At 43.8% G+C, this 288,358-nt stretch overlaps 2 protein-coding genes across 4 annotated transcripts in view; both read right to left on the reverse strand.

Moving 5' to 3' along the window:
• Positions 1 to 2,556: 2,556 nt before the first annotated feature.
• Positions 2,557 to 185,580, reverse strand: MPPED1 (metallophosphoesterase domain containing 1). Of its 2 annotated transcripts, XM_077469392.1 has the most exons (7): positions 185,411 to 185,576; positions 150,982 to 151,258; positions 109,724 to 109,905; positions 101,744 to 101,969; positions 53,143 to 53,258; positions 29,628 to 29,741; positions 2,557 to 4,128 (listed from the first exon to the last, which is right to left on the reverse strand). In XM_077469392.1, the coding sequence occupies exons 2-7, from the start codon at positions 151,131 to 151,133 to the stop codon at positions 4,010 to 4,012; spliced, it is 909 nt and encodes a 302-aa protein (XP_077325518.1). In that variant the 5' UTR covers positions 151,134 to 151,258; positions 185,411 to 185,576; the 3' UTR covers positions 2,557 to 4,009. The 2 variants fall into 2 exon arrangements, with proteins under 2 accessions (XP_077325518.1, XP_077325519.1); XM_077469393.1 differs by lacking the exon at positions 29,628 to 29,741 and having other exon boundaries at positions 185,411 to 185,580.
• Positions 185,581 to 234,217: 48,637 nt separating this feature from the next.
• The window catches only part of SCUBE1 (signal peptide, CUB domain and EGF like domain containing 1), a 453,110-nt gene continuing 398,969 nt past the window's right edge, over positions 234,218 to 288,358 (reverse strand). For both annotated transcript variants that reach the window (XM_077469395.1, XM_077469394.1), the window contains 13 exons: positions 278,950 to 279,072; positions 275,025 to 275,144; positions 270,826 to 270,918; positions 269,820 to 269,936; positions 267,373 to 267,510; positions 266,205 to 266,408; positions 263,828 to 263,989; positions 259,392 to 259,559; positions 255,166 to 255,327; positions 254,598 to 254,795; positions 252,652 to 252,804; positions 252,254 to 252,333; positions 234,218 to 243,104 (listed from right to left, as the gene is read on the reverse strand). In XM_077469395.1, coding sequence (XP_077325521.1) covers positions 242,952 to 243,104; positions 252,254 to 252,333; positions 252,652 to 252,804; positions 254,598 to 254,795; positions 255,166 to 255,327; positions 259,392 to 259,559; positions 263,828 to 263,989; positions 266,205 to 266,408; positions 267,373 to 267,510; positions 269,820 to 269,936; positions 270,826 to 270,918; positions 275,025 to 275,144; positions 278,950 to 279,072 — 1,871 coding nt within the window. In that variant the 3' untranslated portion in view covers positions 234,218 to 242,951. The remainder of the gene's footprint in view (positions 243,105 to 252,253; positions 252,334 to 252,651; positions 252,805 to 254,597; positions 254,796 to 255,165; positions 255,328 to 259,391; positions 259,560 to 263,827; positions 263,990 to 266,204; positions 266,409 to 267,372; positions 267,511 to 269,819; positions 269,937 to 270,825; positions 270,919 to 275,024; positions 275,145 to 278,949; positions 279,073 to 288,358) is intronic.

Here is a 288,358-nt window from a genome sequence, read left to right on the forward strand (position 1 = left end):
TGAGATAGCTCATCAGAAGATTAAATTGTGGATTGGGGGTTTAGAACATACAATAGAAACAGCTGCCATGCTTGGAAGTAAGTCTTCTTAAATATTTATTGAACAAAAACAGCCAGTACTTTGGGGACTCCCCATTTTTCAGGACATGGACAACATTTTGTGACTGGATGAGGAAGAAATATTCTATATGGCCTGAATGATACATTATGGCTGGATTAGGATTGGGTGTCAGCATGACCTGAAAGAAGTAGGGGCAGTCAACTGTATAACATCATTCCTACTCTCTGAAGAATAGGGAATCTTTTCCTTTAAAACATGTTGGCTGTTATTGTTCAATTAATATTTAACAGCTTCCCGCCTGACCTATAACAAAATGATACCCGAGCGGGAGCTCTACCATCCTGGGTGGACGTCATATGCCATCCTCCCAGGTTGGGGCTGTGCTCCGGCACCATCTGTCACCCACTGTGCCCACCAATCTCTTCAATCTCTTCATGTTCCCAAAAATTGTGACAAAAAATTAGATCCAAAAACTTGCCATGACTCTTACTAAATGCCTTGGACTGTCTCCTTTTCAAAAAGGGGTCAATTGAGGATCTTGTACTGTCCTGGCCTTTTAGGGCCTCAAATTATATAGGCCGTCAGTACATTAGGATTGATCATTTTTTTAATGTATATACCATAGTTTGTGCAACTAATAACATCCAAGTAAAATATATTCCACCAACATGTCAGAAAAAAAATATTCAAAAACAGAAATCACTGAGTTGGAAAAAGGATCACCCCCTTGTGTCATTATTTTGGTGAACCACCTTTTTTCTTTAATTACAGCCTTTAGTCTGTTGGGATATATCTCTACTAGCTTTGCACATCTGGACTTTGCAATATTTGCCCACTCTCCTTTACAGAACTGCTCAAGTTCAGTTAAAGGGTAACTCCACTTGCGTGGGAAAAAAATTGTAAAAAAATAATAATAATATAGTGTATGCAAATGTGACACAAGTCATATTGTAATTGAATGTTATTAAAAAACCTTTCCTTTTCAATCTGCAGCCACTGTAATTTTCTGTAAATGCAGTGCAATATGGCTACCTGGAGTTGTTCTGTACACAGAGTGTGTACTGACCACCCTGGAGAAACATAATTTCCTGCTTGTGTGATTGGCTCACCAATTTTCCCAGAAGTCTGCCTAATATACAAGTCAGATTTCAGGCATCCCCTGGAACAAAAATGTCATTTTTGGTGAGATACTCCCTGTAGGAACATGTCTAAAGGTATGCAGGCCCAGAAGATTTTCTCATTAGTGCTGTGCAAGTGCACAGGTGGTAGATAATTATGAAACCACTCCCATTATACCCACTAAGCATAGAGGCACAGAGGAACATACAGAGATTTCTTCAGAATAACAAAAGATAGGAATCTGCAACAAAGATTGTTATAATCCTTGCAATGTACATAGATCACCCAGAGGGGAATGTGTTTTTCTCAACTGAAGTTACGCTTTAAGCTTTATTGTGACCATTTGTGGACTGCAGTCAAAGTAATTCCACAGACTTTCAATGGGGTTTAAGTCTGGGCTCTGACTATGCTATGCAAGGACATTATTTTCTCCTTCAACCACTGTGTGGTCATTTTTGCTGTGTGCTTTGGGTCAATGTCATGTTGGAAGGTAAACTTCTTCCCATTGACAACGTTGTGGCACAGGGCAGCAAGTGCTCCAGTCCCTGCTGCAGAAAAACACCCCAATAACAGGATATTACCACTGCCATGCTTTACAGTAGGAATGGTGTTATTTGGATGGTGAGCTGTATTGGATTCCTGCCAGACATATCGTTTGGTGATGAGGCAAAATAATTCAATTTTTTTGTATCCATCTCCTGACTTGTGCCTGTCCACAACTTTATCCCAGTGATCTTTTGACAGTGCCTTGCCACCCAGGGACTGAAATGGTCCAGGAAAGCTCTTTACATGCTGAGCTAATCAAAATGACAACAGCTGATCACAAGTAAAAGTCAAATGGCTTTATGTGCTATTGAGAAGGTGATTAGCTATACCTGATTGAGTTTACAAGTCACTTTTAGAAAAGGGTGATCTCTTTCCAACTCAGTGATTCTGCAATTCTGACATGCTGGTGTTTTTATCTTTCACTTAGATGTTATAAGTTGCACCGAGTACAGTAAATACAGTTGGATTAAACAAAAACTGTCTTCATTTCAGGCTGCAAAGCAATAAAATGTAATTATTTTAAAGGGGGTTGAGTCTTTTCTATACCCACTATACATTTTGGCCTACATTTATGAAGAAAGTTTATTATTTTGCAAATTTTTAAAACAGAAACAAAGAGAAACACTTTTTTTTCAAAATATTGAGACTTTTTTGTTCATTTAGCAAAAAAATAAAAAACCCAGTGGTGATTAAATACTAACAAAAGAAAGCTATATTTGTGTGAAAAAATTATAAATCTTTCATAAGGGTACAGTTTTGGCATCTGCTTGCCTTTTTTGAGCAGTTTCCCTTTAGGACCGGCCCTTAAGAAAACTTCCAAAAACACCACAATGTTGTCCTGAAATGATTTATTTATATACAAGAAGATAAAAAGAAAAAAAAAAATCACAGCATAAATCAAAGGAAATCCATTATGAGGAAAACATAGAGGATACTGATCTCCACATTAGAAAATGTTATATAGATGTTATACTGACCCTTGGCTTCATTTCTTTGCGTCACTGACTCAAAACATGCATGCAGATAAGGAGGTCACTTTCCTCTTACCTTCCTGATCTGCATACCTGCTCCAGATCAAGTATACTCCAGGTTAAAATAGAAAGTACTAAAGCTAGAACGTCAGCATAATGGCCAGGCAACCAGCATTTTAGGGAGGTCAGCAATGGTAGCCTCTATAATTCTCTGTTGACATATTAATAACAATGATAGAAAAGAGAAAAGTAAGTTTGGCATTCGGAGTCATACGACAATTCAGCTCCACAACAAACATTAACTGTGCTTTGCAGAAGAGGAGCAACTACATTGCTGCAGTAATGGGCAGCTACCATGCTGCAGGGCAAGAAGTGCATTGCAAAAATCAACTTAACAGAGCAAATGAAAGGTTTACAGGAGTCTTATGATGTTAGCTGTTCCTCAACTACTAGTCTGTATGGAGCTTCCCCTTCCAGTTGCTCAAGTTTGCGTCCATCAGGTTTTACAGCATAAAGTTCATAAAGTCCATTTCCCCCTTATGTAACTTGTTTTACTCCAGTAACTGTGCTTTTTCAAATATCAGCAACATTTTTACTCTTGGTGGAACACAAGATACATTTGGATGTTATTTAAGTTTTTGCCTCATTGCGTCAGAATTAATTACCGGTGAACACCAAGCAACAAAATGTAATAAATATGAAAAGACATTGTCTGAATTGTGCTTATTTAAGTGTTTTTCTTCTTTATACTGAATGCCCATCATCCGCTGCACACCAGTTGAAATTTCAAATAAGGCTGGCAGTTGGCAGTTCTGCATTGGCTACTGAAACCTCTCTGGGTGTTAAGCAGACACAGAGATCAGACCTGTTTTAGGAGGAGGGGTGGTGACATGAAAATAACTGTAGGCTTAGATGGTGGTGGTGCTCCCTTTAGACTATAGCAACTCAAAAGCAAGGTTTATCCTGATAGGATCAAAGTGTGGTTGCAGCAAAAAAAGAAAGGATTTTAAAGCAGTCATTATGATTGCTTCAAAAAGAAAAAAAAAGTTTGCTGTTTGACCAGAGTGGCCATTTAAGGATTGGCTGGTGTAATCTCAATAGTCGGTATTGGCCTCGTCTGGGTGGTTCCCATGGTACAGGCTGGTAATATACTGTAGTTGTGCATAGCCTGCGTGCCAAACTATCCAATAAAACATGTCCACCTACATATTCGATAATCTGTTTACTGGACTCATTAAGGTGCAGGAAGTCAGTGATGGCCACTCTAGTTACATGGGAGCCAGCTGATGATTCATATGTATACGTTGCTGGAATCACGTGTTCCTTGGATTTGGCAAATCAATTACTATAGGAGGATTAACTGGCTGATAATTCACAGTACATACTGAGGAATTGACATATGTAGTGGTCCCATCTGCCATTACTCCATACCCTGCAAGAGATGAAACACAATATGGAGTTTAAAAGGAATATCAAATAATTCTTAATAAATAGTAAATAGTTCTTGGATTTTCATTTCAATTTCCATGGATTTCCATTTATTAAACATTGTGTCGAATATTATGAAATAACCATTAGCTTTATATATGCCAAACTCCATGAACAAAGCTAAATACATGGATGAAATGAGAACTGTTTTACGTGCTAAAGGATTTGTATTCCTGTCCCTAAGATTTAGACAACTCTGCCCCACAGCCCAGCCGCGTAAAGCAGGGGAGGAAACCTGAAAAAATAGGATCATCCTTATTCTTTACCTCTTGGTGTTTTTGGACCAATATCTTAGAATTTGCAGGAAAGCCAGCACAATCTGGTCCATGATTCACACTCTTCTACACTTTTAATTTCAAAATCAGCAAAATCACATCATAGGTGAGCAGAGTCAAAAGTTTGTAATGCCCATTATTAATTCTAGCCACTGACTGGCAAATCTGGAGGATAGGCTGGAGAAGTAATGGCCATTGGCCAATAATTTGATTATTCATAAACTACCCAATCTCTAACCATAGCAGGTTTTCCAAACCTTTCCATGTGATTAGTCAACACCAGGGCTGCAGGGGCATGTACAGCCATGACTGAAAGTTTTGAGAATGACACAAATATTAATTTTCACAAAGTCTGCTGCTTCAGTGTTTTTAGATATTTTTGTCAGATGTTACTATGGTATACTGAAGTATAATTGCACACATTTCATAAGTGTCAAAGGCTTTTATTGACAATTACATGAAGTTTATTATCAATATTTGCTGTGTTGACCCTTCTTTTTCAAGATCTCTGCAATCTGCCCTGGCATGCTGTCAATCAACTTTCAGGGTCACATCCTGACTGATGGCAGCCCATTCTTGCATAATCAATGCTTGGTGTTTGCCAGAATTTGTTTTTTTTTTTTTTTGTTCACCGCCTCTTGAGGATTGACCACACGTTCTCAATGGGATTAAGTTCTGAGGAGTTTCCTGGTCATGGACCCAAAATTTCGATGTTTTATTCCCCTAGCCACTCAGTTATCCCTGTTAGTGTAGCGCCAGTTCTATGGGGCGGACTGGACTAAGAGGCAAATTAGTCTAGCACCCTCATAAAGCGGAGGCACTGCTTCCAGTATGCGGAGGCCGGCATTCTGCAACTGTGGGGGGCACAACTTCTAATTTTGCCTGTCCTATCATCCTGGACCACAAACCTCACTGTGTTATTTGTTTTCTGCTGCACCATTGGCATGGTTATATCTTCTTAGTCCTTTCCAAAATATTTTCAGAAATTTGTGCTTAAAGTAGAACTATAGGCAACACTTTTTTTTTTTCATTTTGGATAGAATAAGGCAGAGTTATAGCCCCTGTCAGTTTTTTTTTTATCATCCCTTTCTCATTGCAGAGATTTTCCTTCATTTCCTGCCCCATAGCCAATCAGGAAGTTAGAGGAAATCTATGCAAATTAAGGGAATCCATTGCCCCCCCTTCCCCCCAGGCCCACAGAACTTGTGTCCCCACTGGAAAATGTCAAGTTGGATCTTAAACAGCAGGGGGTGTGGCCTTGACAGGAAGGGGCGGGTCATATTTAAATTAGGGGGTGCACGAGTTTAGTCAGGCCAGTCAGACTGACACACTGCTCCACCGATCACCACGATGTGTGCCCCCACAGGCGTGCGGCGGCATGTTATCCTGAAGGACAGTCAGGATAACAGAACCACTTCCCGGACGTCAATTTGCTATTGACCAGGCGGGAAGTGGTTAAAGTAGAACTATGGCCTCTTATTTAAATAATGTGTGCTGAAAAGCTTAACTGCTGGCAAATCTTGCTTAGTTCTCCTGCAAGGTCTCAAAAATATCTGTTAATCCTGTCACCACCTAAAGCAGTTTCCTGTGATTGTGTGACAAATATGCTGTACAGCTCCTGATTTCAGAGCATAGTTGTCACTCTCGTCACGCGCCTGCTTCCACTACAGTAGTATGAGAAGACGTTGCAGGAGGCATGGCTATCAGCATTGTTACTGCTCATTCACAAGCCTGTAGCTGGTCAGTCAGCACCAGGCCACACCTAGTTCCTCCCACTGCTTTCTGGATTGACAGAATTGCCTCTGTTGCTGAAACCCTCCCACTGTTATCTGCAGTGTCTGGCCAATAAAGAGCAATGATCTTCAGTGTCTGGGGGGGAGTGTGTAAACATAAATAAAGGAGGATTTTGGCTAACTCAAGAAAGAAAAGATATTAATTTATGAAACTCTTTCATCACATAGTAACTGGGTGTCCATCCAGTTCAACCTGAGTGTTTGTATGTCACTACAACTTTTCATATTACCTTACATTGTGCTTGCTAGAAAACACACCTAAAAGTTTTTTGAATCTATCAAATCGCCTCACTGAGAACACCAACTGTAGAAGTGAGTTTCACACCCTTACCGAGCTGTAAAGACATACCTCCCAACATTTTGAAATGGGAGGGACACCTACTAGCAAACGTATGTAGGCATAGGACACGCCCCCTGTCACACGCACATAAAGGAGAATTAACCAAAAACAAAAAGGTTAATTAAATCCACTAGGGCTTTTTTTTTTTACCACTACTATTCCTTTATATTGGCTTTTAAATTTTACAAATGCAGCAATTTGAAATTTAGATGAAAGATTTTGCACTAGGAAACACTTTATGAAAGATAAAAAGTGCATTTTATATCCGGTTCCCGACCAGCGCACGCCGATGTACGTCGGCAGAATGGCACGGGCGGGCATATTGGCGTACAGGTACGTCCAATCTTCAATGCCGCCCTGCCATCGCGAGCGCGACGCCAGCGTCGCGCTCGCGTGCCGGTCGGGACCCCCGTCAGTCCGATCGCGGGTCCTGCGGACTCGATCGCCGCGGGCATACCCGCGATCGTATTACGGGATGGCTGAATGGAGGAAATGCTGTGTAAACAGCATTTCTCCATTCTGCCTAGCAACTATTGATGCTGATCTCTGCTCCATGTGATTGGAGCAGAGATCAGTGTTCACTAAATGAAAGCCCAACCTCCCCACAGTTAGTAACACACCCCTAGGAACACTTAACCCCTACACTGCCACCCACTGGTTAACCCCTTCACTGCCAGTGTAATTTACACAGGAATCACTGCATTTATACAGCAGTGATTATTTTATAAATGACAATGGTCCCAAAAAATGTCCGATGTGTCCGCCACAATGTCTCAGTCACAATAAAAATCGCTGATCGCCGCCATTACTAGTAAAAAAATAAATAATAAAAACTTATTAATAAAAATGCCATAAAACTATCCCTATTTTGTAAACGCTATAACGTTTGCGCAAACCAATCAATAATCGCTTATTGCGATTTTTTTTACCAAAAATATGTAGAAGAATACGTATCGGCCTAAACTGAGGGAAAAAAACGTTTTTTTTATATATTTTTTGGGGATATTTATTATAACAAAAAGTAAAAAATAATGCGTTTTTTTTTTCAAAATTGTCGCTCTATTTTTGTTTATAGCGCAAAAAATAAAAACCGCAGAGGCGATCAAATACCACCACAAGAAAGCTCTATTTGTGGGAAAAAAAGGACGTCAATTTTGTTTGGGAGCCACGTGGCACGACCGCGCAATTGTCAGTTAAAGCGACACAGTGCCGAATCGCAAAAAGATGTCTGGTCTTTGACCAGCAAAATGGTCCGGTCTGTAAGTGGTTATACAACTATATAGATCAGACCAAAATGAGGGAAAAATGAGGAGGAATGAGGGACACAGTTATGCTTGTTGGGTGCAGGAACGTGCCCTGCTGTGAAATATTTGATCAAAAATTGTAATTACATGCCCCTGTTAAACAGGGGCAGAAAAATTGAGCCTTAGGCAGTAGTGGTCGTGCCCTAAACCAAGAATATTGTTGGTCACCTAGCATCATCAAGATTGAGGAGGAATAGCATAGTCACTCAGCATAGGCAGTCTTCAAGAGATCTCACATCCATAGAAAAATCAATCAGTTACATCAGCATCAGGTGCTTTATAGCTGCTGCTGATCCAAGACTAATTCATTTTTATGAATGTGAGCCTATCAACGGAGTCTGTGAACAGTCACACACTATGATCCGTTACAAACCCTCCAGCAGCACTGAATGTGCGTTCAGAAAGAACGCTGGATGCAGGTCAGGCCAGTAGCTCAATTGCATACTGAGCAAGTTCTGGCCAGTAGTCCATCCTCAAAACCCAGTGGATGGTCTGTTGGAAGGGTGTCTGACTGCTGAGCTCTGGGCGAGAAGGGATGGTGCCTTCGAAATGCATCAGCTGGGTGTGAGCTCCTCTGTGATCTCTGGAGAGTTCCGCTCATCTGTGACTAGATGCTGCTACTTGACGACTATTCATATTGCAAGATTTTATACAACCGCTTGTGAGTAGTTTTCTTTTTACGGTTTTAATAAATACATATCCAAAGGATAAAGCACAAGGCTGGTGCGCTCTTTTTTTCTTCCTTCTTGCTGAGCATATGGATGACTGGGGTCATATTTATTTTTCCAGTTTAGCAACTGGGGTAGGGAAATTTGAATGCTAAAATCAGATGGAGGTGTACTTCTTGGGCACCCCCTCTCTCTAGGCTCACGTTACTCCCTTCCTCAACCTGGGAACCAACATCAGAGCCTTTTTTTCAAATATAAATTTTATTTTCAAAAATAGGGCAAGGCCCACAGAATCCAATAGGAGCCATCAACCACGGAGGTCGTAGCCTCCTTTATAGCATGGCACAGTAAGTAGTAATGTATATTAGAACAGTCAGCGTTCATATTGGAGATTTCGCAAGTGACATTTACTGTCTTCCTGTAACTACATGGCGCTAGTGTGCTAAATACATACACATGTGTACCAAAAATAATGGGCAGCCCATATCCTAATTTTTAAAAAACACTTATAGACAAGTTAAGCCCCATACACACTACCAGATTTTCTGCTGATTTTTGTCTTCAAATTTACCAAAACCATGTAGTGCAAGGGCCTGCCTGATTGCATACACATTGAAACTCCTAAGGTTTGACCTCATATTATATGGTTTTGGTAAATCTGAAGGAAAAAAAATCAGCAGAAAATCTGATAGTGTGTATGGGGCTTTATAGTAAGTAAAGAGTGCTGGTGCAGGGAAGGGGGGGGGGGGGGCGGAGGGGAAGGAAGGAGGGGGAGGAGTGAGGGGGTAGGGTGACGTTTGACTGAAATTGTATTTCTGGCTCAGGCCAGTCCTAATCTCCAGTATTTTATCAAATTTTTCATTTACTCAGGTCTCATAGAGGGCCTTGCCCTCTTCCAAGAATATAAACATGTTCCAAACATCCCAGGTGTTCTTGAAAGTTTCATGTCTGTCTTAGTATAGTATTAGATCCTCCATCTTTTTAATCTCTTCCACCTTCCCCAGCCAAACTGCTGTGGGTGGTGGGTTTTGCTGTTTACAGAGAAAGGGAATGCATGATTTCGCTGCATTCGTCAGGTGACGCAGAATAGACTTTTTATAGACTTTGGGAGATAGAGTTGATATGTGGAGTAGAAAAAATGCTGGGTGCTTCGGCATCTGGAATTTTGTGAATTTTTTGGGAGATGGTGTGAACCGCAGTCCAAAAAGTCATCAGTCTAGGGCAGCCTTTCTCAACCTTTTCAAGACAGAGGAACCCTTCAAATAGTTCTCTGGTCTTAGGGGAACCCCTGCTAAATTTTAAAAATCTACAACTCATGATACATTAGTGTGATGGTCAGTGGGAAGAATGGTCCTTACACTTGTGGTCATTGGGAAGAATTACCTCCTTACAGATAGCTAAAATGATCAATGGTGTCAGTGAGAACTTATTTGAGAGGCAGAAATTGCCCAATGCTGAAGGAACCCCTAGCAACCTTTGGAGGAACCCTGGTTGAGAATCACTGGTCTAGGGCATGTCCACAATATGTGCAGCATCGTTCCCCTGTCCTCATTGCAATGCCAACACTGCTCAGAAGTGTCAGAGAACATCGTATGCAGGTGACTAGGTGTCAAGTACCACCTTGTCAGGATCTTATAGTTGGTCTCTTGCATTTTAGTGTAAAGGGAGAACTTGAGAGAGAAAACGATCATATTCTGTTTTTGAGATGTAGTAAAAATATAGTTGAGATCTTCTGTTTTTCATCTTCCCTTGCTCCAAGTATGCAAGGGCATATGGACACCCAAGGGCGCCGCTGGGTTATATCCCCAGGCGGCTCCCGATTTGAGGTGGAAGGGAGCATGTAATCCCCTCTAGGGTTAAAAGCCATGACAATCGTCGTTTCATCTGCCCTCTATGCAGGCTTGTGTCTTCCCGCCCCCTTAAGGGCGGAGAGCTAGGGTAGCCCTATCTCCATCAGCATTTACCCTAATGAACCTCGTGTCAGCACTGAGGCATTATGGGGTTGGTAGTTCAAATGCCGACTTGAAAGGCTTTGCACATGCTCACTGCTTCCACCTATGGCTGTCCGCATCGAGCCGGTGACGTCAGACGCCGGCTCGATGGATGGGGGATACAAAAGGCAGCGCTGTCACTTCATCTGTAGTGCAGGTTCAGCACAGATACTACCGCCACGCTGACTCTCCCTTTTGGTAAATATACCTTTTTAGTTGAACTTCATACTGTTACAACACCGTTTCTCATCTTTCTATACCCATATCTATTTATCCTTCTTTTTATTTGCTTGTAGGTTCAGCAAGCCTGGCAGTGGCAGCATACCGCTGCACTCTGTAATTTATAAAACACCACAATGAATCAATTGATTCTTTCTTTGTAATCTGTTGCATTTGTATTGCACCAATATCATTATATGGAATTAATTCTTTCATCTTTGACTCTAACTGCAGGTAAAAATAATTTTTATTCCTTTTACTCTCTTTAACAGTATATTAGTTGTATATCCCCAGCAGCCATTTCTTACAACCCTTATACTAATTAGGTGTAATTAAAATCAATTATTTCATTCCTTTGATAATGAGCATCTCATGTTCTACTATGGAGGCATGTTTTTCAGCCCCAATTCCCTCTTATAATTTAGGGATTGATATCATTTACCCTTTATGTTACAAACTAACAATTTTCAATACCTGTGCTGGATTTGTAAACTTGGTACTTATCTCTGGATTTTGTTTTTGATCTTTGTAGCGCTTGTCTACCTCCATCTATGCCCTGCATGGGGCTGGGTTGTTTTTAGCATTTGATCCTGTCACCTAATTCTTGCCACCTATCTCACCATCTATTGGCTTGTGGGTTGTGATGCCGGGAATGATTACACCTGGGTAAGCATTGTACCTCCTTGGACTGAGCGAATTGAGACCAATTTCATATTTAATGTTCTGAAATTTATGTGTATCTAATTGTATGGCATAAATGTATTTTCTGTATTCTTAAACCCCTTTTTTTTGTGTCTATGTTCATGTTAGTTGCATACTCCCCTGAAGAAGCAAAAACGCGAAACATGTCGGGAGGATACATGATCATTCTCAGCAACTAACATTTTCAGGATCCCCTATACTTTGTGTCATGTAAAAAATTTTTGTCTAAAAAGTGTATTTGTTATTATATTTTTGCTATTTTGGTTCTTCCAAAATAATTTTAACATATTTCCAATATTAAAGCTATGAATTCTTTTTTAAGAAATCTCTGTCTCTTTATATAGTGTACCGTAAAAAAATCCCCTGCCCCCCCCTTTTTTCCTATTCTTGGATACAATATTTATAGAATTATTAGGGGATGAGGTACCTTCAACAATAATGTGTCTCTGGGATAGTGTGGACCAACTTATTTCTATAGTTGAGATCTGTTTCTCATTTCGTAATGCAAGGCAGGCATGGTTGTTGTGGGGGAGGGGGGGGGGGTATTCAGAAGGGAATACATTTTGGAGAGGACGTGTGGGAGCGGTTCTGTTGGTCTGCTGTAAACTTGGGATTTCGGGATAGCCTGAAGAAAATTATGTAACTGTGCCACGTTCCCCCCGGCAACCTCCCTTCATTAAAGAGTTAGAATTTCAGTTGTTTGCTTTTTTACATCGATTTACTTTCATTTATAATTGTCTGCATATCCATTAAAGATAATGTTTAGGCTATACAGTCCCTTTACAATGGTTTTGACTTTTGAAAAAAGATATTGCATATAAACATAGTAGTCAGATGAGATTTAGGATAAACACGTGGTATCACATTCAGAAGAAATCTAAAACCTTATAAACCTTAATAGGTTTTATATTTTTTCTAATATAACTCATTTTACATTTTTAAAGTTGCTAAATATACTAAAAGATAAGAATCTGTATTCATATTATGCTTATGCTTCATATTGTGCTTAGCTTGGCCATCTAAAATTTCAATGTGACCTCATATCAGAAGAGGTCCCTGGTGAGCGTTGGGAAAGGAACAGAGTCATGTGCTTATTACAATGCATCACACTATTCAACTTTTTATTTTTTTCATTTTGCAGCTTTTTGAAATGTCACAAACTGACATATCATTCCTGTTTATGCACCGCCATACACAGTGTTGTAGTATGCCAAAAACAGTATAGTAATAAAGAACATCCTACTTGTTTTCACTTCAGTGGTGTGAACTGAACACACGGCACACAAAGCAAATTGCCCTGTCTATCTGCTACACATCACAGCTCAACACAGGGTGGTGTGAATGGGTTTGGTTGGCACTATTGCTTGCATGGGTGCCTTTCTGCATGCTCTTGTGCATAGGACAGCCCATTCATTTTAATGCACTCCCCTACATGTGAAAAACATGGAAAAGAAGTCCCTGGCTCTTTTCTAAAAACATGCTGCATAGAACCGCATTCTGCTGCAGCACCATTCAGTTTAGGATGTGTGTTTGCAGATGCATGGGGGGTAGGGTGACCACATTTCCAGACTTCCATTCAGGGACAACCCCCCCCCCCCCAAAAAAAGATAATTTTTGATACTTTTTTTTTTTTGGCCAATTTTTGAGGCTGGGGCAGTGGCATATTATTAAATCAGTGGGCCTGTGTGCAAGATCATAAGTGGGTGCTAGGATCACTTTTCATAGGGACTACCGCAGGGAGTACAGCAGGTCTATCCCCCCCCTTACATCCTCCTCCAGGGTGCCCCCTTAGTACTACTGTACTAAGTGGCACTCCCAGGGTTGTAAGGGGACTCTCGGGAGGATGCAAGGGGGCACATTAGTGTGCCCCACTTCTTACATTAGTGTGCCCCCTCCTTACATAAAAGCACCCCCACCTTACATTAGTGTGCCCCATTTCTTACATAAGAGCGTCCCCTCCTTACATTAGTGTGCCCCGCTTCTTACATTAGTGTGCCCCTTTCTTACATAAAAGCACCCCCTCCTTACATTAGTGTGCCCCCTTTCTTACATAAGAGCGCCCCCTCCTTACATTAGTGTGCCCCGCTTCTTACATTAGTATGCCCCTTTCTTACATAAAAGTGCCCCTCCTTACATAAGAGCGCCCCCTCCTTACATAAGAGCACTCCCTCCTTACATTAGTGTGCCCCTTTCTTACATAAAAGCACCCCCTCCTTACATAAGAGCGCCCCCTCCTTATATAAGAGCGCCCCCTCCTTATATAAGAGCGCCCCCTCCTTATATAAGAGCGCCCCCTCCTTATATAAGAGCGCCCCCTCCTTACATTAGTATGCCCCCTTCTTACATAAAAGCACCCCCTCCTTACATTAGTGTGCCCCCTTCTTACATAAAAGCACCCCCTCCTTACATTAGTGTGCCCTGTCCTTACATAAGAGCGCCCCCTCCTTACATTAGTTTGCCCCCCCTCCTTCCCCTTTACATTAGTGTGCCCTCTACCTTAAGCAGCATGGCTGTAGCTCACAGTGGGAGATTGGATGAGGAGCAAGTGTGTAACATGGGAAATTCTGTCCTCCTCTGGGAGCTGGGGGTTAGGACCCCACAGTGGAATTAGTATCCAATAACTGGAGGAAGAAGGGGGAGCACAGAGGTGGTCAGAATTTCAGAGCCCTATCTTAGGCAGTGCAGTAGTGATTACAGGGAATGGATCTTTCAGCTGTTCTTGTCTCTGTTGGCTGCTGCTAAAAGATTGGTTCTCTGTAATCACTATTCACTGCTCAGGACCCCAGGAGAGCTCAGCTATGATGGCATTCCTCCATGTGCAGTGTAGAAGCATACAGTGGGCATGGCACAGGCTACAGGAGACAGATTTATAACTGCACAGATAAGAGACTGAGAGATAAGAGTGAGGATCGTTACAGTGCAGAGAATGAGGGAGAACAGTCACTCCTGGCAATGAGGCAGGAAAACCATGGAAGCTCCCAATGCACCCCCCTCACTGCATATTGGAAAACCACCCAGGGCAGGTGCCCCTTCCACCCCCTTTGTACTGCCCCTGCCTGTGTGGCTTACTGCAGCTCCTTGTCGGTACCACCTGCTCTGTCTTTGCGGTGAAGTGCAGGGAGGAGGAGTTCCGGAACGGAGTCTGGATACATTGTGCTCCTCTGGGGTTAGCCTCTGCCACTCCTGCTTCCTGGCACTGTCATCACTGGTAACCAGACCCACCGCCTGCCACCCCATCAGTAGCAGCAGTGGGGCAGACTGACACACAGCAGGTGGGCTGGTTAGGGATTCGGGGAGACACTGTTCTGACTCCCTGCTGCATGCCCCCGGGTGCCGGAGAAGGAAGAGTTGCTGACTGCCAAGATGGGTGGAAAGAGCAGGGCAGCTCTAGGCGCAGGCGTCGCTCCCGACCTTACTGTGCTGACGTCACTGGTTACTAGACGCCAGGCGGGGCCAGCCCTAGCAACTAGTTCCGCAAATGAAGTTAATAGGGTGGCTGCACTGGCTGTGTTCACTACTTCATTCCGGGACACTGTATTGTCCCGGAATGAAGGTGCCCGGGACCAGGGACAGAGATGTCCATTGCGGGACAATCCCGGGCAATCCGGGACACGTGGGCACCCTAATGGGGGGTGCCATTGACAATTAGTGGCACCCCCACTCAAGTGCAGTGAATTTCCCTGTGTGTTGGGAAAGCATTCGATTTTGTGGGCTTTCCCAGCACACGTAGATGTCGTTATAGAATGAATGTTTTATTTAAACCAATAGGTTCCTGGGAATGTCCTGTGTTCTATACAATCAGCAGCACCATAAAACCTGCCACTGTTATTGAACCATCATCTGTTCTCCTGGGTATGAGTATTATTGTTATGGTTACCAAAATGGTTACCAATCCAGAATAGGCTGTCGGTAGAAAAAATAAAAAAATTAATCTTATCTACCAAAATTAACCGCTTCAGCCCCCGAAGATTTTACCCCCTTGCTGACCAGAGCACTTTTTGCGATTCGGCACTGCGTCGCTTTCACTGACAATTGCTCGGTCGAGCGAAGTGGCTCCCAAACAAAATTGACATCTTTTTTCCCCCACAAATAGAGCTTTATTTTAGTGGTATTTGCTCACCCCTGTGGTTTTTATTTTTTGCGCTATAAACAAAATAAGAGCGACAATTTTGAAAAGAACGCATTATTTTTTACATTTTGCTATAATAAATATCCCCCAAAAATATCTAAAAAAAATGTTTTTCCTCAGTTTAGGCTAATACGTATTCTTCTACATATTTTTGGTTAAAAAAAATCACAATAAGTGGTTATTGATTGGTTTGCGCAAAAGTTATAGCGTTTACAAAATAGAGGATAGTTTTATGGCATTTTTGTTAATAATTTTTTTACTAGTAATGGCGGTGATCAGCGATTTTTATCATGACTGTGACATTATGGCGGACACATTGGAAATTTTTGACACATTTTAGGGGCTATAGTCATTTATACAGCCATCAGTGCTATACAAATGCACTGATTCCTGTGTAAATGACACTGGCAGTGAAGCGGTTAACTACTAGGGGGCAGAGTAAGGGTTAAGTGTGTCCTGGGGCATTTCTAACCATGGGGGGGGGCGTGGCTACGTGTGACACTGATCACCGCTCCCGATCACAGGGAGCAGAGATTTGTTTACATTAGCATCTCCCCGTTCTTCCTCCCAGTGAGACGATCGTGGGTATCCCTGCCGCGATCCAGTCTGTGGGATCCGCGACCCGACTCACGGAGGTCCCGGCCAGCGTGTAAGTGAAGGCATAGCAGCAAATTTAAAGGGACGTACAGGTACGCCCATTTGCCCAGCCATGCCATTCTGCCGACGTACATCAGCGTGCGCCAGTCGGGAACCGGCTAAATAAAAAGTGGAATGCTTTTAGATTGTAAGCTCTTCTGAGCACCACCCTCCTAATCCTCTTGTATGTTATTGTATTATAACTCTATTGTCTCCCTTTTATTTTCTAAAGTGCTGCGTAAACTATTGGTGCTATATAAATTCTGTATAATAATAATAAATGTTCTAGTACAGGGGTAGGCAACGTTTTGAGCACAGTGTGCCGAAAAATGTTTTCAAAGAAGTTGAGAGTGACGATTTTATAACAAAAAAATTTCAACTTCAATTTCAAAAACTTCACACTCTCAATCACTAAAAGGATTTTTTATAAAGTAAATGCTGTAAACTACTTTGGTAGTGAGAAATTTACATCCTGCACCCTCACGCCTCAAATCAGCCCCAATTCCTGCAACTCCACACCTCAGGTCACTATCCCCCCTGCTCATCTTCTCCACCACTGTAACCCCCTGCTCATCTGCCCCACCACTGCAACCCCCTGCACACCTGCCCCACCACTGTAACCCCCTGCTCATCTGCCCCACTACTGTAACCCCCTGCTCATCTGCCCCACTACTGTAACCCCCTGCTCATCTGCCTCACCACTGTAACCCCCTGCACATCTGCCCCACCACTGTAACCCCCTGCTCATGTGTTTCACCGATGTACCTCTTTTCTCCTCTGCCCCACCTCTGTAACCCCTGATTTTCTGTCCCACCTCTAAACCCCCTTCTCATCCCTTCCACCACTGTACCTCCTGCACATTTGCCCCATTAATGTACCCCTTTTCTCATCTGCCCCACCACTTTACCTCCCGGCACATCTGCTCCACTGCCATATCCCCATGCTCTTCTGTCTCACTACTGAATCACCTTCTCATCTTTCGTAACACTGAACCCATCTGCCCCACCAATGTAACCCACTTTCTCATCTGCCCCACCAATACACCTCCTTTCACATCTGCCCCACTGCTTTACACCCCCTGCTTTTCTTCCCCAACACTGTACCTCCTGCACATCTGTCTCACCTCTGTACCCCCCTGGTCTTCAGCCCCACCTCTGTACCCGCCTGGTCTTCAGTCCCACCTCTATACCCCCCTGGTCTTCAACCTCACCTCTGTACCCCCCTGGTCTTCAGCCCCACCTCTGTACCCCCCTGGTCTTCAACCCCACCTCTGTACTCCCCTGGTCTTCAGCCCCACCTCTGTACACCACTGGTCTTCAGCCCCACCTCTGTACCCCCCTGGTCTTCAGCCCCACCTCTGTACCCCCCTGGTCTTCAGCCCTACCTCTGTACCCCCCTGGTCTTCTGCCCCACCTCTGTAAAGCATGCTGGGACTTGTAGCCCTATCACAGGCTATAATGCTCCTGCAGAGCATAGTGGGACTTTTAGTTCTATCATAGGTTGAAGACCAATGAAAGTGCAGAGCATGCTGACACTTATAGTTCTATCACAGGCTGCAAGAGAGGTGCAGAGCATACTGGGACATGTAGCTCTATCATAGGCTGCGAGAGAGGTGCAGAGCATGCTGGGACATGTAGTTCTATCATAAGCTGCAAGAGAAGTGCAGAGCATACTGGGACATGTAGTTCTATCATAGGCTGCCAGAGAGGTGCAGAGCATACTGGGACTTGTAGTTCTATCATAGGCTGCAAGATAGGTGCAGAACATACTGGGACATGTAGTTCTATCATAGGCTGGAAGAGAGATGCAGAGCATACTGGGACTTGTAGTTCTATTACAGGCTGCAAGAGAGGTGCAAAGCATGCTGGGACTTGTGGTTCAGTCATAGGCTGCAAGAGAGCTGCAGAGCATGGTGGGACATGTAGTTCTATCATAGGCTGCAAGAGAGGTGCAGAGCATACTGGGACATGTAGTTCTATCATAGGCTGGAAGAGAGATGCAGAGCATACTGGGACTTGTAGTTCTATTACAGGCTGCAAGAGAGGTGCAAAGCATGCTGGGACTTGTGGTTCAGTCATAGGCTGCAAGAGAGGTGCAGAGCATGGTGGGACATGTAGTTCTATCATAGGCTGCAAGAGAGATACAGAGCATACTGGGACTTGTAGTTCTATTACAGGCTGCAAGAGAGGTGCAAAGCATGCTGGGACTTGTGGTTCAGTCATAGGCTGCAAGAGAGGTGCAGAGCATGGTGGGACATGTAGTTCTATCATAGGCTGCAAGAGAGCTGCAGAGCATGGTGGGACATGTAGTTCTATCATAGGCTGCAAGAGAGGTGCAGAGCATACTGGGACTTGTAGTTCTATTACAGGTTGCAAGACAGGTGCAGAGCATGCTGGGACTTGTGGTTCTATAATAGGCTGCAAGAGAGGTGCAATGCATGCTGAGACTTTTAGTTATAGCCCAGCCACCGAGTAACCTATACTACAATGAAAGTGCAGAGCATTCATGCCGGGACCTGTAGTTCTATCACAGGCTGCAATAGAGGAGCAAGGCATGCTGGAGCTCCTAGTCCTATCACAGGCTGCAATGATCCTGCAGAGCATAGTGGGACTTTTAGTTCTATCACATGCTGCAAGAGAGGTGCACAGAATGCTGGGACTTGTTGTTCTAGCCCCGTCACAAAGGAACCTACGCTACAATGAAAGTGCAGATCATTCATGCTGAGACCTTTAGCTCTAGCACAGGCTGCAATAGAGGAGCAAGGCATGCTGAAACTTCTAGGCCTATCAAAGGCTGCAATGGAGGTGCACAACATGCTGGGACCTGTAGTCCTATCACAGGTTACCATGGAGGTGCAGAACATGCTGGGACCTGTAGTTATATCCCAGGCTGCACTGTATGTACAGGCTGTACATCGTTTTAGTTTCCTCCTTCCCAATCCCAGCCACTCTCTCCCCCTCCTCCCTGTCTATTTATAAAGCATAGAAAAGTTTGTACAGACCTGAAGTCAGTGCATGGTCCTGCTCCCCTTCCTCTTGTGCTTATACAGAGCTTAATGAGGGGGGGGGGGGGGCAGCTTTGTTCTGCTGTGTGTGTGAGACAGGCTGCAGGGACGGGAGACATGCATCTGCATCTGAAGCATGTGAGGTGATGTGAAGGCGGGCTGTGTGTGTGAGAACAAGTTAGAAGAGCAGTAGAACACTGCCAATATGCGCCCCCCCCTCGGCCTGCGCCCCTGGCGGGCGCCAGTCTGGCCAACCTCTTGGTATGCCCCTGATCGTGGGCCATCTGTCTCCTGTCACAAACTGGGAGGCGGTGACACAATCAGTGTTCCTCACTGTTATTCCCTGTATGTCTGGATTCAATCTGCTTGTGGATAGGAAGGGTTCTAGGGAGAGGACAAATAGGGGGACAGAGGGCATCCCTGTCTTGTCCCATTTGTTATGGGGAAGGGGTCGGAGAGGACTCTGTTTACTTTTACCCAGGCAGTTGGGTTGGAGTATATGCTGGCTATCAGACTAGTCATTACCTCTTCCAATCCAATACCTCTGAGAACCACGAACATAAATGTCCAGTTTACCCGGTCAAATGCCTTTTCGGCGTCTGTGTTCAGAAAGATACATGGGGTGTTCATGGACCATACAACATGTAGCAGATTCAGAACCTTAGTGGTACTGTCTCTAGCTTCCCTTGACGGAATGAAGCCAACTTGGTCTAAATGTACAAGCTGTTAAAGGTGTTGTGCTAACCGGGTGGCTAGGATCTTAGTGAAAAGCTTAAGATCCACATTCTAAAGTTATATTGGCCTATAACTGCTACATGCCGCTGGGTCTTTCCCTTCCTTGTGAATCACTGTGATATGAGCTCCCAAGCTGTCCCCTACAAATACTTTACCAGTGCCAACTGCATTAAATAACGTGATCATATGTGGACCCAGTAATGGGAGTAGTGTTTTGTAGTATTGCAATGTAAAGCCGGCAGGTCCTGGGGCTTTACCTGGCTTCATTGTCCCTACAACTTGTTGGAGTTCTAATAAGGTTATAGGGGATTCTAACTCTGCTCGGATGTCCGGGGAGAGAGAGGGCAGTTGAGAAGATGCATTATAGTCATCCATATCTGATTGGGATGATGTCGTCAGTGGTATGTTATACAGGTGGGAGTAAAAGCTTTTGAACTCTTTAGTAATGTGTGCGGGTAGGACTCTCTTTTGGCCACTAGTCCTGATGATGTGGGGAAGGCAAACTACTCTGAGCCTGGGTGACAGAGGATGAGGAGGATGAGGACTTTGTTATCCACTCCACCAACTCTTCTGCATGTTCTGGCTCAATAACATGGCCAGCAGCAGGAAAAGGGACAAGCGTGCCCCACAGCCACCTGCAGGGGATGAACCATGTCCACAACTAGCACTGTTGACTGTAGACACAGAGCTTGCTTGCCCTCTTTTAGTGGCCTGTGAGCGTCTGCCTCTCTGTAACTGTCCGCTTGTCACTTTAAACCTTTGTTCAGCACTGACTCACAGGTGGAACCTTTATTGCCTTCCTTTTGTTTCTCTGGGGAATGTTTTAATCATCAGACACTTCTTGCTTCCTCTAGTTTTGGAGAAAGGGGCTCTCATTAAGTCAGCATTCACAGGCAAGTCAGTAGTACCTCGTGGGAAGGCTATTGTTTATGGAAGTTTTCTAAAATGTAAAGTTTGCACCCCTTGGTAAGTGGAGCAAAGTATGCAGTAAAGGTGCATTGTCATTGTCAGTATATATGTTTTTAGGCACAAATTGAGTCCATGCTGTTAGTTGAAAGATATGCTGTAGACAATCCACATGTTTGAACATATAGTCATGTTTCCTTAAATGTTTAATGTTAATATAGATATATGTGTGTAGATAATGGAACACCACTTTGTAACTCTACATTTGTGATTCTGTTGAAACCCTCTTTTAGTGATCTCTGTAAACTAATGTATTGTCATTTTACAGTTTTCATGGTTCTTAAGGTATTTAAGGAGTAAAATGGATTAACCTCTGTGGTGTTCAACATTAATGCACACCTTTGAGGCAAAGGAATAAAGGTACTGCACCTGTCAGAAGCTCTCGTCTCGTGGGGGGGCGCTACAGTAAAAAATTGTCGCTGAGGTGGAGACTCAATGCCACATCTCTGTCATCTATGGCTGTGTTGCTGTTTTCAACAAATTGTAAGGGCTTCCCAACGCCTCTCAAGGACATGTGTGGTTGCCATCTTAGCAACAGAGAATAGGCCAAAAAGTAAACACGTCACATGGACATTTAAATATAGCGGACTGCTTTATATGTAGTCTGGAAATCACCTTTAATTAGTATATGAACCAAATCATTTATATTTTACTAAAGAAAAGATTGTTATTATATTCGTGATACGAGTGCCTAGTGTCAAATTGTAATGCTATCTCCTAAATTCCTAAATGAAATAGCATTCAACAAGGCATACAACTCTTGGAAGGGGCGAGCAAAGAAATTAGGACGACGTTACAGAACTTCTGCCTAGCTGAAGACCTTGATATAAGAATGATGGAGATTAAAGCCAAATAAGCTTTAGTACACCAACAGTATGAGTCAATTTGCCTTAATCATTCCACTACCTCATACGTTATTAAAAGAATGGATGCATGCACCACGTTAACAGCTGAAATCTGCAACCTCACCAGCAAACAGATAGAGAATGTGGAGGAAACCTTTAATGATCAACTTGAGAAGGAAAGAGTGAGGATGGTATTTAATAAAGAAGAGCATGAGTCAGTCTTTGGAAAAACGGAAACAGAAACTGTTCTCTCAGAGTCATTACCAGACTCTAGCTCAAGCTCGAGAGCCACTTCCAGATCTAGCAAACGTGCAGATGCAGAAGCCAACCTTGCAGCCAAAATAGAACAGGTAAAGGTGATGCAGCAGATGCGTGAGCAACAAGATAAGCTTAGCAAAATGGAGGCAGAAACGAAACTTCTGTTAGATGAGGAAAAGACAAGACTGCAACAGCTACAAGCAGAAAATGAAGTCAAGGTAGCTGCAGCAAGAGTGAAAGCTTACAATGCCTATGATATTTTTGAATATGGTGAACAGGAGACAGACTACAAGGTACAAAACCTTTACAAAAAAAAATGAACCACAAACCTCAATTAATCAGAAAGCTGTGCCATTTCAGCCTTCAAATACACTGCTTGAAGTGTCAAGACCACAAGAAGAAGGTAGTCTAATTCCAGGACTCGCAAGTCTGCTCATCTCCAACCATCTCCCTATACCTGAACCAACTGTATTTACAGGTGATCCTTTAAAGTTCTTAGATTGGAAGATATCCTTTATGGCGCTGATTGATCAAAAAACGATTCCTGTGTGAGAAAAAATGCTGCACTTGAAGAGGTATCTTGGTGGTGAAGCTCATAAGGCAGTGGAAGGTTTCTTCTATCGGAATTCAGAAGACGCTTATCTAGATGCCTGGGGAATCCTACAGGACAGATATGGAGGTCCATTTATAGTGCAAAGAGCTTTCAGAGAAAGGCTGACTAAATGGCCAAAGATATCAGCAAACGATCCTGTAGCATTAAGAGAGTTTGCGGATTTCCTTCAAGGTTGTGTGGAGGCCTAGCTATTCTAAATGATTGTGAAGAATGTTGTTAAATGTCTGACTTTTGCAGCAAGGACCATCGATGAAAGGAAGGCCTTAATTTATGAAAACCACCTCTGCATTGGTTGCTTAAGAAAGGGCCATATTTCAAAAGACTACAAAGGAAGACACACATGTAACATATGTAGTCATCGTCATCCAACCTGTTTGCACATACAGAGAAGCACTGAGCCTGTCAAAACACCAAATGATGACTCAGTAGCTATGGGAGATAATGTAAATGACAGCGTTCTCAAAGTTATGTCCCATACATTGACAAGGCATACTCTTGCCACCTCCTGCATTGTTCCAGTTCTGTTGTCAGCTGCGGCGGAGCCTCAGAGAGAAATCCTCACTTACGCCTTACTTGACACGCAGAGTGATTTCTTTTGGGAGACCTAGTATCTAAGCTAAGTGTGAGCACCAAGCCATTACAGCCAGGCCCGGATTGGCCATAGGGCAAACCGGGCAATTGCCCCATGCGGGGCACAAGGCTCTTTGAGCCCGCGCCACTCTTGCAGCCTCTCCACGGCCGCCCAGCTGCCAGTTAAACTCAGCTCATTGGGGGGACATCGGGGGGATGTAAACATAGAGGGGGTGGAGCTAGATGAGAAGCCATCGGCCTCTCCGCGGCTGCCCATATAGGTCAGCCATTGGTACCAGGAGGCATGACTGTGAAGGGGAGGAGCCAGAGCAGACACCTGCTGCTGAGTCCTGACAACTTGAACCTGGATAACAGAAAACTTGAGTGCAGCCCCATACTCTGCGCTCACCCCTTGTAACCTGGATAGGAGGAGCGGTGAGGGCGGTTGCATATAGAACAATCATTTTCTCCATCTTCCTCCTGCAGTATCGGAATGCCTGCAAGAGGTAGAGGAGAAGCAGGAGACTGCAGGAGGAAGATGGAGAGAATGACTGTTCTATATGCAGCCGCCTCCACCGCTCCTCCTATCCTGCTTATTTCTGCTGCCTCCCCCCGGGCTCTCCACACCCCCCGCCGTACTCTTTGCCTCCTCATGCTCTCTGCCACCCCCCCAGTGCTCTGCACCTCCCCCATGCTCTCTGCCACCCCCCCAGTACATTCCACCTCCCCCATGCTCTCTGCCACCACCCCACTCTCCACCTCCCCCCATGCTCTACACCGCCCTCCCTGTGCTCGCCACCCCCCATGCACTCTTCACATCCCCCATGCTCTCCGCCACCCTCCCCCGCCCTCTCCACCTCCCCCATGCTCTCCGCCACCCTCCCTGTGCTCTCCACCTCCCCCATGCTCTCCACCAGCCTCCCTGTGCTCTCCACCTCCCCCCATGCTCTCTGCTGCCCTTCGTGTGCAGTCCATCTCCCCTTATGCTCTCCACCACCCTCCCTGTGCTTTATACCTCCCCCATGCTCTCCACCGCCCTCCCTGTGCTCTTCACCTCCCCCCATGCTCTCTGCTGTCCCCCATGCTCTCTGCTGCCTCTTGTGCTCTTCTCTTCCTCCCTGTGCTCTTGCCCCACCTCATGTTTTCAAGGTTCTTCCCTGTGCTCTCCATCCCCCCATGCTCTTTCCTGGTCCCACCTCACCCCCCCCCCCCCACACCTCTGCTGGGTTCCCCTCTCCTCTCTTTCAGGGATCTCTCAGGGTGGAGAGTGTGGAAGGGGCCGGTTAACATGTCATGGGCTGCTCAATCCAAAATGCCTGGGCCTATTTTTTGTCCCAGTCTGGGCCTGGTTACAGCTAAAGCTCAGCACCATGACAGCCATTGATACAGTTATATCAAGCCAAATTGCTCATGGTCTACAAGTGTGTGGTTTCAACTCTAAAGCTATAGTCCAACTCCATCAAGCCTATACAAGAGACTTCATTCCAGTAGATAATTCTCACATCCCCACCAAAGAGACTGCACACCTCAAGCATTTGGCAAACAAGTTACAGCCACTTCAAGACGGCAAAGTCTGACTGCTGATCGGTTACGATTGCCCATCAGTACTGGCTCCCTTGGAGGTCATTACGGGTTCCGAAAAAATAAGCCCTTTGCACAAAGACTATGCTCAGCTGGAGCATCATGGGATCAGCAAATTCACATCTTGATAGGCAGGGTAGCCAGAGCTTCATACACAGTTGCAGTAAAAGAAATGCCAATGCCCCCGGTAACTGATGTGTTAAAGACTCTAGAAATGGACTTCTCTGAAAGAAATTATGAAGATAAGTATGTGTCTCAAGATGACGTTCGTTTTGTGTAGTTTCTCTCTGAAACCATAATGAAAAGGAAAGATGGACACTATGAGATGCCGTTACCCATCAAAGACAACAGTCAACCAACACTACCAAACAATAAGAGGCTGGCCATTATTTGACTTCAACATCCAAAGAAAAGGTTAAAGGCCAATAAACAGTACTACGAACACTATACTGTATTCATGGAAGAAACGATCAGAAAAGGTAATGCAGAACCAGCCCTTTCATTATCAGAGGAAGAAACAGTGTGGTACATCCCACATCACAGGGTTTATCACCCCAAGAAGCCAGATAAGTTAAGGGTCATCTTTGATTGTTCAGCAAAGTTTCAAGGCAAACTGCACCTTCAGTTTCAGCATTGACAAAGGATCGACCCTCAACACGTCGTGGTATTATGTCAGTCGTAGCCTCTTTTTATGCTCCCTTCATACTGAGTGGCAAGTGCATTCTCCAGGAGCTTTGTTGCAGGGGCATCAGGGATGAAGCACTTCCTGAGAGCTTAAGCCCACGGTGGGAGGACTGGAAGAGTAGTCTGCAAGCTTTAAGGAAAATCAAGATACCCAGATGCTACCATCCTGAGTTCGGTAACGTAGTGAAAGTGGAACCACACCACTTTTCCTTTGGCAGCAATGTAGGATATGGTGCCTGTTCTTATCTTAGGTACAAAAATGACGGAAGTCAAGTTCACTGCAGCTTCATGGTAGCTAAAGCAAGAGTCACGCCGCCAAAGATCGTGAGCATCCCAAGGCTTGAACTCTCAGCTGCAGTCACTGCAGTAAGTTTGAGTGTCATGTTGAAGGCAGAACTTGAAATAGAAATTGATGAAAAATTCTTATGGACAGAGTCCCAGGTAGTTTTGGCCTATATCAATAATGAAGCGAGAAGATTTAATGTGGATACAGCACAAAATCCAGCTGACCATGCATCCAGAGGTCTTCATGTAGCAGATATCCCCCCTCAAGCTGGTTATCCGGCCCTAGTTTCCTATGGAAATCTGAAGTGCTTACATCTCCAAGCTCTTCAGCAGATTGTAGGTGACCCCAAAGTCAAACCCATTACAACTCTTGTCTCACAAGTCAGTGGACAAACTGATATTCTAAATCGTCTGAACAAGTTTTCCAGTTGGTTAATGCTCATCAAGGTGATTGCAAGAATCAAGAGAATACCATTGAAGACCCATCTCTGCAGCAATCTTTTGGAGGAATGAAAGAAGGCTGGGGAGGTAGCGATAGGTTTAGTTCAATAGCACGTTTTTTATCAAGAGCTAAAACTTCTTCAAAGAGGAAATAGTCTTCCAAGTTCAAGCCCTCCTAATTACCTTGACCCCATTCTAGTTCAAAGACTTCTTCATGTTGGTGGAAGGCTATCGAGATCAACCCTTAGTCAAGAAACAAAACACCCAGTCATACTCCCAAGGGAAGGGCACATTACCCAGTTAGTCCTATCCCATTACCATGCAGCCACTCATCACCAGGGCCAAACTATAACAGAACTCAGAGCAAATGGATTTTGGGTGCTTGGTGAAAGTAAATGAGTTGCCAGTTTAGTGATGCACTAGTATACCACCACACAATACAGTAGCTAGTCACAGAGGTACCTACAAGCTACATTGTGTAAAACTCATGTTTAAAGTTTGCACCCCTTGACAAGCGTAGCAAGGTGTGCAGTAAAGGTGCATTGTCATTGTCAGTATATGTGTTTTTAGGCACAAATTGAGTCCATGCTGTTAGTTAAAAGATATGCTGTAGACATGCACATGTTTGAACATATAGTCATGTTTCCTTAAATGTTTAATGTTAATTTAGATATATGTGTGTAGATAATGGGACACCACTTTGTAACTCCACATTTGTGATTCTGTTGTAACGCTCTTTTGGTGATCTCTGTAAACGAATGTATTGTATGTAATTTTACAGTTTTCATAGTGCTTAAGGTGTTTAACCACTAGAGATCCGCGCTATAGCCGAATGATGGCTACAGCGCGGACCTGCTTTGCCGGGACTACGTCTATTGACGTCGTCCCGTGCACGAGCGGCCTGCACGCCCCCTGAGGGGCGCGCGCGGCGCACTCTGGGATCAGCGAGTCTATGAGACTCACCTGATCACGGATCGGAGCAAGGGGTCGATCCTGACCCCTTACCACGTGATCAGCTGTCAGCCAATGACAGCTGATCATGTGACACAACAGAGCCGATAATCGGCTATTTTTCCTCGCGCAGAGAAAAAGCCGATCACCGGCGGCCATGATCGGGACATCAGTCCCAATCACAGCCAGCTTATCAGTGCCCACCTGCCCCCTGCCAGTGCCACCTAAATAATAAAAAAGTGCCCCCCATCAGTGCCCACAGTGCCACCAATCAGTACCCACAGTGCCACCTATCAGTGCCCACAATCTGCCTCAACAACAGTGCTGCATCCCGGTGCCACATATCCGTGCCCATCAGTGTCATCTACCAGTGCCCATCAGTGCCGCCCAGCAGTGCCACCTATCAGTGCCACCTATCAGTGCCCATCAGTCCCATCTATCAGTGGTACCTATCAGTGCCCCTTAGTGCCACCCATCCATGCCACCCATCCATGCCACCCATCAGTGCCATCTTATCTGTACCCATCTTTGCCCATCAGTACTGCCTTATCTGTGCCTATCGGTGCCACCTTATCTGTGCCCATTAGTGCCGCCTTAACTGTGCCTATCAGTGCCCACCAGTGCAGCCTATAAGTGCCCACCAGTTCAGCCTATCAGTGCCCACCAGTGCTGCCTCATCAGTGCATTTCAATGAAGGAAAAAAATGACCTGTTTGCAAAACTTTATAACAAACTATGAAACATGATTTTTTTTTTTTTTTTTTTTGCACCTTTTTTTGTTTGTTTAGGAAAAAATAAAACTCCCAGCTGTAATTAAATACCACCAAAAGAAAGCTCTATTTGTGGGAAAAAAATTATAAAAAATGTTATTTGGGTACAGTTTTGTATGACCGCGCAATTGCCATTCAAAGTGCATCAGCGCTGAAAGCTGAAAATTGGTCTGGGCAGGAGGGGGGTTTAAGTGCCCAGTAAGCAAGTGGTTAATGAGTCAAAGGGATTAACCTCTGTGGTATTCGACCTTAATGCATACCTTTAAGGCAAAAGAATAAAAGTATTGCACCCGTCAGAAGCTCTCCTCTCGTTATTTACTCAAGCCAATGGGGCCACTACACTCTCCTTGGTGGCCTTCCAGACATGATGCATATTTTGTTTGGCAACACAACACTGCACTGTATTGTGTGCTGTGTACACCACCAGAAAAGTAGTAGAAACTGCACTACAGTTGCACTGTTTTGTGTGCTGTGTACACCACCAGAAAAGTAGGAGCAACTGCACTACGGTTGCAGTGTATTAAAGTGGTTGTATACTCATTTTTTTAACTTTTACCTACAGGAAAGCCTATAATAAGGCTTACCTGTAGGTAAAAAAAAAAAATAACAACTCCTAAACCTGTACGGTTTAGGAGATATTCCCCTCGGTATGCGCCGCTGACTGCAGCGGCGCATGCGCACAAGGGGATTCTCGGCTGAAAGTCCGGCAGTGGCCGGACCCGACCGGGATGAAATCTCCCGCGTGCATGCGTGGGAGTGACGATATCGCGGCTCTGGCCACTCACAGCGCCGGAGCCGCGATACCCGGAAGAAACGCAGAGGGAGCATGTCAGCTCCCTCGGCGTGGATCGGGCCAGATGTCGGGGCCTCGTTCTAAGGTAAGTATTTCATAATGAGCTAGTATGCGGTGCATACTAGCTCATTATGCCTTTTGCTTTGCAGGTGGTAAAAAAAATGAAAAAATTTGCGGGTTTATTACCGCTTTAAGTAATGTGTAAGCCACCACAAAAGTAGGAGCAACTGCACTATAGTTGCACTGTTTTGTGTGCTGTGTACACTACCAGAAAAGTAGGAGCAACTGCACTATGGCTATATATATATATATATATATATATATATATATATATATTAAATACACTGCTACTAACTGAACAACCTGCCTGCTCAATCTAAATCAGGCTGTGATGTCACCGTCCACGCCAACAACACTACACATGGCCGCCGTGCAGGCAGTCTTATATAGTGTGGGGAGTGGACTTAGTCCCCCTGAGCCATGATTGGCCAAAGGCACCCTACCATTGGCAAATTATGTCTCTCTTAGCAGAGGACGCTGGGATTGGCCAAAGCAGGAAGGTCAGGTGCATGCTTTGGCCAATCATCATACAGCAATGCACTGCGATCTCACAGAATGCCCCATATTGTTCGATATTCGGCAACTGGGTGAACACCCGATGTTCGAGTCGAACTCATGTTCAACCCGAACATCAAGCTCATCCCTACTCAGCATTGGTAACAAAAACTGGACCGGGTGGTCAAGATATGACTGAACCAGGGTTTTGTAACTTTTGTATACTGAGTGAAATAAGAATGCACATCAAATATGAAAAAAGCAGAAAGAGGTAGAAAACCTTAACTTGCAAACCACCAGGTTATGAAAAGTTAGAAATAAATGTCACAGACTAACCTTCATGAATGTGACCAAACACGTGCAGTCTTGGCTGTACTCTTCTCTGCACTGTGTTTAGCAGCTCCACACAGCCCACCCGTTGTAATTTTTTAGGCACCCAGTCTAAAAATCCTGAAAAGAGAAGAAAGTCCAGAATAATATTTCCAAAAGCACCATACATAGCTGAGATGGAAATATTTCAGGCCACCCTACAGATTACAGATAGAGATATCACTGAACCAAGAAGCACAGGGTCCTTAATGCAAACCTGTAAAGTCCTCAGTTCATCGGAAATTCCTAAGCTTAAAACTGGGCCAGCCTTGTTTCTGTTTTGTCATCTGATCAAATATCCACTTATTTCCCTGAGCAAGTGACATCACTGCTGTCGTTCACAGGCACTTTTAACACACCCTACCGTATTTATTATATCCGGCAAATCAAACAAGTTTGCAAATATGACATTTCACCTATTTTCCCTTTCTCCTGCTGCATCCAGAGAACTGTGCCAGGATCCTCAATTGATCTGCCGTTTTTGGATTTCTTTTTATAGCCTGATAAAGCAGTCTACAGGTATCTTCAAACACAGAAGTAGTTCTATCAAAGACAACATCCTTGGTATTTGTCTAGGTGTACACATTCACAGCCACTAATCTCCTGCAGGGACAGGTGAGGAGACATGACCCTTCTAAGTTGCCTGTCCCTCCCCTCCCCCTTCCCTCTCCCTTCAGGTTTACTTTGTTTAATTGTAGAGCTGCCAGCCAATGCTGTTTTCTATAGATTTCCAGGACCATCATGAAGAACTGTGGACGCCTTTGAATCAACCAACCAGCTGGAAGTAATAGTTACCTTTTATTTAGGTGTACTAAATCTGTAAGAAATATTGCTGCACAGAACATGGGAACAACAAAAGCCAATTAGCACCTCACTTGCTGAAGGTACATGAAAACCCACTTATATGCAATACAAATTAGCTTAGCGTTAATCATTTCTTAATAAGAGATGCTTGCTCGTTAGCTGTTGATAACAGAAAATAGGCCTTCTACAATGTCACATGGATATGTTGTCACTAATGGAGACTCTTTGTGCTGATGAGAAGATGAGAGCCTCACTTGACATGAAAATAAAAAATAATGTACAAGATCAGGCAGCAAAACGTACTTGCCCATAAAAAAGCAATGTTCAACTTTCAGAGAGCTCTACTATACTGCAAACATATAAGGGAAATTGTGACCTGTTGCTAAAAGCCACAGGAGCTACCTTTACCTTAAGTTCAGAGCCTGTCTGTCTGACTATCTTTGACATAGCTCCCTACTGTTCCTCATTAGAAAAGGGGACTGTCCCGGGGCAGCGGAGCGTGGAACCACAGAAGATGGCTGCTTGAATTCACAGCTCCGTGTTGTTGTAATATATATGTATTATATGTTGATATATATATATATATATATATATATATATATATATATATATATATATATGTGTGTGTATGTCCATATATTTTATATATGGTGTTATATAGACACATACCGTACAAGATTGACCAGGCCATATGTCAGTTGACTGAGTGACTTGTCCGAGCCAACTCAATTACACATATCAAAGGGGACTTGTTGACCAAAAGATTGTTAAGGTGGTTTCTGTTAATCTAATTACACACATTGAAGGAAACCTGTTGGTATTAATATGCAAGAATTTAGATTGGGGTATAGGCCTTATTCTATATACCAAAAGGTTAAGGTGGGATCTGTTAATCTAATTACGCATATTGAAGGGAACTTGTTTATGTTTATATGCAAGAATGCAAATTAGGGCAGTTTATGACTACAGCTGTTCACGGCTAGGGGTAATCTTTTGTCACTCTGAAAAGAAGACACAAGGAGATCAAAGCATTTAATTGAAAAGGCCAATCAAGTTGCTCAGCCATTCAATGCTTAGGATATATAACATGGCAGTCAGTCTTGTTGGGGTGTGTGTGAAGGCACCAAGGATTAAGGAATATGGGGATCTGAATATGTTCTAGATCTGTAAGATATACTCTGTTGGATATTTTGTCATCTGTTGCAAGACTTTGTTCTGTATTGGAAGTCAATAAAGTGCATCTCTCTGGAAGAATTGGGTTGCTGCGGAAGAGTACTTATAATAACGAATTAATCATCTACCCGCCACTATACATATAATATATCACTACACGTGTCACCTGAATACACCCCGCGGCATAGCAGGCTCTCTCTCGTGCTCATTCTCATGGCCAGAGACCCCCCCAGACACTTCGCAGCAGAAGTCTTCCCCCGCTGTGAAGCCAGCCAAAATGGTGCTGGAGCCTCCAGCACCTGATGAAACCATGCAGCTCTCCCCTTCTGGCGATCTAGCCATAAAGGATGATAGTCTGCAATTCCCTTCTGATCTGGTAAGCACCCCTGAGCCCTCTACTGAAACCATGCTACAGACTGTCGCAGGGTTCCACATCTTCACCAACTCAACCGCCTTGCTCTTCTCAATCATTGCCAACCCGAGCTTCACCTACCCACGGGCTGTCTCAGTCATCCCTCCGAGGCTCCCAGGCTCTCTGTTCTTTGCAAGCTCAACGATTCCATGACTTCACTCCTGGCTAAGTACAAGCCTTTAAGGCCTTTTTTTCTTTTTCTCTCTCTGCAGTCCGTACACTGACCTTCATTGATAGGTAACCTGATCCAGCCTGACACATGACCATACCATTGCCCCCCCCCCCTTTTTTTTCCCTCTAACCGATCGCTAACTGACTCGCTAACCGACTTTATGCAGCAATTAAACCAGAATACGTTGGGCATAAATTTACAATTTGAGATGCGCAAGGCTAAAATTTATTTTTTAGACTTGAATATACAGATCACAAAAGGACAGGTTTAGGATTATAACCTTTTTTTAAGGAAACGGACCGAAATGGCTATATTGGGCAAGGAAGTTGATGGATGAAATCTGTGCCCAAAAGCCAATTCGCCCGTTTGAGCCGTAATTGTACTTTAAAGGAAGATTTCTTGGTACAAGCCTCTAACCTTAAGGCAGTGTTTCTCAAATCCAGTCCTCAGGCCCCCCCAACAGGTCATGTTTTCAGGTTTTCCATTATTTTTCACAGGTGATTTGATCAGTTTCACTGCCTTAGCAATTACCACAGCCGTTTCATCTGAGGGAAATCCTGAAAACATGACCTGTTGGGGGGGCCTGAGGACTGGATTTGAGAAACACTGCCTTAAGGTAACATTTTTGGAGAAAGGTTATCTGAATGTAGATTTAGACTAAACCATTGAAGAGGTTTCTGTTATGGACAGGACCATGTTGAAAGGAAGGGAAAAATCCGCAATTAACGATAACATCCATAATTTCTCTTTGATCACTACCTATTCATGACAACATTATGAAATAAAAAAAGATTATGAAAAAACATTGGGCTGTATTAAAAAATTATAAAGTTTTGGGCCCTGTTCTACTTGAGCACCCACAGGTGATCTTCAGAGGGGTACCACCTCTGAAGTTGCAGATTGCTCCCAATACTTTAAATGCACCAAATAGAGTATCATTCTTTCAGAAATCAAAAGGTTTTTTCCCTGCCGTAAATGTGCAGTATGTCACATCAATAAAAATAAAGACAGAATAATTAGTCAATTCAAGTCCCATACTACCGCAAGAATTTACAATATTGACACTTTTATAACATGTACATCGAAAAATTTGGTATATTTGTTAATTTGCCCATGCGGTCTACAGTATGTAGGCCACACTATGAGAGCAATGAATGTGCGGATTAACAAATACCTAAAAAACATCAGAAAAGGTTTCCTTAAACATAACAAGGATCCAGCGGGAACAATCATTATTGCGATCGATTGCTTTACACCCCATCGGAGAGGTAGCTTCACTAAGAGAAATTTCACGGTTGGAGACCCGATGGATATATAACTTAAAGTGCTATACCCCTTTTGGGATGAACGTAGAATGGGACGTTAACAGTTTCATAAATAACAGTTGAATATATTTCATTTTTTTTACTAGTTAATACTTATAATGCTTCAACTTTTAGTGACATTATTTGTATTGTACTCCTTTTTCCTCTATTGAGTCCTCCCTTTTATTCTTGCCAATTTGTAGTTTTTGCTATGTTTTTGATGTTTTTATATGTTTTACATTTCATATTTGTAATGGGTTTACCTCTGTGTGTCTGCATCCATAGCCTTCCCACAGGTATTCCTTATTATTTTCTATCAACTATTTTATGGCGTTTTTGATTTTAATAATTAATTATGACATCTGGCAGCTCCTTGCTATTAATATTGCACGGGGTGGTTTTATTATGTGTTTACGGGTCGTCTTCTTTGTCCATGGGCCATATTGCTGGAGCGCAATGCATTCCACTATCGCTGGCTTGGGTATTGAGACTTCCTGTTTACTTATTTTTCCCATGGAGCGCAGATGTGTGATACATACACGCTCCACTGATGTAATTTCCCTTTCCGACGCAATGACGTGGCTTCAGTTATTGTTGGTTAGTAAGGCAATAGAAGTTTCCGGGTTAAGCCGCACATGCACTGTAAGGACAGCGGCTGGCCAAGCACTTCCTGGTGAAGAGAATGACGTGGTAGTTACTATCTCTGCCTCTGACATCAGATGTGTTTTTTTGGTGCACATGCGTACAGCCTGCTGCACCGCTTTACATATTACACAGTTGCTTTCTTTGAGGTTAATTCCCCCTAATCAAATGTAATTGGCTCCTTCATATTAAGGGTGTGTTGGTGTCAGTGAAGCCACGCCTCTGATGATATCCGTTTGTGATGAAACATGTCAGGCAGCTTGACACTAGCATGCTGAATGCTGCAGCCGACCGTTCCTTGGGATGCACGCAGCTTTGAATTTTAACTGTAAGTTACTACAATAAATCTTTTTTAATGTTATTGCAGGCTTCACTATTGGTTACTTATTTCCTTCACTGGGTATTGCTGACCGATTAATTGAATGCCTTACATCTGATGTGAGAACTTGGAGAAGCTTGTAGAGTGTGAATACCACCTGGAGACCTATCATCTGCCTGTGTGGGATTTTATATGGAAACTGGATATGAGAGAAGTGCCTTGGTTATTCTAACACGCATACCATTTCCAGCCATCTGGTAAGCAGATTATTATACCACATGGTGGCGAGTGCTGCTGTTTATACACACTGAAGTTGGTGACAGGTACATCATCTTCTCCACTTTGGACTCACTGTTACTTCAAGCGCCGCATTTTGTGGACTTGTTAATCAAAGATGGTGTCAGGAACTTACCAGCGATGGACAGGCACGGCTGCATGCACACAGGCGTCGGCGCGTGTTTCCAGCGCGTTCGCGTACGCGTTCGCGTGCGTGTTCGTTTACGCGTTAGTGTGCACGTTCGTGTGGGCGTTCGTGTGCGCGCTCGTTTGCGTGGTCGTGAGTGGTGTGCGTGCGCTACTTGCCGCCACTGAACACTTAAAGGTTCTCCAAGTGCACTGGTGCGGCGCTGTTTCGTCTCAGCTCCTGTGTACCTGAATACCTGATCCTGAACCTGATTACCTGCTACCGCTACCGACCCGGCTTCACTTGACTTCTCTGCCTTCTCCAAACCCGACCCGGCCTGCCTGACCTCGCTACCTCTCCTGCCTGTGATTCCGTTGCCGACCTCTGCCAGTTCTACCGACTCCTCTTTTGTCTACTGTTACCACCTGTCTGCTTGCCTACTGACCTGGACCGTCTGACCCTGCTCCAGCCTGCTGCCTGTTCAGTCCTCGGCTTCTGTAGCTGCTACTTGCATTTCTCAGCCTTCTAGCAACCTCAAGTCGCTCAGCCTTCCAGAGGAATCTCTGCTCTGCTATCAGTCCCAGCGGCCCTATCCAGCAGGCACTCCTACCCACTGTGCTCTCGAGACCGCTGTTCCCATTCCAGCGGCTCCTGAACCAGCGTTGTAAGAGAGGTCTCCTCCTACAAGTCGGGCTTCAACACCAGGACCCTAACAGTACGAAACAGCCATGACTGAGCCCGCAGGAGAGACCTCTCCCATGAAGGAGATCTGCACGCATCTGGCGGCCCTTACCCAAGCTGTAAAATCGCTGCAGGATGGTTACGCCAGACTTGAAGGACAGGTCCAGAACCTTACTGATACTGGTCACGCGGCTTCTGCTCCATCCCCCACACCAGTACAGCCTGTCGCTTCACCATCCGTTGTCATGCTTCCACCTGAGCCAAGGGTGCCCATCCCAGAGAGGTTCTCTGGGGATCGAACCAAATTTCGGGCTTTTTGGAACGCCTGTCAGCTCTATTTTGCCCTACAACCACGGACTTTCTCCCTGGAAGCCACTAAAGTAGGATTTGTAATCTCCCTCTTACAAGGAGAACCCCAGACCTGGGCCCATCGTTTACTCGAAGGAGATTCAGTCTCGACCTTCTCTCTGCAATCCTTTTTTGAGGCCATGGCTCAGCTTTATGAGGACCCCCAAAGGACTGCCACAGCTGAATCTGCCCTGTTTGCGCTCCAGCAGGGCCGCAGACCGGCCGAAGACTATGTCACGGACTTTCGACGCTGGAGCGCAGACACGGAATGGAATGATGCGGCTTTGAGGCATCAATTCCGCATGGGGTTATCCGAGGGGCTTAAGGATGAACTTGCTCGAGTCGGCATACCAGAAACCCTGGAGGCCCTGATCTCCTTGGCCATCCAGATTGACCGTCGTCTCCGGGAGCGAAGATCAGAGCGCTCCGCCCAGCAAGCCCGCCCAGTTTGGATGACAGCGAAAGCCCCAATGCCTGCTTCCCGTTATTTACCTCCGCCCAGCTCTATTCCGCCCTGCACGGCTCCTGACACCTCTGAGCCCATGCAATTGGGACTAATGCGCCCTGCTTTACTCCCAGAAGAACGTGCACGTCGCCGGCAGCAGAATCTCTGCCTCTACTGTGGTGGTTCAGGTCACTATGTCTTTAACTGCCCTGTCAAGACAAGTAAGTGTCTATCTTCTGCCTCTACCAGTCTCTCTGCATTGTCTGCCAATTCAACCCACCTTGCTGTTCCTCTTTTACTACAGCTCCAAGGAAGGACGGTGACAGTCAACGCTATCATTGACTCCGGAGCGTGCAGCTGCTTTATTGATTCCTTCTTTGCGGGCCAACAGGGCATCCCGTTACAAGACAAGGCTCATGGACTTTCAGTTTTCCTGGCTGATGGATCTAGCATCAGTTCTGGGAAGGTAACTCAAGAGACTCTTCCCCTGCCTGTCATCATCTCCTCTCAGCATAAGGAATTCTTGACCCTTGATGTAATCTCCTCTCCAATGTTTCCGATCATTCTGGGCATACCCTGGCTCCAAGCCCATAACCCCTACATCAATTGGGTTACTAGAGAAGTCACGTTTCCTTCTCCCTACTGTCTGAAGCACTGCCTAACGGACTCCACCAAGCCTTCTGCCACCCTTTTATGTGTAGACTCTGATCAAGACCTACTTCAGACTGTACCCAAGCACTACCTCGAGTTTATTGATGTCTTTAGTAAGAAAGGAGCAGACACTCTACCTCCTCACCACCCCTATGATTGTCCGATTGAACTACTCCCTGGGGCCGAGATTCCTTTCGGACGCATTTTTCCTCTATCAGAAAAAGAGCAGGGGGCACTTAAGACCTACTTGGACGAGAACCTAGAGAAGGGGTTCATTCGCCCTTCAACTTCCCCAGCAGGAGCCGGAATTTTCTTCGTCACTAAAAAAGATCAGACCCTCCGACCGTGTGTGGACTATAGGAAGTTAAACAAGATTACGGTAAAGAACCGCTACCCCTTACCTTTGATACCCGAACTCTTCCAGAGACTGAGGTCCGCTACCATATTCACTAAGCTTGACCTAAGAGGAGCGTATAACCTAGTTCGCATTCAGGCTGGGCATGAATGGAAGACAGCCTTCCGGACCCGATTCGGGCATTATGAATACTTGGTAATGCCCTTCGGGCTCTGCAACGCCCCGGCCACGTTCCAACACCTAATTAACGACGTATTCAGAGATTTTCTTGATGTGTTCGTGATTGTCTACCTGGACGACATCTTAATATTTTCCAGTTCTCTCGATCAGCATCGGGAACATGTCCGCAAGGTCCTAAACCGTCTTCGTCAACATCGACTTTACGCAAAGGCTGAGAAATGCGAATTTGAGTTACGGAGCATCCGATTCTTGGAACTAGTGATCTCCCCAACGGGCATCAAGATGGATCCCCAGAAAGTGTCTGCTGTGTTAGACTGGCCAGCGCCTCTGGATAAGAAGGGCGTACAACGCTTCATCGGCTTCGCAAACTTTTATAGAAAATTCATAAGAGGCTTTTTAGCTATAATTGCGCCCATCACGCAACTAACCAAACAAAACTCCCGCTTCTGCTGGACTCGGGAGGCCCAGAGTGCCTTTGAAGAACTTAAAAGACTTTTCACGTCTGCCCCAATTCTCAGTCATCCGGACCCGTCTCTACCCTTCATTCTCGAGGTAGACGCTTCTAAAGTGGCTGTAGGAGCAGTCATCTCCCAACGTCGAGGCAACAAGGACCTAATGCACCCCGTGGGGTTCTTCTCTAGGAAACTCTCTTCCGCAGAGAGGAATTATGACGTGGGCGACCGAGAACTGCTTGCTATTAAAGCTGCCTTGGAGGAGTGGAGATATCTATTGGAGGGCGCTGCTCATCTGGTACTAATATATACCGATCATAAGAACTTAGAGTACCTAAGGTCTGCCAAACGACTGAGACCCCGACAAGCCCGCTGGGCCCTGTTCTTCTCACGTTTCTCCTTTCATATAACGTACCGGCCCGGATCGAAGAACGTGAAACCGGATGTGCTGTCACGTATGTATGACAATCCAAAGGACTCTACTGTTCCTGATACCATCCTGTCTGCCGGAAATTTTTTACTCTTACAGTCAGACCTTCTCTCTTTGATCAAAGAAGCATCCTCTGACTCCTCAAAACCCCCCGGGATCACTTTAATGTCCAGGGATGGCTTGTTCTGGAGGGGAAGTCAAATCTTTGTCCCCAAGAATGTTCGAGTTAAAGTGTTGTCCCTTCTTCACGACCACCCGCTGGCAGGCCACTTTGGGGTCCGTAAGACCCTTGAGTTCGTACAACGCATGTTCTGGTGGCCCAATTTGAAGGACTTTTGCGAGAAGTACGTCAGCTCCTATCCTGTTTGTATTCAGAACAAAACGCCAAGAAATCGGGCTTGGGGACTGCTGAAACCCTTACCTGTGCCCGACAGACCCTGGAGAATGATTAGCATGGACTTCATTGTCGAGCTCCCATGTTCTGAGGGGTGCTCGACTATCTTTGTGGTTGTAGACCGGCTGTCCAAAATGGCCCATTTTTTACCCCTAAAAGGGACCCCATCTGCTGTGGAGACTGCACGCGTATTCATTAAGGAGATTGTGAGGTTACATGGAATTCCAGCAAATATAGTTTCCGACAGAGGAGTTCAGTTCACCTCACGTTTCTGGAGGGCCCTGTGTGAGATCCTGAAAATTGAGCTGGCCCTGTCCTCGGCCTATCATCCCCAAACTAACGGGCAGACAGAAAGGACCAACCAGACTCTTGAACAGTACATTAGGTGCTTCACATCGTTCGTACAGAATGACTGGGTGTCCCTGCTGCCCTTAGCAGAATTTGCCTACAACAATGCTTGTCATTCGGCCACCGGTCAGTCCCCTTTTTTCGCCAATTATGGCTTTCATTTAACTTTTCTGCCTGACTTTCTTTCAGAAACCTCAGTTCCAGCGGTCCAGGAGACAGTGGAGTTCCTCAGCCACAATAACCGGGTGTTGCAGGAGGCAGTGGCTAAAGCCCAGGCAGACAGCAAGAGAGCCTTTGACCGGAGAAGAAGAGGGGAACTGACCCTACAACCTGGCGACCAGGTATGGCTTTCTACCAATAACATTAAATTGGCTTGTCCTTCCAGGAAACTTGCACCTAAATTTATGGGACCATTTCCGGTAAAGAGGAAAATCAATGAAGTTTCCTATGAGCTAACCCTGCCCGAGTCGCTTAGGATTCACCCTGTGTTTCATGTGTCACTACTGAAACCTGCCGTCCCTGATCCTTTTCCTGATAGAGGAACTAGACCTCCAGAGCCCATCTTAGTGGGTGGAAACGAGGAGTATGAGGTGGAGGCCATCCTCGATTGCAGAAGAAGACAGGGACATATTCAGTTTTTGATTAAATGGAAGGGGTTTGGACCGGAAAACAATTCCTGGGAACCTGACAGCAATATCCATGCCAGGCGGTTAATTCGTGCATACTTATCTGCCCATCCAGAAAAGAGGGACTTGTTGGGCATCCGGAGGCTGCCCCTTGGGAGGGGGCAATGTCAGGAACTTACCAGCGATGGACAGGCACGGCTGCATGCACACAGGCGTCGGCGCGTGTTTCCAGCGCGTTCGCGTACGCGTTCGCGTGCGCGTTCGTTTACGCGTTAGTGTGCACATTCGTGTGGGCGTTCGTGTGCGCGCTCGTTTGCGTGGTCGTGAGTGGTGTGCATGCGCTACTTGCCGCCACTGAACACTTAAAGGTTCTCCAAGTGCGCTGGTGCGGCGCTGTTTCGTCTCAGCTCCTGTGTACCTGAATACCTGATCCTGAACCTGATTACCTGCTACCGCTACCGACCCGGCTTCGCTTGACTTCTCTGCCTTCTCCAAACCCGACCCGGCCTGCCTGACCTCGCTACCTCTCCTGCCTGTGATTCCATTGCCGACCTCTGCCAGTTCTACCGACTCCTCTTTTGTCTACTGTTACCACCTGTCTGCTTGCCTACTGACCCGGACCATCTGACCCTGCTCCAGCCTGCTGCCTGTTCAGTCCTCGGCTTCTGTAGCTGCTACTTGCATTTCTCAGCCTTCTAGCAACCTCAAGTCGCTCAGCCTTCCAGAGGAATCTCTGCTCTGCTATCAGTCCCAGCGGCCCTATCCAGCAGGCACTCCTACCCACTGTGCTCTCGAGACCGCTGTTCCCATTCCAGCGGCTCCTGAACCAGCGTTGTAAGAGAGGTCTCCTCCTACAAGTTGGGCTTCAACACCAGGACCCTAACAGATGGTATGCAAAGGCCAATAAGCCTGATAACATGTTGGCAAGGCGACTTCGCACCTTTGGTCAAAAACACTCTCCAATCATTTTGTGAACCAGACATAATGTTCTCACCAGTAATCTTATTTGGGTACTGGATAAATTTAAACACCATCTCACTTGCTTGTATGCTGCTTCCGCTCAGGCAACAGATCAGGATATAACCCATTTCTTAGAGGGTCTATCCCTTCAGAAACTTGCTCATAGAACACTTATGGACCACGCTATTTTGGATTAGTTGCAATCTTACAATGCATTGACTTATACCTAGGGGGAAAAAAACAGGTTCGGATGGCTATTCTGCACTTTTTTATAAAAAGTTTGCAACAGTCATTGCCCCTCACTTAACAAACACGTATAACACAGTACGAGATGCCGCTGCCTTTTCTCGCTCCCTCTTAATCGCCAACATTGTCATGATTCCCAAACAAGATAAAGATCCCCATACTTGGGTGAACTATCGCCCTATTTCCCTGATTAATATAGACCTAAAAATCCTCACAATGTTTTTGGCAAATAGACTTAACTCCTTTTTGACTCATCTCATTAAGAAAGACCAGGCAGGCTTTGTCCCAAAACATCAAGCAGGAGATGCCATCCACTGAGTCCTGCAATTGCTCCTCATAGCCAAAGGTCGATCCTTAGAAATGATGCTTTTGTCATTAGACATAACTTAGGTCTTTGACACTCTTTCTTGGCCTTATTTAACTACGGTCCTTCGCCACTATGGTTTTGGCCCCCTTTTTATGAAATGGGTGGCGGCCCTGAATAGTACACCCCAAGCTAAACTTAAATATCATGGGTTTGAGTCTTCAGTCTTTCAGATTTACAGGGGCACTAGACAAGGGTGCCTTCTCTCACCACTCCTGTTTATTCTGGCTATGGAACCCAAAGTGGAGGCAATTTGTAGTAATCCAGATGTGAAAGGTGTGGATGTTGCAGGATTCCCGCACAAATTTTTTTGTTAGCGGATGACACCTTGCTGTCATTGACAAACCTTCGTCTTTCTCTTCTGAACTTGATGAAAACTTTAGACACCTTTGCTCTGCTCTCTGGACTTCACGTTAATCCTGGCAAGTCCAAGGCGCTGTCGGTGTCCCTCGCATCACAGACTTAAGACACTCTACGACAGTCTTTCCTATTCCAGTGGCTTGATTCCCTACCGTACCTGGGGATGCATATAGCCCCAACCTTTGAGGGTCTAAATCAAGCTAACTTTGCCTCTTTGTTCAAAACCCGATATGACTTGCTGCTGTCTTGGAGCCACCTTCCGCTCTCTTGGTTTGGCAGAATCAACGCAGTTAGAATGACATAACTGCCTAAATTGTTGCATGCTTTCCGGGTCCTACCACTTGTCCCTCCCATGCTTGTCCCTCCCCATATACTTCAAATTCATCAACGTAAAATTTTAAGTTTCATCTAGGGTTCTTCCCGACCTAGAGTCAACAAACACATTTTGTTCACTTGTAGGATCAATGGAGGCCTTTCAGTTCCTAATCTTCAAGCTCATTATATTGCAGCCAATCTCGCTCCTATATCACACTTACATGTGACTTACCACTTACCATTATGGGCCACTATTGATATGGTGAACTCACATTTGATTCCCCTTTCTACTCTCCCGTGGTTTCCACCCACTTCCCGTCCAACAGGCATAAGCCCCTCTCTATCCAATACACTCCGCCTTTGGGACTCTATCAAATACTCGGCAGGCTTGATTTAACCTCATTTACTCCATTTACATCTATTACACTGCCCATTATTCCCCCGTGGTATGGAAATCCCAGGCCAGTTCAACTGGTGGGTGGAAAATGGGTTTTCAGATGCACACTCCTTACTAACCCCAACTAGGATCATGTAATTTGATGCGCTCCGCTCATCACATGAAATACCGTTACGAGAACACTTTCACTATTTACAGCTCCGTCATTATATCCAAAAATTTCTTAGGCCTCATCCAACACCTTACCTGCTTACGGCTTTCAAAAACATGTGCAGGGCTCGCCCACACTCCACAGGCATAATCTCTTGCATATATACATCAATTGTCTCCTCTAGGAAACCTCCACTGCACTCCTTCCAGCAACATTGGGAGTGTGAATTGGCAGTGGAATTGACACCGAAAGACTGGCAGATTATGCTTCAAGCTGCTTCAAAGTGCTCTAGAAATGTCACTACTTTAGAAAATGCATATAAAGGTCATATACCGCTGGTATTATACTCAAGCTCGGTTGGCCTGCATAATTCACCAATATCCATTGACTTGTTTCCGTGGATGCACCCAGCCAGGGACAATGGCTCATATATGGTGCTACTGCCCTAGGGCAACTAGACTTTGGATCCGGATTTGCACATTATTGCGTACATTGCTGCACTCCGATGTTAAGAGGAACCCCTGTGAAGCCCTTCTTTTTAAACCTACAAAAACATTATTGCGGACTGAACGCAAACTGGGAACGCATCTTTTTCTTGCAACAGCTCACTATAGTGAGGGCCTGGAAAAATCCTACTCTCAGCTTCAAAGCAGTTAAACATTGCATGAACAATGTTATAATCAATGAGTAATTAACGTCTATTCTGTCTGACTCTCAACCAATTTCTGCGTGTTTGGCAACTCCCTGGATATCCTATGCTCATTCTTCTCGTTTTGACCATACATTTCTGACATTATGACTTTATCAGTTGCATTGTCCTTTGAGACCATTCTTTTCCTCTTCACCCTTTCTTCTTCTTCTTTAACCTTCCTCACTTTCTTCTCTTTTTCTTTTTCTCTCTGTTCCTTTAACACCCTTCTACATGTATCGGGAGATATTCTTCATCCTATATACTCCTGTATAGCTCAGTTAACTGCCATTCCCCTGATTGAATGAGCGGGAGTGCACCGTAGATCATAGGTGTTCCCCGTGGCCTCTGAGGTCTGGCATCCCTCATTCTTCTTTTGGTTTTTGTTACTGCCGATAACTGTTCTCTCTCTTAGAAACACTTGAATATTGCACATATTCCAGGGATTGGTCTACATATCCTAAATCTTCCTCATTGTAACTGTCATTTATCTCAATGTATCCCAGAGCTAACTTCTGAATTATGTATGCTATGCACTCAGGATGATGGTTATGGACCGTTGGCTCTGTAAGTTTTTCTCTTGTTGTACTCTGTTAATAAAAACCTTTGCAAAAGAAAAAGGGACTGTCCCTTTTTTTAGACCAGATCCCTCTGTCCCTTCTGCAGTTTCAGTTGTCCCTCTTTTTTTGGTCTGATGTGTACAAAATGTACCATTTTACGACCAAAAGTGTTATGCTGCAGTAACATTTCCATCCGACCTCTACTACTTCAGTAGTTATTCTTAAAAGTCAATATAAAAATAGTGGTCAAAAGAGCACTTGCATGTTTTAGTCAATCCTTTTTGTATATTAAATCTTGGGACCATGGTAGGGACATGTCCTTTGCCTATATACTGTTTTCTAAAAGGTGTCCCTCTTTAACATTTTAGAAAGTTGGGAGGTATGCATTCATATCAGATAGATAGATAGGTAGATAGATAGGTAGATAGATAGGTAGATAGATAGATAGGTAGGTAGATAGATAGATAGATAGATAGATAGATAGATAGATAGATAGATAGATAGATAGATAGATAGATAGATGTAAGGGAGTGTTGGTACCTTTTTCTGATGGTAGCGCCCTCCCCTTAGATAAATAGTAGGTTACATGAAAGAGTGGGAGGAGTTCAGGCAAGGACTCCATAATTGGCCCCCAAGGCCTATTCTACAGACTAGAGCTGCACATTAATTGTTTAAAAATCACGTCAGTCTCGATTCAACCCCCCCCCCCCCCATCTCAATCCAACATTTCCACCATTCATGTAACAAGTGCAGAGCAGTTCTTCTGCTCACAGCTGTCAAAAATAAAAAAGGAGCCACTGAAAGACATAGAAATAAACTTTTTATCCTTCTGTTCTTTTAGAGATCAGAAGGGTGAACTTCAGTCTGCAAATGAAATCAGTTTAACCACTTAAAGACCAAGCCTTTTTCTGTGAAAAAATACACTTCAATGAATAAAAATAAAAGAAAAAATGAAACAGTAACGTTAGCCCTATAATTTGAAAGATGATTTTACGCCGATAATTGTGTGAGAATAGTGATCTTTATTCTAAGTAAAAAAAATTGTGATTCTTATTGTATCCAGGATTGTGCAGCTCTTCTATAGATATGTATTGCTTACAGTTATTAGTATTTCCCGGCTGGGGAATACATGAAGAGACCCTGGTGCCCCGGATAGAATGGAGTTGGGGGACAGACTTAGATGGCCTGAACTGGTAGTACTGACAACTCCTACCATATTGGTGAGAAGCTGTATTCCCTGACGATGTATATGCCCTGAAGTAGCTTACCTTGAAGTTGCAAAATAAGAGCTTTAAAGAATCTATTGGACACACCTCTTCTTGCTACAGTAGCCTGTGATGTGAATTATCGGGCATGGTACTCTACATGTACTGGTGAATGTATGGTATTTGACTTCCTCTGGTAGTGGTGACTAGTACTAATGTGAAATTAGGGCAGGAGGCCTGTTAGTGGTATCTGGGATGAAACATCATGCCCGTGTTCTTTTGGCCCTGTAGATCAAAAGATAGATAGATAGATATTGATTAGGTAGACAAAGTGTCAGGGAAATTGTGTGCATAATCGTATACAAAGATGTGCAAGAAGATGTGTACTTGCTAATAGGAATTCTTGAGTGACAGCTAGAGGTTCTGTAACATGCACGCATGCGCATAGGAATTTGCGAGTGACAACTAGACATTCCTGACTCACTAACGTATTCCACACACATGCGCATTTCCGTGAACGTGCATGAGTACTTGGCGCCCTCTTGCCTATTTAAACTGGCTCCATAGACCAGACGATTGCTGAGTGGTCATATGCTTCTACCATCTGTGACCTGATCCTGTGCTTGTTCCTTTATATACCCGGCCTGTTTGACTCTGCTTGTTCCTGGTTCTTGATACCTGATTGCTGACCCAGCTTGTGACCAGACTCTGCTTTCTACCTTCTCTGCTCACTTGATACTGACTCTGGCCTGCCCTGACTCCTCTCTGGATCCGATTCTGTACCTCCGCTGCTTGATCGTTACTGACTTCTGTCTGCCTGAACACCTGAGACCCAGGATTCACATGCTTTCCAGCTTGGCTGCCATCTGCTTTCCTGCACCTGCCGCTGTGTACCTGCATGTGATAGTCCACCAGTCTGTCCGCTGTTCCACAAACACATTGTGTGTAAGGATAAGATAACATTTCATGGCGGAAAAACAGTTTATTACAAAGGGTTCACATACATCTTCTTGCCACTGCAGGTTGTTCAAATGTCACATTTTGGTAGAGTAACTCTTCCTCTATAGTAACTCTTTTTTCATTGCAGGTAAAAATTGGATTCAACATGCTGTCATTCAGTTCTTGATGAAAAAGGGAGGCAGGCTGTCTGACATTCACAGAAGGCTACAGCATGTTTATGGAGATGACACCATTGACAGAAAGTCAGTGTCTGAAGTTTGAGTAGTCTGGAAGACTGCAGCATGCCAGCAATAATTCTTGCTTCTGTATTCTGCCAAAATCAGTACCCTACAAGGTTTGTTGTCACACTGCCACCCAGCTCTTGTAGGTTTCTTCTCATTGAGCACAACCATAATTGTTCTCTGCCCGTCATTGCCCTAAAGCTCTGTTCTCATTGGTGTTCTAGCCACGCTTCCAAATTTAGCATCACTTTCAACAACAGCTGCCAAAATCTGAGCAGAGAGCAGCAGAACCCTTCCTAAATGCAACATCCACTTCCCTCTTGCAGAACTGTTTAGGCTTTATATGTCTTGATTGATTATTGTTGAAAGTGGACTTGAACACAGATTTACTATGTTAAAGGGAACGTTTAAAAATATTAAGTTCCTGAGCTGCACCCTGAAAAATGTACATTCTGTCTGGAAATCTTCTTAAAAAATAACAGTGCAATTTCTGGTATCTGAGGGTGCCTAGTCACCCCTGTGCTTGCAGCTCTATAGCTGTACTCTATATCTGCAGTGCAAAATCTAAGGCACTGCTACTTCTAAATGTTAGTCTTAGCAGATTTGGGGTGAGATTTGGTGATGTGATACAAAGAATCACTTGCTATGAAGCTGCTGCCAGAGAATACAGCAGGTTCTTCAAGAGATGTGTTGCTATAAATAGGTTGGTGATTTTTTATAGCATAGATAAATGCGAATGGTTACATTTTAATTCCATGTGTTAGAAGATACGGCTCCCCCCTATTGATATGCAAATGCATCCGCTGGACTAGTTTAGCGTGTGTTTTAGCTCAGCACAGGAAGTCAGGCTACAGGATATGATGTAGCAGGAAATAGGGGGGGGGGGAAGACTTTGAATAGGCAATTCGCTCAAAGAAGAGTTGTTCTTACTTAACCACTTGCCGACCAGCTGCTGCAGTTTTACTGCGGCAGAATGGCACAGATGGGCCCCCCCAGAGCAGATGCAAGTGGCCAGCAGTTGTGATCACTGCCGGGCTCTCACGATCGCTGTTGACACACTGAGAACCGGGATCTTTCCGGTTCTCTGAGGGGAGAAGAGACTCAGGCCGCGTACACACGCGGGGACTTTGTCCGTCAAACAGTTTCAGCAAACAGTCCGCTCAAAATTAGCATGGACGGACATGGCCACACACGACGAATGAACAGTTTGCTGAAACCGTGCGCGATGACGTGAACGGCACGTACGACGGGACGAAAATACGACGTCCTATACACTGCATTATAACTTTCGGCGTGTAAATCCTTTCTGAGCATGCGCGGAACTTAGTTTGACGAACAAGCCTACACACGAGGGGACTGTTCGCTGAAACAAAGTTTCAGCGGACAGTTTTTCGGAATTTCCGAAAAACCTTGTTCAGCGGACTGTTCGCTGAAACTGTCCGCTGAAAGCCCACACACGGGCGGACTGTCCGCCGAAACACTGTTCAGCGGACAAAGTTGGCCGAACAGTCCCCGCGTGTGTACGCGGCCTAAGTGTCTGTTCATACAAAGTAGCGATCTGTAGCGATCTGTCATCTCCCCTAGACAGTCCCCTCCCCTTTAGTTAGAACATACATGAGGGAACAAAATTAACCCCTTAATCGCCCCCTAGTTTTAACCGCTTCCCTGCCAGTGACATTTTTTACAGTAATCAGTGCATTTTTATAGCAATGTCCCAAAAATGTGTCAAAAGTGTCCGATGTGTCCGCCATAATGTCGCAGTCCTGATAAAAATCGCAGATCACTGCCATTACTAGTAAAAAAATAAAATAAAAATGCCATAAAACCATCCCCTATTTTGTAGATGCTATAACTTTTGCGCGGACCAATCGATATATGCTTATTGTGATTTTTTTACCAAAAATATGTCGAAGAATACATATCGGCCTAAACTGAAGAAAAAAATTATTTTTTATATATTTTTGGGGGATAGTTATTATAGCAAAAAGTAAAAAATATAGATTTTTTTCAAAATTGTCGCTCTTTTTTTGTTTATAACAAAAATAAAAACTGCAGAGGTGATCAAATACCACCAAAAGAAAACTCTATTTGTGGGAAAAAAAGAATGTCAATTTTGTTTGGGTACAATGTCGCACGACCACACAATTGTCAGTTAAAGTGACGCAGTGCAGAATCGCAAAAAGTGCTCTGGTCAGGAAGGGGGTAAAATCTTCCGGGGCTGAAGCGGTTAAAAACAAAGATGACACAGTTGTTCTGGAGGCAGAAAAGGACAGAGTTGATCTGAGGACTTCAGGGGAAACAGATGTTTTGTGCTAGACTCAGACTAAGAAGCAAGGAGAAGATCCCATCACCAGGAAACCCAAATTAATTAGTTGATTAGTTTACTTATGCCTATCCAATACATGGTCCATGCTTATTAGTTGAGATAGATAGTTTGGGTATGTGTATATTGTATGTATATTTTGTTATACTTTACATGTAATGAATTGTTTTTCCTGCAGTTGTATGTGCATATTTTCTGTTTAGTAAAAGCATTTATACACTACAGAGTTGTAATAGCTTTAATGGGTTTAACGCAAGACATCGGTGACATCGCTGGCTCCTGTGTCAGGTAAGTGACACATAATGGGCTACTATGCTATGCTTTACCTTTGAAGGGAGACAAAGAGGAAATAAACCCATCAGGGTTTACTTCCTCTTTAAAAGATACAAGCAAACCAATTGGGGGCTCGTCCGGGATTTCTGCTAAATCTCAACTGCAGCATATCTGTTTTCTGTTGCTTCTGCTAGGAAATATTATGCATACACTGTTTAGGAAGAGTAAGGCTGCAAAAGTGTCTTGTGTCCAGGAGGAGGTGTCCCCCCTGTTCTAACTGGGTTAGAGACAATAAGTGGATGTCTGTTGCAAGGAAGCTTGTTAGGTATGCTTCTCCTTTGATTTGCTAATGTTTTTCCCATATCATGCTATAAAAATCAAGAGGTGGAACGTGTTGCTATAGCTATATTTTTATTGTGATTTTTTTTATAGATCAGATATGTGAATGGTAAGACTTTTTAGTTAAATGTGTTGTGTTTGGAAGATAAGGGTCCCTTTATGGATATACAAATGAACCAGTTGGACTGCTCCATGAGCCCAATACAGGAAATTATGCACAGTAAGTGAGGGGAGGGGGGCACAAGCCATGTGCTTGAGGAACAATAGACACAGTTGTCCTGGAGACAGAGGAGAAAATAACTGATCTGAGGACTTTGGAGAAGCAAGAAGCAATCTGGAAGGTCATGGATCCTAGAAGATGACTCCATCATAAAGAAAGTTAAGTAACTGTTTAGTTTATGCCTATAATATACATTGTACATGCTTTTTTGCTAGGAAAGTAGTCAGCTTGTGAAGTTGTAGGAGCTGGGCCCCTCTAACCCTCTTGTTTTGAAATTTACTGTTGGTGTATTGTCTCCCTTTAAATTGTAAAGTGCTGCACAAACTGTTGGCGCTACATACATCCTGTATAATAATTATTTGTTATACTTTTCTTGCTATGAATTGAGTATACTGCAGTTGTATGTGCAGTGTTTTTCTGTTCAATAAAGCACATTAATACACTACAGAGTTTTAATTGCTTCCTTGAGTTTACCGCAAGAACCTTAGAAGACACAAGCAAATCAAGAGAGGAGCCACGCTCAAAGACAGATTATTATTGTGTGTGACTCTGGGTGTGGTTGCCACCATCCTTATTAACTATATCTAGAAAACCACTTTTGCTCTTATTAAGACTTTGAAGGTAACTTCTAACCAAAAAGTAAGATTAAAATGATAACATTTATTTTTGCAGTTGTTTGGAGTTTAAAAGGTTTGAATCACATAGACAGTATTACATCACATATTACATAGTATAAAATATTCTACAAAATTGGGTTACAAAATTAAGGAATGCAGTCTGAGTGGTATCCCCCACAGCTGATGATTAGCTTGCACGTATTGTATTACTGGTTGGCCCACTCAGTTTAGGGACTCCAACATGTTTCGAAATGTTTATACAAATTAACTTCTTCAGGGATGAGATACCATTCTGGAATATAAATGATATATTACTATTCACATATTACAATTTATACATAATATTCCAGTCATGATAGATGCTTTGAAAAAAACTTACATAGTTTGTAAGTTTGCAAAGAGCACAAGTCATTATGTTGCAAGCTGTTAAAGTATATAAAATAATAATAAATACCAATGTCTCCCATTAGATTTGTATGGTGTGATGTTGGTACTAGATTTATGGGGGAACATATACGGCCCACCACCCCTCAAGTTAGAATATTAGGCCCTGTACCATAAGGTCAAATGATCCCACATCTAACTCCTGGGGCTCAAATTAAATGTCCTATAAAGTCAGATATAAGTATCATATTACATATGCCTCTCTCTATTTGGAACATAATTAGAATAAATGATAGTATAAGATAATGATTATAAGTACAGTATATCCCACCATAGAGGAAGAGAGAGAGGGCAAAATAATAATATAGGAGGTAGTAGTAGAGGAACATTGATTAGATGCTCCAATGCTACTTACATAAAAGCATAAAATACTGTGGTTATGGCTTGGTTCCATCTGTTTTAGACATCCATCCTTCCAGGGCTTTATTTAAGCTGGAACTTGGTGGAACTCAGTTCCACCACCTCTAGCTCAGACCCTCTGCTCCCTACTCACCACCATCACTTTTAAACACAGACATCCGGTTTCTGTGTTTACAAGTGACAGCCTGGCTCCCAAAGGCTCCCACATATCTGATATCCTGAGCAGTTTCCACTGAGTGCAGGGTGGGGAAAAGGGAGATGCAGGTGTTCAGGGTGTAGTGTGGATGCCGATACCCCCACTGGATGATCTATCTGCAAGTGAGAAAGACGGGGGAACTACAGTGTGAGGGAAGGTTCTAGAGCCGGCTGGGTGCTTCAGCTTAACACAACAGCAAAAGGTGGGCATTTGGAAGATGGTGGAACTTTTAAAGAGGGAGGAGAATAAGGGGGTGGTGGGGGGATTGAATGCAGAGGTCAGAGCTGAAGAGGGGTGAAAGTGAGATGTGGATGGCGATGTAGAGGTAAGCAGCTATCAAAGAAGGCTGAGCTCTGCACTCTGTGTAGCTCACCCCTGAACTTTGCACTATGTAGGTAGTGTACCACCAAACTCTGCCCTCTGTACGTATTGCACTCTTGGTATTTAATGATCTTTAAGACCTGCCCATTGTGAAATTTGACCACATCCACTATTTGATGGAGGGTGTGTGTGTGTGTGGGGAAGAAGGGGATTTTGTGGGTCCTGGTTGAGTTCCTGCACCTATTTTCAGAGAAAAAAAGGCCTGCATCATTCAGTATGCCAGATAGATTGTGAGATCCTAATATAATGCCGTGTACACACGATTGGAAATTCAGACAGCAAAAGACTGATGAGAGCTTTTGGTCAGAAAATACTATCGTGTGTATGCTCCAAGATTGCGAGCATGTTCTAAATTTTTCTGTTGGAAAAAGTTCCTATCCGAAAATGCGTTAGTGTGTATACAATTTCGACATGCAAAAACTCACGCATGCTCAGATTCAACTACGAGATGGAAGCTATTGGCTACTGGCTACTGAACTTCCCTTTTCTAGTCCAGTCGTACGTGTTGTACGTCACTGCGTACTTGACGGTAGGAATTTGGTGTGACCGTGTGTATGCAAGACAGCTTGAGCGAAATCCCGTCGGGAAAACCATCAGAGCTTTTTCCGACCAAAATTCTGATCATGTGTACATGGCATAAGGGTGGTCATGAGAGTTTATATAGGAGCTACAATTAGGTTAATTAGCTGCAATATCCTGTCCCTCCCCTCCCAATAATCTGGGAGGGAGGGGATCTGGATCCCCATACACCCATTAACTGAATGGGAAGATGGTGTCCATTGCGAGGTCTCCAGTGTCCCTGTTACTGCACATGCGCTGCAGCGCCATGTCCAGCTCTAGTTAACGTAATTTCTGGGTACGGGAATGCATCACTTCTGGAGACCGGGCGATGCTGTCGACATGGTAGTAGGCCCACACTTATGGTCACAGGATTTGTGACCTCTCCAGTGGGCAGGAAAAAATCCTCACAGCTGCTCCAACCAACCAGCAGGATCACCCACTGTAGCCTGGATTGGAGCAACAAACTTATACACATTTTTTTTCAAAGCATCTATGATGGCTAAAATATTATGTATAAATTGTAATATGTGGATAGTAAAATGCCATTTATATTCCAGAATAGTGTCTAACCCTGAAGATGATGATTATTTTAAATATTTTGAAACGCGTTGGAGTCCCTAAGCTGAGGGGGCCAACTAGTAATTCAATAACTGCAAGCTAATCATCAGCTATGGGGGATACCATTCGGACCGCATTCCTTGATGTTGAAACCCAGTTTTGTACAATATTTTATGCTATGTAACATGTTATGTAATATATGTTATTCAAACCATTTAAACTGAAGAAATAAATGTTATCATATTAAATCATACTTTTTGGTTAGAAGTTTTAAGTCCTAATAAGAGCAATAGTGGTTTTCTAGCTACACACAAAGACAGATTGGGTTTCTTCTTTCTCAGTGAATTGCAAAGAAATACAGGTTTCCAAGTTTTAGGGCTTCATGCTCTGCAATGACTGGAGTAAAATGATAATTGGTCGTTTGCATGCATATTGCGGGGTTGAATCACCCTCCACTGTATTTTAAAAAGCCACAATGTTTTGTAGTTACATTTTTTCACTGTTGTCCTCAAGAAATCTAAAAAGCTAGAATGTATGTAACCCAAACATCCATGTATAATTTGAGGCCACGCGCTTGTCTATTAGAGGTATACACAATATTGATGGACATACATTTTTTACTAGGTAAGAATTGCATTACATACCCAGGGGTGGTCCATGTGTTATAAGTATGTCTGTGCCTTCTGGTATGAGGTTCCATTTATCTAGTAAGGACTGCCCCCGAGGAAGGTTAAATCCCCAGCCATAGAACCAAGGTTGCCTGCCAATGAGGAGAAAGCATCATCAATAAAAACACATTACTTTAGCTATATTACAAAAATAATGTGAAACTGTATTAAAACACTATTGTATAATTGAAGGGAGTACACTATATGAGCTTTTATTGTTTTTTTTTACATGACTTTCACATGTTTACTTACTTGCTGTTCCATATTTTAATCACCATATAGAATATACAGATTTGTAGATTCTTTTTCAGTTGGCTATGGTCAGCATCCTTGCTGAATGACTGCTGAGAAAAAACTCAGTAAGCCATATAGTGTATTGTTCTCAGTTACTTTGAGCTGACAGACAAATTTAAACAGAGAGAGAACAGTGAAGTGCAATCACTGTGCAGGAAGATAAGTGAGCATTTATAACGACCTTCATCCCTTCCTCGTTCATAGAGAAATTATTATTTCGAGGAATGTATAGTGTTTTAGTGTTTTAGTTTGCATTTATAATTTTAATATAATTAAAGCATGGCTTGTTTTGTTGTGGTTGCATAAACATCAGAAATATGCCAGCAGGTGGTATGCGCAGGGCCGGATTAACATAGGGGCTATTGGAGCTGCAGCTCCAGGCCCCTTTCTCAAGATAGGCCCATTTGCCCAAAAAAAAAAAAAAAAAAAAAAAAGATTGACTTCGAGGATTGTAGCTCGGCGATCAGGAGTCACAGAGACCCCAAATTTTGGGGGTAGGTAGCTAAATACACACTCCAGCACTGGTTAAAATATGGGGCTTCTATCATTTATGGTTCCAGAGATACGGGGCTCCTTGCATAGTCTGTCAGAAGCTACATGCAGAGCGGCCAGTTTAAATACAAGCTGGAACACTCTGCAGCAGACTGAGAGGATGAACTCACAGTGCTTATAATAATTATTTTTATATTACTTATGATAATTAACCCCTTGCCACCCAGGCCCATTCTGAGACTTCTCTCCTACATGTAAAAATCATCATTGTTTATGCTAGAAAATTACTCAGAACCCCCAAGCATTATATATTGTTTTAACAGACACCCTATGGAATAAAATGGTGGTCTTTGCAACTTTTTATGTTACACAATATTCGCGCAGCAATTTTTCAAACTTTTTTTTGGAAAGAAACTGTCTCATTCATAAAAAAAAACAATAAAGTTACTAAGTTACTATACTAAGCGGTGCTTTTCATTTTTTTTACAGGTTACATGTTTAGGGTTACAGAGGAGGTCTAGTGCTAGAATTATTGCTCTCGTTCTAACGATGGTGGCGTATGTAACCTGTGTGTATCTGGCTCTGATACTAACCAGTGCCTACCCAGGGACTGACTAGTATCTCTCCCCAGCCTGTCCCCACACACCCTCTCACCTGCTGACCTGTGAATGGGGCAATCACTCCCGCAGTGTTATTGTGTTCTGCCAGTGAATACAATGATTAGTGTTGCTAACTATAGCTGGCAGCACTGATTGTTTTGGGGAAAACCTGACAGGCTGGTTGTACTCAAGTCGGTTAATAGGTTGACTTGTGTAAAACCAGCTAGCCCATACATAGATCGACTATGGCTGGTCTCTGCTTAAAGCGGTAGTAAACCCGCACATTGTTTTTTTTTTTTTAAACCTGCAAAGCAAAAGGCATAATGAGCTAGTATGCACCGCATACTAGCTCATTATGAAATACTTACCTTAGAACGAGGCCCCGACATCTGGCCCGATCCACGCCGAGGGAGCTGACATGCTCCCTCTGCGTTTCTTCCGGCTATCGCGGCTCCGGCGCTGTGAGTGGCCGGAGCCGCAATATCGTCACTCCTGCGCATGTGCGCGGGAGATTTCATTCCGGCCACCGGCCACTGCCGGATTTTCAGGCCGAGAATCCCCTTGTGCGCATGCGCCGATGCAGTCAGCGGCACATACCGAGGGGGATATCTCCTAAACCGTACAGGTTTAGGAGATATTTTTTTTACCTACAGGTAAGCCTTATTATAGGCTTTCCTGTAGGTAAAAGTTTAAAAATCGAGTATACAACCACTTTAATTGGTGTAATTTCAATCCATGTAAGGCCCTCTTAACCACTACACAGCCCCTAAACATCCTTCCACAAACCTTTAAATTTTTCCTTCCCAGATACTTCATCCTCCTCTCCTATACATAGTGCCCACTGTCATACTCTCCACACTTCTCTCCTATACATAGTGCCCACTGTTATACCTCCAACACTTCTCTCCTATACATAACGCCCGCTGTCATATCCTACACACTCCTCTCCTATACATAGTGCCCGCTGTCATACACTTCTCTCCTGTACATAGTGCCCACTGTCGTACCCTCCACACTCCTCTCCTATACATAGTGCCCACCGTCATACCCTCCACACTCCTCTCCTGTACATACTACTCACTGTCATACCCTCCACACTCCTCTCCTATACATAGTGCCCACTGTCATACCTCAAACACTTCTCTCCTATACATAGTGCCCACTGTCATACCCTCCACACTCCTCTCCTATACCTATATAAACAAGGAAAGCAGGGGGAGAGGTGACTAGCCTCAACTGGACTTTTAACGGTATCAAACATTAAATCGCATAGCAATCAAAAAAAGTTTTTTTTTTAAAACGAATTTTCTTAAAAATTTATTATACAAAAACATAAAAGATTTTGCTATAACAACACCATGAATACAGATATACATCCATACAATACGTAGAGATCTGGAAGAATAATTTGTGAACTCAGTCAATGTAGTATGATGCTCGACATGTTTCACTCGTAAGCGAGTTTCTTCAGGAGCTTAGAGTATCATTGACAAGAATAGTACAAATATATATTTACACAATAGATCAAATTAATCCCGTATTGTAAAAAATGGAGAGGCTCAGTGGAAGATAAAGGGATGGGCAAACCATCCGGACCATATATGCTTGCAGGGAGGTGCTTCAAAATAGCAGTTTAAATATATGCTGGTAGGATCAAGGTTAAAGAAACTGAACCCCCACATAGGGGTCAGGGGCTGCCATAGCTAGACCACAATTTCCAAAATGGGCAGGGGAGATGTCCGCCTAGCCGTTCTCATATAGGGTGAAATTGACTCAGTGTTATGCTGCGGCTTATCAAATCTAATTACACAGGTGTAACGAACTTGCACATACACAGTCCTCCACAGATCGTGATTTGTGGTTGATCTGTGGAGGACTGTGTATGTGCAAGTTCGTTACACCTGTGTAATTAGATTTGATAAGCCCCAGCTGTTTTAGCAAAATCTGTTATGTTTTTGTATAATACATTTCTAAGAAAATTTGTTTTAAAAAAAAACTTTTTTTGATTGCTATGCGATTTTTTTCATATGTAATGTTTGATACCGTTAAAAGTCCCGTTGAGGCTAGTCACCTCTCCCCCTGCTTTCCTTGTTTATATTGAATACTTGGGATGTGGTATAATTTTGTTTGGTTGGCTTCACTTCATCCTTTAACTCTCCTATACCTAGTGCCCACTGTCATACCTCCAACACTTCTCTCCTATCCATAGTGCCCACTGTTATACCCTCCACATTCCTCTCCTGTACATACTACTCACTGTCATACCCTCCAAACTCCTCTCCTATACATAGTGCCCACTGTCATACCTCCAACACTCGTCTCCTGTACATACCACTCACTGTCATACCCTCCACACTCCTCTCCTATACATAGTGCCCAATGTCATACCCTCTACACTCCTCTGCTGTGCATACTGCCCACTGTCATACCCCTCACACTCCTCTCCTGCACATAGTGCCTTCTGCCATACCCTCCACTCTCCTCTCCTGCACATAGTGCTCACTGTTAGACCCTCCCCATTCCTCTCCCTCACCTGCACATACTTCCCACTTTTATACCATCCATACTCCTCCCCTATGCCTCTTACCCACAAAAACTGTTCTTTAAAATTATACTGAATATCCTCAATGTTACCAGCTCTAGAATGGGCACTTTTGTCAGTTCAACTAAAGGAAATCTCACAGTCCTCATATTTGTTCTTCCCCGTTATTAGTACTTATTTAATTTTGTAATTACTATTGTGATGTATAGAGGAACATAGGGGATGTCAGCTACTCTAAATATAGCACTTGTAAAAAAAAGTGTCCCTGAAATTATTTTTCAAATGTTGACAACTATGCACTTAGGCACTGCCCAAGGGCCACAGGGTAAGTAGGGGTCCCATGAGAGGCTCCTGTGATATTAAAGCAGTAGTAAACTTTTCTAACATTACTACTTTTAGAGGCCCTGGGGTAGGTTATGCCATAATGTACAAGTAACACATTAGGGTACACTTAAATTGTCAGACTGAGCCCTCCAGTGCTGTGCTGTGATCAATCTGGCGGGGCCCGGACACTTCCATCTTCACCCAGTCTTCCTTCTGGGTTCTGTGCCTTCCGTCACTTGCCTTGGCCAGGCTGCGTTGATGTCACTCCCACACATGCTCATGTGTATCCTCTCTCTCATCCCCTCCTTTCTCTCTCATCCTACCTCCCTTATCCCTCACACCTCTTTCATCCCCTTTCTCTCTCTCTGTCTTTATCTCTCTCTCTCTCATCCTCCCTCTCTCTCTTTAATTGAATTTGTTATAACAAAAAATAGTTTGCATTTTTATTTATTTATTGTTCATAAAAGGCCCCACCAAAATCCTCAGCACCAGGCCCATGATGTTCTTAATCTGCCCCTGGGTATGCGCACAGCAAGTAGCAGAGATTTTCAGAAGGTTGATTTACAAGTATGCTGTGAATAGCCTGTAAGAGGGGTAATAATTGTAAGAGAGCCTAAATACCAGATCAACGTATATGCCTACTACTGAATGAGAATCAGAAGAGAATCAGAAATTAAGCAGAAAGCAGTAGTGGGTTTTCTGGGTTTTCTTATGGCACATTAGTGTTGTATGTTTGCATGATCACATGGGTGTTGCAGTCCTGTTTTTCAGCTGTGCCTTCTATAGAGATTTGTTGCATTAAATTAAAATTTTTCCTAAAAAAAAAAAACCTACAATGTGATTAATTGAAAGCAAATATGAAAAACAAATTAACAGCACCAAACAGGCACATGTCATTCTGCGGGTTAAATTAAAAAGTGTACAACATGAATTACAACAGCAGTTAGCAAAAAGCAGCATTTGAAAGTGCGTACAATGCTGCGGTCTTGTATGCATAAGAACCCTCACGAAGCATGCCCTTTGGCTTTTTTATGTTCCTTGCTTTTTTTTTACAGTCACCTTCAGTTATATTATATTGTTCCTGCATTAAATGTTAATGCAAAATAAATAACAGATATCACCCCCAAAAACAACAGACAAAATAGCATTTTGATTCTGGGTATGCCACCTCTTGGCTGGTGTATGTTCTGATGCTGAAGCATGTGCTACTCAGCTTAGCCAATGAATTAACTGCATGCACATTATTTTTATTATTATTATTTCAAAGGTGTGGGCATGCATGTAGTATTCTTTGGTAGTCCACTTTGCTTTGCCGACCAAACGATGGGAACGCCAACGCACATATTTCATTTCCATATCAGGCCCTCAGTGCAAATACTGAAGCCAATGTATTGGCATGACAACCAGGGCTCTAGTATTTTTTTTTTAGGAGACGTCAGCAATGACTTCAAACACACATGAGCATTCATAATCACGCGTGAAAAGCATGTTATGAATATTACAGTTATGAATGTTACAAACATATAAGACTGCACACTCATAATTAGAGATGATTGGAGAGATTTTGGCAAATGTATTTGTCTAAAAAAAAAATTCAATATCCCTAAAGCCGAAATTATCAGTTTCACTCACTGAGATGCTTAGGGGAAATTTGTTTTTCTTTTAAAATAATTTTTTTTTGTTTTTTTTGTTTTTTATAGAGGGTATGTTTTTTTTTTTTTAGTACTGTAGTTATGTTTATTTTATCTGTAATTTTTATTTTTCTGCTTTCTTTGTGGATTTGAACTTTATCTGTATACTGTTTATCTGTATACTGTTACTATACCCCTTTTTATTTTATTTTCATTCTACCTGTTTTCTTTTTTTTTTTTATCTGTGAAGAAAAACTTTAAATAATGAGGTTATTGAGGGACCATTTTTTGTCACAAAAACAACTCCAGAATTCTTCAGAAGAGCTTCTGTAATCCATGAGAGCGAGTTAGCCCCTTATCTTAAAAAGAGACACCAATGCAAGGCAAAATGATAGTGTCTTCCAAAAGGCTGCCCCCTTGCCCTTATACTCACGTTACCAGCACTTACATGGGGCTTCTTCCTCCATTGCTTCCAGGTATGGGGGTCATACCTCCTCCTAACCAGTGACAGTGCTCAGACCAAGCAGCCAGTCACATGAATGAGGTAGTGATGTCACCATTGCTCCTAAATGTTGATACTGGTTATTTCAAGGGCAATTGTGACGGAAGAAGGAACAGCAAAGGAGGGCAGGGAAGATAAGTATACAGTATCTCACAAAAGTGAGTACACCCCTCACATTTTTGTAAATATTTTATTATATATTTTCCTGTGACAACACTGAAGAAATGACACTTTTCTACATTGTAAAGTAGTGAGTGTACAGGGGGTATAACAGTGTAAATTTACTGCCCCCTCAAAATAACTCAACACACAGCCATTAATGTCTAAACAGCTGGCAACAAAAGTGAGTACACCCCTAAGTGAAAGTAAGTGAGTGAGTGAAATATTTGTATAGTGCACAAAGCGAACAGAATCGACTCAAGGTGCTGTGAAGAGCTTAGTTGTCCAACTTCTAGAAGAGGAAGGTCTTGAGTTTTTTCCTAAAGGCCTGGTGGTTTTCTTCCAGGTGGATGTTGGTTGGTAGCGCTTTCCATAGCCGTGGTCCTTGGACAGCGAATCTCCGTTCCCTGTTTGATTTGTACCGAGATTTGGGAACGAGGAGGCGGTTTTTGTTAGATGATCGAAGACTGCGGTTTGGTGTGTAGTGTTTTATTTTCTCAGTTAGGTATTGAGGAGCATCTCTATGCACGCTTTTGTGGGTGAGGCAGAGGGTCTTGAAAGTGATCCGATTCTTTATAGTTAGCCAGTGTAGGTTCCTCAGGGAAGGGGAGATTAATTCCCAGGTTTTTTTTCCTGTTATCAGCCTTGCCGGCCTGTTTTGGATAAGTTGTAATTGCGCAAGTTGATATTGGGGTAATCCTATGTACAGTGAGTTTGCGTAGTCAAGTCGTGAGTTAATGATGGATCCAGCTACCACTGCTTTGTCATTCTTTGGTATAAAAGGAATGAGTCTGCGTAGCAGGCGCAGCAGATGGTGAGAACCACTGACTACTGCTCCTATTTGTGAATCCTTTGACATTTGTGAGTCAAAGATGACCCAGAGACTCTTGGCCTTAGTCTTTGGGAAGATGGTCTGCCCAAAGATGGTGGGTGGTGTCCAGGAGGTCTTGGTTCAGGGATTATGGTTTGCGTGAAGGATAAGAAGCTCTGTTTTTGATTAGTTGGGTTTGAGGGAGTTGGTGGTCATCCAGTCTTCTATTAAATTGAGACAATTTTCTAGTTGTTGTGGATGGTCTCTTTGTCCGGTGATACAGAGGTAAAGTTGTGTCGTCAGCATATGAGTGGAAGCAGAGGTCTGAAAATCTGATGATTTGGAGGAGAGGGTGGATGTATATGTTGAAGAGGACTGGCAACAGGGGCGATCCTTGAGGGACTCCACAAGTGATTGCCTGGGATTCAGATTCAAAGTGTCCACATTGGGCCCAAAGTATCAATATTTTGTGTGGCCACCATTGTTTTCCAGCACTGCCTTAACCCTCTTGAGCATGGAGTTCATCAGAGCTTCACAGGTTGCCACTGGAGTCCTCTTCCACTCCTCCATGACGACATCATGGAGCTGGTGGCTGTTAGAGACCTTGCGATCATCCACCTTCCATTTAAGGTTGCCCCACAGATGCTAAATAGGGTTTAGGTCTGGAGACATACTTGGCCAGTTCATCACCTTTACCCTCAGCTTCTTTAGCAAGGCAGTGGTCATCTTGGATGTGTGTTTGGGGTCGTTATCATGTTGGAATATTGCCCTGCAGCCCAGTCTCTGAAGAGAGGGGATCATGCTCTGCTTCAACATGTCACAGTACATGTTGGCATTCATGGTTCTCTCAATGAACTGTAGCTCCCCAGTGCCAACAGCACTCATGCAGCCCCAGACCATGACACTCCCACCACCATGCTTGGCTGTAGACAAGACACACTTGTCTTTGTACTCCTCACCTAGTTGCCCCCACTTGACACCATCTGAACCAAATAAGTTTATCTTTGTCTCATCAGACCACAGGACAGAAAAAAGTGGAAGAACCTCATGCTAAGGAATAGCTAGATGAGCTAGTTCTAAAAAAGTGTATACAATAAGTTGATCCCCCTCAAAGTGCAATAGTGCTAGCTTTGTCTGATTTGGGGTGTGTAATGATAGAGGGCTTTTTTTTCGTTAAAGAGGTCATGGTGGTCTGGTGAGTAGGAATTTAACTCACATCCACTGGGTGTTTTTCATGAAGTCTGCCATTGGTGATGGTGTAAAGACTGAAGTTGCATCACAAAAGATTTATGGACTTTGTTTTTTATGGAAATTTTTGTTTTTGATGAAGTATCTGAATCACTGTGATTTTAGCACTGGGTTATATATTAATCACCAATTGCTATAGTATTTAGTTAAGCAGTATGCAGTTTATTTGTATATGTACAAGCTTTAGTATAATTTATGAAGTTACACTATTCACAGCGCCCCCTATTGTTACACACCCCAGACCACAGGACATGGTTCCAGTAATTCATGTCCTTAGTCTGCTTGTTTTCAGCAAGCAGACTGTTTGTGGGCTTTCTTGTGCATCATCTTTAGAAGAGGCTTCCTTCTGGGACAACAGCCATGCAGACCAATTTGATGCAGTGTGCAGCATATGGTCTGAGCACTGACAGGCTGACCCCCCCACCCCTTCAACCTCTGCAGCAATGCTGGCAGCACTGATACGTCTTTTTCCCAAAGACAACCTCTGGATATGCCGGTGGGCACGTGCACTCAACTTCCTTGGTCGACCATTGTGAGGTCTGTTCTGAGTGGAACCTGTCCTGTTAAACCACTGTATGGTCTTGGCCACCATGCTGCAGCTCAGTTTCAGGGTCTTGGCAATCTTCTTATAGCCTTGGCCATCTTTATGTAGAGCAACAATTCTTTTATTCAGATCCTCAGAGAGTTCTTTGCCATGAAGTGCCATGTCGAAACTTATAGTGACCAGTATGAGAGAATAAGAGCGAAAGCTCCAAATTTAACACACCTGCTCAAAATTCACACCTGAGACCTTGTAACATTAAAGAGTCACATGGGAAAATGGCTAATTGGGCCCAATTTAAACATTTTCACATAGGGGTGTACTCACTTTTGTTGCCAGCGGTTTAGACATTAATGGCTGTATGTTGAGTTATTTAAGGGGACAGCAAATGTACACTGTTATACAAGCTGTACACTCACTACTTTGCATTGTAACAAAGTGTCATTTCTTCAGTGCCGTCACATGAAAAGATATAATAAAACATTTACAAAAATGTGAGGGGTGTACTCACTTTTGTGAGATAATGTAAGTGGATTGGATGGGGCCCTTTTGCAATGATCCTGTCACTTTGCACTGGATGTGCAAGGTTACATTGTCCATTTAATTTTACCTTCCCCGTTGATTGAAATGCATTACTTTATAACATGGTAAGATTTGGCCAAAGTCTACGAAATGCTGCCAATATTTCAGGTAAATGAACACTCTGTTTTACTCATCCAAACTCATAAGTTTAAAATAGTTGAAATTCTGAGTTTAGGTTATTTTTGGAACTGTTTTTATTATCTCCCTACTCCATTAATCAGTTCTGAGTAGTTGGTGAGCAAGTGCTCAACTTTTTGTGCCTTCAGTAAATTTTATTGGAAGTGTTTCAGCAACCAGCAGCATTTTCCAATAATAGCCAAATAGCATTAGGTCAGAAAATTGACCAAAAGCCTTATATATATCCATATACTTGTTTCATTATGCACAGTAGGGTTTTTTAGTGATTAATTAGCTTTTCACTCTGTGTTTGTGTAGAAGTAAGCTTGTTTTCTCTGTTGAAGATTTAAGATTTGGGTTAATGATGAAAAGGAAATATTTGCTGCACAAAGGCTGATCGCTCAAAATCCTATGCTCTATGAAATTTGCTTCTTTCTTCTGAGGTAACCGTTCAAATACATTTCATACGCAGAATGATGGTTGCCGTGGAAACCATCGAAAATTTCTGTTCCCAGAAACAGATGTCTCATTTAGTGGAAAATTAGAATGTAAAAAAGCAAACCCAAAGGAAAATTAATTCAAACTTTACCTATAGTGTGATGTCTCCTATACAGCAGCGAAGGAGCTGCACAAATGAGCTGCAGACTGAGAGTCAAACCTTTGTGCATTATCTGTTTTCTGGTCACCTTCAAATGCATTGCACATTAACCCCAATAAGAGCTTGAAAAAGCTTTTATTATCTGGGACTGCCTGTAGCAACAGATTATTCATCTTGATTTATCTCTTTTTTTCTGTTCACCATGACTTTGAAATAAACCTTTGTAATCTTGTAGTTTTTTTATTCCGGAAAACTGCTTAACCAACAGGATCTATATTTGGGATTGGTTGAGTTAGACGGATTTGTGTCTTTTTTCACCCAGACTAACTATGTAAGTATGAATTTTATTTTTTGCAAATTTACTTTTATTCAAAGGGCAAAGAAACATGGAGCAAAACAAGTAAATATTACAGTGAACAGATAACACTAGGCATAAACCATTGCATCAATTGGTGCGAAATACATCCTGCCCCTGAGGCCCATGAACTAATAGGGTTAAGAAAGAGGGACACCCAAAGCCTAACATTGTCCATGTAATTCTCTCTCTTCAGCTCCACCACAAGGAGCTTCTCCCATTTCGGTGTCACCTCTTCTGTTCCGCAGAGGGCAGAGTCCGTAGTCAAAAACATGCCAAAAACATGCCAAAAACATCAACCTGCCCCATAAATCTCACCCTAATTTTCCGATTTTAAAGAAAGAAAAGTTATCGAGGGAGTGGAGGACACTCCAACGTTCTCTCCAGGCCCCAATCCTTAAAAGAGAAAGGAAAAATAAAAATAAAGAATAAGACAAGAGTATGCAGAAGAGAAAGACAGAAAAAGATGGGGAGGGAAGGGTAGGAGAATGGGAAAGGAAGGGGGGGGGGGGGGGTGGTAGCAGAGAATCAAATCCGGGACACATCCTCCTCCAAAAGGGCCCTGCCTTCCCTTGAGAATATAAACATGTTCCAACCCGTCCATGTTTTAGTGAATCGCTCGTTCTGGCCCCTGTTTGTAAGGATTAAGTCTTCCATTTTTTTGATGTCCTCGACTTTTTTAAGCCACATTCCAATTGTCGGTGGTTGCGTGTGTTTCCATTTTAGAGGAATGCACACTTTGGCAGCATCTAAAAGATGACGGGTCAAGGAGGTCTTATACCGCTTTCGGGAAACATTCGTGGCATGGAGCAGAAAAAAGGCAGGATCATCTGGAACAGGAGTGTCAGTAAATTTCGATATCGTTCCCCGAACCATCTTCCAGAACCGCTCCAACAGACGCCAGCTCCAAAAGGTGTGGAGAATCGTCCCCTCTTCCCTCTGACACCTCCAGCATCTATCTGACGATGTCGGGAAGATCCGACGCAATTTCACCGGAGTGTTGTACCATCTAGTTACAATTTTGAAATTAGTCTCCTGTGTTCTTGTGCAAATGGAAGATTTATGCGTAAAATAGAGGATATTTTGCTTCTGACGGGTCGAGAATCTGCACCGCGCGTCTCTCTCCCAAGCCCCGAGGCAGTTCAAATTATAATCGTCCGGTGATCAATAAATGATATGTGGCAGACAAGGCATGGGGCATAGTGCCCTCCTCCGAGCAGTAGGCTTCGTAGGGGGTTACATTTTGGGTGAAGTTACCAGGGGGAGGTAAAGACTGCAAAAAATGGAGCAGTTGTGACGCTCTTAAGAAATCCAATTTGTACTGTCCCTGCGGGTCTACAAGGGCGGCAGCAGTGGGCCATTTACCCCCCGTAAGGAAATGAGACGCCTGGAAAATCCCTGACTGTTTAAGTGAACGATATGGTGGGTCTGTAAGACCGGGAGAAAACTCTGGGGTTCCCAGTATCGGACGGAGCGGGGAGGCTCGCGACACTAGCCTGGCGCTCAGGAAGAGAGACACGCGCGCGAGGTAACTCCTATAATAGGATGCTCACACTGCCTGGTAAGCTGTCGTGGCACCACGGGGCTCTGTGCAGCGCTACTACGCTTTCAGCTTGTTCCAACTGGATCCACTGTTTCGTGTTGTGGTGTCTATTCCAATCTATCAGTCTCGTCAGATGGGTGGCCTGATAATATTTACGGAGATCTGGGATCGCTAATCCTCCCTGTTGTTTTGGTCGGGTCAACTGGTTGTAGTTAATTCTAGGTCTTTTGTGAGCCCAAATAAAGTCTGATAATAAGGCCCTAGTCTGTAGAAAATAGTGAGAAGGGATATGGATCGGTAAAGCCTGTAAAAGATAAAGAAATGTAGGAAGGATGCACATCTTAACGATGTTGCATCTGCCCAGCCAAGAATGCAAACCCTTGTTCCATTTGATGAGCAGGTTACGTATCGTTGATAGCAGTGGGGGGAAATTTAGTGCGTAGACTTGTGACACCTTTGGTGGGATATACGTTCCCAGGTATTTCAGGGCTGTCTGGGTCCATTTAAATTTAAAGTTCAGACGGAGCGTGGAGACCAGGCGCGGGGTGAGACCGATGCCCATTGCCTCCGATTTATGGAAATTGATTTTCATATTGGAGACGACGCCATATTCCCTGAATTCCTGCAGTAGGTGGGGAAGGGAGGTCGCTGGGTTGGTCAATGTAAATAACATGTCATCTGCGTATGCAGCAATTTTATACTGCGTGTCTCCCACTGAAAATCCTGTAATGTTTGGATTGGCTCTCACCTTGCGCAAGAAGGGTTCCAGCGACAGGGCAAAAAGGAGAGGAGATAACAGGCACCCCTGGCGAGTTCTGTTGGTTATCTCAAAGGGTTCGGACAGAACCCCATTGACCCGGACCTGGGCCGAAGGATTGGAGTATATAGAGCCAATCCAAGTTATTAGCCTATCTCCAAAGCCCACATGTCGCAAAACAGAAGTCATAAAACTCCAGTCCACCCTGTCGAAGTGCCCAGGAAAACACAGGGGGCCTTGGTTTTATTGGCAATGTGTATAAGGTTAAGAACTTTAACCGTGTTATCCCGTGCCTCCCTGGTGGGTACAAAACCAACCTGGTCCAGATGAATCATGGATGGGAGAAGGCCCTGGATCCTGGAAGCCAGCAGTGAATATCTTAAGGTCTGCGTTAAGTAGCGAAATCGGCCTGTAGCTACCACATTGCGAGGGGTCCTTCCCCTCCTTCGGGAGTACTGTGATGTGGGCCAGCAGGGATTCCCTGGGAAAAGTCTGAGTAGATCCCAACGAATTAAAAAATTTAAGCATAAAATTCCCCAGCGATGGCAGCAGCGTTTTATAATATTGGGCCGTGAAGCCATCCGGTCCCGGTGCTTTCCCAACCTTCGCCGCCCCCACCGCCGCCTGCAATTCCTGCATGGTAATAGGTTCTTCTAGGGACATACACACCTCCTCTGACAGCTTGGGCATAGCAGCTTCAGACAAATAATTCTCAATGTGGGCATGTGAGAGGGTGGGAGTTTGTAGATTATACAGAGATCCATAGAATTTCTGAAATTCCCCTGCAATCTCCCGGGAAGGGTAACTTTCTGGTTATGCGGAGTCATGACCTGAGGGACATAACTCGCAATCGCCTGTTCTCGCAACATTTGGGCCAAAATCTTGCTGCACTTATTGCCAGATTCGTATGAGATCCGTCTACATTTCTGCAGGGACGCTTTGGCTCTGAATTGCATCAAGTCAGTAATCTTAACCCTGAGAAGTTTGAGGTCTGTTTCGCCGGCCGGCGTCTGAGCGTGTTTATGTCTGGCTTCCGCCCGGTGGAGGTCCCGCAATAGGGCCGTCAACTGTGCGTTGCGTCTCCTCTTAATGCGGGCCCCATGCTTTATCAACACCCCCCCGTATAACCGCCTTATGTGCCTCCCACACTATTCCAGGGCTGATGTCGGGAGTATCATTGAGAGCAAAAAAATGCTCCAGGTCCCTGACCACCTCTTGAAGTACCTCCGCATCTTGAAGCAGGCTCTCATTTAACTTCCATGTCCTTGCTTTGGCTGTGTGGCCATCAGTCAGGGAATAGGAGATCAAAATGGGGGCATGGTCAGACCACGTAATTGGTTCAATGGAGGAGCCCCTAAGGGCATGTAATTGGTCGTGGGGTATAAAAAAGTAATCAATCCTGGAATAATGGCTATGGGGCGCCGAGTAAAATGTATAATCTCTTTCTGACGGGTGAAGTAGCTTCCACGCATCTATCAACTGTGCTCTGTGTATGGAACGCGCAATACGATGCCTGACATTAGGGGTGATTGAGGAGTGTCCCGAGGATGTGTCCTCCATGGGGATCAACGGGATGTTGAAATCCCCTCCCAAGACCAACTGACCTGAGACAAACATCTGTAGAGTAGTCAGTGTCCTGGAGATGAAGTGATCCTGGCCGGAATTTGGTGCGCATATATTTGCAATCGTAATTTCTACTCCCCCAATGGTGCCCTTGAGGAATAGGAATCTGCCCTCTGGGTCCATTTTTACTTCTAAGCATTTCCAGGGAACGTGGCGAGCTATTAAAATAGAGACCCCCCTGGACTTAGCGGTCCCGTTAGTGGAGTGGTATACGGTTGGGTATAAATTGTTCCTCAAAAGGGGAAGGTTCCCTCCCTTAAAATGGGTCTCTTGGACCAAGGCCAGGTCCACCTTAAGCTGGCGTAAGTCTTGCAAAAGCATACGCCTTTTTTCCGGGACATTCAACCCACGTACATTGAGGGAGAGAATAGTCAGTGCCTCCATGGTCCCCGGGGAAAAACAGCGGGGGGGGGGGGGTTGTTGGGAGTGGGGCGGGCAAAAGGGTAAAAGTAGAAACAGGGAAGAGTAAGAAGAAAAGGAAGCGGAGGGAGAGATTAAGAAAAGAGGGAGGAGAGAAACTGCAATTTGCTTATTCTCAGAGGGAGAACAGCGCAATACTAAATTTGCAGCACAATGGTGCTAATGCGCTCACCAGTTTAATACCGGTAACCGAGTGCGGACCTACGTGGGGAAGGGGAAAGGAACGACGAGTGGGACGGCTACCAGCCCCCCCCCCCACCCAGACTATAACAGATTATAACAAAGGGATATTAAAGACAGCTATAACATAAATAGTGTATCATATGCAACAAATACAAAGTCGTAACATACAAGCAACCTTAATGTACATCTCAACAGGGTTCGTAAACAATGGACCAGATATTCCAGAAGAGCCGACCTTACCTTGGCCCCTGTGGGGCCCTCCTGTACCATAAAAATGGGTCGGGTAACCCACCCCCCAACCCCCTCCTGGAAACCAAATCCGTCCATCCCGTGGCGGAGGCCATCTCCCCCTCCAACTGAGAAAAGTCCCGGCCCCAGTCCCATCAGATTTGCTGAAAGATTATCATGTGTACATGCAAATGCGCCCGAGCTATGCAGACGGGAGCGATTCATCCATGTAATGTAGGCAAGTGTGACTGGGCAACCCTCCCGCAATCCCCACTTCCTGCAGCAGCAACACGGGCGGGAGTACCCCATAAGCTCCAACATACTGGCGGGGGGCTGCCAGGGAAGGTAGTATGTAGAGGTGGGATCCGGAAAAGACATGGTGCGAGGGAAGGACAACCGCACCCCTGTAACAACCCATGGGGCGTTGGGGAGACATAGAACCCAAATAAAAATAAGTGAAATAATAAAGTACCAGGCCTCCATACACTAGCGGAGGGGGGAGGCAGAAGGAGCGGGGCCCACGAACCATAGTACCTGCATGTCCGACTCTAGGTCCTGAACAAACCCGGTAAGAGACAGTTAAGACTCACGTGACCCCTCTCCCGACCGTGTCCGCGAACGCCTCCTTGCTCAGAATTGGCGCTGGGGAAGACGGCCAGGGCACGATGCGGAGCCTTGGCGGGACACTCTGTGGGGGATGGTGTCCAGCCAGTTAGGAACGGGAATAGGGTCAACCCCCAAGAAGAGAAAAAACGCTGGCAAATCTTCTGGGGTGCGCAAAATAAAAGAGCAATTTTCTCTCCTGAACGTGACCGCCAGCGGTAACCCCAGCGGTATGTGCATCCCCGTCGTCTGGATAGTTCCAAAGCAGGTCTCAGCAACGCTCTCCTCTGGAGCGTAGCCCTGGAGAGGTCCGGAAGCACCTTGACAGCAGCTCCATCAAAACTCACTTCCCCATGTTCCCGGGCCTTCCAAAGGATCAACTCTTTCTGGGAGTACCTGTGGACCCTGCAAAGTACATCCCTGGGTCTCTCCGGATCTGTTGGTTTGGGGCCCAGGGTGCGGTGCAAGATGGCCACTACCGTTGCCTCCAGGTCTTCCGATCCCGTGGCTTCTGGTATGTCCCGCAGCCGCAAATTATTGCGGCGGCTGCGGTCTTCCAAGTCCTCGGTGTGGAGACGTAGATCTGTTATGGAGGCCTGTTGTACGGTCCGCGCTCGTTCCAGCTCTGACACCCGTTGCGTGAGTGATTGCAGGGACGTCGCTCCTGAGTCCACCCTGACCGACAAAGCCTGAATGTCCCCCCGCACCTTTTGAATATCGCGGGCATGGGCCTCCTCCACCCGTGCAATGAGGAGTTCTATGTCTGCTTTAGAGGGAAGGGCCTCAAAATCTGCCCTGGTAGGTAGGGCCTGTAAAATCCTCCGCAGGTCATCAGGCAGGACGGGTACGTTTTGCGGAGAATCGGCCATTGCAGACATCGGTGAACTTGCTGCTTCCATAGGAGGATCCGCGGCCGAGAGTGAGACAGGAGAGTCAGGTTCGTCAGGCTGGGATCTCTCAGCAGAGCAGGACGCACGTGGCAACCTCGTAATGGCGCTGGACGGGGTACCCGCCGGGTCCTGCAAATAGTGTTGAAGGGACCGTTGCGGAGCTCTCGAGCGGGTGCCTCCAGTAGATGGTCGGGTCTTGTGGCGTTTGGTGGGGCACATACCGCCCTAATCGTCCCGGATAGCTGTCTTCTGTAGCTGGGTGAGGTAGGAAGGTCCGGAGCTCATGCAGCACACGTCCTCACTCGGCCATTGCCAAGCCACGCCTCCAAGTATGAATTTTATTATTTGTCAGTACTTTTCTAAAGGTGTTTCCTTCATTTTGTATGCTAATACCCATACAAATGATTGAGTTTAGGTGTTTCCAGTGAAGGCTACTGTTAATATTACAACGTTCAAAGACATTTCTAGACAATTATGCTCTTCCAATCTTGTGGTAACAGTTTGGGGAAGGCCCTTTTCTGTTCCAGCATTACTGTGCCCCTATGTAAAAAGCCAGCTCCATAAAGACATGGTTTGATGTGTTTGGTGTGGAGGAACTGCACAGAGGCCTGACCTCAACCCCACCAAACATCTATGGGATAAATAGGAACATTGATTGAGATCATTTTTTCTTTTCCAACATCAGTACCTGACCTCAGAATGGATCTTTTGACTGAATGAATCTTGTGGAAAGCCCTCTGAGAAGAGTGAGAACCATTACAGCTACAAAGAATGGGAAGGGGGTGGGGGTAACCCCACTATTAAGTCTATTAGTTTTTGAATGAGATGTCCAACAAACTAATATATGTGTAAAGGTCAGGTGTCCATCAACTTTTTAGTGTATTTGTAATATTTTTTGTTGGCAGTCTTATAATCACTGTATTTATGCATCTTTATACAGTTGCAACCTTTCTAGTACTTTTTGTGATCTGATATATTAATCTTAGCCCTTGTACACACGGTCGGACATTCCAACAACAAAATCCGTCAGATTTTGTCCGACGGATTTTGTCCGAAACTGTTGCATACACACATTTGGACAAAGTTGTCAGAAAATCTGATCGTACTTAACGTGATGATGTTATTTCGTTAGGATGGGACAACATTCAGGCTAGTAGCCAATAGCTTTTGTCTAGGAATTTGATCTGAGCATGCGTGGCACTTTGTCCGATCGGAATTTTCTACACATGATCGGACAAAGTCCGATCGGATCCTGTTGTCGGAAAATTTTATAGCCCAGCTGGAAAACTTGGTCCGTCGGATACTCCGACGGAAACAGCCCGATGGAGCCCACACACTGTCGGATTATCCGACAACACAGTCCTATCGGACATTGTCCATCGGAATGTCCGACCATGTGTACAAGGGCTTAGACCGCAGAGTAGGATGGACCTTCCTAGACTTCACTAATCCCCTTCTCCTTTTCTTATCCCCTTCCAATCAAAATAAGTAGCAGCAAAGTGTTCTTAGTGTACAGATGGCTAATGGGTTTAAAATCAGTGACAAGTCCACTTGAAAAATACGCTAGTGACTAGGTCATAGACTGGAGTAAGTGGGAAAAGATGCCCCGCCACCTGGTAAGTGTCTATGAGGTGCAGCGTTCTATTACTTTTGCTCTCTTCTGTGGTAGGCGGTCCTCAATGATGCAGAAAGCAGTGCTAAAATTATTATGTCAGTGCCACACTCTGCATCATTACACTAAGAGTGCAAAAGGGGTGAAATCCCCATAGGGTCAGGTACATGATGCCCTGCACTCACATTATTTATGTATAATACATGAGCACTGAAACCTGTAGTGGTTCAGAATATAATGGTATAAAGTGTAGAGATCTTAGAGGCTGCTCTTTGTCAACCAAGGTATCCTGTCAGCCCCTCAGAGGTAATCATTAAAGTATAATAAGGATGAGAGTGACAAACTGATTTGTAAAGTCTATATAGAGTGTATTCTACAGAAAAAATGCCCACGCCTTTCAGGGGTCATACCTCTCCTTTCATTGTGGCTTACTTGCTGATGGTGAATGAATGGAATAATACAGTCCCGGACTGCAATTATAAAGATAGAACTGATGTATACAGATTGTATGGATGCTAAACTGAGCAGATTTTTTTGACACCTACCTATGTATTTGCTCTATATTTACAATTGCAGTTCAGAGCAGTATCTCCAGTTCTATTCATCATCACCATGTAAGCCCTGATGAGGGAGGAGGTGTGAGCCCCTCCTTGCAGAATAAACTTCATGCGTACTTTACAATTTAGTTTGCCACTCACATCCCTCATATACTCTACTGCCCTCACAGGGATTGATTTACTAAAACCAGAGAGGGCAAAATCTGGTGCAGCTCTGCATGGTAGCCAATCAGCTTCTAACTTCAGCTTGTTCAACTAAGCTTTGACAAAAAACCTGGAAGATGTTTTTTACAATATACAGAGCTGCCCCAGATTTTGCACTCTCTAGTTTTACTAATGCAACCCCATTGTATGTCCCCAGGCTGGGTTCAATGACGTTGGGTGTTATTCTGATCTGAATTGCAGCCAAAGCTGCTCTTTTAAATTGAATCCAGCTGGGATGCATTTGTTTTTAAATCTATCCCATAGTTGGGCTTTAAAGTGGTTGTAAACCCTTACAACACACTTTGACCTACAGGTAAGCCTAGATTAAGGCTTACCTGTAGGTCCAAGAAATATCTCCTAAACCTACATGGTTTAGGAGATATTTGGTCGAAAGACAGGCACCACTGTCTACGGCACATGCGCCGTAGACAGCGACGCGCAGGCGCACTGAGTGCGGCACACGTCAATGGCGATATGCCGCTCGTGGCGGCTCCCGTGCGCATGCACGGGAGTGACTTCATTGCAGCTTCGCCGAATGACAGCGGCGGAGCAGTGAGACCCACCGAGAAGATGGATGCGCCGGACTACAGGGGACAGCGGTGACATCGTTGGCTCCTGTGTCAGGTAAGTGACACATAATGGACTACTATGCGATGCATAGTAGTCCATTATGCTTTACCTTTGCAGGGAATGAAAGAGGAAGTAAACTCATCAGGGTTTACTTCCTCTTTAACCAACAAAAGGCTCCTATGTAAAACTATAAAAAGAGCCATTATTCATTGCAAACAGCCAAATACTTCTAAATTCCATCCTGCACAGGAAAATGGACACTGTCCTGTGATTGGTTGCTGGGTGTGGTTGCCTGAGAGCTTGTGTTTATACATAAACCCAATTGTACGAGATCATTTCTTTGGCCTGAGTTTCTTTTCACTTGACAGGCAATGGTAATTGAAGAAGAAAATGACCCTCTCCAGGTCTTGGCAGTGACAGAGAGTGCACTTGACAGATCTTTCCAGGCTCTCTGTATATGTGTGTATACATTCAGTGGCAGGAATGAGGACGTCACGATTATTCCCTATTGTATGAGATAAGACTTCAGTAATCCTGACACGAGTCCTGCTGTGCGCGGCTGGCTGCCGATTGGAATAAATGAGTTTTTTCACTCTCTGAGCAAGAGCTGCAACATGCACGCATACTGCCCTGTTCGTCTTCCCCACGATATGCCTGCTTTAGAAGGGCTGAAGCAGAAGTACATCTATTGACTATAGCAACCAATTAGTATTCAACTACCAAATAAAAAGGAACAGTCCACCAAAAAAGTTACAGTTTTTGGTAGACAATAGAGAAGTGCCTTAACAGTTTTCTCAAAAAATGTCATCATTGAGATCCCGAATTCTGAACCCTCAGGGCTGCAGGCTTTCAGTAGGTATAAGGGTCCCAAGTTGCAAGTCTTCACTTACATAGTTACATAGTTGCATAGTCAGTACGGTTGGAAAAATAGGATTTTTAAAACAGCTTACCTGGAAAATCCTTTTCTTTGAATTACATCATGGGACACAGAGCCATAGTAGTTACTATGTGGGTTATAGGCCACCTTCAGGTGATGGACACTGGCACACCCTAAGACAAGAAGTCCACTCCCTATATAACCCCTCCCACTACTGGGAGTACCTCAGTTTTGTAGCAAAGCAATACACGTGTATACCAAAAAGGGAGGGAGGGACCTCTGCGCCCCCTGATATACTTCAAAGAAAAGGATTTTACAGGCAAACTGTTTTAAAAATCCTATTTTCTTATCGTACATCACGGGACACAGAGCCATAGTAGTTACTATGTTGGATGTCCTATAGCAATGCCAACTGAAGGGAGGGAGACACAAAAGAAGTAGGGCACTAAGAGACTAGAGGACTTACACTGCAGCCTGCAGTACACTGCGCCCAAAGACGATATCCTCATGACCTTTTACATCTATTTGATAGAATCTGGTAAATGTATGGACTGAAGACCAAGTTGCAGCCTTGCAGATTTGAGCCATGAGCGCTTGGTGATGCACTTCCCAGGAAGTACTGACAGCCCTGGTGGAGTGTGCTTTAATATGCAAAGGAGCAATTTTCCTCTTTAAACCATAAGCTTGAACAATCACTTGACAAATCCATTTAGAAATAGTAGATTTCGATGCTGCCTGTCCTCTCTTTGGACCTTCTGACAACACAAACAAAACATCTGTTTTACGAATTTGAGCAGTCACCTTCAAATAGAGCTTAACTGCTCTCATCACATCAAGAGAATGCAGTGACCTTTCTTCTGCAGAACTAGGTTCTGGAAAAAATGAAGGCAGAACAATATCCTGGTTTAAATGAAAACCTGACACTACCTTCAGTAGGAAATTAGGATGAGGACACAATACAACCTTATCCTTATGAATAATAAAATCTGGCTCTTTACAAGAAAGAGCAGCCAACTCTGATACTCTTCTTGCAGAACATATGGCAACCAGAAAAATGAATTTCCTTGTCAAAAGGACCAAGGGAATCTTGTATCGGCTCAAAGGGCTGTTTCTGTAATGCCGATAGGACTAAATTCAAGTCCCAAGGGTTCAGGGGTGACCTAACCAGAGGATTTAATCTGCATTACCCCCTGAATAAAGCTACAAACCAGAGAGTGTGAAGCAAGTGTTCATTGAAAAAACACAGATAAGGCCGACACCTGGCCTTTGATAGTACTCAAGGCCAGCTTAATTTCTAATTCCATGTGAAAAAATTCAAGGATCCTACCTATGACATATTTCCTGGGGTGCCAACCCCTGGATTCACACCAGGAGACATATGCCTTCCAGACTCTATAATATATGACTCTGGAGGCCGGCTTCCTGATATTGACCAAAGTTGAAACGACTGAACCTGACAGCCCATGGTCTTTCAGAATGTGGGTCTCAATAGCCAAAGCATTACATTTAGCGTTTGTAAGGTAGGATGGAATTCCGGGCCTTTGCAAGAGAAGGCCTGGCTATGGTCGTAGGGTCCATGGGTCCCCTACTGCCATCTTTACGATCTCTGCATACCAAGATCTCCTGGGCCACGCCAGAGCCACAAGAATCACCTCCTTCCCTTCTTGCTTAATCCTGCGAAGAAGGTGCAGAAGCAGCAGAACAGAAGGGAATGCATAGATCAGTGAAATCTGATCCCACGGAAAAACCAAGGCATCTGTTCTGCATGCCAGCGGATCCTTTGTCCTTGACACAAAGTTGTTATTCTTTTTGTTGAACCTGGGCACAAACAAGTCCACGTCCGTAATTCCCCATCTTTGACAAATTGACAGAAAGATGTCAGAGTGAAGAGACCATTCTCCCGAGAATAACTGTTGGCGACTCAAGTAGCCCACCTGCCAATTCTCTATTCCTGGAATGAAGACTGTCGATAGGCAAGGAATGTTGTCTTCTGCCCAAGATAGGATATGATTCACCTCTCTCTGGGCCGCACAACTTCTCGTGCCCCCTTGGTGATAGATATGGGCCACTGTTGTGGCATTGTTGGATTGGATCTTGACAGGACAATTACGTAATCTGAGTGTCCATGCATTCAGGGCCAGGCGTGCTGCTCGAATCTCTAGAATATTGTTGGGCAAGGGTCAATTCTGTTTTGGACCATTTCCCTTGGAGATACGCTTCTTCCAGGACTGCTCCCCAGCCCAGAAGGCTGGCATCTGTTGTTACCACCTTCCAGGTAACTGGAAGGAAGGATTTTCCTTTTTGAAGATTCTTGGATATCAACCACCAACTGAGGCTTTGATGCACTTTGGGGGATAAACGCATTGGGAAGTCCAGCGCTTGGACCTTCTTGTTTCAAGTTGATGGGATACTGTTTTGCAGCAGTCTCAAATGAAACTGCGCATAAGGCACAGCCTTGAATGAAGCCACCCTCTTTCCCAACAATCTCATGCAAAGTCGAATAGAAGGATTCTTCTTTGCTTTGACCACCTGAATCAGTTCCCTTATGGAACTGATGTTTGCCTGGGACAAGAACACCCTCTTCTGAGCTGTATCTATGATCAGACCCAAGTACTGCAATTTCCTTGATGGTTTTAAGGATTTTTCTAGGTTGAGAATCCAACCTAGGTATTCCAGGTAGGTGACTGTGGTGACCAAACTTTGGTTTAAGTGGGCTACTGACTGATCTATCAAGAGTAGATCGTCTAAATAAGCTACAATAGTTATACCCTGAGCCCTTAATCTGGCTAAAGGTGGAGCCAGAACCTTTATAAATACTTGAGCTAGACTGAAAGGCAGAACTACAAACTGAAAATGAAGATTTTCTATCTCAAAGCGTAGATATTTCTGGTGAGCAGGAAAAACATGTACATGAAGATAAGCATCCTTGATGTCAATTGATGCTAGCAGTTCTCCACCTTGTAGAATGGAGACCACTGATCGGATTGACTCCATGCCAAAAGAGCGGATATTCAAAAACCGGTTTGGATCTTCGAGATCTAAAATGGGTCTGACATCCCCATTTGGTTTTGGTACAGTGAAAAGGTTTGACTAAAACCCTAACCCTCGCTTTTCCATGGGGACCACCGATATCACTTTTTGAGACAAGCGATGATCCAAAGCCAGAAAGAGAGACATTTTTTTTTCTGGATCTCTGGGAACGTTTGATCTGAGAAAAGGAAGAAACGGGAATTTTCTGAACTCTAGTTTGTAACCTAGAGATATTGAGGAAACCACCCATTTGTCTTGACACTGTTCCTGCCAGACCCTTGAGAACTGCAGAAGTCTTCCCCTTCACAAGGAGGTTTTAGTATTTTGGTTTTGTGGGTTTCCTCCCCCAGGGTCAAAAGAGGTCTGAGCCCTGAGGTTTACCTCTTGAACTTGATGGTGGAGGCTGTTGTGACTGCCTGGAGGCTGATGTTCCTGGCACTGGAGAAGAAACTAGTTTAAAAGAAAAACACTTAAACGTCTTCTCAACTGGTAAAAGGGAACTTTTTCCATTAGAAATTCTTTGAATGCATTTATCCAGATCGTCTCCAAACAACCATTCACCGTGAAATGGAAAGCTAGCCAAGAGCTTTTTGCATGGTGCTTCAGCTAACCAATTTTTCCAAACATAGAATTCTATGCACATGCACCAACCCGGGCATAAGTCGTGAGGCCTGGAGAATAGAATCTCTCATAGCGTCTACCTCACAGAGGAAATAGCAGCGTCAATTTCTGGAATCCCCCATTTCTTATTAAACTCTTCCTCCATAGGATAAAGTGTTGAAAACTTTTTCGGAGGGAAAAAAAACTGTTCATTTGGGTGCTCCCACTCAGAATACATAAGCTTTTTTTAGTAACAAATGGATAGGAAAAGCATGAATAGCGTGGAGAGGCTTTAGCGAACCCAAAAAAGAAATGCGCTCATCGACTGACTATTGGCAGAAAAAATGTGGAGCGAACCAATTCAGTGAGAGATTCTACTAACAACCTTTCTTGTGAACCCGATCCATTTGTATTAGACTCTTCAGAAGAGGAGTCATCAGCCTCTTCCTGGTCCATTGAGAGAAATTCGTTATCTCTTGCCCCCTGTTCCTCAGTTTGAGGGTCCTGGGTAATGGACGGGGACCTGTTACACTTAGTCCCACTCTGGGATGCGATTAAGGCATCAATATTTTTTTCCAAGCCTAAAATGGTTGAGGAAAAAAACCTCTTTAGTAATATATACATAAGTTGCAGTGTTAAGAGCAACTGCAACACCTGACATCCCTGATGGCTCACTCTGCCCAGCCAAAGCACTCTCAGGGGAGGATGCCATCTTTTTTGAGATGGTTCTAGGCTTCCTTGTGGCTGTAGAAGTCTTTCTATAGCCCTTTTTTTAGGTGTCCCCCCCCCCCGATCATAGCCCGATGAACAAAGCAGAGGTACTACTAGAAGGAACGCATCCACTGCTTGAGCAATAGTCCAGCCCTGCCACTGCTATAAATGTGTCAAAAGGAATGCCTGTGTCCCCAAACCTCTTTTATGCGCCTCTTGCTCTTGTGTCCCTCCATCAGCCTGCAGCAGCAATAATGGTGCTTTTAAAAACACTCATTCCCACAATGGACATTGGAGGAGGCCAATGCCGTGCTAAGCCTTGCTTCTTCCGACGCCTACGCCCCCCTCCGTTGCCTATGGCCCCCTCCATCGCCTATAGCCCCCTCCTCTTTTTAAATACAGAGCTTGCCTGCATGAGTGTGGGCCTCTGATCCTATGGGATCACTTTGAGAGGGGAATAAATGGCGAGGAGGGAGCCTGGAAGGCGTCGAGTAGAGCGGCGTGCTGCTTTTTTTTTCCCTTTTCTCTTGATGCTCTTCCTCAATACAACACAGGTGGGGGTGTCTGGTGAGGAGGAACCCCCCCCCCCCAGGTCTGCTGCTGGCTGTAGAGAAAAGGAAGCCTGCTGTTTCGGACACAGCGTGATCTCTTTGAGGAAGCATGAGAAGGTATGTGCTCCATATAGCCCCCAGTGGTGACACATAGGCATGACAACATTTACTAATTAAAGGAGACATTTCATAAGAAAATTCAAACATTTCTTAGAAAATTCCACTTACCTTTCCAGCCGCAGGGTTTTCTGTGGTAAAACCAACAGACCCACCCGATCTTCACCCTTCACGGTGGGTTCCCTTAACAACTGAGGATCCTCAGGGAACTCACAATCCTGGACCTGTAATAGCATCCCGCCAGTAAAACTTTATGGCCTTAATACCAAAAGTACTGGATCCCGGGATCCAGTTCTCTAAAAGAGAAGTGTTTAGAGGCAAAACCTTGTTTCTTCGGACATGACGGCCGGGTACCATTCAATTCGGCCCAAAAGACACTTTGAATGAAAACGGCTGCATAGCTAACTCCAGCAAGGATTGCACCAGTGGAGCTCAGCCCAGCACATCTTTACTAGCGACCAACATCTTAGACACTGGCGAAAAAACCGAGGTATTCCCAGTAGTGGGAGGGGTTATATATGGAGTGAACTTCTTGTCTTAGGGCAGTGATGGCGAACCTTGGCACTCCAGATGTTTTGGAACTACATTTCCCATGATGCTCAACTACACCGCAGAGTGCAGGAGCATTATGGGAAATGTAGTTCCAAAACATCTGGGGTGCCGAGGTTCGCCATCACTGTCTTAGGGTGTGCCTGAAGGTGGCCTATAAACCACATAGTAACTACTATGGCTCTGTGTCCCGTGATGTATGGCTTTGTTTCCCTTCTCTGACCTCTTTCCAGTTCCAGCACATCCTTCCTGAGGACTGGTGCCCAGTAGTGATGGACGAACGTTTCGCCCGGCGGTCGTTTCGCGGCGAATTTCCGACATTCGCGGTCCGCACGTTCGAACGCCTTTTTCCGTCGTTCGCCGCGGCGGACTTACGTGTTTAATGTATACAAGAACTTTAACCTTTGGTGACACGTTTATCATGTGATACAGGACAGCCAATTGAGACATGACAGCACATGGACACTTGGACATTCCCCCTAACCTATAAATACACCCGATCCGGTGGCCATTTTACATTCTTTCTTCTGTTACGATAGGGACAGGTTCCTGTGTGGAGTAGGGAGAGATAAACCACTAGCTATTTGGTACACAAAAGTTCTTTTCAGGACTGGTATAGGTGTTAGGTGTTGATAGGTTTGCTGTGCTGCTGATTCTTGCAGCAGCCTGAGTGTCTTTTGTTAGTTTAGAGAAAGGGAAAGGACGGTGTATGCTACAGGGACAGCCAGATTAGTCTTTCATCATCATCATCATCATCATCATCATTAGCTGTTACTATCAAGGTCCACAAAAGAGCTGTTCCAGTAACCACTAATCGTTCTCTTTTTTTGCCAATTTGTATAGGGACAGGAAGGAAGCAGTGTTGTCAGGCAGTGAGGGTAATTTTAAAGACTTGCTGTTATTATTAGTTCCACAAAGGTTCTTTTCAGGACTGGTATCAGTGGTACAGTAATAGGCTTGTACATGTATAATATTCTTTCTTCCAAATATAGAAAGGATATTATACTTGACTGCTGCCCTTCTGCTGCAGTCTGCTAAACATTCACAACTCACTTGTTCCACAAAAGTTCTTATAAGGACTGGTAACTTGGTATAGGGTGCTACGGTACATAGGCTTGAGTGCGGTACAGTCTGCTGTTCTGTAAGGACCGCTATCGGTCCACAATAGATAGGGTTGACGTGCACCACTGCTGACCGCTGCCCTATACTGCAGCAGTCCTTCAGCGGTATAGGGACTGACGTACAGTCTGCTCACTTCCTTGACCCAAAAAAGCACACCGTACTATATGCCCCTACCCTCCTCTTTGAAGAGGTTGAGCGGTGTCATATTTCTACTGGGGCTGCTTATGATATCCCTGTGCTGTGCTGACTTCCTCCTGGGGGTTCTTATTATGAAGGGATCACACTATCCCTGTGCTGTGCTGACTTCCTCCTGGGGGTTCTTATTATGAGGGGATCACACCATCCCTGTGCTGTGCTGACTTCCTCCTGGGGCTGCTTACGGTGCTGCTGTCAGTGCTGTATGTCACGGTGCTGCTGTCAGCGCTGTATGTCACGGTGCTGCTGTCAGCGCTGTATGTCACGGTGCTGCTGTCAGCGCTGTATGTCACGGTGCTGCTGTCAGTGCTCTGTATTACGGTGCTGCTGTCAGATGCCTCTATCACGGTGCATGTGTCATTCCGGTATGTCACGCTGCTGGTGATCATCTCCTGCACCCTCTTCTTTGCCTACCCTGGTCCCTGACCTTCCCTCTCCTCCATTGCCTTCATTAGCTCCATAGTCCTGAATTGTTAGAACAATTTCCCAAATAAAATAAAAATGCTTGTAGTTATCGATCCCAAATTCACCTCATACATGTATTATGTCATTGTCCAGATGGTGGGACTACGTTTTACCCCCTAATAATTACCACGTGGCCGCAAATTCGACATGAAGGTTTGCAAAGTTCGCCTCCCATTGAAGTCAATGGGGCCCGCGGCGAACGTTCGGTTTCGCGAACGTTTGGGTCCGTTCGCATTTCGCTTTCGCGAAACGTCCCGTCGGAAGTTCGTCCATCACTAGTGCCCAGAACTGGATGGAATACTCAAGATGCAGCCGAAATCTAGTAGAGTGGGAGAATTATTGTTCTATCTCTGGAGTAAATCCCCTTTTTAATGCATGCTAATATTCTGTTGACTTTGCTTGCAGCAGCTTGGCACTGCATTCCATTGCTGAGCCTGTCATCTACTAGGACCCCCATGTCCTTTTCCATCCTGGTTTTTCCCCAGAGGTTCTTGCCATAATGAGTAACTTGCATTTGTATTTTTAGCACCCAAATGCATTACCTTACATCTTTCAACATTATACCTCATTTGCCATGTAGTTGCCCAACCCATTATTTTATTTAGGTCTTCTTGTAAGGTTTCCACATCCTGCGCAAAAGTGATTGCCCTGATTAGCTTTGTATCATCAGAAAATATTGAGATTAGGCTATTTATCCCATCCTCTATAACATTTATGAATAAATTAAACAGAATTGGTCCCAGGACAGATCCTTGGAAGGAATCCACTTACCACACTGGACCATTCAGAGTGCACGTTATTTATCACCACCCTTTGAACCCGTGCCTGTAGCCAGTTTTCAATCCAAGTACTCACCTGGTGGTCCATGCCAACAGACCTCAGTTTGTAAAGTAAACATTTGTGGGGAACTGTATAAAATGCCTTTGCACAATCCAGATACACCACATATACAGGCCTTCCTTTATCTAGATGGCAACTCACTTCTTCATAGAATGTTAATAGATTGGTCTTTCAAGAACGATCCTTCATGAATCCATGCTGAGTACTACTAATGATACTGTTTTTATTAGCAAAATCTTGGATATAATCCCTTATCATCCCTTCCATTAGTTTACAGACTATTGATGTTAGGCTGATTGGCCTGTAGTTTCCAGGGATGTATCTTGGCCCTTTTTAGTACTTACACAGGGCTGATGACTCTCTACCTGTCTCCACATGACAACATTGGGTGTCTGAGTAGCCAACTACCAAGCACCATCACTGTCACATATGTGGAAAGGAAGTATGTCACATGTTTTATTTCGTTTTTTGCCCTTTATGGGAAAAGATCAGGTTCACCTTAAAGTGGAGTTCCAGCCATTTCTGTGTTTACTAAAAATCAGCAGCTACAAAAAGTGTATCTGCTGACTTTTAATATACACACACTCACCTGTCCTACAGTCCAGCGATGAGGCTGCCTGAAGCCTCGCTTCTCTCCTTCTCCTCTCCTTGGCGCCGGCATTGCAAGTGTGGGGACCCAGTTGTGACAACTTGCGGCTTGACAGCCGGCTGCGCACTGCGCATGTGTGAGCCGTGCTGTTCATCCTGAAGGGCCGGGCAATCTTCTGGGACCTGTGACATGTCCCAGAAGACTGCAGGGAGGGAGGGGAGAGGAAAACTTCTGCTCCTGGCGCTGCAGCGACAGTAGCAGGGCTGGGTACCTGTTAAAACTAGGTACCCGCCCCCCCCAAAAATGGCATGCCAAATGTGGCATGTCAGAGGGTCAGGAGGCCTTAAAGCAGAAGTTCCACTTTTGGGTGGAACTCTGCTTTAACAACTTACCTACTGGGCCAGTTCTGACATTTCTCTTATACATGTAGAAATCTGCATTATTTGCTAGAAAATTACTCAGAACAACTAAACATTATATATTTTCAGAAAGCAACCGCCCTGGAGAGTAAAATGGTGGTTGTTGCAATTTTTTGTCACACAATATTTGCGCAGCAGTTTATCAAGTGCAAATTTTCATGAAAAAAAACACACAGCATTAATTTTAGTGCACACAAACGCAATATTATACACCATTTTTTGGTAAAATATAAAATATGATGTTACGTCGAGTAAATGGATACATAACATATCAAGTTTTACATTTGTGCATGCCTGTGGAGTGGTGACAAACTATGGTACATTTAATTATCAATAGGCAACACTTTAAAGGCCTTTACAGGTTACAAGTTTAGCGTTAAACAGGAGGTCAGGCATTAGGACTTGTACTCTCTCACTCTGATCTCTGCGGCGATACATCACATATGTGGTGTGATCACTATTTACATGTGTGTGGGACCTACATGCGCATTCTCATTTGCTCATGAGCACTTTTTTTATTTATTTTTTATTCTTTACTTCATTCTCTGATTTTTGGATTACGGTAACTTTATTGCTATCACAAAGGATGAACAACTCACTTGTAATAGCATGGACAGTGACAGCGGCAGGTACTCTTTATTGAGAAATCTGTTAGACCCCAGATCTTTCCTCTGCCCTTAAAAAAATCTGATCAAACAAAGATCAGTTTGATCAGATGCTTTACAAGCTGGTAATGGCTTGTTAGCAATAAAAATCCTTGTAGCTTTGAGTTTCATTTATAAAGAGGTTTTGCTGATCCTAAATGGAGGAAACTGGGAGTCCCTTTATTAGGTGGGTGGTACTGGGACTCAGGGCAGGACATATGGAGAGGAAGAGAAGAGAACCAGCCTGCTGTAGTGCTCCTACTCTCCCCCACCTCGGGGAGGGGCTGCTGGGGTCACCTTTTGGACCTCTGGGGAGCACCTGCATAAGGGAAGGCAGAGAGGACTTGGTTCTTTCCTTGGTTCTCCCCTCCAGGGAGAAGGGGCTAATGGAGGGAGTAGATGGAAATAGGAGGCAGGCAGATAAATTTTATCTTGAGCCAGAGACACTAACTTATCCTAGCATGCAGTAGCTTGGTGCTACCTCTGCCAATATTTGATCAATATATGGACTGTTATGTGACTTCTTAAAGTGATTGCAAATGGTCACCTTGTTAAACAACCCATTCAGTTTACAATAGAAATAAAAGGCAAAGCATTTTTGTAGAGATATAACAAAATATGGGGGAGGATAAACAGCAGTTCACTGTGCTTCCCAGTGAATGGCTGTGCAGCGGGGGCATGTCAGGACAAGTCTGATCATTGGAGGAGAGCAGGCTGAGTTCCCAGCATAGCTAGAGATCCGGCCTCGGTGTGCTCTCCTGCTTAGTGTGGTCAGCTTTTAATAGGAAAGCAGGGGGACTGGCAGAAACACCAGGAATTTCATACAAAGAGAACAGAATACTTTCTCATACAAGTACATGGTACACCAGACGCATATCCGGAATATGAAATGTTGGGGTAACAAACACTTTAACTTTAATGTGTAAAGAAAGTTATCAGCAAGATCCCGCTTCAGTGTGAATATTTGAGCAAGAAATGTTATTCACAGCTAGTACCTGGGCAGTTTTGAGAAAAGCATTATCTGTGCAGATCTGACTGTAGCGTCCTTAAAGTAATGCATGCTCAGCATGTGATTACCCTTGGGAGAGAAGGGCATGAGCAGGCTTGGTCAGAAGGATGGAAGGGTTTAGTCCCCAGCCACCATCCTCATAAAGGGGAGTACAGACTGGGTGGTGAATTGCATGGGTCCTGGAATCTGTGTAATCAGGGGGTAGCCCCACTGCCTACGTGCGAGGCAGCCCAAATCCCCACCCATATTTTCTGTTGTCAGTTATCTAGAATGGGATATCCATAGCCCCTTTTAAGAAATCTCTCTATACTTCTTGAAATTAAATTTTCCAGGCAGGACACCACAAAACCCAGTAGTCTGTGTGACCTACCCATGAACACTTTGATATGCAGTGCATGCCAGGTAGAGTATATAAGGGATTGCAGTGGCCATATTTGGTCTCTTGGAACCACGTTGCCTGCCTGTGCGGAACTGTGTGTAAGGTTCTCGAATGCATCGGTAGATAGTCACCGCGGTGTGCAAACCGGACTGTTTGCTGGATGACTTGACGGAGTCAAGAGCTGGTGATCAGATTGACAGGGATCGGAGACGCTTGTTGAAGCAGCGGAGAGCCGGATCCAGTCGGTGGAGTGACACGGAGCATCTGGCCTAGTCAGCGGAAGCAAGCTGCAGCTGTAGGACTCAAGCCATCACTCAGAACTCTGATCCGATTGGTGAGCGGGTTGCGGCCCACTGTTTAATCTATTACACGTACTTAGACTTACTAATAGGCCTTGCTGGAACCTGTTGTTCCACGGAAGCGTAATTGAGCGACTGACACTTAATAGTCTCGAGTCCCGTTTCAATTTAGTCTAAGTGTGATTACAAGTTTCTGGAGTTATACCTGGAGTGTTCCAAGTTAACTTTCTCTACTTACCTCTTTGGATTACAATTATCTGAGGAACTATTTAAGCTAGCGAAGAAAGAAGATAAAGGAGGAAATACATTAAGTGAGGCCTCACGTAGACTTTAAATAAGGGGAGCTCCCAGGTCTAGATAGTAACATACTTGCATGTTGTTTATTGAATTTGCCTGTTGACTTATGTTGTGCTGACGTTCTACGTTGGAACGACAGTGCAAACTCTGTATCCACCTATTTGCTATATTTTCAGTAAAAGTATTTCTGTTTAAGGATACAAGTGTGTGGTTTACTGTCTTTCCCCACCAGGCGGAGCCAGAGGATCCTGAGGGATAGACACAGGTACATTATACTGTTTACACTGTACTGTATTGTTATTGCACCACAGCTGTGCCAAGGGGACAGAGTCATACAGAAGGGGGGTTTATCAGTAGAGTGCAGGCCCAATTCAAATCAGCAGCTCCTTCAGGGGTCAGTGCTACACCTGGGGGCTCGTCTGGGATTTCTGTCAATCAAGAGAGACCCCGCCCCACTGGCTACTATGGACCCCGATAAGGCAGTCCAGTGGTGTGAAGCAGAAGGGATATGCTCGGAGGCAAGTGTGGCTATTGAGTTTCCTGGAAGCTGCTGGGGAGAGAAGGAAATTAAAGAAGTAGTACAGGCCTTGTCCCCAGAAAAGAAAGCCTTTGTGGTCTCAATAAGACCCGGCCACGAAACTGACTGCACCTACGCATTGATAGAATGGAGGCAAGATGTCCCTGAGAACTTCCACGGTGCCATCATAAAAATGTCTGAGAAAATGGAATTTCTTTTGACACACCCTAGTAAGAAAGTGTGGGGCTCTCCAACTCAGCAGCAGCTGGAATCTTCGAGTCAAGAAACAAGAGTTGCTGCTCAGCAGGGAGTTGGACAACAGGTGGCTGATCTAAAGCGACATTTTGAAGAGATGAATGCGAAATTTCAGGAGGCCTCCAGACTTATGGCTGAACGCCTCAGTGGAGCATGTACCTTTCAAGAAAGTTCGCCTGTTGGCCAAATGGCTGAAAGCCCTAGCCCCGTGCAGAAGATGCGTCCCTCGGGCCCTCTACAAGAAATAACCATTCGGAAAGATTTCTGCATAGATGGACAAATAAGAAAAAAGGGACAGAAAGACAAACTGTCCTACATCAGTCTCGCACACCAAGTGGAGTTGGGGCTAGAGAGAGGATACTCAGACTCTGAAATCAAGGAGGCAGTAATTCAGGCTATCAGTTCTGGGTCTATTGTCAGGGCCATGTTGGAAAGGAAAGCTGGGTTGGCCCTGAATCAGTTGATGAGAGTCCTGAAGAGCTACTACAAGGAGGAAGATACTGCTGAGTTTTATTATAAACTGATGAACATTACGCAGGGTGATAACGAGACCTCCCAAAACTCTCTATTCCGGGCTATCAAGTTCAAGGATCGCCTGTTAGCAGCCACACAGGAGGAAGGACTTGGAGATCACTTTGGGGCTGAACTCATAAAACTGAAGTTCCGGAGATCAGTGACCACATGGTTGAAAAATGACCATGTCAAGGTAGCCCTGAGACAGTACTTGGAGAACCCCTCCACACCAGATGAAGTCCTTATAGAGAAGGTGAATGAAGCAGAGAAAGTAGAGCTTGAGAGAGACCAGAAACAGAGGAAACTTTATCTCCCTAGTCCTTCCAGTGTTGGGGTCCAGCAAGTAGATGCTCCCTCGGATGTCTGGGAGCCCAGCATACTGGCAGCAAGGGCTGAACAAGGATCCTGGCCCTTGCCCAATCACCACCTTTCCGCAAGTCAGACTGGGCTGGAGAAGTTGCTCCAGACCCAGAGGGAAATTCTGGAAATTATGACAATACTGATGACTCAACTGGCAAGCCCTCATCTGGAGAAAGTACTGTCAAAAGAAACCTCAGAGACCTTTGACCGCCCTACCAAACCCCCACCTAGAACCTGCTTCAAATGTGGAGGGATAAGGCATTTCAGGCGGATGTGCCCTAGCCCAGTGGCAGAAACCAAGCTCAAACTTCACTTCAAACTTCAGAGGGCCCCAGTGAAGGAGTCAACTGGGTGCCCGGCTATTGGAAAACCTCCCTTACTGACCCTAACACCCTCTGCCTCTAAAAGGCCCCCAAAGCAAAAGGCGAACATACGGGCCACCAAACCAGCCAAAGGGACAACATCCAGTGGGATTCCTCCCAATCCAGTGGGACCCTCACCAATTGTCCCCATACAAGTTGAAGGGATCTACACGAAGGCATTGCTGGACACTGGAGCTCAGGTGACCCTATTATACAGGGACTTCTACAACTGACAACTCAAGCACTTACCGCTACACACATATATATATATTTTAACCTCTCAAGTGGTTTTACATATAAAGTCCATTTTAAAACCATTACATGTTTTCCAGGGTAACACTCCAAGGGAACATTTTCCCTGTGGGTTCACAAACAGAAATAAGAACACAGTCACATACTCCCCTCCTCCGCATACAATGCTGGGTTAAGAGCCCTGCATTGTACGTGATGACACAGAGGGACCGCTCCACAATGCACCCACAGACCAGAGTTCTGACAACAGTTCTGGAGTTTGTTGCACCAAGGGATAGGGTAAGTAATATACCTTGTCCCTGCACCCATAGACTAAATGAGCATTTAACCCTTGCAGTGGGGTGGGGGCACTGGTTGTGTCTAATTCCCAGAGTTTAGCTTGATATATGAATAGTAATTACAGAAGACATCTACAACACTGTATATTAACCTCTTGCCAAACATGTAACACATAGGTTCAGCAACAAGGAGGGTTGGCCTTAACGCCCACATGCTTCACCTATACGTTCATGGTTGCAAGGTTTCTGTGGCACTAACTGTTCTGTCCCTGTTTATGGTTAGGAGCCAGTGGGACAGGCTCCACATCACGTGATCACTGTGACAGCCATTCACAGTGATCACGTGATTGGGAAGTCTGTCCAGCCTGCCGGCATTAGGACCCAGTTAAATGGCTGCTAGGAGGGAACAGGAAAGGGATAATGTGGTACTATGCAAGGTCTGCTTATTAGGTCCAGGCCCTTACCCCTGTAAAAATTGCTGCCTAATAGTTTTTGAAAAATGTTAGTTAGATAATATACTTACCCTACCCCCATCTCCCACATTGTAGATGGCATGATATTACCACCCTTCATGAAGAAAACCTGATGAGAGTGATGAGTACCCCAAATCTCACAAGAAGACACCTCAGTCCAAATCAAGCATGTCTTCTGGTGAGATTTGGGTTGCTCTGCATTCACCAGGATCTCACATCTAGGCACCATGGGTGGAAACTAGGGAGGGGTATGGTAATTACAATATCTAACCACCTTCTTTACAGGAACATTTGTGAAGTACTCTTAAGCCTCATACACACGATCAGATTGTTGGCCAACAAAACCGTGGACCTTTGTCTGAAGGGCGTTGGCCCAAATTTGTCTTGCATACACACGGCACACAATTGTTGGCCAACAATCACAAATGTAGTGACGTGCTACAAGGTTTTTCAGCTCTTTAGCGCCACCCTTTGGGCTCCTTCTGCTAATTTCGTGTTAGTATAAGTTTGGTGAGTGTTGATTCACTCTTTTCTTTTCACATTTTTCATTTAGCACTTTTCAGTTTGTGCTTTTCATTTCGTGCTTTTCAGTTCGTTTCTGAACGGCCATTCGTCAACCAGACATGTTTTGGAATTGTAGGAGATAACGTGTTATTTATTATTGGCCTTGGAGTTATTACTTTGACATTATTTTTTTGGTTGAATAATGATTTGATTTGGTATATTTTCTATATTTTTGGATGCAATAGAATGCATTTTTTGGTTAAGTTCTATTGGCAGATAGCATGTCTAATTTTATTTGTTTCCTTTTTTTAATGTACAATAAAAAAAAATTGTGGAGAATAATACCTGACTATGTGTTTTACTTCAAATGACAGAGTAGGCAGTTACATTTTAAAAAATGCTGAAAATTTAAAAGGGACACTAACATTGTTGTATCTTTGATGTTAAAGACTACGGGATAATGGTGTTGTGGTAACTTGCCCCAAAAAAAATAAAAATAAAATAAGCAAAATAATATTATTCATGATATCACTAGAAAAAAAAGCCTTTGAAAATTTGTTTGCAATAATTCCATCAGTATCACCAGCAAAGCAGCTTCATTATTATCCCATTAACCACCTGAGATCCGCGCTATAGCCAAATGACGGCTACAGCGCGGATCTCCTTTTCCGGGACTACGTCTATTGACGTAGTCCCGTGTACGAGCGGCCTGCGCGCCCCCTGAGGGGCGCGCGTGGCGCGCTCTGTGATCGGCGAGTCCATGAGACTCGCCTGATCACCGATCCGTGCAAGGGGTCGATCCCGACCCCTTATCACGTGATCAGCTGTCAGCCAATGACAGCTGATCAGGTGATATAACGGAGACGGTAATCGGCTAGTATTCCTCCTCGCGCTGACAGCGCGAGGAGAAAAAAAAAAAAGCCGATCACTGGCGGCCGTGATCGGGACATCAGTCCCGATCACGGCCAGCAATGCAAGCGCCCACCTGCCCCCTGCCAGTGCCCACCTGCCCCCTGCAGTGCCACCCTAATAAAAAGTAAGTGCCCCCCGTCAGTGCCAACCAGCAGTGCCCATAGTGCCACACAGCAGTGCCCACAGTGCCACCCAGCAGTGCCCACAGTGCCACCCAGCAGTGCCACCCACAGTGCCCACAATCTGCCTCAAAGGTGCTGCACCCCAGTGCCGCCCATCAGTGCCCAGCAGTGCCGCCCATCAGTGCCCAGCAGTGCCGCCCATCAGTGCCACCTATCAGAGCCACCTATCAGTGCCACCTATCAGTGCCAATCAGTCCCATCTATCAGTGATACCTATCAGTGCCCATCCGTGCCACCCATCCGTGCCACCCATCCGTGCCACCCATCCGTGCCATCTTATCTGTGCCCATCGGTGCCGCCTTATCTGTGCCTATTAGTGCCGCCTTAACTATGCCTATCAGTGCCCACCAGTGCAGCCTATCAGTGCCCACCAATGCAGCCTATCAGTGCCCACCAATGCAGCCCATCAGTGCCCACCAATGCAGCCTATCAGTGCCGCCTAATCAGCGCACTTCAATGAAGGTGAAAAATGACCCGTTTGCAAAATTTTATAACAAACTATTAAAACATGATTTATTTTTATTTATTTTTTTGCATCTTTTTTTGTTTAGCAAAAAATAAAACTCCGAGCTGTAACTAAATACCACCAAAAGAAAGCTCTATTTGTGGGAAAAAAATGATAAAAATTTCATTTGGGTACAGTGTTGTATGCCCGCGCAATTGTCATTCAAAGTGCATCAGCGCTGAAAGCTGAAAATTGGTCTGGGACTGAGGGGGGTTTAAGTGCCCAGTAAGCAAGTGGTTAAAGAAGAAGAGAATTGTGCACTGCATTTCGAGATTTCATAATTTGCCACGTCACGAATGTTAATTCTGCATTACGAACGCTAGTTTACAAGACTGACCGCTTCTGCAACGTCCTTGCTTCCGAGCATGCTTTTGTCCGACGGACTTGTGTACATATGCTCAGAAAATCTGACAACATCCATTTGTCCGCGGAAAATTTTAAAACATGCTATTCAACATTTGTCCGTGGAAAATTCCACAACAATTGTCCGATGGAGCGTACACAGTTAGATTTTCCACCAACAGCCTGTCATCACACATTTCCCATTGGAAAATCCGATCGTGTATACGAGGCTTTAGGAAGTGATATTTACAGGGGGAAGGGGCCCAGGCCTAACAAGCAAACCATGCACTGTACAGTAATGAAAAGACTGAACAGCAAGCAACGACAACTGCAGCATCACTGCCTGTTTGAAACATGTCATTAAAGATGTTTACTCAACAATTAACCTCCTATCTCCCGCACCACACCAGGCAGACACCTACACACCATTAAATTTTTGCTAACCAACAACATTGCTAACAATTTTAAAAATCAATATCAATAAAATTTACATTTTAAACCAGTTTCCCTCTCCACCAAGAGGAAAGCTGCTTTTGATCAGCCCCACAAAACTGCAGGAAAAGGTTATATGGTGCAGTAATTGGAGCAATGCATGCTGTCTCCGAAACACACTTAATAACTGGCAATGAAGCTGTATCAGTCACAGCACAAGGCTCGGAATCAAAGTTTTCAGAAAAGCAGCAGAAAGCAGCGTTTGTACAGAACCTTCTCTCTTCTCAGAATGTGTGACATTTACTGTAATGACAGTCTGTGGGGACCTGCAGGAAGTTGACAGCGACAGTTTCAATGAGAAACTTCTATCGTCTGGTCCTATCAGTAGTGAAAAGAGAAAAAAATTCTAGCCCGCCTTTACTGGAGGATGTAATTATTCCAGCACCTGCTTTGTTCCCGAATGGTGATGGTTTGTAAATTTAAAAGGCAAGAAAAAAACCTCAGAAATGTTCATGGCTTAAAGCAATACTGTACTCAGAAAAGACATCTGAACAGTTTTAACAAGGTAGCTTCTGTTATACAGCTAATTGATAACTAGTACTGTGATAGGTGTACACTATATGGCCAAACAAACAAAAAAGTGCAGAGCCCTACAGGTTATTGAGTTTGGGTGTTTCCATTGAAGGCTACTGTTAATATTTCACCATGCAAAGATATTTAAACTATGCAATTCCAGCCCCTGTGTACAAAGCTAGCTCCATAAGGTCATGGTTTTATAGGTTTGGTGTTGAGGGGCTCATGTGGCCTTCCCACAGCCCTGACTTCAACCCTACTGAACATCTTTGGGGTGAAATGGAACACTGACTGTGGGCAAGGCCTTTTCATCAAGCATCAATACCTTACCTCACAAATGGGCACACATTTTCATGGATACACTCCATAAGCCTTAAAATATGATTGGAGGCTGTTATAGCTGCTTAGGATTGGAGAACGAGTAGTGTGTGTGTGTGTGTGTGTTTGTGTGTGTGTGTGTGGGGGGGGGGTTCAGCTTCAATATAACGCCCATATTTTTGTGATGTGATGGTCAGCTAATCTTTTGCCATATTGACAATGATTCCTTGGCCTCCTCCGGATGGCAAAGCTTTGGCAAAATGATTGGGATGGCTAATGGTCAAGCAGAGCCAGAAATCAATTGCTATGTTTGAGCAGTACACCGCCTTCCCTACATGGTAGATGTGACATTCCATTAGAGGAAGCCCAAATATTGATTTGCCGAGGACACTTACTTTTGTGTGGCATACAGTTTTTAAAAATTCAATCTGCAGCAAAAGAATGGCCTTTTATTTCAGCTACATGAAAACGGCAAACACATCCAGAAAAAATTATCTTTTCATATTACATTATGGTAATATTTTCACCAGACATATATAAAAAAATATAATAAAAAACCTTTAGGCATTAGGGGTTTGAAAAAAAAAAGCTTGCAATAAAACCTGCAAAAGAAACAGATTTTTTTTTTTGTTGCTTTATTGTTTGTATAGCAAAGATATTACAGTGACCTTGCCACTTATACAGAAAATTGATATCTGCTAACAGCAGTGGTTTGTGATGTCATTGACCAAAAATGGTCATGTCCATATTTGCTCAATGATGTCACCTAGAAGAACCTATCCATCTTTTTATACTCAGCTGTCATCCACAGAACCTGTTATCTGTGCGTGAGCAGTCATCTGAATTGGACATGTTAGCAGGTTTTTTTCTTTAGGTGGGCATGGTTTATTGTGATAGACATGGATTTGCATCGTTGGACCTTGTTTGATGGTGAATTTTCATCACTGGGCTTTTTTTTTTTTTTTTTTATTAAAAGAATGGTCAAAAACTGTGAGTTTCAATTTATTTATCAATTTTCCCCTTACTCATTTACATAGAGAAGAGGCTGGTATCTAAATGTTTCCTTATTGTTAAAGTGGGTTTCTAGATTCTGATATTCCCCCACTTGCAGACCCCCAAAACCACCTGATCAGGGTTCTGAGGACGAGGCCCTTTAAAGTGGGCACACATCCTTCCTGGTCACCCTGGCAAATGACTTCCTCCATGTTTAGGGCATGTGGCCTTGTGTGGTAAAGGAGAAGGTGAAAGATGCATGCCTGTTGCTTTGCCTATCCTTTTGCCAGATTTTGTGTAGAATTCCCCCTTAAAATCCATACGGACCTGGTATTATTATTATTATTATTATTCAAGTTTTATATAGCCCCAACAGTTTACACAGAGCTTTCCAATGTATAGGGGGGACAACACAATTACAGTACAATACAAAAGGTACAGGAGGGCCCTGCTCGTAGAGCTTACATTCTAAAGGGAGGGGTTGGTGGTACAAAAGGTAATAGCTGCAGAGAATGATTTGATGGGGGTGGAATGCAATTTGAACAAAAGTTTTTCTATCGGCACCAAGAGCTCCCTTAAAAACCTTGACAACAGAAGAAGGCAGCTGTCCTATAGTGGTAGAAAAACTCTCTACTACATTTGATGTTCAGCATTTGGACAAATGCCCAAACATGCAACATTTGCCCGAAACTGTGTTGGCACTGAACTGGGAGCCATCCCTACAGCTTATCTACTGTATGTCAGTTATTTCAAGCGGGATTTTAGCTAAATATTATTATAACTCAAAGTATTTGTTCGCTGTAAATAGTTATTAGTTTCCCTTTAAATTGAGACAGGGACCAAACAATAATGTGAATTTACATATTTATTTGTGATTCTCCTAAGCTGCCACCTGGGCTATTGTAACTCCTGCAGGAACAGACACCCTGTTACAGTAAGCAATCTAGAAAACAATTTACTTCCACATAAGTGAATCCTTTCTTTATTAAGCTGGCTCTACAGGTGGCTTCTGTCTTTCCCGTGTTTGGAGGCAACACCAGCCTGCCTGAACACAGCCACCCTCCGCTATTTTGTACCCATCATTTTCCAGTCTAATACAGAATTCTAATTTACACAGCATACCGAACACAACCACCCTAGCAACATAAATCACAATCATCTTCGGAGGAGGATGAGATTAAAATAAAAAGACTGATTTATGTCAAACATTGGTCTGCCATCACAGCTTAGAAGTCGATGACAATGTGCAAGGCTTTGGCAGGTTTTTGTCAGTCAGGGGTTCAGAGTTGCTTTTGATTTTTTTTTTAAATTGCAGACATCGCTGACACTGTTTCAGCTGTAATGCTGGCTTGTCTGCATCTGAATTTTGTACTTCTGTTCCTACCTACATAGAAATACAGTGCCTTGCAAAAGTATTCACCCCCTTGGCTTTTTATCTATTTTGTTACATTACAGCCTTTAGTTCAATGTTTTTTTAATCTAAAATATATGTGATGGATCAGAACACAATAGTCTAAGTTGGTGAAGTACAATTTGAAAAATATATACATAAAACTATTTTTCAGAAATGAAAAAATTATAATTGTCATGTGCATATGTATTCATCGCCATAAAAAGCTCTGATGCAACCAATTACCTTCAGAAGTCACATAATTAGTGAAATGATGTCCACCTGTGTGCAATCTAAGTGTCACATGATCTTTCATTATACACACCTTTTTGAAAGGCCCCAGAGGCTGCAACACCTAAGCAAGAGGCACCGTTAACCAAGCACTGCCATGAAGACCAAGGAACTCTCCAAACAAGTAAGGGACAATGTTAGTGAGAAGTACAAGTCAGGGTTAGGTTATAAAAAATATCAAAATCTTTGATGATTCCTAGGAGCACCATCAAATCTATTATGACCAAATGGAAAGAACATGGCACAGCAGCAAACCTGCCAAGAGACTACGGCACACCAAAACTCACGGACCAGGCAAGGAGGGCATTAATCAGAGAGGCAACACAGAGACCTAAGCAGTGGCAGCTGGTGCTCAAAATTTTTGGGGGTGCAAACAAACTGAAAATCCATCAATTGTAGCCACTGTGCCCATCAAGCGCAGCGACTGTTCTTATCAAACGCAGCCACTGTACCCATAAATTGTGGCCACTGTGCCATCAAATGCAGCTACTGTACCCATCAATTGCTGCCAGTGTGCCCATCAATTGCTGCCAGTGTGCCCATCAATTGCTGCCAGTGTGTCCATCAATTGCTGCCAGTGTGTCCATCAATTGCTGCCAGTGTACCCATCAATTGCCGCTACTGTGCCCCATCAATTTCCGCTACTGTGCCCCATCATTTGCCGCTACTGTGCCCCATCAATTGCTGCCAGTGTGCCCATCAATTGCCACCAGTGTGCCCATAAATTGCTGTCAGTGTGCCCCATCAATTGCTGCCAGTGTGACCCATCAATTGCTGCCAGTTTGTCCATCAATTGCCGCCAGTGTGCCCATCAATTGCCGCCAGTGTGCCCCATCAATTGCTGCCAGTGTGCCCCATCAATTGCTGCCAGTGTGTCCACCAATCACAGAGTCTGTTGTTTCAGCTTATCAGGTGTTGTCCCTGCCCATTATGGTGTCACAGTCCCAGAGGATGCTGGGACTGTGACATCATAATAAGCGGGGACATCACCCGGTGATGTCCCTATATAAGTCGCCGTGCGTCGCGTCGTGCCATTGTGAGCGGAGGATGCGACGAGGCAACATCTGAAGAGAAGAAGAGAAGAACAGAAGGCGGCGGCGACAGCGGCGACAGAAGACCGGGCCACCACCTGTAAAAGAGCTAGAAGAAGGTGCGGTGGCCCGGCAGAAGAACCGAAGAGGGGGACAAGACCCCCGAAGTCGGAAGAAGAGGGCGGCGGCAAGGAAGAAAGCCGGGCTCCTCCGCTAGTAAAAGAGCTAGAAGAAGATAGCGGAGGAGTCCGGCGAGAAGACCCCCGAAGACGGAAGACCCCCGGAGCTGTGCAATAAACTATTTTAACCCTTGTGTGTTGTTGTTTTTTTGTACTTTATTCTACAGGTGAATGGGTAGGGGTACATTGTACCCCATACTCATTCACATAGGGTGGGGGGCCCCTGGATTCCGATAAGCCCCCCGCCCGCAGACCCCGACAACCAACGGCCAGGGTTGTCGGGAAGAGGCCCTTGTCCTCATCAACATGGGGACAAGGTGCTTTGGGGTGGGGAAAGGCTCAGGAGGGGGGGGGGGGGGCGCTCGCTCGTCCCCGCCTTTCCTGGCCGGCTGGGTAGCGTGCTTGGACAAGGGTCTGATGTGGACCTGGGGGGACCCCCACGCCATTTTTTTCGGTGTTGGGGTTCCCCTTTAAAATGAGTGGACTTTCCTCCGCGTGTGTGGGCGAGTCCGTTCATTTCAAAAGTCCGCCGGATAGTTCGCTATGTGTGTACGCGGCATTAGAGTTGTGATATCTGCAAAAGGTGACTCTACAAAGTAGGACTTTAGGGGGGTGAATAGTTCTGCACGTTGAATTTTTCTGTTATTTTGTCCTAAGTTTACTTCGCAATAAAAAATAAATATCTTCAAAATTGTGGGCATGTTCTGTAAATTAAATGATCCAAATTTTCAAACAATCCATGTTAATTCCAGGTTGTGAGGCAACAAAACACGAAAAACGCCAAGGGGGTGAATACTTTTGCAAGGCACTGTAGCTGCCATCCCAGATGGAAAGACAGTATACCTTTTAGCTACCTAGGAATTGTTCCACCACCTCAGGCTATGTAGTAAAAGCTGAGCTGTTGACCAAAAAGTCTCAGGAAAAAGGTTATAAAAAGATCACGTCCAGAAAGCGGATGATAATTAAAAAAAATGGTCAGGGGACAAGTAAACAAGAACAACAACCAGAGGGGCCCACTGATATATTATTCATCACAAGGTTCAATGATCATGATTGGGCCATTAAAAGGGTCATTCAAAAACATTGGCCTATTCTGGGGCAGGGTCATGGGGACTGGAGTAAGGTGTCAGCACACAGATACTCAGGGCCGATCCTGGGTGGGTGTCCAGGGTGCACCATGCCCAGGCACCGCAAGCTGCCTCAAAGGGGGGGCGCCAAAGCTGTGGCAGTCAATTACTGTTACATTCAGCAGCAGTGGCAACACCCCAACTCCCTCGACTCTTTTATTGCACTGTCCGCTGGCCTCTCTGCTGCCTGCTGCACTGGCTTCTAGACTGGTCTGCCATTTAGCAACCAGTGACGTCACGAGGCTGAGGCAAGGCACCAGCATTCAGAGCGAAGGAGGAACTACTTCCTCCTTCACGCATGGTCAATTTTGGCTCAACCCAACTCCTCAATCTCCTCCAAGAAGCGCAGCTCAGAGCCTGAAGGAAGGAAGGGAGCACGCCTGAAGAGCTGAGTGTGAACTGTCCACCTGCACCAGCAGCGGCCTGAAGTGAGGCAGCCTGTGTCCATGTTCTGGAGCTCATCTAACAGCACAACTTGTATAGTTTAGTTTAAAGTTTTAAAGGAATTATGTATTTGAATCAGTTTTAGTTAGGTGTATGCGGATTTTTAGAGTGGTATGATCCATCAGCTGGGGTCAATTGCCATGTGTTAAGTTTGTAATAAATGTTCATACAATGAGGTATAATTGCAATTGTTACTGTATCAGTTGATTTTTAGAAATTATTATATGATAATGATGTTTTAGTCTAGCTACAGGGGTATTTTTTACCATATATCGGCTTCTTAAATTTTTTATATAATATTTTTAATATAATCATTTTAATAATATTTTGCATGCTTGTTTTTTTTTTTTTATTTGTCCACAAACATACCTTCATATTCACATGAGGCTATATCCAATACTATTAAATTAGCATCCACAAGATGGCGCTGATCAGAGAAATTCCCCTCTGTGGTATGTCAAATTAGTTTATTCAAATTTGTTCATTCAAATTTGTTTATTCACATATATATGTGACAGGATCATTGTTCCATTAAAATTGGAATTCTGTTTGTTAACATTTGTGTAAATTCCAAATTGTTGGCTATTTTATAATGGTGTTGACAGAGTCTGCGGATTGACATCTCTAGAGGAAAAACTTATATGCGCTATAGATTTGTTCTCTTCTCCATTTTGAGTCTCACCAATCGCAACCATCCCCTACGTATATAAGCAAGCTGGAAGTGGGATGAGGTCACTTCCTGAAGACGGCATTTATGGAGCGGAGGATTCTGTGGAGTACATTTTTATGCCCTAGCTTCATCTGGAGGGTCCATTGGAGCGGAATGGTCTTGCAGTGGGAATCAATTTGTTATTCCAAATGCGCAATTTGACCTACCTTAAAAAGTGGTCAAACACCTGTGGTGAGTTGCCACCTTTCCATTGAGCACCTATGGTGGAAGAACTAGAAACCTTATTTGAAAGCATTTTTTTGGTGTTGGGAACACTATCACTAATTGACTTTTTAGCTAGCTAAATTTTCAGCAATATGTGTATTTTTGCAGTGATATATGTTGATGATTTTGGTTTATGATATAATGTATATTCACTTGTATAGACTTAGCGCCACCTTTTATATATTTTTTCCAACTTTTTTTGTGACTTGTTCACCTTCAACGGGCAGCTTCATTTGCATATTCCTCATTCATAGGGCACCAATTCTAGGTATCCAATCACTTTTCAGTGGTTTCTGTTGCCCCATCACCTGTATTTGACGCAGGCCAGTCTCTCCTGGTAGTGTCCCCTTAAGATCTGGGGTAGGGGAGGCATTTGAAGTTCCTATGTTATGCAGTGTGGGTTTCGAGTGGGAAAAGTAGGCCACACCTCCAAAACACATCATCATAGCAACCCTAACGTACTGTCTCTCCCCTTCTCTTCTCCGTGTTGTAAGGCATTTCAAGGCATGCACAATGTCGCCTGGACCAGGCACTTGTGCAGTGGATGGAGCACACCAGAGCAAAGTCCCGGCAGTCTGTCAGAGCTGTTGGAGATATGATGCTCCCAGCCAGATCCTACAGTGGTGGTCCAGGAGAGAAGGCTGAGACTTTTTTACATGTCTGTGAACGAACCACTAAATCTGAGTGAATTGATTGGAAATTGTAATCATTGTTCTTAACAAACAGTATCATACTAGGGCGGATGTGTGCTCTTTCCGTTTCTCTGCTTTACAATTTGATGAGGATGTTTTTATTTTTCTTTGGACCATTAAAGAGTCAGTCCACCAACAAGTGATATTTTAATTAAAGGTGCTGCTTAGTGGGCTGAGTCTTTCCCTGGCTTCATCTTGGATACTCCAATAGTGAGATCTCCCTATCACTTCTCCCAGGTCCTGGCCACCTGGAAGTTTAAGGGTTCCTTGCCCACCTTTTGTGTGTATGGCTCCTCCCGTTACACTCTCCATAATTCTAAAATAAATGTAAAAATCAGCAGAGATGGACTAACTCTTTGCCCACGTACACACGGTCGGAGATTTTGCCAACCAAATCCGTCGGATTTTGCCCGTCGGATTTAGTCCGACCGATTGTGTCCGAAACTGTTGCATACACACGGTCGGGCCAAGTTGGCGAAAAATCCGATCTTTCAGAACGTGATGACGTAATTTCGTTAAGATGGGACTACATTCAGGCTAATAGCCAATAGCTTTGATGTAGGAATTTGATCTGAGCATGCGTGGCACTTGGTCCGATCAAAATGCTCTACACATGATCGGATTAGGTCTGTCCGGCCCAGTTGGTCGGGAAATATTTCCAACATGTTGGAAAATTGGGTCGGACGGAGATTCGGACGGAATCAGTCCGATGCATACCACACACAGTCGGATTATCTGACGACACGGTCCGATAAGACTCATTCCGACAGATTCTCCAACCGTGTGTACAAGGGCTTTGAGGTTTGCAATATGTTTGTATTTCAACTGTAACCTGTATGTACAATTAATGAGCATCAAGCCCCACAATATTACAGAAGGGAAAATAGTTGGGCATATGCCTTAAAGACCTCAGTAGGTGCCACTAGTGGAAGACTGGCCTTTGGTGTGTTTAACTACTTCATCCCCGAAAGGATTTACCTCCTTCCTGAACAGAGCACTTTTTGCAATTCAGCACTGCGTTGCTTTAACTGACAATTTCACGGTCGTGCGACATTGCACCCAAACAAAATTGATGTCCTTTTTCACCACAAATAGAGCTTTCTTTTGGTGGTATTTAATCACCTCTGTGTTTTTTTTTTTTTTAACAAAATATTTTTAACTTTTTACTATAATAAATATCCCCCAAAAATATATAAAAAAAATGTTTTCCTCAGTTTAAGCCAATATGTATTCTTCTACATATTTTTGGTAAAAAAAATAAAAAATAAAACGCAATAAGTGTATATTGATAATTTGCGCAAAAGTTATAGCGTCTACAAAATAGGAGGAGTTTTATGGCATTTTTATTATAATTTTTTTTTTATTAGTAATGGTGGTGATCTGCCTTTTTTATTGGGACTGCGACATTATGGCAGACACATCAGATACTTTTGACACTATTTTGGAACCATTGTTATTTATACAGCGATCAGTGCTATAAAAATGCACTGATTACTGTGTAAACGACAGGGAAGGGGTTAACCACTGGGGGGGGGGCAATCAAGGGGTTAAGTGTGTCTTAGGGAGTGATACTAACTGGGGGGGATGGGCTACTATACACATGACAGCAATCACTGCTCTGGATGACAGGGAGCAGTGATCTTTGTCATATCACTAGGCAGAAAGTTTACAAAGGCATCTCCCTGTTCTTCCACTGCATGACAAGATCGTGGGCATCGAGTCCACGGGACCCACGGTCACGGTCCCAGCCACAATGCCGCATCTTAAAGGGGACGTACCTGTACAGCCTTTTGCCCACCTGTGCCATTATGCCGAAGTATATCGTCGCACGGCGGTCGGGAAGGGGTTAAAACATCCAATTGTCAATTGAAAGAGAACGTTTTATCAGAATGAAAACTGTCAGAAGTACAAGAGGAATGACAAAGAATGAAATGACTTAATAAAAAGTATAATATTAAAAAGGATTGTAATGGATTTGATGCATTAGTCACTAAACTTTGACACACAGGTGGAGTAACAAAACTGGAAAATGGGTCTTACCACGGGGAGCCGTATATACGGAATCCTCGCACTGTCACCTCAGAATCTTGGAGATAGATGCAGTTTGTGAGCAGCGATTGGACATTCTCATAATTCTCTGGCTTCAACTTGGACACGGAAGGAAAATAGTAGAAGTCTTGTTTGATTAAGTCCGCCATAAACTCATGATCAAATGTTAGCTCATGATTTCCTGCTATGACAACCTTATATTCATATGGAAGACTTCCTAAGAGAGAAAACATTAGAATACCTTAGACAACCTTTCTAGAAGAATTTTACAGTCCCCAAGAAAACATCTGAATACATAAAACACTCTGAGACTCCTTACAGAAACTGAGCAACTCATTCACGCCTTCATTGTGAGTGGGCAAGTAGCTTCATTCCAAGAGATTTGCAGGAAAAAGACCTGTCTGATATCATGTTTTACTGACTGCTGATTGAGTGCTGTGCAAGTGGTGCATGCTGGGGAAAGATATAAATATTTGGAGTAAGTTTCCAAATGGTTTTTGTCTCTTGGACTTGTGCCAGTAGGAGCTAGGAGGCTATTTTGGAGGACTTTGCCTCCCAGGCTTATTGCCTGGGGAGAGTCTTTTTCTGGAGAAGGACCTGGGTTTGGGGCTTAGAAGAATTAGTCTGTATAGCTAGAGCACCAAGGGAGGAAACTTTGCTGTTGAATAGTGTCCTGGAGAGCTGGTACAAGCTGCTGCCAGTGGGCATTGCAGGCAGTTCCGGTGGTTCATCTAGGGTTACTTGGGTGGTGTTTTGCAAACTAACAAGAACTAACGAGAACAGATTGCCGGTCACAGTTTAAAGTGATTGTAAACCCTCCCCCACAACTTTAACCCTAATGAACACTGCTTGTAGATATCTCCTTACATGCTTAGTATTGTTGTAATCCTTGTTGTTCTGTAGAATGAAGTCACTGAGCATGCCCAGATCTCCACTGATTTAAGGCACACTCTCTATGTCTTATTTATCTGTTATCATGACTTCCTACTGCACACCACTGAACTCTGCTAATCACTCAGAGCTTCATCCTACACACCATGTGACCATGTGACCTCACATACAGTCTAAATTTGGCCATTACTGCAGTCTTATCAGCTGAAGCTGATAAGTCTGACAAAGGGAAACATTAGACATCGGCACAAGTAAATACTATGAAATAATCTAGTAAGCTATGAACAGGGAAGCAGGGTTGCCATAGAAACGTTGGATTGAGAAGGAGGCTTGGTTAACAGTATAGGAAATGCTTAATGTAAGGGCGGAAATACACTCCACTGTGGACTCAGAAAACAATACTTAAAGCCCCATACACACTATCAGATTTTCTGCAGATTTTTGTCTTCAGATTTACCAAAACCATGTAGTGCAAGGGCCTGCCTGATCGCATACACATTGAAACGCCTAAGGTTTGAACTCGTATTATATGGTTTTGGTAAATCTGAAGGAAAAAAACAGCAGAAAATCTGATAGTGTGTATGGGGCTTAAGATGGCGCTGCCTAACTCCTGGAAACAAGTTTTTTAAAGTTTCTTTAAACAGTAAGTAATATGCGATTTGGGCTGGATTACAGTGGCTATAGTCTGATAATGACTTATTATAATGGACTAAATGAAAAGAAGTATCAGAGTGGGAGAGTTTACTTCCTCTTTTAAGAGCCTTTATCTCTGTAATAGGTATAATTAATTGTCTGCAGTTGCCATTTTTATCACTTTAGGTACCCTGCGCCCTAAACCCTATCTCATTAAGTTTATTGTGCATAATATAATTAATAATTATTCTAACGTTTTCTACCCCACAAACAGTTAAGGATTCTGCCCTGAGATCTGAAATGCGGGCCAACTGGGGGTCCCATCTCCCAAGGGTAAGGGGGTGCTACAAATCCGTTTTTATTTTATTTTTTAGGGTGGTGAAGAATTGTTTTTTTTGCGCTCTTTGTTAGGGAGACCCATCCTCTTTATTTATCCTGACCATTGGCAAAGGATCAGAAAGTGACCGAAAATCCAAAAAATGTAAGCTGTCACTAGAACAGGATTAGAGGGGATACTTAATAGCAAAATTAATTTTTTTTAAATACATTTTGGAAGCCATGGTTTCATTGGTATAATTTTAATAGAAAACATTAACATTCTCATTTTAGACATGATGCACATCTGTATTACCTGTATTTATATATAACCATATACACTTTTACTGGATTTTCTACTCTTTCTTTAATCTTCATTCTATTCTTTATTTAGTTATTTTACCTGTTTGTTTACATTTTTGAAAAAAGATCAAAAGGGCGCTAACTGAACAATCAAATGAAATGTGAACCAAAATATTTGAGTGAATGAATGAATAAATAATTACATGAATAAATAAATTAAAACAGAATATATCAGGGATATGCAATTAGCGGACCTCCAGCTGTTGCAGAACTACAAGTCCCATGAGGTATAGCAAGACTCTGACAGCCACAAGCATGACACCCAGGGGCATGATGGGACTTGTAGTTTTGCAACAGCTGGAGGTCCGCTAATTGCATATTCTTGCAATATATGATCAAATTCATGCAATTAAAGTGTGCACAATAATCAAAATTGCGAACAATAAAAATATGTGATAAATTATCATAAATTAAAGTTCATAATTTCTGTGTTTGATCACTCCAAAATTAATTCTCCAACACTGTGATCCTGAAAAATTGCTCCAGTGCCTCAAACCAACAGTGCTCCGCCCGAAATGAGATATGAATTGCGCTCACCAGATATATCTGGCCAGCAAGTGACCATCAAGCATGAGTAATAGAAATGGCGCTTTAATCAATTCATAGGTTAATCTCCACCATATTCACCATGTGTACCAATGGTAAAGTACCATTAGCCCCAGCTGTCCAATAAAAATGCTGCAGTGGAGCACGCCTCCTCACTGCAGTGTCATAGAAGGGCATGTGCCTAAAATACATTAGCTCCCTTCCAGCCCAGCCCTCTTAAAGCGGGAGTCCGCCGGGAGTGCGCGTTTTTTTTTTTTTAAAAGCCAGCAGCTACAAATACTGCAGCTGCTGACTTTTAAAATAGTGACACTTACCTGTCCAGCGCGCCCGCGATGTCGGCACCCGAAGCCGATCTCTCGATCGTCATTCGGGTGCTGCCGCCGCCATCTTGGGTATGGGAATCAGGAAGTGGAGCCTTTCGGCTTCATTTACCGGTTCCCTACTGCGCATGCGCGAGTCGCGCTGCGCAATAAGGATGGACCCGCTGCCTCTGGGATCTTTGTGTTTCCCAGCAGGCAGCGGGGGACTTTCGGAAAGGGGCGTAATCTACGCCCCTTTCCGCAGAGAGCCATCCTGGAAGTGGGTGCAGATACCTGTACTGTACAGGTATCTGCACCCCCCTCCCCCCTGAAAGGTGCCAATTGTGGCGCCGGAGGGGGGGGAGGAATCCAATGAGCGGAAGGTCCACTTTAGGGTGGACCTCCGCTTTAACTAGAAGGAAAAAACATGGGTTTAATGGGTTTATGTGTATAAGATTTACCCATAATTCCATGTTTTTCTCACACAGTTAAGAGGGAGAATGGGAATCTGCTGCCTGCTGAAAAGGTACTATTATAATCAAGCTAAATTATATATTTTTATGCTATATGTTATAACATTATAACATTATAATGTATTATTTATCTATTTACTGTGAAATTACTGATTTGAAGTTATAACTTATAAAAATTCCGTTTTTGAAAATATAGAAAATTACCTTAAAATCTATATATATAATGATTATTTGTATATTTTTTACTTATGGTAATTAACCACTTAAGGCCCAGAAGATTTGCCCCTTTAATGACCAGGCCATTTTTTGCAATACGGCACTGCATCGATTTAACTGACAATTGTGCGTTGTGCGACGCTGTACCCAAACAAAATTGATGTCCTTTTTTTCCCATAAATAGAGCTTTCTTTTGGTGGTATTTGAGCACCTCTGCGGCTTTTATTTTTTGCGCTATGAACAAAAAAAGAACAATATATATGCTATAATAAATATCCCCAAAAATATTTTTTTTAAAATATTTTCTTCATCAGTTTAGGCCAATATGCATTCTTCTACATATTTTTGGTAAAAAAAAAAAGTGTATATGGATTGGTTTGAGCAAAAGTTATAGCGTCTACAAAATAGAGGATATATTTATGGCATTTTTATTATTATTTTTTTTTTACTATTAATGGTGGTGATCAGCAATTTTTAGCAGGACTGCGACATTGCAGCAGACAGATCAGACATTTTTGACACTTTTTGGGACGATTGACATTTATATATTGCCCAGAGCTAAAAATAGCCTCTGATTACTGTATAAATGTCACTGGAAGGGAAGGGGTTAACACTAGGGGGTGATTAAGGGGTTAAGTGTGTCCCAGGGAGGTGTTTCTAACTGTGGGGGGGGGGGGGGTGTACTGACAGGGAGTAGAGAGAGATTGCTAATCCTGATTACTAGGAACAGCAGATCTCTCTCTAACTTCCCTGACAGAACGGGGATCTTTCTGTTTACATGGACAGATCCCTGTTCTGGCTCTCTGAGGAGCGATCACATGTTGCTGGCAGACATTGATACACAGAGACACACCTCCAGCTCTGCAGCTCTCATTGGTCCTCTTATGACTCACCCCCCCCTTTCCTGGTTAACTCTCAGGAGAGAGAGAGAGCTGTGTATGATGTCATAAGCCTAGGCTTTTTACAGGACAAGAAACAGGAAGTGGGCTGTATAAGGTGTTTACTGGCAGAAAAAAATGTTTTACTCTCCAAAGTTAAAACAACAAGGGCAGAAGATTTAATAGATAGAAAGATGAAAAAATGACTGAAGGTCCGCTTTAACCACTTGCCACCCAGGCCAATTATGACAATTCTCTCCTACATGTAAAAATCATAATTGTTTTGCTAGAAAATTACTCGGAACTCCCAAACATTATTATATATATGTTTTTAGCAGACATCCTAGGGAATAAAATGGTGGTCGTTGCAACTTTTTATGTCACACGGTATACTGTTTCAAGAATATAAAAGAAAAAAACACTAAAGTTAGCCTGATTTTTTTGTATAATGTGAAATATGATGTTACACCAACTAAATAGATACCTAACATGTCATGCTATAAATTGCGCACATTCATGGAATGGTGCCAAAGATCGGTACTTAAAAATCTCCATAGGCGACACTTTAAAAAATGTTACCTGTTACATTAGCGTTAGAGGAGGTCTAGTGACAGAATTATTGCTCTCGCTCTAACGTTTGCGGCATTTGTAACCTGTGTGTATCTGGCTCTGATACTATCCAGTAACTCACCAGCCACTGACCTCACCACATGTCCCTGGTCTCTTCTATATAGATCATTTACATATTTCATATCATATGTAATTGCTAGACATATCTTTTTTCAATGCATGTTACCCAAAAAATGTTTTCCCAGAAGTCAGCACTGGGTCAAATTGTAGAGACACACTGCAACAGAAGTTAAATTTTTTTCTTAGGGCATGTCCCGATGGGCTGTGGGCTTGTATTTATAGCACTACCTTAAGGGTTGACCCAGCCATCTTGCCAGCGCCTTCTGCCTGGGGATTGCCCAGATTCCCTCAAGTGTGTAGCTCAGGACCTCCTACCCTCCGCCCACTAACTTCCAGAAGCTTCTCCACTCTTATACAACCAGGTGGAGGTACCAGAGACCTGTCCTGCAGAGTCCTTCAACCTGATCTGGAGTAACCTGACCCATTAACAGACTCACCTACCATGAGTCAACAAAATACATTTACCTGCACTAGTTGCCCACTAGATGGCGCTACATGGTAATAGGAGTATGCATCTTGTGTCTGAGTTGTTTGCATTAGTAATCAGTTAAAGATAATTCAGAGATCATTCAGAATTCATTGACAGATGAATTTCAACACCTTCTGGCCTACATTGCATCTCCTTCCAAGCCTTCCAAGCTTTTGCATTCTCATAGACTTAAGGCTCCATGCACACTGGCTTTAAAAACATTGTTTCTACAGGAGTTTTGTGTTCTGCCTGTAGAAGCAACTCAAAGTTATCCTTGTTAATGTGTCCATGCACATTAGGAAGTTAAGGGACATATTTTGAGTTTAACATTTAGAGGCAAAAAAAAACCTTCTGGATCGCGTTTCTGATTGGAGCTTACTGGCAGAAAAAAATTTAAAACTCTCCTAAACTTGTCTAGACTTTGTACAAAAAATGCTCTATATGAGCGTTTTTTACTCCCAAGAGAACATTCTTTTAAGCCCAGCGTGCATGGAGCCGTATAGGGAAAAAAGTATTTCTGACTCAAACAAAAGTCCATCGACAATGGCAATATAGCTTACACGTTGGAATGCAAGGCCTGCAGCTTTTCTAATCACTATAATTTGCACACATGGTAATAAAGAAGACAGACCTTTAGGTCCGGTTCACACTGAGGCAGCACGACTTACAGTGCGACTGCCTCAGGCAACTTGGACGCGACCGCTGCGGCGACTTGCAAAACGACTTCTGTATAGAAGTCAATGAAAGTCGCCTCCAAAGTCGTACAGGAACCTTTTTCTAAGTCGGAGCAACTTGTGTCACTCCGATTAGAACGGTTCCATTGTACAGAACGGGACGCTACTTGTCAGGCGGCTAAGCCGCCTGACAAGTCGTCCTAGTGTGAACCGACCCTATGGGTCCATGCACACTGGCTTAAAAAAAACACTTCTACAGGAGTTTTGTGTTTGCCTGTAGAAGCAGCTCAATGTTATTCTATGTGTCCATGTACATTAGGATGTTTAGAGGCATATTTTAAATACTGCGTTTAGAGGCAGGAAAAAAAAACAGGACCACCAAGTGACCATTGCCTGATCAGTTCTGAAGGTAAGTATTTTACTGGGTTGGCTTCAATCAGGGAAGCGCAGGAATTAATTAAAAGACAAATTCAATAAAAGATGAGTTTGTCCTTTAAAGTTATACATTTTTTTACTTCTAAAAGGCAACAAAAAGCAAAAACGTTAGTAATAGCGTCTTTAATAAAAGCTGGACAAATCTGATGCAGAATTTAGAACCGAGAACTTCATGCCTACAGAAAACTGTTTCATGGGCAGATTTTTTTAATGAAAAATGATTTACTTATATCTTAATGTTTTATACCAATAATCTTCCCACATGTTCAAAGTGTATTTAATGGAACAGAAAGAGGAATATGTATGTATATATATATATATATATATATATATATATTGCTTTATGTAATGTGAGCATACAGCTGCTAAATAATAGAGAGGGTTTGGTTTTTCAGATAATGGTCAGATAATTTATATCCTTGGAACCAATCCCTGCATTTAGTTCCTGGGTCTGCACACATGTTGTGTCCATTATGAGGGGCTCCCACCATCCCTGCATTAAGTTCCTAGGTCTGCACACTTGCTGTGTCCTTTATGAGGGTATCCCACCATTCCTGCACTTAATTTCCAGGTCTGCACACTTGCTGTGCCCATTATGAGTGGCTCCCACCACCCCTACACTGAGTTCCTGGGCCTGTACACTTTATGTGCCCATTATAAGGGATTCCCACCATCCCTGTGCTGAGTTCCTAGATTTAAACACCTGCTGTGCCAATTGAGAGGGGTTGCCACCATCTATGTTGGATTTTATTTATTTTTTTAATCATGGAAAATATAACTAGAAAACACAAAAGTGTACAGGAACACCCAAAACAGGAACAGTGAAGGGAGTTATCACAAGGAGTTCTCACTGTTGGAGCATCAAAGACCCATAAGAAATTAGAGACTGTCTCAACTAACTAAGCTCCCCTTAGCTAGAGTATCATTTTTAGTGACCCGACCCTTTACTATCAAGAACAACTTTGGCACTGACAGCAATCAATCTAGGTGCTTTCTAGTTCAGTCTATTTTTAGTAGAAACCCCACCACCTCATTTCCCAGAAGAAAGTGTTGCCTTACTGCAGCAATAAATACCCAGGTTCCACTCACCCAGCCAGTCATTAAATTTTTTCACTTCACTAGGCAGTCCGAGCTCTGTAAAATCTCCAGCGTGTATTAGAACATCCCCATATGGCATCTGGAGGAGATCGGTTCTTGAGTGGGTGTCAGAAATACAGACAAATCGGGTGTAGCCAGGCGGTTTGGGGGCATCATGGGGTACGGGATCCACCCTGGGAAAGAGAAAGCATTTAGTAAAGTGGAATCTTCACATCCCTCCATGCCTGGATAGCAGGCTCACTAAGCCTATAGTAAGGTTTACAAGCAGTGATGCTGCCAAAAAACATTTTTTTTGTTCAGGTTAGAAGACAGTCAGTTATATAAGGCCATTGTGTCTGTTCAGACATATTGAAGCTGCAGATCCTGTTCTGATGTGCTTCCTTCCCAGCAGTGTTAGAAGCATGAATCTGTCACATACTTAGTTTATTTAATATTTAAAAAATCCAACACATTTCAGGTTTGAAAACACCCCAATCCTCATTCATCAGGATTTCTAAGACAATGGTAGCTAGGAGAGAATTGAAGGAATTTGGTTTTGGACTGCAGTTACAGAGACAGTGTTGTGGACAGGATCGTATGGGCACCTAAGGACAGACAGCCTATAATATCCTGTCCACATCAAGTCCATCTCTATAACTGCAGTCCAGGGCCTAATGCCTTTAACTCCCTCCCAGCTACCATGATCTTATAAGACATGATGGAGTGGAAGTGTTGAACCCCAAAAACCCTTTGTTTGAAATGCACAGAATAAATAGGGCATTGGTGCTCAACCTGTGGCCCTCCAGCTGTTGCAAAAAGTCCTATGCAGTGGCGCTGCATTGATAAGGGCGCATGGGCACCACCCCCTCTCTCCAGACACCCCCCTATCACCAATAGATAGATTCATGCATTGCATGAATCTATCCATGGCTGCCACCCCCTATTCAGGAGCCATAGGCTCTAATAGGCATCAAAAAAAGGTAGAAAGCGAACGCCATGCTTGGTGCTCACAGTTCACTCAGCTGTGTTAGAAACCTGAGCCTCCTCTCCGCCAATCAGGTGCTTGGGTCTGTTACCCATCACCTGATTGGCTGAAACGACAGGCGATGTGATTGGATGCCTATCAGGCATCCAATTAAAGGAGAGGATGGGAGACGAAGACATTGAGGACATCGCTCGCTGCCTGTCACCGTCACGCGCTGCCCCACGAGACAGGATAAGTGTCAGGCAGATGGCGGGCAGGGGGCACAGTGGCAGCATTCGATGGGCACAGTGGGACCATTTGATGGCACAGTGGAAGCATTTGATGGGGCACAGTGACGTTTGATGGGCACAGTGGCATTTGATGGGCACAGTGGCAGCATTTGATGGGCACATTGGCTGCGTTTGATGGGCACAGTGGCTATGTTTTGTGGCTCTGTTTGATGGTACAGTGGTTGCATTTGATGGGCACAGTGAGGCTGCAATTGATGGGGTTTTTTTCTCAGAATTTTCCAGTTTGTTTGCGCCCCCCCAAAAAATTTTGAGCACCAGCCACCACTGGTCCCATGAGGCATTGCAAGGCGGACAGTTACATTTTCAAAGGCAGAGGCATGATGGCACTTCTAGTTCTGCAACATCTGGAGGGCCACAGATTGAGCACCCTTGACATAGAGGGATTATCCATTGTACAATATTGCAGGCGACATAGAGTAAATGTATTCAGGTAACCTAAGTGGTAGAAATATCATGTACAGACTGCAGATCTATGTTAAAATAGACAAGTGCTTAAAATGTTACTGTATTGAATTGGAGGCATAGATGATTGGCTTCTTAAAGCCTGTACCTGATAAAGATAGAAATCAGGTAATGGAGACCTCAAGAAGCCCAAGATGAGACATAAACATGAAGGCAGGTGCAGATTGTGTCCCCTACTGTAGATGGCGCTCAACCGAAGCAGCAATACAGAAGGGGAAGAGAGTTGTGAGGAATTTGGTTCCCCTATGTCCTTGTACACAAGGTCGGACATTCTGACGGAAAATGTCCGATCGGACCGTGTTGTCGGATAATCCGACTGTGTGTGGGCCCCATCGGACTGTTTCCGTCGGAATATCCGACCGACAAAGTTTTAGAGCTGGGCTATAAAACTTTCCGACAACATGTTCCGATCGGACTTTGTCCGATCATGTGTAGAGAATTCCGATCGGACAAAGTGCCACGCATGCTCAGATCAAATTCCTAGACCAAAGCTATTGGCTACTAGCCAGAACGTAGTCCTGTCGTAACGAAATAACGCCATCACGTTATGTACGATCAGATTTTCCGACCGTGTGTATGCAACACAAGTTTCAGACAAAATGTGACGGATTTTGTTGTCGGAATGTCCGGCCATGTGTACAAGGGCTATGACTTCCTGCGGTCACAGGGAGACAGCTATCTAATTGGACATAGGAGCTTTAGCATAACTCTGTATAGTGGAGTGAGTACAGAAGAGACATCATTTCTATGTTCACTAAGGTCTCCAAGATGTTGAGGAAATACACCATGCTACAATAAATCTTTGCAGAGTTCAGCACACCCACACCATATAAATACCTCCCTTTAGTGACATCTTTCCAGCCTTCTAATTTTTAATCTAAACCCAAACTGAGCTACTGAGTCACTGCTGGGAGGGGGGGGTAGACCGAGCTAAGCACAATGTTTGAAGGTTGCAGACACTGTATATCAGCTCATCTTCAAGGTTCACAGGAGTTCAAGCTGCAGATTTAAATATGTATCAAACAACTTTTAAAAGATTTTAACTTTGACATTTTAGCACCGTTACTTACATATAAAGAAATATATAAATCATCAGTTTCTAAATTTATAAACACTGAAATATCTTATAATAAAAGTGACCAAAACGTGATCCCAATGTGCCCTAAAGGCATGTTGAATGAGGTCCAATGTGACCCTAGTCCCTTAGTCCCTAGAAATGACACGCTATTATTGGCAGCTGCGATAAAAAGCCACAAATGCATGCTAACGGCTTCAGTCTGCTATTAATATTTGTTTCAAGCTGCAATCCTTCTGCAGACTCCCTCGATGTGACAGATTAAAATAACTCCAGTACAGAACATCTTCTACCTTGTGAAGTGAGAAAGCCTGTTTTGCATATTTTATTGGCAGCTATTGGCATTTCCTTTTCGAGAGATTTAATTTGTGGAGGATGCCACTTTATTACCCAAGATACATCCATCTCTGTATAAAAGGGAAAGGAGATAAAAAGGCATTCAAAGGCTCTGCCAGTTTTTTTAGTAGTCAAACCTGTAGACTCTCCAAAGCCCAACTAAATCCCAGGAGCCAGGTAGCCAATAGCCTGAAAGTTAGCGGTAACTCTCTGATAGTTATTGCCCATCCGAACGTTGCCAACAGAACTCACTACATCACTCTTGAATGAGTCTGCAGATTTCCAGAATTAACATAAAGACCCAATTTTATGAAAAGTGTTGAATTTTGGTGATTTTATGCAGCTAAAACATATATTGATTCAGTATGTCTGTATAGTAGTATTCAGTGTATGAATGTAATTTTATTGTTTAATTTGTTAGTTTTTTTATTGTGTTTCTTTTCCACATTTACATGCAGGCCAAGTTGTCCAGCAAAATTGAAGGTGACAGAGGTTTAAACAAGCTATAAGGGCTGATTCACACCATAATTTCATCATTTGGTATGCATTTTTGCATGCACATTTAGATGTGTTTTTGACGTGTTTTTATGTCTTTTCAAGCATTGCAGTGCATTTTCTTCCTTTTTTTTTTTTTTACTTTGACACCTGAAAAATGGTTTCAAATGGTTTTCTATAACAGTGGTTTTCTACATATCTTTAGGTGCGTTTTGACACTAAAAAACTGCAGCAAGTTGTACTTTTGTTGAAAGCACTGAGACCAACCACACTGGTGTGAACTAGGGCCATTGAAATACATGGCAATTACTGTACATACAGTCTAGATATATTTTAAAAAGCATCTGGTGTGAACCAGCTCTAAGATTGTTAGGATGACTGGAGCATTCACAGCAATGTTTTATTTTTCAATAGAAAGAGGTTATAATGGAACTATGAACTTAGTACAAAATGACATATATGGCACAGTCTATTGCTAACTCTAGCTTTAACACAGAGCTTTTTGTTTATTTTTAACCTGTTGATCGATTACTGGCAGTGGTGCTTTCTTGGTTGGCGGTGGAGGCAGGCAGGACGTACAGACCTGATAGACAGCCCAATGGCCCAACTAAAGGAAAGTACATGGCACACTGCTGCTAAGTGCAAGGAATTGGCTTAGTGTTGTCAGCCTGTAACAGGACGTGCTGAAGCTGGCAGAATCTCTTGGTAAGAAATATTGTAAAGCATTCATAAAAAATTACATAGCGGTATCCCCGTAGGGGCTGCTAAGTGATGTGGCCCACCTGTCACCCTGCACAGCCTGGCATTTATTTCCCAGTCACTTTTGAGACAATGAACAGTCCATATAATTGTTTTGTATTTTTATTGAAGGATTTGAACTTGGATAGGGATAGGAATATATGGGATGCCCAGTAGAACAAGCAATTGGATGATTGTATATGAATTATTTGGGACAACTATACATACTTGGCAACTCCAGTCTCCTCCAGCACATCTCTTGTTTGCAGACTGTTACTCTCTCTCTCCTACACAACACTTTACTCCAGGCACAGCTAGCACATGGTTAGGCCCAACTCTGACTCAGTCAGGCCTCAGCAACTGCTTTTTGCAGGCAGGGATCGCAGATCCCCTTTAGTGGAACAAAAATAGCATAGGAAGTCTTTAGTGCTAGCTGTCCTATGGTGGCCCTGGGCTTACTCTAGGTATTTCAAGGAGGCCTGCCCCCTGTCAATCCTAGTTGGGGATTGGTCAGGGCTCCCTGAGACACCCTAAACTGCTCCTCCCCACTTCTCCTCCTCTCCCTCTAGAATCCTCTAAAAGCAAGAGTGAGGTGACAGTGGAGTGATGCTGTTTGTGAGTCATCAGCTGCTGCTCTAGGCCACTCCCAGCCCACACAGATCAAAACAAACAGGCCTAACTTCCAGCTAGGCCTGCTTAAATGTACCTGCTTAAAAATCCTAACTCTAGCACCTACTTAAGTAGAGGGTGCTGCATGCAAACCCCCCCCCCCCCCCAAAATCCAGCTGGTCTCGCAAGGGCATCCCATAAGATAAAATGGATGGGGAAAAAGGAAACAACATGGATGGGGAACTGCACAAATAAATTATGTACAAAAATATATGAAGATTTCTGGTAGGTATTTACATCTGTACAGAGAATATAATACATGTCTAACTACAGGTCACTGCAGCTAACAATAGCACATACATATACACATTTGAGCCAGAGCATGCATCTCTTCCTTGAGAAAGATAATGTGCCTGCAGGAAATTCTTGTCTCCAGCCATCCCATCCCAGAAGAACCTAAGATAAAACAAAAATAACAATGTCCTACACTTTAGATCTATCTGTACATGATTTCTGTTGGAAGGTAGTTAGAATCCTACCAACAGAAATTTCAAGAAATAAATTCAATATATTACACACATTATTTTTTTCTGTCTTATTCTGTCAGGAGGGGGTTATAACCTGCTAACAGAAACAATAGGGAAGAAAAAAACATGTATACAGGGTGGATAGTTCTTTTCCGGAGTTCCTGATGGGAGGGGCCCCTCCCCGGACAAACAGGCTCCTTGAAAAAGTTAACATGGGAAAAACCTCACCCAAATTTCCTTGCATTGGGAAAGTTCCTGCATCGGGTTTGTTCTTGCAATCAGAGAAAAAGGACACATTTTGCCACCCCACTGCAGTCTATTTGTACATGCATTGTGGCTCTTCACAGTCCTCTTAAACGTAAAAGTGAGGATCAGACAACCTCTTTCAGTTCCCTCCTTCTTCCTGGCTGGAGACTGAATAGCTCTACATGGGCCAACCTGCCCTGGCAATGAGTCTCTAAAGATGGATCTCCCTAGCCGCCATTCACCCTGAATGTATTTAAAATGGGCCCAGACCTCACTCTCTGGCACCCGCAGCGGCTTAGGACATGCAAAAAGTGCCAGATTAGGTCATCCTCCCACCTTCCCTGGGAGTTCTTCACAATGTCCATAATCTGGGGAGGGACATATGGAAATAGCAGGCCCCACTGCAGGGCTACCTCCAGGGCTGTACTTCTTGCTGGAATTGGGAAAACATGGTAATTTTCTAGGGTTTCCTTTCCCCCGGCAGACCACAGGCATCCTGGGCCCACATTACACATTGACAGTAGATGGGTGCTCTGGTCTGGGTGGTAGAAGGCCTGCGTAAGAAGAGCTGCTTGCTACTGGTCAGGGTTCATGCAGCTTTTTGGGGTCCCTCCACTGGCTCTGGTCTATCTCCACTCTCAGGCTGGACTTCCAGGACCTGGGAACCTGCCATTTCCCATTCCTCCTCTGAGCTCTCACTAGGGGAAAACCACTCTGCCATTCTCTCCAGGAACCCAGATTTGGCTTGTAGTTTGGGAGAACCCCAATCAATGACCCAGCTCTCGCTCTCCCTGTCCAGTTTACCTGAAGGCGCACCTTCCTCTGACACTGGTTCCCTCTGGACTAGGATGGTAAGGGCCTTAGGGTTGGCCATTTCTGCAGGGACTTTAGCTGGTCTTGCTTGGCAGTACTCATGGTTACCAGGTCCCTGGCCAGGCCACAGGTCAGGACAGACTCCTCTCCTCCGATCTCCTCTCTCTTCACTGGGGGGGGGTCACTAGGCTGCAACTCTGCTCCACCTTTAGGGTATGATTCTAGGCCCTCTCCGGCCTTCTGGGACTTCTATGGCTGCGAACAGCAAAGTCCTGATAGCAGGTCCACAGTATAGTAGTGTGGCTCCTGCTGAATAGATGCCATCCGGGTCAGCGGTTTGTCATAATGACCACAATGGGCCCAGGCAGTGACCACCGTGGCCAGGATCTGGTACTCTGTGCACAGCAGACACAACTGCTTTGTCCCAATCATCACTGCAAGGGCGAATCCCCTCTGAGGCTCCAGTCGGACACTGGTATCCACCAGTGCCCGCTCCTGCTTTTCAGGCATCCAGGTTAAGGTGGGTAGCAGCCGGCTATCTTCTGCCATCTTCCTCTGATCGTGGTGTCTGCTGCAAGCAGGAAACTTTTTATCTCCTCCAGGGCGTGGCATCGCCCCCTCACTTCCAGATGGGCTGGCGCCTGTGGAACTTGTAGGCAGACTCCTCCCTGGGCACGCTGCTGTAACCCCTTGTTAAATGAACTGAAGTTGGGCATGTTGATGCTAGCAGGACTTGTCCAGGCATGTCACTTGGCACCGACTGTGCCAGAGTAACTGGGAACTGATGACCCCTGGATTTTCCGGTGGTTGCTGGTAGCAACAATAAAGTTTGTAGCCAATGTCCTACTGAAGAGCATTGTCTCAGCACAGTCCCAACCGCAGGTTTAACCCAATCACCCCGGGCAACAGTAGACACTTCCAAGCACACTTTACTGAATAATGCAGGAGTTTGGAACAATAGTTCAGAATGGCCAGTATTTGCAGAGCTCTGGGCATGTTTGTAATTCAGTGAAGGATGTCCAGGATTAGCAGAACGCTGGACATTTTTGTAATCCATGGGCGCGATCGCCCACCGTGGTTGCCACGGGTGACAGCACATGGTCGAAAGTCACTGAATTGCAGGGTTAGTATACGTGTCCGTCCCAGCACTAGTTGGAGCAGCTGGGTAAGCAGGTAGAAAATGCTTTGTAATCCCCGCTGATTGCTATGGGCAATGGCACTCACTATTTTAGCAGTGACTAACGGGCAGAGCACACAAGTCATTCCCAGGGTTCAATTCCTCAATACTGGTGGAACAAACACAGTTCCCCAGCTCACTTCCTCGGTTGCTAGGGACAACGGCTGGCAGTCACACGTGATCAGTTGGTCTTGAAACAAGCCCCAAAATGTAGCGGTATCCCCGTGGGGGCTGCTAAGTGATGTGGCCCACCTGTCACCCTGCCCAGCCCGGCATTCCCTTCCCATTACTATTGAGACAATAAACAGTCCAGGTGATTGTTTTGTATTTTTATTGAGGGATTTGAACTTGGATAGGGATAGGAATATATGGGATGCCCAGTAGAACAAGCAATTGGTTGATTGTATATTAATCAGTTGGGACAACTATACAAGCTTTGCCACTCCAATCTCCTCCAGCACATCTCTTGTTTGCAGACTGTTACTCTCTCTCTCCTGCACAACACTTTACTCCAGGCACAGCTAGCACATGGTTAGTCTCAACCCTGACTCAATCATGCCTCAGCAATTGCCTTTTGCAGGCAGAGATCACGGGTCTCCTTTAGTGTAACAAAAATAGAATAAGAAGTCTTTAGTGCTAGCTGTCCTGTGGTGGGCTACTGCTCCCAGTAAGCCCTATTCCGGCTCTGCCAGCCCTCCTGGCTGCAGCTGCCCGACTCCACTGTCCATGACATTGCAATCCTCATTGGCTCCACACCCAGCTCTGACTGTTTCCTCTCAGTCCCCTCTGGCATGCCTCTCCAGTCCTCCCGACTGACCATGCTACTCATCAGCCCTCCTGGCTGCAAACCAGTGGTTCCCTCCTGAAGACTTTCCTGTGCCTCCTGTTCAGACCCTTCATGAGACTTTGAAGGGATCCATCCTGCACCCAAGTCCCAGGCCCAGGGTCACCCCCCCCCCCCCCAAGACTGGGAAGCTCCCTCCAAGCCCCCCAACAGCCTAGTACTCCATCCTCCTCAGTTCTTTCACCCAACAACTCCTCCCCAGCTGGGCTGACTCTAGGCAGACATCTCAATTCTCCGGCGAGCCATGGGATTCTCCTGCATTTGGCTGCCGGCTCCTGGACACCCGCAAGCGCAGGGCAATCTTCTGGCTGGGTTTGTCACTTAGCCACAGACAGACAGAGCAGCCCGAGCGTCCAAATGGAGGATGGCTGCTCTGTCTGTGGCTGATTGACAGACTGATGCAAGGCTGTAAGAGAAGTCTGGCTAACAGACGTGCACCTGCAAAGAAGGACCTGTATTGGCGCATGTGCGGGCACGCACAGGTACGCGTCAATGCACGCACACAGGTGCGTGCTAATGTGCGCATGCACATGTGCACATATGGGCACCGAGTAACCTATTTAAACTGAGAACTTACACATGAACTTTGCCGAGTGGTCTTTCAGCTAGTGCTTGTTTACCCAATCTGTTCCAGTTTCCAGTGTCTTGACCCGGCTTCACTTGAACCTTCTCTTTGTCCTCCGCCGGCCTACCTGATCCTGGCTTGTGTTTGACTCTGCTACTACCTGATGCTCCTGTACCTTGCTGCCCATCTGTGTACTGAACCCGGCCTGTGTCCCGTCTCTGCCTCTTGTCTCGGTACCTGCTCTGTCCAACTGTTGATGACCTCCTGGCTTACATCCCGGCTACGCCTCTATCCGCTGACCCAGCGACACGGAGCTCCGATCCTAAGAGCCTGCCCAGCGCTCCTCAGCCATCTGGTTCCTGCCAAGGACCGGCCAGCACCAACCACTACATCTGTCCTTGTGCGGGGGTTTCATACAGCAGGTGCAAGAGAAGCCCTCTCTCCAGCTCGATCTCCACCAGGTACGTGTCAAAGGCACTGCGAGGCAGAGGGGGGGACACCTCATACTGCTGTCCCAAGCCTGCTTTGGATGCTACATGGGTACTTTTTTTTTGGGGTTGTTGCAGCCGATTCAGCAGGGAAGGAGGGGGGTGGGTGGAGGCAGAGAGAAGACTGTGATCTGCAGGCTGTAGCAATTAAAAGATAAATTAGTTTTACCCTATCTTTCTCCACATTCAGGAACTTTTTTTTCTTTTAATTGCTCCAGCCTGCAGATCACAGTCTTCTCTCTGCCTTTGCCAACCCCCTTGCTGAATCAGCCGGACCGACCTCCAAAAAAGTACCCATGCAGCAGGATGGGGAAAACAGTATGGGCTGTCCCCCCTCTGCCTCAGCCCACCCCCTTCTGAGGAATTCTCTGACTGGGGTGGCTCACCAGCCCCACTGTAGCCAGACCCTAGGACCAGCAGCCAGACCCCTGGCCCCAACAACCAGACTCCAGGACTAGCAGCACAGCTCCAGCAGTGAGACCCTTGGCCCCAGCAGCCAGACCCCTGGCCTCAAAACTCAGACTCCAGGACCAGCAGCCCAGCAGCCAGACACCAGAACCAGCAGCCCACCTGCAGCTCTAACAGCCAGACCTTTGGCCACAGCAGCCAGACTCCAACCCCAGCAGCTAGACTCCAGGACCAGCAGCTCAGCTCCAGCAGCCAGACCCTTGGCTTCAGCAGCAAGACTCCAGGACCATCAGCCCAGCTCCAGCAGCCAGACCCCTGGCCCCAGCAGCCAGCCCCAGCAGCCAGACCCCTGGCCCCAGCAGCCAGACTCCAGAACCAGCAGCCCAGCCCCAGCAGCCAGACCCCAGGACCAGAAGCCCAGCTCCAGCAGCCAGACCCTTGGCCCCATCAGCCAGGCCCTAGCAGCCAGACCCCAGGGCCAGTAGCCCAGCCCCAGCAGCTGTGTGATCAGGCTGCATTTCATTGGGCACTGGTATAGCTGCATTTAATTGGCACTAATCAGGCTGCATTTAATTGGCACTGGTAAGGTTGCATTTAATTGGCACTGGTAAAGCTGCAAGTAAATCTACATGCACCGGGTATAGCCATTATAATTGGGTCTCACCTTTACCTGACTGGATTTTTCACTATATTTAATATTATAGAGAGGGCAGTAGTAAAGCTGGCTATCAGTAGCTCCCTACTCTAAATCCAGCAGCAATGTGAGTCTCAGATTAGAATAAAAACAACATATTTTGCTATACTTTGAGGGCAAAAATCTATTTAAAAAATCAGAATACATTTTTTAAGAGAGTATGGGGTGGAGTAGGACGAATGCAAGGTTATTCACACCTTGCCAAAAGATGGGTGTAGCAGAAGTCTACAGAAAAATACAAATCAATATCCAAAAGGCATTTATGGAATTTAGACTAGACCCACTCCCTTACACCAGTACCTATATCCATCCTATCTTACCCTAATAGTACAGAAACTTACCAAGACTTTCTGTGAAGCAGTACTTTCTAAGGTTGATTTTGATGCTTCCTTCTATTATTTTGATCTTAGCTTAATTTTGAAAGTAATGCCATCCTGAACTTTATTAACACCCTAAAGGGGACCATACAGTACATGGATTGACATTTGTCCAGTTAAGTAGAGATCAGTCGAATTTTGATCTGTATGGGCAAGCTGGCTACACAGAAGTTGATCTACAGATTGATTTCTGTACAACCAACCTGTCGGTTCAATCAACTTTTGATGAAGGATCCTGTCAACAAAATTGTCAGCTGAACAGCAACTGCATCCAATATAATGCAGGCACTTTTTGGGTATTCTAACAGCTGGTGGCACCGCCTGCTGAATACAATAGCTCAGCCAGAAGGATACATCCACCTGAAGAAATCTATAGGTATGTGGCCAGCTTTCTTTATGGCCTTTCATCATATAGATGTAGCACTGACCCCCGAAGGAGTGGCTGAATTTGTTGGGCTTACCGTTACCTTCTTGACTTCGTGTACGTCTAGGGGTTTCCCGAGGTAGATGGCCCAAAGAATTGCAGAAACTGACACTGGATCTGCTTTTGGGATTTTTATTTGCAAAAAGGAGTAGACAAAACACAGTCTCTCAATAAGGGTAGAGGGTTTAGGTAGATAGTTCAGGTACTCTTGGAACTACTCAAAATAGGAAGTCTCTCACTATAGAAATCCAGAGAATAGCCACTCACAACTGGATTCTCACAGCTACAAAATAGACCTCTCACTAGGCCTAACAGCCGATAGAGTGTTCAGATAAAGCAAAGCCTCTGCCACAGACTTGCATATGGAAAGTTTGAATAAAGTTTCTGCCACAGACTTGTTGTAGAAAACTTGTAGTAAACTGAAGGACATAAACAAATTTAGAGAGCCCTCATATGATACCAATACCTTGCAGCCGGTCCGGCGATATCCGTACGAGTGTAGATTCACTTGGGGTCTTTTTAACTAAGCCTCCAGGCTCTTTCTGAGAAGCCAGCCTTCAGCGTGGCCTTCTCCCGAAGAGCCCTCCCCTGGTTGCTTCCTCAGTTGCTGGGCCTCTCCACAGATGAGAGGGCACTGGACCACCTCTGAATCCTCCCTCCAGTTACTTTGCCTCGTAATAGCCAGCCCAGAGAATCGGAATTGGATGGATGTGTACTCCAGGCTATGAGGGCCTCGGGGGCTGGTCAGGAGGACCAAACAGACAGAAAGCTCTTCTGGACCAGAACCCAGAAGCACGTGATGTCAGTACCTCAAGTACCCTCTCCCAGAATGCACAGCAGAATGACACTCCCACGGGGCTGGTTCCGAGAAAAGTGGCACTCAATGAGCCCAGCTGAACTGTGTTCTCACACTTGCCAGTGATGACAGCGCCACCCGTGGCCAAGCAGAACACAGTGCAATCTAGCTAGACTGGTACTGAAACCATAATTTGGTATCATTAAACCCAAAACCAAACTGCGGTTCTAGGAACTTTAAATAGAGAAAAACACATAGATTTGGCCATACGAGTACAAGCAGGGGATAGTATCTCTTTTCAGAAAACCCCTCCCATGGGTGGATATTTTGGGTGGGACTAACTTAGTCCTTTATAATCCAGGGCTGGAAGAGCTTCGGATAGAGGTTGATGGGTGGAGGGTAAGTTTAGAATACTACCATTTAAGTTTGCAACCCACTGTGGGGAACCCCTGGGGGTAGGCCCGATATAGCCTGCAGGAAGAACATGATGAAGTATCATGATGAATTTGAACTGTGCAGTGTTGGTGATGTCAGGTACGAAAAGAGTGAGGGTAAATCTGCATTTTGGATGTAAGCTATGCACCCTGTTATTGCTAAAGTCAGTCGAGCACTGCCCGAGGACCCCGGGCCACTAGGGGGCCCCATGAGGGTTGCCAGCCTCAATAAAACCAGGGACAGTATGTAAAAATCTTTTTTTTATATTTGCCTCTGAAATGTCCCTTACCGACATCCTTTTGGTCTGAAAATCCAGAGATTATAGCTGCCCCATCTCTCCAGTACCTTCTAAGCCAATAGAAACATGTCTGTGTATACTGTGTGTGTGTTTGTGTATACTGTGTGGCCCCATAATCTCTGATTGCCTGGGGGCCCCATAATCTCCTATTGCCCAGGGGCCCCATGAGTTGTCAGTCTGCCCCTGGCTAAAGTAAAAAGTTTAAAGACTGAACGTATAGACAATCCTTTATTTCTGGAGGTGGGCCTTCGGGCCAAGGGCGGTGCTAGACTATTTTTTAATTTAATATATTTTTATTGAAAAATTTTCAGATATAAATAACTGTACTATAGATTGTATAAAACATCTTACATAGCAGGCTGAATATTACCATAATGGAGCTATAGCCCGCCTACACAGCAGTATCAACCCTCAATATGCTTTTATCAACCCCCGACCACCCCCCTCCCCAGCCACCCACCCACCCAGCCCACTTCGAGCGCGCACCGCCAGTTCTAAACGCCTTAATCATAGTCAGATATCCATATTTGAGCGGGCAAGAACAGGAGAGGAGGAGAGAGCCCCCCCCCCCCCCGCGGTCCACCCAAAAGGGAGTCCACCCGGGGGGGGGGGGGGGAAGCCACCCCCCCCCTCCCCACGTTGAACGGGTGCTGATCCACCCTCATGACAATCTCACTCCGGAGGGAACCCCATGTCTATCAACCAAGGGTTCCATAATACCCCGAATTTCCTTAGGTTCTTTAACTTTATGAACATTGCTCTCTCACACCATACCATGGAGTTAATTGCATTAACCCAGTGTTCAATTACCGGGGGATTTTTGGTTTGCCAATTTAGTGCTATCAGCCGCCTGGCCTGATATAGGCACCTCAGGACAGATGGTTTAATTAGCGGAGGGATTCTATTCTCTTCAAATATCCCCAGCAAACAAGCCCTGGCCTCGGGTTTCAGGGTGGACTTAAAGACCCTATTTATTTTAAGAACTATTTCTAGCCAGTAGCTATATAATTTTGGGCATTTCCATACCATATGGAAGAGGTCTCCCGGTGCCCCACATCTAGGGCATTCGTCACTAGATTTCCTACCCATTTTCCACAGTTTTTGGGGGGTATAATATACTCTATATATGAGGAACAGATGGGACACACGTTGGGATGGAGAGATAGAGGCCAGATGTCCCTGTTCGAGGGTCTTAGCCCATTGTTCTTGGGATATCGGACCTACATCCGCTATCCAGCCCTGCCTACTTTTAGCTGGACCTTCGCCTTTCAAAACTTTTCCTCTGAGCTTTGTATATAACCGCAAAATCTGGCCTTTTGCTTGGCTACGGTCCATTAGATCCTGGAGCTGGGGGATTTCGGTGCGCACGATATCGAGAGTCCCGTACTGGGCTTGAATTCCGTGTCTCAACTGTAAATATTTATAAAACGTCCTATTGGAGACATTGAATTCCTGTCTAATAGCTTCAAAGGACTTCATTGTATTCCCATTATAAAGGTGCACCAATCTATTAATCCCCTGGCTATCCCATTCCAGAGATCTATCTATCTTGTTTAATTCGCCCAAGTGGCGATTCTGCCATAGGGGGGTGTAAGTAATAACTCCCACATAACCCAACTTTTGCTTTGCTTGCTGCCATACTTTCCTCATCAAGGTATTAGTAGGGCATCTATGGGTGAATGAATTAGCCTCTAGAGCTTCAGGTACTAATTTATGGGGTGTTCCCAGCAACAACAGCTTATGGTTTGTAGACCCCCCCTCCTGGAGCCCCGCCCCTACTAAATGCTGGAGTTGGGCAGCCAGGAAGTATGCCCCCAGGTGGGGTATGGCTAACCCTCCCTCCGTGATGGGTAGCTGCAACGTGTGTAACCCTATCCGGGCATGCCTCTTTTTCCAAATTAAGTCCCGGATAAGCGAATCTATACTTTGGAACCATTTCTGGTTAATCCAGATTGGGGAGTTGTGTAAAATATAAAGTATTTGAGGCTGCCAAAGCATTTTTATTAGGCTGCAGCGGCCCGCCACTGAGAGAGGGAGGCTGCACCATCTATTAAGTTTCGTCTTCATTTTCAACAATAATGGAGCTAGATTTTCATTGGGATATTGGTTTACATCGCCAGATATCCAGATACCCAGGTACTTCAACTTGGTCACCGTCTCCAAACCTACAGTCACTGGCAGCGCCCCCTGATCTCCAGGTCTAGGCAATGGCAGGAGAGCTGATTTGCCCCAATTGATCTCTAGACCAGATTGTTGGCCAAACTCTCCCATCAACTGCACCACTCTATTCAGGGTAGAGTCCACATTTCCAATAAAAAACAGGACATCGTCCGCGAATAGAGCAATTTTTTCTTCTTCCCTACCCCGACGGAATCCCTGGATGTCCGGACAAGATCTTACTAGGACCGCCAGGGGCTCCATGGCCAATACAAATAGGAGAGGGGACAGCGGACACCCCTGTCTTGTACCTCTCTCCAGCTGGAATGTTTCAGAGAATTCGGTGCCCATCTTGATTTTGGCCCTAGGTTTATTATACAGTCGTTTTATCCACTGGATAAATAAGGGGCCAAAGCCGAACCTCTCTAACACATTCCACAAATAACCCCATTCCAGGCTGTCGAAGGCCTTAGTGGCATCTAGTGCTAAAATAGCTCCCAGTCCCTCATTATCTCTAGGTATTTGAATATTGAGGAAGACTCTTCTGATGTTAGCGCTAGTTGACCTACCCGGGATAAATCCCGACTGGTCTGGGTGTATTAATTTGTGGATATATGTGTTTAACCGAGTTGCTAATGCCTTGGCTAATATTTTAATATCCGAGCATAGCAGGGATATCGGCCGGTATGATGGGGCTTCCTGGGAATCCTTCCCCTCCTTCAGAGTTAAGATAATATTGGCCTCTAGCATCGAGGCAGGGAGTTCACCTGCCTCCAATGCATAGTTAAATGTCGCCAAGAGTTCTGGCAATAGCACCTCCCCATAGCATTTGTAGATTTCTACTGGCAAGCCATCTGGCCCTGGAGATTTATCGTTAGGCATTGCAGCCACTGCATTTTTTAACTCCTCCAGCGTGAGCGGTGACTCGAGGGATAATTTATCCTCTATTGATAATGTTGGAATTGTTGTCTGAAGTAAAAAGTCAGTGGCTAGATTGCCACGTCCCTGGATGGCGGATTTATATAAGTTTTTATAGTAATCCTGGAATACCCTCATGATCATAGGGGGGCTAGAAACGAGGTCACCTTTTGGGGTCTTAATTACCTGAGCTACTGTTGGCGCACCATTAGTTTGGACCAAAAGGGAGAGGGCTCTACCCACCCTCTCTCCTTCGCCAAAGTAGTGCTGGCGCTGGAATATCCGCTTATTCTCTGCTTTTTTTAGAAGAGCCATTTTATAGACTTGTTGACTGGCCAACCATTCCTGCTGGCTGGCAGTCGATGGGGCTACTATATATGCTTGCTCCGCCTGGGTTACTTTGTTTCTTATTACTAGGTCCTGTTCTTGGGCTTTCTTCTTAATTATTGCGACTTGTTGTATTAGTGTACCCCTGATATAGGCTTTTAGAGAATCCCAGACTATACCAGGAGGGGCTGAGCCCCTGTTTATTTGAAGAAATTCCCCTATCTTATCCTGAAAAGGACCTGAGCCACCCATTAGTACCAACCAGCCAGGATTTATCCTCCACTCCCTTAGACCTGTTCTAGCACCCAGAAGCACTGTCAGCGACAGGGGGGAATGGTCTGAGACCCCTCTTGCCCCGTATTCTATATCCTTTACTACCTCCGCAGCTTCTTTATTCCCCAGCACCATGTCAATTCTTGATAATGTGCAATAGGTACTGGAGAAGCAGGAGTACTGCCTTACTTGGGGATGACGTATTCGCCATAGGTCATTTAGTCCTATTTCGGAGACAAACCCCTGCAAACGCCCTATTCTAGCCCCCGCTGGTGCAGGAAATCTGTCCATATGGCAGTCCATTGTTTCATTAAAATCACCTGCTACTATCCATGGGACACCCGGTTTATCTAGGCAAAACGACAGTAATTTAAACATTACCTCCAACTTGAAGGGGGGGGGGGGTATATAAATATTGGCTAAGATATAATGCTGCCCGCACAACTGGCCATATAGGAAAACAAATCTCCCCTCTTTGTCGATAGAGGACTCCTTACACAGGAATTGCGTGCACCTCTTAACAAAAACACTCACCCCTCTAGAGTATGATGTATAGAAGGAGTGGTAGTATGCCGAAAACTTCCGATTGTTTAACAGTGGGGCTGTGCTGGGGGTTAGATGCGTCTCTTGGAGAAAAAGCAAACCGGGGCCCCCCCTCGCTGTTTCCAACATGACTGCTGCCCTCTTTTTTGGTTCACCCAACCCCCTCACATTCCATGAAATAATATGTACACTACCCATGAGTGTTGATAATTTCTATCTCAGGCGGGGGGAGGGGGGAAGGGGAGGAGGGGGCCCGCCCTCCCACGACGGGCCCCCCCCCACCCGATACCGTTGTACCAGCAATGCGCGCCCGAAGTGCCCCCCACAGCCCCACTACCCACCCACTCCCCCCCACCCATCCTCCCCCCCTACCCCCACCCCCTACCCGCCCAACAGGGCCACCCCTAGGGGTCGCTATTGTGGCCCGATTTTCCATGCTCGCAACAACCCTGGACGCCCCACCCCGCTCCCCCCTCTCACCCGATTTACCTGGAAACACCTGACCTCCCCAGGTTTCCACCCCTCAGCCTCGCTCGTCCCCACCATTTAAGATAATTGCTAAATAGCATAGGCCCAAGCTAAGCTACCATTGCATCCAACTCTACACGGAAAAGATAACAAAAAAAAAAAAAAAAAAAAAAAAAACCCCTTCACACTACATAGTGCCTTATCAATGAATTTACATATTATAAACTGTGCTTTATCAGTGCGCCTATTTCATATTTTCCCTGTCACTCTCTCCCAATTACTATTCAAATCATGTGCTACGCTCAAAAAGAGGATGACTAAAAGCTACCGCTCCCTTTAGAAATACTAGCTACTTTAATCCTTTGCCCTACTATTTTAGTTTCCCCTTTACTTAACCCCATTTTCCCCCCTAACCCTCTTTCCTTAGGGAGAAACGCAAAAAAAAAAAAAAAAAATGCTGGTGCTAGACTATTTTACACACTAGGCAAGACCAGCTACTTTCACCACCCTCCCCCCAAAAAATAAAAGGTGCAAATGCAGCCTGCCTGGGATGCTTTTCACCTCCTTGCCAACATTTGTGGAGATTGACTGGGGAACTAGAAGGAAGTGATGTTGCGTGTAGCACAGCACGGCACCTTATTGGCTGGGCACCTTTTCTTCACAGCATGGCTGATGCTTGTAGAAGATGGCGTTGTCTCCAGCTAACATCATCCAATCCTGCAGCGATATGTGGAATGTCAGTGCAATGTGTGGGGAATAGGGCAACCATCAGAAATTTTAGGGAACTTCCTCCATCTCCTCCTCTGAATGCCAGGGCCTGGGGGAGGGGTAAGCACATCATTAATTGCTAGGGCATGGGCGGTCCCAGCATCTAATCCCTAGTGCTGGGAACAGCTGGCGGTGGCTGCTCTCAGTCACTGTACATTCAGGGACAGCTCTGATTGCTGCACATCCTGCACTGTTGTTGAGCGGCGCGGCTGTGGCAGCAGATACGCTGACTGGGTATTTGGGCAGGATGCTCGGGGGGGGGGGGGGGGGTTGGACTCAGCAACAACTGGCCTTGGCTGCATCCTAGGTGGCAGTGTGCCCTAGGCGGCTGCCTAGTTTGCCCAAGATGGAGGAATACCCCCATGTTACAAGTGTGTTATGGTCTAGCTTGATCCTCTTGCAGGAGGATGGTGGGGGGGCCCTCAGCCAGCATTACCATTGCTGGCAGCGAATAGGGGCCCTGCTAACATGTGAGTTAGATCAAGACCAAGTGCAGACAGGAGACCTAATCTTCACAATAATTGTATCTTTATATTGTTACAGAAAAGTCTCCGATCTCACAGCATGTGGGGACTTGTAGCTCTGGAAAGCCACAGGTTGCCTGTCCATTCATTATACTGCAATAGACAGAGACATCTCATCTACAAGAATATACACTTCTCAAAATCCGAAACAAATTATTACAAAAATAAAAGGCATGGCAAAGCAGATTTTCCCATTGCTGCCACCTTCTCTCATGTCTGTCACTGCCTCCACTATTTTATACAATAGATATACATTGGTAATAATTAGCTCCTTTGGGACCGCAGGCAATAGAATCGCAGAGCAGCAGGGAAGCGTCACAGGGGAATGTGCTCCTTGTCAGGCGAACGCTTTCCTTTGTAGTCTGACAATGGTGAAGTTTAACATATTTTTAAAGTGCAGCATTCAGCACTCTGTGCAGGCAGGGAGCATGGAGTTGAGATGTTACTTGCTAAAGTTTAAATTGGTGTCAGTTTTATTGTGGATCTGCGCAAAATTCCTGCTGATTTATTTTTAAGGGATTGTTTTTTGAATATCTTTCTCTGCGTGTTCTTATTAGATTTCAGGTATAGTCAAATTTGTTACATAACCAGAATTTTAGGGGTGTACTTATTGAAAAACTTCCCATAGCTATTTGTCCATTGAAACTGCATATAAATTCATTCTGTGTGAATCAAACATGTTCAGGGTGTATTCTCTGCAGATTAAAACGTATTCATTGAAAAAAAAAAAACGGTGAAACGGAAACAATTATAATTATTATTATTTATATTTGCACATTATATACATAGTATTACAATGACATACATTTAAATAATAATTAAATTGAATTATAAATTAAATATCATTTATAATTAAATGATTATTATTAAAATTATCGTTACTGCTACATGGCACTGAGTATCAAATGAAATGAGTATGTTCCTGTGCTCCATAATGAAGTATTTTCCCCAATGAAAAAGGGAAAAGTCCTGGAAGTCACACATCTCTGCAAAACCTAATTTCAGTCTACCTATGGAGCTTAGCCATGACTAAGCTCCAGGCCCAGAGTGAACCACGTTGGAGGGTGGTGTGGTTTGGTTACAGGATTTTGCAGAGATGTGCAACTTCCAGGACTTTTTCCTTTTCCATTAGGTATCTGTAGCTGGGACAAGCTCTGTCCTTGTCTGCACTCCAAGCAGTTGCTACATAAGAAGGCTTGGTGGAGCCTTGAGCAGCACCTGGGTCACAGGCAGTATTTTCCCCATTTTTTTTTTCAATTAATAACTTTCAATATGCAGAAAATTTAACCTGAGTACATTTGATTTTGCCTCATTCCACAGAATGAATTTATATTCAGTTTTTTTGGACGCACAGCTATGCCAAGTTTTTAACCACATAAGCCCCAGACCATTTTGCTGGCAAAAGACCAGACCACTTTCGGCACTGCGGCGACATGCGACGTGGCTCCCATACAAAAATTACGTCCTTTTTTTCCCACAAATAGAGCTTTCTTTTGGTGTTATTTGATCACCTCTGCGGTTTTTATTTTTTGGGCTATAAACAAAAAAAGAGCTACAATTTTGAAAAAAATTCATTATTTTTTATTTTTGCTATAATAAATATCCCACAAAAATGTATAAATTTATTTTTTTCCTCAGTTTAGGCCGATACTTCTCCTAGTTCGTTCGCGCAGGGCGGGCATTTGTTCTCTCCACCCTGCATCATTAAGACCAGCCTATTCGCTGCACATTGCTGAGTCTCCGCCTCCTCCCCCCTCCAGCTGTTCTTCTTGTACAGAGTCTATTGCCAGGCAGTGGCGAAGCCATGCCTCCCCGCCTGCACCGCCCGCCTTCTCCAGGAGCTGACGCAATAGGGATTTCATCGCAAGCACGGTAGGGAGAGCTCCAATCTTCTTGGTGATCCACAGGCAGAGAGGGAAACTCCCCTACCTGCTAACCTTATATAGCCTCAGGATAGCTTCCAGCAAATTCCCTTACACCTAATTGGTTCTTCCCAAATCCCTTGCTTTCACCTCCTTAAAAGGGCCTCATCCCAAATATCATACCAATTGCTGTCATGCTAGCTACGCTGATCTATGGGGGGGGGGGTCCACAATCTCAAGAAAGTGGACCCATAATGTGTCCCCCTTTTTTCATTCCAAGCCTATTACAACTTGTGAGGTCCCCTTTTTAAACATTCCACTTCTCTCTCCAGGTCCTCTAGATATTCAGGTATCTGTATTGATAAAGCTCACATACCGGAGCAACAAAGAGGGACCATAGTGTAGTATGTATGAGCACAAATGCTCAGCAAACAATGAAACTGCATCCAAATTCAGGTACGTAGCTGCATTTAAAAAGATAAATGTAACAATTTATTCATGAACATATAGCTGTATCAATCTGGCTTCCCCAGAATAGAGGGAATTACCTGATGTACACCCTGTCTACTGGCCACACATGGTTGTGGACTTATCAGAGGCTGATTACAGACATGCACTGCTTCTGGTACATGTGAGTGGAAACATTGTTTTCAAATGTATTAAAATAGATTCTTTTAATGCACTATTGCGGCTTTTAACATTTTATGATCTAGAGCAATCCTGAGAAAATTCCTAATACTGAACCCCTTTATACTATTACCTATTGCAACCACGATGGGCTTGTGGTTCATTAAATGTTTGTGAGTGCGATAATTTTTCCTACTTATTCTTTCCTAGCTGCACCAAATGTTCTCTTATTTTGTTTTGTTTTTTAAACATTATTTATTTATTAAAAGGTTGCATCACATACACATAAAAAGAAATGGTGTACAAATATCTCTCACCGGAGAGATAACGGTATTGCCATTGCTAATATTACGTGCCCGTTCACACAGGGGCGACGCGACTTGCAGCGTGACTCACAGACGCGACCTGCACACGACTTCAGCGGCGACTTGCAAAATGACTTCTGTATAGAAGTCAATGCAAGTCGCCTGAAGTCGCCCCAAAAATAGTACAGGAACCTTTTTCTAAGTCGGAGCGAATTGAGTCGCTCCTATTAGAACGGTTCCATAGTACAGAACGGAGCGCGACTTGTCAGGCGGCTAACAAGTCGCGGTAGTGTGAACGGGCACTTAAGGATATATTGTCGTCTGACTGAAAATACAATTGTTGATACAGCAGGCCAACCAATACATATGTATAATCAGTGTTGTCAATTAGAAATGAGAGGTCATGATCCAAGAGTAGCAATGTCACCCGTTTTTTTAAGCAAAAATAAAAGGATCATACCAGTGTTAATTTTGGCAGCAAATTTCGATTTAGTTTTAGTCTTAGGACTAAAATGGCATTTTAGTTTTAGTCCCATTTCAGTCTTCTGCAATTGTTTTAGTTTTAGTCGTATTTAGTCAACTAAATCTCCAGTACATTTTAGTCGACTAAAATCTCAAGTACATTTTAGTCGAGTAAAACTAATTTTAGTCATCTAACATCTAATAGGTGTAATTAAATTGTAATGCATTATTTAACATTTCTCTACAATTTCCAAACTCATTATATACTGCTGGAGGGAAAAATCTAATGTTATTATTGTATTGAGGTATGAACATGCACTACAGACCAATGTTAATTTTGAAGTCAAATTTCAATTTAGTTTTAGTCTAATGCCACGTACACAGGATCGGAAATTCAGGCAGCAAAAGACCGATGAGAGCTTTTGCTCGGAAAATGCATTCGTGTGTATGCTCCATCGGACTTTTGCTGGCCGAATTTCGGGCAGCAAAAGATTGAGAGCATGTTCTCAATTTTTCGGTCGGAAAAAGTTCCTATCTGAAAATCCGTTTGTGTGTATGCAATTCTCGACACGCAAAAACTCACGCATGCTCAGATTCAACTAGGGGACGGAAGCTATTGGCTACTCACTATTGAACTTCCTTTTTCTAGTCCTGTCATACGCGTTGTATGTCACCGTGTTCTTGACGGTCAGAATTTTGTGTGACCATGTGTATGCAAGACAGCTTGAGCGAAATCTCGTTGGAATTCCGTCGGGAAAACCATCAGTGCTTTTTATGACCAAAATTCTGATCGTTTGTACACGCGGTCGGAAATTCAGACGGAAGCGGTCCGATTGGATTATATTGTTGAAAAATCCGATCGTGTGTGGGCTCTACCAGACTTTTTCCATCTGTAATTCAGACGGATACAAATTTGAGAGCAGGATCTCAAATTTTCCGACAACAAAATCCGATCTGACTTTTTCTGATCGTGTGTAGAGAATTCCGATCGGACGAAGTGCCACGCATGCTCAGATCAAAGTACGAGAGCAAAGCTATTGGCTACTAGGCTGAACACAAGTCCCGTTGGAACGAACAAACGTCATCACGTTCCGAACGATCAGATTTTCCCGACAACTTTGTCCGATCATGTGTATGCAACACCAGTTTTCGGACAGTTTCGGATTTTGTGGTCGGAATTTCCAACCATGTGTACAAGGTCTTTTAACTAAAATTATATTTTAGACTTTTGACTAAAATGCCATTTGAGTTTTAGTCATATTTTAGTCATCTCAGTTGTTTAAGTCGTATTTTAGTAGACTAAAATAATATTCATTTAGTCAACTAAAATGTTTTAGTCGATGAAATATACATACAAATACAACATCTGAGTTATAGGGATGAGGGTTCTGAGAAAAGGCAAGGAAATATGGGATCAAAGGTAAAACTTTTTTTGGGTCAGCTCATCAATGGGATGGTGGGAAAAAGAAGAAAAAAAAAGGGGTGGGGGGCTGGTAAAGGGAGAATGAACAAAATGGTACAGTGCTCTCTATGCATGTGTGGGGTTAAAGTATTTATCATGTTCCCACTAGGCCTCCTGCCTCAAATCTTTTTGTCTGTTCAAGGAAAATATAGGTTCTTACAGGTGGTTGTACCTGGAATAGTAAAATAACTTTTTATTCATGTATGTCCCCAAGGACCGCTGTTCAATCCTCCATTTTTTTTGTAAGTCATTTACCCTGGCAAAGCATTGTCCCACAGTTGGGAGTGAGGTTCTTTTCCATTCACTAGGGATGCAGGCCTTAGCCACATTCAGCAACTGCCAAAGCAAAGATTCAAGATTGTCTTTTCTTTCGTTTTTTAGTTTTTCCTAATCATCAGTGACATTGGTGCTTCAACACTGGGATTTTGAGCTTAACTATCTATTCATCAGCCCTATTCACTAGCTACACAAAGTGTAACCCAGGAAGAAAACCTCTATCAGTGGAAGTGCAGTTGTCATTAATTGTTACCTAAAAGAACAGTTCATTACCTAACATTGCAAGAAAACTTGTAAAGCCTAATTGAATTTTCAGTTTAAACTAGCCAAATAAATTCCAGGTGCATTAAACAAAAAAGGTGTGCAAAAAACACAGTTTGTTTTATCAAAGGAAAAGTTTAGGCAAAGCTTGTTTGGCTTTACCTCTCCTATGGATCACAGGAGTGCAGTTCGTCTTGCACTCCTGTGGACTGTTTTCAGTAGAGAGCGGGCTGAAGTCTGCTCTCTGCTGATGTCACAGAAGTCGGTCCAGGCTCCACGTCATCATGCCCACAGAGTTGAGACTCGCAAGATCCCTGGACCAACGCCTGGCGCAGCCTCTCAGCGAGCCGCTGAGAGCCTGAGCCGGCTGCCCCTGCCCCTCCACAGCCCAGCGCTCCAATGAGCACGGAGGGAGCAGAGAGCTCTGACTGATAGTCAGTAGCTCTCTGCTGAGAACCAAGTGATTGACGGTGTTTGATCGCTTGGTTCTCCATGTAGAGGCACGGGGGACAGATGCAGCATCTAAATGATGCTGCATCCACCTAGGTAAGTATGATTCAGGAAAAAAAACAAAAAAACAGTTCTGATTTTAAAAAAACAGTCATAGCCTGACCGTTGTTTTTTCTTTTTTCTTTTTAGAAATCAGCCACTGCCTGAGTAGAAAAGACCACCCCCTGTAAAAATGCTGCAATGTTTCCACCCATAGAGCAATGGTCCATCTCTGCAGCATTTTTACATGAGGTCTAACACAACACCCACTGAGTCAGAGCCAGAGCTCTCAAATCAGTAAAGTATTCTGTTTTAAACGCTTCGCACCGAGCGCACACAAATATGCGGCCTCTCGGTGGCTGGGTCTTGGTGCTGAGGGGCCACATATTTGCACGCAATAGTGTCCTGCACCCTCCCAGCACAGTTACTGGGAGGGTGCTCCCGTTTGCTGCTTGCAATTGGGAGCTTTCCGATCATGTGACCGGTGTGACAGCTAAACACAGCGGTCACATGATCATAAGCCCCGCTCCACTTCCCGGCTTTCTAAATCTCTTAAAGGGCCAGCGGACGCCAGCTCTAAAGTGTTAAGTACTTCTTTTCTGCACTGACATACCTCCGTTAGACCTCGGTTCATGCAGCTAATGTGATCACCTGCTGAATAAGCACCATCGACAGAAAGCTCAACTCGCCACGAAGACAAGGTAGTTTAATCTAATGCAGTTTTACTTGTAAAATGCAGTAGATGGATGTTAACCGGCCATATCAAAGTGTAAACAGATATTGATCGTCTATGCCTTGTGCCCTCTATGAAGGTAGGAAATTAACTGAAAGAACAAGAAGAAGAGATAGGTCTAGCTAAAGACTAATTCAACTAATGTGGACTCATAGGTAAACTGGATTGTACCACTTTACAAGCATAAAGCATAAGTTGTAATGAGTATTTTATTTTGTAGGTTTTCAGCATTCATTAGCACTCACTTACCACATTGCTCTGAGCACATTAATTCAACATTTGTCAATTGAGCACTTTATTGGTAATCTGCATTTACTATGCTTTTTAACTAACCAAGTTGTAGTTTTCCAATCTCATATATAGGAAGTCTACCTTAGTTTTCAATTTTTAGACTTTTTTCACCACTTCTGAATTTTTAATACTTTTACCTTTTTGACAATATTGGGAACATAATTTGCACCATCTGCACCCACATCTTTTTCCCCACTTCTGTTGGTGGCCAAGTGTTCACCTGTGACCTTAGGGAAGACCTAACCCAATTTCCAAGATTTTATGTTGTTCTGTTTCCCCCCACTTATGTACCATTGCTTGTTGTCTATACAGAGCACGTGAGGATTGTTCACTGCTCTGCAGAGTGATCCTTCTATTCTTGTTCTTCTCAAAATATTAATAATGGTGATTGAAACAGAAAATGAGAAAAAGCACTATGAAACACCTGGTAACAGAACTTAGTCGTAGGGTCTACTAGCTGTGCAGGGTGGTCTGTCTGACTCCAAGTAGGTCCTTTATGCTGCTAAGTGGTCTGTCTGACACCAAGTATGTCCTTTATGCTACTATATCCACATGGACAAGGAATGTTTTTTGCAGACTTAAGCTTCATACACACTATCAGTTTTTCTGCTGAGTTTTTCCTTCAGATTTACCAAAACCATGTAATATGAGGTCAAACCTTAGGAGTTTTAATTTGTATGCAATCAGGCAGGCCCTTGCACTATATGGTTTTGGTAAATCTGAAGGAAAAAAAATCAGCAGAAAAACTGATAGTGTGTATGAAGCTTAAGCCTGCAAAAAACATTCCTTGTCCATGTGGATATAGTAGCATAAAGGACATACTTGGTGTCAGACAGACCACTTAGCAGCATAAAGGACCTACTTGGAGTTAGACAGACCACCCTGCACAGCTAGTAGACCCTACGACCAAGTCCTTGAATGTTAGAGCACAAGACTATCACTATGGCACACTGTTCAGCTATCTGCTCCACCCATGCCATAAGGCTACGCTCTACTTTTTAAAGGACTTGAAGTGGTTGTAAACCTGAAAAAAAAATGTATTAAGCCTTCTACTTGGTACAGTAAGACCCCTTTCACACTGGGGTGTTTTTCAGGCGCTTTAGCGTTAAAAAAAGTGCATGTAAAGCGATTGAAAGAAGCCTCATCTGCAATCCCAATGTGAAAGCCCGAGTGCTTTCACACTGAGATCCCTTTCACACTGGGGCATTTTTCAGGGGCTTTAGCTTAAAAAAAAGTGCCTGTAAAGTGTCTGAAAGAAGCCGCAACTGCAATCCCAATGTGAAAGCCCGAGTGCTTTCACACTGAGGCACTGCACTGGCAAGGCATCAAAAAAAAGTCCTGCAAGCAGCTGCTTTGTAGCGCTTTTGGAGCGGTGAATACACCACTCCTAAAGCTCCCCTTCCCATTGAAATCAATAGGAAGCACCTGCAAAACACCTGAAAAGCACCTGAAAAGTGCCGGCAAAGCGCTTTTGGCAGCGGCGCTTTGTGGGCACTTTTAACTCTTTATTTGGCCACTAGCAGGCCAATAACAGGGGTTAAAAGCACCCCACTAGCGCTCGAAAAACCCTGGTAACGCTTTACAAGCGTTTTTCAGGGGCTGGCAGTATGAAAGGTCTCTTAAAGCACTTGGGCTTTCACATTGGGATTGCAGATAAGGCTTCTTTCAAGTCCTTTATAGGCTCTTTTTTAATGCTAAAGCACCTGAAAAACACTCCAGTGTGAAAGGGGTCTTCAGGATGTCAAGTCATCTGTACCCAGTCTTGCCACAAACAGTTAATCCAGCACTCACTGAGAAATCCTCTCTGCTTTCTTGCTGGGTCAAAAGCTAACATATGAGAAAAATTGAAAGTGTGTCCAGCTTTCCAGCAGCAGCTCGCTCCTCTTTTCTCCTCAAGCTCTCCCAGGATTGGCTGCTCCAACGCCTCAGCATGATTGGGCATGCTTAAGTCTTGTGGTGCGTTCCCCGAGTTCTGATTGATGGTACTCCTGAAGGGGTGTGGTCAGCCTGCATGGACTTTTCTATGACTGGTCGCAAGGCTAAGCCGCACCACTGTGCTTGCGCGGGGGGGTGTAGAGAGAGGTGGGGAGTCCTGTGAGGTCAGGACTCCCCCCTCCTGAGCTCCGGCATTGAGACCCGCCCTCTGACCTCTGATTTTAACACAGCTCATACAGGTGCAGGGACATGTGGGACATGTGGGCACATTGCTATGGTGTCTTTGTTTTATACAGGATGCCCGGTGGGTTTCCAACCACTTTAAAGCAACCTAACAAAATGGGAATAGCGTGCCAGTAAAGGAAAAGGCTTATTAAAAAGTGGGTGTATTAAAGCAGAGGCCAGGGCATACTCCATTCTTGAATGACTGAAATATGGAATACTAGTCACGGGGAGCGCGTGTCCGGAAGCCGAGCTGGAAGGACGCATGGAGTGAGAGCTCCCCTCCAGCCCGACGCTACAAAGGCTTCAATCGGGGGTCCCACTTGCTAAAATATGGGGAGATCACGGGCTACGTACTCCTCTTCACTCCGGGGCACACCTCAGCCCCCGCCGGGCTCCGCCTCGGCTTTCAAAACCTATTTTCGGCTGCCCGAGGCCTTGCCGGGCGGCGGAGGCAAGACGGTGCGGATCCTCACCACTGAGTCCCCACAGCGCCTCGCCCTCTGCTCCATAACCTCCAGCCAGACCCTGCTCGATACCGCCCACCGTGCTCTGTGAAGGACTGCCTGGAAGCACCGGCCGAGCCGGCCCAGGACCTCCACCACGGACTAGGCCGCAGCAGCAAGATGGCGCCGACCGGTCCCACAGCACCACAGCAGGTACGCCTGCCTTCCCCTCTGCCTGAAGCCACACAGCCCCCGCTCCTGCCGGCTCTCCCGCGGGGCTCCCCGCAGAGCAGGCAACTTACTGGGGTGGATGACAAGGGCTGCCCATCTCCCACCCCCCCCTCTGTGTTCTGGGGGGAGCAGGCCACTGATCCACCACCTTCTATGCCGCACACCTAATGCTCTGAGACCTTCCCTCGCCTCCTCCGCACCGCTCCTCTCCCCAGTACGGCCACCAGTGCCTCCCTCTCCCCTACATCCTCGGACCTTATGGAGGACTCTCAGGTCCGCTCGGACCCCGCACATGGTAGGGATGATGGGGCGCCCCCCGCGGCGGTGGGGGGGGATCAGGCAGTATGGCCATTGCCTGCCTCTATTAAAACACAGAGGCTCCCCCGTTCTCGGGACTCCAGCGAAGCCAAGGACCGCACAGCCGCTCTCCCCTCCTATGCTCAGGTGGCCCGGTCCTCTGGCCACCCTCAAGGAACAGCCCAACTGGACCCTTCACCCTGTTCTCCCCATGCTACCTCCTGGGCAGACCCCTGGAAACCACAGCCATCGTGGCCCCCTTCTCCTACTCGGGGACTACCACGAGGAGAGCCGCCCCTCCACTCTCTACCTTCTCTGCCTCTCCTCCAACAGCAAGAGACCATTCACCCCTACTGGCAAGCGTATCTGCAAACCATACCGATGAAGGACGACTTTAAACAGCTTGTAGCGGAGGTGCAAGCCACTTCCCGTGCTGAAATCCAGACCCTGCACACTGGCCTTAAACACCTAGCTGACCGTGTGGAGATGGCGGAGGAGGAAATCCAGGAGACTAAGCTGGCGGCCCACCGCGCTCAGGTGGAGACTTCTGACCACCGCCTCTTGCTACGGGATATGCAACGCCAAGTGGAAGACCTAGATACCAGAGCCTGCAGAAACAACATCCGCATCCGCGGCTTGCCTGAGACGGAGGGCGCGGAGGACCTTCAGACCTCGCTGCAAACACTATTCAACGAGATGTTAGGGGAGGACCCAGACAAGCACATAGAAATGGACAGGGCCGATCGGGCCCTGAGACCCAAAGGCCCGGCCTCAAAACCAAGGGACATTATCTGCAGAATCCACTCCTTCCCACTTAAGGAAGACATCATGCGCAAATCCCGCTCCATCCGCAACCTGGCCTTTGACAACTCTGCGGTTCAGCTTTACCCGGATTTATCCTGGATCACGTTTCAAAAACGCAGGCTGTTGCAGCCTCTTCTCCGGGCCCTGCAGGACAAGAATGTCCTCTACAGATGGGGCTTCTCCTTCAGCCTGACCGCAAGACACCAAGGAAAATCGGTGACTTTACGATACCCGGAAGACCTGGTCCCCTTTTGCGACACTCTGGACATTCCTGTCCCTCAACTGCCCGACTGGGACTTGGTTGTCTCTCCCCCCCCCCCCCCGATGCCGGTGATCTGGCAGAAAGTTCCCTCGGCCAAGCGGCACAGAGGCCCGAATCCCCACCGCAGGTCGCCCAAATGTAACTGAAGTACACGCCCAGTCCAATGGACGTCTCCCCTCCGCAGTTTTTCTTTTCCCCTATTTTGGGGGTTTTGTTTCTCCTTCCCCCCGATTGCCGGAGCTACATATATTACTTGTTTTTCTTACCCCGGGCTGGCTTAGGTTGAGTCCAAGGACGGATCGACTCCCGGGTTACTGAACCCCCCCCCCCCCCCCCGTGGTTTTCCACCTGTTGGTTCCTTTCGTGGAGTGGATTGTTGGTGCCTCCCTAACCCGAATTTTTGGACTTCTTGGTTGGGGAGTCGTTAAGGAACCGTACAGATTCAGTGTCCCTATAGGACCTCTGGACCTGTCTTCTGTTAATGTTTTCTTTTATTTTGTGTTGTGTTAATGTTTCTATTCTTTCCCTTCTTTCTAGGTTCTCTCTTCTTCTCGCTCCTCCAGCGACGCCCTGCCAGTGGTTTTCCCGGTCGCCGGCCCTCCTCCAGTGGTCGCCACTCCTCCCGAGGCACGTAGGCCTCCAACAAACCAAGCTAAGTATGCCCTATACACCACCCCTACTTGATCATGGCTAAGATTCTGTCCCTTAATGTACACGGTCTGAACTCCAACAAAAAGAGGCATCTAGCACTTAGGGAGTTCCGACAGGCGGGGGCGGACATAGTGATGGTCCAGGAAACACACTTTGACCGGGGAGATTGCTTTACATTCGCCTCCAGACATTTCCCTCAGATCTATCAGGCTTTCAACCCATGTAAGAGAGCGGGAGTGGCCATTCTTTTCTGGCAGGGAGCCCCTTTCACTTGCACCTCCGTACACTTAGACTTACGGGGCCACTACATTATTCTCCATGGTCTGTGGCGTACACAGGCTCTGACCCTATGCGTCCTCTACGCCCCCAATGTCCATCAACATCAATTCCTGTCTAGGGTGCTTTCCTGCCTGTTTAGGACGCCCCCCGGGCTTCTGGTGATAGGGGGGGACTTTAACCTCACTCAGTCCGTACTCTATGATCGCCTAGCGGTGGATTCCCGGGAGCCTCAGGCCAGGACCCTAAGAGACTCTAAGCTCTTCCGCCAGATCACCAGAAGACGGGGCCTTTTTGATGCCTGGCGAGCTCTGCACCCACGGGACCGCCAGTACACCTTTTACTCTGCACCCCACAGCACACACTCGCGTATTGATCATTTTTTTGTCAATAACACGACACTGAGGGCGGTCCAATCTGCACATATACTGCCCATCTCCTGGTCCGATCACGCCCCCATAACTCTAACCCTAGAATTAGACCTCCCCCTTCGTCAGCCCTGTTCCTGGAGGCTGAATAATTATCTCCTGCAGCATGCTCCAGCAAAGGCAGAGATGGAGACTTCACTCCGGCACTACTTTGTTGAGAACGATACCCCAGACATCCCGCACGCTACCCTGTGGGCTGCCCACAAGGCAGTCATCCGAGGCCGCTGTATTGCCCTATCCTCAGCCCTGAAGCGGGACGCACAGGCCGCCAGGCTACTGGCCGAAAAACGGCTTAAGACCCTTGAAGCCCGTTTTCTGGGATCCCCCTCTGTCTCCACCCTTAAGAAAATTGTCCAGACTCGGCAGACACTCCGGGACCTGGCGTTGGGATCTGTAGAGAAGACACTAATCCGCCTGCGACAACTCTACTACGACAAGGCAAACAAAGCGCAGTCGTTGTTGGCCCGGAAACTGGTGGACCGTGCACTGACCTCTGCACCGGCCCAAATTAAAAAGGGGGGGAGATATTTTGACCCATCCCCAAGAGATAGTGGACTTTTATACAGATCTGTACAACAGGCCGGACATCCCCCACAACCCCCCGACCTCGGGCCTGTCTAATCGTATCACCCAGTACTTAGAAAATATAGTACTACCCCGACTGCAAGACACGGACCTCCAGGACCTGAACGCCTCTATTACTGAGGAGGAACTCCTAGTGACTGTAAAGGCTCTCCCGGCCCACAAGTCTTCGGGACCAGACGGGCTCCCCTACGAGTATTACAAGGCGTTTTTACCTCTCCTGAGCCCACATATGACCAAACTATTCAACTCCTTTCTCCAACAGTTCCTGGTCCCGACCGAAATGCTAGGCTCCTTCATTTCCCTTATCCCCAAACCACACAAAGATCCGACGTCCTGCGTGAGTTACTGGCCCATAGCCTTACTGAACGCAGACCTAAAAAGTTTCACGAAGCTCTTAGCAAATCGCTTAAATACGATCCTCCCTTCCTTAATACATAAGGACCAAGTGGGCTTTGTCCCTCTGAGAGAAGCAGGGGACAACACTAGGAAGATCATTGATCTCATTGATGTGGCGAATAGGGACAACCTAGCATCTCTGGTCCTTAGTTTAGACGCCGAGAAGGCGTTTGACCGCCTCAGCTGGCCCTTTATAGAGGCTACGTTACACCGTATGGGCTTTCGGGGCCCATTTCTGCTTGCGGTCCAGCACCTCTACACTACTCCCTCCTCGCAGGTTAAGACCCCCTTCGCCGCGTCCTCAACTTTCTCTATTGCTAATGGCACCCGCCAGGGTTGTCCGCTGTCTCCTCTCCTTTTCGCACTGTGCGTGGAGCCTCTGGCGGCTGCCATTAGAAGCAACCCCGATATTCGGGGGATCCCGGTCAGGGGCAAGGAATTTAAGATATCGCTCTTTGCAGATGACGTTATCCTTACCCTAACTCAGCCCAGGACCTCACTACCCAACCTCAACTCTGAGCTAGACCGCTACGGGGAGCTTTCGGGCTACAAAATTAACACGTCCAAATTGGTGGCCCTCCCACTCAACATGGCGACGGTTGAGATGACCCACTTCAATACAGGGCACTTTCGCCCCCTTCCTTCCCAGCCCAATTTTCAGCTTTCATCGCTCTCGCACTTTCAGTGACAATTGCGCGGTCATGCTACACTGTACCCAAATGAAATTTTTATCATTTTGTTCGCACAAATAGAGCTTTATTTTGGTGGTATTTATTCACGACTCCGCTTTTTATTTTTTGCGATATAAGCGCAGAAAAAGCGGAAATTTGGAAAAAAAAAACAATATTTTCTTTTTTCTATTTTAAAAGAAATCCAATAAAATCTAATTTTGTCATAAATTGAAGCCAAAATGTATTCTGCTACATGTTTTTGGTTAAAAAAATTCCGTTAAGTGTATAATAATTGGTTTGTGTGATCACGGACATATGTACGCAAATGATCATGTACATATGTGTGCAGGTGATCACGTACATATGTGTGCAGATAATCATTGGGACATGTGATTTTAGTGGGACATATATGTGGGGGACATGTTTTTATTATTAGGGACATGTGTTTTTATTATTTGGGGACATGTATGTTTTGGGGACATGTGTGTTTTGGGGACATATGTGGGGACTGTGTTTATACTGTGTGGTGTGTTGTGTGTTTACACTAGACTGGTGATCAGTGAGTAAAAAGCTGTGAAAAACAGCTCATACTCATCACTGATCATCAGCCGGCTGCAGCGATCTGCTCTCCTCTCCTCAGCGATGACTTCTGTGTGAGTAGAGGAGGAGCCGATTGCCTAGCAACCGGCTGTTTGTTTACATCACATGATAGCCGTGATTGGACATGGCCGTCATGTGATCAGGAGGGCCAATCACAGAGCCCTCCTGCCGATCTGAGATGTGCCGTGTCCGGGTGACACAAGCACATCAGGATCATGCCGCTGCACGGGCACGTGCGCGCGCGATCCCGCTCCTTCTGAAGGACGTTCCTGAACGTCCTATCAGAAGTAGACGGCTCCCACCCGGCCAATGCACACATACGGCCGGGTGGTTAAATACTTGGGGGTTTTCCTTACGCCATCGTTCCATACCTTATACCAGGCTAATTTCCCCCCCCCCCCTGTACCGGGCAATTAGGGAACTAATCCACAAATGTAAGGCGCACCACATATCGCTCCTGGGACGGATCACGTCCATTAAAATGGTGATCCTTCCCAAGCTCCTGTATTCGTTTCAGACACTGCCGATCCCGATCCCTTACGCACATTTACGCACACTTCAGAAGGACCTGTTGAAATTTGCATGGAACTACAAAAAACACCGGGTCCCGAGCTCTGTCATGACGGCCTTACGTTCAGACGGCGGCTTGGCGTTCCCCGATTTGGTTCGCTACTACCAGGCCGCTCAGCTATGGGCCATAGTCTCCTGGTTCCCGCAGAGGTCATATAACAAATGGTCGGAGATTGAAAAAATCTGGCTAGCTCCGGTACACCCGAACAGCTTTTTATGGGGCGCGAGCGTCGAGATAGCTTTGGGTCGGCTACTAGGGCCGATGGCCCAGCTCCGCCTGCTCTGGCGGAAGCTTTCCCACGAACACAGTCTCCACTCGGAGTTCTCCCTAATGACTTCCTTCCTCTGCAACCTGAAGTTGCCTGACTAGCCTGACCCACCAGATGTCCTGGCCCTGGGCTTCGCGTAACCTGTTTCATCTAGGGCATCTGGTGGACCCCAGAACAAGAAAGCTGTTGACCTTCTCAGAGCTCCAGGCCAAGCACGACCTCCCCCGACAGACGTTCTACAGCTACTTACAAATCAGACACTTCGCACAGGCCATGGCCCCTCACCTACGGTTCTCCCCGCCCTCCCCATTCGAGCAGATAATTCTGGAAGGAAGGAATCGCAGAGGGCTGATCTCAGACATTTATCGCATCCTCAACACACACCACTTCCAAACGAGGGGTAAACATTCCTACATGAGACGCTGGGAGAGGGAACTAGATGAGGAGCTCCCCCTTGAGGCTTGGCAGGGGGTGTGGCGCCAGGTGGCCAAGTCCTCTCTGTGTACACTGTACAAAGAGAACTCCTACAAAATCCTCTTTTTCTGGTATCAGACCCCAGACATACTCCACAAAATATACCCCTCCACCTCAGACCCCTGCTGGCGATGCCTGAAGGAGCGGGGCTCCCTGTTCCACGTCTACTGGGCCTGCCCCCTGATTTCCCCATACTGGCTCATGACCCGAAGGCTGCTCCAGCGTTTATTTGACGTGTCGGTACCCCACTCCCCTAAATTTTTCTTACTGGGCCTGTCCCAACCCGCACTGGCCAGGCCGGGTCGGAAGCTCCTTAGGCATGTTCTGACAGCGGCTCGTTGCCTAATAGCCCTAAACTGGAAAAATCCATTGCCCCCGTCCACGGAGGCCTTATACTCCAGGATTAAGGATGTTGAACTTATGGAGAAAATGACTGCCAGGGTGAGGGATAGGCTCGAGGAGCACGATCTGGTCTGGGGGAGATTGCGGCTGCTGGAGGATTGATGGCGAACCGGTACAGGCACGGTGATGTAGACCGCTGGTGTTCTATTTCTTTTTCTTTACTTTTCTCTATTCTTCTCTCTTCTACTCTGTTTGTCAATACTGTTGATGGTCCTTGCTCTGTTTTGAATCTGGCATATAAGCTAGGCAGCAGACTCTGGGTGGCCTTCTGGTTGCCAGCACGGATAACTGACTTATGGTGTCTTCTGTCTGGCTGTGCACCCTTGGTCGGATCGCCTGATCTTGTTGCACCTCCCAATACTGTGTTATTCTGCACTGTCTACTTGCACTGGGCCCCTCATAATTTTGGGAGCCATACTGCTGTTGCTGTATGCCTGTACTATTACCTTTGTCATGCGACTACGAAAAATAAACTGTTATTTGAAGGGAATACTAGTCACGTCAGTGCATAACTTTGTTAAAGTAGACCGCCATTAATGTATTGCCAAGGCGGCTTTTTTCAGTTTTTTTCATATAAAGTGCATTTTGGAAGGGTGACATTAAGCCCTGACTCCATTACCAATAATCACTGCCTCCCATATGCAGGTTACCATGGTGGCCCTAAGGATGTGAGGCTGTTAGGCATTTGCTGTCTTTTTTATTGTTATTCCGAGAACAGCAGCTTGCACCTGTCGAACCTAACTTTCCCACAACCTAATTTTGTGTGTTTTCACGGTAACCAGTAGCTAGGATGGAGACACACAGGGCTAGTCTAGGCCTTATTTCCAAAATAAAGCAAAGCAGACCATACAATATAGGAGCCAGACAGTTCAGCCATGGAGCCACCAAGCATGTCTGAGGAGCAAGGAGACATGAGCGTTTATTGACAAAAAAAAGGTTCTAAATCTCCTTCTACAGAATTCTATATCTGTAGGATCATTGGCAATTTGGCATCACTAACCTATAATTAGTCTAGTAATGCAGCAAAATCCCTTCATGTACACGTTGATCCCATCCCCCTTCACAGAGTTATGATCACTAGAAAATTACAGATGCACTTTAAAAAATGCAAATAAGTATGTTAAGCAATCAAGTTCCTTGTGCAAAATAATCTCTTATCTACATAATGGTAACATTTTTACATATGAATATGCTATCTTTCCTCGGAAATAACACTTGACTCTAAGGAGCTTACATTTAATAAAACACACAGAAAAGGGACGTCCCCTTTAAGTAAAATAATTATCCTCTTGCAGAATGAAAGTGTTAATTTGCAGATAATAGCTGAATCCTATACTTAACAAGAGGAGGTTGATGAAGATGAGTTCCTATTTAGAATTTAATTGGTGATAATATACTCTTGTTACTGTTACCATAAAGAGCAATGGGTTTTAATTAGTGTGAATCCCAAGTATCAGAGGGCTTGCTGCAATGGCAAGGTTAATTACTGTTTCTTGGAGAAAATTAACCTTTTCTATATAAACTTATAAAGAGCTTGATATAACTCTGTATAAGGTTAGAGCTGGAGTGATAAATATATCTGCAGGCCTGCTGTGTAAGAGGTCTGAGTCTTGGTCATTTCTTTGTCTTGCAATTATATTCATTTTTATGAGACATAGAGGGTTATTTACTAAAGGAAACTCTACTTTGCACTGCTATAGATCCGAGGGGGTCATGCAAGGAAAATAAAAAACAGCATTTTAGCTTGCACATGATTGGATGATAAAATCAGCAGAGCTTCCACTAATTTCAGATCTACCCCTTAGATGTAGAGCGACTGCACTTCCAAGTGCACTTTTAGTGCACTTGCAGTGCAAAGTGGATTTGCCTTTCGTAAATAACCCCCATAATATTATTCAGAGCTCTAAGGCAATTGTTTATTTAAAAGACATCTAAGAAAATATTGTACAATATGTGAAACGGCAACCTACATACACTGTTAACCAACACTGGCTATCAGGACTATGCTATAAGGCCAATAGCATGTGGACACCCCTCTTAATTACTGTGTTTCCAGTAAAGGCATTTTAGACCTTTTAGACAATTGTGCTCTTCCATACTTATGCTAACAGTTTGATGAAGAACCTTCTCTGTTCCAGCATGACCATGCCCCTATGCACAAAGCCAGCTCCATAGAGACCTAGTAGGGTCACTTTCCTGTGGAGGAACTCAAGCGACCTGAATAGAACCCCCAAACTCAACCCTACTGAACACCTTTGGGATGAATTGGAATGACAATTTTGAGCCAGGTCCTCTCATCCACCATCAGTACCTGACCTCCCAAATGGGCACAAATTCCCACAGACACAATCCAAAAGCTTGTGGGAAGCCTTCCCAGAAGAGTGAAAGCTGTTATAGCCCCATGGAGTGGGAGGCAACAAGCTCATATAGGTGTAACAGTTGAGTCCACACAATTTTGGCCATATGGTATATATGACCTTGCCTTTTATGTAGTTTTATACAGATATTTCAGAATTTTAAAATGTGTTAATTATTTGGTGAATTGGGAAGGGTTTTGGATAGGAAGACTCCCAGTTAAAATATTCTTACATGATATGAATATTATGCTCTGGACCGTAAATATACTTTACAGAACAAACATCTTCAGCTTTACTGGAAATTGCCAGTTCACTGGTTCATTATATAGAGTATTTCAAGTTGGAGGGGGGATTCTGGACACATGTAATTCCCTTGTGTTTGCCTATGGATATGCCCTAATTATGGATTGATAATGAATTAATTCATGCAAATAATGCCATTTGCCTTTCAAAGAAATACTACCTGCAAAGAGCCTTTAGTCTGGGTTCACACCTCCCACAGATGCGGCTCTCAACAGGGGTCCGGTGCGTCCCTGTTCTCCATTTTAGAGATGGATCAGGGCCTGATTTTTTGCCTGAATTTGGCCCTGTGCGCACTCCTGCGGAAACTGCTCTGGAGCCGCCATGGAGATATGTGAACGGGCTCCATAGAGAACCGGTCACAATCTCCTGTCATGCAAATTGGATGCAGTTAGACCCAAATCCAATTCACATAGGTGTGAACCCAGCCTCAATTTTTAACCAGGCCTTGTGCACCTGGCTGTTCTTTTCTGAAGATCATTAGAATTGCCTAGGTCTGCTTGATCTATTTTCCTGGCCATTATTGTGCAGGGCAGGTGATCCTAAATTTGGAATTGTATTCTTCTATGTTAGGTGAATTGGATTTCAGCTTTTTAAACCTGTAAACCTGGGGGTCTGGGACAGCATCCATGCCTAGCAGCCAGTCCCTTTGCCCAAGCACTGTTACATGACCAGGGAAGTGGGTCACCAACACAGTGGATCTCAGTGCCAAAAGCAGAGGAATAAGGAGGGAATGCTGGTAAGGTGAGCACAAAGGGGTCATAAAATGCCCTTTCCAGAAACACTGGGGGAGATTTACTAAAACTGGTGCACTCACAATCTGGTGCAGCTGTGCATGGTAGTCAAACCAGCTGCTAACTTCAGCTTGTTCAATTAAGCTTTGACAAAAAAACCTGGAAGCTGACTGGTTTCTATGCAGAGCTGCACCAGATTTTGCATCATGCAGCTTTATTAAATAACTCCCACTGTCACCCTTCCCTACATTATGAGTTAAATGAATGTACAATATATGAACCTTGTATCACCTACATTATCCAGGTTAACGCATGCCTCAGCCTGCATCAGTTTATACCTTGTCCTTCGCCAGGTCGCTCCAGTGCCTAAATCAAAGAACTAAAACCTCCAGTTTTTTTGGGGTGACTTTTTTATGTACACTTGGGACTGCCCTTCTGTACTACATGTAAATGTGTGCGGTCTTTTAGAAATTAAATTACAATTATGAGCTGTTCATCTGCAGTCCCCTATCTGCATACCTGTCAGGAGGAAAAGCTCCCATTGAGAGGCAGTGTGAAAGCCCTGCTGATCTAGCAATTGGAAAGCTACATAATAAATAAATTAAGGTAAATTCAGTTGACTTTTTTTATTAAATTAAATTAGACCAGCTGATTGGCACTTCTAATTCTACAGCCTAGAAGGCATCCCACTTTGCAATGGGACTGGACAACATTTTTGTTTCTCCATACTACAAACATTTTTGCATTTCAGAAAAGGACATTATTTCCAATCTTCCAATTTGTTCCAAAAACATTTGTGCACTTTCTAATTCATAAAATAAATTTAAATATCAATTTAGGCTGACCCTGAAATCACTGCTTGGTTCATGCTATCTGTACAATATTATTGTTCAATAGATTTGAAGACTTTTTTATGTACAGGAGTCAGCTGGCAGTTATTTAAAAGTTGATAAATTTGTAAATTTTTTTGTATGTTGAAAGTTAGAGTTCCAATTCATGCAGTAGTGTTAGGGTTATTCTTGACAAAAACATCAGAAATACTTAATAGACCAAAGCAAGAAGATACCCTTTTCCAGTATATATTGTAATAAAATGAATTATGTAGAAGTAGTCATTTTTCCCTCCTTTTACTTTTACTAATACAGGGAAACCCTAAAAAAAGCTAACTGACCAAACATGTATGGCTTGCTAATATATTTATAATCCCGCTTTAGTGGAAAAAAACCAAAACGTATCCAATGTACATATATCATTTTAATATAATGCACTGTTTTCATTTTGTTTTATATACACCATCTTCTAGGTTTTTTATCTTACAAGACAAACATAACTTCTGCTTCTTATTTATCACTGGTGCAGTCAGACATTTTTATGGCACCTAATAAACATTGTTCAAAACCACTATAAAAATAATTTGTTAGCTCGTCAGCCAATATTTTTACATATTTACATTTTGCTACATCACAGGTTCCAAAAAAATTAGAGCTGTACAGCTGAATATAAAATAGGGAGATGTGGTAAACATAAAGTATGATTTTCTTTCATAATCTCTCTTACAAAAAAAAAAAAAAACAGTAATTCACAAGTTTATTTCTCTTTAAATTATTATTCCATATGCTTCAATATAAAAGAAAAAACGGTTTCTCCACCATTTATGCCAGAAGAAGAGCTTATTAGTTATGTTGTATTTCCAAGCTCACGGTGATATTAACTACAATTAAGTCTTTTGAATTTAATTACATTTCATTTGCAAATTAATCACAACACATACAGCAATCCACAAAAACAACTATGCAAGGTATGTCCCACAAAAACGAGAACCATGTAAAACGAAACAAAAATTATTATTTTCATTTTAAAAAATACAAAAGCCAGGCATTTGCATAGTTACTGGCTAACTACTATTATCTTCAAAATCTTCATAAACATTAATAAGATATTCATAAAAAGTAACTAACTAAATAAACATCTTTTTATTTTCAAGCAATATATATTAAAGCCAAAAAACGTCTTAATTTTTTCAAATGCAAAATAATATGTGTCCAATCATTTTTTTATATTTCAACCCATTTTTGATTAAATATATATGATAAGCCTCTCTACATTTTATTTATGAAGAAAGTTTGGAGTGATACCCTTGACAAACTTAATTCATGTGTAAGTTAATTTATTTTAATGAATGTTCAGAAAAGCTGTGTGTAAAGGGCATTTTCTCACATTACAATAATATTAAGCCAATGGTCCAAACTTTTTTTTTAATGCTGTTCCAAAAAAGTCATACAATTCGAACTTTTACTAGCCAAAAATTTGTCTGCACACATATATATATATATATATATATATATATATATATATATATATATATATATATATATATATATATATATATGTATTTGTATGTTGAGTATATGGGTTTTTGGGCATTCAATAACATTTTTGGTATTTTTTACCATTCCTTGCCTGAAATAAAATAAAAGGAAAATGCAAATAGATTAGAGATGAACTGAACACAAGCAGTTATTTTTTACTTACATTTGCACATGTGGTGGTTGGAATCGTCCTTGATTAATATTGTAGAATGTGAATGCCTGTGTCGGGTTTGAGCTGTACTCATCCAGTTCAATTATAACTCTACTAGGCGGATGTCGTCTTGATGCCATGATGTGCGAGTGGGTGTACGCCATCGTCGCAATGTAGTCCAGATTTTTATTTTCATATGAATGTCTTTGCTATCTTCCCACCCCGATGAGAGACGAACATGTCATCTTTAACTCCCCCCTCGGTAAAACACTCCTCTTTTTTTTTTAATCTAAAAAATAAAAACACAAAAGCATATTGAGAAGAGATGTAACTGTATCACACTTAATCCATGTAAAATAAAAGAGGAGGGGGTGGTGAGAAATCTGGGGGGGTATTGAGGAAGAGGAAGACTGATTGCCACATTTAAGGTTCGCTGGTTTTCCAAGAAATCAGTAGGATTGGCACTTAAGAAACACTGTTATTATCCCAAGAAAATTATGTTAACCCAACAGCTGCCAAAAAATGCCTTCAGTCTCCGCTATGGTTAACATTTCTGAAAGGAAAAGGGTTAACTTGCCCTATGAAAGCAAATTAAACTAACAAAAACAAAATCTAGTTTCACAAATAAAATCCATTTTCCACTTTCTTGCATTGAATGTTTTATTAAATGTTAATAACTATAAATACTTGAGATCCCCCCCACCCCAGTCCTTTGTGTTATTGGGTGCTTTTTTCTTTCCAGGCGAGATAAAAAAGAAAAATAATTTAACATGTCCACACATGACAAGCTACAATCCTTTAAATGTTGCTAAAAAGCAGCACTTAAGTGACAGGGCTTTGTGTTTTTTTTTTTTTTTTTTTAATTGTTTTTTTGTTGTTGTTTTTTTACAGAAGGTACTTGTTTTCCCTTTTACAGACATAATTACCATTAGATGGTAGAAAAAAATTCCAGATTTCTAATTGAGCCAATATATATATTTTTCAATCAAAATTCCAGCTAATTCTTAAAAGTCTTTTAAATTGTTGTTATTATTTTCATTTAACTACTTATCTAGGCAGTTTTATTATATAAAAGTATCATTATACTACTATATGATAATACAGAAAATGTAAGCTATATTATGTGAAAAAAAAAGAAATTATACTGCAGGCAACATATCAATGTCATTGGCTCCTAATGAATGCATAAACTATATTATCAGTTATGTCACTCACTACTAGTATCTATTGAATGGATAGGCTATATTCTCAGTAATGTCACCGGTCTGTAGTGAATGGACAAGCTATATTGTCCTTGATGTCACAGGTTTCCTGTGAATTGATAGGCTGTGTTTCTAGTGATGGCACTTGTTTCTTGTGGATAAATAGACTGCATTCTCAATGATGTCACTGATTATTAGTAAATTGATAGGCTGCATTCTCAGCTATGTCACAGGTATTTAACCAATGAATAAGCTGCATTCCATTAATTAGTCCTGTCATCTAGCACATGAACAGTCTTTATTAACATTGATTTTTCTGGTATCTAATGAAGGGATCGGCTACATTTTCAGTGATATCTCAGGTTGCCAGAGAATTGATAGGCTACGTGATGTCTCAGTAATGCCACTGGTCTCCAGTGAAGGAACAGGCTACTTCCTCGGTCCCTAGTGAATGGTAGACTATTTCCTTAGTGATGTCACTGGTTCCTAGTAGAGATGAGCTAGCGATTTGAGTCGAGCATACCTTTGACTCGAAAATCATGTATTCAACCGTTTGTGGGAAATTTGAGCACTATAATGCACTGCGAAATGGCAGTGCATTGCTGCATAATGATTGCCTAAAGCATACACCCGGTCTGCATGCTTTGGCCAATCACAGTGCGCTCCGCTGAGAGAGCCATAATTGGCCAGGGCAAGGAGCCTTTAGCCAAATCATGGCTCAGGGGGACTAATTTCAGGGCCCACACTATATAAGGCTGCTTACATAGGCATGGGAGGAGTGATAGCTTGAGTTAGATTAAGCAGGCAGATTATTCAGTTAGTGGCAGTGTATTTGATATATACAGTATATATATATATATAGTCAGCCTAAAATATATATACTCTGCATTCGGTGTAGCCTATTTATATATACAGTGCATTTGGTGGTGTAAACAGCATATAATACAGTGTAGTGAGGTATTTCAAAACAAAAAATACATCATGTCCGGAAGGCCACCTAGGAGAGGTAGACGCTCACATGCCTCTAACAGAGGGCAAGCGGCCTCTGTGTCTACAGTCAACAGTAGTGGTCATGGACATGGTGCATCCTCTGCGCGTGGCCGTGGGGCACGCTTGTCCTTTTTTTTTTTTCCTGCTGCTGGCCGTGTTATGGAGCCACAACATGCAGAAGAGCTGGTGGAGTGGATAACTAAGCGATCGTCATCCTCCTCATCCTCTGTCACCCAGGCTCAGAGTAGTTTGCTTTCCAACACAGCTGCCAAAGAGGCCTATTCCACTGGCTCCTTGTCCACAGTCACTCCTTCCGTAGCCCCACCATCATGCATGGAGGAGTCCCCAGAATTATTCAACCACAGTGTTGGTTATATGCTGCTGGAGGATGTGCAGCGATTTGAAGGCTCCGATGTTGGTTCACAGGTTTAGGAAGTGAGTAACCTGAGCCTAGAGAGAGGGGGTGCCACAGAAGGACAAGAAACTGGCAGTCATTTTCCCCCAGCTGCAGCATACTGCCAAGTTTGCTCCAGTGATGAGGAGGGAGGGGATGATGAGGTCACTGACTGTATTTGGGTGTGTGAGAGTAGATATTAGGAAAGTGAGGAGGAGCAGGAAGCACAATTTTAACGATGCAGGATGTCCTCTAGGGGGCATCTTAAGGGCAGCCACCTTACTGCATCACACCGCAGAGCTCTGCAGGTGCAGGGCATTGATGACACAATGCTTACTTTTAAAAGTTGCTTGGTATGGGCCATTTTTCGACACGTGTGCAGCAGATCGCACCGTTGCTGTTTGCAATCCAACCCTGGGATCTTCAACCCTACTATACCTCCAGTCCTCTTAAAAACCTGCACTGAGAGGAATGAAGGTATAGCAATAGGTGTCCCAAGTACATGCAGCCAATCTGCTAGCAGTACACCACCAATTGATTTTAGCAGGTAAATTTTCCTACCCCAGTTGCTGAACCATAAAAATAAAATAAATGCTATAGAATTTAACTCTAACTTACCCGTAACTTAACTAAGACTTCTTCTTAAATAGAACAAGCAATTAAAAAGAGCACTACGCTAAATTATTTATGCTAACCTAAGTCTAAGGTTGGAAGGAGACCTATTGGAGAATCATGTAATCTCCTTTTTTTTTTTTCCTTTTTTTGGGGGGGAGATTTTTTTTTTTTTTTGATGAACTGGATATTGGATATACCAGTGTTTCTCAACTCCAGTCCTCAAGGCGCCCCAACAGGTCATGTTTTCAGGATTTCCATCAGATGAAACAGCTGTGGTAAGAACTGAGGCAGTGAAACTGATCCATCGCCTGTGCAAAACAATAAAAAACAATGGAAAGCCAGAAAACATGACCTGTTGGGGTGCCTTGAGGACTGGAGTTGAAAAACACTGGGTTATACTGAACTTACTGGATGGTGAGAGTTGAGCGTTAATAAGGCAATAAGGATAGAAATAGGTTATATGATATACATGACATACGATATAAATGTATAAAGAAAAAAAAATAGGCATATAATATAGGATAGGGTTAAGTCCAGTCCAGATATCCATATTGTGTGAGATTATATATATATATATATATATATATATATATATATATATATATATATATATATATATATGTATGTGTATATACAGGAACAGCGGAAGATCACGGTCTGAGTTTGAGATTGTGTATATAAGTTGACTAGGAGTTTGTAGCAAACCATGCAGTTTTGACAACCTGGAGCCCGAAGATGGATCTGTGTCAAGCTAATATTTCCACTGAGGTCAGGGGAAACTAAACTATTGTGAGTTATAGCATCCTCAGCCTATTGGTAGATGAGGGTAAGCTATGACTGGAGACCCAGGGGTTGGGCTCATGAACCTTCATGAGTCTTGGGTCTCCAGCTTGCTGGATAATGCTGGTAGGTTATATATATATATATATATATATATATATATATATATATATATATATATTCATACAGGTGTTAATATGAGTTATATGAGCTATATTTATGTATTCATAAATAGGGGTCCCCCCCTTTTTTTGTTTTATTTGTTTTCCTATTTTCTCCTCCTATTGTATAAATAAGAGATATTAGGATAGCTCATATATTAGCATCAAGACTACAACCTCATCTTCAAGATGTCATCCACCCTGATCAAGTTGGGGTTATGCCTACTAAGGAGGCGAAGGATAATACTACTGGAGCCCTAAATATTATTATAATATTATTATATTATGCGGGAACTTTCTCCCGACTAGGAGAGATGGAATAGAGGTCCCTTCACATGGATGGGTAGGAATGCTATTCCTAAAATGAACATCTTGCCAAGGCTATTGTATCTTTTTCAGACTCTACCAATAGTCATTCCGGGGTATTTTCTGAGATCACTACGTAGTGTTTTTATTCGATTCGTATCTGGGCAAAAAAGCATCCATGTCTATCCTACCAGCTCCTGGCTATGCCAAAAACCCAGGAAGGTATGGCTTTTCCAGAACCAATTTGATATTATCAGGCAGTGCACCTTGCAAGGGTACTAGACTGGTGTAGAGCCTGGGTAGCGATTGAACAATCTTGTACCCAGATTCCACTTTAATGTGTACCATGGTTAAGGTTAAGAGCACTTGGTACCCTACGACATCACCCCCTTATAGGGTCAACTTTGAGAGTGACGCAACAAAGCCACCTATTCTCTAAGACAGAAGGGGAAATTACCTGGCTTTACTCAATATTGGGAAATCCAGCATTCCCCCCAGGCCATACAGACAGCTGTTTTAAACAAACTTTGAGACAAGGTAAATTCTGCCTAGGAGATTACCTTGAAGAATCCAGGCTGAAGACCAGGGCGGAAATACAGTCGATGTTTAATCCACCACTGGATCCGTGGCAGATGCAGCAACTTACCCCCTTTCTTAGCTTTCTTCTTTGCAGAGAATGGTCAGACCATTCAAATACGTCTTTGGAAAATCTATGTTTGGTAGAAGCACCCTCTGCCCACGGGGTATCTGAGATATACAAACTGCTAATACACCCGCCTGAGGGCTTTGTTCCAGGATTCCTCCAGAAATGGGAAAGAGATTTGGACATTACACTCTCTGAAGAGCAGTGGGGCTATATTCTTTATTTTGCCCACTACTCCTCAAAACGGTGGTATAGAGTCCCATCACTGTTAAATAAAATCTATCCAGAAAGGACGAATACTTGCTGGCACTGTGGGGAGGCAGAGGGTAATATGCTCCATATTTTTTGGTCCTGTAGGAAACTGATGGAATTCTGGTCTGAAGTCTGAGATATCATAGGTCAGCTTACTGATTATGACCTGGGTTCTGACCCTGCCAGATACCTGCTCCATCTCTCAGATCTTTCAAAGCATAAATATAGGAATTCAATGATTGTTCATCTTCTAAATGCAGGCCTTCGGTTTCATTGTGGCTAAAAAAAATAGCCAACATATATTCTATGGAAAAAGGTATTGCAAATGTGCAAGGTAGAGAAGAGAAATGTAATAAAAAATGGACACGATGGTCCCTCTTTGTCTGTTCCAGGGAATATGGCTGTACACTGGAAGAGGGGGAATAAGGGCTTTTGTGTTGTTTTTGGGTGGCTTTTTTTCTATTGTTGGTGTGAATTACTAGAACGATGGAGATAAAAGTCTATACCTTTATTAGAAATATAAAAAATAAGAATGGTGACTTTGTATACCTACTTAAAATAGAACCAAATTCTTTTGTTGTACTTTATGATGTGCATGCAATTGAATTATATTTGTTTGTATTAAATTGCTTAAAATAAAATGCAGAAAAAAAATATATAATTCGGTCTCAGCCATCCACATGCTCAGCGTCTAAATGCTAGCTTGGCCAAATTGCTATATTTTTGATATAATATTTCACAGCAGGGCCTGTTCCTGTGCCCAACAAGAGTAACTGTGAGGGGTTACAGTTTTCTGGCACCATCAAAGCCAAAGGTCCAATTTTTCTGCCCCAGTTTAACTGGGGCATGTAATTACAATTTTTGATATAATATTTCACAGCATGGCCCATTCCTGCGCCCAACAAGAGTAACTTTGAGTTGTTACAGTGTTGTGGCACCACCACCCAAGGCCCAATTTTTATGCCCCTATTTAACATGGTCATGTAATTACTATTTTTGATATAATATTTCCCAGAAAGGCCCTTTCCTGTGCCCAACAAGAGTAACTATGAGGAGTTACAGTGTTCTGGCACCAACACCTAAGGCCCAATTTTTCTGCAGAGTATATAGGGCAGACCATATAGTATATATACTGCTGTACACAGTATATAGTGCCTGGGGTCCTGGGGGTCCCCTGTGTAATGTTTGTTTTAAATTTTTGTGCGGAGTTCCCCTTAATATCCATACCAGACCTAAAGGGCCTGCTGATATGGATTTTGGGGGGGACATCCATGCCATTTTCTTTTGTATTTCTGTTGCGGGGTTCCCCTTAATATTCATACCAGACTCAAAGGGCCTGGTAATGGACTGGGGGGGGGGGGGGCATGCCGTTTTTCAATGACTTATCTATATAGCCGGGATCCGACAGTATATTACAGTCGCAAGCATTTTAAAAATGTCATTTTGCTGTGGTACTGTTATAAAATAGGAAAGATGTGCTACTTTAAAATGTGTGGATGTTGTTGCATTATGTAAAGCTATTAGAATATTTTTTTGACATTTTAGAATGGGGTACTTTGAGACTGTCCTTAATTTTAAAGGGTGCCTTGAGATTGTCTATAATTTTAAACGGTGCCTTGGCTAAAAAAAGGTTGAGAAACACTTCTCTGGTAAATAGAATAGGCAGGCTGCATTACCACTAATGTCACTGGTCTCTATTAATAGACATTCTTCTTAATCACTGAAGTCACCGGTCTCTAGTGAGTGAATATGTTGCTTTTACATCTGCCATTTCTAAATGATTGGTTGCTAATAAACTTAGAATGCTTTATTCGTGGTCATCCCTTATTCCTACAAGTCACTTCACTGCCCTGATAAAAAAAGAGACCCTGCCTAGAATTGTTGATGAAGGCCCCTTGAACCCCTTTAGGGAAAGGAAGCCTTGACTGATAGAAGCATTGCATTACAGTGGGCATTGATCCAAATCAAGGAGGTTAAGTGGCTCCATTAGGATTGGCTACAAGGATACGAGGTGATGGGGCTGAGCCTGAACTACGCTGAGGTACGTCCCTCTGACCTGATGAGATTCAGCTGACAGAATAGTTGCCTGCCCACCCACCCACTCTTAAGTTTTGTCACAGCTTTATTGGCGGTTTTGACCTTGCCAGGAAATGACATAGTTGTAATGGACTATGCCCTCAAGTTAAATTCTGGGGTCAGTCTAATGCCTGTCTGGCACTGATGGTAAGGACAGGCCTCTTAGGCTATGCCAATGTATGCTTTATGTGTGCTCACAGTATACCTGTGACAGCCATTGCTTATATGTTACATTTGGAAAAGTTCAATAAAGCTGTAGCCTTGCCCCTTTTCCAACTTAATCAGCCTCTGTGTCATTTTTGGGCAAGGTATTGGCCTGTTAATTAGTTGTATGAGCATATGTGTCTCAGCAGTCATGTGGCACTTTGACCAATGTGACATCCTACACTCACAACAAATTGCTGGTGACTTTTTACTCTTCTACTTTTTCCCATAAATCTCAGCATTTTTTTCTAATATACCTGCTTTTGCTTTCAGTAAGGCTTAATGTCATTTAATAGAACTCTTCCTCTGCTGGATAAAACGGTGAGCTTACTGATCTCGTAAAACGTGTCAGATTTTTCCAGTGTAATAAGGACATTTTTCTGGCTATCGTTGTAAAACTGTACATTTAATAAAATAAAGCAGGAAAACGTTGTAGAATTGAGGAGATTTGATTGTCTTAACAGAGAGACCTTTGACCTGTGTGATTCCCTTCTTGATTATGCATGGAAAGCTGTCTCTTCCTGATTGTAGATGGAAGAACTGTCAGCCCCGTAGACCTCATTAACTGCAGCAAATGTTTCTGTTAGTGAGGTTTTAATGGTGCCATGTCACCGCTCCACATTTATCGCTGAGAATTCTTGCTAACTTTATTGAAACACACTGCGATTCTCACCTGGGTTTAATGACACACACTTTTTAACATTGTATTATCCACATAGCCCATACCCACCAACCAAAATGCCCTGGCCTTGCTGTCAAAATAGTAGCCCAGGTGATAGCTCAATTATTCACCCATAATCAGAATGATTCCTGGAAAACTGTTGTTATTTGATGGATATAGTTCTTCACAGTGTTGATGGAGAACATCTAAATATTGTTTAAAGTGTATGTAAAACCTAACTTCCTTCTCTTATTTGCTCACTTTTGATCTGTTCAATATTCAATTGAAAGTGTTTTGTTCAATAAATGCAAAAAATCCATGTTGAGTAATTCAAGGAGCATTATTTTTGGTTCTCTCCATGGACTATAGAACCCTCACCCATGTTATAACGAAGAGGGGGAGGTGTTCTGTAGTAACTGTTGTCACCCTAGGACAGGAAATGTGCAACTGGTAGTATCACCACGTGAAAACAAAAGGAAAAATCCTAAAAACAGAAAACGAATGCATCTGCCGCATCTAAGGACTGGTAAGCTGCAAAATAGAGTATTACATTTGTGTTCTTGGGTTTAGGTACACTTTTAAAAAAAAAGCTCAACACCATACAAATAAAGTTTAGGTCATTGTAATTGTATTTTAAACGAGAAATAATATAAGAACCTGAATCTATCTTGGTTTTAGTTTCTTATAATGCCCTGTACTATAACACTCAGACTGGGAGAGGGACACAATAGCCAATCAAGCTTTAATGCTTTGTTTTCTGTGAAAAAGGAACAGAATGATGACTTTATCAGTTTGCTGCTGCTCATTCACTGGTTCAATCACAATCTGGGGTGGGTTCTAGACCAGACTGTATTCCTTAACTAGAGTATAATCTGGAGAGGTCAAGGGCCTGGATTTCCTGTCATTTAACTGAAATTTCTCATTTTTTTGCCAGGTGAAAAATAGTTCACATATGTATTCTAATTATGTATTTAGTGTCTCAAAAATATAGACAATAGGACTTTATATACCCCTCCAGTCAGGGTCAGCCCATCCATTAAGGGTGCACTGGCACTGTCCCCCCTGTCCATCGCCGCCCCCCCCCCCGGCCCCTTTCAGGACACCAGCGCATGGATACCAATGCAGAGGAGAGGGGCTGTTTTTTTAAGCACCAATTAGAGCCAAAGGCTGTAATAGGCTTCAATATAAGGTAGCAGATAGTGTGCTCTGAACACACCAAGGTGTGTTACAACAGTGAATCAATATAACACTGATCCAGCTAGTTTTGACACTGGTCACCCGATTGGCTGAAAGGATAGGTGATCCTATTGGGCCCCTAGGAGGAGGAGAGGAGGAGCCTAAAGCTGCCATGGGGTAGAGGACACAGAGCCTCTGCACCATGCTGCCTGCCAACGACCGACTGGCAAACAGCGGGGGGGGGGGGGGGGGTTGGTGGTTAGTTGTTTTCCACTCCCCCTTCCCCAAAAGAAACCACCAGCCGCCACTGCCCCCAGTTAGCACAAAGAGATACAAGAATATTATAAAAATATGAATTTGATTTCTAACAATAAAACATATGTAAAATCACATATTCCATGTAGCTGTTTGCATATTAATATCAGTAATTAACATTTACTGCCAACAAGCACAGTTGTTGATCAGACTTGAGAGATAAGGTCAACGCCTTTCGCTTCACAATCTTTTTATAAATACATGATGGCTAACCCCAAAAGTAGTGGAAGGAGAAAGCGAGAGAAAAAAAAACGACTCACCACACTAACCCTCTATACGTTTCAATAATTGTATATGTAAATATCATATACTACATTCATATCATTGCTGTCCACCTATATGTGGTAGTGAATAACAATATAAATGAACATAATTACCTCATTACAAAAATAATAAAGGGTTTAACTATGACAGATCAAATATGGCAATGCAATCACCCACTGATTGCACTGCCATATGTGATCTGCCATAGTTGAACCCTTTATTATTTTTGTAATGAGGTAATTATGTTCATTTATATTTTTATTCACTACCACACATAGGTGGGCAGCAAAGATAGTAATAAGTCTTTTGCCTTGGGTTAAGCCTGCACAGTACTTCATATCAGGGGCAGACTGACCATTGGGCTACTCGGGCACTGCCCGAGGGCCCCGGGGCACTAGGGGGCCCCATCAGGGTTGCCAGTCTCAGTAAAACCAGGGACAGTATGTAAAAATCTGTGTTTTTTTTTTTTTTTTGCATCTGTCTTTGAAATGTCCCTTACCGACATCCTTTTGGTCTAAAAACCCAGAGATTATAGCTGCCCCAACTCTCCGGTACCTTCTCAGCCAATAGAAACATGTCTGTGTATACTGTGTGATTGTATAGTGCAGGGGTGTCCAAACTTTTTTTCAAAGAGGGCCAGATTTGATGAAGTGAACATGCACGAGGGCCGACCATTTTTCCTGACATTCTTTGAACCATTAAAATTCGGTCTAAGTGTGTTAGTTCGAACACTAATACACGGCCCAACAAGAATTATCTTGCCTTTGTGGCTGTGTGTGTTGAAGAGATGAGCTCGGGCGTGTTATTTGGATATACCGTATTTATTGGTGAATAAGAGGGAAGTTTCAGGAAAAAACCTTACAATTTTAAATAAAAAACTGTAAAGCAAAATAAGGGTCAGTGCCCATCTGCGCGCCCACCATTGCTGGGAATGCAGCCCCCACCATTGCCAGGAATGCAGCCACCATTACCAGGAATGCAGCCACCATTAGCCAGGAATGCAGCCACCATTGCCAGGATTTCACTCACTATTAGCCAGGAATGCAGCCACCATTGCCAGGATTTCACTCACCATTAGCCAGGAATGCAGCCACCATTAGCCAGGATTTCACATACTATTGCCAGGAATGCAGTCACCATTAGCCAGGAATGCAGCCACCATTAGCCAGGATTTCACTCACTATTAGCCAGGAATGCAGCCACCATTAGCCAGGAATGTACTCACCATTAGCCAGGATTTCACCCACCATTAGCCAGGAATGCAGCCACCATTGCCAGGATTTCACTCACCATTAGCCAGGAATGCAGCCACCATTAGCCAGGATTTCGCTCACCATTAGCCAGGAATGCAGCCACCGTAAGCCAGAATTTCACATACTATTGCCAGGAATGCAGCCACCATTAGCCAGGATTTCACTCACTATTAGCCAGGAATGCACCCACCATTAGCCAGGATTTCACATACTATTGCCAGGAATGCACCCACCATTGCCAGGAATGCAGCCACCATTAGCCAGGAATGCAGCCACCGTAAGCCAGAATTTCACATACTATTGCCAGGAATGCAGCCACCATTAGCCAGGATTTCACTCACTATTAGCCAGGAATGCACCCACCATTAGCCAGGATTTCACATACTATTGCCAGGAATGCACCCACCATTGCCAGGAATGCAGCCACCATTAGCCAGGAATGCAGCCACCATTAGCCAGGAATGCAGCCACCATTGCCAGGATTTCACTCACTATTAGCCAGGAATGCAGCCACCATTAGCCAGGATTTCACATACTATTGCCAGGAATGCAGCCACCATTGCCAAGATTTCACTCACTATTAGCCAGGAATGCAGCCACCATTAGCCAGGAATGTACTTACCATTGCCATCAGTGCAGCCTTGGAGGGGACATCGAGGGGGCTGAACGAGCGCCAAAGAACAGGAGAATCTCCTGTTTACACAGCGGCCTCTTTAAGAGAAAGTCCCGCCTCCTTTGATGGACAGAACAGTCGTCCAATAGCGGAGATGGGACTTCCTATTACAGAGGCTGCCGTGTAAACAGGAAATACACCTGTGTGCACGGCGCTCGTACAGCCTCCTATCTCCAATGCAACCAGACTATATATCTTTTGTGGCCCCGGTGCTGGGAGATTGCCGGGGGCCACAAAAGATATATATGTTTAGATTACGAGGCGGGCCGTTCAAAACCGGGCCGCGATTGGCCCGCGGGCCGGACTTTGGACATGCCTGGTATAGTGTGTGTGTTTGTGTATACTGTGTGGCCCCATAATCTCCGATTGCCCAGGGGCCCCATGAGTTGTCAGTCCGCCCCTGCTTCATATAAATAATAACCATTGTGTTTGGGTTCAGAAAGATGGTCAGCATTATTCAACCTACTTCTTATGGGTCCAGGTTGTCAGGGTTGTTCCTCTTGTGGATGCATCTGTGCATATTTAGACTGCAAGATTTAAGCTACAGTATGTATAAATGAATTAGCCTTTTTTTTTAACACAAACAAATTAATATAAACTTATTGTTTTTTTTTTTACCAAAGACATACAGTGGAGAAAATAATTATTTGACCCCTTCAGATTGTGTAAATGTGCCCACTTACAAAGAAATGAAGGGTCTATAATGTTCTATCATAGGTGTATTTTAAATGATAGAGACAGAATATCAACCAAGAATCTAGAAAAAACACTTGATACTAATGTTATAAATTGAGTTGCAGTTCAGTGAGTAAAAGTATTTGATTCCCAAACAAAACATGCCTTAGTACTTGGTGGAGAAAGCAAGCACACAGGTAAGACTTTTCTTGTAGTTGGTTAACAGGTTTCCACACATCTCAGGAGGGATTTTTATCGACTCTTCTTTACAGATCTTCTCTAAATCCTTAAAGTGGTTGTTAAGCCACTCTAACCTGTAAATACCATCAGCACTGCCTCCTATTGTAGTATCCCCCTCTGTGTGTGTTTTATAAAATTAATGCTGCACACAAATCATTTTACATCCGAGATTGCGATCACATGACTGTCCAGCTTTCGCATTTCCTTTTCTGACAGATGCAGTGGGAGGGGCCAAGATTCCCCTCTGACGTCATCAGTCTGGAGTGGAGGAGAGGCGAGAGCTGTCTGGTTATGTGATCGCAATCTCGGCTGTGAAATTAGGTATTTGCAGCATTTATTTTTAGAAATCACACACAGAGGGGGACACTTCAATAGAAGGCAGTGCTAATGGTGTATACAGGCTACTGTTATGCAATGAGCAGGAAGAGGGGAGAGGCAGCACTGTCACGAGCAGACAGACAGAGAGGGAAGGGGGGGGGGGGAGGACACACGAGCAGAGAGGAGAGCAGATAGCAGGCTGCGGATGACTGAGGCACGTAAATTGACCACGGTGTCAAGGCTCAGCAGCCATGATACACCATGGTCAGTTTACATAGGGGTGGGAAGAAACTGGCAGTATCAGCCAGGTTTTTTTAGGTGTTACAAGGGGCCAAATGACACAGGACAAGCACTGTGTCATATAAAATGCTTTAAAGGAGCAGGATCCATTTTTATTTTTAATTTTTTTTGGTTAACAAACGCTTTAAGGTTTCTTTGCTGTCACTTGGTGACTCGAAGTTTAAACTTCCTTCATACATTTTCTATAGGATTAAGGTCTGGAGACTGGATAGTGTATTAGTCTGCAAACAACCCCATCCACTCTTGAGTAGGGATAATCAAAATCTCTGTAAAAATCATATTTTGCTCTTGTGGCATAACACAAGCTCCAGGCTCCTTCAGAAAAAAAAAAAGGTCAGCAGCTACAAATACTGTAGCTGCTGACTTTTAATATTAGGACACTTACCTGTTCACCCGAGCAAATTTTTAAATCGTCTCTCGGGTGCTGCCACCACCATCTCAGGTAAGGGAAACTGGCAGTAAAGCCTTGCGACTTCACAGCCAGTTCCCTACTGCACATGCAGCGGGGGAAGGAGGAGGGGGGCCGAACTTCCAGGTGAGGTATCCCTGGTGAAGTCAGCCAGAAGTTGGAGTGGGTACCTGTCAAAAACCAGGTACCTGCGCCCCCCTCCCGGAAAGGTGCCAAATGTGGCAGCAGAGAGAGGAGGCAAATAAGTGGAGTTTCTCCTTTTGGGTGGGGCCCTGCTTTAAATAGCTCCTAAGGGCTACAGAAGTCTATTTCAACTATGTTGGATTTGTTTGGTTTCCAAAAAGCAGCCCCTTGTTTTGCTAAATATTTAACTTTTTTTTTTCATGAAAAAAAAAAAAAAGTCAGTGGAAAAAAGTCACATTTAATATTTAAAGTGACAGTATAAAAATAAACTGAACTACCCTTTATACACACCCTCTAAATAAAAAAATATATATATATATATTTCCAAGAAAGGTTCACCTAAGCAGCTCAGTTGAAAGCTTCCCCTTTGATGGTAATACTTTTTGTTAAAGTCACCCATCTCTATTTACGAGGTCTCCAGTCATAATAAGCAATATGGTAGTCTGTGACACAACTGGCCCTCTTCCATGTCTGCCATGGATTGCATTATGGAAAAAGCAAAGTTGCAAGCCATTCCCTCGCTCCCACCTACTCATACCATGACATTTTACTGCTTAGGATAAACAGAAGATAAAAGGAACATAATTATATTGGAACACAAGTGTAATTGATTGTATGATACTTAGGCTTAGCTTGGCTGTACACAGTCTGTTACAGCGTGAAACCATTACATTATAGGCTTTTTCAACATGCTGTCAACAATCTCTGCAAGTATTGTGTAAAGATGACAACCTGTTGCATACATTAGGTTGTCATCTAATCTCAGACTTTTAGGGCTTGTTAACACTAGGTGCAGTGCGGGAACGTATGCATGAAAATGCGCTGTCTTCTGCAGATGTGCACATATTCCATTAATTCTTAATGGCACCCCCAAGCATCTGGCAAATGCATGTATGTTTTCACCCACAATAATTTATAGCACTACAGTACTATGAAGCTTGGTGCGACGCAATTTTAAATAATTGGGAAATTAAATGAACAGGCTGCCCGGAACGCCCCAAAAAACGTGCATTTGAATGTACCTTATGGTGTGAATGAACCCTTAAAGTATATTTCAGGCCATAAAATTAAATATGCAATACACCTCTGCAATACATGCACAATTTACCATGTTTTTTTCCCTTTAAAATGCTACATGTACATAAAAATAACTGCTAATCCCTCAGAAATCTAGTGTACTATTGTAACTTCCTTTTTAATCTGACATGGTGACTCTGCTGCACTGAAATCCCAACCAGTGTTGTCAGCTCTGCCAGCTGGACTACATAATTCTACTTTTCCCTGACCCTTTCTGTAACTCTTCATGTGTATGCATTGGTTTAATTCCAGCAATGACACTGCCTTGACTCCCAAGATCATGTCCACACACCATGGGGTCTATTTATAAAAGATGTCCCAAGCATTCCACAGTGGTCACAGATAATCCCTGTATTTTGCAAAATATGTTTATTTTCTATGATGATCAGCTCCATCTAGTGGCTGTAATGGCGTATTTTCCAGATTAAGGTATTTCAAGAAAATACTGCATTATGATCACTAGATAGAGCTGACGATCAAAGGAATTAAACATAATAGGCCAAACACAGGGATTATTTTGACAGCTGGGCAAATGCTTGAGACATTGACACAGCAATTTTTTAATAAATAGACCCCTTAGTGTAGGTAGAGAGCTTTGGGAGATGTAGCTTAGGGGTACGCCTGATATCACAAGGAGCTATAAAAGCAGTTGTTCACAGAGGAACAAGGTAAATGAAAAAAAGCGAAAGCTGGGACATGATCTATAGAAGAAGAGGGTTGTTTGGGATTCATTTGGGTGATACCCAGGGCCGGATTAACATAGGGGCTATTGGAGCTACAGCTCCAGGCCTCTACCTTAATATAGGCCCAGCAGTGACGGACTGACCATTTGGATACTGCACTGCATGAGACGCTCCTTGTACCTCCTGCAGCAGGGGGAATCTGAAAGTCGGGGGTGATCGGTGCGGTGGGGGGGCAATCACAAGCATCATCACATGACAGTCTTTGGCTCTCCATGAAGCAGCTGAAAGCTACTCCACCTCTGGGCCCCCCTGTGTATGCAGTACTGACACCTTCCACTGCTCCATTTCCCAAAAAAGCATTGTGGAAAAAAATGTAAAAAATAGAAAAACTGCAATAAATAATAATAAATTAAAAAATAATTTAAAAATGTAATAAATAATTTAAAAAATGAAGGGCTCGTTCACATGGGTTCTCTTGTGCATACAGTGTGAATGAGTGGTTTGTTTAAAATTTTTTATTTATTTTAACAAAAAAAAAACGTGTTTTCATTTTATTTATTTCCATAAAAATGCCCATTAAAATCCTCAGCACCAGGCCCATGATGCTCTTAATCCGGCCCTGGTCATACCTATACAAACATTTTAAAGGAAGCAGCTCACTAAGGACGGGTATGGTTGGGGAAAACAGGTATGGTAAAACTTGGAAAATTAAAGAAAATTAGAGAAAGGCGTTAAATGACCAGGGAGAGAATTAGAATTGTCGCCTACAAATGGACTTGCAATATAAAATAGATGCAAGATGGATGGAGATATCCACTGTTAGTGGTAGCACTAGCAACATACAATGGCAACAGAGTTCCACTGAAAGAACAAATTTGGGTAAATAAGTTTGGTGTCTGAGAGAAGAGCTATCTGTGTTGCCCTGCAGTAACCATTAACAGTATTCTGTTCATTCCTCCTGCTCCCTATAAAAAGAACGATTAAGTGCTATGGGTAACACACACACTGAAATGTATCCAATACTTTTATTCAAGAAGCTGACTTTCTTACCAGTAACATTTTCTTTAAGTGGCAAACCGTTAAGATCCCAGCTGAAACACATACTGTACAGTGTATGTGGTATCTGTTTTCCTCACCAAACAATTTGTATTCTGTCTATTTAGTTCTGAGATTTAAACATCCCTGCCAGAAAGCACTGCCAGGTCAGTGACCTTAGTTTTCTCTGCTCCCATTACTACTATAAAGCTTGGTCACCACTCCTCCTCCAGCTTGTAAATGAACATTACCCACTTAAGATCCCGGACCATTTGGCTGGCCAAAGACCAGAGCACTTTTTGCGATTCAGCAGTGCGCCACTTTAACTGACAATTGCACGGTCGTGCGATGTGGCTCCCAAACAATTTTTTTTTCCCACAAATAGAGCTTTCTTTTGGTGGTATTTGATCACCTCTTCGGTTTTCATTTTTTTGCGCTATAAACAAAAAACAAGCGACAATTTTGAAAAAATGCATTATTTTTTACTTTTTGCTATAATAAATATCCCCACAAAATATATAAAAAAACATTTTTTTCCTCAGTTTAGGCCAATGCGTATTCTTCTACATATTTTTGGTAAAAAAAAAAATCGCAATAAGCGTATATTGATTGGTTTGCGCAAAAGTTATAGCGTCTACAAAATAGGGGATAGGTTTTTTTGGCTTTTTTATTAATCTTTTTTTTTTTTTTTTTTTTACTAGTAATCAATCAGCGTTTTTTATCTTGACTGCGACATTATGGTGGACAGATTGTACACTTTTGCCGCTATTTTAGGACCATTCACATTTATACAGCAATCAGCGTGATTAAAAATGCATTGATTACTGTGTAAATGTGACTGGCAGTGAAGGGGTTAACCAGGAGGGGGCACTGCAGGGGTTAAGTGTGTCCTAGGGATGTGTTCTGTAGGGGGAGTGGGCTACATGTGTCATGACACCGATCACTGCTCTCAATCACAAGGAGCTGTGATCAGTGTCCTGTCACTAGGAAGAATGGGGAAATGCTGTTTACATCAGCATTTCCCCATTCTTCCTCTCCGTGAGAGATCGAGTCCGCGGGACCCGTGATCACACTCCCAGGGCTGGCGGCAGGGTCACACCCGACAACACAGCAGCAAATTTAAAGGGATGTACCTGTACGCCCATTTGCCTGTCCGTGCCATTCTGCTGACATAAATGTTCATCCAGTGGTCGGCAAGTGGTTAAAGCAGTAACAGATGTAGCACCCTCTAGTTACCGTATATACTCGAGTATAGGTCGATCCGAATATAAGCCGAGGCCCCCAATTTACCACAAAAAAAAATGGGAAAACGTATTGACTCGTGTATAAGCCGAGGGTGAGACATGCCTGTCCATCCCTGTGTGTCCGTCCATCCCTGTGTGTCCGTCCATCCCTGTGTGTCCGTCCATCCCTGTGTGTCCAGCCGCCCTGTGTGTCCAGTCTACCTGTGTCCTGAGCCTGTGTCCTTCTGCACATACGGCGGCCATGCCAGGATCGCCGCACCTCTTCTCTTCTGTGACAGACGGCGGCCATTCCACTGTTCAAAAGCCACGCCTCCGTCTGTGATAGGCGGAACACTCAATTTCCCAGCAGTCTGTGTTCCGCCTATCACGGACATCCTCTCATCCTCGTCCGTAGTATGAGGATGAGCGGATGTCCGTGATAGGCGGACCACTGACTGCTGGGAAATTGAGTGTTCCGCCTATCACAGACAGGGAGGTGTGGCTTTTGAATAGTGGAATAGCCGCCGTCTGTCTGCACGACACGCTGATCGGGTAGACAGACGGCGGTGACTCGAGTATAAGCCGAGGGGGGCACTTTCAGCCTAAAAAAAGGGGCTGAAAATCTCGGCTTATACTCGAGTATATACGGTAGGTAGGTGATAGAGTGAGGATTTTCTATAGGGTAGGGAAATTTAGGCAGGCCTAGCTGGTGGCTAGACCTATTTGTTTTCATTCTATGCTGGGGGTGGCTCAGAGCAGGGCTGGGTGATTCACAAGTAGCATCACTGTCATCTCCCTCTTCTTTCTAGAAGGTGATAGAAAGAGAGGATGAGAGGTGAGGTGGAGCTGCCTGGGGTATTTTTAAGGAGCCTTAACCAATCCCTAACTTGGATTGGCACGCCCATACCCAGGGTCAGCCCAGCTAGGGAAGAGCTAACAGGGGGGAAGAGCTGGAGGGAGAGGGAGTGTGAAGGCTCTCGGGGGCCCACAGGGAGCTCCCCAGTCTGAGGGGGGGAGCTTAGACCAGGGCTTGTGTGCATCCAGGAGAGAAGAGAGCCAGGGAAGAGGCACAAGAGAGAGCAAGGCGAGGACAGCGGGAGACAATACTGCTAAGAGACTCTAGGGAGAACAACTGGTTGCAGCCTGGAGGGATGGTGAGTGAAGCACAGTGAGGAGGACTGGGGAAGCATGCCTGAGAGAACTGGGAGTTTCCAGTTTGATATGAGTGCAGAACCAGAGGAGTGGACTGTGAGAAGGGCAGTGGAGAGAGGTCATTACAGCAGGCTGGCTGGCAGGGCCTGCAGAAAGCTATTTGGGATCAGTAGCTGGGAAGAGGACAGCTAGCACCAAGAACTTTCTGTTTGCTACGCTATGGGGACCCCTGGTTCGTGGCTGCAAAAGGCAATTCACTGAGGACTGGCTGAGTTAGAGTCAGGCCTAACCATGTGGTGCTAGCTAGTCTGGAGCAGTAATGGTCTGCAGTAAGTGAAGTGCTGGAGGAGTAAAGGGAAAGAGGCCTAAGCCCTTGTACACACGGTTGGAGATTCTGACGGAATGTTTCCTATCGGACCATCTTGTCGGATATTCCGACTGTGTGTGGTCTGCATCGGACTGTTTCTGTCGGAATATTCGACGGACCAACTTTTCCAACTTGCCGGTAAAATTTTCCAACAAAATGCTCCGATCGGACATACTCCAATCATGTGTAGCCTACTCCGACGGACAAAGTGCCACGCATGCTCAGATCAAATTCCTAGACCAAAGCTATTGGCTACTAGCCTGAACGTAGTCCCATCTTAACAAAATAACGTCATCACGTTATGTACAATCGGATTTTCCGACAACTTAGTCCGACCGTGTGTATGCAACATCACTTCCGGACCTCTTCCGGAATTAATCTGTCGGAATAACTCAGACGGATATGGTTGTCGGAATATCCGACAGTGTGTACAAGGGCTTAAGCAAGAGTTGTGCTGGAGAGAAGACTGGAGTGTAAATACAGGAGTGTATATAGTAGCCCCAAGTAATTGGAACGGAATAATTCAATCATAATTTCCTATTCCTATCCAAGTTCAATTGCCTCAATGAAATACAAAAAAAAAAAAAACACAGCTTTTGGACTGTTCTATGTCTCTGAGTGCCTGAGAGATGGATGCTGGGCTGGGCAGTGTGACAGGTGAACCACAACATTCAGCAGCCCCTATGGGGGTATGGCTATATTTGGGTGCGTTGTCCGGGATCACCTGTTCACGGTTAACATGCCACCATTGCCCCTAGCAACAGAAGTTGATTGAGTCAGGGAACTATGCTTTGTTCTGCTACCAGATTTTAACCTTGGGGAAGGAGGAATGTGCTCTTTCTGCTATTCAGTGTTCTAGTAACAAGCGCCATTGTCCATAGCAATCAGCGGGACCTGCCTTCAAATTCAATTATATTGCTGTCTGTTCACCCAGTTGCCCCAACTGCAGTTGGGATGGACACTTGTACTAATCCTACAATTTAGGAACTGCTCATCATGTGCTGTCACCCATGGCAACCACTGCGGGCGACCGCGCCCATGGATTATAGATATGCCCAGCGCTCTGCTATGGCTGGACATTCTGAACTATTGCTGTAAAATCCTGCTTTGAACAGTAAAGAGTAAAGAGTACCTGGAAGTCTCTACTGTTGCCCAGGGTGATCAGGGTAGGCCTGCGGGTGCCTGCAGGCAGGACTGTGCTGAATGTGTTCCCTTCGGTGAGGGATGGGTTACAAATGTTATTGTTGCTACCAGCAACCATCGGGGAAGTCAGTGGCCATCTGCTTTTGGTTGCTTGGGCAGAGCCGGTGCAGAGCGACATGCCTGTGCAAGTCTTGCTAGTAACAGCATGCCTGCAACCTTCAATTTATCCAATAAGGGGTTACAACAACAGCGTGCTCGGGGAGGAGCCTGCATATCAGTGTTACAGATGCCACAATGTCTGGAAGCCAGGGGGCAGTGCCTAGAGGAGACCCAGCATTCCCTGCTAGCAGCAGACATCACAAGGCAGATGGGCAAGATGGCAGAGAGTGGATGTATGCTACCCGCTCTGACTTGGTTGCCTGAAATGCAGGAATGGGTGCTGGACAACACCAGTGTCCGGTTGGAGCATCAGGGGGGATTCACCCTGGGGATGATCGAGGGGCTGTGCCTGCTGTGCCCAGAGTGCCGGATACCGACCACTGTGGTCAGTACTTGGATCCGGTGTGGTCATTGTAGTGAAAAGCTCACCCGGCTTGCACCCAGCCAGCAGGAGCCACAATACTATCAGGTGGACCTGCATTCAAGACTTGGTCAACTGCAAAAGCTGGGGCAGGCCTAGCGTCATCCCAGAGAGGTGGAGTAGAGTCTGAGCCTGGTGAATCCCCTGAGAGAAGAGAAGAGTAGTCTGCTCTGGCTTGCGGCCTTGTCAGGGACTTGATGACTGTGAGTACTGCTGTGCAGGAGCCAGATGTCCCCGAAATGCCGGCTGCAGCTATACCCCTTGCCATCCCTGCCTGGAAGAAGCCAGCATTGGAGGGGAGTATGCCTTCAGGTGAGCCAGAAGGGAAATGCGGGGGGCAGGGCCATAGTTTGGGGATTCCCCCAGACGGTTATTGGAATTTGGGTCCCTCGAGAAACTAGCAGAATGGTCCTCTCCTGACAGCTGCTCGGAGGAGGAATGGGAGACAGGAGGTTCCTAAGTCCTGGAAGCACCATCTGAGGGAGAAGAGGAGCCATATTTTACTGGGGAACCCAGAAGAGCTGCAGAGAACCCCCATCATTAGCAGACAACTATTTGTCTGGGGACCCTTCACCACCCAGAACAGAGCACCCACCTACAGGCAGTGGGTGAAGAGGTCCCCTGAAGCCTGCTCCCTGTCCGGGAAAGGAAACCCTAAAGACCTACCCAGGTTTTCCTGGTTCCAGCAGGAGGTTCAAAGGAGGGTTGCTCTGGAGTGGGGTCTGGACTATCCCTACGTCCCTCCCGAAACCATAGACATCGTCGAGAACTCATGCAGAGAGTGGGAGGATGAATTGGTTTGGGAGTACCCACACGTCCCTAAGCCGCAGTGGGTGCCAGAGTGTGAGGAGACCTGGGCACGTTTTGAGGACATTCGAAAAGAAATGATGGCTGGGGAGGTCCATCTACAAGGACAGAGTGATGGTTGCCAGCATGGGACGGCCTACGAAGAGTCACTCTGTCTCGATCAGGGAGGAAGGGGGCCCCAGGAAGAGGTTGCCTGACCTGTACTTTAATGTTTGAGGGGGACTGCTTGAAGTACAGTGGTTAGTAAAGTGCCCACATGGACTGCTGAGGAATCGCAGAGAGAGTATGTCCTTCTTTTCCATGACTTTGCAGGAGCAGGCAAGACTGCCACCCTGGGTGCCTAATGGATGAACCTTTTCCTGTTACAAGCGGTGAGGTCTGTTCTTTGAACTAATTCTTTTAGGTGCCTGTTTGCTTGGGGAAGGGTTCATCCCATTAGGAACTCCAGAAAGAACTCTTGCTTGCTGAATAATATATTTCTTCCCCCAGTGTTCTGTTGGGAGGCTTATAACCCCTTTCTGACAGAATTACAGGAGAAAGGTTTAATTTGAAGTGAACTATGCGTTGGTTGTGATGTTATTTCTGTCAGCAGGCTTATAACCCCTTCTGACCGAAATTTTGAAAAGTGTACAGGTAGTTAATAGGATAGGATGGTGTTTGTCTTTTTTGCAGGACTCTTCAGGATGGGATAGCTGTCTATCTATCTCCGGGTGGAGCTGTGGATCCTGTGGACAGAGGATTTCCCTTGAGGGGGAGATGCTCTGAACCTATGTTTGTGCATAATTGCATGCAGTGGTAGGGCCTATAGTTAGGAATGGCATGCATATGCTGTAAATACTGAAGAAAATAGTATTAAAATAGTAATTTTCATATTTTTGATACATATTTATTTGTATATATGTCCCTTATCCAAGTTTGTTCCTTTTTTCCCCTTCCAATTTATTTTATGGGATGGGAATTTGCAGTTTGAGATGGGTGCAGAACAAGAGGAGAGGTTATTAGCTTCTGTGACCCGTGTCCAGACTGCTATCCTGTGCTTTACCTGGCTTTCCTGTTGACTCTGCTTTATTCTAATCATGTTGATGACTTTGGCTTGTGTCCCTACTTCGCCCCCTCCTGTTCCCCTGATATCAGCCTGGCCTGACTTCTGACCTTGCTTCTATCTTCTGAGCTAGTACCTCTGCTACCTAGTTGCTGCTGACTCTGGCTTGCGTCTACTATGGATTTGCTTCCTGCACCTGCAAGTTCCTTTGCACCAGAAGTTTCTTTGTGCCAGCATTCTACAAAAGTCCCAGTCTGAGCATCCACAGCAAACCAGCTGTATCCAGACTGTCATCTAACTACCCACTGTGAAAAGACCTACCACAGGTCCCCATGCCATTCCTCATCCTGATACATACTGTAGTCAATTCCAGTACGTTGGACAGGAGGTGTAACAGAAGCCGTCTTGTCAGCTCGACCTCCACCAGGCACGTGACAAGGGATTACTAGATACTGATATCAAGTCATGTTTCAGTATTTATAATAAATTAATTTAAAAAAAATTATAATAAAACATTTTAGAAAATGTAATACAAAATGAAGAAGAAGAGTAACAAATAAAATACAGACATGCAGCAGGAGTTTTCACATAATGGAGCCAATAGGAAAGAGCACATCTTTATCAAACATGCATCACAATTGATATAAGAGAAGACGAAAATTTGAAAAAAAAAGGAGAGAAAGCAGTATGAAAAGATAGAGAAGAAAGATTGTGACAAAATGCGACAGCAACTGCATTTAAGAAAAGCACGACTTGATCTGTACAGGTAGATAATTTCATAATTCAGTGACTCATCTAGCAATTTATCTGGAGACTCACATCAATGGCCCAGAAATTCTTCAGGGAAATACACAAGTTAACATAACATGTACATAGAAAGGAGCTGGATGGCCATATGGATGTATGGATGCACACTTTACTTAGTTTTAAAAAAGACACATGACCATCATCTTAAAAAACAAAAACACCTTACATATTGAGACCTAGTTGATCCAGATGAAAGGCTAAAACCTTCAACGGGAGGCTATTTGCTGTAAAAGAGAAAATATCTTTCCCAACCCCAAAGACCAATCCAACCTCCTTCATAGCCAACACTGAATTGTGCGCGCCCCCCCCCCCCCCCAAAAAAAACAGGGAGGGAGGATGAAGTCAGGTAGACAGGAGAGGGGGGTGCAGCCAGGTGGACGGAGGATGGAGACAGGTGGAAAGGAGAGGGGTGTGCAGCCAGATGGAGCCAGGTGGACAGGAGAGGGGGTGCAGCCAGGTGGGAGGATGGAGCCAGGTGAACAGAAGAGGGGGGTGCAGCCAGTTGGGGGGAGTATGGAGCTAGGTGGACAGGAGAAGGGGGAGCAGTCAGGTGGACAGTAGAGGAGTGTGCAGCCAGGTGGAGGAGGAAAGGAGCCAGGTGGAAATGAGAGTGGGTGCAGTCAGGTGGAGGGAGGATGGAGTCAGGTGGACAGGAGAGGGGGGGATCAGCCAGGTGGAGGGAGTATAGAGTCAGGTGGACAGGAGAGGAAGGTGCAGCCAGGTGGGGGGAGGATGGAGCCTGGTGAACAGGAGAGGGGGTGCAGCCAGGTGGAGGGAGGATGGAGTCAGGTGGACAGGACAGGGGGAGTAGCCAGGGGGAAGGAGGATGGAGTCAGGTGGACAGGAGTGGGTGCAGCCAGGTGGACGAGAGAGGGTGCAGCCACGTGGAGGGAGGATGGAGCCAGGTGGACTGGAGAGGGGGGCAGCCAGGTGGGGGGAGGATGGAGCCAGGTGAACTAGAGGGGGGAGTGCAGCCAGGTGGGGGGAGAATGGAGCCAGGTGGACAGGAGAGGGGGTGCAGTCAGGTGGAGGGATGGGCCCAGGTGGACTGGAGAGGGGGATGCACCTGGGTGTGGGGAGCAGCCAGGTGAAAAGTAGAGGGGGTGTAGCCAGGTGGAGGGAGGATGGAGCCAGATGGACAGGAGAGGGGGTGCAGCAAGGTGGACAGGTGAGGGGGTACAGTCAGGTGGAGGGATGGAGCCAGGTGGACTGGAGAGGGGGGTGCAGCCAGGTGGAGGGAGGATGGAGCCAAGTGGACTGGAGAGGTGGTGCAGCCAGCTGGAGGGAGGATGGAGCCAGGTGGACTGGAGAGGGGGTGCAGCCAGGTGGAGGGAGGATGGAGCCAGGTGGAATGGAGAGGGGGTGCATCCAGGTGGAGGGGTGCAGCCAGGTGGACAGGAGTGGGGGGTGCAGTCAGGTGGAGGAATCGAGCCAGGTGGACTGGAGAAGGGGGTGCAGCTAGGTGGAGGGAGGATGGAGCCAGGTGGACTGGAGAGGGGGGTGCAGCCAGGTGGAGGAAGGATGGAGCCAGGTGGTGGGGGGGGTCACACACTAGTGATTACGTCTGGTCCTCCTATGGAAGCTTTCATCCCCAGCACTCCCCACCACTTGACAAGTTCTTAACTTGGGGCACTGGCACTTCTTTCTAGCTCCCTCCATGTCAGGCAGCAGCAGTCTGTGTCACCAGTCCCGAGATCAGAAGATGGGGCCTCCTACAGGCTGAGAGTCACAGCTCACGCATGGAAGACCTCTTCCAGCTCCTCCCCCATGACAGGTCACCTGATCACTTGATTCCACCCCTGGGCTCCGGCGGTTAGCCACGGAGAGGTTGGGTGAGTGGGGTGGGCTGCAGGAGCAGCTGAGCTTTGTGCTCCTCCAGGACAAGTGGCCCTGTGTGTGTCCTATGGCCAGTCCAGGCCTGGGTGGATCTATCCAGGCTGTCTTTGTCCACAATACCGACCGTCCTACTCTTCCAATGACTGCACATCTCCCAGGGAGGGAGGCAGGCAGAGAGCTGACAGGGCCTGGCTCCGGGAGAGGGGGGGCGTGGTCTGCCTGCTCCTTTTCCCCGCCCAGTGACTCTACACCAGCAGCCAGCCAGATGGAGCCATGGGAGCACCCTCCAGCTACACTCAACACCAGCTACCACCCACCTGGAGGGGGAACCAAACCTCTGGAGGGGACCCAACGTCTGTGGCTGCACCCCTAGGCGGCAGTACGCCCTAGTCATCTGCCTAGTTTGCCTAATGGGAGCTCTGGCCCTGAGTGTCTAAAACTCCTTCCTCCCATGTGACAGAACTGGCGTTCACTGATTGGCTCTTCGGGCACTCTATAAGATCCAGCAAGGAATGGCTTATAGTTTACACAGGGATTCTTTTCTTTGGCTAAATCCAGTGGCAGGAACGCAAAAAACATAAACGTGACACTAATCTGTTAAAAAAAAAAAAATTATCTTTTGCAGAATGTATTCTTAACTCTTAACAAGACTAACCTTCTATTGCTCTTAGCTTTCTCCAAATATCTTTTTTCTTTTTTCTTTTTTTTTGCTGTTCCATCCGACTTCCTGTTACAGGGTGGCTACATTTGTTCTCCATGGTCCCACTTTATGTTGGAATATCGCTATTCTCTCTTGCTAACTCCAAAATGATAATGACCTATGGGATTTGCATACCTCTCAACTTTTTGGCAATGAGGGACATCTATTAGAAAAAGTATGTATGCATAGGACCCCCCCCATGCCCCATTTAAAGATTAGTTAAGCCCACAGCCCACAAATGCTTTTTTTTTTACCAATGCTACTCCTTTATACTGATGTCTGACATTTATAAATGCAGCAATTTAGAAATTGGATGAACGGTTTAGCACTGGGAAACACTTTTTGAAAGATAAAAAGTGAATTTTACATACAACTATATAGTTAAGACCATAATGGGAGACATATGAGGAAAGAGTGACAGAGGGACCAAATCAGGGACAGTCCCTCAAAATCAGGACAATTGGGAGCTATGGATTTGTAGTGTGCATAGAGTAGTGCACATATCCACAACTAACATGCACTGCTCATTCCAAATAAACTGAAGTAAGAAGTAAAAGGAGAGGTGGGGAGCTTACAGAGGACGTTACAAGCAGGCGTTAAAGCACAAATAGAAACCATTCCATGAAAAATGTATTTCAACAGGGCCATTAACTTTAAAGTGAACCTATTGCTTATACCCCGCACAGTCCTTTTAGACTATCTCAGCTTGAGCCTCCAGTCCTGTTGATCAGAAAAAAAAAACAAGCCTGAGCAATACAAAGTACTTAGTGCTTTGCAGTGATTTTCCATTATAATGTTTCAAATCTCTGAGGATGATCAATCATTGTTTTCTAAATTCTGTGGTGTTCACTTCACTGTCTGCGTGTGTCACATCTGAATCTTCAAAAAGCTGGGGAGTATAAGCTGTAGAAAGCCACAGGGGATGTAATAAAGTAGAGGAAAGACAGGTATTTTAATGGAAACCCAATATCAGCCAGTTGTGACCATCTAATGCAGCCTTTCTCAACCTTTTCAACACAGAGGAACCCTTGAAATAGATCTCTGGTCTCGGGGAACCCCTGCTAAAAATTTGAAATCTGGAATTCATGATACATTAGTGTGATGGTCAGTGGGAAGAATGATCCTTACACTTGTGGTCATTGAGAAGAATTACCTCCTTACAGATAGCTAAAAAGATCAATGGTGTGAGTGGGAACTTATTTTGAGAGGCAGAAATTGCCCAATGCTGAAGGAACCCCTAGCAACCTCTGGAGGAACCCTAGGGTTCCACGGAAACCCTGGTTGAGAATCACTGATCTAATGTAAGACTGACTGTCACAGTATAACTCAAGAAAAAAGGTTGCTCTTTTTTTCTGGAAAGATTTTCCACATGATTTGGAGTATTTGTAGAAATCTGAACCAATTTGTGAGGTCAGGTACTGATGTTGAGTGAGAAGACCTGGATTACGATGTGCGTTTTAACTCCAAAGGTGTTCAGTAGAGTTGAGGTCAGGACTCTGTAGAGGACACTCAAGTTCCTCCACACCAAACTCATCAAACCATGTCTTGGTCATGGAGCTGGCTTTGTATGTGCAGAATTAACAATACCCTTCACTGGAAATACCTGAATTTAATAATTTTAAGGGCTGTCTATATAGTGTACATGGAATTACATCAATGAATCATCCTCAATAGTCATTTAGATGTGAATGATCTCAGACTTCAGTCTATTGTAGGTACAAGCGACAAAGGTACACTTCTTCTGAACTATTCACACCTGAAATCATTTTATTAACACATGTGCAGGAACGTGTGATGTTATAATATTTAATGGGTCTCACGTGGGTATAAATCACTCCTACACTCTTTTTTTTACCATAATGCAATGAAATGCATTGTGGGTTGTGGTGTGCTACAGTGCACTGTGGATGTGTGGGGGTGCCATCCAAAATGAAAGGTAACAACACACAGGATGCTTGGAGTGGCAGCATCTTTTGGTATTTTATCGCGTTTTATTTATTTGTTTTATCGCATAAAACAAACTAACTTGAACCCTGTCTGATATAAGAGATACAATGGGGGACACACCTTTAAAACCCAGACTGTCACTACTAGAAATGTAAGCCTAAGTATTGTTACAAAAATCGTTTTCTATGTTCTCCTAGATACCTGCAAGGCTTCCTCGCTCTACTTTAAATCTTTATTTTATAAAGACATACATTTAAAAAAGTCATACATATGATATCTATTCCTTTTGTTTGGTAGTTTTCTGTGTTACTATAGTAACACTTCAACTTTATGTCTTAAATAAAAATACAATCTGACAATACACTTCTTCCTTGCAAACAGCTCGGGGCACTGAGCGCTAAATAGTGGCAAAATGTTTTTCAGCAGTTCAGTCTAACAATAATGATACACAATGTCAATATATTATACATACAGTATATCTTCTTTTTTTTTTTTATGGAAAAATACTTCAATCTTTGTCTGGTTCAAAATGCTGTTTATGTTCCCATGGAGTTTTCTCTTCACTTCCTGATCTTTCTGACAGTCATCACCTGGACAGGAAGTGAGGCATCATTTTCTTATGGGGACAGCAATAAATCCCGGGACACATTTTTTACCTTGCTCATTATATAAGAAAATGTATTTCATATTATTTGCAGCTTATGTCCCCTTTGGGGATATTTCACTTGCGGTTCTGCCTGTGAGCTGTCAAATAGACTGGGAGGGAGGGGATACCATCCCAACAGAGGCATAGAAAGCAACACATAACAAAAGGTTATACCCCTTCCCCACTCCCAAACTTCCAATCTCATTTGCAGGTGTATGGTCAGGTTAAGATTGTCCTACCCTAAAATAATTGAAAACATGCAAATATTTGAAGTCTAGAATGTAAATGAAAGAGAATGGACTGCTATAGTGTAGGATCCTCAAAAACTGGTTAAAAATAAACATATTGGACTCACAAAAGTGTTATAAAGACATGCTTTAACATAGTTTAAATCTTATCTGTCCATTAGTCATTCATTCGAAGACTAACCTCTAATATAATGGGTAATGTGTATCGAGGCAGTACCTCTTCATCAGAGCCAAATCAGGTGCTCATTGTTAAAGCAGAATGAAACCCTTCAATACTCACCTAACCTCTAGCAATGTGGTGTCCACAGGCTTCCTTGCTGGCACTGAGTCCTTCTAACCCTTCTTAAAGGTTTGGTGTCTTAATCCAGCTTGAATAGTTTGGTTGGAATAATGTAAGAGTATACAGTGTAAAGCACCTTGCGAAAATACAAACAAGCTCAATAACTCTGGTGAGGTAACTTCCACACAGCAAGGTTTCCCTCAACAGGCTTCCAACAGTAGCCCATCTATAGAAATACAGAAAGGAGCACCACAGCAAATCCATATGAAAGAGCGCAAGACAATTTTAATGGGTTAGTAAAAAAGTCATATAAAAACAGTCAACTTGCTTCAGGGGCAACATCCCTCCCCCTTTATCAAGGCTTTTCGAAGATCTATAGTAGAACCAATATTGATTGATAGATTTCACCAATCTCTATTAGAACCAGTATTGAATTCTTCTCATGGAGGAATGTTCGCTCAGCAACTGCTCTCAGTTTGTAAATCAATTAGGAGAGTTCAATGTTGGTTCTAATATAGATCTGTGAAAAGTCCTGATGAAGAGGGAATGGTGTTGCCCCTGAAACTCAGCTTTTTTTTACATGACCTTTTTACCAAAAATGAAATTGATCTTGTACTTTTTCATTCAGGTCTGGAGCTCCTTTATTTTTTTCTATAGTTTGAGCTACTGTTGGGTGCCCATTAAGGGAAGCCTCGCTGCGTGGGAGAAGCTTCACTAAAGCTAATGAGCTTGTTTAAAGTTTTCCTTCATCTGACTATGGGGGTCATTTATGAAAGGCAAGTCCACTTTGCACTGAAAGTGCACCTGAAAGTGCAGTAACCTTAAATCTAAGGGGTAGATCTGAAATGAGTGGAAGCTCTGATGATTTTATCATCCAAGCATGTGCAAGCTAAAATACGGTTTCTTATTTTCCTTGCATGTCCCCCTCGTATCTACAGAGACTTTAATTCCATGTGCATTTTCAGTGCACTTGCAGCACAAAGTAGATTTTCCTTTAGTAAATAACTCCCCATGTGTGCAAGTGTAAAAGTTCCCAATGCATTGTTGAGTATTCCCTTAGAGAAGAGTCATAGTATATATCTTCAGTAATAAAAATCCTTTCTAGATTTCTTTTAGAAATCAAGGCTACATTTCCCTTTAATTTCTTCTGGAATTCAGTCACTCTATCGCTAGAAAAAATAAATAAGTAGAGCTGATCTGTAATAAAGAAAACAGTACTTACCTGTCTGAATTCAATGTTCAGAAGCCTGCAAACTACAGTCTAGCTGGTATTCAACACTTCTGGGTGTGCCCTGTCCTATGCCGCACACTGTGATTCCACTCGCCAACTGCTACATCACTACAGGATGAATGTGTTAGATACTAGCAGTGACTGCATCTCTGCAAATAATTAAGATTGCAGTCCCACTTTTGTTACAGGTATACAATTTCTTTTTGACAAGCTGCTTTTACTTCATTCATTTTTCCTAGTGACTGAGTTCCTTCAAAAATACTTTAGAAATTTTCATCCAAACATTCACCACAATGTATTGTTCCATGACAATACCTTTTTTTTATTATAACCAGGAAATGCATTTTACTGGTATAAAAAAAAATCATTGAGTCTACTAAGCAATTTTTTTATTCTGGAAAAATAAAATAAATAGTAATACTGTAACTACCGTTTCTTAGATATGACAGTGGGGCCCATTGGCTTCTTTGCAACGCATTACCGCATGTTTGTCAACGTGCATTAGTGTTCGTTGCATTGGGGGATCACATTTAAAATGAACATGCTTTCAATAGACCCTGTGCTAAAAATTGTACAGACCCTTTTTTTATATATATAAGGCAAGCCATCACAATGTACTACAGGTGAATTGCCTTAGTTCATTAGGCGTCATTCAAAATGAATGCCACCACAATGCAGTAGCGCTTGTTAAGTGTGTTACTGCACGTTCCCGTACCATGATGCAGATGTGTAAATGGTCCATAAATGTCAGGTGTATCATCACTGTTTAACAAAAAAAGTAAATGAACAGAAGTGTTGTATTGTAAAAGCATATTATTTACAGAGGGTGTGATAACATTGTTAATCAGAGGGCAGTCATTTGTTAATGGAAAGGGAAATTGCACTGCACTGTACAGGCTTTATATTTATAGACTATTGCATGCATTTTTATATATTGGATTCTCTAATTCACAAAATGATTAACATAACTTACTTCTAAATAATTGAGAGAGAAAATTTACTAGTGAAGGTGGATGGACAAGATGGGAAAACCCCACAGCTAAAGTTCAGGAAAGAGTAAGTAGGGTTGTCAGACTTCACATAAGCACAAAGATGACCGGGGGTGCGTGACCTGGATGGCCAGCCTTTCTCAACCAGGGTTCTGTGGAATCCCCAGGTTTCCTCCAGAGGTTGCTTAAAGGTTTCTCGAGCAGCAGGTAGGGGCAGATCGATCTCCCATCTGACCATCAATGTAAAGGGCACTACACTGACCACAAGTGTAAGGGGTACTTTTCGCACTGGTGACCAATGTAAAGAAACTTTACATTGACCACCAACGTAAAGGGTCACATTACCCCTGACCATAAAAGTAAAGGGCACTACACTGACTATGAGTGTAAAGGCTACATCTCCTACTGGCAATATAAAGAGACTCTACATTTACCATCAATGTGAGGGGTTACATGACCCCGGACCACTAGTGTAAAGGGGCTCTACAATTATTAATGTCTGCATTTCCTTTCTGGCCAATTTTATTAGTAATCTTATATTTATTTACATTTGATATTTTTTACTTAAAAAAATATTGTCATAGTTCAGGGGACTGCTAAAAAACATATTAACTACCATGAGCTGTAGATAAAATAAGTTTTAGCAGGGGTTCCTCAACACATGAAAATGACTACAATGGTCACTCCAGGGTAAAAAAGGTTGTAAAAGGCTAGGTTAAACCTACAAGTTCCTTTTAATTACTTTTCCTTTTTACTGGCTTTTCACAATAGCAAATGCAATATTTTAGGATGTTGGATGAAACATTCAATTTTAATAAATAAAAAAATATTTTTTTTTAGAGGTTTATACATCAGAGGAAAAAGAGGGACAACTGAGGAAGAAAGAAGACTTGGTTCCATAGGAGGGGACAACTAAGGAAGAAAAAAGAGAGAGTAGAAGAAAGAAGACTTGGTTCCATATGAGGGGGCAAGAAAGGACGAAAGAGGGACACTATAAAAAGAAAGAAGACTTAGTTCCATAGGAGGGGACAAGTAACGAAGCAAAAGGGACACTAGAGGAAAGTAGACTTGGTTCCATAGGAGGGGGCAACTAAGGAAGAAAAAAGGGAGACTAGAAGAAAGAAGACTTGGTTCCATATGAGGGGGCAATAAAGGAAGAAAGATGGACACAATAAAAAGAAAGAAGACTTAGTTCCATAGGAGGGGACAAGTAAGGAAGCAAAAGGGACACCAGAGGAAAGAAGAATAGGTTTCATAGGAGGGGACAAGAAAGGAAGAAAGAGTGACACCACTAGAACTAGGCTCCATAACAGAAACAGCTGGGAACTAATCATTGTTCTACAGAGTACAGGGAAAGAGTATAGAGAAACACTCACATCAAATCCTGTCCCAAGAAGGATTACACTCCTGTATCTCCACCACGCTCACACAAGCACACCTTCTACAGACAGTTTGGTTAAACTCCAGTCTGTCTAATAGTACTCATAGAAAACCCATACAAACTCCATGTTAATAGCATGCCAAGTGGAATTAAAACAAAACAACCGGCACTGCAAGGCAAGAGAGCCAATTGTCTAAAAATCTTCCCCATACATCCAGGTCAATTTGCAAAAATGTAACTTTAGTATAAAACAATCTGAGTCACTTTAGCTTTTGAGATACTACAAGTCTCAGCATGCACATCATGGAATAGATGCTGCTTTTGTACCATTGTAAAAAAAAAAAAAAAAAAGGAATAGCTATTATGGCATGCTGGAATGTACACTCCATCTAATTTTCAAGCAGCTTGCTGGCTTTTTTGCATTGCATTTCTGTGGTCTTGTTTTTACGTCCCAGCAGGTTAACTGCATGGAGTTTGTATGTTCTTTCCTTTTTAAGAAATTGCTTCCAGATCCCTGCTCCTTTTACAAATATGCTGGGTGTTCAGTGGCCACCTAAAGTGTTTATAACTGAAACAAATGCACTTAATTGTAAGCTCTTTTGCGCAGGGAAGGTTCTGCCACTCCCTAAAACAGTTTTTTGTGTATATACGTGTGAGAAATTATTAGCCCCACTCCAACAAATTAGAATTTTGTTGCGCCAATGCAATGCTTGGAAAAGCTGCTGAGGCATGTTGGTGCTTGTAGTTCTCCTAATGCTACTCCACTGACACAAATCTTCTTCTGAGCCTTTATAATGCATGGGCTTTAGTTTCAGAATAAGCACTTAGCACATGTTGCCAAATACATTCTACTCCTGAGAAGGTTCAATGCAATTTTCCAGAAGCTTTACGCTTAAGACACTTTTGTAGTTGAATCGACCTTCTACTCCTCAATTATCCTGCGTGCTGCCGCCAGTGTTGGAATGCATTGATGCCCCTGCTAGTTGCCTGCTAGGCAAATTATTTTTTTTTCTGCTCCAACACATACAAAGGGTTATCATGTGCATAATTGAATCATTGTAAGGCTCCTCTGCATTGCTTGCAAGCGCCCCCCCCTGAAACAAACCCAAGACACAATAAAATAAGTGACGCAGCCGGAGGGAATGGGAGAGCGAGGATGAATTCCCCGAATACTGACCTTAGGACAATGAGGGATCACAGCAGCTTTTGTCCTGTTGAGAGAGAGGTGGCCGGTCTTCGATGACAGACGATGTTCTTCCTAGCATCTCATGTGCGGGCTGGAGCGAAGCGCTGGGTAACGACGGAGCTTCTGCATGTCTGTACACAGGGGGTGTGTGTGCTGTCGATGATTGACACCTCTCCTGACGCACCCCATTTAATAATACGCTCCTTACACATGTAGTGGCTTAAAGTAGATCTAAGCCCAATCACTAAAATCTCATATAAGCTTTAATGTGTTAATGCCATTCCAAAAGTTGTTTTCAATCTCTTTAAATCTGTAGCTTTCATTGTTATGGGGTGACAACTGCCTCCCAATTGTGTTTCTGCATTGTCACACTGTCATATGGGCTTTCAAAATGGACTTTGGGCTCTTTCCCCACCAGAATTTTAACATTGCAGCCTGGCAGGGCTACACACATGCCGTGGCATTTTTAACTCGGGCTGCAGAATTTGATAGGTGCTTGTCAAACTCAGTCATGGAAATCAAAAAGGTTGCACTGCAAACGCAAACCAAATGCTAGGTTTGCAGTTGTGGCGTGGTCCCACAATGAAAATTGACTGTCAGCGATTTTAAAAAAAAAAAGCATACATCTATACACTATATTACCACAAGTAGTGGGATGCCTGCTTTTACACTCACATGAACTTTAATGAAATCCCAGTCTTAGTTCATAGGGTTCAATATTGAGTTGGGGTTAGATCTGCCATAAGTGCTTATATATAGATTTCCTGGGAGGGTTAAGTCATGATCGCATTTTGCCACATGTTACTGCAACACACAGATTTGAATTGACAAAGCAAACCTGTTACAAGCAAAAGACAGAGCTTCTCATGCTAAGTGGAAGGCCTCCGCTGTACCCCAAGTTAAAAAAGGTGCAGCCACAGCATATCAACAGCCCCTACAACTTGAGTGGAAAGCTGGGGATCAGAAAAAACATGGCTCGTCAGCCCATTTTTATTGCCCCCCCCGACCACCTATCTGGAAGAGACTTAAGACGCCGCAGGAGGCACTTCAAAGCTGGCCAGACATGTGGCAATTTCATTAAGTTTTTTTGGTCAAAATTGTAAAGCAATCATAGACATTAACCACTTTCAGACCGGACCAATTTGCTGGTCAAAGACCAGACCACTTTTTGCGATTCGGCACTGCGTCGCTTTAACTGACAATTGCGCGGTCGTGCGACGTGGCTCCCAAACAAAATTAACGTCCTTTTTTTCCCACAAATAGAGCTTTCTTTTGGTGGTATTTGATCACCCCTGCGGTTTTTATTTTTTGCGCTATAAACAAAAATAGAGCGATAATTTTGAAAAAAACGCATTATTTTTTACTTTTTGTAATAATAAATATCCCCCAAAAATATATAAAAAAACATTTTTTTCCCTCAGTTTAGGCCGATACGTATTCTTCTACATATTTTTGGTAAAAGAAAATCGCAATAAGCGATTATTGATTGGTTTGCGCAAAAGTTATAGCGTTTACAAAATAGGGATAGTTTTATAGCATTTTTATTAATAATTTTTTATTATTTTTTTTTTTACTAGTAATGGCGGCGATCTGCGATTTTTATTGTGACTGCGACATTGTGGGGGACCCATCGGACATTTTTGACACATTTTTGGGACCATTGTCATTTATACAGTAATCACTGCTATAAAAATGCAGTGATTCCTGTGTAAATGACACTGGCAGTGAAAGGGTTAACCAGTGGGTGGCAGTGTAGGGGTTAAGTGTTCCTAGGGGTGTGTTACTAACTGTGGGGGGGTTGGGCTGTCATTTAGTGTACACTGATCTCTGCTCCAATCACATGGAGCAGAGATCAGCGTCACTAGTTGCTAGGCAGAATGGGAAAATGTTGTTTATACAGCATTTCCTCCATTCGGCCGCTCCGTGAGACGATCGCGGGGATGCCCGCGGCGATCGAGTCCGCGGGTCCCGCGACCGGACTCACGGGGGTCCCGACCAGCGCGGGAGCGCGCCGCCGGCGGCGCGCTCCCGATGGCACGGCGGCAACAAATATTGGACGTACATGTACGCCAATATGCCTGCCCGTGCCATTCTGTCGACGTACATCGTCGTGCGCTGGTCGGGAAGTGGTTAACCGGTTCCCAGCCAACTCACGCCAATATCCATCGGCAGAATGGCACGGGTGCGCAAAACCACGTACCCGTTTGTCACTCGTGCCTGCGGCGATTGGATTCGTTGCAGAACCGATCAGTCTTCGGGTCCAGGCCAATGATTTCTGGCCTGGACCTGCTTATCGGTTCTGACCAATGAAATGCTTCCCTTGCCTGTAAGTGTAAACACAGGCAGAGGAAGTGATGTCATCTCCCATCGTGGAATTATTTTCGGTACTAGATAGAGGCGAGAGAACATCTAAAGGTGAGTTGAGCCAACACTACACTGACACAGCACACGTAGGCACATTTTATCCCCCCCACCCCAGTTAACCCCTTCACTCCCTGTCACTATGTCACCAAGTGCATTTTACAGATTTTTCCTGATCACTGCATTGGTGTCACTTGTGACACTAATCAGAGTTAGGGCAGCTAGTAGTAGGCATAGGTAGGTCTAGGGTACCCCCCTAAATAAAGGTTTAACTCCGGTTAACCCTTTCACCCCCTGTCAGCAGTGTCACTAATAGATGTATTTTCTGATCGCCGTATTAGTGTCATGGGTGACACTAGTTAGTTAATTTTTATAGCATCAGGGTACCCGCCGTATATATTACCTAATAAAGGTTTAACCCCCCGATTACCTGGTGGGTGACATCAGTTAGGTTTCAGCACCAGGGTCTGCATCAGCCTTAGGCAGTGTCAGATTAGTGCCAGTAACACTAACACACATGCACGTACCATACACCTCCCTTAGTAGTATAGTGTCTGAACAGATTATTATCTTTGATCTGATCAGATCTATACTAGCTTCCCCAGTAGTTTAGGGTTCCCAAAAACGCAGCATTAGCGGGATCAGCCCAGATACCTGCTAGCACCTGCATTTAGCCCCTCTGCCCAGCCCAGCCCAACCCACCCAAGTACAGTATCAATCAATCACTGTCACTTACAAAACACATATAACAGTAGCATTTGCAGAGTCAGGCCTGATCCCTGCGAACGCTAACAGTTTTTTTGGTAGCAATTGAAGCAGGCTCTGACAATCAGGTGCTCTCTTTGCCTGTGAGTCTCACTAGTTATACCAGTGAATGCCACAATGTCCAATCGAAGGTACACTAGTGAAGAGGCCTACTCGTTTCTGAGCATGACAGATGAGAGTGAAGAGAAAGTCACCCATCTGTCAGATTCAGGCTCAGAATATGATCCAGTAGACAGCAGCAGCACCCTGACAGATAGCTCTGACGACGGAGTAGTGGTTCCTGCTAAGGTCAGGCGTACCCGACCCCATTCTTTTTCTGTTGTTGAGGTGCAAGAACCATAGGGTCTCATATGGAGCAGAGAGCCAGTACCAGTGCCCCTCATCCTTCTGGTGAACTGGCAAGTACCAGCAGCCTAGTACACCCTGGTCATACATCCAGCACTGCAGTATCACGTGGTAACGTGATGAGTCCCATAAGTGCAGTTCAAGCTGGTGAGGTGGCTAGCACAAGTAGTGTCCCACAGCCACCAAGAAGACAAACACAGGCCCGTTGAGCCCATAGTGACCTTCCTGCAGAATATGCCAATCCTAATTGGGAGCCCACCACTTCTGCAGGGCCCGTATTTCCCCCATTCACTGGCCAACCTGGAATTCAGGTGGAAACAGTTGATTTTACGTCACTTGATTTTTATTCCCTTTTTTTCATGGAAGATCTCTATAGAGCTATTGTGAATTAGAGCAATTTGTATGATGGTCAATTCATCGCCGCTATTTCCCAGTTGACCCTTGCCAGAGATTGGAAACGGTTTCTGAATTTAAGACATTATTGGGCCTATCCCTCCTCATGGGCATAGTTAAAAAAAAAAAAGTGAGTTGCGGGCATATTGGTCCACTGACCCAATTCACCATATGCCCGTGTTCTCTGCATCCACGACCAGGGCTAGATATGAGCAGATCTTGTGGTTCATGCATTTTAATGACAATGAACTCGGTCGTCCTCGGGTTGACTCTGAATACGATCAGCTCCACAAAATTTGGCCCTTCGTAAACCATTTCAACCAGCAGTTTGCAGCCTTGTTTACTCCTGATCAAGTTGTCTGCGTTGATGAGTCCTTGATTAAATTTTCTGGTCGCTTGTCTTTCAAACAGTATCTTCCCAACAAGCGTGCCAGATATGGGCTCAAGATGTATAAGCTCTGTGAGAGGGCAACAGGCTATACATATAGTTTTATGGTTTACGAGGGAAAAGATAGTCACGTGGAGTCCGAGAACTGCTGAGACTACAAGATTGTTTGGGACTTAGTGTCACCCTTATTTGGAAAGGGGTACCACTTGTACGTGGACAATTATTACACAAGCGTGACACTTTTTAGTCACATGTTTGATCGTGGAATTGGTGCATGTGGCACCATGCAATCTAATTGCCAGGGCTTACTCCAGCGGCTTGTAGAGTCCCGTCTTAGACTGGAGGAGAGAGCCTGCTTGAGAAGTAATAATTTGCTTGCAGTAAAGTGGAGGGATAATCGGAATGTTTTCGCTCTGTCCTCCCTTCATGCAGATACAAAGGCAGTGCTTGGTTTTCGGGGTTGTGTATGCGGCTAGACTGCAAAAAAGTCTCACACAAGTGGTATCCCTGTACTCAGAAGAAGCAGCAGAATGTATTTTGGGGTGTAATTTCATGTATACCCATGGCATGTTTGAGCAATATATAATTTAGTGACAACTTTGTGAAAAAAAAAAAAAATTATTGTAATTTTCCCAAAACTTGTGGCAAAATATAAATTATTCCATGGACTCAACATGCCTCTCAGCAAATAGCTTGGGGTGTCTACTTTCCAAAATGCGGTCATTTGAGGCGGGGTGTTTGTACTGTCCTGCCATTTTAGCACCTCAAGACATTAGATCAGAAATGAGGCAGTCATAAACTAAAAGCTGCGTAAATTCTAGAACATTTACCCTAGTTTGTAGAGTATTCGTTATACCTTTTGCGCAAACCAATAAATAAAGACTTGTTGCATTTTTTTTTACCCAAGACATATGGCTGGATGTTTTTTTTTGGCCTAAATGTATGACTAAAATTTAGTTTATTGTATTTTTTTAATAACAAAAGGTAAAAAATATTATTTTTTTTCAAAATGTTTGGTCATATTTTTGTTTATATCGCAAAAAATAAAAACTGCAGAGGTGATCAATACCACCAAAAGAAAGCTCTATTTGTAGGAAAAAAAAAGGACACAAATTTTGTTTAGGTACAGCACTGCATGATCATGCAATTGTCAGTTAAAACTATGCAGTGCCAAATTGTAAAATGTGTTCTGGTCAGGAAGGGGGAAAAATTCTTCCCGGGGCTGAAGTGGTTAAAGGAGTTGTAAAGGCAGAAGGCTTTTTTTTATCTTAATGCATTCTATGCATTACAATAAAAAGCCTTCTGTGTGCAGCAGCCCCCCTCAGCCCCCTAATACTTACCTGAGGTCCCTCTCTGTCCAGCAATGTCCAGGAGTGTCTCAGCCATCTGAGATTCCCCCTCCTGATTGGCTGAGACACAGCAGTGGTGCCATTGGCTGTCGCTGCTGTCAATCAAAGTCAGCTAGCCAGTCAGGGGAGAGAGGAGCGGGGCCGGGGAGATGCTTATTGTCTGAATTGACAGGAAGCTGTGACTTGGCTCGGGTGCCCCCAAAGCAAGCTGCTTGCTGTGGGGGCACTGAACAGGAGAGATGGGCCAGGAGCACAGAAGAGGGACCTTGAGAAGAGGAGGATGCAGGCTTTTCTGCAAATCCACTGCAACAGAGGAGTAGTATAACATGTTTGTTATTTTTATGGGGAAAAAAAAATGAGACTTTACAATCACTTTAAATGGTGGTATTATTCAGCCGCAAGGAGATGGGGATTGAAATTACCCTGGGGGAAGGTGCTAATTATTTTTGGCAAAATTGCATTTTTTTTAAAGTTTATATCCTTCAATGATTAAAGCTGTCAACTGATCGCCAGTCTTCACTTTACATTTGGCCTAATTTTGGCGATTGACTGAAATTGCGATTATCAGGTTGCTTAGTTTCTGATGATTACTTGTGATCGAAAGTGCGGTGGATGGAGAGTGATTGTAATTGACTGAAAATTGCTATGTGTGTGTCCTGCTTTAAAGAATAAGTTCAACCGTTTAAAAAAAAAAAATGCACATTTTTTTGCAGGTTAAAAAAAATAGCATTTACAATTTTTTTTATTAGGAGCTTGTAAAGCATTGTAACCACTATCAGCAGATCATGGGTGCAATGTCAGGCTCCTGCAGACTGTCAGTGTAGCTGTCTGCCCATACCTCCGATATGGGCAGGCAGTAGTGTTGCTAAGCTACCAAATTAAAATTTACTGACACAACAACCAAAATTTACTGGCACAGCCAAGTTTTTACTGGCATTTCCAAAAGTGACAAAATGATAGTTTTAAGTGCACATTTCAGTACAATATGCAATTAGCAATGTGATTTAAGGTAGATATTAAAGGCAAAAAACATTTATTTTTTTATTTTTGATATAGTAAGTAAGTAGCTCAGGGGCAAGACTCAGGATAAGAAAGGCAAGAAATTACAATGGGTAGGCACACACACATGAAATTGACTCTCACAGTGACACTGACAGCAGTGTGCAGCAGCACAGATGATGATGACTGCTCACCGACACGACACGTCCCCTCCTGAGTCACAGTGACAGTCTCTCTCCATGCCAGGTGGTCCCTTCAGTCCACTCCAGTCCAAACACTACTGACAATCCCTCTCCCGACTTACCTTGCTCTTATCCCATAGACCAGGAAAAGAGGCTCCATCTGCTCCATTCAGCTTTAAGGATGAGTTTTGGCATGTTCGGACAGCCCACGTGCAGAGCCCGTCAGGAAGTCTGCACTTCAATGTGCTAATCACATTCAGTGAGACATTGTCCCGATGCCCGGCTGCAGAGATTGGGAAATGTCTCACTGCCTGTGATTAGCGCAGAGCAGTGCCGACTTCCTGGCGGGCTCTGCACATGGTGTGCGAAAACACGCCGGAGCTCATCCTTATTCAGCTCCCCTCTGCCTTTTTCTTACCTGAGCCCGATCTGATCCAGCGATGTGCACAAGCGCAGTAGCTTCAGCCACTGTCGTGCTCCTCATTGGAAAGATTGATAGCAGCAGGAGCCATTGGCTCATGCTGCCAATCAAATCCAGTGACACAGGAACAGGGGTGGGGCCAAATCCTGATCTCTGTGCCAATGGACGCAACAGAGGGATTCGGGAGCGATCGCCTGGGTGCCCCCAGGGAAATCGGTTTCCGTGGCAGCATCTGATGAAGAAGAGGGGCCTGGAGAGCACCCCAGAAGATAAGGTCAGGGCTGTTCTGTGCAAAACAATTGCACAGAGCAGGTAAGTATAGACATGTTTGTTTTTTTGTTTTTTTAAAAGGAAGGTTTAAATTGACTTTAATCAGCTTTGTAGTCTCAGACTTACTTTTTAGAATTTTGCAGCCATCACTCAGGCAAGTAGTGGAAAAAATTCCAGGGTTCCGTCACTCTTTTTTTTTTAATCTTAACTCCAGCCTTCCCTTCAGTCTTGCACAGTTGTGCAGCTCCTCTCCTGTACTGAAATTCCTTATTCTGATTATCCTGCACACAGGGCTGGACTGGGACAAAAATTTGGCCCTGGACTTCATCCATACCAGCCCACTTTAATTTTGAAAACAAGCACAAAAACAGTATATAAAACTATACGTAATTGTGCAAAAAAACATAAGTAGCAAAACAAAAGGAGTCCTCACTAAGCTCTTTTATTATTTCACTTATTCTCCTCTGTATTTTTCTCATCTTTCTCACATCACTGCGTGAAGTTGAGGGCGAGCCGTGCATCCATTACTTTGTCACTGAAAATGGCCCACTGAGCCATCGGCCCACCGGGAAACTCCCTGTAGTCTCAATGACCAGTTCATGCCTGCCTGCACACCAGGGCCGTCTTTAATATTGATTGGACCCTGGGCAAACATTTTTTTGCCCCCCCCCCCCCCCCCCCATGCAAGTTCACTCTCCATCTGCTCTGAGACATACAATAAATAGCAGCTAGACTTAAAATCAGTTTACTGTATCAGATCAGGCAGCAATTGCAATTGGTTGCCAGCAGTTTCAGCATATCATTACTGCTTACTGACTGGTTGCTAGAGGTTACAGCAAATGATTACTGTACAGTATTACTACTCACTGATTGGTTGCTAGAGGTTACAGCACATCCTCTCCTCACTGCAGGGGGGCATGATATACATATGAAAGCTGCCTTTATTTACATATCAATACCGCCGGCCGCAGCTATTTACTTATGAATGCTGGTTATTTACATGTAAACACAGGTTCTGCAGGTGAGTCATCTGTACACAACAATAAGGCAGAGCTGGGCAGCATTAGTACCAGCACTTCACACTGAGATATTGGGACAAAGCACAGGACTAAAACTTCAAAGGACAAGGGAATTTAAACTGGGATAGTTGGCAAGTATGAGGCAGCTGCTTTGGGCCCCACAACAATGACAGGGCCCAGGGCAGCTGCCCCCTTTGCCCTGCCTTAAAGACGGCCCTGCTGCACACTGTGAGCCTCTTGCAATGTGCATTGCAGAAGCTGCAGCAAATCAGATATGGTCCACCTCATTTCCTGGCTGGAGGATGTCTATCATCATCAGGAGTGTCCAACCTTTTGACCTTCCTAGGTGCAGGGCCATTTGAAGGAATTTGGAGGCCCCAAGCAAATGTACATGGAGCCCCCCCCCCCATCAAATGATAAGAATCAAACGATAAGTGCAAAGTCCAAAGAATGCTGTGTCACATGAACTTAAAAAAAATGCACGGGCAACAATAAAGCAGCAAATCCTGGTGCAAGGTGCAATGTAATCCATGTGGACATAGTGGCAAATGCTGTATATAACTAGTGCCAGCATATATTAATACAGTCCATGAAATAAGTCCAAAAAGTGCAATATGCAAAGGAAATCCAACGGTGTCTAATCCAGCTGTGAGCAACAGTTCTTGATGACTGGCTCCCCCCCCACCCCCGCACCAGGTACCTCGTGGCAGGAGATTCAGTTTGCTGTTCCCGGCCAGCCGGACTGGAAGGAAGTGAGCACTCAGTGTGTGCACTTCCTGTCAGTCCGGCCGGCAACAGGAAACTGAATCTCCTGTACCACACGGTACCCGGGTGGACTGCAGGAGGAAGGAACAAGCTGCGGCCTGTAGCGTGGCTGAGCTCATTTATAGGAAGCGGCAGCCCGGCAAGGGCCCGCCCTGCTGGGGCCCCAAGCAATTGTTTGGTTTGCCTGCCCTGTTGGGACAGGCCTGCCTAGGTGACATTGAAACAAGATATGTCTTGGGCTGCACATAAAATACACTAACAATAAAGAGAGCTGAGGAGCAGAAAAAGTCAGGCAGATCACCAGATAACGTTCACTGATATAGATATTGTACCTAATTGAGTAATAAAACTTCATATTTTTTTATATTTTTAATATTTCAATCGTGAAGGCTCACAATCCCATAGGGAGGTTTGTATGCAAATGCTACCTTCTTAGGAACTCCCACTTATCCTGACACTTCTGACATTCACCTGTCAAGATATTTTCATATTTGGAGAACTTCTCATAAGTGCCAACCCACTGCTTGCATCAGGGCTGCAGAAGGCTCACTTCATAGAGAAGCACAGAGACCTAGTGATGATGTCACTGGATCTAAAAGTATGTAATGAAAATAGAAGATTTTATTTAAAAATACGATTATCTTGTTAATGAGGGGGTAAAGAGGAACCAGGGAAGGAAAAATGTACGCAGATTAAATGTAACCTTTAAATCTTTAACACTTTTGTAGGACATTGAAATATAAATCCCACTTGAAGACATTTGGTGACTAGGGAGGAGAGAACAAAGTTTCTATTTTCCCCAAATTTCGGCAAAATGCTTTGAGTCAATGTGAAAGGCAAAATTAAGGTGGTCTTTAATGTTACGATGAGATGATAAGTATTAAATGAGGGCTATGAAAGCTTCTATCAACTATCCAAACCTTTTCTTGTGCCAAGAACATCTCTTCCCTTGCTGCATTATTTTATGTTTTTTTTGTTGCAGAAAGTAAACAAATTTAAAGCAACAGTACATAAATAATGATCAAATATACACTAAAAAGGAAAAAAATACAAAATACAAAGAACACTACATAAAATAAAATAAACCACCTCAGGTACACACACCACTAGTCAAGAAAAAAGCAAAAGCCTTTTTTTCCCACCCAAATTTCACCTAGACAACTTAATCCGTGAAACTGAGAGTTTAGGCAGAATTTCACTAATGGAAAAAATGGCTAATTTCGAAGGAATGACCCCTTGTGCCTAATAATGACACCACTATGTGCCCAGGCACTGCAGATATGTATTCAAGCTGTTAGGGGAAGATCAGCTCCAGCACAGACAGGTATTCCAGTTCTGAGGGGTTGCCAGCAATTTAAAACATGAACAGATTTAAAATATTTCTCTGAGAATAAATGGGGAGATATCTCTGCCAGGTTTCTCAGTTCCTCTCAACAGTAAAGCCCATAGAAAACACAATGAACGGATCATCTATAATGTGAAATGAATTGTAGAAACCATTATTATTGGATTTGTGGGAGGAAGGGGAAGTCGCAAACTGGGATTTTCCAGTGCAGGAGTCTCAGAAATAAAGAAATCAGCAGGTGAAATGCACCCACACCACCCATGATCGCCTAGAAGTCGGATAAAAGTAGTACAGGAACTTTTTCTGAAGTCGGAGTGACTTCAGTAGTGTGCATTAGGATGGCTCTCATTCACTTACATTGATTTTTACATGTAGCGCGACTTGAGGCGACTAGGGGCGACCTGAAGTCGGATCTGAGTTGCCCCTGTGTGAACCGGCTCTTAGGGGGTTATTTACTAAAGGAAAATCCACTTTGCACTGCAAGTGCACTTGGAAGTAAAGCCGCTGTAGATCCGAGGGGGACATGCAAGGAAAATAAAATAACAGCATTTTAGCTTGCACATGATTGGATGATAAAATCTGCAGAGCTTCCACTCATTTCAGATCTACCCCTTAGATTTAGAGCGCCTGCACTTCCAAGTGCACTTTAAGTGCAAAGTGGATTTGCCTTTCGTAAATGCAAGTGCATTTGGAAGTGCAGTCGCTGTAAATCTAAGGGGCAGATCTGACATGAGTGGAAGCTCTGCTGATTTTATTATCCAATCATGTGCGAGCTAAAATGCTAGTTTTTATTTTCCTCCTCAGATCTACAGTGACTTTACTTCCAAGTGCACTTTCAGTGCACTTGAGTGCAAAGTGGATTTTCCTTTAGTAAATAACCCCCATTGTATTATGTCCAATACTTCATTGGTTTGAGATTCTTTGTCGAATGTTGGTCTTTTGGGACTCTTTGTAACTTTCATGATAGTGTGCCTAATATGGGGTCTCTGAATGCTATATACAGTATGTTAAAGTGTTACTAAACCCAGGACTCTGCATTCATTATATCTGGTCTCCCACAGAACATGGAAATGAAATTATTTTAGTAAATATAAACCGCTAAATACCCGTTCTCATCAGCAGTATATAGCAGTCTTATAACTTCTATCAGTGTCAGGCTGAGCACTAGTTAAATCTTGTAGGAGATCTTCTCTGACGGTCCTATGAGGCTACATGACCCCTGACACTCTGTCTGGACACTGCTAATTGGCTCTGTGCTGATCACATGCATCCTCCCAACAAAAAAAAAAAAACTGTCTAGCAATACACACCAAACTGAGCAAATGCAGAGTTCCTCCAAGGCTCTGTACTATCAGCAGATGGATTGGGATCAGTAAAAGAAGGGGAGGATCGGAGAAGACAAGATCAAACAGCCTTTTTACACAATTCTGAGAATGAACCACTTAGGTTCCACAGCGAGTATAACAATCATGCTATACTGCATATACAGACTGATTTTACTGTTGCGGGTTAAGTAACACTTAGTTTCAATAAAAGCTTTGTGTAAAGAAATGCACCCACACCATAGCTCCCAACTGTTCCTGATTTTGAGGGACTGTCCCTCATTTGGAACAAAGTCCCTCTTTCCTCGTCATTTGTCCCTCATTTTGGTCTGATCTATATAGTTGTATATAAACTGCAACACTTATCTATCAAAAAGTGCTAAACCTTTCATTCAATTTCTAAATTGCTGATTTTGTAAATGTCAATAGCCAATATAAAGCAACAGTAGTTGTAAAAAAGCACTTGTGGGTTTAATCAATCATCTTTTTTTTTTTTTTTTACAATTCTCCTTTAAGGGGGCGTGACAGGGGGTGTGTCCTATGCCTACATACTTTTGCCAATTGGTGGCCCTCATTCCCATCTCATAAAGTTGGAAGGTATGCCACACCCTCTCCAAATCAAATATCAGCAGATGATTACACCTGATATCTATGGTGACATTGTTCTGGGCCCCTGCGTGATTAATGAATTATACACAACATGTCAAGGAAAGGTTTTGGAAAGAAGAAATCCAGGTAGGGATATTTAATCCAGCTTAGACCAATGTAAATATGTAAAAACGTATATACCATACCTGGCGGATACCCCCATAAGCTGGAAATCATTGAAGTAGACACCAATACTCTTGCAATCTCCACTAGCTTCAAGGTCGAGAGGTGGGGTAGTGATGTCACATTCTGCACCTCGTCCAATCAGAGAACGCTTTGCAGTCATTCAGGAATTCAATGATTTCTCCTAATGACCTCCTGTGTTCAGAAGTGCAGCTGCTCAGCTCAGGGCCCAGAAGTGAGTGGAGATCACTGGAGTAACGGGGTTTACTTCAATGATTTACAGTTTCCATGGGGATCAGTCAGGTATACTCCAAGCTGGACCAATGTAACTATGTATAAACTATCTATTCCTGGAATTCATCTTTAAGGGCTCATTTGTGCTATGCTTAACCGCACTGGATAAACGTAGGTCACCACTAGGGCACAAAGAAAACAATTGTCTTCTATGTGGCCTGTTCTCACAATGCTAAAGTAATGTGCAGCATGTCTAGAGGGGAACCGCATGATACCGCAGAATGGCGCAAATCACCGCGATTCTGTGCAGAGACGTGAATGAAGTGCCCCCATAAAAAGGTGAAAAAAACAAGCTGTGCGATGTGCAAAATATATGTTGCAATATTTTCTTCCAGAGCCGACACCGACAATAGACAACGGAGGTGGCCTGTCCATTATTTATGCGTCCGACTCGCCGATCCCCATGCAGGGCGCTGGACGCATGAATTCCATTAAGGGGGTGTTTTTTTGTTTTTTTTTTAAGCATGGATTAGAGCCTAAGGCTATAATAAGCTTCAAAAAAGGGTAGGCTCGGGGAGCAGTTGTGTGACAATAGCAAATTAATATTCACTATTGTAACACTGATTCTCCTCCCAGCCAATCAGGACCCATCATCCGACTGGCTGAAAGTAGATCCAATCAGATTGGCCGCCAAGGAGGAGGGAGGAGACGCTGTGGAACCAAGACAGCAGCCGCCCACAGCCCGGAGAGAAGCCGCTGCCACGCTGCCCGCGAGATGGGGTAAGTGTGGGGACCTGACTGATTGCCCAACGGGGGAGGGGTTTGCCACCGGTGAGCCCCATGACCTGGCCGGCCCACTGACCGACGGGGGGCTTCTGTGCCGTCCATGACCCTACCATGGGGGGGTAGGTGGCATCAGGTGGATTTTTTACAGCCCCCCCAAAAGAAAAAAACACCAGCCACCACTGCCTAGACAGCATATTAAAATGTAACATGCAGGCTAGTGTATCAACCTAGCCTTAAAGATCTGTGTCCTTTTCCAGTTTTTGCAGAACCAAAAGGAGGGAAATGGATGTCATCAATTTATATATGTTTCATTTACACTTTAATTTTAGGCTGTTAATACATTTGTCACTTTTGACAATTTTTTTAAACAACTTAACAAAAAAAATGGACGTGAAAAACGGATGTATGTCGATGTAGACTGTACTGAAGATGGATGTATGAACTGGTGGAAAAGGATTCAGTTTTTATGGGTGCCAATTTATGTGGCAGAACTGATGACACTTGTGTAAAGCCCCTTTCCAAACTGGTCAGCCGATCAGTTTTTTTAGGTGGACCTCATCAGAAGCTCAGGTAGATGTACAATGTGAACAGACATGCATCCGCTTACATCCGCCTACTTCTGAGTCCAAACAGGTCCAGAAAAAAAAAATGGAAAAAAGGAATGGATCCTTTTCTATGTTTCCAGACATAAACATGACAGATCGGGAGTAGTCTGATGCAAATGGACACAAGTATGTTTAGATCCACCACCCATTGATCTATCACAGGTCCCCCAAGCCCACTGTCAAAATGCAAACAAAAAAATGAATGGGCATAGATTCCCTGCCAAATGGAATGGATATGCTTGTGTCATAGAACCCTAAAAAGTCAGTTCATCCAGAACGGGCATTTTAGTCTATGGAAAAAACCTGAGGATAGGGGGAGGCATTTCTCATGAAACGCGTGGATTCTCCTGATGCTCTTATTCAATAAACATTTCGATTAGACCTCTGAACTTTTGTACAGGGTGCTCCTCAATACCTTCCCAAAGTCCGACATATAATCTTATTGGAAGATTGTTTTTCAAACGAATGGTCTGGTGAGAGGTTCTCTTTAATGCTGTGTATAGTGTAGGTTTTCTCATAAAACTACTCACCTGTTTGGTGTGTTTTTTTTCTATGCTGCTGTATGTACTAAGATGTACTTGTATTATTCCCTCTTGTATTGCATTAATTACGCCATACAGCACCATGAAATATTAAAGGTCATATATTTAGGTCAATTTATTAAACTGCATGAGTTATTTCAACAGCATTTATAATAGAATAATTTTCTCACCATATTGTTTACTTAACAAATTTAAACAGGTACAAATAAGTAACACTTATATTCTGATTTCTGGTCTAATTATGACTGACGCATTTCACTCTCAACAGAACTTGTAATCTGTAGTTTTGTGTCACAAACATAAATACTGCATAGGAATGGAATTATAATTTTATTATTAATTGATAAAATTTGTATATTTATTTATACAATGAAATTGTTATCAAAGCCTTTATTTCTGATGAATCTGTAGTTTTCATGACTATGTTCCCCAGGGATGGCTCTTTTTCTGCTCTCTTAGGCATAGAAGGGAAAGACATTCAAAGTGGTGTGAACAGATACAATAATATTAGTGAATTGATTTTAACAAGCAAATCAAAACAAAAATCACCCGTCAAAACAAAAGGAAAAAGAAAATGGGCAATCACAACATTGTTTAGGAGTGAAGTATAAACATTGTAACAAGTTGACCTTTAGATCAAAGGAATACACTTTGGTGTGAAAATGAGGGAAGTCTAACCACTTAAAGGGGTTGTAAAGGTTAATTTTTTATTTTCTAATTAGGTTCCTTTAAGCTAGTGCATCGTTGGTTCACTTCCCTTTTCTTTCGATTTCCCTTCTAAATGTATTTTTTCTTTGTCGGAATTTCTCACTTCCTGTTTCTTCCTGTTTCTCCTCTGTCAGCTTGCCCCCATCATCTGAGCTGTTCTGGCGGGGGGTTAGTCAGCGTGCTCGCCCCCTCCCTTGGGACGACATCCCTGCCAGGAGATGCTGTGTACGTTCACAGGCATGGGAGGCAGGGGAGCCGTGGGCGTGTCTAAGATGCTGTAGCTCCGCCTCCCATGCCATGCTATTGCAATCAGAATGACGATCTCAGCAGCACAGCCTTTACTTTTTGTATAATGTGAAAGATGATGTTACGCTGCGAGAATCATGGTCCTTTCATTCTAAGCAGAAAAATCGTGATACTCATTTTGGCCAACATCGTGCAGCTCTAGCTGCGTGGTAACATTACAATCTCCACTTCCCCCATTAATAGAACACTTTGGATTCAGTGAGTAAATGTGGTGACTACCTATGTTCCGTAAGCAGAAGTGTAGTCACTTAGCACAGGACCCAGAAGCTAGCACGGATCACTGGAGTAGTGGTATCAACTACAGTGTTTTCCACATTCCATTGGGATTGCCTGTAATTCAGCTTTAAGGGATAAGTTTACCTTTAGTATTATATATTATATATAATTATAGTGTAACATGTAACATGTTACTAAATGAGCAGCTCCTGCATCCCCTCAAGTCCCTGTTGTGACAGCTGGCTGGGGATCCTCTCTCTGCACCCGCTGTCACAATTTTTAAAAGAAACAGGACCGTGTGGGGCTTCGCCCACCCAGCCGCATCATTTATTCAGAGTTCTGTGAATGGGAGAACCACATTAAGTAGTACATTAATCCTTCCTATCATTTAGTACCTCGCCGCGGCCTCTTCTTCCGACTTCGGCGGTCTTGTCCCCCTCTTCGGTTCTTCTGCCGGGCCACCGCGCCTTCTTATAGCTCTTTTACAGGCGGTGGCCCGGTCTTCTGTCGCTGTCGCCGCCTTCTGTTCTTCTCTTCAGATGTTGCCTCGTTGTTCGTTCCGCTCACAATGACGGGGACCGGTCGTGCGGCGACTTATATAGGGACATCACCAGATGATGTCCCCGCCCATTATGGTGTCACAGTCCCAGAGGATGCATAATAGGCGTGGACATCATCCGGATGATGTCCCCGCCCATTATGGTGTCACAGTCCCAGAGGATGCATAATAGGCGGGGACATCATCCGGTGATGTCCCTATATAAGTCGCCGCGCGTCGCGTCAGAGCCATTGTGAGTGGAGGGAGCGACGAGTCAAGATCTGAAGAGAAGAAGAGAACAGAAGAACAGAAGGCGGCAGCGGCGACGACAGCGGTGAAATAAGACCTGGCCACCGCCTGTAAAAGAGCTATAAGAAGGCGCGGTGAACCGGCAGAAGAACCAAAGAGGGGGACAAGACCCCCGAAGTCGGAAGAAGAGGCCGCAGCGAGGAAGAAAGCCGGGCTCCTCCACTAGCAAAAGAGCTAGAAGAAGATAGCGGAGGAGTCCGGCGAGAAGACCCCCGAAGACGGAAGACCCCCGGAGCTGCGCAATAAACTATTTTATCTTGTGTGTTGTGTTTTTTTTGTACTTTATTTTACAGGTGAATGGGTAGGGGTACATTGTACCCCATACTCATTCACATAGGGTGGGGGGGCGGTATCCGGGGGGCCCCCTTATTAAAGGGGGCTCCCGGATTCCGATAAGCCCCCCGCCCGCAGACCTCGACAACCAACGGCCAGGGTTGTCGGGAAGAGGCCCTTGTCTTCATCAACATGGGGACAAGGTGCTTTGGGGTGGGGACTGCCGCGCGGCCCCCCCTTCCCCAAGGCACCCCCCATGTTGAGGGCACGCGGCCTGGTACGGCTCAGGAGGGGGGAGCCGCTCGCTCGCCCCCCCCTTTCCTGGCCGGCTGGGTAGCGTGTCTCGGACAAGGGTCTGATGTGGACCTGGGGGGACGTTGGGGTTCCCCTTTAAGTCCATACCAGGTGGCAGGGGCAGCGACGTCTCCCTCGCGGGCCCCGCCTACCTGGAGACCCGCTCGAAATGAGCGGACTTTTCTCCGGGTGGGAAAAGTCCGTTCATTTCAAAAGTATGGCGGACTGGCATACACACGGCCGGATTGTCCGCCGAAATGCAAGTCCGGTGGGAAGATTGGAGTGCAAAACTACTTTCTAAGTCTACCGTACTTTCGGGTCAAAAAAAGTATGCCGGAGGCTACACACGGGCGGATTGTCCGGCGGACTTGAGTTTGCCGGACTTTTCTACCCGATTGTTTGATCGTGTGTACGCGGCATAAGAGGTACAGGCAGACAGCTACAGTGACAGTCTGCAGGAGCCTGCCATTGCACCTGTTATCTGCTGATCGCAGGTTCAATGCTTTACAGGCTCCTAAAAAATAAATGCTATTTTTTTTTACCTACAAAAAGATGTACGTTTATTTTTATTTTTTTTCCAGAAAGGTGAACTTATCCTTTAAGCAATATATACAGATCTCCAAGGAGTGGTGGCCAAAGGTCACGTAGGCACTGAATTTGTAAGGAGGTAAGGGTCAAAAGCGTATTGTAAGTCAGGTCAGGCACCATTCAAAGAACGCTTTGCATTTTCTCTATGAATGCAAAGTGTTTTCTGATTGAATGAGGCGAAGAGGTGATGTCACGCTCTCCACCTCATCCAGTTCATTGAGAAAATGCATAGCGTTCTCTGAATGGTGCCCGTACCAAGTGACTGGCCTCTTGTGTTCAGAATGCAGCAGGGCAGCCACTCAGCACGGAACCTGGAAGCAAGTGGAGATCACTGGAGTAGTGGTTTCTCTGTCCAGCTTGTAGAGAAATACAACAGGTATGGTATGAACACAGGTACATTGGTCCAAGCTGGAATACTTCTTTAAAGCTGAACTCCGGGTTAGAAAATATTGCGTAAAGAGATGTGTATTCTTACTTGAATCTTGATGTAATTCTTCCAGATCTGTGGATTATTCAGAGTAAAAGCATTTTCTCCATGTAGGACCCTCCTATCACTGCTGCTCTCTCGCCTTGTGCATGGTGACTGGTCTTGGTTCCACCCCCTCCTGTAGGTTTCTGCAGATGGCTTTTAATGACAGCTCTACTCTCCGCACAGGTTCTGTACAGCATAGTTGTGATGTCATTGCTACTTTTATATACTTTGTGGCCATTAAGGAATATATTTAAATAAAGATTTTGTGACTGGAGTACAGCTGTAATGATATTTTAAAGTCAGCCAAAATAATTCAAAACAGTGATCCAACCAGGGAGATACATATAGACCAAGCATATCAAATATAGTAGTGATTAGTAGTGATTGTAAAGTCTTGTATTAAAAAAAAAATAACAAACATGTCATACTCTGTCCTGTGCAGTGCATTTGCACAGAGCAGCCCAGATCCTCCTCTTCTCGGGTCCCTCTTTGCTGCTCCTGGCCCCTCCCTCCTGTCCTATGGGGGCACCCAAGCCGAGCTGCAGCTCTGTGTGTCCATTCAGACATGGAGTTGTGGTTTGGTCCCACCCCCTCTCTCTCCTGATTGGCTAACTGAACTTGATAGACAGCAGTGGGAGCCAATGGTGGCACTGCTGTGTCTCAGCCATTCAGGGGGGAGAGTCCCCGATGGCCGTGGGACTCGTGGACATCCCTGGGTAGAGATTGGGCTCAGGTAAGTATTAAGGGGTGCTGGGGCCACTGCTGCACACAGAAGGTTTTTAATCTTAATGCATAAAATGCATTAAGATAAAAAAAAAAAAACTTCTGCCGCTACAACCACTTTAAAGTGAAACTTTAGTCCAAAGGCTGACTGTCAATCAGCAGCTCTCAGCTCTGCTCCTCCACACTCACTGGAGCAATGAGCTGTGGCGGGGCGGGGAGTGGCCACCTCAGTCTCTCTGCAGCTCGCTGAGAGGCTGAAACAGGCATAAGTCTAGGCACCTGGCAGATCCAGACTTTATTGTCGTGATGACGCGGTGCCTGGACTGATTCCAGTGACGTCAGCAAAGAGCTTCAGACCGCTCTCTGCTGAAAACAGGTCACAGGAGTGCAAAACAAATAGCACTCTTGTGAACCAGAGGAGAAGCCCAGCCAAATGATTTCAGGCTGGACTTTTCCTTTAAGTCCTGCTAAAAGACTTCAGGCCGGTCCCTATTGTAGATATAGTAAAATATAAAAAAACTAGTATCTATACTCCAGTAATACACTGTTTCACCCTGCTCTGCACATGCTCAGTTGCTCTCCATTTTTAGACACTGCCGAATTTGTAGAGGCCGATCTGCTGACAGCCTTAAAGCGGAAATAAACACTCCTATCTTTTACAGCCAAGGAAGCTGCTTCTGTTTGATCTGCAACTGCAATGGTGCTGCACAAGTAATCAGTTATGACACCAACCATTTGATGGTTTGAGTTTGTTTGAGGACACAAGCAAATGTGACAGTTAGCAATCCTGGTATTCCAGCAAGGTAATTGTTTTTTGAAACTGATAATTGATAGGTTTAGTTCTATTTGATGATTTACTGCTGTTCAGGGGCTCTGGGCTTCAACAAAATCGCAGCCTCCAGCAAAAAGAAACAGGAACAATGCTGGAGGCAATTTACAGCACACACTCATTTTGGTGGAATAATAATTAATTTGGAATGTATGTTCCTTGCTAAAGAAATATATATATTTTTTTTTATCAGGTTGCTTTGGGTAAAGTTCTGCTTTAAAGACAGAGAGCTAAAGTTCTGCCTGCCATTGAAAGAGTTGAGGATTACTGAGCACAAATTATCATTGTCATTGATGTACAGCCTGTTATTTGGCTTAGTGTCACACACTAGGCCTCTGGACTTGGGTTTACTCGCATTTTTCATTGATATCCTTGCTCTGCAAAGGGCCATATGAAATGTATCGGGGACTACCCAAATCCACTTACACACTTTGATGATTAAAGTTGAACTCAAGGCAGCTCTACTGTAACAGACACAATTAATTGCAGAGCTGTATACATCCCCAAATGTATTTTATTCATGCAAGCAATGTAATTTGACTTGGTATCAGCCTCTTGAAATCTCCTGTACAGTAACACTCAGACTTGGAGAGGGACGGGCACAACTGGAAAGCCATCAGGTGTGCTGCATACAAATGTGATGATTAGAAACATGCAGATAGGAGGATAAAGTGGGGTAGGCAGTCTGCTGCTGATCCTTCACGGTTAAACCCCTTTCACACTGGGGCGGTGGGTCCGTTAGCAGTAGCGCTTTTAACCTCCGCTCGTGGTCAAAGAAAGGGTTAAAACCACCCAATGTCGCGGCGCTTCTGAAGCGATTTACAGGCGCTTCCAAAGCGCCGCCCATTCATTCCAATGGGCAGGGGCAGGGTAGGAGTGCTGTATACAGTGCTCCCAAACTGCCCCAAAAATGCTGCTTGCAGGACTTTTTTTCCTGTCCCACAAGCACACCGCCCCAGTGTGACAGCACTCAGGCTTTCACACAGGGAAGGCATTAGAGGCGCTTTTCAGACGCTTTACAGGCGTTCTTTTTAGTGCTAAAACGCCAGAAAACTGTCTCAGTGTAAGAAAGAGGCCTTAAGGTTGGGGTGGGGAGAGGATAGCACTGTATTATTTGAATGGTGTCATGCACCTGGCTGTAGTGCAGAGCTGTGTCAATCTCAGAGGTGGATGGTAAGAAAAAAATCTTTTGGCATATAAAACTGAAACTTTTATTTGTATTTATTCTGTACAATCAGAAGGTGCCAGAAAACATTATTCTGCTAGATCTAAAATTGTCACACAACCATTTTAAATGCAAAATCTCTGCAAAAGTTCCATCTTATGGTATCCCCAAAAAAATGTGGAATGATCAGAGTGGGTTGGATGTCATCAGACATGTCACCACTGACATCCGACACTCCATAGAGGTCTATGGAGCGTCCGCTTGGGTCCACCTAAAAAACGGACAGGCGGACCTGAACGGATCGTCTGTGTGAAAGAGGCCTTAGTAGCAAAGCTAAATTTTAGATAACAAAATCCTAATTAACAAGAACAGGTGAGTCCAATTATTCATTAAACAGGTGTCCAGCAGACAGTTGATAATAAAAGGGCATTACTTAAAGAAAACCCCTTCCCATTTTATGCTGTCAGCAATGGCACCAAATGGAAGAGAAATGTCACAAGGCCAGTAAAAAAAACAAAAATTCTTTACACGGGAAAGTTGAAGCCTTAGGCTGCTTTCACACTGCAGCGGGAGCGGCGTCCGCGGTAAAGTGCCGCTATTTTTAGCGGCGCTTTACCGTCGTTTTAGCGGCGGTGTGCGGGCGCTAGCGGGGTGGTTTTAACCCCCGCTAGCGGCCGAAAAGGGGTTAAACCCGCCCGCAAAGCGCCGCTGCAGCGGCGCTTTGCCGGCGGTATTGCCGCGGTGTCCCATTGATTTCAATGGGTAGGAGCGGTTTAGGAGCGGTGAATACACCGCTCCTTCACCGCTGCAAAGATGCGGCTAGCAGGACTTTTTTCACCGTCCTGCCAGCGCATCGCTCCAGTGTGAAAGCCCTCCGGCTTTCACACTGGAGTTAAAGGGGCCGGTTTTTTTCAGGCGTTACACAGGCGCTATTTTTAGCGCTGTAACGCCTGAATACCGCCCCAGTGTGAAAGCAGCCTAAGAGAAGATCAGCAAAACTTTATTTATCAGTGAGAATACTGTAGAAAAAAATATACAAAATATAACAAAGATGAAACTGCAACCATCTCACAGAGGAGTCCAGGCAGTCCACGGATGTTAAAACTCGACAGGAGCATCTTCTGATAAGAAGGGTTGAAGGAAATCACCATGCAAGTTCAATGCAGTTAGCTAAAGAAGTAGAAAGTCAAAGTGTGGTGATACAATACGGCGCACACTGCAGAGGAATAGCGGGCAGGGCTGGGACAAGGGGTGGGCAGGAGGGGAGGTTGCCCTGGGCACTGTGGTATCATGTGAAGTGGGGGGTCACCACAAGGAGATAAGGGGGAGGGTATTTGTGCTGAGAAGGGGAATTTGGGGGGGAGGAAGCAGGTAAGAAATGTCCTAGGAGGGCAACTATGGGGAGGTGTGCTAGGAATGGTGATTTGGGGGGATTTGTGTTGGAAGGGGGGATAGGGGAAGAGGATCTGTGCTAGTAGGGATGGTTGGGGGTATCTGTGCTGTGGGGAATTTGTGCCAGAGTGGGGGAGGGGACTTTGTAATGGAAGGGAGGATTTGCAGTGGGGGGGGGGATTTGTGCTAGGGCCATATGGGTAGAGAGAATTTGAGCTGGGGTAATGGGGGCAAAGATTTGTGCTGGGAGGGGCAATTTCAGGAGGGGGTGGGTTTGTACTGAGAGGAGGGGGAGTTCTTGCTTAGGAACTGAGCATGCATATTAGTGCTCAATTTTTTGGAAGGGGAGGGGATTTTCTCTTACACATAATGCTCACACATATTGGGTGGGGGGCACAATTTGGCATGGTCGCCCTGGGCTCTAGATGATCTTGTCCCAGCACTGACAGCGGGCATGGGTGTCGTCCCACGAAGGAAGCCTCTCCTAAAGCCCATGCACAAAAAGCCTGCCTAGAATTTGCCAGAGCCCATGCTGAATAAGAAAAAGACTACCAGGACTCTGTACTCTGGAGTGATGAGACCAAGATAAATGTTTTTCGAACTGATGGCTTCAAAACTGTATGGCGCCGCAAAGGTGAATTGAAAAAGATAGATGTTGCAATGTGGTCGCCAACTTTTCCATTCCATGCCTAGAAGACTTGGTGCTGTCCTTACAAATCATGGAGGTCATACAAAATACTAGATGAAGTAGTCTTTTTTGTGGAGTGTATCCATTTTTGCACCAATAATTTGAGTAAAACTGAAGATTTTGTAATCAAAGTTATAATATTAATCTTAAGAAATAAAGTGCAGCGCTTGGCCACTGAATGTGAATGTGGCCTAACAAATTGTGCAAAGAAAATATAAGCAAAAAAAATTGTGAAGTCAAATACACAAATATTGTGAAAAAACCATGATGAAAAATACTTCTGGAACTCAAGTGTCCAATGAAATCAAACAAACTGTGAATTCAAATGACCATATTGGATTGATGCAGAAAAATAATATAAATAATGTCCCGTGTAAATGTGAAGCAAAAGTAGCTGAAACTTGTTTGTTCAAAAATGATAATACTTGACCACGTGGACCCTTCACCTCTAAATACCATTAATAGATGGAGGCGTACCAGATCCCCAGTGACCCCCTGTTAGGAGAGGTCAAAATGCACAGATTCGATCATGAATCACATTGAGGTCTCTATATCGAATGCCGGAGATCGTCCCAATCGTTCGGATGTCACGTGATCTTCACATCCGCTCGGATACTTCCAGCACGCCTCCAAACGACATATCACCATAGAGAAAACAAAATGCGCTAGATCGTGTGATACAGTTTCAACAGGATTTATTTAAACCAAATAATCAAGCACTAAAATCACTCCACCGAGTCGTAACGAAATACAGATAACGTTTAAAAAAAAAACGAACGAAATGCTAGCAAGGAAAAAAACTCATCAACGTGAGTTAATAATGCGAACGCAGATGCACAATGGGTGTGAGCGTGGCTACCCGACGATGGTTTCGTCAAAGGTCTGACGTCATCAGGGGTACGCCCACACCATTGTGCCAAAGCTTTTTATAGCCTACTGGTAAGGAAAGGAGCCATGCCATAGGTTAAAATGAATGTCCCATCACGGGCTTCATATACTAACCACCGGAAGTATTAAACATTTGAACGGGGTCAGTGTCACAAAATAATCAAATTAGTAAAAACGGCCGTATAACAATACAAACCGATTAGGATATTTAATATTAATCTTACTTTCATTCAGTGAGCTAAACAAATGTTCTATAAAACTCAGTTTTGTCATCATTTTGGAAATTTTTCTTGTGTTCATTGAGATATTGATTAAAATCTTACTTTTCAAATTTTTGCTGAGCACTGTATATATATGTGTGTATATATATATATATATATATATATATATATATATATATTTTTTTTTTTTTATTGTCAGCCAGCAGAGGCTGCAGGGGAGAGGTAGAAGCACTCAACTGTTGGAAATGCCTGGGAGTGCTAACATCACCCATAGCCTCCCATGTCCAAACTGTTACTGGTGCTTCCTCCTCTCCAATGCAGCTATTGCTCCCTGATACAAGGGAGTGGGATCATGTGATCGGACGAGTGGAGAATATATACATTTTTTATTTAATTTTTTACAGGTAGGTAAGCATAGGTGATGGGGGGGGGGATGGGGGGTGCCATTTTTAAGACTAGTTAGGTTTAGGCTGGGATTCTTTAAATTGTAGCATAGGGAAACTGAATGTTTACAAGAAACACTAACTGCATCTGATATGGAGAGGCTGGAAGTAGGTGGATGTGGGTCTTTGGGCATGTTTAATCCTCTGGAAGTGCCAAAGTTTCATTGGATCCACCTACCATTTCTCTCTATAGCAAAAATAGAAGCTTGGACATGCAGGAAAAGAATAACATTAATGTATATCCAAATCTGAATAAGGACGTACCAGCTCAGGAAAAGCTACCTCTGGAATGCCCTCTGTTTGTAACGCATTGCCATGCATAATGTGCATGATACCCTACTGGGAGGAACTGGGAAGACTCTCAAATCTACCAATATTTGCCTGTAGCTCACCTATCCTAAAGTATGATTTCTCCTAATGCCATCATGCTGCCAGATCAAACACTTGGAACTGTTGCTTCACCAACCTTAATTTCCTTTGCCAACCCATGTACAGCGATAACATCATCCTCCTCCCCTCACCTATACTTCCACCAGGGCCGTCTTTAAGGCAGGGCGAAAGGGGCAGCTGCCCTGGGCCATGTCATTGTTGTGGGGCCCAAAGCAGCTGCCTCATACTTGCCAACTATCCCAGTGTAAATTCCCTTGTCCCTTGAAGTTTTAGTCCTGTACTGTGTCCTGATATCTCAGTGTGAATTGATGGTACTAATGCTGCCCAGTTCTGCCTTATTGTTGTGTACAGATGACTCACCTGCAGACCCTGTGTTTACATGTAAATAACCGGCATTCGTATGTAAATATTGGCAGCATTACTAAGTAAATTGATGCGGCTGGCAGCATTGATATGTAAATAAAGGTGGCATTCATATGTATATCATGCTCCCCTGCAGTGAGGAGATTAATGTACTGTAACCTCTAGAATCCAATCAGTGAGCAGTATTACTTAACAGTAATCTCTAGCAACCAATTGACAAGCAGAAATCATTCTCTGTAACCTCTAGCAACTAATCAGTGAGCCGTAATGTGTGCTGTAACCTCTAGCAACCAGTCAGTAAGCAGTAATGATATGCTGTAACCACTGGCAACCAATCTCAATTGCTGCCTGATCTGATACACTAAACTGATTTTAAGTCTAGCTGCTATTTATTGTATGTCTCAGAGCAGGTGGAGAGCAAACAGATGGGCCTGATTTTAAGGTGGCTTCATCTAGACATCTAACCCATTACTCCCTATGACCAGCTTGACTTCAAATCAATCGCACCTCAACCCAGTTTTAAGCTCATGGTCTTACATTTGCACATCTACAGCATAATTCCCACTGAGCCCAAGACAGAGCTGATTGTGACACCCTCAAAAAATATAAAATGTATCCAATATATATGCCAGGCAGCCAACTGAAAAACCCAGAAAGGTACGCACCAACGCCATTCTGCTAACTCAATAGCTGCCTTTGGCACAGTCACCACATGTAGATTACAAATTAAATATCATTTATAAGAGGTTTTCATATATTTTGAAGACAAAAGGGCCAAATTATTAAGCCTTTATTCTAGTGAGAGAATCATTGTAGTTCCAAACTTTGCTACAAAAAAAAAAAAAAACAGTAAAGACAAATTTTATTTCTTCCCATATGCTGCCCTCTACTGTTCAATCACTGGTAATACATTTAGGTGAGATACGATTCTAATGAATTGGTGATATGATAATTAAAGGACACCTGTCACAAGGCAATTATATAAAATACCATTGCTGACTTCTCTTTGAAAATGTCAATTTTCCTGGCTGATGCTTTGGCTTGAGAAATTTTTGGAGTTGTTGCCCAAGAAGAAGTATAGAGATAAGTAGGGATGAGCTCAGGCGTGTTCGCATGGAACACGTGCAGAGCCCGCCAGGAAGTGACGCTGCGCTAATCACAGGCAGTGAGACATTGCCCGATCTCTGCAGCCACGCATCGGGGCAATGTCTCACTGCCTGTGATTAACGCAGCGCTGCGCTCACTTCCTGGCGGGCTCTGCACGTGTTCCATGCGAACACGCCTGAGCTCATCCCTAGAGATAAGGAATTCTAAAGCCACGTGCTGTACACACATACCAAATTTCAGCCAGTTTAGCAACCAGCTGAATTTTATTCCATGTGTACTCCTGTTTGTTCAACAGTAGCCGTTTGGCTTCTATTGAAAAGGTCCCACTGTAACTGCACCGCTGTTCAGTATATTCTGAATGGGGGAGTCCCCACTGCTGTCAGAATACAATAGCACAGTGGGGGAGATCCCTGCATTCACATCACCTGTGTGAAGCGATCTGTCAGTTTTTTTGGGTTGAACAAGAAAAAAATGTCATACCCACGGCCTGCTTCATGTGCTACACAATAGTTGTACTGCTCCTTCTCCCAAATTCAAGTCTATCAGTCAGCCAACCCATTTACAAAGAATACACGCCCTCCTTGACTGATAACTCTTCTTTGCAGTTGTTAACCACTTCAGCCCCAGAAGATTTGGCTGCTCAATGACAAGGCCATTTTTTGCGATACAGCACTGCGTCGCTTTAACTGACAATTGCGCGGTCATGCGACACTGTACCCAAAGCTTAATCGCTTCAGCCCCGGAAGATTATACCCCCTTCCTGACCAGAGAACTTTTTACAATTTGGCACTGTGTCATTTTAACTGACAATTGCACGGTTGTGCAAAGCTGTACCCAAATGAACTTTGTGTTCCCTTTTACCCACAAATAGAGCTTTCTTTTGGTGGTATTTGATCATCTCTGCGGTTTTTATTTTTTGTGCTATAAACAAAAGAAGAGCGACAATTTTGAAAAAAACACTATCTTTTATTTTTTGCTATAATAAATATCCCCAATTTGTTTTAAAAAAAAAATAATTTTTTCCTCAGTTTAGTCCGATATGTTTTCTTCTACATAATTTTGGTAAAAAAAAAGTGCAATAGGCGTATATTGATTGGTTTGCACAAAAGTTATAGCGCCTACAAAATAAGGGCATTATGGCATTTTTATAATTAATTTTTTTCTGCGATTTTTATCAGGACTTCGATATTGCGGTGGACAAAATGGACACTTTTGACACATTTTTGGGACCATTGACAATTATACATTGATGCATACATTACACATACAGTGCTATAAAATGCACTGATTACTGTATAAATGTCACTGGCAGGGAAGGGGTTAACACTAGGGGGCGATCAAGGGATTAACTGTGTTCCTTGGGTGTGTTCTAACTTTAGGGGGGGTGGGACTGTCTAGGAGGAGAGAGATATGGGTGTTACAAATTAGTATGAACACACGATCTGTCTCTACTCCCATGAAAGAACCGGGATCTGTGTGTTTACAGATCCTGGTTCTTACTCTGTCACTAGCGATTGCGGGCGGTCATTGCATCGGCTCTGGCCACACGCGCGAGCTCGCCCCATAGTGGCCAAAAGGCAAAGCGAGGTAAGGTAATGTTTTTTTGCCCAACTGTGCCATTCTGCTGCAGTAGAACTGCGGCGGCTGGTCAGCAAGCAGTTAAAGTGTTACTAAACCCACAACAGTAAAATCGGTCTGTATATGCAGTAAAGCATGTTTGTTATACTCACGGTGGAACCTAAGGGGTTAACCCTCCACATTGTGTAAAAAGGCTGTTTAATCCCATCTTCTCTGTTTCTGCCATTCTTCCACAGTCCCCAATATATCTGCTGATAGAACAGAGCCTTTGGGGGCACTCTGCACATGCTCACACTTTAAGATAGAGACAGGATATATTTACAGAGCTACCAAGAGCTCCCTCTAGTGGCCAATCTACAAATCTCTATATTTAACACAACAACAAAAGGAAAGGAAATATATGGATGTTGATACATTTACCGACATGGATTGATGATAGAGATCAGGAATTCTGTCTTTTGTCCTACTTTTATTTGCAGCATACTAGCTCAGGGTCACTACCTAGGAATCACTAAAGCTGGACACAGCAAGGCAACTACATACCTCCCAACCTTTTGTGATAGGAATGAGGGACACCTATTAGGAAAAGCATGTAGACATAGGACTTACTGCCACATTTGGTAACTCTTTCAGGTGCCGTGCAGCTGCCGTTGCACCCCTATGGGCATCCTGCCATGCCCCTGGCCAGTTCCTTGCTGCAGGCTCACTCACCCCTGAAGATGCTTCTTCCCTCAACTGATCCAAAGGATCCTCTGCTGGCCATGCAGGTACTAATGTGTCAGACTAAGCCTTGGATGCTGTCGATACCACATGGATTGACCCACTGTCAGGTGTTCCACACTGATGCCACTACCTCTGCCACGGTCATCCATGGGCTCTCGACAGACAAGTGTGGGTGTTTGCCCTTCTTTGCACATGGCGCCAAGACTGGATAGTCCAGATGAACTACCGGTACTTATAATTGTTGAAGGGGGTCACCTGCACTGCTAACCACCACCCTATGTACTCAGTCCGAGGGATGCACCGTATTCAGGGATTTTCTTTGTTGGGGAGAACCTTATAGAGGAAAGCCTGGCATACTACACATTAGGACTATAGCTGTTATATAAAAGGGCACTATCGCCACCCACTCCATCACCACAGAAGGAGCTACAAATAAAGGGCCACTAATATCTGCCAACAGACAGGGCACCATTGGAGCTTCAGGGAGTGCCATTTGCTGGGGAAGCAGAGGATCAGTGAAGTTAAAGTGATACTAAACATTCAATGTTTAATTGCCATTACCCATTCTATTTATGTATACATTATTATTACCACTGTATTTATCTAAAATAAAAATAAAAGGGAAATAAACAAAAATATAATATAGCATATACAATTGCAACACAAGTCATATTGTAATTGACTGTTATTAAAAATTACCTTTCCTTTTCAACCTGCAGGTCTGTAATTTTCTGAAAATGCGATGCAATATGGCTACCTGGAGGTGTTCTGTACACCAGGCATGCCCAAATTCTGGCCCACGGGCCAATTGTGGCCCCGTTCTGGTTTAATATGGCCCCCAGGGCCACAAAAGATATGTACTGTATTTATCGGCGCTGCCTCGGAGGGGACAGGGAGGAGGCAGGAGAGGAATCTCCTGTTTACACTGCGGTGTCTGTAATAGGAAGTCCCATCTCCTGGGCTGCCATTGGACGACTGTTTTGTCTATTATAAGAGGCAGACTTTGTATTAAAGATTCTGCCATAAACAGGAGATTCTCCTGTATCTAATCTGTTGGCGCTCAACCTGTCCCCTCCCTGTCCCCTCCGAGGCTTCAGATGGGCATCGATCAAGCTAATGGCAATGGTAAGGCTGCATTCATGGCACATGTGAGGCTGTATTCATGGCACATGTGAGGCTGCATTCATGGCACATGTCAGGCTGCATTCATGGCAATGGTGAGGCTGCCTTCATGGCAATGGTGAGGCTGCCTTCATGGCAATGGTGAGGCTGCATTCATGACAATGGGGAAGCTGCATTCATGGAAATGGAGAGGCCGCATTCATGGCAATGGTGAGGCTGCATTTATGTTAATCGTGAGGCTGTATTCATGGCACATGTGAGGCTGCATTCATTGCATTGGAGAGGCTGCATTCATGGCAATGTTGAGCCTGCAGATGGGCACTGATTAGGCTGCATTGATGGGCACTGACCCTTATTTTGCTTCACAGTTCTTTATTTAAATAACAAAAAAAATTCCTGAAACTTCAATCTTAAAGCGAAGGTTCGTTTTATATGTCTGTGCATGTTATACGCCGATAAATACAGTATATCCAAACATGGGCAAGCTCATCCTTAGTCCTGAGCGACGCTCGGGGATTCATTGGGGGCCACAAAAGATTATATATATATATATATATATATATATATATATATATATATATACTATATATATAATAGGATTTTTATATACAGCTTACCTGTAAAATCCTTTTCTTGAGAGTACATCACGGAACACAGGAGCTCATTACATAGTGGGTTATATAGGCACCTCTGGTGATTGGACACTGGTTAACACCAATTAAGGAGAATTCCTCCCCTATATAACCCCTCCCATATGGGAGGCACCTCAGTTCTGTAGCAAAGCAATAGGAAACTACGTAAAACCCAAGAGGGGCGGGAACATTGTGTCCCGTGAAGTACTCTCAAGAAAAGGATTTTACAGGTAAGCTGTATATAAAAATCATATTTTCTTGATCATACATCATGGGACACAGGAGCTCATTACATAGTGGAATGTCCCAAAGCAATGCTCAGATTGAGGGGAGGGAGACACAGATCATAATTATAGACCGCCATGGACCGGAGGACCTAAACTGCAGCCTGCAGTACACTGCGCCCAAAGGCGATATCCTCTTGCCCTCTGACATCCACCTGATAGAATCTGGTGAATGTGTGGACTGATGACAAGGTTGCAGCCTTACAGATCTGAGCCAGGGAGGCCTGGTGATGCACTGCCCAAGAAGCATTTACAGCCCTAGTTGAGTGCGCTTTCACTTGAAAAGGAGGGATTTTCCCTTTAACACTATAGGCCCGAGAAATAATCTGTCTAATCCACCTTGAGAGAGTGGATTTTGACGCCGCCTGGCCCTTCCTAGGGCCTTCCGGCAAAATAAATAAGCAATCAGTTTTCCTTATCTGAGCCGTTGCTTGAAGATAGATACTGATTGCCCTAACCACATCCAAAGTGTGCAAAGATTCTTCTTCTGCGGACTGTGGGTCCGGAAAAAAGGATGGTAGGATTACATCTTGATTCAAATGGAATCCCGAAACCACCTTAGGTAGAAAGGACCTGTTGGGACGCATGACCACCCGGTCCTTATGAACAATTAGATACGGCTCTTTGCTGGAGAGAGCTGCTAGCTCTGATACTCTTCTAGCCGTGGATATGGCTACCAAGAAAACCAATTTTTTAGTCAGAAGAACTAATGAAGCCAGATGCAAAGGTTCAAATGGTTGCCCCTGCAAAGCCGAGAGAACCAAATTCAGATCCCATGGGCATACCGGAGGCTTGACTGGCGGCCTTATCCGCATAGCCCCCTGAATGAAAGCCCGCACCAGGGAATGCGATGCAAGTGGCTTCTGAAAAAACACTGACAAGGCCAAAATCTGCACCTTGATAGTGCTTATGGCCAAATTCATTTCCAGGCCTGACTGGAGGAAAGCCAAGATCCTGCTAATGACATACTTTCTAGGATGCCATTCCCTGAGTTCACACCAGGAAACATATGCCCTCCAGATTTTGTAGTAAATAAGCCTGGAGGCCGGCTTTCTGGCATTGACCAGAGTAGAAAGGACTGGCCCCGAAAGCCCACGGTCTCTCAGAATGTGGGTCTCAGCAGCCAAACCGTCAAATTCAGACTGCGTAAAGCAGGAGGGTAAATTGGACCCTGTGAGAGCAGATCTGGCCAGAGAGGGAGGATCCACGGCCTGCCTACTGCCAACTTCATGATCTCTGCGTACCACGGTCGCCTGGGCCAAGCCGGGGCTACCAAAAGAACCAATTTTGTCTCCCTCTTGATTCTTCCCAGGAACCGCGACAGAAGCGGGCACGGGGGGAAGGCATTAATCAGATTGTACTGATCCCAGGGAACTGTCAGAGCATCTGATCCCTGAGCAAGTGCATCTCTTGTTCTTGACACAAATTTGTCCAGTTTTCTGTTGAACCTGGACGCAAACAGATCTACGTCTGGAGTACCCCATCTGCGACATATGTTCCGAAACACGTCAGGGTGCAGAGCCCATTCTCCTGGGCACAACTGCTGGTGGCTCAGAAAATCCGCCTGCCAATTTTCCACTCCTGGAATGAAGACTGCAGAAAGGCATGGAACATGCTTTTCTGCCCAGACAAGTATGGGATTCACCTCTTTATGCGCAACCAGACTCCTGGTACCGCCCTGGTGATTGATATAGGCCACTGCTGTGGCATTGTCGGACTGAACCCGAACAGGGAGACCCTGTAGTCTGTAAGACCACTTTATGAGAGCCATGTAAACTGCCTGGATCTCCAAGACATTTATGGGCAATAGCTTCTCGATCGCAGACCATTTCCCCTGCGAGCACGTCTCCTCCAACACTGCTCCCCAGCCTGTCAGGCTGGCATCTGTCTTAATAATCTTCCATGGAGGAGGAAGAAAAGTTTTGCCTTTCAGCAAATTCTCGGTTTGTAACCACCAGACGAGACTCTTGCGTGTCCCTGGGGATAGACGCATAGGAAGATCCAAGGACTGGGGCTTCTTGTTCCAAGCCGCAAGGATGCATCTTTGCAGAGGCCTTCAGTGGAACTGGGCGAATGGAACGGCCTCGAAGGAGGCGACCATTTTCCCTAACAGTCTCATGCACAACCGAATGGGGGAAGACCTCCTGCCCAGAATTAGGCGCACCAGATCCCCAATGGCCAAGGCTTTTGGCTTTGGAAGAAACACCTTGCCCTGAGCGGTGTCGATAAGCATACCCAGGTATTCCAACCTGGTAGCAGGCTGTAGGGACGACTTTTCTAGGTTTATAATCCAACCTAGGCGTTCCAGGTATTCTAGCATTCTGGTAACACTGTGGTTCAGGAACGCTACTGTTTTCTCCATGAGAAGCAAATTGTCTAGATAAGCCATGATGGCTATACCCTGAGTTTTTAGGTTTGCCAAGAGAGGGTCCAGATTCTTTGTGAAGACTCGAGGGGGCGTAGCGAGCCCGAACGGCAAGGCCACAAATTGAAAATGGTGCCGCTCTACCGCGAACCTTAGATACTTTTGGTGTGCAGGAAAAATTGGCACATGGAGATTTGCATCCTTGATGTTTATTGATGCCATAAACTCTCCCCCTTGCAGGGAGGAGACCACAGTGTGAATTGACTGCATTCGGAAGGACTAGATGCGTAAAAACCGGTTCAGATCCTTCAGATCCAGGATAGGTCTGACACTTCCATTTGGCTTCGGAACGGTGAAGAGATTTGAGTAAAACCCTGAACCCTGTTCTTTTGGGTCCACTTCTACTATCACCCCCTGGGATAGTAAGTGATCTAAGGCCAGAAATAGCGGTTTTTGCTTTACTGGGTCCCTGGGGATCCTTGGCCTTAGAAAGCAAGAAGGTGGAATCTACTCTAGCTTGTAGCCCAGAGCAGGGCCGGCGCTACCACTAGGCGGACTAGGCAACCGCCTAGGGCGCACTGCCGCCTAGGGCGCCCGGCCGCTGGTTATTTTTGGCTGCATACTGTCCTTGCAACAACTACTACCGTCAGTGCTATGTCAAGCAGCAGCGCCATCCGCCCTCCCCCCGCCCCGCTCTGGCTTTCCAGTAATCCTCCTCTCATCTGCTATCACCTCGCTCACGCAGTGAGCCAGTAACGATCATATGTCCAGTCACTGTTCAGTAACCTACAGGGCACCGCACCGCCTCTCAGTGTCAAAGGCAGCAGCCTCCCCCCCCTCTTCCCCTCCGCTCTCTGTCAGACTCAGTCCTCTGTGACATTAGTCATCTTGATGATGACACACACAGCAGCAGCCGTTCCCCCCTTCACTTCAGTCCGAATGTATGTGAAATTGTTGTGACACACAGGCAGGCACTGCAGCAGCCGCCCTCTCCCCCCCCCCCCCTCTCAGTCTGACGGTCTGTGAAATTAGTTATGAGGCTGACACACAGGCACAGTAGCAGCCGCCCCCTCCCCCCTCCACCCCTCTGCTCTCTGTGACATGACACGTGCCATTTGATAGCACAGAGCCCCTGGCCCCGCCCCCATGCTCTCCTGGAACGAAGGATGGATGGAGGATGGATGCAGCATGCATCATCATGGGATACTTCGGGTCAGGTACGTGCAGCCTGGAACAGGAAGAGAAGAGGCACCACAGGAGGCAGGTACACAGGCTGGCAAATACAGTAGAGTTAGTGCCAGCAACAGGCGTTACTGGTGTGACCGTGAGGTAAGTAAAAAACTGTTGCTTTCTCTCTCAGTTAGGCCCCTTTCACACTGGGGCGTTTTTCAGGCGCTACAGTGCTAAAAATAGCGCCTGTGTAGCGCCTGAAAAAAACGGGCCCTTTCACTCCAGTGTGAAAGCCGGAGTGCTTTCACACTGGAGCGGTGCGCTGGCAGGACAGTGAAAAAAGTCCTGCTAGCCACATCTTTGGAGCGGTGAAGGAGCGGTGTATTCACCGCTCCTACCCATTGAAATCAATGGGGCAGCACGGCTATACCGCCGGCAAAGCGCCACTGCAGAAGCGCTTTGTGGGCGGTTTTAACCCTTTTTCCGCTGCTAGCGGGGGTTTAAAACTGCCCGCTAGCGGCTGCAGCCCGCCGCTAAAACAACAGTAAAGCGCTGCTAAAAATAGCGGCGCTTTGCCGCTGACGCCAGCACCGCCCCAGTGTGAAAGGGGCCTTAATGTGAATGACACTATGTGAATGTGATGACCATGAAATGTCATTTTAAAATGTGAGTGTATATATATCTATTATATTGACTGTTGACTGATCTGCCAAATGTCCCCCCAAGTCTGTAATTTATGGGCGCTGGTGAAGTGGCATTAATGGGCCCTGGTGAGGCGGAATTGTTGAGCGCTGGTGAAGCAGTATTCATGGGCATTAGTGGCCACTGTTGAGGCGGCATTGTTGAACACTTGAGTACTGGTGAAGCGATATTGATGGGCACTGGTGAGGCGGCATTGATGGGCACTGGTAAAGCGGTATTGATGGGCACTAGTAAAGCGGTATTGATGGGCGCTGGTGAGGCGGCATTGATGGGCGCTGGTGAGGTCGCATTGATGGGCGCTGGTGAGGCTACATTGATGGGCGCTGGTGGCAGGGGGGGGGCTGGCAGCCTTAGGCCTGGGGGGCAAGTCCAGTCAAGTGGCCCATTTAACTACCAAATTAGCTCCACATTTCCCGCACAGAGAGAGAAATCGCTTCACGTTGCCCGCACAGAGAGAGAAATCGCTTCACATTGCCCGCACAGAGAGAGAAATCGCTTCACGTTGCACGCACAGAGAGAGAAATCGCTTCACGTTGCCCGCACAGAGAGAGAAATCGCTTCACATTGCCCGCACAGAGAGAGAAATCGCTTCACGTTGCCCGCACAGAGAGAGAAATCGCTTCACATTGCCCGCACAGAGAGAGAAATCGCTTCACGTTGCCCGCACAGAGAGAGAAATCGCTTCACGTTGCCCGCACAGAGAGAGAAATCGCTTCACGTTGCCCGCACAGAGAGAGAAATCGCTTCACGTTGCCCGCACAGAGAGAGAAATCGCTTCACGTTGCCCGCACAGAGAGAGAAATCGCTCCACATTGCAAGCACATCGAAAGAGAGAAAGCGCTTTACATTGCCCACACAGAGAGAGAAATCGCTTCACATTTCCCGCACAGAGAGAGAAATCGCTTCACATTTCCCGCACAGAGAGAGAAATCGCTTCACATTTCCCGCACAGAGAGAGAGAGAAATCGCTTTACATTGCCCACACAGAGAGAGAAATCGCTCCACATTGCAAGCACATCGAAAGAGAGAAAGCGCTTTACATTGCCCACACAGAGAGAGAGAAATCGCTTTACATTGCAAGCACATCGAAAGAGAGAAATCGCTTTACATTGCCCACACAGAGAGAGAAATCGCTTCACATTGCCCGCACAGAGAGAGAAATCGCTTCACGTTGCCCGCACAGAGAGAGAAATCGCTTCACATTTCCCGCACAGAGAGAGAAATCGCTTCACATTTCCCACACAGAGAGAGAGAGAGAAATCGCTTTACATTGCCCACACAGAGAGAGAAATCGCTTTACATTGCCCACACAGAGAGAGAGAAATCGCTTTACATTGCCCACACAGAGAGAGAAATCGCTCCACATTGCCCACACAGAGAGAGAGAAATCGCTTCACATTGCCCACACAGAGAGAGAGAAATCGCTTCACATTTCCCGCACAGAGAGAGAAATCGCTTCACATTTCCCGCACAGAGAGAGAAATCGCTTCACATTTCCTGCACAGAGAGAGAGAGAAATCGCTTTACATTGCCCACACAGAGAGAGAGAAATCGCTTTACATTGCCCACACAGAGAGAGAAATCGCTCCACATTGCCCACACAGAGAGAGAGAAATCGCTTCACATTTCCCGCACAGAGAGAGAGAGAAATCGCTTTACATTGCCCACACAGAGAGAGAGAAATCGCTTTACATTGCCCACACAGAGAGAGAAATCGCTCCACATTGCCCACACAGAGAGAGAGAAATCGCTTCACATTGCCCACACAGAGAGAGAGAAATCGCTTCACATTGCCCACACAGAGAGAGAGAAATCGCTTCACATTGCCCACACAGAGAGAGAGATTGCTCCATATTGCATTTTCTCTGTGGAAGCAATGTTGAGAAGTCTCTCTCTCTCTGTGCAGGCCAGTGCACCAGTCCCCAGGGTCAGATTAAGGGCACTGTGGGCCTGGTGCAGCAGTGAAGCAGGTTTAGGAGTGGCAGGGATGCGATGTAAATAACGTCATATCCCAGCTCTCCTGTTACTAGGCACCATGCTGCATCTCTAGGAGCCTGTGCTGGCTTGTGCCCAGACTTAGTCGCAGCTGCACAGGTGTAATGCTAGGGAAGCCTGGCATTTGATTTACCAAGCTTCCGTAAGAGCCGTGTGTGGGTGTGTGCTCTTAGGTGAAGGTTTCCGAGCCATCAGAATACAGTGATCACTGCTGGCAGCTATAGCAGCCAGCAGTGATCGTCAAAAAAAAAAAGACACGCTGGTTGTACTGAAGTCAGTTGATCTTTCAAATTCTGTACAACCAGTCTGCCCATCAGGGCCAGTGCTACCACTAGGCAAACTAGGAAGCCGCCTAGGGCGCACTGCTGCCTAGGGGCGCCTGGCCACTGGTGTTACTACTCTGTTCTCTTTGCAACAAGCAACTAAGTCTCAGCATCAGCAGGCAGTCACCGCTCAGTTCGTACATAGCGTCGGAGGCGCAGTGGCGGCGGAGGACTGTGTCTGTGTCCCAACTCCTGAATGAATGGAAGCAAGCAAACATTCATTGATGGGCACAAGTAGGCTGCATTGATGTGCACTGGTGAGGCTAAATTGATGGGCGCTGGTGAGGCTGCATTGATTGGTGCTGGTGAGGCTGCATTGATGGGCGCTGGTGAGGCTGCTTTGATGAGCACTGGTGAGGCTGCTTTGATGAGCGCTGGTGAGGCTGCTTTGATGAGCACTGGTGAGGCTGCTTTGATGAGCGCTGGTGAGGCTGCATTGATGGGCGCTGGCGAGGCTGCATTGATGGGCGCTGGCGAGGCTGCATTGATGGGCGCTGGCGAGGCTGCATTGATGGGCGCTGGCGAGGTTGCATTGATGGGTGCTGGCGAGGCTGCATTGATGGGCATTGGTGAGGCTGCATTGATGGGCGCTGGTGAGGCGGCATTGATGGGCGCTGGTGAGGTGGCATTGATGGGCGCTGCTGAGGCTGCATTTGATGGGCACTGGTGGGCTGCATTTGATGGGTGCTTCATTAAAAAGGTGGGGTATACATGGGCAGGACAAAGGGGTGAAGTCAGGGGTGGAGCCGGGGGGTGGGGGGGCGGCAAAATGAGGTTTCGCCTAGGGTGTCAAAAATCCTTGCACCAGCTCTGGCCCAGAGATACCGAAGAGATCACCCATTTGTCCCCGATCTCTTCCCGCCAGGCTTCCGCAAACTGCAGGAGCCTTCCCCCCACTCGGCCGAGCGGAGGCCCCCCCCCTTACAAGGAAGCTTTTGGGCTCTGCTTGGCAGGCTTTCGCCCCCAAGATTTCTTCTGCCCCTGGGCCCGGCCTTGAGCCTTTCCTATAGAGGAGGGTTGAGAAGGCCGTCGCCACTGCTTAGAGCTTGATGCTCCGGCAGAGAGCGAGCGCCTAAATGATAGACGTTTGCTCCTTTTGACTGAAAGGAGAGTAGAATTACCCCCTGAAATTTTTTGGACGAATTTGTCTAATTCTTCTCCAAACCCAATTCTTTAGCCATAGGGCCCTTCGCATGTGTACCAATAGGAGAGACAAACGAGAGGCTTGTTGGACAGAATCCAAAATCGCATCAATCATGAAACACAGAATTTGAGGTGTATCTAAAGACTTCTGCGCTCTATGGAAAAAATTAGAAGAGAGCGAGAAGAGCAAGTGAACAAAGCAGCAATCACTAAATGAGTTGTCTCTCACTGATAAGAATAAAATGAAAAAGGTGTGATGCGCTAATTTCAAAACATTCAATGGCCACAATAAAACCAGTAATGTGCGATTATATATGCACTTTATACAATTTTATAATCGCACATTACTGGTTTTATTGTGGCCATTGAATGTTTTGAAATTAGCGCATCACACCTTTTTCATTTTACAGAATTTGAGGTATTTCTGCATAATTCTCCACTTCCTCACTGGGAAGGAGGCCAAGCATCTGCTTAACCTGTTCCTTGAGGAACTGACACAACCCCACGGCTGCGACTGTAGGTTGCACTACAGCGCCAGTCATGGAAAAGGAGGCTTTTAATAATGTTTCCAGCTTCTTATCAGTTGGATCTTTAAATACCTGAGCATTATCCAAAGGACAGGTCAGGTTTTTATTCACGCAAGAAACAGCCGCATCGACAGATGGGACCCCCCATTTCTTGGTGAAACTTTCTTCCAGAGGATAATGCATAGAAAACCATTTAGGAGGAGCAAACAGTTTATCGGGATGTCCCCAATCCTCATACAACAATTTATCCATTAAGGGATGAATTGGGAAGGAAAAAGCAGTCTGTGGCACTTTCCTGACTCCCGGGGAAGAAACAGGGGACGTAGCGACTTCAGCAGCAGGCATTCTGAATGTGGCACGCACCAATTCAGTATAATATTGCACCTGTTTTTTGAGTGCCTGGGAGGAGGGGACTCTCTCCTCTTCCACTGATTCCTCCAACTGCTTAAGATCCCTGTCCCAAGATAGGGATCTCTCCTCATTGTCAGAAGAGTCATCTGAAAGAGGAATCTCAGCAGAGGGAGGGGATCTACCCCTTTTCCTGCTATCTTTCAGGGAAGCAGAAATAAAATTCATTATTCTCCCTTCAAAACCCTCCAATGTAGCCCTAAGGAGTCCTCAGTGACATATACCGGGGCTGAAACATTAGGAGAGGCTGCAAAACCTGACAGGGGCACTGACTCATCCTGTGAGGCTGGCTCCAGTCTTGCAGGGGGGGATGGTAACTTACAGGCATTTTTAGAACCCCTGGACCTAGGCGGTGATTTACCAGTGCCCTTGTTACCTCCCCCTGAGACCCTCTTACGAGGAGACATAGTCCTCAGCTACAAAGCAGAGGTACTAGTACAAAGTGCAATCACTGTTGTGCTTAAAGTCTCACAATAAATATATATGCTTAAACTGCACAACCTGATGCTGAGTAGGTGTCTTAGGTTTGCCTGGATCCAATCCCTTGGGATGCTTACTGCCCACAGCTCCTGTGTCTCACACTTACAGCCCCCTGACACTCTGGGCTTTTTAAATCTGCTGCCTGGGCAGTACAGCGCCGTGCACACCGACGTGCACGGCTCACAACCACACTCCCCCCTCCACCATTAGACCGGGAGCGCGGACCGCGGAAACCAGGGGGGGAAAGGGAATCTCCATCGGAGCTGTGTGGGACCCCCAGACTACGTGGGACCCCTGTATTACCTATATTGTGGCAGGGATTGCAGTGGAGACGTGAGACAGCTGGAGAACCAGGCTTCACTGAGCGTGTGTACTGAAAGGCATGTAAGTATGCATCAGGCTGCTCTTACTCCCTCTAGTGGTGGAAACCAGGTAAGACATACTACTACTCAAATGAAGAAATCCATAATATATATAGGATTAACTTCCCTTACCTGTCCTCGCCACAAGGATTTGCTGAAAACAGACAGATTCCAGCCTTCACCCATTACGGCGGGCAGAGTTGTGCTAACCTTCAGGTTTTTTTGAGGTTCTTTCTCAGAAGAACCTCCTACCTGGACCTTGTAAAAGACTCTGCCAGAAACTTTCGTGCCACTATGTAAATAGTACACCAAGTCTGGTTTTCCCAGAGCCCAGTCTTCCAATAGGAGAGGACTTATAGGCAAAACCTAGTTTCTTCGGATGACGAGGCCCGGGTACCATACCATCTTGGGAGTCAAAATATCGGCCCAAGATATGGATCCGGTTTGTTGTAGCCCTTAGGCCCCCGCAGGGACCTGCACAGAGCTTTCTTCATAGCACATGTTTTACGTGACCAATCACCATAGACACTGGCGAAAAAACTGAGGTGCCTCCCATATGGGAGGGGTTATTTAGGGGAGGAATTCTCCTTAATGGGGGTTAACCAGTGTCCAATCACCAGAGGTGCCTATATAACCCACTATGTAATGAGCTCCTGTGTTCCGTGATGTATGATCAAGAAATATATATATATATATATATATATATATATATCCCTCCAAATAACACCCCCAAGCTCATCTCTTCACCACACACAGCCACAAAGGCAAGATAATTCTAATTCTTGTTGGGCAGTGTATTAGTGCTCGGACGAACACTTAGACTGAATTCTAACGGTTCAAAAAATGTCAGGCAAAATGGCCGGCCTTCACGCATGTTCACTTTCAATTTCCCAGGTCTTTCCTGTCCTCAAGGAAAGTTCTGAGGGAGGAGTTTCTAATATTCTGCTGAGGTATGAATCTGTGTCTGCACAGTGCTGATTGGTGTTGTGGCAGTCACATTACATAATAAAAAGGCTTTAAGTCTAGAGAATACAAAAAAAGTAATAGCAACGTGTTTTAAAGCTTCTCACAAATCTATATTTCAAAGCAAATGCTTATTTATTTTGCAATAACTTGGTATAGGCGGAATTTGGGTCGAATAACAAAAGCTTTCACTTTGTTAATGTTGTATAGATATCTGGAGGAGGTTCTGCCAATCACGGCCTGTGTCTATGATGTGTATGTGTTGGGACAAACAGGGAGGTGAAGCCCCCATCAATTATTGAGTCAATTCTTTTTTATAGTTTCTTTCTGATGGAATAGTAAATATTTTGCATATATGTATTTATATTTGTTTGGACTGAATAATAATTTTACCTATTATTTATATGATGCCAGTATGTGTTTTGGTAGTTATAGGGTGGCTTTAACATGTATGGTCACTAGATGGTAGTCATTATAGAAAATGTGTTAACATTAATAAATTAGAGTGCAGCGCTTGTTCAATAAATAATGATTAAATAATCACACAAGTGAAACGTGCAAAAATGGTGACAATCCAAAACCAAAATAAAGTGGCATTCAAACGAAATCAATATTAACATGTAAATGTGCAATAAAAAATTAATTCATATGTGAGTCCATAAATCATAAATAAATGTCCATAGAAATATCAAAAAAATCCAACAAATAGTGTGACTTGATTGAATAAAAATAATATACTTGACCACGTGGGACCCGTCACCTTTAATCACCACTAATAAGATGGGGCTTACCAGATCATCAGCGAGCCCCTGTTTAAGGGAGGTCAGTCAGCCCGTATAATGTCACAAATTACGGCTCCAGACGACCAGATGTGAAAAAACAGGTGTCTCCTATCTGCAGACTCCGCAGCTCAGGTGATCAGTCACAGCAAACTTTCCAAATATTTGCCAGCGTGAAGGCTCATTCAAAATAGAAATGCTCCGAATCGTGTAATATGTTTTAACACCAAAAACTTTTTTTCTTTATTGCATAAAGTCAGATGCTGTAAAAAGAACTCCACCAATCTCCAATGTACAGATAGTGTTTAAAATACAAACAGCGTTGAAAGCGAAAAATAAAATTGCTAGCAGATAAAAAAACTTGTATGTGGTTTTAAATTGCGAGGACGTGTGGACGTGGCTACCCGACGGTCGTTTTGTCACAGGTCTGACATCATCAGACCTTAAAGACCTGTGACGAAACCTCCCGAACAACACTTAAGAAATGACACTTTGCTACAATGTAAAGTAGTGAGTGTACAGCTTGTAAAACAGTGTAAAGTGTTGTCAGTGTTGTCACATGGAAAGATATAATAAAATATATATATATATATACAAAAATGTGAGGGGTGTACTCATTTTTGAGAGATACTGTGTATATATATATATATATATATATATATATATATATATATATATATATACACACACACACACGCACACGTGTGTATTTGAGCTTTGGTGTGCACACTTTAATGCAAAAGTCTGCGCACACCTATGGAGGTGATGTTTGGCGTTGCTATTTTTGCCAGGGAAAATAATTTATAAATTTAGAATCTGAGCATATCTCAGCAAATATAACAGTTTTTTCCCAGTAAAAATCACGTTTGCAGCCTGAATATGGAAATGTGTAAATTACTTATGGCTAGATCCAGAGTTTTTTTTTATTTTTTAAGTAAATTTGACTAACTGGCGGAGTAAGTCCTACCTGCTGTTTTCAATTAGCAGTTCTCAGATTTATATTACAAGTTATAGGGGGAAACTCTTTAATACATGCAGCATTCTTGAACATGTTGTGAAGAGTTACATGGTATAGTCAACAGCCACAATTCTTAGAACATGTTAGGTCTAATAAATGACTTTGATATTTCCTACAGGAAATGTACATACTGTATATAATCTAGAATTAGATCAAACACTAAGAAATGTCTGCAGGACAAATAGCCGGAGATAAACACAAATCCCTATTATGTCTGGCCCTTTATGCCTATATCCCAGGATTTAGGAATGGGATCCAATGTTATTTAGTAAACTGAGATTCTGCCTCTGCCTGTCTGCAATACAAATAAAATATTTTGGATATGGTATTCTGCCAACTTTTAGGTTTTATGGAATGTTTTCCGTTTGGCCAAAGTATTATCTTGTTTCCGTTCTGATAAGTTATTACAGATAAACTTTTTCTTTTTGTCATCAGCAAAGTTTTCAAAAGTTCCTCCAAGGTGTATAAACATGCTATGAACTTTAAAGGGGCACTACTATCATCATACTAAAAAATATCTATATTAGAATATTATTGAAGACTGGTAAGAACGTGTCCACATGCAATTTGCATATTTCTTCTTCAAAGCCATGTCTATAGGGTAATTGGCCTTAGTATGCATGTGAGGTCGGGACCTTAGATTGTAAGCTCCTTGAAGGCAAGGACAGACATGAATGTAATTTGTCTGTGGTATATACATTGCCTTCTAAAAGTATTCATACCCCTTGAAATTTTCCACATTTTGCCATGTTACAACCGAAAACGTAAATGTATTTTATGTGATTGACCAACACAAAGTGGCACATAATTGTGAAGTGGAAGGAAAAGTATAAATGGTTTTACATTTTTTTTTACAAATAAATATCTGAAAAGTGTGGCGTGCATTTGTATTCAGTCCCCCTTAGTCAATACTTTGTAGAACCACCTTTTGCTGCAAATAAAGCTGCAAGTCTTTTTGTGAATGTCTCTTAGATTTGCACATCTAAGCCCTTGTACACACGGTCGGAGAATCCGTTGCAATGTGTCCTATCGGACCGTGTTGTCGGATAATCCGACTGTGTGTGGTATGCATCGGACTGATTCCGTCGGAATATCCATCGGACCCAATTTTCCAACTTGTTGGAAATATTTTCCGACCAACTGGACATACTCCGATCATGTGTAGAGAATTTTGATCGGACCAAGTGCCACGCATGCTCAGATCAAATTCCTACATCAAAGCTATTGGCTACTAGCCTGAATGTAGTCCCATCGTAATGAAAGATCGGATTTTTTGACAACTTTGTCCGACCGTGTGTATGCAACAGTTTCGGACAAGATCCGACGGACAAAATCCGACGGATTTGGTTGTTGAAATCTCTGACCGTGTGTACAGGGGCTAAGAATGACATTTTTGACCATTCTTCTTTGCAAAATAGCTCAAGCTCTGTCAGACTGGATGAAGAGCATCTGTGAACAGCAATTTTCAAGTCTTGCCACAGATTCTCAATTGGATTTAGGTCTGCACTTTCACTGGGCCATTCTAACATATGAAAACGCTTTGACCTAAACCCTTCCATTGTAGCTCTGACTGTATGTTTAGGATTATTGTCATGCTGGAAGGTGAACCTCTGCCCCAGTCTCAAGTCTTTTGCAGACTCTAAGCCCTTGTACACACGGTCGGACATTCCAAAGTTGTCAGAAAATCCGATCGTACTTAACGTGATGACGTTATTTCGTTAGGACGGGACTACGTTTAGGCTAGTAGCCAATAGCTTTGGTCTAGGAATTTGATCTGAGCATGCGTGGCACTTTGTCCGATCGGAATTCTCTACACATGATCGGACAAAGTCCGATCTGATCATGTTGTCAGAAAATTTTATAGCCCAACTGGAAAACTTGGTCCGTCGGATACTCCGATGGAAACAGTCCGATGGAGCCCACACACTGTCGGATTATCCGACAACACGGTTCTATCGGACATTGTCAATTGGAAATGTCCAACCGTGTGTACAAGGGCTAACAGGCTTTCTTCTAAGATTGCCCTGCATTTGGCTCCATCTATCTTCCCATCAACTCTGACCAGCTTCCCTGTCCCTGCTGAGGAAAAGCATCCCACAACATGATGGTGCCACCACCATGTTTTATGGTGGGGATGGTGTGTCCAGGGTGATGTGCAGTGTTAGTTTTCCACCACACATGGCATTATAGGCCAAAAAGTTAAATTGTGCTCTCATCTGACCAGATCACCTCCTTCCATGTTTGCTGTGTCCCCCACAGATGCAAACGGGACTTCTTATGGCTTTCTTTCAACAATGGCTTTCTTCTTGCTCGTCCTCCATAAAGGCCAGATTTGTGGAGTGCACGACTTATAGTTGTCCTGTGGACAGATTCTCCCACCTAAGCTGTGGATCTCTGCAGCTCCTCCAGAGTTACCATGGATCTCTTGGCTGCTTCTCTGATTAATGGTCTCCTTGCCCGGCCTGTCAGTTTAGGTGGAAGGCCATGTCTTGGTAGGTTTGCACTTGTGCCATATTCTTTCAATTTTTGGATGATGGATTGAACAGTGCTCTGTGAGATGTTCAAAGCTTGGGATATTTTTTATAATCTAACCCTGCTTTAAACTTCTGATGCTGTTTGTTTACTAAGGTTCTCTAACAAACCTCTGAGGGCTCCACAGAACATATATATATATATATATATTGAGATTAAAGTACACACAGGTGGACTCTATTTACTATTTAGGTGACTTCTGAATGAAATTGGTTCCACTAGATTTTAGTAAGTATCAAAGTATCAAAGTAATCAAAGTTAGTATCAAAGTAAAGGGGGCTGAATACAAATACACACTTCAGCTATTTGTAAAAAAATATTAAGAACTATTTATCATTTTCTTGCCACTTCACAATTATGTGCCACTTTGTGTTGGTCTATCACATAAAACCTCAATAAATACATTTACATTTTTGTTTGTAACATGACAAAATGTGGAAAATGTGATTGGGTATGAATACTTTTTCAAGGCACCCTAAATGCCTGATGGTAATATTAAGGCAATTCACTTAACAACATCTGAATGCCCATATTAATACAATCTTTACTTAGTGACATGCATATTGATTATTTTTAAACACAATGCCCATTTACCTTTGACCCTCATTGTCATCTTTTTGTTATCCCGAGCACCAATCTCACTTCAGGGCTGTTATAAAACAATATATGCATCAAGTAAATGGCGGACCACCTGGGGGGGTGCTGTCAGAAAGACGCAAGTGGGGGGGCGTCAGAGCCGCAAGCGGGGGGCTATCAGAGCCCCAAGCGCGGAAGGGCCATCAGAGCCGCAAGGGCTGTCAGAGCCACGAGGGGGGGAGGAGAGCACAGTGGCTGCATATGATGGGCACAAGTGGCTGCATTTGATGGGCACAAGTGGCTGCATTTGACGGGCACAGTGAGGCTGCATATGATGGGCACAAGTGGCTGCATATGATGGGCACACGTGCCTGCATTTGATGGGCACAAGTGGCTGCATTTTATGGGCACAGTGGCTGTATTTGATGTGGGCACAGTTTGGCTGCACCTGATGGGGGGGCAGGATTTTTCAGTTTGTTTGCACCCCCCCCTAAAATTTTGAGCACCAGCCGCCACTGCAAGCAGTCAGTCTTCCGTTCATAGCACTGAGGTGATGCTGGCACTTTGGATTATTTTGTCTGCACAAGGTCAATCTTTTTACGAATGTGGGAAGACGGAACCACTTATTAATTTTATGCAAACACAAGGATTTGTTGGAGCACCAATCAACATATACTGTTTGAACTTTTGACACACCTGTTTAATTCACTTGCATTTGTTGCAGTCACTTTAATTTGTGATATAATTGTGTGGTTTAGCGTATTATTTATACAGTATGTAATTTGTATGGTCACACATAGCAATTCACATCAACAGTGAAAAGTTTATTTTCGATGCATTTCACACGAGAGTTATTTATCTTATTTTTTTGTAACAGTGGTCACATTTGTTTCGGAACACATGTACAGTCAGAAACAGAGCATCTTATTGATACACAACTACTTAAACTGACGTTTCTAAATTTGGCCTAAGCATCTACAGCAGACTTCAATCTCAGATCATAAAAGGGTTAAAAGCCTCACTCCAGCTAACATGTATAAACCGTTACAAAAAGGGTTTTATTTTGTTAAAAAAAATAATAATAATTTGTTCCAATCTTGTAACTGTTACTTTGCTGGACAACCTAAACTGCATGTAAAAATTTTTGAAAAATAGAAAGGCAAGTTAAAATAAAAAAAAGGGAATATTATACAAAAAACTATAATAGAAACATACAAGAGTGACAGCAGAAAAAAGTGGTCCATCCAGTCTACCCCTTAAGGCCCCATTTACACTCAGAGTTCCAAAATGCACTACAAACTAAATCACATTTTTTTCAATGGCCTCTATTCACATCTGAGCGTCCTGTCGCTTGTAGCTGGACAGCTGTTGCTCAAAATGGGACATGGGTAGTGTTTTTTCAGGTGACTCTCAGGCATTTTTTATAGTCCAAATTAACTGATCTCCTGCATCTAATGCTTTGCATTGGCTAAAACAAAAATGCCTGAAGCTTGAATACACATGCAAAATGCTTGTAATAAACTTCTAACACTCATATACTGTACGCTTGCAAAAATGCTCTAATAAAAAAACCTGAAAATAGTTACGCTCATGTGTTAGCTTTTTTGTTTATGATTGTCCCAAGTATGTTTAAAGCCATTTACCATTGACCAGCTCACTACATCTCCTAGAAGTCTATTCCAAGCAACAACTACTCTTCCTATAAAATAATACTTTCTAAATGTCTGTTAGCCTGAGGTCATGCCCCGTGTTCTTGATCTTCGCTTCATATTAAAAATACTTCCCTCCTGAACCTTATGCCGTGTGCTCACGGCCGGACTTTGACAGCAAACGAATCCGGCGGACAATTCCATCGTGTGTGGGCTTCATCTTACCTTTGCTGTCGAAAAATCAGACGGACTTTAGATTTAGAAGATGTTTCAAATTTTTCTGACAGACTTGAGTCTGGACGAAAAATCTTTTCGTCTGTACGCTAATCCGACGGACGAAAACCGACGCTAGGGTAGCTATTGGCTACTGGCTATGAACTTTCTTATTCTAGTCCGGTTGTACGCCATCACAGTCAAATCCGTCGGACTTTGGTGTGATTGTGTGTGTCCAAGTCAATTCGAAAAGTCCACCGAAAGTCTGTCGGGAAGACCGTCGGACCTAGTCTGCCAGAAAGTTCGGTCGTGTTTACGTGGCATAAGTCACACCCTTAACGTAATTAAAAGTCTCAATCGTGTTTTTATTACAGATATTAACCCATAGAACCAGAATACAGCAATCTTCTCCATAGTGAGCCTTGACGACATTTTCCCTGTATTATAATTCATGCACCTTAAAATACACAAGAAACAGCTTTAAAATTAAAGTAATTTTTTTTTATTACAGTCTTCACAATTCAAATGCAAACTTGTTTATGGTACAACGAGACTGGCAGTCTGTCTAAAAGTATCATACAAAGTTATAATTTGAAGCCGTAAGCAAAAAAAAAAAAAAAGTGTGTTGTTTTTCATATATATTTTACCTTTTTATTTTTTAAAATTATAACAAAAGGTTTACATATTACAACTAAGACAACATATGTACATTTATGGATGTATATTACAAGACATAATTTGAGAGATGGATTCACTTTTACAATATGGCAGACTTAAGACATGCTTTGGCAAGAGTGCATTTCTACATAAAAAGCAAATTTGATATTAGGAAACCATTTAGGACAAAATAAAAAACAACAATATTTATCTTATTGAAAGACAATTAAACTATGACCTAAAAACACCTTTTGTTACAGGTATCGTGGAAGTAATAGCCATTTTTGCTGCCCAATACCTCAGTAATATTAGTGTGACCCCCCCCCCCCAAAAAAAACAGTAAAAAAAATAAAGAGCCACCCCAGGAAATTGACTGTGTGTGTGTGTAGGTTGAGGTAATGGTTTGCTGCACCTGGGGCAGCCATTTTGAGTCTCATGTAAAGAAGGTTTTTCTGTGTAGAACTTTCTGAGGGAAAAGTTTTAGCTGTTCAGAACAACTGGAAAAATGGAAAAATAAAAGAGTTGTGATGTGTTGCTGTGGGCAACAATAACCTTCTATCAGGCACTTGCTTACATGAGCAAAGGACGAATAATCTATCAGCAATGTTGACCAGTACACTTCAGTCACTTTCATACCAAATTTTGCATTTGTATCTAAAAAGTTGAATGGCGATTGATATTGGCAACCAAAACCAATCAGGATCTCCCATGCTACATTAGAACCATGTCAGGGAGAAGCTGGTTGCTATGAGCAACTGGTAATTTATAACTGTTTTAAAGTGGAACTAAACCACTTTATTGTTTTCAGTTAAGGAAGCTGCCATCTTAGCCTCAGTTTGATCTTTACCTGCCATGATGCTGCACATGTGAGTAGTTATTGCCATTGGATGGTTTTGTCAGTTTGGAGGAGAGCCCAAACAATATGATTAGTTACATTCTCCAAACATGCTGTATTTTCAAACTGTTAATTTGATGGGTTTAGTTCCACTTTAATGCACAAACTCCATAGTGGGCTGAGGTAGTACAGATAATCGACTGGCTGAGCAGGTCTTCCATCCCCAAAATGGCTGCCCCAAGCTTTAGGTGTGTTACCAATTTTTCCTTAAAAATGTCCTTGTAAAAGTGAATCCACTGGTAACACTAGACTAAGGGCAGAATAAATAAAAATACACACTACAATGTAACTGTATATAATCAGGTACCAAAGAAAAAAAAGTGTTTTTTTGTTTTTTCAAATAGTTTTCTGTACATTACTGGGGAGGGGAATGTTCGCCATGTTTTTGGAAAATACAAAAAAAAAAAAAAAAATGAGATGACATTAGAAAATGTAAAATAACAAAAGGGAAGAACATGCACAAAAACATTTACCACATGAATGAGAACACTGACCCTCATTTTGTAAGAAAATGGGGGAAAATAAAAGCCGTGTTGCTCCTAGCAACCACATAGCTTCCTCCTTTAATTTCTTAATGAGCCCCCAGTGACATCAAAGGAGTTGAGAGTTCCTTCAAACATCTAACAGCTTAGGCCCATTCTGGTCAGATGGAGGTCTTTTTACTTTATTTTATAATTTTTTACACTTTTTATTTAGCAATTGCCGGAAATTCAGTCATGTTTGCATATTTTCTCTCAATAGCATTAAAAATCTAAATTGAAATTGCAGTTCATGTAAAATTTGCACCCCACAATTGCAAATTGTGCATATTTTACACTGGCAGCCCCTTGCGACTCTATAAATCTCCTTGAGTAAATGCATACATATCATACAGGCTCTATAAGTACAATTTGAACATCAGCCTTTTAGATCCAAATATGTTGTTTTAACTGCTTAAACCTGAATTTTAATCTGCTTGTACTGTGCTTTCCTTGATAGGCAATGCAGGCAAACCATGGCTAGTGGGAGGGGTCAGCAGAGTGCTGAACATAGTTTCCTGCATCAGTACTCCTTTCAAGAGCCCCAAGCAGTGGGCTGGATCTTGGGAGGCGTTAAATATCAAAATGCCTTGATGAGTGGATGTCAGTCTAGGTTCCTATGCAGGATGCATTTGCATGTAGACCACCCTAGGTAACACCCACATGTGATGCTGAGCCTCCATGTTTTCTTCTTGAGGCCAGTAGAAGGAGCTGTGAGCTCTGAGCGAGTAGCCTTTCATTCCACAGAGACAGACATAATTATGACGAGGATTACTCCCACTTATATCTTGTAAGTGTTTTAAATGTTGTGCAATAAATTATACTGTGTTTTAATACTACATTTAGAGGCGACCCCCCCCCCCCCCACCTTGTTTCTTTTACATGTTTTGCAGAGTTGATGGACACACTCTTAGGATGGCTGCCTCTTTTTAAATCACCCTCTTACCATAGGTCAACCTGGTTTTTACCCAAGGCCATTGCTTCCTGGAGCACCAGATACCCAATTTACCTCCAGATTTTTTGGTCAGTTTGTGATCCCATTGGGGAGATTCTTTGCTTTCTGTCCCTTCACCAGAGCAGAAGGTAAGAAACACATGGTCGGAAATTCAAACCCCTTTCCGCTCTACTAAAAATCTGTTTCTGTTTGTGTTCCCATTAGAGACATTTGCCATTACTTCCTGTCCTGGCAGAAGGTGAGAGCAAATCTCTCCAACAGAAACACAGGTGGCAATAAAACCTGACAGATAGGCCTATATCTAAAATGAAATCAAATGTTTTGGTTGAATGGTATTATTAATACCAAACGTAACTACACTTGCTCAGCTAAAAAGTGTTCTTTGCCATTCTTTTTAAATGTTGGCAGAAGTATACAAAGGGGGCTGGGTGCATCTGCCATTATCACTCTCATTTTTGCCTTCTAATATCAGCAGGCAACGAATATAGGAGTATGGCAGCAAAAACAGCAGATTAAAGTATGTGTGTGATAGGGCTGGACCCATAAAATTGAAAGTTCGTTATGATGGATCTCATATATAAAAAAAAAAAAGATTTTTCTTTCAAAGAAATACATTCGTGATTGAAATATAGTATAGGTCAGTGATGGCGAACCTTGGCACCCCAGATGTTTTGGAACTACATTTCCCATGATGCCCCACTATACTACAGAGTGCCAGAGCATCATGGGAAATGTAGTTCCAAAACATCTGGGGTGCCAAGGTTAGCCATCACTGGTATAGGTGGACCTTGTTCTGGTCCTAGGCTGCCACCTCTTTGATAGCGACAAAGAAGGCGCTCCCCAGATGGTAAATCCTTGGATGTGTACAAAGAAGTACCTGATAGAAAAGTTAATCTCACTTGAAACACTTTTTCAAACATTTAATGCCTAAGAGCATCAAATACATCCAACACATTTCAGGAGGAAACAGCCCCACCCCCCCAAAAAAAAACCCCATCTGCCTTTAGTGTCATATGGAGATGTTAGATATCCTTAACAAAAGGTCCACTTGTCCATTTTTTGGGATTATATTAACACTGACTGCTCAAACCCAAAAGAAGGGGGGTAAGGTATTTTTTTCCCCCCTGAATCATTTTGACTATTTGATGCTCTATTCACTAAATGTTTCAAAAAGCCCTTAAATTTAGATTAACCTTTGTACCAGGCAAGTCTCACTACACATCCATAGATTTCCCATATGGCAAATGAAAGGTCTGCGTTTTTGCCAGCATCCCGTTTTCCAACACAAATGGCTTTAGAAGGCCATTTGTAAACAAATCATTCACCGACTTTGCACTTCTGCAATGGACTGGACTGCATTCTCATGGGATTTTATGCTTTCAGCTTTGTTGAGAGGTTTGATTGCAGTGGAAATCCATTTTTTTGGACAATGTAGGAAAGATTTTGAACAAGGTATGACCAAAATTGACAGGTTTCAGTTCACTGAAATTGCAACATAATTTTGGCTATTTGAGTAATTTTGCCAAAATACATTGGAGTAAAGGGCTAAGGCAGAATTATGGTCGATGCACACTAAGGGCATAAAAATGACAACCTCTGGCAGAAAAAGCAGCATTAAAAATACTCATAGTAGCTTATATTGCACAAGAGTTTGGGAAAGTTTATGGGCATTTGCTTTTCGTGTAGGAGAGCAAACTCTCCTACACATCATGTTTAGGAGCGTTGAGCAGTTTTTATGCCTGAAAGCTCCTTTCAAAAACGCAATCCAGAAGCGTTTTTTCTGCCTCTAAAAGTTGAGCTTAAAATATGCCTCTAAACTTCCTAACGTGCAAGCACACATAGGATAACATTGAGCTGCTTCTACGGGCAGAAGAGCAAACTGCAACAAAGGAGATCAATATTCAACAAAATGCAACTGTAGATGCAGCGTTTTTTTTAAAAGCCTAGTGTGCATGGATCCTTGAGCTGGTTTCCAGTGGTTTTTAGGGAGCAAAAATTAAAATGGCTCCTGAGTTTTTTTTTTTCTGATGTACTCAAAAATATACACCTAATAAAATGCACCTATAAAAAAAGGCCCAAAAAGAAATTTATAAAATTTAGAGACGATACAGGCAAAAGTTTTTACAGAATGGATAAATTATTCACCATCTGTGATAAACATTACATAACAAACTGTGGAGTTCATAGTGATGTCAGTGTCAAAGAAAAGAACCATAGTTGGTGGCATGGAATGCAGGCAATTGACACTCCTGGAAGTATCAATTGCTAAAGGCTTTTATGGTGGCTGCAGTGGTGGAAGGTGGATGAGTCCAGACTTGCTGCTCTCTAGAGGGATTAGTACTCATTCTTAGCATTCTCATGGGAAATAACATTAAAGCCTTGTCTGTCCATCTATGAGGGCCAAGACTCATCTTGGGACTTTTAAAGTCCAGTCCAAACTTTAATTCTAGTTTTAGACAAAGAACAGAAAGCAATGGATCAGCTATTTACTGATGTCTGTGTTCCTACTGGGGAGACTGAAGATATCTTATGATGTCATTAACACACCAAAAAAGTTCCAAGCAATTGGATTTATCTTTGCCAAATCGAAAAAAAGCAGGCTGTTTTGAGAACCTCCAGGGACCCTTTCTTTAAGCCAACAGTCACTGTTGCCTAGATGAGGGGATTTTTAAGGCCCCTAAATGTTGAAACTTCTTTTGCTATGTGGTAACAATAAGGCTCTGTTCACACCTGTGCAGAGCGAATTTCAGACGTTTTTGAATTTTATTTTGTTATTTTTGGAAGTGTATTACAAAGGATTTTAGAAGCATATTACAAGTGTTTTACAGCATCAGGCATTTTTGTTCAGCCAATAGAAAGCACTAGTTGGGCGGTGAGCTGCTGTTTGAGCAGAGTGCACGAAAAAAGTTGCACGTTTTCAGGCAGCTCTATCGAAAACTATGGGGCCAAAAATGCTTGTAATCTGCCAAAAAGAAGCTCATGTACTTTTTTGAGTGACAGGCATTTTGCTTCTGACTACAGAATGTTCAGATGTGAACAAGGGTCATTGAAATGAATACGATTCGGCTTGCTGAGCATTTTAGAGCTACAAGCTACAAGCAGAAAATTGCTCAGGTGTGAAAGGGGCCTCAAACCATTTGCTTGGAAATGTTTGGATGTGACAATTACATTAAGATTTCTGCAGTTTCTTCATGATAGTACTATCTGTTAATGATCACTTCAGCAACTACACTGAGTTGGTTGCTATACTGTATGCCACTGTTTTGCCCATTGGGGAGATTTAGCCCTTGCTTTTCCTAGAGAAAGTGATTGGAAATCTCCCGAGTGGGAAACAGACTGTCACAAAGACACATTTTCAAATAAAATTATACTGAGGTAAAAGGGTAGTATTATTATCTGTATATTTCCAGGCCCGATGACAACCACTTATTTCCTATCCTGCTGTCAAAGGACAGGTAGAGGTAAAATCTCCCCTTTTGAGGTCACCAACAATTATTAAACCCAACAGATGGATTAACACTTCCCAAGTCTACGCAAAACTAACAAAACAAACCAGCTGAATGTGGGCTTTAACTTAAATCTGTTTTGAACACTATAAAGATTAATATTCACCTTTTTAGTGAAGTCAAGCAGGGTTTCTATCTACTGCTATACCTTTATAGCTGGGCCCGGGCAAAGACATCTCCAAGAACTAAACAGGCCTGGCCTGACCTCTCATCCAAGTGTTTAATAGCACATGCTGAAGTGCACTCTTCATATATTGCTACTGAGAGTCCACTAGGAGTTGGGTTAAACAATTCCAATAACACCAGCAGCTCAGCTAAAAAGTCAAGCTTTGTAACCCTGCCAGTGTCGAATCAGTATTTGCATTTAGCTGGTCATAGGAAATGTTATCGACTGGTCAGTGCACTTATGGGCAGTGGCAGATATGGTCAAACTGTTTACTTAAGCAGCAGAGCGCAAGGATAATCTGCCAGCAATTTCCGATTCCAGAAACTTTATTTACATTCATAAGTACCCTTTTTGCTGCATAACTGCTATGAAACTGCTATGAAACTGTGCCAAAATGATATCATATACAATGGCATATGACCTCTAGCCAGCTTTTTTTGGGTGTTGTAATCTGTATCTGACAAAGGCTCTGCAATAAGGCAGAAAGTGCAGTCAGTGGCGGATAGCAAGAACAGTTTTCATCTACTGCCCAAGCATGAAAACCTATTTACCATGTAATGGGAGATCTCAGAGGGGCCTTGTGCAGCTGCACAATCTGCACAAGTGGTAAGTTTTATTTTGTCTTTTACTGATATGACTTTAGCCAAAATGTGAGTTACTGCACTTTGAGCACTGACGTCACTCAATACACTGTCCAACTGAACATTAAAAATACTATACAGTCCTTACAATTTTTGGTTTAGATTAGATCCCCTAAAACATGAAATAAAAAAAACAAAAATATATAAAAATGCATCTCTTCCCCCTAACCATCACATACAAAATTCAAGTGCAATTTAAAATATTATTTATACTACACACGTCACTCTCTTGCCATAATACTTGTTTGCAGGTAGTTTCTTAAACCAACTGAAATAAAAAAAAAACTAAAAAAATAACTTTGTGCGCCGGCTTATTGGAACTTGGAATATAGGGCACTAGCAAGCCACAGAGCGACTAAGAGGCATCTGTACTGTGTCAACATTTCACCATGGATATTAAGCTTCTATGACAGTGGTAGGTGGTTTCATGATCCTTGCTATGTAGGGGGCTGGGGAAGTCCTTATTTAATACCATGAATAACTGCTTTAAACAAAACTCCAGACAAACCATTGGTCACCCATTATGTTACACGGAGGGCTTTCAATTTAAATCTGCCCCTTGTTTCAGGATTACCATTACTCTAAAAAAAAAAAAAAAAAAAATTCAATCCCAAAAAAGTGTGGAACCTATAACAGCAAAGAAAGCCTCTTTGTGATGCCACCCATCACTGAACACAATTGAATTTGAGCCAACTGCTGACACGCCCATATAATGTCATGTGACAGTGAGAAATTAGAAACTTTAGTACAGATACTCAATTGCAAAAAAAAGTGGAAGATAACCTAATACTATATGTATTCTGGAAGCATTAGTTGTTACGGGATTTCTCCTTTAAAGTTGATCTTCACCCTCTACATAAAGTTGACCTCTCTTCACCCATCCTCCCCTGCTGTACATAGGTTTTTTTTTTTTTTCGTTTTTTTTTGTGTGAACTGTGTGGCCCCACTCTACTATGCACATCACTTGCTTAGGTGAATGACATACACAGTGCTTGCTGTGCCTCCTGTGATATGCATGTCACAACTTCCAGGAGGCCTTAGTCTTTCATTCAGAAAAGAGAAGGGGAGCGGGCTTAGTGGAGCGTCACTGGGAGACACTGAAGAGCCGACGGGTCTCTCGATGACGTAACCAACAATATGGCGGGACATCGCTGGATCTGCTAGGTGGGTTAGTATCTGAATGGTGCAGAAAACATCACCCGTAAGCAGGGGTAATAAAAAAAAAGGGTGTTTGTGTAGGGGGTAAGGTGAAGAAAGGAGCATGTTCAGGAAACATGTTGCCACTGATAATTGCATTGATAAACATTTGCAGTATTTTCATGATATTAAAGAAAAGTTAGACAAACTGCCAATTTGCCAGGTCAAACATAGAGGCCATTTAACTTTCTATTATATCCATTTTTATGACCTCCAAAGACCTTGAAGAAAATGTCATATTCCCTACAGTTTTCTTTTGTTGTCTGCTCTTCCTTGAAACTGAATTTCAGAAAACACGTTGCTTAACAGTTTATACCTCGGAGGTTTGGTCGTCTACAGAACGGCTTGAATACTTTTGTACATGGCAGCATGCATATTTAATAGATGTAATGATACTGCAACTTTGGAAGTCTTCAATCCAGAATATGGAAGAACAGAAGCTTTTTTTTTTCTGGAAAATTCCAAAGCCAAAAGAAAAAAAAAAATTAAGCGGCGTCCATAAAATAATTTCTTAAAAAGCCCTTTTTTCCTCCAAAAGAATGGAAGAATGAAGACAAAGTCATTCACGTGTAACAGTTTCTACGACAGGGAGGGGCAAAGTGTTTGGGTGGACCAGGGAGAAAAAAACAATGCAAAAAAAATAAAATAAAAAAACAAAATCAACTAATTAAAATAAAGCTATTTATAAGGCCGTAAAAATCTGATCACTTTTGACCGAAGTAGTTTAATGAAAGATTGTGGGAACATCTCTTTTGTTTTAGGTGGCGTGTAATTAAAAAAGTTTTGGGGGTGTGCTAAGACGTCAAATAGAGCCTTGATCAGCTTCTTGTCCTGCAGGAAAGTCAGAAAAGAAAGTTTATTTCAGAGTTTCTCGGTAAGAACAGAACATCACTGACACTGACTATCAAGATCAACGTAGAATAATCTAGAATAATGATCAACATAGAATAATCCCCTAAAGCAAATTGAGATATTTCAATATTTTGTTACATGAACTTACATACATAAGGACTCCAATATTATATATATATTACACACACACACACACACACACACACACACACACAGAGCTCAGCATAAATGAGAACACCCCTAAATACGATTTTATCAATATATCTCAATGAGCACAAGAACAATTTCCAAAATTTTGATAGAACATTTGTTTAGCTTACTACATGAAAGTAAGGTTAATAATATAACTTAGGTTTCAAAACCTTAAGTTTTACTCAATTTAGTTTATACAAAAATGAATACACCCCACAACACAAACTACTACATCTAATATTTTGTATGACCTCCATGATTTGTAAGGACAGCACCAAGTCTTCTAGGCATGGAATGGACAAGTTGACGACATATTGCAACATCTATCTTTTTCCATTCCTCAAGAAAAACCTCTTTTAGAGCCTTGTCTGTTCAGAATTCCTCATAGGTGTTTGATTGGGTTCAGACCAGGAGATAAACTTCTCACCTTTGCAATGCCATACAGCTTTGAAGCCATCAGTTCCAAAAACATTTATCTTGGTCTCATCACTCCAGACTACAGAGTCCCAGTAGTCCTCTTCTTTTTCAGCATGGGCCCTGGAAAATTCTAGGCAGGCTTTTTTGTGCATAGGCTTTAGAAGCTTCCTTCATGGACAGTACCCATGCATTTAAAGTGGTTGTAAAACCCTTACAACCAACTTTGACCTACAGGTAAGCCTAGATTAAGGCTTACCTGTAGGTCCAAGAAATATCTCCTAAACCTACACGGTTTAGGAGATATTTGCAGAAAGACAGGCACCGCATGAGCACGCCGCTGTCAACGGCGATATGCCACAAGTGGCGGCTCCCGTGCGCATGCGCGGGAGTGACATCATCGCGGCTTTGCCGAATGACAGCGGCGGAGCGGCGAGACTCACCGAGAGGATGGATGCTCCTGACTACAGGGGACAGCAGTGACTTCGCTGGCTCCTGTGTCAGGTAAGTGACACATAATGGACTACTATGCGATGCACAGTAGTCCATTATGCTTTACCTTTGCCTCTTTAACTGTACTCCACTCAGGTGCTAGTATTTTGTAGGGGCAGCAGTTCTTATATCTCTCATCTGCCTTGTACACTCCTCTGCACGTAATCACACACCTTTTCAACACCTATGCATGCCAATCCTCTGCAGTGTATGCGCATTGTGTGATGGGAAACAATCACCACACTGTGGCTTTCTACTTCTTTAGCTAACTGCAGTGAAGTGAACTTGCATGGCAATTTTCTTCAACCCTTCTTATCATAAGATGCTCCTGACGAGATGTTAACTTCCATGGATGGTATGGATGCAGTTCAGTCTTTACATTTTTGTATTCATTTTGCTACAGTATTCTGACTGATAAGTAAAGCGTTGTTAATCTTTTTGTAGCTTTTATCTTTGTGTAAAGAAATTACTTTTTTTCTCAGGCCTTGTGACGTTTCTCTTACATGTGGTGCCATTGCTGACACCATGAAATGGGAAAAGGTTTACTTTGTTAAATAACATCCTTTTATAAAGTAACTGTCTGCTGGACACCTGTTTAACTACTTTACATATACTGCGACAGGGCGGCCCGGCTGAGTGAAACAACGTACCTGTACGCTGTTTGCTTCTTCTGGGTCTGGGGCATGGGCGTCGCTGAAAACCCACTCCCGCTGTGATTGGACAATCAGCGGGTGTGGCGGACACGATGTCCGTTATGGTTCGTAAAGAGGCAAAACGACGGTCTGCCTATGTAAACAAGGCAGAGCAGCATTTAGTGAGGAAGAGAGAGATTCTCACGTTCCTGATAATCAGAAACACGGATCTCTCTCTTCCTCCAGTCAAACCATTCTCACAGTTAGCAAGCAACCCCTAGGCACACATTTAACACTTTGATCGCCCCTGACGTTAACCCCTTCCCTGCTAGTGTAATTTATACAGTGACAGTGCATTTTTTTAGTACTTATAACTGTATTGGTGTCACCCCAAAAAGTGTCACTCAGTGTCAGATGTGTCAGCGCTTTTTGCGATTCTGCACTGCATCACTTTAACTGACAATTGCGTGGTCATGCAATGTTGTACCCAAACAAAATTGACGACTTTTTTTTCCCAACAAATGGAGCTTTCTTTTGGTGGTATTTGATCACCTCTGCGTTTTTTATTTTTTTCACTATAAACAAAAAAAGAGTGACAATTTTGAAAAAACTCAATATTTTTCACTTATTGCTATAATAAATATCCCCAAAAAATATATAAAAAAAACTATTTTTTTTACTCAGTTTGGGCCATATGTATTCTTCTACATATATCTTTGGTAAAAAAATCAAAAAAAAATCAAAAAAAAATCGCAATAAGCGTATATTGATTGGTTTGCACAAAATTTATAGCGTCTACAAAATAAATAAAAAAACGGCCCCTTTTCACACTATTTGGGGAACATTGTCATTTATACAGCGATCAGTGCTATAAAAATGCACCGATTACAGTGTAAATGACACTGGCAGTGAAGGGGTTAACCACTAGGGGGCGATGAAGGGGTTAAGTGTGTCCTAGGGAGTGATTCTAACTGTGGGAGGGATGGGCTTCAACACACATGGCAGCGATCTTTGCTCTCGATGACAAAGAGCCGTGATCTCTGTCATGTCACTAGGCAGAACGGAGAAATGCCTTGTTTACAAAGGCATCTCTCTGTTCTACCTCTTCGTGACACGATCGCAGGCACCCAGCAGACATAGAGTCCACGGGTGACGCGGTCACGGAGAATGAGGCGGGCGCGCGCACTTCCGCACCACCGCTTCTTGGGGATGTACTTGTACGCCCTTTTGCCCACTCGTGCCATTCTGCCGATATATATCGCCATGCAGCGGTCAGGAAGCGGTTACTGAATAATTAGACTCACCTGTAGTTGAATTCTTGTTAATTAGGATTTTCTTGTCTAACATTTAGCTTTGCTCCTAAGATTTTAATTGGGGTCACAGTGTATTCATTTTTGCAACATGGTCTTGAAAGAATTTGTTAGAAAAAATATTTCTTGTGTGTGCAAATTTACAAATCTTGGTTGCAATCAATGGTCCACATATGTGGGAGCATTTTGTAGTATAGTGTCCCATAGAAAATGTGGATTCTGAAAGGAAAGTAAAGGTTTTCTGACAAATCGGTTTGTGTGTGCTTTATATATATATATATATATATATATATATATATATATATATATATATATATATATATATATATATATATATATATATATATATATATATACATATATACACACACACACACACACACACACACACACACAGTATCTCACAAAAGCGTGTACACCCCTCACATTTTTGTAAATATTTTCATGTGACAACACTGAAGAAATTACATGTTGCTACAATGTAAAGTAATGAGTGTTTATCTTGTATAACAGTGTCAATTTGCTGTCCCCTCAAAATTCTTTGCCATTAGGTGCCAAGTTGAACTTCCAGTGACCAGTATGAGAGAGTGGGAGCGATAACATCAAATTTAACACACCTGCTCAACATTTACACCCAAGACCTTGTAACACTAACGAGTCACATGACACTGGGGAGGGAAAATGGCCAATTTTTCAAAAATTTGGACATTTTGACTTAGGGGTGTACTCACTTTTGTTGCCAGCGGTTTAGACATTAATGGCTGTGTGTTGAGTTATTATATATATATTTAACCACTTCAGCCCCGGACCAATTAACAGCCTAAGGACCAGAGGTCTTTTTACAATTTCGCACTGCACTGCTTTAACTGGTAATTGCGCGGTAATGCAATGTTGTACCCAAACGAAATTTGCGATTTTTATTTTTTGCGATAGAAATGGAAAAAGACCGAAAATTTTGAGAAAAAAATATATTTTCTAATTTTTGTTATAAGAAAAATCGAATAAACTCAATTTTAGTCATACATTTAGGGCAAAATTTATTCAGCCACATGTCTTTAGTAAAAAAAATGTCAATAAGCGTATATTTTTTGGTTTGCGCAAAAGTTATAGCGTCTACAAACTAGAGTACATTTTCTGGAATTTACACAGCTTTTAATTTATGACTGCCTATCTCATTTCTTGAAGTGCTAAAATGGCAGGGCAGTACAAACCCCCCCCCCCCAATGACCCCATTTTGGAAAGTAGACACCCCAAGGAAATTTCTGAGAGGCATGTTGAGCCCATTGAATTTTTTTTTTTTGTCCCAAGTGATTGAATAATGACACAAAAAAAAAAAAAAAAGTTTACTAAAAGTTGTCACTAAATGATATATTGCTCACACATGCCATAGTTATATGTGGAATTGCACCCCAAAATATATTCTGCTGCTTCTCCTGAGTACGGGGATACCACATATGTGGGACTTTTTGAGAGTCTAGCCGCGTACGGCACCCCGAAAACCAATCACTGCCTTCAGGATTTCTAAGGGTGCAAATTTTTGATTTCACTCCTCACTACCTATCACAGTTTCGAAGGCCATAAAATGCCAAAATAACACAAAACCCCCCCAAATGACCCCATTTTGGAAAGTAGACACCCCAAGCTATTTACTGAGAGGCATATTGAGTCCATGAAAAATTTTATATTTTGCCACAAGTTGCAGGAATATTACAATTTTTTATTTTTTTTACACAAAGTTGTCACTAAATGATATATTGCTCACACATGCTATGGGCATAAGTCAAATTACACCCCAAAATAAATTCTGCTGCTTCTCCCGAGTACGGGGATACCACATGTGGGGGACTTTTTGGGAGCCTAGCCATGTACAGGACCCCGAAAACCAAGCACTGCCTTCCGGTTAAAAATAAAAAACGCTACCAAAAAAACTGTTAGCGATCGCAGGGATCAGGCCTGACTCTGCGATCGCTGTAGTTATGTGTTTAGTGTTTTGTAAGTGACAGTGATCGATCGATACTGCACTTGGGTGGGCTGGGCGGAGGGGCAAAATGCAGGTGCTAGCATGTATCTGGGCTGATCCCGCTAACAATGCGTTTTTTTGGAACCCTAAACTGCTGGGGATGCTAGTATAGATCTGATCAGATCAGATATTGATCTGTTCAGATTCTATACCACTACGGGAGGTGTATGCTTTGCGCATGGGTGTTAGCGGTACTGGCACTAACCTAGCGCTGCCTGGGGCGACGCAGACCCTGACCCTAAAACCTAATTGATATCACCCGCCGGGTGATCAGGGGGTTAAACCTTTATTGGGTAATAAATGGTGGGTGCCCTGATGCTATAAAAAGCAAACTAACCAAAGTCACCCGTAACACTTATACGGTGATCACTGGTGAAAGGGTTAACTAGGGGCAATCAGGGGGTTCAAATTTTTATTAGGTAGTATATGGGGGTCCCTGGCGCTATATAAAAACCTGACGGGGAACCTAAATAACTAACTGGCTAACCAGCGTCACCAGTGACACTTATACGGTGATCGCTGGCAATGCGTTTTTTTGGAACCCTAAACTGCTGGGGATGCTAGTATAGATCTGATCAGATCAGATATTGATCTGTTCAGATTCTATACCACTACGGGAGGTGTATGCTTTGCGCGTGGGTGTTAGCGGTACTGGCACTAACCTAGCGCTGCCTGGGGCGATGCAGACCCTGACCCTAAAACCTAATTGATATCACCCGCCGGGTGATCAGGGGGTTAAACCTTTATTGGGTAATAAATGGTGGGTGCCCTGATGCTATAAAAAGCAAACTAACCAAAGTCACCCGTAACACTTATACGGTGATCACTGGTGAAAGGGTTAACTAGGGGCAATCAGGGGGTTCAAATTTTTATTAGGTAGTATATGGGGGTCCCTGGCGCTATATAAAAACCTGACGGGGAACCTAAATAACTAACTGGCTAACCAGCGTCACCAGTGACACTTATACGGTGATCGCTGGTGAAAGGGTTAACTAGGGGCAATCAGGGGGTTAAAACCATTATTGGGTAGTATATGGGGGTACCTAGCGCTATAAAAACCTGGCGGTGAACCTAAAAAAATAACTAGCTACCTAGTGACACTATCGACACTAATGCAGCGATCAGAAAAATGATCGCTTATTGACACTAGCAAAAGGGGGTGAAAGGGTTAACTAGGGGCAATCAGGGGGTTAAAACCATTATTGGGTAGTATATCGGGGTACCTAGCGCTATAAAAACCTGGCGGTGAACCTAAAAAATAACTAGCTACCTAGCGACACTAATGCAGCGATCAGAAAAATGATCGCTTAGTGACACTGGCAAAAGGGGGTGGAAGGGTTAACTAGGGGCAATCAGGGGGTTAAAACCGTTATTGGGTAGTATATCGGGGTACCTAGCGCTATAAAAACCTGGCGGTGAACCTAAAAAAATAACTAGCTACCTAGCGACACTAGCGACACTAATGCAGCGATCAGAAAAATGATCGCTTAGTGACACTGGCAAAAGGGGTGAAAGGGTTAACTCTAAGGGCAATCAGGGGGTTAAATCTTTATTGGGGGTGGTAGGGGGCTACCCTGGACCTAACACTAACTGCCCTGACAGTTTTTACTTTTACAACTGACACTGAATGCAGTGATCAGTAAATAAATGATCACTGCAATCAGTGACATTGTGACTGGGGGGGGGGAGGGGGGGCGGGGGGACATCGGGGGGCGATCGGGGGGGGGGGGGGGTTTGTGTGCTGTGCCTATGTGTTAGTTAGTGTCAGTGTAGTGTTTGGTGCAGACTTACTGTGTCCTCTCCTCGTAGTCCGGTCAATAAGACTGCCCCGAGGAGAATGACATCACTTCCTCCCTGCCTGTGTATACAATACACAGTGGGATCCATCAAAGTACCTGTCACAGTCCATCTGAGTACCTGTCGCAGTCCATCAGGGTACACGAGTACCTGTCACAGTTCATTTGAGTACCTATCACAGTCCATCTGAGTACCTGTCACAATCCATATGAGTACCAGAGTACCTGTCACAGTCCATATGAGTACCAGAGTACCTGTTACAGTCCATATGAGTACCAGAGTACCTGTTACAGTCCATATGAGTACCAGAGTACCTGTCACAGTCCCTATGAGTAACTGAGTACCTGTCACAGTCCCTATGAGTACCTGTCACAATCCATATGAGTACCAAAGTACCTGTCACAGTCCATATGAGTACCAGAGTACCTGTCACAGTCCATATTAGTACCAGAGTACCTGTTACAGTCCATATGAGTACCAGAGTACCTGTCACAGTCCCTATGAGTACCTGTCACAGTCCATACGAGTATCTGAGTACCTGTCACAGTCCATATGAGTACCAGAGTACCTGTCACAGTCCATATGAGTACCAGAGTACCTGTCACAGTCCATATAAGTACCCGAGTACCTGTCACAGTCCATATGAGTACCAGAGTACCTGTCACAGTCCCTATGAGTACCTGTCACAGTTCATATGAGTACCGAGTACCTGTCACCACCATTCAGAGTACCCAAATACCAGTCACCAGCCCATCAGAGTACCCGAGTACCTATCTGTAGCCCATGAGAGTACCCGTCACCAGGCCATCAGAGTACCTGAGTACTTGTCACCAGGCCATCAGAGTATCCGATTACCTGTCACCAGCTCATCAGAGTAACCGGGTACCTGTCACCAGCCCATCAGAGTACCCGAGTACCTGTCTGCAGCTCATCAAGTTACCCGAGTACCTGTCTCCAGCCCATCAGAGTACCGGAGTACCTATCTGTAGCCCATGAGAGTACCCGAGTACCTGTCACCAGGCCATCATAGTATCCGAGTACCTGTCTGCAGCTCATCAAGTTGCCCAAGCACCTGTCTCCAGCCCATCAGAGTACCAGAGTACCTGTCACCAGGCCATCATAGTACCTGTGTACCAATCTGCAGCACATGCCTCATAGAATATACGTTGGGATGTTTGCTTTCCAAAATGGGGTCATTTTGTGGGTAATTCCACTGTCCTGGTGCTCAAGGATCTTCAAAAGTGTAATAGGTAGGAATGAATTAAGATGTGTAATTTATGCTCCTAGAACGCCTGAAGGTACTACTTCAATGTTGGTGCTCTGTATGTGGCCAGGCTGTGTATAAGTCTCACACATGTGGTATCGCCATACTCGGGAAGAGTAGCAGAATGTATTTTGGGGTGTTAAAAAAATGCTTTTTCATTTTTTTCCACAAAAAAGAACCATTCAAAAGACTCCATTATGCCTCATTGATTATACATTGGGGTGTTTGCTTTCCAAAATGGGGTAATTTTGTGGGCAATTCCTCTGTCCTGGTGGTCCAGGGTCTTCAAAAGTGTAATAGGTGGTTGAGAAATGAGATGTGTCATTTATGCTTGTAGAATGCCTGAAGGTGCTACTTCAATGTTGGTCCTCTATATGTGGCTAGGCTGTGTAAAAGTCTCACACATATGGTATTGCCATATTCAGGAAGAGTAGCAGAATGTATTTTGGGGTGCAATTTGTGGTATGCATATGCTGTGGGTGAGAAATAACCTGATAATATGACAATTTTGTGTAAAAAAGAAATAAAAATAATCTTAATTTTGCAAAGAATTGTGGGAAGAAATTACAACTTAAAAAAACTCACCATGTTACTTACTTAATACCTTGGAGTGTCTACTTTCTAAAAAGGGGTCATTTGGGGGGTATTTGTACTTTCCTGACTTGTTGGTGTTAAAAGAAATGAGACCTGATGTACTGAAGGCCTGATCAGATGTGATCAATTTTCACTGATTGGCACCATAGTTTGTAGACTCTATAACTTTCACAAAGACCAAATAATATACACTAATTTGGGTAATTTTTACCAAAGATATGTAGCAGTATAAATGTTGGCCAAAATTTATGAAGAAAAATTACTAATTAGCAAACATTTTTATGATATGGGTACAGTGTTGCATGACTGAGTAATTGTCATTCAAAGTGTGAGAGCGCTGAAAGCTGAAAATTGGTCTGGGCAGGATGGGACTGTATGTGCACTGTATTGTGGTGGTTAAAATGTTAGCATACCTTTAAAATTTCTTGATGGTTATCTGAAGCATATAATCTGCCATCACGCACAATATCTTCTATTAACTGCTGGTAATCCTCTGTCAAAATTAAGAAGATTAGAAAATTAGATTACTTGGTTTGTGGAATGGGACAATAGAGACGTCAGCCATTTCTTGAAATGAGGCAATCCACTTTCTCATATCATTGCATACCATACAGTAGACCTGTGACCTGGGCTTTTAGTGTGGGGCCAATATTTTAAGGAGTCTCTGCGCTTGTTCAATTAAGCTTTGACAAAAAAAAACTAAAAACCTGGAAGCTGATTGGTTTCTATGCAGAACTTCACAAGAGCTTTAGTAAATCAACCCCCCCATGACAAGCTTAGACATGACAAATTAGATATAAAAAGAGCATACCATCATATGTGACATATGGCACTTGGAAACCTTTCCCACTGTTTCCTTCATTGGACTTAAACTGAATCCAAAGTTTTCTAGATCGTGAGGTGAATGCAATAGGCCTTTCATACGTTTGACACGTCTCGTATGTCGTTATGGAGGTTGGGGAGGCTGCAAATAGAAAATTTAAAAGGCTTAATAAAAGTCCAAGATACCTTTTTATGTTTGAATTAAAGGGACAAACATGATAAAAAAAATCCCCCACCTTCATCAGCTAAAGAGCCACAACTCTAGATATAAATTGAATGTACTGAAATAAACTTCAGACAACCTCATGAAGCAAGTATTGAGAAAGAAGAGATTTTCAAGCTTGACCTTCTGCTAATGAGTATCTCAGCAGCAAAAGAGATATCTGTGATCTATACAGTATGTGGCTCCCTAGACATACAGTATGTAGCTCCCTAGACTCCCTCCTTCCTCTAGCTGCCCACCCAGGGAGCACTTTATGTTTTATACTTTCTTTTTCCAAAGTCTTTGCAATGAAGCAGAGTTGAGCAGCAGGCAAGATAAGTATACAGTCCCTTTCTTACAGGTATTTGCTTTTCTGAAATGGTTGTATTATTTGGTAGGGTCTCTTTAAATTAAAATATGGCGTTGCCACTGCTTACCTTTCAAATATGCTGGTTCTTTGGCTGTCATGCCGATTCTAAGGCTATAATTCTTTCTGACTCGGAACCAAGTATGCAGTTCCAAAGTTTCATATTCATATACTGCATGCGTGTTCCAGGTCCATGTAAGCATAGGAGCCACAAATAAGCCAGGCAACTAGCATTTTCAAAAGAAGTCAGTCGTGGCTAAATGTCTTTCTTTATAGAAGATGACACTGAGAGAAATATATAGTTTGCCATTACAGAGTCATCCTTCTGAAAATGCTAGTTGCCTTGTCAGTCTGCATCAATTTGAATCAATGGCTTTAATATGTCAATACCTTGGAAAAAAATGTGTACATCAGATGTCCGGCCTTTGTCTGACATCATTTGCTGCATTGTTTTGGTTCAGTGACGTGAAAATGTATGTGCATAGCACCACCTACAGGCTGTTAAAGGGTAATACATCACATTACCACTACTGAAAAGCATCAAGATCTCCAGTAACAATATTATGCTTACAGCTTATTAACATTATTAAATTTGCTGATGTTTTGCCTCCTGTGTACAGTGCGAGTTCTGGCATAGTTGGGAACATCCAGTTCCCAAGTTGAATTTAATTCCAGTATAGACACCAAAATTAAAAATGAGGGTGCCTAGGCTCCTATAAAGCAGAATGATAGGAAGATTACTTACATGTTGTTTAAGCAAAGGCAGCATCATTTCTCCCTTACAGCAAAAATGCCTGTGGGATACACATTAACTGCAAGCCCATTCATTCAATTAAAGACAGTGTAATATTGTGGAATTGTAAATGACGGGAAGTGATAACATCTCCCTGGCATTCCGAGATTCGTAGTAACATCTTAAAGATGGGAGAGAAGGTACATCGGGCTTAATTTTAAGAGAATTGTGTTGTTGTTTTTTTTAAGAATTGCTTTAACAGAAATATGCAGATGAAGCTTTAGAGAGAACCTGTGCTTTACCTATGTGGTGCAAAGCAATGGCCTCATTTAAATTGGAAATAAAGCCTGTTGTGGGTCCCCAGGACTTTTGCCATAATGTGCAAGTAGGCACAGCATATTGCACGTTATTGCAGACTCAGGTTACTTGCACATGGCACAAAGCTCCCAGTCACTGTTTACAATGGAAGCCAGCAGGGTGGGCTCCCCATCATGTGACCACTGTGACAGTCAATCACAGAAATCCCTGGATCGATAAACCCAGGAAACGCCTCCAGCGCTTAGATGTCCTTAAGGAGCTGGCTTCAGGCATGGTAAGTGGTTGAGGTATAAATATTACTTATCTTTCACTTACCACTTTTTCTCATCACCAGTACATCTCCACACTCATCTTCGATTGGAAGAAAAATCTCTGGTACTATGATCAGTATTCTTCTTTTTGGAGGGGGGCTGATGTACCAGATGCATTCCACATGAGCTGGATAATCACCGGGATAGTTAGGAGACTCAATGTAACCTGTATAATCTCCCAATTCTCCTCCACAGTGTTGGTCTGTGAACAACAACAGACTCTTATCAGTTATGGAAGAAACACATTTGTACCCTAGGAGAGGAGCCTGTACAACTGTTCAAGACTGAATGTTTGCTTTGGAATTTAATACAACTTTAAATAAAATAGAATTAAAGTCTAAGCAATTCCATATTTACTAGGCTGCAAGATAAAACACCATTGTTTTTAAACAATGTTAAATTGCTGTATATTTCAGTTTAGGGGAGCTCCTATGAGCTCTATGCCCTTCTACTAATCTTTCTTTATAAGATGGTGCACAATGTAAGGAATTAGCTGATTTGCTACAAGGGATCATGTTCACCAATCTGCTACACATCATCATATAAAAGCATTGTAACAAATTCACACCTACTTTTGCAATGTGTTACATTGGTTGAACCATCAAAGTCTGTGCTTGTATTTCCTGGGCAGTTAATACAGAAATTCTGTCCAAACTCAGGCTGGTAGGTTCCAACAGGACATCTGATACATCTGTGCGTAGTAGAATTGTAGAAGTGTCCGGGGGAGCAGTGTACTGCCACAAAAAGATTGAAGAATAATGGCATTTTACAGAATTGTTTTAGCTACATTCATTGTTCACATTATAAGAGTTGACTTGTTTTTTTTCTGCATATAAAAAGAGAACACATAGAAACACCACAAGGCACTTCTAGGACACACAGAATTTTTTTTCTACATACTGTACCTCATTCTCTTCACAACACAGTTGTGATATGTGGTGCTTTGCAGCACAAATGACTACACTGTACATCACTGCAGGTGCATCAATGTGTTTGAATGAAGTGTCATTTTGTGACAATTCAAATAAGTAAAAAAAAAAAAATAAGTAAAAATGAAAGCAGCGTGATTCACTGAAACATTGAACTGCACCACCCCTCATCACTGGCAAAGGACAAACACCAGTTCGCACACAAAATCACTACATGCTGGTAAAATCAAAGCCTTTACAAGTTTACGTGAACCTGTGAAGTCCTGTATAGTCATGATTTGAAGTTTACACAAGCATGAGAGTACTCGTTCTATCCCCATGTGGCAGAGCTATGTCAATCAACAAGGCTGTCACATGGGAAAAGGGGAGTGAGTCACATTCCCTTCCATACCTGGATGCTCTGCCTAATGGAGCAGCAGGAGAATGCAGAACAAATGTGTGGTTGGGAAGGGGCAAAGTTAAAAGAACCTGCTGCTTTAAAATAAAAAAAGACCAAAAAACAAAAATAAAGAGAGCAGTATAAAAAGTAGGTCAACAAATACGCTCGTCACTCCTGGGCTAAAATGTTCTACTTTTCACGCAGAGAAGGGGCTTAAGGTAATTATGGGGATCTATCCTGAGGTGCCAGGGCTCCCATTTCATATTGTGGCAGTCTACCTTATCAGCTAATTGGGCCATCATGGATTCTATAACCTGTACATCTCTAATCCTAGCGATCAGATAATGCCAGCGAAGTCAGTCTTATCCACTGAAGGGTTATCAAACATCTGGCTGCCGTTCAGATATGGGTGTCTAATTTTTTGGCTAGCCCAGGTAATTTAGGATGGAGATATCACAGTAAATATAGTTTTGGATAGAAAGGAACATCTACCTCGAACAACTGATGGAGGAGATCCCAGACCGAGTGCCAGTATGGCTGTAGAGATAGGCATTGCCAATAGATATGAAGTAGAGTGCCCTGATCTCCAAGACACCTGCAGCAGCGATCCGAGGTTGATGAATATATAGCATGTAGATGGGATGGTGTCATGTACCAAAAAATAGTACCATGTATAGTGTGAAAATAAAGCTTTTAGCTGCACCGGACCATATGATTTGCCACTGTTCAGGGCAGAGTTCCTCTTTGAGAGTTTTCTCCCATCTAAGCATGCAACTACAGTATGTTTCCCTTGAGAATCCATGTTCTTCATCATTTTCCAAAGGCATCAAAGTTTTATAAGGCAACTTATGTCAGTTTTGGATTGGAACTTGAATTGGATTGGGGAATGATATATTGTCACCTTTATAAAAAGGACTTGTGTGTTACTATTTGCCATGGAATCACCATGGGACCGCACACCCAACATTTATGAGTATGAAGATCAGAGCTCTTTTGATGCAAACCTGTTAACGGATTTATGTATTGAGACCAGACGGTCAGTATAACAGCCAGACAAGTAGCATATATTAGCCTTCGAGTTACCACCCAATAATGTCCTCAGCTTGGCTCATCCAACTTTAGCTGTACCACTATTGTTTAGGCAGCCTGTAGCACCCCTGTTAGCTGAGCACAGCTGCCTGGTAAAATGCCCATGCTATTACCAAAGTAATGGTCCCACTGACTGCTGTCCATGGCCTACGCCAGCTGTGCGCACCACCACCCGGCAATGGCAGTAACATTACTCTCTGCAGGTTGTGCACAGCTCCCTCAGGAGGGTGGTAGAATGAAAGTTGAAGTGTTTTTATGGGCAGCATAACAAAAAAAGTGTGATTTTAGAAAGTTTAATAAGTATGGGATAATACATTTTAAAGTGCAAGTGTTGTTTTAGATCTGTTATTCTTCTTACCATCTAGCAACAATCCTTGTTTACAAAAAACATTTAACAGGACACTGGATTTCCAAAGCGTTTTGGGCTAGCTAAAGAGAAAGAACAGCAAACACTGCCTGCTTTCAGGCCCAGTTTTTTTTTTTACTGACTGGTAAAGGGTAAGCCACTGCTCTGACCTATTCACTTGTCTGCATCAATGTATTTTTACATCCAAGAAGCAAAGGCAGTGCCTGGAAAATCTAAAAATGAACGAAAGCTTCACCTAATGGCTCAAAGGGAGAATACAAAATATTTGTATAGACTATTTTTTGCTATTTTTACTTGAGAAACTTTTTATTTTTTTCAGTCCTAAGTAGAGCTGCAACTAACGATTAGTTTGTCTGTCGACTAATCTATCGATTCTTTTTTCGATTAGTCAACTAGACGATTTTTTTTTTTTTTAATTAATCTGGTGTTGTTGTTTTTTTGATTAGCTAATTAGTCCTTTGGATAACTTTAGAAAAATTAAGTAGATAAAAAAAAGAAAAAAGGTAAGAGAAAAGAATATAACTAGTACATACATGTATATATTATATATAAGTACGTACTTATATTCTTTTATCTTACCTTTTTTTTTATGTACTTATTTTTTGCAAAGTTAAGATAAAAGAAAATAAATATATAATTATTTTATCTTAGCTTTTTATTTTCTGTTCAGAAGTTCATGAATGTTTATAATTTATTTTTTACAATGCTTTCTTTTTTTAAGGGGTGTGGAGACAGTATCAGTGTGTTTTTTGTTTTTATTATTTTACATTTTTAATTTTTTTTGTTATGTATTGCAATTTTTTATCAGCCCTGTTGGGGGGCTATGGTGAGATATCAGGGGTCTTAACAGGCCTCTGACATCTCCCATTTGAGACAGGGAAAGGGACTGGGGACACAGATTCCGCAGTCCCTTTCTCTGCAGCCTCTGCTGCACTGATAATGAATGGAGAGAAGACAGTGGCTTCTCTCCATTCATTAACTGAGACATCGTAATCACAGGCGGTTACAATGATTCAGTTACGTGAATGGACAGAGTCAGTGGTCACTGACTCTGTCCATTCTGAAAAACGAAGGAGCCGGGTTTACCGGCTTCTACCTCCACTCTCCATCCTGAGATACCGAGGGGGGGGGGGCAGCAGCATGGAGGAGGACACAGAGAAGAGAGAGGGGGACAGATGCACGGAGGGGGACACAGAGAAGAGAGAGGGGGACAGATGCACGGAAGGGGAGAAGAGAGTAGGACAGATGCACGGAGGAGAGCGAGAGACACGGATCAGTGTGATGCATCGATGCCCTGCAGGCAAGTCAACGTATTTTTGTAGTCAACGTAATCGATTACGTTGTCTCGTCGTGGCAGCTCTAGTCCTAAGCATTAAGAATAAAGAAATTAAGCACAACACTATTATAGATTCCATACATGAGTGTATGTTTCTGGAGCATTTATTCAACTCAAGTAGTTTAAAGAGTAACTCCACTTTTGTCAAGAAAAATAATCAACAATCCCCTCTGGGTGATCCACGTACATTGCAAGGATTTGTTTCTGCTCTAAAGAAAAGAGCTGTTTGTTGTCTGCAGAATAAACCTGAATGGGAGTGACTTCTTCTTTATTAATCAGCTGACACACTTGCAGTGTTCTAAGGAGAAAAATGCAGGGTCTGCATCCATTTAGAGGTGATTAACCTGAAATTTTTGTTGCAGAGGATGCTAAAAATCTGACTTTGTGCAGACTTCTGAGAAAATCAGTGAGACAATCACAAAAGCAGGACATGACAATTCCAATGGTTTACAGAATTCCTCCGGGTTGCTATATTGCATAACATTTTACAGAAAACTACATCTCGACAGACTGAAAAGGAACGGTAATGTTTAATAACATTCAATTACAATATGACTTGTGTAGCATATGTATACGCTATATTATTATAATTTTTTTTATTTGCCATTTTTTTTTCATGAAAGTGGAGTTACTTTTTAAAGGTTTATTTTCTGCACAAACAAGGACATGTGTGATGCAAATGCTGGTAATTTGCTCACCTTTTGTCTCACAGTCTTGGAACGTAAGAGCACTTTCATATTTAGTCACCAGTCCGCCTCCACATGGAAAACAGATTGTGCGGCCAACGTCTGGCTGATATGTGCCCAGTGGACAAGCCTTGCAAGGTTTAAAACCATCCACAGAATAATGTCCAGGAGCACACTTTCCTACAGAACAAGAAAACTGCAGTCTTATCAATTATCTCAGGACAAAAAATACAAAAACAAACTCAAAGAACCAACTTTGTCTTTTTTCTGTCATCACTTTTCTGTGCTTCTAAAATGTATTCACAATGATATGGTACATTTAGTCACAGACATGATTATTAACCATTGTACAGTGGGAAAAATTATTATTTGATTCCCTGCAGATTTTGTAAGTTTGCCCAGTTACAAAGAAATAAGGGTCTCTTATTTTTATAATAGGTGTATGTTAAATGATAGAGACAGAATATCAACCAAAAATCCAGAAAAAAAAAAAGCACGATACAAATGTTATAAATTGAGTTGCAGTTCAAGGAGTAAAATAAATATTATATACTGTACCAACCAATAATTCTGGCTCCCACAGACAGGACTAATCTGTGTACCACATGAGCACATACTGTAGCTGGTCAATTTTAGAAGGTGCTCCTAATGCCGCACACACAGGACCGAACTTTCCGGCAGACTAGGTCCGATGGAATAAGTTCGTCGGACAATCCGATCGTTTTTCATATAAAAAAAATCAGATGGACCTAGAAATAGAACATGTTTCAAATCTGTCTGACGGACTCAATCCCTACCGTCTTACGTCATCCCATACAAAACGAATGGACTTTCGAACGGACTTAGTCCGTTTGTGTGTGGCCAACTCCGTTCGTTCGGAAGTCCATCGGCACTCCGCCGAAGTCCATCAGGAAGACTGTAGGACCTAGTCTGCCGGAAAGTCCGGTCGTGTGCACGTGGCATAACAACAACTTGGTATGTGTATAAAAGACACCTGTTCACAGAATCTCTTTCTTCCATTCAAACCTCACCATCATGGACAAAATCAAAGGACATTGGGGATAAGATTGTAGACCTGCACAAGGCTGGAATGGGCTACAAGAGTATCAACAAGAAGCTTGGTGAGGAGAAGACAAGTGTTGGAGCAATTATTCGCAAATAGAAGAAATACAAAATAATCATCAATTTTCCTCAGTCTGGAGCTCCCTGCAAGATTTTGCCTCATGGGTTAAGGATGACAATGAGAAAAATAATGGATCAGCCAAGAACTACATCAAAGAAGCTTGCGCATGATCTCAAAGCAGTTGGGACCACAGTCATCAAATAAACCATTAAGCACATGTACAGGGCCATGTGAAGTTTTTCCAATGATTTAGAGAAGCAACTAAATGATTTGAGAGAAAGTGATGTGGTCAGATGAGACCAAAATATAACTCTTTGGCAATAACGCAACTTGCCGTGTTTGGAGAAAAAAAATGCTGACTATGACCCTAAGAACACCATCCCTACAGACAAGCACGGAGGTGGAAACATTTTACTTTGGGGTGGTTTCTCTGCTAAAGGTACAGGCCAACTTTGCCGCATTGAGGGGCCAATGGACGGGCCATCTATTGTAAAGTTTTGGATGAGAACCTTCTTCCCTCAGCCAGAAAGCGGGTCATGGATGGGTCTTCCAGCATGACAATGACCCAAAACATGCCGCCAAGGCAATAATGGAGTGGCTCAAGAAGAAGCACATTAAGGTCATGGAGTGGCCTAGCCAGTCTCCAGACCTTAATCCTAAAGAAAATTTATAGAAGAAGCTGAAACTTCGATTTGCCCCGCAAGAGCCAAGAAATCTTAAGGATTTAGAGAAGATCTGTAAAGAAGAGTGGACCAAAATCCCTCCTGAGATGTGTGCAAACCTGGTAACAAACTACAAGAAATGTCTTACCTCTGTCCTTGCCAACAAGGGTTTCTCTACCAAGTACTGGGTCATCTTTTGCTTGGGGATCAAATACTTATTTTACTCACTGAAATGCAACTCAATTTCTAACATTTGTATCATGTGTTTTTTTCTGGATTTTTGGTTAATATTCTGTCTCCATCTTTTAAAATACACCTATGATAAAAACTAGAGACCCTTCATTTCTTTGTAAGCGGGCAAACGTACAAAATCTGCAGATGATCAAATAATTATTTTCCCCATTGTAAATATTCAAATGACAGCGCCATGAACATTCAAAACAACTTTACCTAATAAATACGGATACTATCTAAAGCAGGGAAACAATAATTACTAAAGTTTAAATGTGTACAGTGGGGCAAAAAAGTATTTAGCCAGCCACCAATTGTGCAAGTTCTCTTACTTAAAAAGATGAGAGAGGCCTGTAATTGTCAACATAGGTATACCTGAAATATGAGAGACAAAATGTGAAAACAAATCCAGACAATCACATTGTCTGAATTTTGAAATATTTGGTGGAAAATAAGTATTTGGTCACCTAAAAACAAGCAAGAAGATCTCGGACTCTCACAGACCTGTATCTTCTTCTTTAAGAGGCTCCTCTGTTCTCCACTCATTACCTGTATTAATGGCACATGCTTGAACTTGTTATCAGTATAAAAGACACCTGTCCACAACCTCAAACAGTCACACTCCAAACTCCACTATGGTGAAGACCAAAGAGCTGTCGAAGGACAACAGAAACAAAATTGTAGACCTGCACCAGGCTGGGAAGAGTGAATCTGCAATAGGCAAGCAGCTTGGTGTGAAGAAATCAACTGTGGGAGCAATAATTAGAAAATGGAAAACATACAAGACCACTGATAATCTCCCTTGATCTAGGGCTCCACGCTAAATCTCTCCCTGTGGGGTCAACATGATAACAAGAACGGTGAGCAAAAATCCCAGAACCACGTGGAGGGACCTAGTGATTCACCTGCAGAGAGCTGGACCAACGTAACCACGATGCTGCCAGGGACTCAGATCCTGCAGTGCCAGACATGTCCCCCTGCTTAAGCCACTACATGTCTGGGCTCGTCTGAGGTTTGCTAGAGAGCATTTGGATGATCCAGAAGAGGATTGGGAGAAGGTCATATGGTCAGATGAAACCAAAATAGAAATGTTTGGTAGAAACACAACTCGTCGTGTTTGGAGGAGAGAGAATGCTGAGTTGCAACCAAAGAACACCATACCTACTGTGAAGCATGGGGATGGCAACATCATGCTTTGGGGCTGTTTCATTCTACAAAGGGAACAGGGTGACTGATCCGTGTACATGAAAGAATGAATGGGGCCATGTACATCAATGAGTATACCTTGCTGGTAGGTGGGCCATTAGCCAATACTGTCACTCTTCCTTGAGCAGGCAACAGGGTCTTTTTAACGTTAAAAACATTCCATCACTTACCTCCACATTATCCAGAAAAATCTGTGTATATGAAAGAATGAATGGGGCCATGTATCGTGAGATTTTGAGTGCAAACCTTTTCCTATCAGCAAGGGCATTGAAGATGAAACGTGTCTGGGTCTTTCAGCATGACAATGATCCCAAACACACCGCCCGGGCAACAAAGGAGTGGCTTCGTAAGAAGCATTTCAAGGTCCTGGAGTGGTCTAGCCAGTCTCCAGATCTCAACCCCATAGAAAATATTTGGAGGGAGTTGAAAGTCTGTGTTGCCCAGCGACAGCCCCAAAACATCACTGCTCTAGAGGAGATCTGCATGGAGGAATGGGCCAACATACCAGCAACAGTGTGTGATAACCTTGTGAAGACTTATAGAAAACGTTTGACCTCTGTCATTGCCAACAAAGGATATATAACAAAGTATTGAGATGAACTTTTGATATTGACAAAATACTTATTTTCCACCATAATTTGCAAATAAATTCTTTCCAAATCAGACAATGTGATTGTCTGGATTTGTTCCCACATTTTGTCTCTCATAGTTGAGGTATACCTATGATGACAATTACAGGCCTCTCTCATCTTTATAAGTGGGAGAACTCGATCAATTGGTGGCTGACCTCTTTTTTGCCCCAATGTATGTCAGGGCAAAAAAAAAAAAAACCCTATGCAGTATATCTCTCACACTTTAAGCCAGTCCAATGTAATCCCCAAAGTCATATTCACCAATATGTTCTACTTTTCTGCCTCTCCACTCTACTGCTCTACCAGAGCAGAGATTCTGTGACCTCCACCTTTGACAGTGCTTAGGCCTGAGCAGCCAATCGTTTCAACGTTTTCCCATTCAGAATGACAGCAACCTCATTCCCCTGGGTTAGCTCTGACAACTTTCAACACTAAAGCTTACCCAGGGTCGACTCTTGCAGTGAGAGTTGACAAAGGAGTTCAGATCAATGAGTGTACCTTGCTGGTAGATGGGCCATTAGCCAATACTGTCACTCTTCCTTGAGCAGGCAAGTAACAGGGTCTTTTTAATGTTAAAAACATTCCATCACTTACCTCCACATTCTGAGACATTTCTTGCCCCAACAATGCCCAAGCCATCATTACTTGGGCAAGTCTCACATGACAGCTGCCCCTCCATATCCTGGTATGTTCCCGGCAGACAGGGCATACATTGATTGCTTTCACCACTGTAGTATGTACCCATTCCACAGGCCACTGAAATGAGATGCAGAGACAGTTAGATCACCTAGATTGTAAAGTCCATGGGGTATGGCTTTGCCAATTTTTTCTGTAAAGTTTGCTACACTAATTATTGTTTAATTAAGATCACCCACCATAACACAACCACCCAGTTAAAATTGAGAAGATCCCACTTTTGCTGCAAAAACAGCCCTGATCAGTCGGAGTATGGACTCCACTAGACCTGTAAAGGAATGCTATAGTATCTGGCACCAAGCCGTCAGCAGCAGATCCTGGAAGTAGCAAGGTGGGGTCTCTATGGATTGGACTTGTTTTTCCAGCACATCCCACAGATAATTGGATTGAGATCTGGAGGATTTGGAGGCCAAGTCAACAACTCAAAGACACCTTCTTGCTTTGCTCCGTGGTCCAGTTCTGATGCTCACGTGCCCATTTTAGGCACTTTTGGCTGTGGATGCAGATCAGCATGGGCACCCTGACTGGTCTGCAGCCACGCAGCCCCTTATGCAACATACTGTGATACACTGAGTTCTGAAACCTTTGTATCAGAACCAGCTTTAATCGGGAGTTTGATCTACAGTAGCCCTTCTATTGGATCGGATTACATGGACCAGCCTCCACTCCTCGCATGCATCAATTAGCCTTGGTCGTTCATGACCCTGTCGCTAGTTTCCCAAGTTTTCCTTGCTTGGACCACTTTTTTCGTAGGTCCTGTCCACTAAAGACCGGAAACATCCCACAAAAGCTGCAGTTTTAACGTTGTTCTGATCCATTTGTCTAGTGATTACAATTTGGCCCTTGTAAGGTCGCTTAAATCCTTATGCATACCCATTTCTTTCTGCTTTCAACCCAGCAACTTTAAGGATACATGTTCACTTATGGCCTAATATAAGTCACCTAATTTCAGATGCCATTGTAACAAGATAATCAATGTTACTTACTTTACCTGTCAGTGATCATGATGTTCTGGCTGATCTATTGTGCTAAACATGCCAGCATATCTTGAAACCACTTTAAACAAGCTTTTGATTTCAAATGGATAAAGTCAACCTACCAATGGCTTTGGTTGCTTTTTTAGTTTTGATCCAATCTGTGGAAGCAGGTTGCCCTAAACATTATATATATATATATATATATATATATCTCAATAAAACTGGTAAAAAATCTGACTAAGTTAGGTGGTATTTATCATAATAGCACTTGTGGGTCTGTGCGTAAAGCAGCTGGGTTAAAGGGGGAAGCACTAAACCTCAAAATTTATAGACTGCGATTGCTTTTATTTTTTTGTTTCTCTTTCTTCTGGTCCCACTGGGCATTTGTGACCAAATTCCACAAATACAATACTCCAGTGTATAGCCAGCATAGTGGATTCAAGTAGCAGACTCAGAGTTTTATCCTGCTACAATTCCAAGTTGCACCCCACTCTGCCATTACCAGTGAGCTGTGACGCAAAGCTGCAAATTGTTTTTAATTCTATCTCATGCATGCGCCTATAAAAGCATACATAACTCATATCTTTGAGTTCATGTTGGGATATAGTTTAGTAGTTAATATTGCTCTTCAGAGTTCTTCTATAAAATATGGTAATGATGGCAGTAATAATGAAAGAAATAATAAAGCTTAGAGTGTATTTACACAAACTGGGCATTGAACAAATGGTATAAATCCCCCAAAGGTTTTGACTGTAGAACTGAAATCTGGCCTTAGGGCTCCATTCACACCAATCCATTTTGTCCTGTTTTTTGCAGAAACACAGGACATTTTTTAACAAGGGTTCCTATGGAACATGTTCACATCAATGCATATTTTGTGCCTTTGCATTTTTGGAAAAAGTCAGGGACTGGAATGCAAAATGGTGATTTTTTTTGGTTCAAAATACTTCATTGGAGAAGCTACAGAAAATCAGTGTTTTTACAGTGATTTTGCAGTGTTTTTCAGTTTTAAATCTGCCCAACAACAAATTTTCCCAAAAAACCCCCCTCAAATTGTGGCAAAATCACAGTAAAAAAAAATGCGGAAAAAGAACTGCAGAAACGCTCAAAAGCAACATGCATAGATGTGAATTGAGCCTAAGTGTCACATGACCCACTGTTAGTTTTGTTGCACATACTAAACCTACACTGCACCCAGTAGAAAGCCCAGCCCTCTCAGTATATCCAGCGGATGTTATCTGCTTCATTAAAAAAAAACATTCCTGGCTCTCATCTACAAGTAAAAGATATATTAATACCGCATTTCCCATCCTGCAGGGCCTGTCCGGTGCTGCACACCTCCTGATTCTCCAGGCTCTTTGCTGGTTTCTGAGCCACCTCATACTCCATGCCAGAAAACTGGATGTAAAACTGCTGCCTGTTTATAGACTTCCTCAGGGTCTTGATGGCAGCCTGTAGCTTCTGTTCCGCCTTCTTCCGTATGCAGTCAAAATTACAGGAATCTAAGGAGAGATCAGGGGCATCATCTATGGAGCTATAATTCTAAAAAATCTACAAGAATCTATATACACTGCATAGGAAGACAAGTTAAGGACCAGGTGGATACAACACCCTCTCAACAGGCTCTGTTCATCTGTCTCATTTATCATATATCTTACAAGAAAACTCAAATTTCTACCCTAGCTTCATTCATACACTTTCCAAAGTCATTTGGCTATAAGACTCTGGTCATCTACAAAGCTCTGTCAATTCTTAGGTTCCAAGGGTCACCTGCCTGAACCCAGGGCAAAAAACTGAAGCCAGGTACATATGGGTGTTTTGTAAATGTGTATGCTGTACTTTATTATTTATCATTCTTGTTTTGATTTGTTGTATATTAAAGGCATGGGAACATGTGGAATTTTTAATAAGTTGTTATAAATGAAAAAGTATTAAGAATAAAATGGCTCCTGATGGATATAGCAGCTCCTTTCAACTATCCTGGATCTGTTTTTGAGCCCAAAAAAAAATGTAGTCCCATCGTAACGAAATTATGTCATCACGTTCTGAAAGATCAGATTTTTCGCCAACTTGGCCTGACCGTGTGTATGCAACAGTTTCGGACACAATCGGTCGGACTAAATCCGATGGGCAATATCCGACGGATTTGGTTGGCAGAATCTCCGACCGTGTGTACAGGGGCTTAGAAGATATAACTTGTGTCAGGCCATACAGCTTGACACTTCTGCTCTGAAAAGGAGAGAATACAGGTATAAGAAAAAATAAATTAAAAATAAAGTTACCTCTGAGAGGTAGGGCTGCATAACTATAACAATCCATAGAGTGGAGATTCAGATGATAACAAATGCCCATTAGCTACTTTCTTTTTTTAAGGCCCTCTCCTGTGTTTAGTAATTAATGTCCAATAACAGCAATTTTTTAATTAAATATACTATGACATGTTCAAATACACAAGTTATGACAAACCTGATCCCTCTTCTCTCTTCATCTCCAGCTCAAACTCTGCTATGATATGTGACACTTCCTTGGACGGTGATTTCCGGCCGCGTTTCTTTTTCTTTGATGAGTCGCATTTGAGGTTCACAAATGTAACGTGACAGCTATCTGTACATTGAAAATAAATTATTCCTAAACATGAGAACAACACAGAACCTGGCATGTAATGGCACAGCTCTTTAGTCAATGATACAATCCAAATCAATTAAGAGGTCTGATAAACAGTAGGAATGGAAAGACAACCTTAGTATCTGTAAAAGCCAATCACGTTCCAAAGATAATTAGGGAGATGTGTGCATGAACTTTGTTTGGATCAGAACTGCTTTTCTCACCATAAAAGTCAATAGGAATGCGAAAGTAGTTTGATGCAGTTCAGAAGGTGGTAAACAGCAGGTTGGATGCACCCAAGTTAAATGCACCTGAAAGAATGCAGCATTTGACCATCTACAGTATCTCATAAAAGTGAGTACACCCCTTACATTTTTGTAAATGTTTTATTATATATTTCATGTGACAACACTAAAGAAATTACACTTTGCTACAATGTAAAAAGTAGTGAGTGTACAGCTTGTATACCAGTGTAAATTTGCTGTCCCCTCAAAATAACTCAACACACAGCCATTAATATCTAAACCGCTGGCAACAAAAGCGAGTACACCCCTAAGAGAAAATGTCTAAACTGGGCCCAAATTGTTAATATACAGTGGTGTGAAAAAGTGTTTGCCCCCTTCCTCATTTCCTGTTCCTTTGCATGTTTGTCACACTTAAGTGTTTCGGAACATCAAACCAATTTAAACAATAGTCAAGGACAACACAAGTAAACACAAAATGCAATTTGTAAATGATGGTGTTTATTATTAAAGGTGAAAAAAAATCCAAACCATCATGGCCCTGTGTGAAAAAGTGATTGCCCCCCCTTGTTAAAACATACTATAACTGTGGTTGTCCACACCTGAGTTCAATTTCTCTAGCCACACCCAGGCCTGATTATTGCCACACCTGTTCACAATCAAGGCATCACTTAAATAGGAGCTGCTTGACACAGTAAGGTCCACCAGAAGATCCTTAAAAGCTACACATCATGCCGAGACCCAAAGAAATTCAGGAACAATTGAGAAAGAAAGTAATTGAGATCTATCAGTCTGGAAAGGGTTATAAAGTCATTTCCAAAGCTTTGGGAATCCAGCGAACCACAGTGAGAGCCATTATCCACAAATGGCGAAGACATGGAACAGTGGTGAACCTTCCCAGGAGTGGCCGGCCGCCCAAAATTACCCCAAGAGCGCAGCGACGACTCATCCAAGAGGTCACAAAAGACCCCACAACAACGTCCAAGGAACTGCAGGCCTCACTTGCCTCAGTTAAGGTCAGCGTTCATGCCTCCACCATCAGGAAAAGACTGGGCAAAAATGGCCTGCATGGCAGAGTTCCAAGGAGAAAACCACTGCTGAGCAAAAAGAACATCAAAGCTCGTCTCAATTTCTCCACAACACATCTTGATGATCCCCAAGACTTTTGGGACAACATTCTGTGGACCGATGAGACAAAAGTGGAACTCTTTGGAAGGTGTGTGTCCAAGTATATCTGGCGTAGAAGGAACACTGCATTTCATAAAAAGAACATTATACCAACAGTAAAATATGGTGGTGGTAGTGTGATGGTCTGGGGCTGTTTTGCTGCTTCAGGACCTGGAAGACTTGCCGTGATAAAAGGAACTATGAATTCTGCTGTCTACCAAGAGATCCTGAAGGAGAATGTCCGACCATCTGTTCGTGTACTCAAGCTGAAACGAACTTGGGTTCTGCAGCAGGACAATGATCCTAAACACACCAGCAAGTCCACCACCAAATGGCTGAAGAAAAACAAAATGAAGACTTTGGAATGGCCTAGCCAAAGTCCTGACCTGAATCCTATTGAGATGTTGTGGTATGACCTTAAAAAGGCCGTTCATGCTCGAAAACCCTATAATGTAACTGAATTAGGACAATTCTGCAAAGATGAGTGGGCCAAAATTCCTCCAGGACGCTGTAAAAGCCTCATTGCACGTTATCGCAAACTCTTGGTTGCAGTTGTTGCTGCTAAGGGTGGCCCAACCAGTTATTAGGTTTAGGGGGCAATCACTTTTTCACACAGGGCCATGATGGTTTGGATTTCTTTTCACCTTTAATAATAAACATCTTCATTTACAAATTGCATTTTGTGTTTACTTGTGTTGTCCTTGACTATTGTTTAAATTGGTTTGATGTTCCGAAACACTTAAGTGTGACAAACATGCAAAGGAACAGGAAATGAGGAAGGGGGCAAACACTTTTTCACACCACTGTAAAGCCTATAACAGTGACTATTACAATGTATTGCTTTAAGTGCCTTTCAGCGTTGTCCAGAACACCCAATTACTTCTGCAGGTAATGACTCACCTGTCATTGGTTGCTTTGTAGATTCTTTAATTTTGTCTTTACTGCGTGGACGCAGGTGGCATTTGGCATCCTTTATTTTAAAACGAGCTTTCTGGGTGATCGGAGGACCTGCAGAATCTGGATATTTAATAATCATTAACTTTAAGCATCAGACAGAGGAAGATGGAAAATAAAGTGACTTTATAGAGCATTAATAAATGTGTTAAATGTTTTCTGGTTAAAAGCCCATACGGGCAAGCAGATACACTGACAGGAAGGAAGGAATCTACAGCACTGTGGTAGTTCATTGAGAACTACAAGCCGACAGCTGTAAAGGATGTTGGGGCTGGCTTGTAGTTCATTCACACACAAGGCTATGTGAATGAAGTGCAGCCACACTGATTTCAAAGACTGACAGCTAGAACAGGGACCTTCTCCCCATACTGCTTTCACAGGGAGGGGGGGGGGGGGCAAATCGGGCAGCAGCTGCAGCATTGGGTGGAACATGTAACTCATGGTTCATGAGTGAAACCGACAGGATACTGTACATAGCCTTCCTGAAAATGTCACAGCACCCTGCTTCAGTAATCTTCTCAAGAGCCCTCAGCACTTTAGATACCTTTAGAAGTAGATGCCAGTGCTTAGGTGGAGGGCACGCCTAGGCAGGCGACATGTGAATGCAGAGCAGCCTATGTTACACCCACATGTGATCCTAGCCTACAAGATTGAAATAACCGATATCCAATGAATGAAAGAAACAGGCCAAACTGGGGAGGAAAGTGTTGGATGGATCCCTCAGTCAGGAAATGAGGTGGCCTCTATCTGACCTGCTGTACAAGACCGAAGGGAAGGTTGGAGTTTAGCTTTAAATTATGGATTTCTCATCACTTGCTGTGTCAATGACAATGTTCCCTAGGACAAACAAAGAGAATCAATCTAGCCAATAGGGAAACGAACAAGCATTTGACTCAAAATAACAAACGTGCACACCAGAAGTATCAGTCATTACTATTTCAGAGACCCTTACCTGTGCAGGTTAGTATTGTAGCATTGCGTTTCTGGACTGACTTGTTTGGCTGCACTGGTAGACCACAGCTCAATGTGTAGTTATTCTCCGACTCTACATAAATGAATAATACATTATATGTATTGTTAAATAATCACATACACAATGGTTATTAAATATTATGTCATTTGTCTGTGCATAATGAGTTGGTGACTAATGAAATTAGCAAAGTGCACAGTCTATTTTTCTCTAGTAAATCAATGCCTATAGGCACCTACACATGATCAGAGTTTCCAATGGGAAATGTTTGATGTCAGGCTGTTGGCGGTAAGTCCGACAGTGTGTATGCTCGATCGGACAATTGTTGTCGGACTTTCCGCCAACAAATGTTGGCTAGCAGGTTCTCAAATTTTCTGCCAACAAAGGTGTGTTGTCAGATTTTCCGATCGTGTGTACACAAGTCTGTCGCACAAAAGTCCAAAGTACAAACACACATGCTCGGAAGCAAGGATGAGCCAGAAACAGTCGGTCTTGTAAACTAGCATTTGTAATGGAGAATTAACATTTGTGACGTGGCAAATTATGAAATCTCCAAATGCACAATTCTCGTCTTTAATGGGATAATAATGAAGCTGCTTTGCTGGCGATACTGATGGAGTTACAGTATTGCAAACAAGTTTTCAAAGGCTTTTTTTTCTAGTGCTATCAATAATAATAATAATAATAAAAAAATAAAAAATAAAAAAAATAAAAAAAATATATATATATATATATATATATATATATAGTTTTTAAGATCAAAGATACAACTATGTTGGGGTCCCTTGTCAATTTTACATTGTATTTTTTATAATGAAACTGCCTACTCCCAAACTGTCATTTGAAGTAAAACACATAGCCTAGTATTATTCTCAGAAATTTTTTTTTTGTGCATTAAAAAAAGAAAACAAATACAATTAGACATGCTATCTGCCAATGGAACTTAACCAAAAAGTGCATCCTATGCATCCAAAAATACAGAAAATATACCAAATCAAATCATTATTCAACCAAAAAAATAACCAAAAAAATAATGTCAAAGTAATAACTCCAAGGCCAATAATAAATAACACATTATCTCCTCTGATTTGGCAACATGTCTGGTTGATGAACGGCCATTCAGAAACAAACTGAAAAGCATGAAATGAAAAACGCGAACTGAAAATCGCTAAATGAACAACGTTAAAAGAAAAGCACGAATCAACACCAAACTTCTACAAACACAAAATTAGCAGAAGCAGCCCAAAGGGAGCTAAAAAAAACACGTAGTACGTCTAGTATGTCATGGCGTTCGTGATTGTTGGCCAACAATTGTGTGGTCGTGTGTATACAAGACAAGTTTGGGCCAACGCCCTTCAGACAAAATTTCGCGGTTTTGTTGGCCAACAATCCGATCGTGTGTATGAGGCATGACAGGTACAAAATACAAATTTGTATTGCCCGAGTGTGCATAAATATGGTGTTGGGAGTTTTTTGCAGAAACACCATTTTATCAAAAATTAACTATGGGATGGTGGATTGAAGCGGTCCCTTATATAGATGGGACATATAGAGAGAGTACTCAAGATGGCCTTTGTGTTTGTACACATGGATGCATATTGTCATGCTCCTTTTAATCAAGTACTGTGATATTCATCTCAAATATTCAGATACTAACTGTCCTTGTCGCTGAGGGTCCTATGTCCTATGCACCAATTATATATTTATATTGCTCAAAATCAGTTTACTGTATCAGATCAGGCAGCAATTGCAATTGGTTGCCAGTGGTTACAGCATATCATGACTACTTAATGACTGGTTGATACAGTTCCCATTAGCAGCCGTGTCCTGCAAGACTTTGAAGTATGCGAGCTGTGTGGCAGGTGCTACACCAGCAGCTGCTGACACAGCTCGCAATAGTAAGTGCCGCACATCTGACCATTCAGGCATTGCCAGTAGGGGGCCCCATGACAGCTTCCGCTTCGATCTACTCGTCAATCACAGCTAGCTGATGGGTAGATCAGGTCCCTGCTGCTAAGAGATTGTATTTAGTCAGACCTCTCGTTATGCGCTCCCCCCCGCCGACCCCTCCTGAGTTTCTGTCTCCTCATCTCCCCCCCGGCCCTAGTCTCCTGCATACTTGCTCTGTGTGTCCCGCTGAATCCCCCCCCCCCCTCCTCTATCTTCAGTGCCATATGATGAGAGAACCCAGAGGAGGAGCACAGCTATTCTGCTCAGAGGACATGCAGGGAGAGAGGTGAGCTGAGGGAGGAATATCAGTTTTGGGGGGTAAGCTGAGCACAATACCCGGCAAAGTTTAATGCCAGGAGGGAAGATTATGTGGAAATATGTGAGGGGTTGGAATAGCAGCGACTGTGTGTTGGAGCCCTGCAGAGTTTGCAGCCCCCCAAACTAACATACATCTCCTAAGCAGGAACAAATCACTATCTTCCCAAGCATTCTGTCCAGATAATGCGCAGTCAATTTATGACCCTGTGTTATCCAAACTCTGTTCAATGAAAAGTGTAAACTCACCACATTAACACTCTATATACAAAATAAAATTCCCCAATAAAGATCAGAACATGATGTTCACATTTGCATGGAAGCACAATTGAATGAATGCTGATTATTTAGAGAATTACCGTATTTATGTTGATTGAGGATTGTTTTTTTTTTTTTTTATGTACTAACAGTTAAGCTTCATTCACACAATACGAAAATTGGATGAAAAATACCACTTTTGAAGCGTTCGTGCATACAAGCGTATCATTTTTTTTTGGTGGGGGAGTGGATCTTGGATGAGAGTTCCCACACTTTTTTCCCAAGGACTTGACCCCTGGGTTACAGCAAATGATTTCTGCTTGTTAATTGGTTGCTAGAGGTTACAGCACATCATCTCCTCACTGCAGGGGAGCATGATAAACATATTAATGCCACCTTTATCTACATATCAATGCTGCCAGCCGCATCTATTTACTTAGTAATGCCGTCACTATTTACATATAAATGCCAGTTATTTACATGTAAACACTGGGTCTGCAGGTGAGTCATCTGTACACAACAATAAAGCAGAGCTGGGCAGCATTAGTACCATCACTTCACACTGAGATATCAGGACTAAAACTTCAAGGGACTTTACACTGGGATAGTTGGCAAGTATGAGGCAGCTGCTTTGGGACCCACAACAATGACAGGGCCCAGGGCAGCTGCCCCTTTTGCCCCGCCTTAAAGACGGCCCTGGGGGTTAGTAATTTTCCAACTTGATATTGTGAGCTCCTAAAGAAGGGGCCTTGTACTGTGAAAAATGTAGAGGACTACAAATATGGAATTGCGTTTATATGCATCTCTCTATCACTCATTTGTTGAGACATTGTCTAAAGCCAAAGTTGGTTAAAAATAGCTGTATGTTATTATTGCAAGGGGCCAAGTCACAACTGTATGGGAGTCTTTCGAGGAGGCGCAATATGTGTATATGTTTTAATCACATTTTGTTATGACAAAAATTTTGTTTTTTATAAAGCTCAGAAATATTGTTAAAGCGGAGTTCCACCCAAAAATTTAACTTCCGCTTATCTCCGGTCCCAACCCCCCCCCCCCCCGCTGTTTTCTGGGAGACACACAGGTCCGAGAAGACAGCAAGGACCAGCAGGACACGCAGCGCAACTCGCGCATACGCAGTAGGGAACCAGGCTGTGAAGCCACAAGGCTTCACTTCCTGATTACCTTACTGAAGAACCCGACACCTCCACCTGGGGGCCGAGGGATGTTCGGCTTTGGGTGAGGACATCGCGGGCGCCCTGGACAGGTAATTGTCCTTATATTAAAAGTCAGCAGCTGCAGTATTGGTGGCTGCTGACTTTTATTTTTATTCTTGTTCGGCAGAACTCCGCTTTAAGGTTGTGGAACCGTTTTTTGGGATATAGAGAAAATCCCCTTTTCCCTCATCTGATACATGCTTTTGCTTTTTGCATGCTGAAAAATGTTTTTTATAGAAAAGTGGTCAAACAGAATGTGTCACATTGAACCTTCAGGGCAAAATGACAGGTTCTCTTAAACAAAGATGATGAGCCATCAATGAGTTGTTGCTACTGCAGTGTCCAAGCTGGGCTGTGTCCTAGTCAAAGCTGTACTGAATAAATACAGTGGAGGTACAATGTCAAAGGACACATGGGGCTTGTGAGCTAAAGCTATATACAAACCTGGTAGGAAGAGAATGTTGGATTGGCACGATAAGTAGCAGCTATCAATCCCTCCCGATTTACTGCAAACCAGCTGGGACCTTGGGACAGGCTTGTAGCTGGGAACACATTTTGTTGTCTCTAGGAAAAAAATAAAGTACAATTAAACACATCAAAGTTGCAAATCAAGACGCTCCGTCGCTGGCAAAGGATTGTGATTGTGAAGTGAAAATAATCCCATGACCTACAAGAGAAGTATGGCCAAATGAGCTTTGGCCATACTTCTTCTTAAACAATTGTGTGAACAGAAGAACAGGTGGCAACCGTGCAAGAAAAATAGATGCTTCCAAAATGCACTAACAGATATGTTAGAGTGCTCCTTACCAGGAGCATGGGCTCAACTAGTGAGTTGTCTAATTTACCTAGCAATGCTAGCTCCCTGCAAGAACATTCAGGAAGAACACAGATGCAATCTAATCATGACCAAGCTGAACTGCTCCCAAGGAGTCACCAAAACATCCACTGTGAAAGCTTTAGGGTCCATGGATCTGGCAACAAATCTATCCAGTGTGCTGAGCATACTAGAATGTTATAGCAAGAAACCTGCAAGAGCACATTAAAAAAAAGTTTGTAAAGATTACTTTTAAACTTTAAACCCCCCCAGGGGAGCCTGTACATATAGGATATGTCCCAGTATCTATCAGCGTAGGAATTGCTGAGTTGTGCTATAGGATAGCTATTCCCACCTACCCACCTAGCTACCCAACAACACTGACCAACAGAGGCAGATTTCTGAGTGACAGCTCAGGCGGAGAGGGGGCGTGAAAGGTAAGGATGAGCCCTGGCGTGTTTGCACAACTCATGTGCAAAGCCCGCCAGGAAGTCGGCACTGTGCTGCGCTAATCACAGGCAGCAAGACATTTCCTGATCTCTGTAGCCTTGCATCGGGACAATGTCTCACTGCCTGTGATTAGCATAGCGCAGTGCCGACTTCCTGGCGGGCTCTGCACGTGGGTTGTGCGAACACGCCGAAGATCATCCTTAGTGACAGGAAGTGCACGCAGAGCCCGCCTCCCCTTTCTCCTAAGCTGCCACACAGAACATCACTCTGCTGTTCAGTACACAGAGTCTAGGCCTGTCGTCTACTATTCAGACACAGAGAGAGAATGGAAACTGTCAATCTGTGGTGTGAATGATTGATGGAAAAAAGGGCTTTCATTCACAAAAACATAAGCTGACAACAGCACACAAGGGCTCATACAATTGTCTTAGACAGCATAGTGTAGCAGCTGATGTGTGTGGTTGTCAGCTTGTGTTTTTGTGAATGAAAGCGCTCTTCGTCAGCTGCAATCATTCACAACACAAGCTGACAGTTTCCACTTTCTCCATGCCCTAAATACCAGAGGACAGGTCCATGTGTACTGAACAAGAGATGAGATTGCAGAAGCAAAGCACCCTTCACATACAGTGCATCTGAAAGGTATTCACAGTGCTTCACTTTTTCCACATTTTGTTATGTTACAGCCTTATTCCAAATTAGATTAAACTCATTTTCCTCAAAATTCTACAAAAAAATATCCCACAATGACAACGTGAAAGAAGTTTGAAATATTTGCAAATTTATTGAAACAAAACAATTAAAATCACATGCACATAAGTATTCACAGCCTTTGCCTAAAGCACCTTTGGCACCAATTACAGCCTCAAGTCTTAAGTATGATGCTACAAGCCTGGCACATCTATTTTTGAGTAGTTTCTCCCATTCTTCTTTGCAGGATCTCTTAAGCGCCATCAGGTTGGATGGGGAGTGTCAGCGCCATTTTCAGATTTCTCCAGAGATGTTCAATCGAGTTCAAGTCTGGCCTCAAGCTGGACCACTCAAGGACATTCACAGAGTTGTCCCATAGCCACTCCTTTGTTATCTTGGCTGTGTGCTTAGGGTTGTTGTTCTGTTGAAATAATAACCTTCGTCCCAGTCTGAGGTTCAGAGCGCTCTGGAGAAGGTTTTCATCAAGGATGTCTCTGTACGTTGCTGCATTTATCTTTCCCTTGAACCTGACTAGTCTCCCAGTTCCTGTCACTGAAAAACATCCCCACAGCCTGATGTTGCCATCACCATGCTTCATTGTAGGGATGGTATTGGCCAGGTGATTAGCAGTGCCTGGTTTTCTCCAGACATGACACTTGCCACTCAGGCTAAAGAGTTCAATCTTTGTGTCATCTGACCAGAGAATTTTGTTTCTCATGGTCTGAGAATCCTTCAGGTGCCTTTTGGCAAACTCCAGGCAGGCTGTCATGTGCCTTTTATTGATGAATGGCTTCCGTCTGGCTGTTTTTTCTTCTGGAAGGTTCTCCTCTCTCAACAGAGAAACACTAGAGCTCTGTCAGAGTGACCATCGTGCTGTTGGTCACATCCCTGAATAAGGCCCTTCTCCCCTGATCACTCAGTTTGGCCAGGCGGCCTGCTCTAGGAAGAGTAATGGTGGTTCCAAACATCTTCCATTTATGGATGACGGAGGCCACTGTGCTCATTGCTGTAGAAATTTTTCTGTTTCCTTCCCCAGATCTGTGCCTCGATATAATTCTGTCTCGGAGGTATAAAGACAATTTCTTTGGACTTCATGGCTTAGTTTGTGATCTGACATGCACTGTTAACTGAGGGACCTTACATAGACAGGTGTGTTCCAAATCATGTCCAATCAATTGAATTTACCACAGTTGGACTCCAATCAAGTTGTAGAAACATGCCAAGGATGATCAGTGGAAAAGGGATGCTCCTGAGCTCAATTTTGAGTGCCATGGCAGAGGCTGTGAATACTTATGTAGATGTGATTTTTTTAAATTTTTTAATTTTAATAAATTTGCAAAGATTTCAAGCAAACTTCTTTCACATGGGCATTATGGGGTATTGTTTGTAGAATTTTGAAGAAAATAATGCATTTAATCCATTTTGGAATAAGGTTGTAACATAGCAAAATGTGGAAAAAGTGAAGCGCTGTGAATACTTTATGGATGCACTGCATGGACAGAGCGGTGGTTTATCCTGGAGATTTGACAAAGCACATGTGCTAAGAAATGTAAGACCACAAATAAAATCTCCATGTGGTGGTGAATGGTAGGATCCATTAAAATGGAGCTAAGATCTCAGAGCATGTGCTTAGTCCAGACAGTCATGGCGACTATGGAGATAACCACAGGTTGCATGGAGGGGCCCACCCATGAAATCAAGGCCTTAAAAATGCTTCTAAGCTCTTGTTCACCAGGTCTTTGAACACACCATTATTACTTGTTAAGACAGGAAATGGCTAGGTCAGCAGAAAATCCTTCTAAATATGATATTGCTGAGCAAAACACTTAGGATGGGCAAATTATTTTTAATAGTGAGGCCAGCCACTGTACAAGATGAGATTCTAGGACAGAATGGACTGTGAAGGTCTTAGTAGGTTTGGGAAATTTTAGGACACTTGCTGGAGCCCTTAGGGTGAACAGTTAGGCTGCTCTAATTCTAAACATGAGGGTACTGCATCAATATGGGTAACACAAGTATATTTAAGCTTTGATGAGTGTCTCATCCTGACTTGATTCTTTTCCAAAGTAGAGGCATTTTCCCAGTCTACTTTATCCTTAAAGGAGGTCTAAAGGCATTATAAAAAAAACTGAAGCTAGCCAAGAGTGGCAAGGTATACATAGCAGATGTCCCTGCAGGTTTTTTGCCAGTGCCTGAAACCCTAAAAGGTAGCTGCATATAACCCATAGTTAAGACTAAGACAACAAATATTTAATGGACGAAGGTGCAAAGGGGTCAAAGTTGGCCCCACAAGGCCAAAAGCCTTCAAACAATTGCTTTTTTTAGCTACTCTTGTTATTACTTAGGTGGAATATGACAATTGGTATTGTAAAATTATAATTACTATAAATACAAGAAGAAAGAACCAAACTCTCTCACCAATACAGTCTCTTTTGTTCCAGTGCAATCTCTTCCCAAAAGGACAGATGCAGTCGTAGCTTCCCAGAGTGTTAACACAGCCAAAATCACAGCTTCCATTGTTAATGCTGCATTCATCAATGTCTATGAAAAGGGAATGTGGTGTTAAGTAAATAATATAATTATTTTTAAAAGGTAGAAAAGTGCATTTTCAAACTACTGAGGCAATTTCATTCATGTTGGAAACCCTGGAAATTAATTTAGTATTTTCTATAGTTTCATTTGTTAAATAAACCATAAAGAGCATTTTATTTGATAATTGCAAAAATATACCTGTTGACCCTGACAGAAATCCAGTGATCTGATTCTTATGCTCTTGCATGTGTTGCACTGAAATCTCAAACAAAGTTCTCAGGCCTGGCCAGTTCACCACTATGAACTACAGAACACCTCCCCCTATGTTATTCAGGGTTTCTAGATTTTCCATTCCTTTTTTTACTGTAGATATATTCGGCAGTTGGATAAATAGTGTGGGTGATACTCCCCAGACAGCAAGAAAAACCTGGCAGGGATTTAACACTTTCATACTCCTTTACTGAAGGACATAGCCTGAAAGAGAACTTTGACTACAGGGTTATAGCGCCACATCCAGGAGTAAGACACTAGGTACAAAAACAAAAGTGCATATTAATAATGACCTTTACCAGTGGCCAAATCATCTGCTTTGGGAAGCTCAGTTAATAACAAAGCAGTAAAAAGACAAGGAGGGGTGAAACTATGTTCTTCAAATGGACACAGAAAAAGGGATTTTATGATGAGTACAAGAAAATTCCAATTTTGTTTTCTGTTCATTGAAGGACACAGCCTGTCAAGGAGACTTGACTTTACAGTTGTCCAAAAGAAGTGACCAGAATGAAAAAATAACAAATCTGCCATCTGTAACAAATTGTGGGCGAAACACGCATCAGAGGATGCATTGACATCAACTTTGTAAAAAAGTATGAACCGATGGCCAGGTAGCTACCCTGACAAACCAGAGACACAGTTGCTGAAAAGAAGCACACCAGACACACACTAGCTGCCCTAGTGGAACAGGCTCTAACAGAAAAAGGAGACGCCTAAAACTTAATACCTGAACAATGCCAAATTCATCCCAGGGTAGTAGCTGAGGAAGCTGCCATTTCTTTGTGTGGGCCTTTGGTCATCACAAAGAGAAAGTCCATTTTGCAAAATGAAGACACAGCTGATGGATACACCCACACAGCTCAGGGATGCATCAGTAATGGGCAGAGAACAAGTACAATATCCTCATGGTAAAAAGTGGACAGCACCTTTGGTAGAAAAGACAGCCTTATCTCTGCCGCCCTATGCCTGTGCAACACAAATAAGGGAGACTTACAAGACAAGGCCACCAGCTCTGAAACTCTATGAGCAGACGTGATGATGACCATGAAGACAACTTTCTTGGAAAGAATTGAGGGATTTTCAGAATGTTTTTTTAAGTAAACAGAATCAGGCACAGAATCAGAGCTATTAATCATGCCTTGAAGTTCAAAATCCAGCTGAATGCCAGGGTGAAAATAGTAATGGCTAAAATGTCCTTGAGGGAAGAATGAGAGTTTGCCCAGGAAGGTGGTCATCATATATACCCATGTTAGAGATACCCAGTTGTATCAGCAACGTCAGGACCAGAGCCAGCACCTCGGTAAAGGGAGGTGGAAGCAAGACAAAATGGGAACACCACAAACTGGCAAGTGGTTATCCCTATTGTGAAATTAAGGAACTGCTGGGGAACTCACACAGATGGGGATGTGCAGGTATAGATCTTTGATGTCTATGGACACCATGAAGTTCCCTGATAGAAAGATGCAGCCACCATGCAAATGGATTTCATCTTGAATTTTTGGACACACAAAGATACTGAGTGCCTTGAGGTTTAGAACTGGCTGAACCCCATTCTTTTTGGGCACTGTAACAAGGTTGGAATAGAAATCCCTGAACTTCTCTGAGGAGGGAACTGGGATAATCAATCCATGCTGGAGATGCCCTATGCCTGCTAGACAGAGATCTGGGAGTCGAGATGGTGAAAGACTGAGATAGTAAAGAATGAAACTATTTTATATCCCAATATGATAAGTTTGCGGACCCAGTTGTCAGATATGTGCGAAGTCCGAAATCTGCAAACCAATGAAGTCACCCTCCACCTTGTAATGGCTAGGTAGGGGTGAAACTTCATGGCAGAAGACTTGTCCATGGGCTTGATAGACTTGTGTTGTCGGGGGGGAGGAGATCTTAAAGAGCTTAGAGCCCTTTCAAAAGCACACAATGTTGATTTACTAAAGCTAGAGAGTGCAAAATCTGTCACATTTCTGCAGCTTCCAGGTTTTATTGCCAAAGATTAATTAAACAAGCTGAGGATAGAAGCTGATTGGTTTCTCTGCAGAAGGTTGACCAATTTTGCACACTCTAGTTTTAGTAAATAAGCCCCAATGTCTCACACAAAATCCTAAAGAGCCAACCCTTCTGAAACAGTAAATCTGTAAGAGTGATCTTAGACATCTGGTCTGCTAACCAACACTTAAGCCAGAGATTGCAGCACAGAACAATCACTGAGACTAAAACCCACATCCATGATGCAGAAGTTGTCCATTTCGTAAGTGTTTGGGATACCAGTGCCATGGCTAAGATGGAATCCAGGGCTATTCCATTGAGGGTATAGCTTTTGGACAGATTTTGCTTTTTTCAGCTGGGTCCTTGAAAAACCTCAACTGGAATCACTGTAGCTTGCTTAGCCTTGGCACTGGTACTGGTGGATCTCTTATGCCGCGTACACACGATCGAAATTCCAGCCAGAAAAAGACAGATGAGAGCTTTTCATCTGAAAATGCGACCGTGTGCATGCTTCATCAGAATTTAGCTGTCCGAATTTCCGCTAGCCAAAAATTTATAACATGTTCTCAATTTTCCAGACGGAAAAACTTTCTATCGGTAATTCCAATCGTGTGTATGCAATTCCGACACGCCAAAAATCACGCATGCTCAGATTCAACTACGAGACAGAAGCTATTGGCTACTGACTATTGAACTTCCTTTTTCTAGTGACGTCGTACGTGTTGTACGTCACTGCGTTATAAATGATCGGAATTTGATGTGACCGTGTGTAGGCAAGACAGCTTGAGCCGAATTCCGTCGGAATTCCGTCGGGAAAACCATCAGAGCTTTTTCCGACGAGAATTTCGATCGTGTGTACGAGGCATCAGAGTAGGAAAGGTCTATTTTAAAAAATAGGCCCCCTTGAAAGGATAACAGAGAACCATTTGGGTGCCATGAACGGTTTAGGATGCTCCTAGGTGGAGCACATAGGTTTGTGGGAACAAAAAGGAATTACCAACACTTTTAGAGCTCCTGGGGGTCCTCAATTTTAAGAGTCTACCAAACAAATGTAATAAAGGCAGACACCTGCTCTATTTTCTGTGCTAAAGTTGAGGTGGAGGATTTGACCTCACTACCCAAAAGGGGCAGAGTCCATATTGGGAAAAGAGAATAAAAAATAAACCTGGAGAGTCCTACGTGGAGCTTAGGTACTTACTCTACTACTGAGCTGCCTATAACATATGGTGGGTTAAGCTTTGTGTTCTACTCCTGGAGGTGGTGCTTTGACCTTATGGTCAAGATAACTTGCAGGAATGTGTCCTTCAATGAACAGAAGAGAAAAAAAAAAGAGTTTTGACTTTATGAATACTTTAACCATAATTATTGCAAATCACATTCACTTATTACCAGGGCACTGTCAGAAACCATGAATCAGACTGAGACAGAGGTGCAGTTCAATCACACTTGTTTAATAATAAAATAAATAGAATAAATATAGTCAAAACATAGCCAAAAGTTCGGTAACCGGAACAGATAGTCACACAAGCTAGAAAGTCAGGAAGCCAGAGATCATCATAGTGGAAGAGCAAGCAGGATCTGGGGCCAGAAGAAATGTCAGACAAGCAAGTCTTTAACAGGAACAAAGGAGATAGTCTCTGTGATGTTGACCAAGGGGAAGGCAGAGATCATCTGGGCTGGACGGCTTAAGTAGGCAGGACTGACCAGAAGGATATCAACAGGTGAGTCACTGTGGTGAGATAGGATCTGCCAATTAGCCAACAGATGAGCAGCAAGCTCAGAGGAAGGAAGGGCTGAGCCCAGCCCCGACAGTGCCCCCTCCTCAACGACCCCACCCCCCCCTCAGAGGACCACCAGGCTGGAGGGGAAAACCTCTATGGAAATCACGGAGGAGGAGGACAGGGACATGTACGTCCGAGGATGAGATCCAGGAGCGTTCCTCCGGGCCATACCCTTTCCTACACACCAGGTACTGTATTCGCCCACGGAACCTACGGGAGACAACAATGGACTGTACTTCATACTCCTCATGGTTCTCAATCTGTACAGGGTGAGGACATGGCACAGAGGTGGTAAAGCAGTTGCAGACCAAAGGTTTTAATAAGGAGACATGAAATACATTAGAGATACGCATATTAGAAGGAAGGTCCAATGCGTAAGACACTGGGTTAATCCTGAAAAGAATACGGAAAGGCCCAATAAACCAAGTTGCAAACTTCAGAGAGGGAACACAAAGTCAGAGGTTTCGAGATGACAGCCAGACCCTGTCCCCAACCTGGTAGGAAGGCGCAGGCAGATGTCTGCAGTCAGTAGTCTGTACCTATAATTAGCATGGCGCAAAGCCTCCTGGGCGAAGACCACGGAGATGCTCCTCTAACACAGGAATACTCTGCGGAACAACCGAGTCAGGCAACATATTGTGAGTAAACTCCGCCCATGGTAAGAGGTCTGACCAGTTGTTATGATGGTCAGAAATATAGCAACGTAGGAACTGCTCCAGGGACTGATTGGCTAGTTCTGCAGCCCCATTAGACTGCGGGTGATACGCTCAGGAGAAAGCAAGATGATTCCCAACTGTGCACAAAAGGCTTGCCAGAACCGGGACACAAACTGACAACCCCATCTGAGACAATCACCTAGGGTAGCCCATGTAAGCGAAAGATCTTCCGAGCAAAAATGGAAGTGGGCAACTTCGTGAGTGGAATACAATAAGACATTTTCGAGAATGGGTCAACCACAATAAGGATAACTGTGTTGCCCTGGGAGTTGGGTAACTCCACAATGAAATCCATAGACAGATAGGTCCAGGCCTCTCTCCATTGGGTATGGGTTGTAGGAGGCATGGTGTAGTCTTACTCAGAGCACACACGGAACAGGCAGCTATGAAGGCAGTTTCATCACCAAGTAGACTAGGCCACCAGAATTGTTGGGAAATAGCCCAAAAGAGTTGAATCTTCCCAGGGTGGCCAGTAGCCTTGGGAGAATGAGAAGTGGTCACAAGGTTTTTCAAGAGGAACATGGACCTGAGCAGCAAGAATTTTGTGTCAGGTCACCTTGAGACGAGGTGACAGATGCACACCGTAGGGATCAGGAGTGCACCGCAAGGTTGTGGACCCTACGGCTGACTGTTGCAGACGGGGGACAGATCCCACTGGGGTTAGAGCGTAAGATTCCCTGGGGCGCGGAGTCTAAGAGCCAGCAGGTGTTCACCAGCGCCTCTAGTGGTGAGGATGGACTTGGCTGCAACTGGCTCCAGGTCACGACCCCCAGGGTCCCCCAGATCACACCCACAGTAGGCAACAGGAGGATAGGGATAGTGAGGGACAAAGCCAAGGTCGGGCCACAAGCAGACAGGAATAGTCAGGGACACACCAAAAGGTCAGGATCACAGGCAAACAGGGATAGTCAAGGACACGCCAAAGTCGGTAACGGAACAACAGAAGAGCACACGGCAGGTAACAGGAAGCTAACACACAAAGGAATACACAATGGTTGATCAGCACTGTTGGCTTGCAGTGCACAGGTTAATATAAGGTTCCCTGATAGGGCCTGGGGTGGAGCCATGCTTAGAGGAGAGGTTATAAAAACCACCAGGTGGAAGTGACTGGCCTCTTAGTCTGAACACATGAGGGGAGGTAAGCAAACAGGAAGATCACTGCATAACCATGACAGTACCCTCCCTATTACGAGGCCTCCCCCTCCCCCGCCTGGGTCCAGGCTTAAAGGGAAACTCCAGATGGAACCTCCTCAACAGATGAGGAGCAAAGTCCTCAGATGCAGTGATCCAAGACCTCTCCTCAGGGCCCGACCCTTTCCAATGTACGAGGTACTGAAGAATGCCTTTACGGAGCCGGGAATCCAAAACTTGTCTAACCTCGTATTTTAGATTATCCTCAGAGACTGGAACCGAGGTAAGGAGAGGACGAGAGGACTTGAGGACTAAAGGCTTTTTATGAGTGGGTAAGGGCATGAGAAGATCAGGAGTCTGAGCAGGGTCCCCCACACCCTTAAAGAGGAGCTGTACATCCAGCACAGGACCACCAGACTGGGCAGAGGTCAGTGGATCCCTGAGGTCAGGTTGGTTAGAAGGTGACGTGTCACAAGAGTCAAGCTGGATAGCTGAAACACAAACAGAATGCAGAGAGCCCTGAGAAAAAGATTGAAAACCCCACCTGGCTGTCATGGTTATGCAATAGTTTGTCTGCTTACCTGTTCCCATGTGTTCATCTAGAGACCAGCCGACCCTCACCTGGCTGCTTTTGTAATCTATCCTCTGGCATGGCTCCACCCTAGCTCCTATCAGGGAGCTCTATATTAACCTGTGCACTGCAGGCCATCCCTGCTGATCAACCTTTGTGTGTTAGCTTCCTGTTTCCTGCCGTGTGCGCTTCTGTTGTTCTCCGTTACCGACTTTGGCCTGTCCTTGGCTATCCCTGTTTGCCTGTGATCCTGACCTTTTGGCGTGTTCCTGACTATTCCTGTCTGCTTGTGGCCCCGACCTTGGCTTTGTCCCTCACTTTCCCTATCCTCCTTTTGCCTACTGTGGGTGTGAGCTGGGGGACCCTGGGGGTCACGACCTGGAGCCAGTTGCAGCCAAGTCCATCCTCACCACTAGAGGTGCTGGTGAACACCTGCTGGCTCTTAGACTCCGCGCCCCAGGGAATCTTACACTCTAACCCCAGTGGGATCTGTCTCCCGTCTGCAGCAGTCAGCCGTAGGGTCCACAATCTTGCGGTGCACTCCTGATCCCTACGGTGTGCATCTGTCACCTCGCCTCAAGGTGACCTGACACTGGCCGAATTAGGTATTCTATCCAAAGGATGGATTGAGCCTCTTAAACTAGTTTGAACGGACATAGTAGCAGTAGGGTGAGGCCAGGTCACAGAAGGTCCTGAACAAGAAGCAGGAAGTTCATTGGGCATGGGCTGGACTGGCATAACTGGTGCAGAGGCCGACTGAATAGTATTGTCAGGTGTAGCGACCATCTCAATCGCATTACAGGGCATAGCGACTGTGGAACTTGCAGACAAGTTAGCCTGGCTGTGCGTCCAAGGGAGATAAGGGACAGGCAAAGGTAAATGGTTATGCAAACTGGAGTGAATGATCGACTCAGGCTCATAGATGAGCCCCTCATCCAGAGTACCACATGACCTAGAGAATGCATCAGTCCGACTATTGCAGGACACATTCCAGAGATCGCTATATACAGCGGGAAGAGCAGAAGATACTTCGATGGTGGTAACAGGAAGTTTCTCTTTTGGGGTACCCTTGAGTAGGCAGGAAGAGGAACAGGAGGAACCCCAAGCCAGGATCTCTCCAGCAGACCAGTCAACGTGTGGAGAATGGAGCCGTAACCAAGGAAGACCTAATATGATAGGAGATGAAGCCTTAGGTAAGACAAGGAAGGATATCCACTCCTGGTGGAGTGTCCCTACTGACATCTTAACAGGAAGAGTCTGGAAGCGGATAGGGCCCCCTGGGAGAACAGTGCCATCAATCGCCAAGACCACCAATGGTGTTGTAAGGGGCAAAAGGGTAAGTCTCATGGAGGATGCAGTTTCCCAATCCATGAAATTGGCAGCGGCTTCGGATTCCAGATGTGCTGAGACCGAACGAGAGGAAGCACCGACATGAAGCAACACAGAAAGGAGAAGACGAGAAGGTGATATTTCAGGGTCTAATACTCCACCTTCCAGATGTATTAGCCCTGAGCGTTTTTCCGGATGAAGAAAACAAGTGTCACGGAAATGGCCTTTGGCCCCACAATAGAGGCATAGGCCCAGAGTTCTGCACCTAGCATGTTCTTCGGGAGATAATTTAGTCCAGCCCAACTGCATAGGTTCCTCAGTAGGCAGGGGGTGCTCCTCGGATCGAAGAGAAGGGACCGGGGGCTCAGGCTGCCTAAAGAACGGGGAGTGCCGGCGTCTTTTTTCCAGGGCCCTCTCCTGAAAGCGAATATCGATCGGGGTTACACAAGGTGATGACACTATCCAGATCAGCAGGAAGGGATCTTCCTGCTAATTCATCCTTCACTCTATGAGAGAGGCCATGTAAAAAGGTTGCAACTAGGGCCTCATTATTCCAGCTCAATTCAGCTGTGAGGATACGGAACTGAAGAGCATACTGTCCCACAGACGCGGACTCCTGACGGAGACGTAAAAGAGCGCTAGCCGCTGAGGAGACACGACTCGGTTCCTCGAAGATATTCCGAAAAAGTTTCAAGAAATCAGACAGGCTAGAAACCACTGGATCATTCAGTTCCCACAGAGGGGCAGCCCAAGCTAGCGCCTCGCCGGACAGGAGGGATATAATATATGCAACTTTCGCCCGATCGGACAGGAAGTTTTGGGGCTGAAGTTCAAAATGAATTGTGCACTGGCTAAGGAACCCCCTGCAAGCCTTGGAGTCCTCAGAGAAACGGACCGGAGCTGGTAGTTGTAACGAATGTTGCGATAGGTGCAGCAGCAGACAGCGGTTGAGGTTGTTGAACTGGGGGTCCTAATGAGGCCTGAACCTGTTCAAAATGGGATGCCAAATCCTGAAGGAATCGCATCATCTTGGTCTGATGCGATTCTTGGGTCTCAAGTCTGCAAACGAAGCCCTGCAACGGATCGACTGCAGGAAGCGGCACGTCAGCTGGGTCCATGGCTGATCAAACTGTCAGGTCACCTTGAGGCGAGGTGACAGATGCACACCGTAGGGATCAGGAGTGCACCGCAAGGTTGTGGACCCTACGGCTGACTGTTGCAGACGGGGGACAGATCCCACTGGGGTTAGAGCGTAAGATTCCCTGGGGCGCGGAGTCTAAGAGCCAGCAGGTGTTCACCAGCGCCTCTAGTGGTGAGGATGGACTTGGCTGCAACTGGCTCCAGGTCACGACCCCCAGGGTCCCCCAGATCACACCCACAGTAGGCAACAGGAGGATAGGGATAGTGAGGGACAAAGCCAAGGTCGGGCCACAAGCAGACAGGAATAGTCAGGGACACACCAAAAGGTCAGGATCACAGGCAAACAGGGATAGTCAAGGACACGCCAAAGT

Source organism: Lithobates pipiens, unplaced genomic scaffold, assembly GCF_037356315.1.
Source record: "Lithobates pipiens isolate NorthernLeopardFrog02 unplaced genomic scaffold, aLitPip1_a1.2 Scaffold_8, whole genome shotgun sequence".
NCBI lineage: Eukaryota > Metazoa > Chordata > Amphibia > Anura > Ranidae > Lithobates > Lithobates pipiens.

Bases quoted from the DNA above. Each gene is read 5' to 3' on its own strand.
- MPPED1 (XM_077469392.1), bottom strand. From the start codon at position 151,133: ATGGCGTACACCCACTCGCACATCATGGCATCAAGACGACATCCGCCT. The intron at 101,970-109,723 runs GTGAGTGGAACC...TTTCTCTCTTAG, and splicing joins AAAATTTAATGACTGGCTGG to GAAGTCTTCCATATGAATAT. The intron at 53,259-101,743 runs GTAAGACCCATT...CCTCATTGGCAG, and splicing joins CGTATATACGGCTCCCCGTG to GCAACCTTGGTTCTATGGCT.